Genomic DNA, 288,358 nt, shown 5'->3' on the forward strand with positions numbered 1-288,358 from the left:
TGTGCTGAATTTTGACTAATTCAATATATGATACTACATTTTATTTTCTTTAGCTAATTTGAGGAGAATGAAAACGTTTCGTACTAACACGTTTCGCCGTAATCGTTCGATAGCTTTTATTTATGAAAAAATATAAAATTAATTCCATGTATTTCTTTTTTTTAAAATAAATTTTAGCATATGCGGCTGTACCCAAAAATTTCTCGGCTATTTTATATAATGTATGTTAGTACGTGTGAGGGCAAGATTTTATTCGCCTTCTTTGAAGCTTAATAACTCCTGTGCCTTTTGTCGAAAAGTTTAAAAATTTTTCAGGGTGGTTTGTATATCAGGGGCATTGATGCTATTAAATTTTGGTGGTTGAAGATCAAAGGGATGGGGAGATAGCATTAAATATGATTTAGAATTAGCTGCTATTATGAAAAAAATTCCGCATTACTCAGGGTATGTTATACAATTGGTAATCAGAAGTCTTCTATTTCAGTTTAAAATAGTATTTTAAATAAAAAAAAGATAATTCCGTTCATCTTACGCACATATTACTGCAATATAAATTATTATTATAAATTTAAAATACATTTTCTTATTAATATACTATTAATAAAAATTAATATAAGAGCCAGATAATTAAAAAAAAAACAAATTCCAGATATTAAATAAAAATGAAAATGGAGAGATTATCTATAAACTTCAATATTTGATCAATAGTAATACTTTTTTGGGGGGAAGAAAGCGGAAAATGAGAATAGACGATTATGGGAATAACGATTGAATAAGCCAACAAAATTCGAATTATCGATTAAAGATGTTTTTAGAATCCACGTATTTTGTTACAATCCTCGCTTCTGGATATAACATGTAAGATTAAGAAAGATCTTCTTTGAAATCCGTGTTTTTTTCTCAAGAAAAAGCACTGAAGGAGCACATTTATTATTATTATTATTATTTGAGAAGTTATAAAAATAGTTTAGTTGAATAACAATTAAAAAGAGTATCAGGTTAAAAATATTAAATAATGATTTTTAACTTGTACTTGTAGTGTAAAAAAATCCAGCAACGAGTTGCATAACTTTCCCGGCAACATTTAAACCTTCGTGTGGCTCCGTCTGTTATGACATTTTATTATTATAAAATATCAAATTTATAGGGTAAAAGATAAAATTTGGAAGGTAGGGATGGGTTTTATAAAAATTTGTAAATGCTAATAACGAGTAAAATCGTCATTAAGTACGACCTTACTGGAGATAAACACCACCCCATTATCTCCCCAACCCTTCTACCTTTAACCACCAAAATTTAACAGCATCAATACCCCTAATAAACAAACCTCCATGCAAAATTTCAGAAAATTTCGACAAAAAACACAGGAATTATTAAGCTTCAAAGAAGGTGAACGAAATCGTACACAAAGAAATTACACCCGAATTTTTTTGTATTTTTCGACGTTTAAAAGTGTCCTGAGTTCAAAAATGTAAAAATCTTGGGGGGAGGAAGTAATTTTTTATAGTTTCCCTCTGTTATATATAACAGAAAGAAAGTAAAAAATGAATTTATCATTATTTTTATTATAAGTATAACAGCAATTACCATGCAAATCAAATTCAATTTTGAATAAAATGCTAAAAACAAAAATTCAAACTTTTGTGTAAAACAGTATTATATTTACTTATTTTTTTACACAAATATTCAAATTAAATTATATTACAAATGTATTTATGTAATTATAATAAATTAAAATTAGCGCCTTCATAAATAAAATGAATTTATATGTTAACTTTTTCTAACAATCCAATAAAATTCTGTAATTATTTATGATAATGTAAAGAAATATTTGATTTAATTTATTATATTTGAAATTTTCTAAAGCAGTTTTTAAAAGTTTTTAAAGTATAATAAAAAAAATAATAAGTGAAAAAAAATGAAAGTTAATACAATTGAAAGTAAAAAAAAATAATTCAAATGAAGAATAGAAAAAAAATAAAGTAAAAAAATAAATACAAGAAAATGTAAGTTAAAAAGTTAAAGTTGAATTTAAAAAAAAAAAAACAACATTCTTCTACTTTTCAATGCAAATTCACGATAATAAGCATAAAATGTATTTTTATTATTTAAAAAATAAAATAAAATAAAATAAAATGAATAATTTTACTGGTAATAATTTGAAAACTTAAAAGAAGAAAATAAATTATTTATGACCTTAATGAAAATTTCGATAAGTAGTTTTAAAAATTCATTTAAAGATTTACCAATTCATAAATTACTTGAAAATTTTTAAAAAGTAAATAATTGAAAAATTATTTAGTTTTAAATTATTGATAAAGTTATTAATTTCTATTTATAGAAAATTAAGAATTAAACACACAAAAGCTTTATATTTTCTACATATTTACATTATTTAGTAGCGTAATCAATATTAAAAGAAAATTAAGTTAATGTTACCTATGGTTCCAAAATGGCGGATCGTCTCTGATTCCAGCAAATAGAAGAAAAGAAACAGCGAGGATGCACGTTCTAACCTAACCTAACCTATTCTAATAATTTTGTTGGTAATAATAATGGTAATTTATTAGAATAGGTTAGGTTAGGTTAGGTTAGGTTAGAACGTACGTCCCACTGTTTCCTTTCTTCTATTTGCTGGAATTAAAGACGATCCGCCATTTTGGAACCATAGGTAACATTAACCGAAAATTAAATAAATTTTATTCAATTAAAATAAAATGCAAAATTGATTTTATATCTAAAAATTTTTTAATTATAAATTAATGAAGTAAAAAATTTAAAAAATATATATAATCTTTGTATAAAGAAAATTTACGTTTGTTTATTAGTATAATTACGAAAGAAATTTTCTGATGTAATAATTAAATTTATAGAGATAAATTTATTAATAAAGAAATTATTTTATAAAATTCTTATTGTATTCTATTGTAAAAAAAATGGAGGAAGAGAAATCGAAAAACACAATAAATCACTTCATTCGAATAATAAATCTTTATTTGTCAGTGCTTTAAATCAACGATTTCCTTTATTTGACAATAATGACATACCTGTGATGTAATAATGATAATAAAATCGTAACAACGTCGAGCAACCATTTGAAACGACGTAATAATAATAAAGCATTGATGTATTGTGACGTAATGATGACGCAATAATAGTTATTCGTATAGTATAATGATTTAGTAATTATAATAAATTGTTTAATGATGCATATGACGACGTAAATATTATCTTAAATATATTAATTATTATTATTATTATTATTATTATTATTATTACAATATTTAAAGATTTAAAATTTTTAATAATAAAAATATTTGCTATAATTATCCAGTTACCGAACTATTTTTAAATAGATAAATTTAATTACTTTTAAGTTTAAAAAGTTTACAAATGATTTTATTTCTTCTTTAATTATACTTCAAGTTTGTACGGAATTTCATTTATTATAATAAATCAAATTCTTTAAATTTATTAATTCTCGAAAATTTAAATAAAAATACTGAAATTTCTCAAACAATATTTTAAAAAGTTCGAAGAAATTTTTTAAATTTAAAAATAATTATTTCAGTTTTTCATGACGTGAGGTATGATAAAAATGATTAAAATATTTTAATTGTCATTAGAAATATTTCTGAATTAGTTTGAATCAGAGATGATATTAGTTTTTCTCCTTTTCTTGTTGTTTTTCTGAAAGGAAGAAATGTTATGTGTTGTCGATATCGATGCAAAGAGGAGAAATGTGTGGATGTAGATATGAGAAAAGTATTAGAAATAGTAAGCCAATGTATGATTCAAACATACTTGTAATTGTTATCCAACTGTTAATAACTTACACTTTTTCTTATTAAAATATTAAATTAATACTTAAAAAATAATCATATATAAGATCATATTCTTAATAAATTTATAATATGCATTTAAAATTGATTAAAGACTATTTCTTTTGGCTAAAACATGATTATTTGAGGCATATTTTACTTTCTGATTTTTTAGTGTTAATCAATGAACAGCACTTGTTAAATAGTTTTTGCTGTATTGTACAGTATCCTGTGTAGTGTTACACTAGACTACTATATTATGTAGTACTGTATATTACTATTGAACGTATTAATAAAATGTATGCACCAACATACATTTTATTAAAAAGTGTAGGTACAGATTACATAACAGTAAAAAACATTTTAAAAAGTATTATATTTATAAAAAATTTAACTAAAATAACTTGTTAATTCAGAAAATTTCCATTTTAAAGTATGATCCATTGGACAGGGTAACCAATTGTATTGGAATGTTTAGCAATAAGGTGACGTTTCAACTCATCAGGAACCATTGTTTTATTGGGCAGGTTTTCTCCACATACAAGACATTTCTCCCTCACCGGTCCGTGTAAAATTGAAACTTAAATATTAGGATATGACGCCGTACAAACAGTAAAAAAAAATTTGTAATGTTTAAGGAACAGTACTATGCTTTTATGATTTTGCGGAACACTAGTGTTCCAAGGAACATCGGTTAAGAATCACTGGTCTAAGCTGAAGAAACAAGGGAGTGAGGAAATAAAAAAAGATAATAAAAAAATAGAAGGGCCCAATTGAGCAGATATAGTGAATGAGAAGTTATATGAAACATTTTTTGTAATCCAGCAACGAGTTGCGTAACATTCTCGGCAAAAGAATTAAATTGTGTACGGCGTCATCTATTATTATATTTTATTTAAAAACTTTTTATATTATTAATTATTATAAAATGGGAAAAAGTTTAATTTTTAGGGTAGAGATGAGTTTCATAAAAAAAACTGTAAATGCGAATAACGAGTAAAATCATTAAGCCCTCCCCACTAGAGATACGATATATACACAGTACCTCATCTATCTCTCCACCCCCTTGACTTATAACCACCAAAATTTAACAGTATTAATCTCTTTAATACATAAACTTTCACGCAAAATTTCATCAATTTTCGACAAAAAGCACAGGAGTTATTAAAACTTTAAAGCGGATGAACATAAACGTGCCACCCACCCACACATACACTAACGTCTATACATACAGAAAAAATCATAAAGTTTACTGCTGTTAGGGGTCATTTTTTGACCGATCGCCATACTTTCCCTTTATATATATATATATATATATATATATATATATATATATATAGAATTTAAATAAAAAAATTCTTCTACTTAAACTTATATTAAAGCTTATATTACCATTGCATTTGAAATGAAACTAATATAACGATTTTATATTAGAATATTAGAAGCTAGGAGACTTTCTTTAAGAAGATAAAATGTCAATAACATAAGAAATTATATTAAAAATTTATTCATACTGTCATTACAAAACTACAAAGACAGCGTGAATAAAATTAACAATTAAAACTCTATCATAAATATAATATAATATAAATAAATAATATGAATTCTTCTAAAAATATTCTCTTAAATTGACAGGTGTTTGTTGATTCAAACCTTTTTAAATATTTGTTTATTCTAAAAAGTTCTTAGATTTAAAAAATAAATATATATATATATATTATATAAATCCAAATAAACAGAAATATAATCGATTTGTTGTATTAATAAGTAATTCTGTTAATTACTTGATGCTAGCATTTCGAAAATGCATTCGATTTAAAGATATTCTAATGTTAATTATTCTCTATGGGTACCACGTTTGGTATACCGAATTCTCACGCTAAGTAATTAATGGTATTATTTTTTGTCACAATATATTGAACAATATTAAAACAGTTTTAACAAATCACAAGAAAAATTGGAGTTTATTTAGATAAGTTTGTTGGTTTAGTTTATATATATATGTAATGAAATTCATTTTTTTATACTTTCTAGATTTGAAATATCTTCTAGAATTTTAAAAAAAAAGTAGAGATGCAAACGGATTTGAACGATCTTTGAAATATGATATTATATTATTTGACGTTAACTATAAAGAAATCGTAGAATATTCCATCGATATTTTTTAATAAAGCCATTTTCAAGATTTTGTAATAAATTTACAATTTTCTAGTTATTTCTTAGTTAATACCAATAAAAATTTTTGACTGACATAATAATTTCAACTAACTGTGCTCTATTACAAATATGTATTGATTTTTGAAAGATTTTTCGAATATTTCATAAAAATCAAGCAAATAACCTGTGCCAAATTTGAATAAAATCGTTACAACGTTGAGAGTCTGTGAATATTTAACTAGAAATATGATACGATTTTAAGGTTAGATTTACCTATGGTATACAAAATGGCGGCTCGTGTCTAATTCCAGCAAACAGAAGAAGGGAAACAGTGGGGACGCACGTTCTAACCTAACCTAACCTATTGTAATAAATTACCATAATTATTACCAACCAAATTATTGGTTTCCTTTTCTGTTTTCCTTCTTCTGTTTGCTGGAATTAGACACGAGCCGCCATTTTGTATACCATAGGTAAATCTAACCGATTTTAAATATTCGAATCGCTATGGCACTTCCTAACATCTGTATTTGTAGTAGTAGACTATAATTATGTTGTAACAGTAATACATTTTCAAATTGTTATAAGAAAATTTAGTAAAATACGAAAGGAATAAGAAATTTACATAACAGCATCCCTCGACCTTACAAGAGATTATTAGAAACAATTAACAATCGAACACTTTAATTCGTTCTTGACAAGTTATAAAGCATTCCTTGTCATTGCATAAACGATCTTGTATTTGATATCATTACTGCCAAATTATTCATTATTTACAAAAATATCAGCGAAACATTTCCTTGGAGCTTCTTAAAATATATTTAAATAAACACGTCTTTCTTAATAATAAAAATCAATTTTTTAAATTAATAACATGTTAAATTATAAGGAAACTTCTATTATACAATACATTTAATAACATAAATATTGAATCAGCATAGTTTAGAAACATTTCAAGACACATATTACTAAACTTGACATATTATGTGAAGTTAAAAGTAAATTTTTTGGAAATGCTTAATAAAAGACAATCAAATAAAATGAATTTATCTGAAAATTGGATTTCAATTTGTCTTATTCGTCGACTAAACCGATATCTTTTATCAATTGATAGTGTGAAATTAATTCAAAAATTGATTAAACTGATTCGGTTGGTTCCGCTTTCATAGTTGAAAAAATTCAAATAATCCTGACTTAGCCAATAATTGAGAATATAGAAAATCTATCGGAATGGAAAATTGCTTCAAGTTGAATAACTCGAAGTCAAAGACCTTCAGGAAATTAATTTTACATTCATGGATTTTCTAATGATGAATATTTCCAGTAAATCGATACTGTGAATAACAAGTATCAAGTATTGTTAATTATTTTCATGCTATAAATTATAATTGTTATTTCATAATAAATATACACTACGATGAAAAATTTTAACGAGAAATCAAGCAATAATTATTATTCTTTCTGAGATTACTACGTATTGCAAAGAGGAAAACTTTCAATACGTTGAAGACGAAAAACGAAATTTAACTTTTATTTTTCATATTTTATGAATAAAGAACATATAATGTTGTTTATTTTTGCTGTTTAATCTATATATAAACGTTTTTAAACGTTATTAAAAATACTATTAAAGTTAACAAAATGTCGAATAGAATTTCATGGTTAAAAAACTTTGAAGGATCATATGCGACAATAAGTTGAATTGATCGCTTTTCTATAAACTGTTATCTTGTCAAAGTGACATTGCTGTGATTGATAAATCCTTGGTTTCTGTAATACAAGATAACAGGTACAAGACGGGCTGAATGCACCATGCAACTTCAATACACGAAAGATCTTCCAAATAAGCTGATACCTTTTGACACCAAAGTGAATCTCGAACAAAGATCGATGAAAAGTTCACTGTTTTAGTTAAAATAAGTTTTATAAAATTAAGTTTGACTTTTATATATATAAAAAAAAGTTTACCGAATACTAAACAAGTATTTAGAAATTATAATGAGAGATAAATTACTTTCTATATTGATTAAATATATTATAATGGACAAAATTGAAGAAGAGAAAGATGATAAATTGAATCTAATTTTTGCTAAAAAAAAACATATATAAACATATATGTATTGTTCGGTTCTGTTCAAAGAGTGTATGTTAAATATGTTTAAATATTTATAATTATTACAAAATATTAATATTTTATATAATATTATATTTAATCTCATATATATTTATAGATTAGCATAGCCATTCTTTCGTTATGCTACCTCCTTTGATATATATCCATATTCTTTCCTATATATATATAAATTCTGCGCGGTGGATTGTGTATTAGGGGTATTAATGCTATTAAATTTTGGTAGTCAAAGGTCGAGGAGTTAAGGAGCTAGAGAAGGGTCATGTGTCATATCTCGAGTGCGGTCAGGCTTAATATAGATTATACTCGTTATTAGCTACCCTGAAAATTAAACTTTTTACTATTTTATAATAATTAATAATATAAAAGCTATTTTTAATAAAATCTCATAACAGATGGCGCCATACAAAAGTTTAACTCTTTCCAGGAAAGTTACGCAACTCGTTGCTGAATTTTTATATACATGTTATCATTGGCGTAGCCAGGGTTTTGTTATGGGGGGCCTAGTAGAGGCTGTAATTTTCTGGGGAGGGGCACCAGGTTAACTGGGAGGCCGCACTGTAATTTTCTGGGGAGGGGCACCAAGTTAACTGGGGGATCCGTGCCCACCCATGCCCCTTCCTGGCTACGCCCATGCATGTTATTGTTTTTAGTTCTTTTATAAAATAAAATAAATAATTTAATTCATTTTACATTCGTTCAATTAATAACTAAAAATAATAACTCGAAAATATCTTTATGATAATAATTAAATCTAGTTTATTTAATTACAATTACTACAAATTGTGATATTTATTTAAATAATTCCTAGATATTTAGAAAAGTTTAGATAAAAGAGGAATGATAAATAATTGAAAATAATTAATTTAATTACATATAGTTTTACCTGGATTGTTTCATTTATTTTGAATATTCATTAAACAAAATAAACAATTATATTTCTAATTACTAATTTAATTACTGTCATTTTTAATACGTTAATTACATTCTGTCGTTAAAAGAATAGAAAATTACATATGATGATGAATTCATAAGTGACAAAAACAAGTAAAAAAAATAAAAAAAAATAAAAGAAATCAAATAATGTAAAAAATGCAGTGCGAAAATAAACTGGGAAAAATCAGTAAATTGATTAAGCAAAGCAGAAACAAATTTGTGTGAATAAATATCTAAAATAAATTAAATTAAGAAACAACATAAATTAAATTAAATTAAATTAAATGTATAAGCGAAATAAAAACCGGTATTAAAGTTTAGGAAGTAAGCAAAATAAGAAAAAAAAAGACAAAGAAATCTCACAAAATAATGCAAAAAATAAAGTGAACAAGGACAAAGGATAATAAAAAGTAAAGTAAATTATAAAGAATAAATAATTGAAAATAAAGTTAAATTTTACTGTTTAAAAAAACTTCGTAAATGTTTTAAACTAATAGACATAAATCTATTCATAATACAGTTTAGGACAGAAGGTTGATTAAATGAAAGATTTAAAATCAATTTGATATACAATAGGTCATATTAACAAACCTTTTTATTCTCCAGGGTATCGCTTAATTAAATATTTCTTTTAAGTAAACATTAAAACATTTAATTGTTTAATTAATAGTCATCGTTTACCGATGCATGATAATAAAAATAGAAATTTCAAAGAGATTCTAATAAAAGCTGGATGAATCTTTCTACTGGAACTTTAATTTGGTTTCTAAATATCGACCATTTTGTTAAAGATAATTGACTTAACAATTGTCTTTAACCATCTCTACCGTCAAAATTAACCTTTTTGCCATTTTATAACAGTTAAAAATATAAAAAAAATTTTAAATAAAATATCATAACAGATGGCGCCACCGATGTCGCCGGGAAAGTTAAGCAACTCGTTACTGGATTTTTGCGAAATAATGTTGTATTTATTGTAACATATTTACAATAAAATATTTATTGTGAATAAATCATTATAATCTTTATACATGCTATCTCTGTTTATAGTAATTACTTTATATTATGATAAATTATGTAACAGAATACAATGAGAAATATATTCATGAGATATATGAAATAAATTATTCTCTCTGTCTTGATCATTCTTCAATATAATTTAACAAAATTTTAGTAACATTTTGGTCATGTTTAGTGACTTTTTACTTTTTCGGTTGTTATATATAACAAAGGGAAAGTATGGCAATCGGTCAAAAAATGACCCCCTTCCCAAGATTTTTACATTTTTGGACTTAAGACATGTTGAAACGTCGAGAAATGAAAAAAAAAAAAAAAAAAAAAAAAAATCGGGAGGTATTTTCTGTATGTATGGATGTTAGTGTGTGTGTGGGGGGCATGATTTTGTTCACCCAGTTTGAAGCTTAATAACTCTTGTGGTTTTTATCGAAACTTTCTGAAATTTTGCAGGGAAGTTTTTGTTTAATAGAGGGATTAATGCTATTAAATTTTGGTGATTGAAGGTCGAGGGGTGGAGAGATAATGGGGTCGTGTTTATCTCCAGTAGGTCGGACTTAATGGCGATTTTACTCGTTAATAGCATTTACAATTTTTTTATAAAACTCATCCCTACTTTGAAATTAAGCTTTTTGCCATTTTATAATAGTTAAAAATATAAAAACTTTTAAAATAAAATATGATTACAGATGGCGCCGTCAAAATTTTAAATGTTGCCGGGAAAGTTGAGCAACTCGTTGCTGGTTTTTTAATTAGTAAACTAATTGAAGAAGTTGATGATATTTTTGATATCATCACTTTTTTCATTTGGCTGACTTATCACAGCGATGTATTGGTATATTTTAATAATAATAATCACTTTTAATAGTTGATCTCATACAAAAAAGTAGAGTAACTAAACACATTACAATTGAAAAAAATATTAACGAAAACGAATAAGCATTCGTTACTTGTCAGTAGACAATTTTAATTTTTAAATTTTATAAGCTTAAATATATATACCACAGTAATCAAATTGTAGTTCGCGAGCCTTGGTACATACTTCTTACCATACACAAGTTTCTGAATGTACGAAGATTTTAAGTGTAACTGTTAATTTAACCTCTAACAGCTGAAAGCTTAGGGTACACTGTATAATAAAGTACAGTAAAGTAACAGTGATAACTATATTTTAACTATGTATAATAGAAACAGATTATACTACTGTTCAATATTCATTCCAACACAGGATGCGGTGTGTTTCTGACAGACAGTGTATGGCTCCTATTGCGACAAGGTTTGGCCACCCCTGTATATATATATATATATATATATTGGATATCTATATTCATATTCAGTAAATATACAACATTTATATTAAGTTCTGTAATTGGTGCGAAATATAATTTAATTAACTTTTATGTGATTTACTAATTCAAGTTATATTATAATTTTTTATTAAAAATTTAATATTATTTCCATACACATGACTTAAAATTATTTATTTAACTGAATATAATAATATAATTTAATAAATTTATAAAGTTTATGTGACAACGTCTAGTCTTATGTTTTTCTTCGATGAAAATTTATTTTGCAATATAATATTTCTTTACACTATAAATAATATAAGAAATAAAGTTTTTGTTTTAGTTTTTCTTTATCAAAAAAAAAAAGAAATTGCTATCAAAAAATAGTTTTAAAAAATATTTTTATAGAACTTCAATACTATAAGTTTATATTTTTTACCGGAAAAAAACCACATAACTCTTATATGTTATTCTATATAACTTATATTACTTTCTAAATTTCTATAAATTTATAATTAAATAATTATTTTTATCGATTAAAATTTGTTTATGCCTCACACTTCAATATATACTTTTTAATTGTTTATTTTATTATTTTAATAATTTTTATAAATAAATAAAAAAACAAACAATAAAAAGGCAATTTTATATTATTGTATTTTAAAATTTTTTACTCCAAATTATAACAATTTTACTTAAAAAAATTAAGAATATTAATTCATTTTTAAATGAGATATTTATTTATTATATATAAACCTTTACGATGATTTACAAGTTTTATATTGTTGTTTAGCTGAACAATTCTTTTCCATAGAAAAATACATATATAGTAAACAAAAACAAGCATTTAAGTTGTTTGTTAGATAAGAATAAGTTATAAAATATAACACAAAAAAATATAACATTAAGAGCGTAATAAATTTTATTAATATACAACTTAAATTATAGCATATATGTAAGTAAAAATTTTTGTTTAGAGCGCTGAAATTTATGCTAAATTTAAAAAAAAATAAATATTAATTTTATAAATATTTATGATATAATAGCTTTTATTATTTTGTTTTATATTCTCTCTAAGGCAATAATTTGTTAGGAAATGATAATTTAGTAACAAATTTTAGTGAATAAAATGACTTAAGTTCAAAGACTGAATTTGTTTATTTAAAGATAAACAAATATTAATTCACTAGTTTTATCATTTTTCTTAAATATTTTATATAATATATTCTGAAATAAAAATTGTCTAGCGAATTAAATTAAAAAATGTTCCTCATTTTGTGCATTAAAGTATCGCATGTAAGGAGAGATTATCACTGAATAATTAATGAAAATTTAAAAAAAAAATCATATTTAATTTATAAATACGTGTTAAAAAAACAGTAAGAATTATTAGTAAAAAGTATTCTTGTGAATAAATTAATTAATATTTAGCTAATATCATGTTTTAGTATGACAATTGTTAATAAAGTTAGATAGACAATTAATTAATACAATAGTATGCTTGATATAGCAGATAATATAATAAATCCTTTTAATAAAATTACTTTATGCAATATTATTTATACTTAATTAATAAGGATTCTTTTGTAAATATAATTAATTTTAGTATAATTTAGTTAATGCTGTTTTCATTTTTTAAATTATTCTGCTATTATATAAACTTTACTTTTCGTGATATAAAATAAAATTATTATTATTATTATTGGTTAATGTAACTCTTGGTGCCAAGATGGCGGCTCGTTTCTGATTCCAGCAAGGAAACAATAGGACGCACGTTCTAACCTAACCTAACCTATTCTAATAATTTGGGTGCTAATAATTACGGTAATTTATTAGAATAGGTTAGGTTAGGTTAGAACGTGCGTCCTATTGTTTCCTCGCTGGAATCAGAGACGAGCCGCCATCTTGGCACCAAGGGTACATTAACATTATTATTATTTCTCTTAATAATAAGCAGTAACTATTATTATCTTTCAGTTCTACACTACAATAAAATTCAAACAATATAATATTGATTCACATTTGTTTCGATATACACGTCATTTTAATAAATAATTTGAAAAGTTTTGAAATTTTAAACCCTAAACTTTATTAATTATTCTTTAAAATCCACTGTTGTACTCTATTTCTATTTTATAATTAATATTTCACTTGCCATTAATTGTATCTTCTAAATTAAAAATGCCTGCGAACGAGTAAAGATATTATTTTGAAAATTAAAAATTCTAAAAACTCATTTAAATAAGATTATAAATGTTTATATATTTTTTACGGAATTAGATTTAATGTGAAGTTTTCTATCAACGCCTTAGCCGAAGGAGGCGTATAGTTTGATTGAAGGTAACTGGAGATGATGAAGATATTTCAAAAGCCCTGCAGCAGAAGAAACCAATACAGATGTAAATATCTATTTTATTGAAGTTGGCAGATATAATAAATAGGAAATTCTGTAAAAAAAAGAAGCTGTTTTGTGCAGAAAGTTTATTGGTACTCGCTTCAACGCTTAAATGATTGATCGATTGCTAAATTTCTTAGCAGTAACTAATTGAGAAGACGATAAATCTTTTTCTACTATTATTAAAACACAGAACGTAAATATACGATAAAACTCTTTTTAATTATGTAAATAATCTGTTAAATTTTAAAACTTTTTGATAATAATTATGACTTTGGAGAGTTAAATGACGTGCTATCGAGTTTTTAATTGAAGTATGGAAAGATATTTCGAAAAAAAAAAAATAATAAATATGGACTTATGTGTGTAAAATACTTGAAAATTTAACAATAAATAAATGGGTTCGATGCTCCGTGAAATATGTGTTATATCTTCTAAATAGGATATGAGACATATCTTACAGGATGTCACATATATTAAGATCCTTGTTTGATATATATGGATTTTAGTTATTGTGAAATATATATTTAGGGCGACACACAAGCCTGTATGTGCCCTATTTATACATATTATATGTGATAATATATTAAACAGTTTCTTGAATAAATTAAAGATGTTTGTAAAACCATACTTTATGTGTTAAATCTTTGTAAGATGCTAAAAATAAAGAACGAATTTTGTTTTACGAATTAAATATTTAAATAGCAAACTATAATAGAAATAAGTAATGGGAAATTCTACTTTACATTGGTAATAATATCTAAGAATGTCATAAAATGATAATATTTAAGTGACAGAGTGAGTATCATGAACAGTCTTACATATTCTTAATCCAAATTTATGATGCTAAGACATATTCGTGTTATTTTCTTCTTTTTACAATAGATCATCTGTATCACGTATGTTAAATGAAGAGTAAAATAAAACAGAAAAGATCATTAATAAAAAAGTTTAATGTTCCGTTATGTACGGATTTTATTTATATTTTTATCAAAAATTTATTTTGTTATGTACCAAAGTTATAAAACACTTTTTTATATACGCCCAATATAAAAAAGTATCTGTAGATTTTTATATAAGTCAGGAAAATTATGTAAAAAATGTCTTATAAACTTGATAAACTTGCATTTCTAAATACACCATTTTTTTATAAACAAGAATTTATTTAAACATTTCAACCGTCAGATTCAAAATTGACATAAGCTTTATATAATAAATGCATTCTTGATAACTTGACAAGGTTGAAAATCCTGTAAACATTTCAAAAGTAAAAAAATCTAGCAACGAGTTGTGTAACTTTCCCGGCAAGAATTAAAATTCTGTGATGCCGTCTGTTATGAAATTTTATTTTTTTTTAAAAAAAAGCTTTTTATATTATAAATTATTATAAAATGGCAAAAAGCTTTTAAGACCTTACTGGAGATAAACACAACCCCATTATCTCCCCAACCCTTCTATTTTTAACCACCAAAATTTAATTGCATCGATGCCCCTAATAATCAAATCTCCCTGCAAAATTTCAGAAAATTTCGGCAAAAAACACAGGAGTTATTAAGCTTTAAAGAGGGTGAACAAAATCGTCCCCCCCACACATACTAAACATAGAGAAAACCCCCTTTTTTGCATTTCTGGACGTTTTAACGTCTCGAGACCAAAACTGCAAAAATTTTGGGGAGTCAGTTTTGATCGGTTACCATACTTTCCCTCTGTTATACTCTGTTATACATAACAGCCGAGAAAGTAAAGTCGAGGGGGGGGTTGTATACATGGATGCTAGAGTGCGTGTGTGTGAAAGGGGCACGATTTTCTTCAACCACTTTGAAGTTTAATTTCTCCTATGTCTTTTTTGTCGAAAATTTCTGAAATTTTGCATGGAAGTTTGTGGGGTATTAAGAGATTGGTGTTATTAAATGGGAGTGGGGAAATACAGGGGGTCGTGTGTATCTCCGGTAGGGTTGGACTTAATGAAGATTTTAATCGTTATTAGCATTTACAATTTTTTATAAAACCCATCCTATCCCTTTAAGATATAATTAATGTAAGTAAAATTCTAATTTTTAAAATTTTAAGAACTTTAATTTCCTATAAACAATGAAATTGTAATGATGGCCACGAAGAAATTACTTATTTGTTCAGTTAAATCTCCGTTAAGGAAATATTGTTCGGTGATAATGTTCGATTTACAGGCTATAGAGTAGCTTAAAATAACATAAAATAGTTCACTTTTATCGTCTCGTTTAGGTTTTCGAGGACAAATACATCAATTTAAAAGTATTTGTAACTTCCAAGGGAAATTCTATTGGGAATTTACTTGGATACTATATTATTAACAGCAGAGATAGAATTTCACGAACTGTGTTAAAATTTTGATAAATATTAAAGTTACCATTTTTAATTCAAATTATATAACTGTGTAGAGTATAATAATAATAATAATAAATTTGAAAATAATGGCATCAACATTATAGAAATAGAAAAACAAAAGTCGAGACAATTACACACACAAGCAATGAACATTCATGGAGCGTTTAATTAATAGTCTCAAAACAATATACACTAAATCTTGGAGCTTATTTCTTTGTGAATTATTGATAAATTTATTTGCGTATTTCTGTATATTTAATGGGAATTTGAAAAGACTATATCTAATATACATAATCATACATAGCATTACATTTAATTAAATTATTTTTTTTTTTTTTAAATGTGTACACCATAAAAAACAGAATAGTGTTTTTCATAATAGTATATATAAAAATCTACTAAAGTAAATTAAGCAAACTTTTGAATCCAATCTAAAACTACATTATTTCTTGCAAATTATTCCATTAGCGACGAGATGATTAGTAATTTATAAAGCATTTCCTTCATTAATCGGAGAAAATTTCATTTTCTAACTAATTACCTTTGTAATTTAATTGTAAACTTGAAAACTACTCGACAATATCTTAACTCGAAAGAAATATATATAAGAAAGAATTTTTTTATAAATATATATATATATATACAATACTAAAGATATGTTAATCAAATGAACGAAGATGGTAAATTTAAATTAAAATAATAATAAAAATTCTTTGCTAATTATTACTTTCAAAATTTTGTGTGAAGATAAATCTACAACGTGATACTTTCACTCGACAAACTTTAATAATGTTTCGTTTACTTTGCTGGAAAATGATAGGTTCTGAAATGCTTTACACTATTTTAGCATAAGGTAATTTAAACTCTTTGTTTTTAAAATTTGATACAGAATGTATAATTATATACACTTACCTTTGTGTTTATTTCGTGTTTGAATTACTTATTTAACTATTTGTAGTTAAATAAGTAACTCAATCGAAGTCAAGCAATTAAAATTTCAAATAAAATGAGAGAAATTTTCATTAAAAAAATAATTTATTTTTTCAAGAAAATTCTATTGATTACAATTACTTTTTATAATAAATTATACACGTTGAATTAATGGATATTGTGCATTATAAGAGACAATATCCATTAATTCAACGTGTATAATTAAGTAAATGTTAATGTTATGTGTAATAGTTTAATAAACTTTAATCTTTAAATCATAACTGTAAAAATATTATGATTTTTTTTTAAATTTAATATTCTTATGATTATAATTATAAATAATAAAAATAAGATCATTTACTTGATTCGATGTTGAAATCATTCTTGAGGATCTAATTTCAATTTTAAATTCTTTTAGTTTCCATTTCTGAAAGAATTGTTTTTAGAGTTTTCAGAGTTTTCCTCGTAGATCTAATTTTTAACCCAATTTTGATGATTTGTACCATACATTTTTATTTTTCCTAGAAAGATCTAATTGCAAAATTCGATTTTCCACATTTTATTTTAAACTCTTTTCTTGAAAGACTCAATTTTGAAATCCTATCCTGGAATGATTGGATTGGATTGATGGAATAAGGCAATGGAATACATGAGCGATCTTTCAAGGAGGAGGCACCTCTCGGGATAGATATTAGGCACGTGAATAAAACCCGGACAACACGTTACCAACCCGTTGGTGAGATCCGAACCCGCGACCAGTGATTTTATTCATTCGACCACTGATGGGCACCAATCCTCGAAAATCCAAAGAGTTTTATAGAAAGATATTTCAAAAAACTAAGCTTTTCTTTTTTATTTTTAAATCTTCTTCGTCGATCGAATTGTAACCCAATGTCGGAAGATTACTGTAACGTTTTCTTTGGAAGATCTAATTGATAAACTTTTTTTTAAAAAATTCTCTTAAATTACTTCCTTGAAAAACCATATCTTTAAACCTTCTTTTTTGAAAGGCCGTAAATTAAATCCTGAAGTTTAAGATATTTCAAAGATGTAATTTTATAATCTTATGTCGAAGACCCATTTTTAAATCCTGTCTTACAATCGATTTTTACGTAGAATTTAGTTTTAACACCCTATCAAACTGAACACACTTTATTAATTCCTTACTGAAGTATTTCAATTTTGAAATTAAGACACACAATATTTGTTATGGATTAGATTTTATTATTATTACTGAAACATTTAGTATGATTTCTTTTAGTTTTATACGTACCATCGTATAAATCTTTGAGAGAAAACGAACTTTGTTTATGGTAGATGAAAAAAAGAGATCAGATGACTACGTTATTCGAAATTCGATAGGAAATGCATCAATTTTTAATACAGATTTATAAAATTGCAGCTGTTGTAAGGTATTTTAGAATTTTTAAATATTTATAACGTTACATATATAAATAAAAGTATCGTTTAAAGATTAACATTGCTTAGAATGAAGTAAGATGTTAACAATCTTTAACACTCGAGAACGTTGTTAAAATTTTAAGCAAAGAACAAAAACAAAGGTTTTTAATTATTTTGGTCTTGGAGGATCATTTACCAAATTTGGAAATTAAAATAAATTAAATAGCACTTGAAAAACAAACAACACAATTGAAAATATGAATAATTTAAGAAATATATGTAAATATTTAGAAAATAATTCATATTTATAACGTGAAAAACAGAGATTTATATAAATAATTTCGTTATTATTTTTCTGTAGAGAAGACATATAATATTACAAAGCTTTACATTGAAAATATCCTTTATTGAAATCTTATATTTCAACATAATAATTGAAAGCTTATATTTCTGTTTACAAATCTTTATAAAACCTTAACATTTCTATATATATATTTTTTTGCTTTATATCTTATATTTTTCTGTAATAAATTACATAAATATTTACATTTTTTATTTTATTTAATAATTTATTGCTAATTAATTTATTCATTACTTTATTTTCAACAATAATTTCTATTATTTTAGTTATAAATATTTAAAAATAAGGAAAAATAACCAGGAGAAATAAAATAAAAAAAAAACTGAAAATAGTTTGGTGGTGTTCTTCTTTCTCCAAGCAAATAGGTATTTTTATGGCATGCTTTCTAGCATCATTTACGTTAGAAATTCACCTTTCTATACTTAGATTCGTGTTACATTCTGCGATTTCTTATGGAAAAATTACTTTCCATGCACGAACATCGAACCGCAAGCTGAATTTTTTTGCATGATTATTGACGAATACATAAAGCTGGCAAAACTTTACAAAAATGTATCGTTCTGTTAAAAAAAACAAGAAAAAGACACCACTGGTTACTAGTTAATGGCTTATATATATATATTAAAAAAACTTTTATCCAATATAAAAAAACTGTTATTAGAGCATGAAATTACGATACTATTGCTAAGTAAGTTCTTAATAATAAGCCATTTCTCCATTAAAAAATATATTAGGAATTTTATTAGAAGTACATTGTCGAAGCTATTCTTTAATGTAGTGTTTTCTAGTTGATGACCCTCTTATAGTACACTGGATACGTCATAATTGCTATGAAATTCTGTTCACGAAATCGCAATCTATCAGTTGGAAAAACTATTGTAATTAATTCGAAAAAGTAGTGAAATCTTTAAAATATGTCTGTTAAATTAATTAGAGATTATTTTGGAAAAATCAATAATGATTGTCTTTTTCGACTCTCTGTGAAGTAACAAATGTTTTTTCTGTAATGGTGTAATCATCATTGACTTAAATGGGAATGGGCAAATAAAAATTACATTGAAGTTTACTGAATTATATACAAATGATTGATTGTGTGTCACGATTAACAATTCCCTCTTAATCAAACATAAATTTAAATTGAATACAAGCGATAACTAAAACAGATTATACTTGAATAACTTAAATAAATTTATGGATATTATTTAAATACTTCTAGTAAATAACTATAATTGAATTTCTAAGTTTATTTATTATATAAATATTTAGAAATTTATTAATCTACTAAATCTATGTTTATATTCAGATAAATCTTACATTTCCAAATACCGTAACTGTTAACTGAATACACACACACACACACACACTTCTGTTTACATTATTCAAATTTTCAAAGAAGAAAACATAATTCGAGGATTTCTTTTATATAATTTAACATATAATTTAACATGAAAATTACTTTAATGGCTATAATATAATTTAATATTCAACTTTTAATTAACGTTATAAGGGGTAATAAAATTTGTAAGCGATATTAATAAATTTACAGAAGAATTCTGTTATGTAATATTAGTAAATTTATTACATAATTATGATGATTATTCAGTGAAATTATTGATGAAGGAATTATTCTCGTGGTATGAATACTTGTAAAATTCTGTTGGAATGAATTACTTAGAAGGGAAAATCATTATATTATGAAGAATTTTAGAAATTATACACGTGTTAATTACTCTTGAATAATCGCATAACTGATTAGTCTATTATGTAATTACATTTGTAAAAGCATTTTATTATTTTATTTCTATATTAAGATAATAATTTATGGAAATAAATGCATATTTTGCATTGAATTTCTTTTTTCTTACATCGTTTAAAATTTTAAATATAAAAAATACTTTTAATTTATAAAAATATAAATTAAAAAATTTCATATATTTAGTCATATAAAAGCTTTGTTTATATACATTTTTTTTAATATAAAATTACTAATATATTTGAATAATTTAAATAATGTAAATTTTATAAAGTATATAAGACGTTTAAATCACATTAAATTTATTTAAATCATTTTAAAATAATTTACTTTTTCGTCACCAGATGGCATAAGCATTTTACAGTCGATATCGCAATGTATTTGAAATTGTGTGAAAAACATTAAAAATAATATAATTTTTTTTTAAATTTTATAAATTTAAATAACGAAATTATAATATTTGTATTTTAATAGGTTTTACTTAATTTATTTAACTAACTTCTTATAAAAAAATAAATAAAAATATGAACTCAACAAATCTCTCTATATGAATTTTACAATTGTTATACAGCTCTTATGTTATTTACATTTAAAACTTAGTATTATAGATCCTACATAAATGCTTATTAATTTTTAAAATAATAAAAATTTTGGTGAATATGAAGAATAATTATAGATTTTAATACGAAATTAACTTTAAATGTACCTCATCCAGATTATGATACAATGAAGCAATAATGGTTTATCTATTGTATTATAAACAATAGATCGTTTTTGTAGTACACAAGAATCACATTATGCAACCTGTACTAAGAACTATAACATATACCTGCTTAGCATAAAATTTATATTGAAGTTTCATTTCGTTATACAAGTTGCCATTTCTCTATTGTTCTGTAAAGGAAAATAGAAATTTCCTATTGTTATTTCCATTTGCTGTGATAAAAGTTTCCTTTCTAAAAGCAATAGAAATAGCTACAGAAAATTTTTATTTTACTGCCTAGCAATGGAAATAGCAATAGAAAATCATTTTCAAGCTCATTAAACGAAATAGCAATATAAAATATTTTTTTATTTTACAGGATAGAATATTTATTGATATTTTTATTTCTTTTTTTTTATTTATTTACTAACTCAACAATAAAAACATCAATAAGAATTTTTATTTATTTATTTATTTTCCAGTATATAGCAATGGAAATAGCAATAAAACTTTTATTATTTTGCAGCATAGAAATGGAGGTAGCAATATCTTTTTTAGCATAGAAATAGCAATAGAAAGGACTTTTCTAGTATAACATTATATATATGTTTGTGTGTATATATGTTTTGTATAAAATTCTGAAATAATTTTTATTGTTTTATTGAAAATTTAAAATCTGTCGAATGTAAATATTGCAACTAGTTATTGCTAAAATTAGTTAAAGTTTCATCGTTAGAATTAATTTACGAGGATTTAAAAATTAATCTGATTACAAAAGGCAAAGGGCAATTAAAATTCATAAATATGTTCCTACCGTTGTAAAGGTTAATGCAAATAAAACTAATTTTGATAATTAAACGAGAGAGACTAATTAATTCTTTTATAAAATTATTTCTTGTAAAATTCTTAAAACAAAATAAGTTTTTCCCTGTTCTAATTAGTCGTTTAATATATAAAAATGAAAGAAAAAATATATATTAGTTAAAAATTTTTATTAGTTATTAATTAATTAACTTTTTTCTTTACTATTTTAATTAATTAGTATTAACAATGTTTGTTTGTAAGTATTAAAGTCGTCGTGTGGAATGAATTGGTTTAGTAGGGACATAAATTTATTTATTTAAAAGACAAATTGACACTAGATAATTCATCAAAACAAAATTCTATTTGATGTCAGCCACAATAAACTAAAATAAAAGCTGTGGCCATGTTTATGAGTTGGACTATCTGTGAATTTTAGTCTTGTCAGTTAGGATTTTCTAGTTATAGATACGTCTCACAGGAAGAAGGTAGAGTAAGTACTCTTGTCTGATTTATGGCCTGTCTATGAGGAAAATTTTCTGATATTTACACTTAACATTAATAATATTGGATAAAGACATATTTCTGAAAGTTTGAATGAAATATTATTAATTTTTAAGCTATTTTTGTCGTCTTACTCATTTATCCACTGTAAAGATTAATAGCGTAAGCATGGAATTTGTTAAGAATAAACATGAAAGCCTTCAAATTATACAACATTTGATTTAATAAGAAAATGGAATTTTAAATTATGCTGAAAGTTGTGTTAAATAGTACTTAGCAGCTTATTAGCAGTAAATATATAAAGCGAGTAGATTATCTCCGTGTAGAATAGCATAGTTAAAGTCGTGAATAAGAGTTTAGTCTCTGTTTTTTTCTTTCGAATGTTTACAAAACGGCATATACTTAAATATTCTGTAAAAAGAGAGTTCGTAGTGTCTGTCCGTTCGCTGAGAATCCCATCTCTATGATGATCTTTATAGGTTCTCTTCCTCTGCTTTCTCGATCCTCTTCTCTGTGTTACCATCTCGAAAAAAAGGGTCTAGCTGAGCTGATCGTCTCTAAGGCTCTCTTTTTTCACTCGGATCACTTTAATTGACCAGTTTTTATCCTATTTCCATCAGGTAATGCTTTTTCTTCTATCTCTCAATCCACCAACCTAGAGATAGAGTCCCTTTTCATCTAGGTATTCTTCTCTTTTTCATAGAAGTGCCCTTTTTATCCATTATAACACATCACCCTGCAAATCTGCTAATGTTTCACAGCATTACCGGAATTATACAAACAGTACCAGAGAAGGAATGTGTTACCTTTTGTCTCCTAAACCTAAAGAAATTTAGGTTTATACAGTATCTATCTATCTATTAAAATTTTAATTTAAGAACATATTCTAACTCGTGTAATTTTTAGCCGTTTTTATAAATTTGTAATTTATTTATTTTAATGTGAAAAAGTAATAGAATTTTCCATTAAAGTAAAATAAATTAAAATTATATTGTTTTAAATTGAATATTCTAAATCAATTTTACAGAAAAATTAACAGGATGATCCGTTTTACTATTTTTACTCGGTGTATTTTCTACACCTTTACTGAAGTTTGAAATTTATTAAGTTATTTTCTTGTAGTAAAATGTAATTCACTACAAGAAAATTGTTACTTATAAATAAAATATATATATATATATATATATATATATATTATTTTCCTAATTTTAGTTAATTTAATTTTTAAATTGATAAATCTCTACTTAATAAACCAAATGAGATGAATGTACACGGAACGAAGATACATTATTACTATTTAATTAGTAATAATTAATAAAGTATATATTAAATTAGTTTAATTATATATGCAATTTCTTAATTAATAAAATAATATTATAGTTTTATACATTGTTTTAGTATAAAATTATTTAAAATTTTTGGAAAAATATTTAGAAATTCATATCTTAATTTCTACAGTTAAATGTTAGAAAGTGATTCTTCTTCGAAAATATTTATTTATGATGCATTAAAAAACTTTTCTAAATATTCTGAGGTTTCAAATTTATTCGTAAAACTTTCGAACATCGTTTAATCTACATCTGATAAATAAATTTTTAATAAATTAAAGGAAAAAAAATGTATTTTATTTAGTCTTCCTTCGCGCTTTGAAAATATGATTCGATTATAATAATTTCACTTTAATTAGCTTCTTTTGTTAAATTAATTTGTTTTAAAAATTAATTAATGTAAATTGTGTACGTTATAACAATGATCATTAACATGTGTATAATTAAATTAAAATTATAAAATTTGCATATTAATATTTTTCAAATTTTACTTCATAGACTTTTGTATGTATTTAATCCTCTTAAAATTATATTAAATATTCTGTTTATATACGTAAACATTTTATTATTATTTTTTTTAAATAAAAAACTAAGTCTGGAGAATTTTAATATTCTATATTGATTTCTATTGTTTGTTAAATTCATTTACAAGTGTAATTGTAATATAGATTAACTATTATGTTTATATATATATATATATATTTTAAGATTTAATCTTGCTCTATTTCGATGTACAGACAAACAAACAAACAGATCGATTCATAAGCGCTTTCTCTGTTAACAGAAATGTTGAATATCACAATCAATTATTAATTTCCATGGGCAGCAATTAGATTTTTAACAGGAAACTATATTATATTAAAAAATAATTAGAATTAATATTTATATATATATAGAGAGAAGATTATTGTTTATTTAATTTTTCTTTTATTGTTTTGCATAAAGAATATAAGCCAAGAGTTTCTGTTCATAAATATTCTGTTATTTATATCGACCCCATGACCTATTTAAAACTGGTTAGGCTGCTTTCCAAACTCAATTTGATTGAAGATCTATTGCAGTTTGGCTTTTAAATCGATTTTCATAATTAATATCATCGTAAAAACAATGGAAGATTGTATATACATATACATTTTAAGCTCAGAAAACTTGAAGAAATTCTTAAAAGATTGATATAAAAATTACCATTCCTTTTGAAAATGCATTCATGAAAATATAAATAATCTTACAATAATAATAATATATAAAGTATTTTATTTTAAAATGAAATTTTATGTTTTAAACTTCTTATATGGCTTTTATGGGTGATTTTTCTTTATCTAAATCATCCATAAAAACTATAATAAAACTTTAATACTGTATTGCATCAGCTTATAATATATAAATTCTGAATATATCAATGTTTATTTCTTATCTTAAATATTGAAAAATGTATTTTTTTAGATTAAATTTTCTACAAAATTTGATTAAATGGTTGATATAATGAATTATAAATATAATTTACAAATTTGAATTTTATAAAATTTAAAAAAAAAAAACAGTTTTTAAAAGATAAATAATTGGATAAGAAAAGAGAAAATTTAATAAATTATATATTTTTTTGCTTGAAACATGAAAAAAGTATAGGACTTGAACAAAGAATTTAATTAATTTGAACATTGTTCAACTTATTTATTCAACACAAAAAAAATTTCTTAAGATTTTTTGAAATTAATTATATTTTCTAATTAAATCTTCATAATTATCAATGGAATAATAAAAATTATGAAATGTTCATAAAGAAATTAATAATTTTTTTTCCTTCATCGATCAAAAGAAATTAGAAATTAATATTCAAGTATTAAAATCCCTGAATGTAAAAGGGGGGAAAAAATCTGGGAATGAGAACAAATATCTTTGACTGGAAGAAAATGGATCAATATGTCTGCAATAAAAATCCTAAATGACTGGAAATTATTGTTTGATAAGATAAGAAAAGTGCAATTTTGGAGGATTTACTTGAAAATTCTGTCATAATTTTATATATTATCTACGAATTTTTGTTTAAATATTTTTTGGAAGTTATGAAGTTTAAACAGCATAGATGTTGATTTTCTTGTAAATATTTTACTTTCAAATATGAAAAATAAATAGTAATAAAGAAACTCTATCAGAAATGGTAGTTATAAATATTTTAAAAAATACAGACTGAAAAAACAATTTATTTTTCTTCAGTTAAAATTAAATAATATATACAGTACATATAATAGATAAGAAGTATTGAATAAAATGCATTTTTGTGTTCCTTTACTATTGGGCTGAAATTTTTAAATGGCAGACCTATAAATTCTCACAGCCTGTCTGTTCGTCTGTCCTTCGTTAATCTCAAGAAGGGAGTTTGATAGATGAAAATCGAAAATGAATTAAAACAAAGATAAAAACATTAAATTCGGTATAAAAATGAATTTTTAGATTGTTCTTTTTGTATTTAAATTATTTTATTTTGTATTTTATTTGTCAATTTTATTTAGTTTTATATCGTGTGATATGAAAAAGTTCAGTTGTAATTGCTTCGTTATCCGAAATCAAAGAAAATCGAAGCAGAAAACAATAAAAATATATTTACTAATGAACTGAGTGTAGCTTTTCTACTTTTTTTTATATCAAGGAAAAACAAATGAACAGAATAATTGAAGTTTCGATATGTGTACAATAACTTATCCAACTACAAACAGAAAGTAATAACAATGCTTGTTATTCGTAAATTTTTTAAACTAATTATTATTTCTTGAATAATTCAAATTAGATTATTTAAAGAAAATAATTTATTTAATATTTATTTAATTTGATTTCAAGTTCATTTGTAATAAAAAAATATTTTAAAAAATGGAATCTTCTGATAGCATTGTGTTATATGATACCATTTTACTATAAAGAGTTGGCTTTTGTCCAGTAGAAAGTTGAAACAATAAAACTAATAGGCATTTTGAAAAAAAAAATCCTAGTTTTTTATATATTTGTGTGATTAAATCAAAAAAATAAATGTTGATAAATATAAATTTAAAAATGGTAAGAGATTCTATTTAATTTCTCGTAAATTATTTTATATGTTTTATACAGTTTTATACAGTACAGTGTTTTATACGTTTTATACAGTATACAGTAGTTTTATACAGTACTATTAATTTCAGCTTACTTAGTACAGAAAAGAAACTAAAACCTGGTTGAAAGTTAAGGACGATACGTCCGTGTGAACTGACTGTAAAAAATTACAAGAAAACCCGAGTTTAAACCCCGATCGCCTAAGTCGTAGATCATCTTTATCGCTCAACCATTCGAATTAACCCATAATTCTAACTAGATTTTATAATAGAGAATACAGTAGACCCCCCCTATAACACGGTAGATAAGTTCCGTGTTATATGAATCTGTGTTGTACGAGTCACTTAAATACACGAGCCAATCATAGCCCGGTACACGGGCTGTGATTGGTTTGTGTATTTAAGTGACTCGTACAACACGGATTCATATAACACGGAACTTATCTACCGTGTTATAGGGGGGTCTACTGTACTGCATTTAAAGTTTAGCATAGATTTGAAAATCCTTTACATTGCTTTAGCTGCAAAATGCTCAATGAAAACGAAGAAATATGTTTTTGCTACTAATTTAAAATGCATTGAGTTGTTTTAATTCGATAAAAACCAAGTTGGAAAACTGAACAATTTCTGCTAGAAATTACAGTTTCATTTCCAGCATTAAATTTTTGTTGATGATTGTAATTATTAGACATAAATCAATGATAATTATTCATACATTTTCGAATGGCGTAAACTTAATTATACTTTTTCTTTAATCTTTAATGTTGTATTTATCTACTAAATATTAAAGCTTTACGACAGAATTAATTCATTACTTTTTAGTTACTTTTTCTATTAAATTTACGTTTCTGCCCTTGTCAAAGATTCTTACATGTTAGAAAGATTACATGTAAACTGATAGAACTACTTTGTTCGTTTTATATTTAATGATTTAAAATGAATTATTTCTTGATGATAATAAAATAATCCTAATTTTACATCTTACAAATTTAAATTGAAAATAATAAATAAAATTTTAATAATAAAAACGTGAATTTTGAGTCTCATCTCTGAAACAAAATAGGGTATACAACATATTCAAATGATCATCTTTTTAATATCAAGAACCATCATATACCTGAAGAATCCGTATTGTAACGAATGATTTTCACTTAATTAACAGACTAGGTGATTTAAAATAATTATTTTAACACGTAAAAAAGTAATAATAGTGCTTAATGAATAAAATAAACTTGGTACTTCTTATGTTGTTCTTGAGAAAATCTAGATTCAGCGATTCCTGTTTGCTAAGCAGAAACTGCTGAATGAACATTTTTTTTTTTTTTGTAGAGGAATTTCGCAATTATGTGAATATTTTCACTTAATTTTCTTCACTTTCATTTCCCAAGATTAAAGATTAACTTGTAAAAAATAAAACTATATTCATTAGTCTACTGAATCTTTCATTTAAAATTCAACAGCTCCTATTTCAAGTTTAAATTTTAAGAATTTTGCATAAAGTTTTAAAAAGTTCTGGGATTTTATTCGAAAAACTTTACATATAAAGACTGGATGTTAAATTTTTCTTCATCTAACTGGAACTTTATCAATAGGAAAATATGGATCCACTTTCCTTAATCTAAAATTGTGAAAATTCTATTCAAAATTCTATACAGCATTTAAAAGATAAATAAATAAAAACATGTTGATATAGACACTTAAATAAAGAACAAAACATTGGATAAAAATATGTTTAAACAGCTCTATTATAATAAATTTTACTCCAGTTATTCCTGAATATCAATTTTCTGTCAATATAGAAGCTGCTATTGTATTCAGAGCTTAATATATATATAAATTAAATAAATATATTGGAAATATACAAATTTTAATATTTTACGAATAAAATTAAATCTTTAAACTCAATACTTACTTTCCATTATGAAAAATTCTTTTTGATTTATATCAAATTAAAGCAGCAAATTACAGTTATAACATTATAAAAAATTGAAATTCAATTAGTTATGTGTATAAAATATTTAAAAATACAACTTATATATTTAAAAATAAATAAATAATTTAATATTATAAAGTATTATATTGCAGTATACAACATTACATAAGGGAATTTTCTGATATCTTGAAGTAAACAGAGAGAATTGAAAGTAAGTCTAAGAATTATCATAGTATCAAAAAGAAACATAGAATATAGTATTATAAAAATATTCTTTAAGAGATAACAAAAATTGCTTCTATGATACTAGAAAACATGTCTACATGTTATGAATCAAGCGGAAAAGCTTAAAGATTTGCTGTTTTTTAATGCTTTAAAATAAAATATATTTTTATATATTACAGAAAAATCTTTTGCCTAAAAAATCTTCCAGTTAAATATAATTTTTAATTAATAAATCTAATTTACACTAATGGTTATCTTCCAAATTTAATTTAAATATATAATCTTAATTTCATTTATTAAGTTAGAAGTGAGATATTCCAGAGATTTAAAATCGCAATATATATATATAAAGCGAAGTATTATATATATATATATATATATATATATATAATACTTCGCTTTTTCCAACACGAAATTGATTTTTGTATTCCTTAAACAAAAGAAAAAAGTGTCAGGTTTTAAGAGACATTATCACTAGATTTACAGAGTTTGAAAGTTTTCAGATATGATGTGAAATGATATTTATGACAATAGTGCAGCCACCATATAGAAAAAGAAAAAGATTCTTCAACTTATCCATCTATTCATGTTTTAAAAGTATATTTTTTCCATAAAGAATTTAAAATGACAATCGCAATCATTTTCATTTGAATGGAATATATATTTAAATTTTCAGATTAACATAAAAAAATTAACTCTATTTTTTTTTCTTTGTGGTAATTTTTATTTACGTTTCTTACACGTAAGTAAACAAAACAGAACGATAGTAATTTATATTTAATACGTTAATATCCTGAAATTCTTGAAGACGTTGATTGAAAATCAAGAAGAGGAAGACCGAAAACAAATTATTTGTATGATGACAGCTGTGGAAAGAAAATATTAGGAAAATAACCACCAATTCAGACTGAAGTGAGAAAGAAATTACTGTTAATATCAATATCTTTCTGTCTTTTCACACTTTCAGAACTGATGAATATCGTATCTGGGATTTTCTACACAGAAATTCCAAAAAAATAATAATTAGAGAAACAAACAAAGATAATCATGCATGGTTTTATTTGAATTTTTTTTTTGTTTTATTTATATATTAAAGTCTTTTTTCGGTATTGTAATTCAAATATATACATACTCAGAACCATTCTTATTTGGATGATAATACATAATTTTCTTCAAACATTGTATAACGATTTTTACTCTTACATCAAACATGTCACTCGCTAATGTTGTTACGTGAAAATCAAACTAAACAGTAAACTTATATTACTAGTGACGTACTTGTCAGCAGATAACTAGAGCAGAAAATTGAACCAAACTGTTTTTTGATTCTGGTTTTAGAAGTTACAACAAGTCTTTTCCAGTTCTAATGCTACTCTTGAAATTGTTGGCTACAAACTGATTGGTAATAATAATAATAATAATAATAATTACTAATTTCTCTAATTTTGATAAAATTTTGAAAATTTAAACACGGTTATTCTGTGTATGATGTTTTAAAAAAGGTAAAAAAAGCTTTCACAGAATTATAGATCTATATCACTCCTTTCAGGTTTTGTTAATAAAGTTTAATTTATGGGTTGAACAGAACTTGCAATTTGCACTTGTGAAGAATGGAGGCACTTAGTTGGCCTTACAGTAATTGAGTTGTATTTTGAATAGATGTGGATTTATTATAGGGGCCATTTATGGAGAAGAAAAAGTTTGGATTTGTTTCCAATTAATCTAGATTGTTATCGAAATATCCTTAGTGTAAGATCTCCAGTTAAAATAGTGAATTCTACACTATTATTTTAGATTATTCACAGATTAATAATTATTTATTTCTTAATTTTCCAGTTAATGATAAAGAATTTTTCACACAATCAAATTAAATAAGGAATTCATTATAATTAAAAAGATTTATATGATCTGTCTAAAGGTAATTGTTACAGATGGAATGACAGAAGCTGTAAGTTTCTGTCATTATATAAGAAAGATAAACATATATTTTGTTAATTTTTAAATTTTTAAACAGTAATTTATCTTAATTAAATATATATATATATTCGAAAAGATTTGTTATTTTTATGAAAGTTAAATAATTTATTTTTTAATTTTATATATCTATATTTTTATTATAAGTGTAGGTTTAAGAAAAGATGAATTAAACTATTGAAACACTATTAGAAGCGTGTATATAAGTAATATAATATTGAGAAGTTGTATTAAAATTTAAAGATGGTTTGTTCTTCTTATATATTTTAAGTCCTAATTCAAGAATTTCTTAAAACTGTAATAAGAAATTTACTATTGTATTATATTTTATGGATAAGCAAAGTATAAATCCTAATTTATAAATCATATTTTCACTCAAAGAAAGAATGCAATATACATTTTTAAAGATCGTATCGTAATTTAAAGTCATAGAATCTAAATTCTATCCTCTTTATTATGTTTTTTCTTCTTTTTAAATTCACTTTTAATCGTATTTTGGTTAAATATTTAATGAAAAAATTATCAAAATCAAAGAACTAATAGGTTCCATCACTTTTAATCAGTATATTATTTATATATTTAGGGTTTAAATCTTGAAGAGGTTGCTTCTTTTTATTTTCCTGTCTGTTATATTTAACGGATGGAAAGTATAACGATCGGTCAACAAATGATCCGCCTCAAAATATTTACATTTTTAAACTCAGGGACCTTAAAACATCGAAAAATGCAAAAAATTTAGGTGTTTTTTCTGTATTTATGGATGTTAGTGTGTGCATGGATAACGATTTTGTTGACCTACTTTGAAGGTTAATAACTCCCGTGCATTTTGTCAAAAAATTCGGAAATTTTGCTGGGTGGTTTGATTATTAGACACATTGATGCTATTAAATTTTGATGGTTTAATATCGAGGGAGTAGGGAGATAGAGATGGAGCGTGTGTTTTGCCGAGAAAGTTAAGCAACTCGTTGCTGGATTTTTATAACTGAATATGAAAATAGATAACTAATTCAAAAATTTACTCTTTATTTTTTCGTGTTTAGAAAATTTATAAGAAATTATTTAATGACCCTCTAATAACTAATAACTGTCATATAAATATTGTATTATCTCCTACGTAACGGGAAATTAATCCTTATAGGATATAAGTTGATTGATTGTACTATATATTAAGATAATTTTTTCTTTTATTTTATAAAGAAAAATTCTTATCTTCATCTTCTTTAGTTTACTGTGAATGTAAATTATTTATTTTATTTTTAAATATTTATATTAAGTTATAATCTAAAGTTGCTAAATGTATTTATTGGATTGAACGATATTTAATATCATATTATTATTTCTATTATAATGATTATTAAGTTGCTAGATTTAGGAGTTAATTCCAAATTAAACTTGAATGAAAGAAAAAATTTACTAAATTTGAATTATTTACAATTGACAGAAACAGAATCTTGGAAATGTATAGATTAAATACGATTCTGTCATAGAAAATAATGAAATCATTATTATTATTTTTTCTACTGTGTAAGAATATTTTCATTTTCTGTTTTTTTCCTTAAAATTTGATCATTTATAATATTTTTTCTTCTAATATTAACCGAAAAGAAATTCGTTTTTTAAACAAAAAGTATTTCAGTTTATTGTATTAAGGGGTCCTTGTTACAGGGTGTTAGAAAGAACAATAATAATACACTTGTATTTAAAATCATATATAATACAATCTCATAACTTTCGAAAAAAAGTTTACATAATAATAAATTAAACCATGGTATTAATGGCATGATTATTGGTTTTAATTCTTTGGTAATATGGATAAAAAAATTATTAATTTTATATATAAATTTTAATGTTAAGTTATCAAATTTAGATCTAAAGTTTTATTCTTCATTTCTATGAATTAATTCTTTGATTTGATATTTTCGGCGAAATTTCTCTAACGCTGGACATTCATTGAGGATATGGAATAAAGAGAAGTTATTAGATTTACACCAGTAGCAATCTTTTGTAAAGTCAATATAGGTATTATTAACAATGATAGACTATTTGTTGAGTCGAATTCGTAATAGTAGACGTTTAATATTTAAATTTATATTTGTAATAAAGATATTCGAATTTGTAGGGATGTTTAAGATAGTCTGGTACAGATATTCCAAATGATCGAAGAATTTTATTGAATCTAAAGAACCACGTATTTATAATAGTTGAATCGTTGATTTGAGATCTCATAATATTATATAGAAATTTTATATTATCATCAACGGTATTTAGTAAGCGATAGAAAAATCTGAATAGTCGTATTAAAAAAAAAAAGGAAACAGTTGGAGTCTATTTGATTCTGATCTAATGGCATGAGGAATGTTTTCATGTGAAGCTTTAAATGTAAGATTTTTAAATTTGAGCATAAGTAAATAGCATTATTGATTAGCTGGTTAATTTTAATATTTAGATAATCCAAATGCTGATTGAAACTGTCATTCAAGTTGAAAACAATTCTTAATATTTTATATTATTGACTAGTTCAACAGGTAGGCCATTTATATAAAATGATTTCTCAAGTTTAGGTATTTTAATGTTGTTCCTAAAGACGATTATTTTAGATTTTGTTACATTGATTGATAGAAAAATAGAGTTTAAATAATTGTTTATTTTAGTAATCTTACGTTTTAATGTTATACGTGTAGGAACCAGCAGCACCAAATCATCGGCATAAAGAATGTAATGGAAAATTCGACCATAAATAAGAATGCCTTCTGTATCAGTTGTGAAGAGGTTAATAATTCTTGCAGTTTTTGTCGAAAATTTCTGAAATTTTTCAGGGAGGTTTGTTTATTATGGGAATTAATGCTATTTTATTTTGGTGATTAAAGCTCGAGGGGGTGGACAGATAAAGAGGTCGTGTGTATTGAGTAGGGTCGAACTTAATGACGATTTTACTCGTTATTAGCATTTACAATTTTTTTTTATAAAACCCGTCCCTACACTCAAAATTAATCTTTTTTCCATTTTATAATAGTTAAAAATATAAAAAGTTTTTAAAATAAAATATCATTAAGCAACTCGTTAATGGATTTATTATAAAGAAAAATTAAAATAAAACTTCTTAAATATTTCAATTTAAATGCTAACTTTTACAGTTATTTAGCTGAATATATATATATATATAATATAATATATAATGTATAATATATATATTATAATTTATCTTCACGACTTAAAAAAGAAAAAGTTATTTGTTATTACTATTAAACTTTATAAATGACAAAGTAAATAAGTGAATACAGAAAAGAAAAATAAATCAGTCATGTAAAATCGGATTATTTTTGACATTCTTACTGATATTTCTCAGTTGGACATACATGAAAAATCTTATTTGTATCGAAAAAAACGTCGTTCGTTGTTTGTCATCCGTCAGATTTTCGAAATATTCTGATTTGTTTTTTAGATATTTATTAAATTAATCTTCTAACAAACTTGACTTTTACAAATTATATAATTTGTTTTAGTTATTAAAAAATTAGATTTTCATACTTAAATACTTAAAAAATGTGAATATTTTAAATATCTAAAGCTTGAAAAATAATTATATTTAAAAAGACTGATCGATATATTTTAGTTCTTTTATTTCAAATATGCAATATGATTACATTAAGGTATTCGTATTACAATTGAAAATTATAATGAAGTATAATTTTTACTTTCATGAATAGAATTTAAAAGAAAGTTGGAAAGAAATTTAAGAACTAAAAGAAATTTGATAGCCCGCCAGATACTCAAACTAATATTAGAAAAAATTATATTTCATATATAATAGCACTAATACTGTAGCTACGATAAAATAATTCCTAATATGTTATTAAAGTTCATTTTTAAATTACAATGTTCAAAATAGTTAAAGATTGAATTTAAAAAATGTTATATATATATTATAAAATTAAATTTATATTTATTTATATTTTATTATAGATGAAATTTATAATGAAAATACATTTTTATTATATATAAGAAAAGTCCTAATTTTTGAATTTTAGGGGGCCGAATCTTTAATGTTCTTTAATTAGGATTAATGAATTTTTTGACAAATTTCAATTTAGAACAAAAATAAAATATTTTAGAATATGCAGAAAATATACAGGGCTTAAAAATTATAATCAAAACATGAAAAGTAAATTTAAACTTAATAAAACATATTACATAAGAAATATTACAAAGGAAAGCGTGGAGCATTACATATATGATGTGAATTCCTACCATGTTGTATACCATACTAAGAATTCTTGGCAAAATAAAACTCAATTATATTTGCTTGCCTTTTTATTTTTTAAGTGATTTAAACGCTACCGACTCCATTGCAAAGAATACTGTAAGATCTTTATCAGCTTCTTCTGATGCTTAGATGAGCGTATCTAATATAACAATGGCAGCATTTACCAGAGATCTTTTCAGCAGCTTTACTGACAATTCCTCATTTCCCTCTCCCAGTTTCTTCAACTTAAGATAATTCATCTCGATATATACCATTTCATTATCAGCTTTTGATGATGCAACAGTCAGTAAGCAGCAGGATTTTTCTGTCTGTGGTCATTATTTTATAATCCAGGGCTCGGAGCCACCACTTGAAAAGCGAGGCTGTTATCCACGTCTTAACACGTTTCTGTAAGTACTGTATGGCAAGTTTCTTAAGTGCCACTGTTCTATCGGAGAACATGTTGAATATAGTCCTGCCTCATCCGCATTGAAGATATTCCAAGCTTCGTAACTGTGTGTTAATTTTGATAGTTCGAAATCTAATCATTTTCCTCGACTGTCTTTGGTGATGTCAGATTCCATCTCTTCGTAAACTGCCGTAGTCATTCATCTGATGTTTTGAAATCATTCATAGCATTTTTCTGCTTCTCGCGTGTTTTCTTGCATCATTTGGCCATTGACAGGGATGTTTCTTACATCTATCAACCAATAAAAAAGTTTTTTGTCAAGCTTGTGCATGGCTGTCCCCAAGTAGATGTGGTCCTACAAAAGTCACACTTTTTCGATTTTTTCAGTATTGTTGCGAGGTTTGATTTTGGAATGCCATATCTTCCAAGTCCCTGCATGTTGGGATGGAGGGTTGAGGGCAGCAACACATCTTCCTAGAGCGCTTCATATATGTTCTATGGAGTTAAGAACTGGAGACCTTGCTGTCCAATCCCAATAACAAGTTTCTTCTTCCTTCTATCAACTGTTTCAGAATTTACAGTCTCTGGACAACGAAGAGTTGCTTTAGTTTCCATTTTTTTTTTTTTTTTTGGTCTGCCTTTGTGCCTGAGATAATGTAAAACAAAAGCAAATCCTCAATACTGTTTGCATAAAATTTTCAGAATTCAAAATTTAGGAATAGGTTAAAATTTCTGTATGCAGCAAATTTTTACAGTATTAAGGTATAGAACAAATTTGCCATACCTTCGGACAGTTTGAATGGACATTTTGTGACGGTGATTGCTACAGTGCGTGAAAACTTAGTATTGCAATAGTGCAATGATTATGCAATTTGACAAAGAAACATACATAAATTGTCATCTCTATAAACAAAAACTGATCTTTAGCACCATCGGTCAAGTGTTTCGAATGTCAAGATGTAGGGCAACACATGAAATATAAGCAGAGATTGTTTACTTGGTATCGAGATTATTCAACATTGTTTTGATGACGTTTGTCTCAAGTCACTAAATGTGAGAGTAGGAATAAGAGAGTAGTAATACTCTAAACTTGATAAATCTTTTCTCAGACTTGGCTGACTTCGCTAATTAGGACAGTTTCCCATTGAATCAGCATCAAGTACAGTACTTTAAACAAGACAAAAAATGCACTTAAATAAATAGAAAACAGTCAGGAATTGCAGAAAAGTTTGTTAATTAAGTTGCTTTGTTATACAGGATGTTTGTTATTAGTTTTTCTGTGTTATACTTTTTATATACTATACTCATTTTAAAAAGTTACACATCAAGGAAATGTCGAAATCGTATGAAATTTTATTAATGGGAATATAATGAAGATAATAAATGATTACAATATCATAAGAATGAAACAATTTTCTGTAGCACAACGATACAATTTAAAGTAATTTTTAATAATTTTTATAGGCTCTTCTCATGCCTGGATATATGCAGCAATGCAATCAAACGTACAGTACATGCATACAGGCATTATATGCTATCCTGCGACAAATTCGCCCACAGATAATTTCAATTACTACCTCACAATGGTATGTAAGTGAAAGCTGAATCGTATGTGATCCAATTAGACCATAACAAATTTTATCTGGGTGCGTAACTTTTTTGTCATTGAGTCTACAGGTATATACACTTTAGTTTATATAGTAATTACACGTATTTATCATCTAACCCGGTTTATCTCATCCTCATTTACCTTGTATCTAAGAGTTAATGGATAAAAATATTCAACTATTTTTTCACGGTGATAATAAGAGACAAATTTCGAGAAAGGTTTTGTTTAATTTTTCAAGAATATAATTTTTATATTTATTATTTAACTTATTTAAAATGAGAAAGAATTGCATATTTTAATTAAATTATTTTTGAAGTAAAGTTATTTTTCTAAGATTTTCTTTGTATAATTAACTCTTTTAATTCATTATTATCAAACCTTATATAGTTAATTGGGGGCAGGAGGTCCCAATTAACTATATACGAACTTCTGGTATAAACCGGAAGTCACGTTATATCAATTCAAAAAATTTTCCCTTGAAAGGCGTTAGATAGATGACCGGCACGACTCTATTGTTAAAGGAAAAGCGTGCTGTATAAGGACAAGCCACTACTAATTTGAGGTGGAGAGCATTTATTTTCAATTAAATTAATTAAAAATATTATTAAAAAATTGCAGGCCGGCATTGTGACAATGTCACAATAAATAATTGCCTTTTATATATAATTTTCTTTTTTCTGGTTATCATCATATTGAGTCAATTCTACTCGAATCTTGTCTTCTTAATGGAAATTTTTTCTTAATCACTCGTTCTGTCACTGGGTTAGCTTCTCCTAATTTTTCTTTTTGCCATATTCATCAACAACGTTTCAAATCGAAAATTTTGTAATCTCATATTTTGAGCTGTTAATTTTAGATGAACTCTGTTAATGCTGGTTTATATTATATGTTCAGCACAGTATTGCCATAGTAACAAATTCACGTACCGAATAGTATAATCACAAAGTCTATTTTTGCTGTGCTGGAAGAGTAACGCAATCTAGCAGCTAATAGGAGAACAATGTTTGAAGAACATCACTATATACTAATACAGCAACCAATTAGATATATATGCAACTAATCCAGTAACGAATTGAAAACTTTGTTGTGAAGTAAAACTGTTGAAAAGATGGCGGGTAGCGAGTAAATGTCAATAGTACTTGTTGAAGAAAACGGATGCTTTTATAATCGAAAACTAAAGATATGTGATTTTAAAAAAAATTAAATAAGCAGTGTTTCTGAAAATTTAACAAGCAAAAAACAAACTGGAAACTGATGAGGAGGAACTATACTAATTTCGAGATCGTAGTATTATTAGAATTAATTGTAAAGTGTAATTTATTAGAAAAAAACAAGCATAGAAACAAATATAGAGATGGAATATAACAGTCAGAATTGCACTAACATGTAATTCAAGAATTAACTTGCCGATATCAGCGAGTTAAATCACGATTCAGATTCAAGAGTTAAATCTAGAATTAATGCATGGCGAATATCGATTTTAACTGAAATTGCAATTTAAACCTTACCCTAGATCCAACTTGAGATTGTTAATACGACTTCGAAATTTGCCTTCTCTTCTTTGTATTCTCTCACGCTTTGTATTCAAACTACATTCTTTTTAATCTACGTGTAATCCGAATTGAACGTGCCAATATTTTCTCACGTTTACACACCTCAAATTCAGATCAGAGATAGGACCAATCAGAAAGACGGGCGATCACAAAATTGAGATATGATTTCATAGGTGCCATTACCAATTTTTTTTTTAAGTGATATTTTATTTAATATAATATAAAACAGACCAGTAAATATATTGATATTGACCCTATTCTATAATAAAATCATAAAAATATATGTGAAAGATCATTACAAAAAAAATTATTTTATCTGCATTCAGGAATTTTCGGAATAGATTTCCGTACATATTTTTGTGTGCAAGAATGCAGCTTTCATTAGTAATATAATCTTGAATTAGAAAAAAAATAAATAGAATTTTAATTAAAAAATAATTTTAACATGTTTCAATATTTTATTACTTATATTAGTTACGATACTTGAATTTCATTTTTTCTTTCGTTGATTATAAAGTAGTAACTTGTCGTAAGCACACGTCTTAATTATGTATATCAATAAGCACTATTTTTATCTATTTAGAAAAGAATAATCTGAAACTTGATGACAGAAAAACCCTCCTTGAAAATCGATAGATTTAATATTTGAAAAATATTCATAAAAATTGCACAAATATTTGGTTAAAGGATTTGTTTGCAAGCATTACACTTAATATTTATTTACAACAGAAACGATTTTTATTCGTGCTAGCAGAAAACAAAATTTCTTACGCCTGTATTCACGTTGTAAAAATAATATGGGTTCAAATATATCTGTTTCGTTTATTTTATTATATATAAAACCGGATCAAAACAACATTAACGATATACTTTCTATCTCTTTTAAAGTGATAAAACAGTAATAACAAAATTAAGGTAAAAGAATCTTGATCTATAAGAATGTAAGATGAAAGCAGTCCAGTTTTAATATAGTAACAAATGTGATGTTACTACATTTAATAAACCAGCAAGAACATGTTACATCAGCGGATACATGTTAACATTATCATTAATAAACGATGATGATATTTTTAACATGCAGGATGCTTTGTAACATGTATATTAATTTAATAGTCTAACTATCATTTACGTTGTAAAATGTTGTAAATGCAATTCATGTTTTGTAATATTTTCATCACAAATAAGCAATTATCTTATATATTGTACATATTTAATGTTTTTTATAATGTTTCCTTGCATATTACTACACTTTATTTTATGCATATCGAGTCATTAGCATGAACAATGCAAATACATATTCTTTTTAATACTCTGTTAATAATTACTTTTATTCGTATTTTTTACATTTATTCATTTATAAATTATTTAAGTAATAGTTTATTTTATCGCTTTAATTTTTTTATAATTATAATGTTTTTTATAATATTAATCTTTAATTCAATACGCATCATACTGTGCAAAGAAAATTCATGCAACAGCATGTTATACTCACGATATTCTTATAAATAATTGTACACAACAATAAGAAAATTAATTTTTAATTTAATTTTCTCGAATCATTTTTAATCGGTCACAAATGATAATTATGTATAAATGTTTTTCTTATCATTACTTGAATTTCCTTAATGAAGTTATCCTCGTAATTTCCTTAATTTCCCTAGTGAAAAATGATGAGAACAGTTATTTTTCGTTAAAAAAATTATATAAAGCTACTTACTTACCTTTTATTATTATTAATGAATTGTGATTTTAGAAACTGCATATATTCATATACATTTTTCTGTATCTTTATACATGAAGTTATTATTTTCTCACAAACATCCTCATATTAAAATACAATAATGATCCTTACATCAAATACAATTTATCAAATCAAAATTTTGCATGAAAGATGCATTGCATAGGCCTACTGTATAAAAATAAAAGCAACAGAAATTAAGTTATTTTATGTTTACATTATTATAGTATGTAAACATATCTGGGTTAGATGGATTTATTCATATTTACTTGGATGTAATCAAACTATTTATGAAAAAATTTAAACACGAAGTTAGCTAATTATATGAAGTGTCTTTTTATGCAGCTGTAATACTAGAAATTGCATAACATATTTTTTTACCATACAATATCAATAAATTTCTGATTCAGTTTGTAATTACAAACTGACACTTTAGTTCAACTTGTTCTATACACAATTCATTTCGAATTGTTTTAGTATATTAATAATTAGAGAGAATTCCATAATCAAATTATTTGCATATATTTTCATAATATTTGCATGTAATATTTGTGGAACGATAACATTGTTAAATTAATTAGTAGAGCTTATCATATATTTTCAAATTGAATAAAAATTACTTTATTTCAGATCATTATATCTTCGAAAATAGATTAAATGTAAATAAATATAACGTGAAATAAATTAGGAATTTTCCCCTGAAAGGTGTCAGATAGATGACCGGCACGACTCTATTGTTAAAGGAAAAGTATGATGTACAGGGGCAAGCTACTACTACTAACTTTGAGATGGGGAGCATATATTTTAAATTAAATAAATTAAAAATATGATTAAAAATTGCAGCCCGGCATTGTGACCGTGTCACAATAAATAATTGCTCGTTATTTTATAATCTTGTTTTATTGCATTTTTCCTATACAAAATAAACTGTAGCAGAGTATAAAGAAGATTATCAAACACTCCATTCTCCAACTAGAAAACATTAAATGAACAAGTAACAATAATTAATTATTAAGAGAGTGCTTAGTTAATTTTATTCCTCATCTAATTTAACTTCTGCTAATCACTAATTAATCTTTAAATAACAATTACCAGGGTGTTACTAAAGAAAATATTTAACAATTAAATATATTTATCATAAAATTTTGCATGAAAAAAATCTAGAAAAGAGAAGATAATTTAAAACAAATATAAACATTTTCTCTTCAAATTCTCTCTTACATTAATTTAGATAATAGAAATTTATCATATTAAACTATTATTTCAAAATATTTTAAATATTTGTAAATTAATTACTTTAATATTTACATTAAGAGATTAAATTTAACAAATGACAAAGAACTTAACTGAATAAATAGTTGTTAACAATAATTACTTTTCCGGTTGTTAACAGAGGGAAAAGTATGGCGATCGGTCAAAACAATGACCCCTCCAAAATTTAAAAATTTTGGACCTTTAAAAGTCGAGAAACTTCTGAAATTTTGCAGGGAGATTTATATATTAGGAGATTGATGCTATAAAATTTTGGTAGTTAAAGGTCAAGGGGATAGGGAGATTATAGGGAGTCATGTGTCGTAATTCGAATGGAGTCGAACTTAATGCAGATTTTATTTGTTATTAGCATCTACAATCTTTTTAATAAAGCTCATCTCTATATATTTATTTATATATTTATTTAATATGTTAACACGTTTCTTAAAAGAACATTTTATAATTCTTGTATATCATCAGTATAATCCAAAAATCATCAGTATAAATAAGAAAAATTCTGGCTATACCATCTACTCATATTTTATTAATAATTGATCGTGTCGGAATAATTAAATATGCATATTTAATTATTCGTACGTTTAATATACACATTTTTCTTTCATTAGATGGCAGAAAAGTTAATTACAAAACAGTGGAAGGTAATAGCTATAGTGAAGTGAAGTGAGCATTATCAATAATAGTGAGTTTAGTGAGGATTAAAGTAATGGCCAAGATTGTAAACAGACTCTGTCACAGAGAGATCAGCAGAGTCATTTGGCCCGGATTTCTATCTTCGGAAGCCTCAAAAACATTTGTTACAAATTACAAGAAAGAAATAAAGCGAATAAAGAAAAACATTAAACACATTTTTTAAAATATTGCTCTGGTTTTAACATTTTGAAGCATCAAGTATCTTGTTTCTTCCTATCTTTCTCTCTCTTTATAAACCTTTATAAACTTATGATAAATATGATAAATAATGAGTCAAAATTCTAAAATATTTATAAATTATTTATAATACATTTATATAATTTCTGATTTACAATCTTCATTTCTTCTACTTTCAAATGTTTAATATGGCTACTATTTGTAGATAATACAATAAATGGGTACAGAAAATAGGATATTCTTAACTTTTATATCTTAATTTTCGTTTAATTTAACTTAACTTTGCTTTTAATTTGATAATTCAGTTGTTTCGGTAATTTATCATTGTAAGATTTTCATTTAGCCGATTGAAGTAGCACAAATCTAAATGATTATTGTATTAATACATCACGCACGTCTTTAATTTGATAATGTAAAACTTTACTCGTTACAATGTTAAATAATTTTGAAAAATAAAAACACATCTTTCACAATAATGCTTTCGTCAGAACAGCAAATAATAAAATCGATTTTATAGATCGATAAAGAGAAAATTTCTAAAGGAGTAAAGCGTAATTTGCTCAGATTTAAGATAGAAATAGAAAGATCAAAAGGAAAATAATTAGGAATTTAATCCAGATGATTACTTTAAAATAAATTGAAATTGTTTGTGAATGAAGATGTGGTTAGAGTGGTACGGAAAAATGAGATTTAGAGAAGTAAATTTTAGCAAATTGTTTTAGAATTAAGCACAGAACGGAATAAACAGTTAAGTAAAACATTAAAATATCGCGTTAAAATTCAAGAATTTCCTGTAAATTATTAGAAATATTAAAACTTTCTTAAGAATTTTATACTCTTTCAAGTTGGTTCTTCAGACCTTCCCAATATATATATATTTTTTTTAATTTAAACGTTTAAAAATCATGGTTGAAGAAGTTTCATAGACCAATTTCTTAAAGAATTCCTTTAAAAATTTTGTTAATAGAAACTTTTGAATGAAGATTAAGGAATTTACATAATTAATAAAACAATTATTCAATTATGTTTATATTATTCATGTAAGAAAAACATAATTGAATCGTGTTAAATAGAATGTTAATTATTAAATTCTGTAAATGACACGAACAAATTTTAAAAAAATTTGTAAAAACTATAATTAAGATAATGCAAATTATTCATTTTATTCATCGTTCATTCAAAATGAACAATGAATCAATCTGTCAATTGTCAATATGATTAATGCATTAACTCATTGAAGAATCACTTATTTAAATTTACTTCCTACCAACTTGTATAAACACTTTTCAAAGAGTAAAACAGATTTTAATGAAAGGTGATGATTAACAGTATTAAATATTGTTTAAAATTACTTCACAATGCTTTAAGTTTTAGGAAATTTTAGAAAATTGAAGTCAAATAGGAAAGTTTAAATGGAATAGATTCTTAAAAAGATCGTCTAAAACCAGTTATTATTGTCAAAAAAATTAAGTTTATGGGTGTTAAAATTCTCTAGTACTCTTGATATCAATTCAAAATTTCCTTAAAATAGATTAATTGTATATAAAAATATTTTTATTAATTTAATAATATAAATTTTTAGCAGAATTTTTAACATGATACATGCAATCTCCATTTAACTTACTACAAGTATTAGGGTATGGCGAACGACTTGTTGGGAAATCTCTGTATATAAATTATAAGAAAGAAATATATTAACGTAATATAATATTCCGAAGATAATTTTAAATAATTTTATGTAAAATATTGATTCATTTTCAAATAAACATTTATATATATATATATATATATATATATATATATATATATATATATATATATATAGTATTTTGTGATTTACATCAATATAACACTTGTTTACAATAAGTCAATACTTTTAATTACAATTATAATTAAAAGTATTGACCTGTAATTGTTTGAATGTGATAAAAAATCTGTAGAAAATAAAAATTTATAGAAAATTAACGAAAATATTTTAAAATAAATATAATAATGTAAAGAATTAAATAAAATCGATAGGAAGATACGTTGAAAATTTACTACCGTTTCAAAAACTGTAATAAAAAGAAAATATAGATAGTTCCGGTCATCTAAATTTCTAAAATATGTGAAGAAAATGACTTTATTGACATCACAGTTTTGCAATTAAGCGCGATATCTATAGCACTGAAGCAGAAAATTTTAATTAAAGAATTCATTATCAATATATATATTTAAGTTTGAAATAAAATTAAATGAGTGAGGAGTGAGTTAGCTACAGAATATTTTTATCGCGTGTTCTAGAAAATATATATAAAATCCAATTTAGATTTTTTTAAATTTTATGAGTGATAGTTAAATAGAAAGGAATATTTTAAATTTATTTTTAGGCTGAAATGATGTGAAAATAATAAATTAAAATATTAAAGTTTTATGTCTAACTAAAATAACATTAATTTGCTTCATTAAAATTAAATTTATTATAGATTATAAAAACAAAATTTAAAAAAAAACATACAGTTCACAGACTGATTAGAAAAGTAAAAGACTTAACTAGAGATGTGATGAAAGAACAGGGGTAATTAAAACATCTGAATATATGATACAAGAAGAAAGATGATGAAGATGATATAAAATACTTATATTTATACTTTTTATGGAGTTAGAAAGCATAAATACGAAGTTTTAAAAGGTAGAAGCATGTTAACTGTTTGGAGTGGACTGATGAATTTCATATCTTTGTCATTTTTTTCCTTTTAATATCTAAGTCAAAATAAACATTGAAAGTAAAAGAATTTGTTACGTATTCATACAGAAATTCATATTTAAATATAATTTCGTTGATCATCTGTACGAAATACTATATTATTAAAACTGTAATTTCAAATGGTTAATCATAATTCATGATATTGACCTTAAGGGAAATAAGAAGTCTCGTTTTACGACTGTTTTCTGGAAACTAATAAAGTTATAATTATACTAGACCTCTCTATTATAAATTTATTTATTAAAAGTACATTTTAAAAAATTTAATTGAGCTAATTATTTATATTTTTTCTTCTATAAGTATAATGCTAATATTTTACAAACAAAACTGGAATCGTAAGTTATAGATCTACATAGAAAGATTAGATGAAGCTGACTATAGTAATCGTCTATCGAAGCTGTTGGAAGTAGACTTCTTAAAGAGCCTCTAGAGATTAGCAACGTTAGATTAAATGCTGGCTGTTTGTCTGTCTGTGACATAACGATGAAAACAAACAGTTCGTTAAAAAAAATTATTCTATTTTGATATAAACATATTAGGTAATTTCTTACAAACGAATAATACTAATATGTTTTGAGAAAAATAGCAGTGTCATTATGATAAAAATACTGTCTATTGTAACTTGTAATAAATATTAACATTGAATATGTATTTTATTAAAGGAAAATTTTGTTTTGAGGTGTTGATTTTCCTTGTTATAGTATATTAAAAAAAATTTTTTCTAATGTGAAATGAAATTAATCTGGTTTGTCTGCGGTGTATTTATATCGTTGGAGTAGGAAATAATTTTAAATAATTTAAAACAGTTGACCTTCAGTAATGGAAGGAAATTTCCCGACTTTTAACATATTAAATTTATTTTATTATAACCAAAAAATATTAAAATTTTTATAATATATATATATGACGATAAACATTTAAAAAAATTTAATTAGTATTTTTATTATTTAAGATTAAAACTACAAAATTTATCTACAAAACACTAATGAGAAGTGTTTTTTATAGTCATAAATGTTGTTTACTTAACAAAGCTTGTGTAACAGAGCTATGAAAAGTCGTATTAATTGTTAAAGGTAAAGTTCTAGTTAAATATAATCATTAAGAAAATTGTATTTACTTTTTTCTTGGTTTTAATGACAAACGATATATAAAGGTATAAAAAGTACAATATTTCTTCATATAAAGGAATTATGTTCGCTTGTTGGAATGAGATTTGAACTAATCATTAATTAATACGGATTATTGCAAATTATTTAAATTTATTCTGAAAGAAAAGGTATAAAATAAAATTTATCAATTATTTTCAAAAAAATTACTACTATAATTAATATTATATAAAGTCTACATTATTGCTATAATATCTAAAAACGAAGGCAAAAGTAGAATTATATCGTAGTTACATTACAAATATAAATAAAAACAAATATTTTAAAAATAATTTTAAATGTAAAATGTATATTTATGCATCCATATAAAGTAATTTACTAATAAAATATTGGACAAAAAAATTCTTTATTCTTATATTATAAAAATGAAAAATGTTTATATATTTGTTTATAATTAATTTACATGTAACAACGGAATGTATTCAAACATTTATTTATTTATTTTGATGGTTAATTACACGAAGAAATAGAATACACGTGATAAAAAGTAGTAAAAGTTGAATTATTTAATTATACTTTCAACAGATTTAAGACGTGAAATAAATATTTTTATAGAAATATTAAACTTGTATTTAATGTATATGAAAAATAATTACTTTCTTTCATAACATTTTTCGATTTTGTTTTTTAAATATAATTATTAAGTATCTTATGTATTTAAAAGTTATTTGAGAAGGAATAATATTTATAATGTGATGTAAAATTTGAAGTTAATGTTTAATGCATTTGAGTATTAAAATATGTTTTAATGCTCAATGTTTTAGTCAAATTTTTACTTATAAAAAGCTATAATAAATGTAAAAAAATTAAAGTAACGTTTTATCCTTCAGATTTAATAGATTTCTGATTGTTTTAGTATCTTGAAAATATAAATATATGTTTCTAAACAAGCGAAAATATTCATTAAAATCTTAGTTCTAAAAATCATTAATTTAATATAAGTATGTGGAATATTTTTAAGAATACAAATTAAATACACTAAGTCCTCATTTAACATCGTTTTGTTATAATGTTAATGAAAGTAGAGCAAGCCATTTTCATTCACAATTACCGTTATCGAATTCCTCTTTAAAAACAGTGAAATTGTTTCTATGAGATGGGAATTAAATGCTGAACGATCTAACACGATCTAATAAGAATAATATTAACCTTAACAACACTTAAGACATCATTTAATGAAACTTTTAAATTTTAAACAAATGTGCTTTGTTTGCATTCACCATTTTAAATTTACACAGCGCCCTTATACTTTGTTGGAATCGTCAATTGTTTGTTTATAAACTGCATGATGGTAGGTGATCCTTACAATTTTCGCTTTACAAATGTTTATTCATTATTATTTATCTTTACCATCACTAGTAATGAAGATGAAGCCTCCGTCTATATACCTCTCACTACCACGATTTATTTTAATTTTTAATATTAGAAGTGTTTTGGGCCCTTATTTAGAAGTTTGGTGATGTTTTTGTGACAAGAAAAAATGCCATAGGAACTTAACTTTCGTTTACACGCCGATAGAAAGGCTGATTTCCCGTGGAGCGAGGATGAGACCTTTCTGTCAAGGATAGAGTTAAGAATATCTCATAAAGCAGTCTTGGGCTTAGTAGCTTCACAGTTGACAATTGGTTTCATTATACATTGTATTACTTAAAGTCGCGGTTCTGTTAATATTAACTGTATAATGCGTTCTGTTTAAATTAATATTTTCATTTTACGAACTCAAAGTAAATCGATAAAACTAATTTTAAAAGTGATTTATAATTTCGAATAGCTTTAAATACATTGAATATTATTCGCAAACCGAATATTGTATTCTTACTCAAGAATAATAATAGTTCAAACTGAATAAAAATCGCAACGTAGACATATGAATATATGCTTCAAATTGTTTATACATTTTAATTAAGTTATGTGCTTTCAACCAATCAACGAAACGGAAATATATAACATTTAAAATGTCTTAACTACGTTTATAATACAAAAACCAAAAATCTCAAATATATTTGTTTGCAGTCTTCACTTATAGTGAAACTCGCTTTTAACGATTTCTCGGCAATAAAACCAGTGTTATTTTTTCCGGCTACAACGAACCCGTGTAAAACAAAAATATCTAGGTTTAAAAAATAATGAACGTTATTGATCATAACGAAATACACGTACAAAGAATACTCTCAGTTATTATTTGGATTAGGATTTTTAGGGGGGGAAACCTTTATTTTCCAGGAGCATGATGGGAATAACATAAAAGTACTGTACAAAAACACAAGGTAAGTGTTTTTTTAAAACATCTTCATAGTACCTAACATTGCTTAATTTACTAATTTACATTTATATACCTAACTTTTTAACTATAAAATTAAAAATATAGCTCACAATTTTCTTATTTCACTGAGGATTCCCCGAGGTTCATCTAACCTTCTAACGGTCCTTCGATAACGGACTTAGAAATTTATATCGTTAGTACTGTAATTTAAATTTTAAATTTTATTTATAATCTGTGATTAGCAGTTAAACTATTTGCGATGTATTTTGTTAGATTTCCTTCCCATTTAACGTTCAGTAGTTAAAAGCATGCTTTTGATTAGCTGGAAAATTTCATCTATAAATATTTCGAGCTTGACTTTAAAATTAAACCGCTATAAAATTTTAAATTTTACGCTGATTGATTAGAAAAACATTCCTTTCACTGACTTTTATTATTAAAAAAAAAATAATGAACGACGTTTACTTTCGATCCATACATTCTTTATTAAACTTTCTTTCCTGTGGGCTCTAAGAAGATCTTTTCTTCAAACCAGCGTGAATGTGACCAGACCACAGTGGGTATCCATACCCACAAACGGGGCCTGGCATATTCCGAACAGCCTAAACTGAAATGCAAGTCTTTTAAATAACAAACTAAATAAGAAATTATTAAACAATTCTGAGGTGGTGTACAGTACAAGCAAAGTAAATGGTGTAATAAAATGTTAATGAATAAATCAACAGTTACTACTGTTTGGAAGAAAAAACAAAACAAAAACGAAAAAATAATAATAATACTCGCGAGTTTTGAACAAGATAATTCAATGCGAAAAAGAATAGAAAATCAGTGCATGATGAATTAGATCAAGGACTTCAGCAGTCCTTGATCTAAACAGAAAATTTAAAACACGACTATTAATGGTGCTATATTTCAGTCAAAGCAAAGAGGGGGAAAGTATCGAGTTTAAATACAATGGAAGTGGAATAAAAAAGTTTTTAAAATGGCAAAATATCGGAAGCGAAAAAATTGTTGAAAAATCAGCTGCAGTAAACATGGATAAAATTTAGATTTATCTACAGTTCGTTAATTTTGTCACAAATAAACGTAATTAATAAAGCTATTCGAAATGATTCAGTAAAGTTTCCCCAAATTCTAGAAGACTGATTGCAAAATAAGTGGCCACAAATTAGAGATAATATTCAAGATTGCAATATCTTTTAACGCTGCTGAAAAGAGTCTCTTTTATAAGCTTACACTAAACAGGACGCTAAAATTTAAAAAAAAACAAAATAATAAACCTATTACTATTCTACTAGCAACACAGAAACGGAGACGGAAAAGAAAAAATTGCTAGTAATCGTTAAGTCGAAAAATCCAAGATGTCTCAAAAAACGACGGTTACCAGTAAAATAGAAATCCAACCAAAGAGCTTAGATGATCTCTGAATTTTTCTATGGCACACCGTGGGAATGGAACGAAAAAACTGCGAAGAAAGAAATAAAATATGTTGTTGATTGATAACTGTCCCCCAAATAAATCCCGAGATGAATAAGTTCTATTAAACCGGTGTTCATGCTGCTCAATACGAATTGAAACTACCGGGGTTATCTGGATAAAATCCGAAAAATAAAAACGTTCAGACATGTACAAAAATACATGATTAAACTCTGCAGCGTTCAAAATATTGTATATTTTTTTAAAACAAAGAGCTATAGCATTTTGTATGTTGTTTAAATGTCTTGAGTAAGTTTTTCGAGTAATGATTGAAAATTATTGGTGTGTACTGTTTGGTAACTGAAATGTGTATAAAAACAAGTTACTGTATGATAGTTCCGTATCTCAAATATGAAAAAATATATATTTTCTAAGAACCGCAGTACTTCAGAGTATTAGCAAATTTATTAGCTCCTTTAACGAAGACAACGCAGGCACAAAATGTGATGTACAAAAAAGATATGCGAAATCCTGTTTCTACGTTGTTTGTATATAGGTTCTGAAGTATTTACAATAAAATATTAAAAAATTACGTGCCATCTTCTGCCACCTTCAGATATTAGCAGCTTATGGAACAAGGACATGGCTGGGCAGAGTTGGATTGGATTAATAAATTAAAGCACATAACACTTGGACCAGAGGTTCCTTCTAGAAATACGTTCTATGAGAAAACTGCTCCTATTTAGGTGTTAGACACATGAAGAAGACTCGGAAACTACACGTGACCAACTGTTGGCGTGATCAGAGCGTCTGAACCCGCGACCAAATACCAGTGTTCGTTAGTTTTATTCACTCAATGACTGGTGGCCCTTGCCAGCATTGATATCCAAAAGCTACATCGTTTCACTACGTTCCACTATCACCTCTTTTTACATTTAGATTTAAATTTCAAATTGTGTTGAACTGGATACAAGAAACAGCTTGATCGTATGTGCAAAACTGTTTATGATACTCTATACTTTCAACTATATGTAAAACATATGATCAAAATTACATCACTCCTCTTTTGGGATGTTAAGCGAAAGATGGAATACAGATTTTGCCCAAGAGGCAAGGAATAGATTTTCGAAAATTTCAGGAGAAAAACTACAGAAAAGTTAGTGGTAAGTGACTAATATAGATTTTTATTAGCTACTTATCTAATCTGGTCCAGTCATTTCATCTATTAGACATCAAAGGCATCAAGCAGAATACATCAAAGAAGCTAGCATCAAAGGCAGAATACAAACTGAAAAATGAAGTTCTAATGTTGCTTGAAGCTCCTTCAATTAGTTGTGGAAGCAGTAGAGAATCTAATGACAGATTAAGACATTAACACGTTAATATCTCAGTCACAACAGAAACAAAGATGAGCGATGATTTTTATGATATCCTTTAAAGCTATGTTTTGTAACCTTATAACCTCCTTTTTTTTCTTTTATACTTCTTCAATACGATTTGAATTAATTTTTTCATTCCTTTAACTTATTTTCTGGTTGTATAAGCTATTTACCAAATAAAAATGTATATACACGTTTTCCTATGACACTACTAAAAACCTATTACAATATTTTCATGTATTAAAAGCGAACGAAGATAAACGTACGAACTGTTTTATAAACAGACTGCTGATGTTTACAACGTCTCTGAAACATTTCTAGTTAACATATTCGAAGTTGCAAATTCAAATAAACTACAAAAATTTAATTATTTCGGGTGTTGTCCGGCCCGAGCATTACTTCACTCCATTGTGTACTGGTTTTCTACAAATAAATGGGGAAATTTCAATCGAAGAACTGTTGAAGAAAAGTAAACTTAGAAGCATTGGATTGTTACTGTTGCAGTTTACCCGTCGAAAACAGTTTGCTACTGTTTTACTGTATGATACTGACGTTGATAATGCCACATAGACAATTTTATGAAAGGAAAAAAATTATTGGAATGCTAGTATCAGGCCCCGTCGCAAACAGGTGTGTCTAAAACTACGAATGTGCCACGGGCCACACAGTATGATATCCAGGCTTTGGAACAGACTTAAAATGAGAGATACTAGAGGTTAATTAAAAAGTGGGCATCTAAGATTTACTACTTCTCAACGGGACAGCGATTTGACATTAACAGATCATAATACAAGAAGAATATTTGATAGCTTTTTGCAGGCTCCCACGAATAGGAGTTTCACGACAGTCTACAGAACGCTTTGGGCGAATAGATTTTTGTCGGGCATCCAGCAAGGGTTCCACTGACCTCTGTGCACAGAAAAGCTTGTTTAATATGGTTTTAACAACATCGATGTGATTTTCGAATGAATGAGGCAATGTTCTATTCACTAACAAGTCCAGATATAGTCTACAGAATATGATTTTCGTTGGATTAGATTTGGAGAGAGTGGAAACCTGATACAGTCCCATGAAAATCTCGAAAAGATTCTAGTTTGCAGGTGATTGTATCGTGATCTGGGATGGCATTACGCTTAATGGCTTCATTGAATTCAATGTTTTTCAAGGTAGCATAAAAAATTTTTTCTGTTCAATTTTTTTGTAAAATTTAAAGGCCTTTGAAAACTGATGCCAAGCTCTTTAGTCTATTTAGCTTAATATGGCACTATTGACGAGTACACCTATGTGGGCGAGCTTTATCGTCCGCGCACATAGACTGCACTCATCAATGACTTTTTAGCAGCAAAGATATTTATCATTCGGAATAACCAACAATATCTCCAAACCTAAATTCCATAAAATATGTGGGATGCTCTAGCGAGTTGAGTTAACTAACCATCTCAACCGAGTATACTCGAAAAGCTTCAAGATATTTTCGTTCAAGAATGGACTTTGCCATATTAATCATTTTCTGTACAAAAATATTTACAAGTCTCAATACTTTTTCTTGTTGTAGACATAATTTAGATATAAGTTTTCCTTTGCAGTTGCTTTGGTGCATAAAGAATGCGATGTTCTGCTTATGTGTTAAGTTTCACGCTGTTATGATCAGCAATTCCTGTGACATAAGCCAAATTAATGGTTATACAGTACTTATTTGTTGAACATGAGCGAATAATCTGATTATATCAAGCTAATTATCATATTAAAATACATGATCATTATAATAAAATTTCATAACGTTATTATAAATTCTTAATTTATTGTATATAATTTGCTAAGAAGTTAATTGAACCATTTCGGCTCTTCTATCCAAATTTAAAATAGGAAATAAGAACAAAAATAAGAAATCGTGAATAACATTTATAATATAATAAATTTATTATATTAAGTGTTTAGATCAAATAGATTTAACGTAATTAACATATCAGTAATTAAATCTAATTAATAATGAAAAAATAAAATGAACTTACTTAATTAGTTTAACGAAGAATATTTTTAATGATTTTCAAAATGGCTTCATAATGCAAAGTACCTCCCTTTATTCTTTTTAAAATGAATTTTTTCAAGAATAATCATGATTTACTTTATAATTAATATATTTAATTTAATTAACAATAACGTTTATTGTCTTTAAATTACTTTTCTGTATGCATTATACATGAAGTTCTATAAACAAACAGGGGTGGACGACTGAGCAAAGCATCAGGTTCAATCTATTTTTTCCTAACTTTTTTCCACAATTATTTCCGAAGTGTGCAATTATTAACAAATACATTTGACCCTAAAATACTATTTTGTAATAATTAAAATCATTGGCATATTTTTGAACCAACAACTGTAAGAAAAGTATCGATTTGCCGTTCACAGTTTAAAAATATTAGAAAATTCGAAGTTTTCAATTATAGTAGGATAAAAAATTTAAGCAATAATTAAAGCTTAATTTAATAAAAAGTAATTTTGTTGAATTGTAAAAATTTCTATACTTTAAACAACATATAAGTCTAAAGAACACAAGACATATTAGCACAAAGTTATAATTTTGTATTAGCGACATCCGTTATGAGATTTTTTTTAAATATATCTTTTTTATAGTACTAATTATTATAAAAAGAAAACAGACTTAATTTTGAAAGTTTTGTAGGAAGAATTTTGTAATGACTTTTTACACATCTGGGCTCCTTGTCAACATGTCGAGAAATGTAGAAAAAAAAGGGGGACAAAATTTGATCGATCACCATACCTTTCCCCTGTTATATCAACCGAAAAAGTAAAAGTTGTGGAAAATGTAGGATGAACCTGCGAGCTTTTTAACTTGGTGCGTTACCGGTTACAATTCATTTATAGAACTCGAAGTATAATGAACAATGAAACGTTTAAACAATGATTTCGCGATGCTCATTGGCACGAGTTATGTTACAGCGCTTTATTGGAAGGAATATACTAAAACGAATTAAAAGTTTAGCAAAATCCAGGATGTCAAAGCTTGGATGTCTCCCTGTTACATGAATTTGATCAATTCAAGGCATAAAGAAATTTCGCAGATAGCAATCGAAGTTTCTTAGTGAATTGATTGAAATTTTTTCAACATTGATGAAAACAATAGTATAATAAATATGTTATTGTTTTTTTATTAATACATTTAAGATAATTATATAAATAACATTCAAGGATTTCTACTTCAAAAACATGTATTAGTAACAGAAACTATATTGCACCATGTATTTTTGGAAACTAATAACAGCTGGCAGTTTTTCAACAACTACACGTGATAATTGACTTATATTTATACACTACATAAACAAAAAAAAGAGGAACTAACAACGGAAAAAAAACAAAATTGTATCCTATTTATAAAAGAATCTTCAAAGAATATCCTTATCATTGTCAGTTATACAGATATTTTTAAATTTAAATTGTAATTGTCACTACAAATGATAATTTAAGAATACTTTGGATATATAAATTGATAAAAATATATTGATATAATAACGAATATTTGATATCAATAATAAAATGTTGAAAGATTTATTAATAACAATTTTATTTTTATTTTGGGTCATGTCAGAATGATTCTTAAAGATTTGATGTAGCAGTAATTACACCGAATTTAACGTTATCACAAGATCTCAAACATAATAATAATGTATATCACGACAAGATATCTAACATATGATATATATAAATATTATTTTCAAAGCTTAAAAAAGTAAACACAACCGTTTTGATTGTTCACGATTTCTGTCTACTGTATAATGATTATTCTATTATCCTAATTGAACTGCAAGCTCAATTATGATTAGACCAAAGGATTAGACCAAAGGATAGCTTAATGATTTATTGTTAGATCAAATAGACCTATAAATTTACACTGTCTTTCCTTAATCTCGATTTAGGTAGATGAAAGCCTAGACATGAAGTAGAAACCTTCGGAGAAGGAGGCCTCAATTAACTATATAAGAACTTCCTTTGAAAATCGGAAATCACGTTACTTCAATTCAAAATGGTAAAGGAGTTAGATAGATGACCGGCACGACTCTATTGCTAACAGGAAAAGTATGATGTACAGGGGCAAGCCACCACTAATTTGAGGTGGAGAGCATATATTTTAAATTTAAAAATTATTAAAAATATGAATAAAAATTGCAGCCCGGCATTGTGACAATGTCACAATAAATAACTGCTTGTTACAGATTTAAAAATTTCATGTCTTCATTTCAAATATTTTAAAGATTTTTGCCAAACAAAAGACAAAAGGAAAGGCGCTAAAACATATTCAAATTACCAGAAAAAAATACTAAATGTATGGAAAAGTAATTATAAATTTCAAGGATATTAATAGTATAGCTTAATGATTTATTGTTAAATCCCTCCTCCTCATCAGAAGTAATTGCAAATTTTAATTAAGAGTTTCAAAAAAATAAACGAAAGAGTAGCTTTTACTCTGTTCTTTTAAGAAGTTAAATAAATGTTCGACAATTTTTTTTTATCAAAAAATATTTAAATAATAAAAGTCTGGAGAAAAAATTAGAATTATTTAATTTTTTAATCCATTATTTTTAATATAAAATAAAGTTAACATCAATAAAAGTTAATTTTAATTATCTGAAAGATATTTAATAAGAGATCACTTCCGAGTATGTCGAGCCTGTCCTCGCCCCATTGGTGCTTGATTGAACCCACTATGGTATGAGGCCTTCTTAGTGCCCATAGAGAAGAAAGAGTTAAAAGTATATATCTAAATTACATGTATATAAACAGTTAGAAACATTTTATAGCTTAAAATCTAACTAGAATTAGAAAATGCATATGTTTATTTATCTATTATGTAAAATTTGGCAGCTAAAATCAAATTTAAAAGTAATTGTTGTATTTATTAATTTAAATTAATACATTCTTTAATGTAAACATCAGATTATGTTATAACTTTTATGTATTTAAACATTTAGGGAATTAATATTTTGTAAATTTATATAAAACACCTCTGAGAACAAATCATTATTACTAAATATAAGATGTTGTCTAATGATATTACCATATGTCAATAACTAATTATTAAACATACACTTAAAACTACTGGATAAGAATAAGTAAAATTACTTCAATATTCATGTAGAATAATAAAAAAAATTGAATTTCAACAATATATAATATACGAAGGATGAGATATAAAACGATATAAGAAGGTAGAGAGTGAATATTTTGCCGAATGACATACGAAAGGTCACGAATGATTCAATTTCCATAGAACTATATCTATGAACATAACAACGAGACAGAAATGTAAGAATATATATTCAAAATAATGGAAGACTTTCTAGAAAATTTGTAACATTTGATGCGGAAGAAAATACTTAAAATGTTGAAAAATGATAAAATTGTAATTTCGTGATATACATGTAACTTTTTCTATTATAAAACTTTTTACTAAGCAAGATATTTCGTAGCATTAAATGCGATTATCTAAAATTTATAATTAGATTACTTATTTTTAAACTGCTATAAATATTTCTTTAAGAAATTATTTTTTCTTATTATTTTATAAAGAAAAATTATAATCTATATTTAATCATGTTTATCATCACGTTTCATAGGATTTTTGAAGATTAAATCTAAATTTGTGTTTCTTTAAATATCTGTTAAATAATTAAATTATTATTTTATTTTAATAAATAAAAAGAAAGTAAATAAATTGTGGTTAAGTCATTTATTAAAGCAATTAAAAATAATAATTATATCTCAGCAATAGCCCGTCACTATGATAGCCAGCACTGAAATACAAAAAAATGCATTAAAAATAATTTAAAAAAAGAGTCTAATACGCTTAAAAGGAAAATTCTTGAACATTTTGAAATAAAATTAATAATAATGATAGTACGCAATTACACCCCACTTACACTTGGTATAAATTTTTAGTCATCAGGGGGACCTACAATAATGTTTAAGTACCCTGTAAAAGTGAGGCAAAAGTTTTCATTTTATGTTTTATTTATACTTTAAATGTGTGTTTATCTTATTGTATGTGTCTTGTTGTTTTAATAATGTATTTGAAGATTTGAAAGCTAAATGTATATTTAATAATTTGATTTGTACACCAAATGTAAGTTTGTTTGGTTAATGTTACCTATGGTGACTAAAATGGCGGCTCGTCTCTGATTCCAGCGAACAGAAGAAAGGAAACAGTGGGGACTCACGTTCTAATCTAACCTAACCTAACCTATTGTAATAAATTACCATAATTATTACCAACCAAATTATTAGGATAGGTTAGGTTAGAACCTAACCTAACCTACCCAACCTAACCTGCCCACTGAAAGGAAACAGTGGGTCCCACTGCGTACCCACTGTTTCCTTTCTTCTGTTCGCTGAAATCATAGACGAGCCGCCATTTTAGTCACCATAGGTAACATTAACCGTTTGTTTTATTGTTTATATTTTAATAATTTTATTGTTAAAATCGGGAATTTATTTGTATCTTTGTTTTGTACAAATAAATTCTCGAGTTATAGTCATTGATGAAAGAATTGAAGATTTTTTAATTTTCTGCATTCATTAATTATAGTTGACAGTTATCAATTATTACTTTAAAACATATGAAGTAAATTTCACGAGTATTTGTCCAAAAGAAAAGAGTATTTTACATGTACTTAATGTAAGATTAAGCTAGTAATTTAATTAATAATAATTTACGAAGAATCATTCTTATAAAAATAACATCGAACCATTGAAAAAGGAATTAAAATTTACTTGAAATTTCTGAATTTGGTGAAAAATAAAGTTAATTTTATAAACACATTTACGACAATCAATTGCTAACTTGCTTTTAATAGGAGACGTTGATTTTGTGAAAGTCTATTCTCATATGAACAATATTGGATATCTTCCATAAAATAAAGAAGAATGTAATTATATTTGCTTGTTAGTATCGAAAACGATTTTCCTTTATTATATAACGTTATTTAATTAATATAATTATATTTATCCTTGCTAGAGATTGAAGAATGTTATATAAAATAAATAAACGAAAGCTAATCGTTAAGTTTAGTTTACCTGTAGAAAGAATTTTAGTATCTAGAAAGAAGAAATGTATTGAGTATGAATGGGGTACGAACCCACTACTTTAAATAACACGTCTATTGTTAGTAAGATAATTTGTTTTACATTTAATTTTTAAAAAATTTTTAATTTGCTATATCTTCAGTGATAATTATAAGATAAAAATATTAAAATGTCGATATAAAATAGTGATATTTAATGGAAATAACATCTTTTGTCAAGATAAAGAATGAAAATCCGGAAAACGATTTCCGTTGACCATGAAATTAATGAAAGTTATTTTCCTATATTTTATCATTAGAGATAAAAGAAAAATAAATTTTCATCCAGGAAATTGTTAGTCAAATTAATTGAAAAATATGCTTTCCTTTTAAACAAAATTATATTGTTTATATTATTGAATAGGGATGAATAATGTGCGATACATTACGATTTCTAAATGTGAAAATATAAACAATTGTGAGTTTTATATTTTACAATTCATACTTGACCTATTCTTCATTTGTTTCTAATTATCAAAAAATTAATTTTTAAAATACTAAAATATCCAATTACTAATAGAAATTATTTTAATTGAAATTATTATTTATATTCATATTTTAAAACAATATCTTAAATTTAATTATCTTACAATTAACTGCAACTTGATAACACGATGACAGTGAAAGTATCGAGTTAAATCGTTCAAAATATAAATATTTACAATAATTTTATAATAAGTCCCTCTGAGTGTAATTAAATTGATAATTTTTAAGAAAAAATGTGACATAATTTAATATAATATCTTATATAATAAGATTTATAATTAAAATTTATTAAGTATAAATCGATTTTTCTCTTGATGTCAGTAAACTGATAAACATTAATTAATAGATAACGATATAATTTTAAAAATATAAAAATTAAAAAGAAATAAATATGTAAGAGAATGTAAGTTTTTTAACAAAGAAAATCAAATAAAACTTTAGAAAATTTTATTTTAAATTTAATTTAAGACATAAGTTAATTCAAGTAAATAATTAGAGAGCTGAATTTAATGACAATAATCATTGTTTTTCAACAATACTTTGAGGTCAGATGTTTGACTTTATCTAGCATATTTAGATGTTTGACTACCACTCTGGTCTGGTACGCCCAAGGAGGAAAATTTCCAGGTGTATATTATATACAAGTAAAAATTTGTTTTCATTTTATGTAGAGGGATGAGTGGCGTGAAATGCGTGTCTTGTCCCGGGCATCATAAACTCTAGCTCCTGCTCTGATTCTGGTGAACCCGGGAAATAATCCGGACGGGTCTAAAAATTTTAAGAATTATTGAAGGGTGATCCGGATATGTCGGACCCTTTCTCTCACTGCATAGCTGATGACAACGTATGTTACATCTGGTTCTTTCGTAAAATTAGTGTTCATTACACAATTGTTGCAATTATTATAAAAATAAATTTTTAGCAACATGAAGAATTTCAAAAGTATTTTGTTTTTCTTTTAATTTTGAAGTCAAACTTTTTCAAAATTTGTTTGTTATTTTTTCTTTTTAGAATTTGATTAATGTAATAAAGCAACTAAATCTTGGGCACTCTGCCATTTGATTTCTCTCTCTGAAGAACTTTCTATAGGAAACTTGCCCCTATTTAGCTGTTAGACACGTGAAGAAAACCCGAAAACTCCACGCTACCAGCTCGTTGGTCAGGTTCAAACCCGCTAGTGTGCAGTTGTTTTATCTTATTACTTCTTACAATAAAACTATCATATTTAAATAATACTGTATATGTATACGTATATAATTTAATGCGAAATATTTCATTTAAAATCATTCATCTTATCAAGAATATACTTTAAGTTTTGGACAACAGTTCTGAAAGATTAAATTCTCTTTATTTTATTAAGAATTTCTACAAGTAATTACAATAAAATTAGTAAAATTTTAACAGTAAACACGTTTTTCATACTATAAGTAATGTTTAAAGGTTCGAAACAAATTTAAATGATATAAATATTCTTAAGTAATTAACAATGCGTAAATTCTTCTTAATTAATGAGTTTATTGCTTTGATTTTAACGTATTAATATAACAATTAAAATTACGTATATTTTTAATGTATATTTGATATATTTAATGTAAATATATTATTGATTATTTAATGTAAATTGAAGTTCAATAAAAAGTACAGTATATATTATATTTGAAAGCAATTTGTTTTCTTCAGTCTGGAAGAATTTTCGTTTTTTTAGAAGATTGAACTAATTTTTATTATCTAAGAGAATAAAAATAAAAATAACGAGAATATATATCATAAAATACGCTTTTGTATTATCTTATATAACATTTCCATTTTGTTATTTAGAAAAATATTCTGAAAAAAAAAATCCATAACAACGTTTTATGTTCATTATAGTTTCATATTAAATTTAAATATTTTGTATAAAAAGTGATTTTAATTTTAAAATATTAACGTTTTTATTCGAATTTCTTTTTCTTTTACATATTTTTACAATACTTTTTACGTAAACAATTTCGAAACTATAATTCACAAATCCAAAAATAGAAAGTACTAATGTATTTTGAAGTGTGTTTCAATAACACAAATTACAAATGTATATTTTTACGCTTTAAATATTACAATTCTTGTAAATTCATTTAAAACTTTAGAAGCAATTGTTCTCTTTCTAGGAAAAAAGAAAGTCTAACGTTGACCTTACGTTTTAGTCATTAACATTTAAAATAAATTTAAAATAATTATACATATAACTAAAATTACAAAGGGATGTAATTTACTTGCTTTTATCAGTATAGTTTTTTTTTTTATCTATATCTGTAATGAACAGTAAAATCTTCTTGTCGTCCTTCAAGAATTGGACCACCACCATCATCAAAAAGCAATTTATACTGTCTGGATGTATTTATAGTTACATTCTGGTTACATGAATACAAATATAAATATCATATTTTTAAGCATACAGAAATAAAATCTGGGTAATTACCCACTTAGAAATGAACTTTTCTGTATAACGATCATCAATCAAAATGATCATTAAGATTTTGTACAGGATGATAAAATCTTATTTTCTTCTCGATTCTTTCTAACACAATAATTTCTCATTCTAATTATTTTTTTGTTATTTTTAAAAGTATATTTTTTTAATTTTGATTTAATATTTAATATACAGTGTTATTAAAGTATGTAATGGCGTATTCAATTTAAATAATGATGAAGAAAATAGAAAATAAGTATTTTGAATACATAATTATAAATATCTTAATAAAAGATATATATGTATACGTAAATATATATCTTTTAGATTTTTCTCCAGATTACTTATTCCATTATTTAAAATTCTATATATATAGGCTATATCTTATTATAATTTTAATGGAATAACTAATGGAATAAGTAGATTTTTCTCCAGATTAAAATATTACATTTATATTTGTAATTAAAAGTTGAATTGTAAATAATCATAAGAGATTATTAAGTACGCTTATTTTAGAAACTCTAAAAATTAAATAACACTTTCAATTAATATTATAGGCTACATTAGAAGAATATTTAAACTGATAGTTTAAAATAGTTGAAAAATCTAATTGTTTTTTCAGAATTCTGTACGAATTGTTTTCATAAACAAGGCTCCATTCTTTAACGTATTACTCTGGCACTGTAAAAGTATAGCATATAGTGATTTCATATAAAAGAGCTATCAACTGTTTCTTTCCAGAATTTTAAATGGTTAATTTGTAATTTTCTCTATAATAATGTTCTTTTTGTAAGAAATCTTTTAATTAATGCCATTATCAACAAGTAGTAATGAATTTCTGAATTTGGTGTCGTTGATTGCAGTCACTGATATTGACGAGCTTTGTTCTCTACATTCTAAACTATAAGAAAAGTTTTTTTCGAACTTCCCTTATAATTAAGAAAAAAGTATTATTGATTTTAATAAAAATTTAGTTAATTTGGCCAGGGATTGAGCAAAATCCCTTATCTATGCAACGAAAAACTATTTGAAATTGAGACAAATTTGGATTTGGAAGTGCCTTCAGTACAAGATGTCGATTACTACAATCACAAGAGGAGGCGAATACACACAAAATAAGTCGAAATTGTCAAATTCGTACGATTTTTTTAAAACCTGTAATTAATCAGGAGGATGAGAAAATTTCATTAGGATCTTTGTATAATTGATGAGGGGAATTTCTTAGTAATTAATACACAGTTAAAAGATATCAGAGATGAAATACAATCCTTGAAAGATGACAATAAAACTTTACAGGCTGAATTTAAGTCCTTATCTACTAGGACTGATAAGTTAGAAGATAAAGTAAAAATTTATGAGGAGAATACAGGTCAACGGGATTTCGAATTAGACAGTTTAAATAAACATCTTAGCGAAAATATAGTACTATTAAATTTTCCATTTTCTTCGTCAGATTATAAATCTGAATTAGTAAACTTTATCACGAAAGAGTTAGAAGTATTATCACTAACCCCGCTAATATTGAATAACAAGAATAACAGAAACCTAATATTTATAATTTTGGAAGAAAATACCAATATTATTGAAAAATAATTATTCCAAAACCAGTTTCCTCGCAGACCGTAGCTGGAGATCTAAATACAGAAGATATAAACTCTTACCTCTTATGAAGAAGCTGAAAGTAGAGAGAAGGAAAATTGCCATGAAAGGTGATTATTTTATTGAAGGAAATAAATTTTGGAGGAATAAAGGAAGGAAATAATTGTTTACTGTAAACATTATCCGATAAAGTAACAGAAATTCGTTGATTTTTGGAACAGGCGTTTTATCCGCCCATAATCTGAAGAATACAAAGATACATTGGATGGTTAACCATGTTACACAAAACAAAAATGATCATGAACATAATTTGGACAATCAGTGCTCAATGTAAGGATCTCAGTCAACATACAAACAGACGTCAAGGGTGTTGAATCTTTAAAGTTTTCCCCATTGAAATTGTTATTCTACAACGTCCAAGGTATGAAAAATAAAATACTTTTTTTATTTCTGGGAGGTTCTTGTTAGATTACCATTGCTTCTGTTAGTATAAACCTGCCATACTAATGAATACGAGGTTCTGAACTAAGTTACCCTTAGTTCACAACCTCGTATTCATTCGACTTAGTTAATAACTCTGCAATTAAGGAAGCTAGTAGAGGACGTCCTTCTGGCATGCTCGTTGGTTATAATACTACATTTCCTAAAGAATATATTACTTTGTCTTCCAAATATTTAATGATCTTAGAGTTAAAATTACCTAAGCTGAAATTCTGCCTGTTGATAGTCTGTACTCCACTCGGTGGAAATATGGGTAATAATTTTGAGAGACATTAATACAAATTAATAGATATTTATACTATAGTGAATAAATAATTATCGGAGGAGATTTCAGTAGTAGAGTCGGAGATCAAATACGTTTCCTAGTATTGGACAGTTTGAATTAGTCTTAAGAAAATCAATGGATAGTGGCAAGGATTTATTAATCTTTATTTATGAAAATTTCTTGATTTGCTTGAATGATACAACGGTCGATAGATTTACTCATTTCACTATTCGAGACGCTTCTGTAATTCGAATTTTTGTCTCCACTTGTTTGAAAAAATTGTAGATCCATAAATTCCCACTGTTGTTCGTTGTCTGTTTGTCTGTCGTTCCTTAATGTCGAGAACGGAGTTAGGCAGATAAAAGTCAAGACCAGATATGGAAATCTTAGGGGCAGGAGGCCCGGATATATAAACTTCCGATGCAAACAGGAAGTCACGTTATTTCAATTTAAGAATTTCCCCTGAAAGGTGCTAGATAGATGACCGGCACGACTCCGTTGCTAATGGAAAAGTATAATGCACAGGGACATCACACAACGGTACTAATTTGTTTGTATTTGTGTAAATCTAAAATTAGAACTAACTCATTGATAAACAGTAAAATTTCGTAAACTTTCCAGAAAGGAATTAATCAGTATAGGAAAAAATTTGACATTATTTCGTATATATCGCCTAAGACATGGTAGTTCTTTTAATAATATATACTATATAGAAATCGAAATAAAGTATAATGCTCTGAATTTTATAGTTGATAGAAGTTCATTTTGTCACACAATACTAGACAGTGGCATTACTCTTGAAGAACAAAGATGCTATTAGTTGTCTGAAGCTGATAAATATAATAAATGACCGGGTGCTGATCAAATTCGAAATGAATTCATTAAAAATGCTCGTTTTTAGGAAAATTTGTTAAATATTTGTAATAAAATTCTGAAGTCGAGGTGCTTCTCTAAAACACGGAAAAAGTTTTGATATTTCCTTTCCATAAAAGTAAATCAAGGGAAAACTCTTCGAATTATAGGCCCTTATTAATTTTCAATATATGTGAACCTTTTACCTCGATCCTGAATTCTAGCCTATGTAAATGGTGTATTCAAAATTTTATATTAGTGTCAATCAGAATTAGGTATGGAATATAGTTGTGTCAATCAAATATTACTGTCACATTCATTAATTAATTTAAAATTACAGAAGAAAAGATCAAAATTATATACAATGTTTATAGATTTTACAAAGACTATCGATAACGTCAATCATAACAAACTCTCGTGTACATATGCATGAGTAAAACCTTTGTCCAATTAATTAAGGCTTTAGTGCGAATGCAAATAAATCTTTGTCTGATTGATTCAATTATAGTAGATAAAGTTGTTTTACGAGAGAGAAGATTCCATCACAACCAACAACCCTGAACCTAGTAATGTTCTCACTCTCCCACAAGTGGTTAATGCCCCAAGCGACAATTCCAATCTCTACAACGTGACTGACACCCCAAATTTTGTGAATCCTATTCTAGTAGAAGTGAACACCAGTCCAAATCAGAATTATGCTTCAGAGGAACCAGAACCATCAACTTCTGGTCAGTCTTGTAAAATTCGGAGGAATACGAAGCCAGATGTTTTCAATTCATCATTTTGCTACCTTTCTCCAAAAGACATCATGTCACGAAATTTGTTCATGCAAAAACCTCAAATGTAAGAGAAAGTATGTGGGGAAAAATATGGAGAACCACCATTAGAAGATTGGATTCAGTGTGGTGTTTGTAACAATTGGGAACATGAACTTTGTACAGATACTGAGAGATTTAATTTTCTTGTATTTCCTTACATAATTTTACTTTGTCATAATTGAGACAGGTGCACAATCATAAGTGAAAAGATATTCCGTGTGGCGATACCACGTATTTAAATGTCATGTTTACTATCCCTTTCTCGTGAGTAAATTCGCACATATGCGAATTTACGATTATCAATTTAATATAAAACCGATTTAATTTTATCGTCGTATGGTGAAACCGTTTGGCAAGAATGTCGTCTCTAAATCTGCAATCTATAATTGGTTCAGTATATGTAAAGCTGGGAAAGTGCATAAAACCACTGAACAGTGGTTTGGTTATTTGTTTAAGGCAACGCAACACATTGCCGATCTGCCGAGGGAAAGAATGCCTCCTGGGAGTTCTTTTATCGGAAAATGGCCCTATTTAGGTGTTGTTAACGCGAAAAAAAACCCCGGAAAACTCCACGTGACCAGTCCGTTGGCCAGGTGCCACCAAACCATGCTAGAAATGAGCAAAAGACAAACACCGTAGTTCAACACTTAATTGCCGTTGGAAAGGTTTGTAAGATCTTTCTTCATGACAATACAAGACCACACGTGTCAAGTTCGATACGGAAGAAGCTGCTTGATTTCGGCTGGAAGATTCTCCCTCATCCCAAGAGCGTCTCAGGGGAGGCAAACGGTGTGCTTGCCCCCTTCCAGGATCGAGAAAAACATTCCAAAAATTATCATCATAAAACTGATTTAGGGACTAGTTTCCCATAGAAAACGTGAATAAATCCATATTACTAATGTGAAGAAAACCAGGAAAACTCCACATGGCCTTTGACGAGGCTCGAACCGCGACCAATTACCAGTGTTCAGTGGTTTTATCTGCTCGGCCCCTGGTGAGCACCCGTACAGCCCAAACATTGCACCATTCGACTACCATCTCTTTCTGTCCATGTAACACCTAGAGGGAAAGAAGTTCGCTGATGATGAAGCGATGAAAATCGTACTTGCAGAGTTTTTCGAGTCAAAACATCCCGAGTTTTATTAAACAGGAATCCATGACCATTTAACATTACATTCAAATACCTTCTTCCATTTGATCGGCCCGATCAATGGAAGAAGGTATTTGAATGTAATGTTCCTTGAATAAACTATCGTTTGTTCTTAGAATAAATTTATAAAAACTTCCAGAAATTCTTATACCAACTCAATATTATTTACAAACGAAATATAACTGACCAGAGAGATATTCGTGATAATTATTACAGCTGGAGGCAACTATGTACGGAATTCTCGAGGTCCAGAATTAATGTGTTCCTATCACAAATAATTAGAAATTACATAGAACGATGTATATAACAAGATATGGAATACATATAGAAGCAAAGCAGTTTCCTGTGCACAATACAGTGCAAACAAATTTATCTAACTGAGAATTGTCTGTTTTTTGAATACGCTATTAAAAATTAAACGTGTCTTAATTCAATTAAAATTGAACTATAATTCTGTAAATATAAATGGTGTTAATTATGTTTTGGATATTAACCCTTAGATATACTAGGCGTAATTCTGAATATTAATGCACACAGTGACTATTTTTATTATAAGATTTAGTATATATAATAAAACACTAGTAACTCGTTTAGAAATTTATTTACAATATGAAATTTTATGGAAAATATCTGAAATTATTGAACTTTACTCGATTTGCATAGCTACAGGCGGGGACGTAGCCTATAAGGAAAGGTCGACTCCACCAATATGGATCAAGTTTTCTATGATGTTGAAATGGACGACAAGGAAGACTTCAATATTTTTATTTGTATACGTCTTTATTATATGTATTTTTACAATATATATTTTAATTAGTAACCTGTTTTAAACACATTATAACGCTTTTCGTTTAGTTGTAAATGGCTGCACAAGCGTTTAGGCAGCCGTCTGTGACTACTTAGGGTAGAGCATAAATTTACGCAAAATTTCATTTTTTATTATCTAAAATGAAAACTGAAGAAGGTAACAAATAAAAGAAATAAACAAAAATACGTATATCAAAGTCCGCTCACGGCCCTCTCTTCACACTTTTCTATCGTCCTTGCCCCATCTTCCCCCCCCTCTTTCTCTTCTCACTTCTCTTCTAAGGCTAAGCCATAGGTACGGCCTTCTAAACTTTTATAGTAGTAGTAGTAGTGATGATCAAGCCTAAGGGAATTTTTTTTTTTTTTAAGTCTACACGTCACAATACATCTTTTATTGACTGAAATAATTCTTATTGCATTTCTTAAAATCACTTTTTATTCATAACTTTAAAATATTAAGAAACGGAAATAATTTGAATATATATTAAAATAATTCTAAAATAAATAGAAAACTTTCTTTAAAAATAATTAGTTTATTTAAAATGTAAACATTTAAATTTTAATATCTTATTCATTAAAAATCAACCAATTTTATATTTTTAAAATACAATTTTGTAACTAATTATTTAATCAATTAAAATGATATTAAAGTTTAACATTAGTAAATTATATTAGGTGTAATTTACTTTTATCCATTATAAAATTTAAATGTTGATACTGTGTAAATTCTTGAATTCTTCTTTTTTTTGAAAAGTCAATTAGATCTTTAAAAATTTTATTCTTATTTCTTTATTTACTCTAAATAAATTAAATATTTATTATCTTTAAAGATGATTTCAAGTTTTATTCTCATATTAACTTTAGGAAATCTTAAATTTAAATAATTTACAAAATCCCTCCTATTTCATAATCTTAATTATAATTTATCTAGATATTATATTTATTAAATTCCAAAGCTGCAATTTGAATAAGTATATTAATTTTGAATTCTCCAAGCGGAGAGTCGTGATCTCTTAATTGATAAACCATAATTTCTCCGATCTAGTAATTAACTTTCCATTCTTTTCAACAGAGATATGGCGATTTCTCAGTGGAGAAAATTCTAATGTTTTTACTTGACATCATTCTTCAGGGATTTTTCAATATACCGAAGTATAATGCAAGTAAAAAAGTTGGAAAATCCTCAATTTTCATAATTAATTTTATATGGAACATAACATTTATTTGTAACATGGGTTATAAAAATTTATTACCCACATTTTTATTATTATTATCATCACAAATAATTGTTAATGTATCTCTCTCACAAAAAAAAAAACAATTACTATTTGTAAAAATAAATTAATGATTTGATTAATATATTTCAATAATTTTAATAAATTGAGAAAATATATATATCTTTTTTAAATTAATTTAAAATAGTAGAAGCTTTTCCATAATTTTTGGAAGGAAAGAAAAAATAGTAATGGACTAACATATATATTATTAGGTTAATTTATAGAATAAGTATAAATCAATTAAAATTTTTAAATGATTCTTAATAATATATCATAAACAGTTAAATAATAATTGCAAACGTTCATGCAAACCAAACACAGTTAAGCTGCTCAGTTCATCCACTAGAAAAAAAAAAGTTAAATAAGAAAAATAAAATTAGGAAAATTCTTGAAATTCTACAAACTAAAAATAATTAAAAAGATAATTCAGAATTCCAATATCGAACCGGAAGAAATGATATTCCAACCACGAAAGGATTACCAATCATATATATCTTTCAGGTCGTTCAACTGTTGGTAAAGAAGTTTACGTGATAGGAATTATTTGCTTATCTCTGCAAAAATATACCAATTTAAGATGATAAATTGCTTTATATTCAATTCCAATAAATCAAAGAATGAAAAAATAAAATTATTATTATTTTTTTTTGCCGTTGTTTAATATTATGATGATTTATATTATTTTGCTTTCCCTCTTGAATACTTGTATGCACTAATATTTCATATTAGATGTGCATCCTGGAAAAAATTTAAATTTTGTATATATATATATAGGGCCTAAATATACTTCAAAATGTCAACTGTAGAAACAATAAACAAGATTTACATCTAAATTTTTAAAATAATAATAATAATTGGTTATTAAGTACAGAAATTGCTAAGCAATGTAATATATAGTTAACAGATAAGATATTTAAAAATGTAGAAAATAGCTCGAGCTAGTTAAAAAACTAAAATTTATGATAAATATTTCACTTAATAATAATTTTTTTATGTAATAATAGTGTCAATCTATCAATACATTTTATTAAATCTGCGACGAAGAACGTTGTAGACTGTGCTTTACAGATATATATATATATATATTGTTTAATATAATTATTTTAATAATAATAAAACAATTTTAGAAGCAAAAATATTTAAGTTTTTAATAGAAAAATTCATAAAAATTTAATTAATTTCAATCAGTTTGTTTCTGAATATTTCATATAGCTAGTAAGTAGTAGTAGTAGTAGTAGTATTTTAAGTAGCCAAATTTTATTTTTATGTAAATTTTATACACAAAAATTAATTAAAATGAAAATAATGTTTATACGAAACAATAGGCAATAAAAATTATTATAGAATAATCTTAAAATTTTTATCCTTTCTAACAAATATCTTGCATCATACTTAAGTAATAAAATTTCGAAAATTTTCACTACAAAAATTTCTATTTGGAATATTTTGATACGAAATTTATATTAATAAATAAAATTTTAATGACTTTAAAATCATTTATTGGGCTTAATTAATTTTTAAACTCGTTTAAATTCATCTTTAACACAAATACTAGAATGTTTTAAAATAATTTTTGAAATTTTGTTTTGACGATATTATTTCCATCAAAATCTCGTTTCGTTTTCTGTAAATGAAAAAACAATTGTTTTTAATAGTTTAATATTTAAAATCTATCGCAAAAATTACATTTATATTGTAATTTACAATTATAAAGTATATTTTAGGAGTATTTCATACGTCCAAGGACAACAATACAATCGAAATTTATGAAGTTTAATTTCTTATTTATATTTAAACTTTATTTTTATTCAACTTTTCATTCTATAGTCACGTTTGAGTTCCATGTAAGTGCTTATAAGGAAGAAAAGAATTGTTTTATTCAAAAATAAAAATGTTAGGACTTTTATTCAAACTTTCATATTGATATTTGTAAGATTATCAATTGCTACAACAAAAAATAAAAATTTGTATAATAGTTTTAAATGAAACAGATTTAAACTTGAAATATTAATAATATTTACATAAATTTCTAATAAATTTAATATATATATATATATATTTTTTTTTTTTTAATAAAATAAAATTGAAGATTACAATAAAATTCAATTAAATTGTAATTCTTAGAATAATATAAGAACTTACGAATACATTAATTCTTAGATCAAATATTTTCTTGAAATTTTAATAATAATTTTTTAAAATTTTAAATAAAATCGGGTTAATGTTACCTATGGTTCCAAAATGGCGGCTCGTCTCTGATTCCAGCAAATAGAAGAAAGGAAACAGTAGAGACCCACGTTCTAACCTAACCTAACCTATTCTAATAAATTACATAATTATTACCAACAAAATTATTAGAATAGGTTAAGTTAGATTAGAACGTGTGTCCACACTGTTTCTCTTCTTCTATTTGCTGGAATCAGAGACGAGCCGCCATTTTGGAACCATAGGTAACATTAACCCGATTTTATTTAAAATTTTAAAAAATTATTCAACGTTATTAGTTTAAAAATTTAAATAAAAATAATTAGTTTTTATTCGTCATTGATGAATACAATAAATAAAATTTTCTTACTTTTCAGACTACATCAATATTAATCCATTAAATTTAACGTAAATATTTCTCAAATCTATTTATTTTCTTTGTAATCAAAATTTTTAAATTTAAAGAACTTCAATAAGGTATTTTAAAAATACAGGAAATGAAGAAATGTGGCTTAAAATATTATTTAAAAATTTAATTAAATTAAAAGTTAAAAAAAAACTGCAAAATTGCTTAATATGCATATACCGTATTTAATTTTTAAGGAGTGCTCTTGAGATTTTGACTTGTTTGTCGCCTTCCAATAAACCCTTTTTAAAGACTCTCTTTATTCATTGTTTGGCTTAGTTTCATTTACAAAAATTAATCATGACGATTAATTCATCCGACACTGACTAAAAAATAACTCAATCCTATCATTCTAATCTAACACAAGAATAGATTTTCCCAATTTTAAATGATACTTAAACAATTAAAGGCTTTCCTAGTTAAAGACAAAAAAATAACAAATTATAAGGTTATAAAACAGAAAAAATATACTTTACATTTGACAATATCAAATGATACAATTCTACCCCAATCTAGGCAACAGAAACAGAGTTTAAACATCTCAATCACAAACATACAAGTCCCTTTCATTAGAAAAAAAGAACATCGTAAAATCAAATGAAATATAGAAAAATTTTCAAGATGACAAAATTATATTAGAATGTTAAAATAAAAATCTTAATTGTAAAATTATCGATACTACTACATATAAAATCCACCATGTAGCAAACTATTCTTGTATCAAGGATAATACTTTGACCATTTGACAGACTTTAGATCTTTATCCCGATAATAATTTTTCCAAAACTCCAAAACAAATTCAGAATAAAATGCAAAGTATCGCAGATTCTAATACTAGACGGGCCAAGATCTTTACAAGTAATAATCATTTTTAGATAGTATGACCGAGATTTGTATCTTCGAATCTCTTTCCCGAAGATCGGTGTGATTTACAGCAAGTAAATTCTAAGGCATAAGACCTTTTCTTTAAAATAATTTCGTAACAAATTCAAATAAACAATCAATAAGAGAGAGAGATTTAACTCCAATCTAACAATGTAACCCGGAACAGAACAGTCTACTTTAAATAAGTAACGGACAAACATCAAATGAATCCTCTGAATTTTATATTAAAAAAATTTATTTTCCCATACTGGAAAAGCGTATAAAATTCAATTTAAATATATAAATAATTTTTAAAATAATATTCTTTAAACCAATAAAATAATCAGACTTAATTAGGTGGTTTCTTTATAGTTGAAAAAATGTTTGTTAAATGAACTTTATAGAACTTATAAGAATGAATTAGTTCAATATACTGATATTTATATTCATTTACATGAATCATTTCTTATTTTTGAACTGAATTGAAATACAGTAATAAAGATTGTAACGAGCAATTCTTTATTGTGACATCGTCTGTCTTTCCTTAATCATGAGAACAAAGTTAGGAAAATAAAGGATGAGACCAGATTCAGAAACCACGGGGATAGAATGCTCCGATTAACTGTATAAAAACATCCAATTAAAACTGAAAATTACGTTATTTTAATTCAAAAATTTTTCCGTGAAAGGTGCTAGATGACCGACACGACTCTACTGTTAAAGGAAAAGTATGACGTACAGGGGCAAGACACTACTAATTTGAGACAGAAAGCACGTATTTTAAATTATTAAAAATTGCATTCCGGAATAATTGCTCGTTATTGTGGTGTTATTACAATTCCAGGCCGAAATTTTTAATCATATTTTAAGTTAAAAAATTACTTGATTTCGGGTTTAGATCAAACGTTTCTATATACTTAATCGGGTCTTCTGGTCCCTAAGCTTTCTATATCTGGTCTCGATTATAGTCAATCTAACTCCTTTGTCGAGATTAACGAATGACGGACAGACAAACGGATAACAATAGGAACCTATAGATCTACAATTTGAAAAATACAGCTCAATAAGTCTCAGTAAACTTTCTTTTTTCTTGTAAGACACTGCAGTTAAAATATTTAATTAATGTTTACGAACTTCTGAAAGATCCTGAAATTTTTATAAGAAATATATAGTATAGTTTTATAAACATTTATATTTTATTGCCTGCAGAATAAAATTATTTACAGCATATAATATAATTTATTTAAGATCACGAATCTTTTCGTAAAGTAGAAAACATTTTTGAAATATTTAAAACGTTTGTTTTTGTAGACTTTTATAATTTTATAGTTTAATATATACTATATATATTAAGTTTATTTTAATTAAATATTATTAAATCTAACTATATATATAGTTAAATTTAATATTCTACGTCTTATTTTTTTTTGTAGTAAATTAAACTAGAAGTACTGGAAATAGTTGCCAGATTAGGTACTAGTTTTTTCCCCAAAATAGGGAATTTTCGTCAACTAGAAAAAATAATAAGAAAGAGGTATTAACGGAGAAATTTTATGGGGAAATTTATACTGTATTTACGAAGGGAAAATTGAAGAATATAAAATTATTTAACAATAATTTAACTAAATATTACTAAAAATTACTTATTTTTAAACTTGTGAATACATAACTTGCCTAGATGGAAAAATTTTCAATTAAATTTAAAATATCTATAGTTCTATCAGTATGCTATTATATGATTTTACAACATCCTGATATAACTAAAGATACTTCTCACTTTTTTTATACTGTATAATCAAATTGACTTTGCCTTTAATCTCACATATATACAATGAATGAACAGAATTAATAAATATTTGTTTTGATTTTTATAAAATCCAGCAACGAGTTGCCTAACTTTCCCGGCAAAAAAAAACATTTAAAATTACGTGTGACGCCATCTGTTACGAAATTTTATCTGAAAAACTTTTGTGTTATTAATTATTATAAAATAGCAAAAAAAAAAAAAAACTTAATTTTGAAGATAGGAATGAGTTTTATAAAAATTGTAAATGCTAATAATCAGTAAAATCTTCATTGAGTCCAACCCCAGTCGATATATGTATGACACATGATCTTCTCTATCTCACCACCACCTTGACCTTTAACCCTCAAAATTTAACAGCATCGATTTCCCTAATACGTAAATCTTCCTGCAAAATTTTGAAAATATTCGACAAAAGATACAGGAGTTATTAAGCTTCAAAGTGAGTGAACAAACTCTTGCCTCCCTCACACGTACAAACATCCATACATACCGAAACCCCCCCAATTCCCTTTATATTTCTCGACGTCCCGCGGTCCCTGGGCCTAAAAATGTAAAAAACTTAAGGGTCATTTTAAAAGAATATTTATTAAAATGTTCCGATATGGTTAATTTTCAAAAACATTAAATTTCTTTTTCCAATACATACAAATATATATTTTTATTGAAAAATATAAATAAATATATGAAACGAAATAAGTTTATTTTGAATCTGTTCATTTTAAATGTATATTTTCATTTCATTTATTATTTTACTTCATTAATAACACTTTATAAGAAAGTGTTACTTTACATAAATCAATATCCATGTTTAATATATTAAAAAAACTTCTTGCTCATATTACTAATTCACAAAACAACATAGTTAATTATAATTAATGAACCAGGCTTATACTCCTAGTGTATTTAATTAACCCATTTCAAAGTGCATTTCGGCCCTTTCCAATTGAATAACATGCAAAAAACAGAGTCTATGGTGACTATAGCCAACATTACAATATACCATACATTATTATTGGGCTGCAATTTGAAAAAATTGTAGACCTATAAATTCCCACTGTTGTCCGTCTGTCTGTCTTTCCTTAACCTAGAGAACGGATTCAGATGTGGAAAGCTTATGGGCAGGAGGTCCCAATGGATATATGTTTAAAACTGTAATGAATCTGTAAGATCACAGTATATCAAGACCAAAATCAGTCGTAATTATAATAGAAAAAAGAAAACAAATTATACAATGGGTTTTAAAAGAATTCAAATGTAAAGAAACATTAAGAAATAAAAATTGTGCAAGCAGATGTGGTAGAGACAGAAGGAAAAAAAAACATTAACCACAACCATAAAGAAGATAAAATACCTATTTTCAAAGTGTTTTTCCTGGACTTATATCTAGGTCTGTAACAATACAATACTATACAACTTATAATTATAGTAATAATTTGTAATTATTGTACTTCTAAGATAGATTGTACTGTATTTCTAAGTATTGTTGGCAATAGTCGTCATAGACTCTGCTTTTGTATTATCCAATTGGAAAGGGCCAGTAAGGCCAAAATGCATTTTGGAATGGGTTAATTAAATACACTAGGAGTATAATAAGCCTGGTTCGTTAATTATAATTAATTAATTATTATTTAAATTTTTAATTTAAAAAATATATATATATATATATATATATATATATATATTTTAATAAAAATAGTTCAATATTCTTAAAAAATATACCTTATAAAACATGTGCCACCTTAAATTTTTAAAAATAATTTTTATATTTTAAAAAGATATTAAATAAGTTTATTTCCATCAAAAAAGTTTTAACAAATATCATTCGTATTATTTAAAATAAAATATTTAATATTTTTAGAATAATTATTAATATTGTTATAGCAATATTTACATTATTTTAAAACATTTGTTACTCTAAAAATTCTTTTAATGGAAACAAATTTAATTGACTATTTTCTAAAGTTTATTTACATATATTTAAACTTTTTTTTTTACATGTTTAGAATATGAAAAATCCATTAAATGATTAAATTTTCTTCACTTTAATGATAATCCTAGTTAAATTTTTAAAGGCTTAAAAATATGTATTAATTTTATAAAGTAAAGTTTCTGTGAAATTGTATTATTTTTTATACTTATTTAGTAAAAAAATTATTCAAATTATTGAAATTTATGCTGATTTGTACGGCTTATTTTTGAGTATTTAAAACAAAAATATAAATTTATAAATAAAAACTTTTATTTGAAATTTGATGAGAAAATTGAAAAGAAAAATAAATTTAACAAGCTTTTTTTCTTTCTAGTTTTATCACATGTTTGATCTTCGTTTTCGTGTCCCTACGGATGCAAGTACATGATTACAGTTTCACATCCTCCATTTAACAGCACTCACTAGTGATAAATAGTCATAGATAAAGATTAATGTACATAAATTAAATTTATATCTCTCTAGATAAAGAATTAAGAATCATAATATGTTTTTATGATGATAAAACACGTAAAATTATCAGATTTAACGTATGAGAAATTATTGCTGTTCTTTATTATAACCTTCGTAATTAAACTTTTGATGAATCTCAATAAGAATTATTAAAAATTTAATTTAAAATAACATTTAATTGGAAATTACTAAATATAATGGTTTAAGCAAATTTTATTAATATTTATTAAAATCCAAAATACGTTTATCACAAATATTTAAAAGAATTTAAAGAATTTTATGCATAAAGTAAGTCATGAGATAATGATTAATAAGCATTTTATTAATTCAAATAATACTTTAGTAATTTATCTTAATGTGTCATTAATAGATAAAAATCTAATTAATGTAAATACAAAAAGTAAGAAATTCATCGTTAGTTTTTAATAATAATAATAATGGGGCGTATTATACCACCGAAGCTGCTGGCGCTTTTCTTCCTGAACTTCAACGACACACAGGAAGCTTACGAACTTGTATTTAACAATTAATTTGAATTGTTAAAAAGTAAATACAATTTAATTAAATTTATTATTTTGTGGAGTTAAATCAAATTCAGGTTTAAATGCAACGATTCTTGGGTAAAACGTTGGAAGACCTCCACTAAATCGGGTTAATGTTACCTATGGTATCCAAGATGGCGACGGGGAAATTTTTCTACCCTACAATCTAGACGGCGGCAGGGATTTTTCCCCCGCCCGTATATTGCACTTCAGTTGGCATTGATTCTCGAATGGAAAAAGAATTGTAGAGTCCACAGAAATCTCCAGGTGAGTCAAACGAATTATGTTTTACTTCACTAATTAATCCAAGTAAATCATTAGACACCTCAACGACACTTATGGAATAGAATTGCATACTTAATTAATGAACGATTTTAATATATTTGTTTGATCTTTCTTTTTTAGAATTTTTAAAAGTTGCTTTTTAGAAAACAATTTTATTAAATATTCTACGTAAAAATATATTTCGGTTAATGTTACCTTATGTGCCAAGATGGCGGCTCGTCTCTGATTCCAGCAAGGAAACAGTGAGACGCACGTTCTAACCTAACCCATTCTAATAATTTGGTTGCTAATAATTATGGTAATTTATTAGAATAGGTTAGGTTAGAACGTGCGTCCCACTGTTTCCTTGCTGGAATCAGAGACGAGTCGCCATGTTGGCACCTAGGGTAACATTAACCTATATTTCATATACTGTACATTCATTAAAATTACTTCTGTTATAATATATTCTAAATAAATACAAACTTTATAGAAAACTTTTTTATTAAACTTATAATTTCACCTAATAATGAAAAAAATCGATAAAAATAATGTAAATTCTTTAATCTGAATATTTAATTTTGAAAAATTTACATTTTATTTCTTTTATTATTGAAATTCTCTATGTACTTTTTCCAGGTACGTGATATACAATAAAATTAATTTTCTTCGGTAGAAGCTTATTTAAAATTCAAATACTGTAATAATAATAATAATTGATTTACTGAATCTATATTTGCTGGAAATAATAATTTTTTTGCAATTACTATTCTTTATAAAGTATTAATTTTAAAATTTAAAATAGTGTATATTTAATTTTTTTTAATTTTTACCAGAATTTTACATTGTATCTGTCTTGTTCTAATCAATGATTTATTTTTTTAATTAGCATAATTTAAACTATAAATGTTTGTTTCGTCTATCTTTAAACAAGTTTTTATATTTTTCTATTCTTTTATTATTAATTAACATACAAAATATGTAATAAATTATTTATGAGATGCGAAATGTTAACTGTTTCTTTCAAGAAATTATTATACCAGTAGTGGTCAAAAGGTCATTAACAGATGGAAAAACTTAGATTATATTCATTAAATTAATAGATGCATTAACAACGTTTATTTCTCTTTGCACGGTGGATGGTAAGCAAAGAATTTTGTAAAATAATTTAATTCTTTTGTAAACAATGTGTAACTATTTAGTGTGTGAATTAACTTTAATACCCTTGGCTAAATTTTTAGCAATTATTCTGCTTTTTAACAAAAACACAGATATATTTTTAATAGTTTTAGAATTTCTTTACAGAAACTTAATATTTTGTTTAAAATTTAACAATGTACAGTACATATCTTTGTGGAAACGAGTCTACAAGACATTTGCAACGTTTAATTAACGGTTTCCATGCTTCTTTTGATTATTTTAAACATTTTCTTTTTAGACTTGCTGGTGTAGTCTTCTTTACAACTGTTTCCATGTCATTGCATATCATTTCGTTGGAACTTAGATCAGGAGACTGATCCATGCCATAGAAAAACTTTTACTTCTTGTGATGCTAATCACGATTTCACAGTTCTGCTTATGTGTTTTGGGTCATTGTCGTGTTGAAAGATTATCGGGCCATCTTCGAAAAACATCTTTAGCAAATAAGAACATAATCTTTTTCTAATATTTCTTTGTATGCATGTTGATCCATGCGATATTTACTGTGATGGATTGAACCTGTCCCCTTACTGAAACATCTTCAAAACCATCACAGATTTGCCATCTTCATTGTTGATTAAATACATTTTGGGTCGAATTCTTCGCTAATTCCTCGTCTCATACGTTTTCCTATCACCTATTGAACTTGGATTCATCACTCCACAGTATTCGTCTCCGGTGTTGTGAGGCCCAATGAAGGTGTGCTTTTGCAAAGACAATTCTAGCCTTTGCAGACACAAGCTGGTTTTTTCTTAGCATACGTCCAAAAAGGATGAAATTCATTTAAACGACGACGTATGGTCCTAGTGAAGTTTCTCATTCTAGAGTTCCCAATTTCTTGTTTGATGTCTGTGAAAGTCAAAAAAAAAAAAAAAAAATCTGTCCTGTTCTGACAGTCTGAATTTTCCAATCTATTTGCTCATTAATAATTTGTAACAGTCCAGATCTTTGCACGTGTTCCCAATTCCTCTAAACCTGTAATGCTCCGACTTTCTTCAGGCACTTTTACTACAGCCTTTCCTCCTATATTTTCTGTAATTTAGATAAATTTTAAACCTTCACCTTTTAACTCTTAAATCAGTAATCTTGTTTTCTTAATAAATACTTTTAGCTTTACCCATCTAAATAAAAAAATATCTAGGTTACTTTGTATAAAGTAATAAATATTTTATTTGCTTTTTAAAGTTTAGGTGAAATTTTAAAATTTATCAGTGTTACTAAATTTTTCTCCGTACATTATCACACAAACTTTATTACAGAAAGGAATTTTTAAATACAAAATAATTCTTTCCTAATTTGCATTATCAAACAACAATGGTTATTTAATATGCTATTGATTTAAACTAGATAAATTAATTTTACATTTTAAATTATTATTATAAAGTATTAAGATGTTGCCAAAGTTTAGGCCACCCCACACCACCACCAACTTCATCGTTTGCAAATTAAATAATCTAGTTTTGAAATTTCTGACTAATTCACTTCGTTTCTAGCATAAATACATTATAATAATTATTAATAATTACGTAGTGATATCATACGTGAATAATTTCCAATTTTATATATCACATTATTTGACTCAACTTATCGTATTAAGTAATAATTTACCGATATACAAACAGATTTATTGTTTTTTTTTCATATAAATATATACAAAATTTATTTATTTTTTAAAGTAAAACGTTCTTTTGTAATTGGAAAGATTAGTCCAATTTTATTGAATAATTGTCTTTATTTCAGATTTAATTATTTTAAAAATTACTTTACACGATGAATGACAAATAATTAATTAACTGAAAACTTTTTCGACGTAGTAAATATGAGAGATTAATTTTTATAATTATGAAAATTTCATTGATATTTTTGCATCACGAATGATTAAGTTTATATTGTTATTTTTACAATTACAAGTAATATTTTTAATATTAATAAAATAAAATACACATTAACATTTTTAAAAATAAAATAGATTTGTTATTTCTTTATTTGTAAGAAGTGTTTTTTACTTTCTGAAAGAAAGATAAATGAGAATTTGTGTCTATGGACTTATATGTGATCTTAATCCCAGAGTAATGGTGCATCATAGTCTGCATTATGCATCTTATAGGAATTGATTTGGATCTCATTAGGAACCAACACACTTCTTAGTTTGCGATTTCTTACTTCGATTAGATATAATGGTTCCACAATAAACTTTAATAAACTAACAACGTTTTCTTCATCGTTTATTAACAAAATCAACTACTTAGTGCAAGAGTATATGACCTTATTTTAATTTTTTAAATCTGTATTTATGTTTTTCAAAATTACACTTAATAATAATACTAAATTGCATATACAAGACAATTTTTATGATTATTAAAAGACGTTAGTTCGGATCTAACTGATATATTTTTATACATGTATCTTGGATTTTTTCAAAGATTTAAGGATTAATATTAGAGCTCTCACTTTATTATTTTAAAAGGTTAATAATAACATAATTTATGGTATTAATATCACTTTTTAAAGTTAGTTATAAATTTATTAAGAAAGTATTAGACATTAAGGTTAATGTCACCTATGGTGCCAAAATGGCGGCTCGTCTCTGATTCCAGCAAACAGAAGAAAGGAAACAGTGGGGACGCACGTTCTAGCCTAACCTAACCTATTCTAATAAATTACCATAATTATTACCAACCAAATTATTAGAATAGGTTAGGTTGTTCGTCCCCACTGTTTCCTTTCTTCTATTTCCTTGAATCAGAGACGAGCCGCCATTTTGGCACCATAGGTGACATTAATTTTAATTTAGAAAAAATTCTTTTTGTATAAACTTAATTATTATATGATATAGATTTCAAATTAAAATGATAAATTATGTAATTAAATAATTATTTTAATGCTTTAACTTAACATAATATAAAATACTATATTTTAATCAACTGTAAAAATATATATTTAAAACATTTATTTTAATTAAATATAAAGTTTTAATTACTATACTTAAATATTCGAGTGGCATAAATTATGAAAAACTTTAATACATTTATTGTTTAAACCTTAACATATCTTACTTCTTAATAGTAAGTTACATACTTCATGTCATGTCACGCATTATTTGACCATGGAAAGCTGAAATTTTCCTTTAGTAGAAATCATTTTCATCTATTTTTATTACGAATTACAAAAGTTTATTACATGTTAGTGACATTGTGTACATATATTAAGTATTACAAAAATCATTTTAATTACAAAACTTCTTTAAAATGTATATATATTATTGTGTAGCTTTTAACATTATGTTAATTCAATTACTGCATGTCGTGCTTGCTATATACGTATAGACTATTAATAATCAAATCGTACAACCGGATTTGAGATATAATATGGCTAATTAATTATAAAGATACTACGTAATATGGACTAACAATATGGCGCCTTGATCTTCTATTTTTCGTCCAAATTACGTAATATTTTTATAATTAATTAGCCATATTAACGCCGTATTTTTATTCAGTCTATATCTTATAATTAAAAATTGTTAATAGTTTTAAAGGTTTAACTTGTATTAAAATGATTTTATTACACATTTACATACTTACACAAACACACAAAACACACACGTGTATAGCATACATACGTAAAAAATGTTTGTTGTTATAAATATATATATATATATATATATATTGTAAGAAATGTTTTTTGTGCAATTTTGTTTATTTAGTTATTTCATTTTTGATAAATTTTTCCTTGTTATTTATTTTTCAGGGAAATAATGTATTGTTTTCTATCAAAGTACTTGCAATTAGCCATTGTAAACGTTCATTGTGCAATTGGGTAATCGGAAATTCTTAATGGAAAAATAATAACTTTATAATGGATAGTTTTACTAAAAAACTTTTGAAGAAGGTTAAAAAATTACTACAAGAAACACGTTATGATAAGTTGAAGTTTTGACATATTTCTGTGTATAATATATTTTTAGAACTCGTACAAAACCAGTCAACGGCCTTAAATTAACATAATAATGGATTTATAAATGTTGAGTGACATTAATTCTTTGGATTTAATATTTAAAATTCGATTGTATGACAATCACTAAGAATTACCATAATTTTTCACATTAAGTTATTTGCAGATAGTCACAAAAACAAACAAAACGAGCAATTATTTATTGTGACTTCGTCATAATGCCGGCCTGAAATTTTTAATCATATTTTTAATAATTTTTTTAAATTTAAAATATACGCTCTCCACCTCAAATTAGTAGTGTCTTGCCCCTGTACATCATACTTTTCCTTCAACAATAGAGTCGTGCAGGTCATCTATTTAACACCTTTCAGGGGAAAATTTTGGAATCGAAATAACGTGACTTTGGTTATAGACCGGAAGTTTGTATACAATTTATCTGGCCCTCTTGCTCCAATGTTTTCCCTATCTGATCTCGTCTTTCATCTATTTCATTCTCGAGATTAAGGAGAGACGGACAGACGGATAGACGACAGTGGGTTTTATAGGTCTTAATTTTTAGATGATTTGTAAAATATAATAATTGTTTAAAATAGAGTCGAATTTCTGTATATTTTGTGAATTTTATTTTTAAAATGCACAAATATTTTTACTTTAATATTATATTGCATGTCAAAAACATAAACCGAATAAAATATTCTCTGATTTTCCGAATCAACGCCATCATCTTCAAGAGAGTACTTTTTAAAACCAGTTTTTTTCGAATTGAATATAAGAAGACTTTACCATTTATTTCTTACATAAATATACTTTTTAGCTTTATGGAATATTATAAAATATTAAAATAATTTTACATGCATAAATCCGTGAATTGTTAGAAAATAACCTGAGAATATTTTTTTTTATTTTTGTGCTTTTTGAAAGTACTTAGAGCGTTATCTTTACTTTTTCTTCATATACTTGACGTTAAATAAATAAATAAAATGGATGAAAAATTAAGTCAATGCAAAATAATATGTTAAAAATTTAAATTTTTTAGAATAAATTTATAAATATAGTTATTTTGATAAAATATTATCTTAATGAATTTATACATTTATTAGTTTTACATTGCTTTAAATACATTTAAATGTCTTTTCACTTAAAAATTTAAATGACTACTTTAATATTTATGAAAAGAATTAATGAAAGAAACTGTTATCATTATCGTCTTAATTCTTTGTTAAATGATCTCTCTATGCTAAATTCTCTAATTTTTTTTTCTTCATTTATTTTAAATTTTTAATTAATTTCAAATGCTTTGCGACAAAACAACAAAATATATAAATGTTTAATTTTATTCTCAGGGGTTAAGTCTGATTAAAATTTTCATTAATTGGATTTATATAATAATAAATAAATGATTATTACTTTTCAATTTTGTTTCATTATTTTAGCAATTATTTATTAGATGTTCATTTAATGATGATTAATTATAAAATACGCTGTTATTTAGACTATTGGTTACATTAGAAACAATTTATTAAAAAGCACATTACTTTATTCTTGAGAAATTGTTAATAAGGAGTTTATTTAAACTCGTTTTTAAAGAAAGTTATAGTCAAACTTTTTAGATTTTTAAAATATTTTGGAGAATTTTGAATATTTGGATAACTTTATAATTATAAAAAAAATTAAAAGTTTTAAAAATATAAATATAAATATACTACATTGAATTTAATAAAATTTTCAAGGATTTATTTGTAATTATTTATTTATTTCAGTCTATTTAGGTTATTTAAGTAAGAATTGCATATGGTATTTAATTATTTTGTATGAATTGCTTAGTAATTCATTTTGTTTGATTCTCGACAAAGACATTATAATAAATTTGGATTAAACTACTGATATAAAGCATTAAAGTTTTCCTCGTTTTCTTCCTCTAAAATTATCATTGACGTTTGTCTGAGGTTTTATTAATCAGAACATAATCATTAGAACGATTGGTAATTAAGTTAAACACGTAAAACTAGCTTTTTGTTTATTTCGGAATGACACGAGACGAATGAAAAATGATAATACGCCTCTGCCAAAACAATCTTCGAACGCATTGGAAGATAGAAGTCACATGAATGCAACGTCACAGGAGAGTGTGTGTATATGCAGCGTTTAGGAAACACTCGATCGCAGTGACCGAGAAAACTTTATTGGAAGTGTGTCAGTGACAGTATCTGTTTCAAAAAATAACAACAACAATGAAGGAATTGACGCCTACTACAGGAGTGTTTTGGATTAATTGCGATGGAAATATACTGAATGTAACTAAAGAAGAACTCCTCGAGTTATTAATGAACTCGACTATTAGAAATTGTATCAAATCAATTTACAATCAATCATTACAGTTAGATCTACCGTCAGAATTAGACTTGGGACCTAAGAGAGATCCATTAACGACCGTTATATCTATGACAATAGTGTATGCTTTAATATTGGTTACCGGATTAATAGGTAATATTTGTACTTGTGTAGTGATATCTCGTAATAAGTACATGCATACAGCAACTAATTATTATCTATTTAGTCTTGCTATATCGGATCTTCTGTTATTGGTACTAGGATTACCACAGGAGATGTATCAGATATGGGTAAACTATCCTTATATATTCGGAGAGGAATTTTGCATATTTAGAGGTCTTACTTCCGAAATGTCTACTAATGCTTCGATTTTAACTATCACAGCATTTACTGTAGAACGTTATATGGCAATATGTCACCCTTTAAAAGCGCATACTATGTCAAAATTGAATAGAGCCATCAAAATTATCGTTGCTATCTGGTTATGTGCAGCAGTTTGTGCTGCTCCACTTGCTGCACAACTAGGAATTATCTATTCTGAACTTAATGATAAGCCCATTCTTGAAAGTGCTCGTTGTAATATTAAAAGGACATTTAGTCATTCGTTCGAAATATCGACCTTTGTCTTCTTTATCCTACCGATGACGGTTATTTCCGTTTTGTATGTTCTCATAGCACTCGAACTTCGTCGTACGTCAGTTGTTAGTCGTATCAACTCGGAAACATCTTCAAACGGAGTGACAACTCCGTTGACAAGAATTAAATCTAGAAGGAAAAAAATACGTTCAAATAATCAGTCATCTAGAAGAGACGTTGTCAAGTTGTTAGGTAAGTCTCAATTTTTGAGTATTATTATTTAATAAAAAAAATGGCTTTGACCTATAATATCATTATAAATGTATCGTTTTATTATTGAAAGAAATAAGAACAATAAATTAAATATTATGAAGTAATTGGCGCACAAATATTCAGGATTATTTTTTAAAAGCAAAAATTCTTTTCTGTGCATAAATATATTATATATAAATTATTATAAATTTAAAACATATTTTTAATAACAAAGTGTGAATTTTATAAATCACTACACAATAAAATGTAAAATAATAATTAAATTTACTTTTTAAATTTTATTGTGTAGTGATTTATAAAATTTAATTTGTAATTAAAAATGTTTTATATTTGTAATAAAAATTATTTTATTACACATACTTATGCACAAAAGCAGAATTTTCGCTTGTAAAGAATAACCTTTATTTTATTATACTTTAATGTTAGTGAGCGAATTACTACATAAATAATTTTTTAAAAATTTGTTATATTATCATAACAATTATTGTAATTATTATATAAAGTTGTTTTATTTTTGTTTAAACTTAAAAAACTTTTTAGTAGCTATTGTTACGAAATATGACATTAATTGATAAAATATATGGGATATATATTTTTTTTAACTAGAATGAGTGAGAAAACATTAGTTACGTTTAGCAATTAATTATTTTTTTTAATAAGATATAATTTAATATGTCACATCTGCTATTATATTTTGTATCAATGTTATTTACTCCGATTCGATTTCATTGCAATAATGTGAATGTACTAGAAATAGGTTAGCTGTATTTGTGTTAACATTAACATTATGAAAGGAAATTTCGATTGTCCTATGGAAAGAGTAGAAACATACTTTCGTTTATATATATATTATTACGGAAATCCGTTCTTTATTAAAATTTTGAGAAATTCATTAGAGAAATTTAATAATCATTACCTGAATTTTATTCCTTTTTTTATACATATAAATGAAAACTTTTATAATTGTTTACAAAATTATAGTTAAAGGATTGTTATTTCAAATAAATTTTAAAGTATTTAGTTTAAGGTTTTTGTATAATTAATAAAATTAACACTGGACGTTACTAAAGCTTTTGCAATTATAACTCTTCAGAAACTGGTATAAATATACAAAAATACTGTATAAAAATATATAAAAATTTGATATTTACGTAAAACTATTGATGCATACATTAACTTCAACTCTAAAGTTTAAATTAATTTTTAAAGTATGATAATAAAATAAAAATTTTAACGTAAAAAAAAAACTTAAAATATACTTTGCATTTTTACTTTTTGAAATTTTTATTACAGAAATTATCTCCAATTTTTAAAATTTTTTTACAAAAATAAAATTAAGTGGAATATTGAAGATATAATAAATAGGATTAAGTTTTTTAGTCTCTTTTCTTTCAATTATTTTTAATTAAATATAAAAATATTTCAAGTGATAACTCCTATGAATGCAACATAACTCAATATATAATGGAGTCGATTGTCATCATTTTACAATTTTAAAATTATCAGTTAACAGGATGCAAAATAAAATAGTAAAAATTTCATTTATATAAAATTGTAAATATTAGTTTTTAAAATATATAATTATTAACAGTTTTAATAAAAATAATTTAAATATTCAATTATGGAATGGTGTTTATATTTAATCTACTGAATTTTCTATAATAACTTGATTTGGACTAAGTAAATGTTTTTATAATTAGTTATGTATTGTTAAACAAGAGTCTCTTTTTCATCTTTTGTGTGCATGTACAGTTACATAATTGATAGAACAGTAGAAGATAAATCACTACTGTTTAAGAAAACACTTGATTTTATTAGAGAAGGCAGAATAATACATCAATACATTTCCAGATATTCGTTGTTTCTTTTTTCTGTTATAGAAGAGAGGTTTCAATTGATTGATCGTGAGTCAAATATGATTCCTTGTTGGTTTGTGCAGCTGGTAAAGTTCCAAATACTCTTGTTTATTTATATTTTATTTACTATAAAGATCAATATAGATATGAAATATATGTTCTTGAAAATAATAATCGTTTCTTGCACTTATTTAAACTGTGAAATAATCTTTAGTATAAGATTAAATTCACTGTATATATATCGAATTTAATTGAATATAATTGAATTTAATATATATATATATTAATTAAACCAATTATATTAAATTGAAATTAATTCTAACATATTAAAATATATTAGAATTAAAGATTGATATAAGTTACATATACATTGAAGATGGATTCATTTTATCTAGGCGCGCATATTATTAAATCCTTTCCGCTGTAAGATTGCTATACCAAGTTCATTTCTAAACGGTAATACAAATATATATATACATAACTTCTCGTTTATTTAAATTGAAAAAAACGCCATTCCAAAGTTCAGAATTTGGTTTTGAAAATTGCTTTGCACTACTGTATTAAAAGTGTTGAAACAATTTTCTCTACGATTAAAATTTTAAACGTTTTGTAAATTATTTAAATATTTTATTCTATATTTCTAGTTTAAATTATTTTTAATTGTTTTATTGAATATTTAGAATGTTAAGGTATATCTAACAGGAAATGCGTGTATTTGAATGTTTAAACATGATGCCTTTGCAAACGTTTGTGTCACAAGTCAGAGTAGACTTACTAAAATTTTTTTTTAAATATAAAAATTGAACAAAAATATCGATTTTTAGATTTAAAACTTTTTAAAGAATATATGCAAATTTTTTAGAATAAAAAATATAAAAGCGTGGAACATAACAAATTTTATAGCTATAAGTGGTTTGGAAATAATCTCAATTATTATGGAGTATAATTAATTCTCACTTGAATTCATTTTCTTATTGTATGTAGGTAAATTAAAACCTATTTTTATGAGGAAAACTAACATTAAATTTTTTTTTCTTTTTTTTAAATAAAGTTCAAATTTTATAAAAGTGGTTTATATTATACACGTATAATTTATTTATAAATATAATTACGTTGTTATAATAAGTCACGTTAGTATTTTATACCTAAAATGTTTTATAATTGTTCAAAATTAAGAGGAAAATATGACACTTCTAACGTGAAAATTAAGATTTAATAGCTTTATTTATAGGCTGTAATTTTCTTTACATATATTTAAAAATTATTTAGACTAATTTCTTTATTTAGTTTTAAACTTAAACACGTGACAGGGTTAATGTCACCTATGGTTCCAAGATGGCGGCTCGTTTGATTCCAGCAAGGAAACAGTGGGGACGCACGTTCTAACCTAACCTATTCTAATAATTTTGTTGGTAATAATTATGGTAATTTATTAGAATAGGTTAGGTTACAACGTGCATCTCCACTGTTTCCCTATTTGCTGGAATCGGAGACGAGCCGCCATCTTGGAACCATAGGTAACATTAACCCGTGACGGATACATAAAACTTCTGTGTTGTAATTATATTTTAAAGTGTAATAATTGAATTATATATAAATTTTTCTTAATGTTTCCTGCTCAATATCGTTTATAATAATAAATTTATTGAAATAATTCAGCTTTTCAGCTCACTTCATAAAAAAAATTTTGCATTCATTTATATCGGATTTCCGCATTATTCTAAAATTTATAGTCTAAGATTTATATTATATAATATAAACCGTATCTTAATAAATCAACCGAATTTATTATAATATAAAATTCCTTATAAAAATATATATACCGTATTATGTATATTATTGAAAATATACCATTTATTCTACTAAAATAAGATTTTTTTTCACTTATTTGTTACCCACGTTATGTATTTTACATATGAATGATATTTATATTGTAAGTTACAATTTCTATAAATTTATTATTAAATTCTACTGTGATAATATCTGTTTTCCTAAATTTTACAATGTAATATGTATCAACATTAATTAGTTGTTAGCTTATTTGTGTTTATTTACGTAAAAATTTAATTAAAATTACAGTAAAAATCTCGGGATTTTAGAATAAAGTTTTTAATTGAATTGAGAAGTTTGCTAAATATTTTAATGCTAATAGAATAGTGTTACATAAATATATTACAATATATTTTAAAATTTGCTTTAAAAACGTATATTTTTATTTGATATTCCGTACAGAATCAATATATATGAACTAACATGATTACTTCCTCTTAAAGATGATATGTTATATAGAACTGGGTGTAATAAAATAGCAGTTTTTTACGTTTATAAGAGATAAACCGGTCTCATAGTATCCTTGAAAATAAAGTGACATTGTCTGGTCAAGATAATAAATTATGCTTAAATTTAAAAAGTAGTTTAAATTTAGAAATTCTTAGTAAAAAAAAAAAATAATAATAATAAATATTTAAAAAATTAATTTTTTTTTTATAAAGTAAAAATTTTTTAAACCATTTTATGTTTTAAATTCACAATTCACGAATTATATTTTAAAAAATAATTATAATAAATGATATTTATTTATTATTATTGAAAATTTGTAATAAATTTTTAAAAATATTATTTTTGCTCTAAAGTGTTTTTATATTCTAAATAATAAATATTAATTTAATTTTAATCAAATGTTTTATTTTCAATTTTGTTTTTATTTAACAATTTTCTCTACGCAATATTATTTTAAAAATATTCTGAGTAGGATTTTTAATTTATTTATAAAATATTTCATCTTATTAAAAAAATATTTGAACTTTTCTTATTCCTTTTTATGTTTTATGAAACTATTAATTGTGTTTGAATGTACTTTTTACAAGGAAAAAATAAATTTTTGTTTTTAAACTTTTAATAACTCTTCGTGAAATACAAACATTTCTATATTTTATAAAGTAAAGAAAATTCAGTGCTTTGTAAATTTATAATTTTATAAAATTTCTCTATTATTTACAATTATTAAATGTCTTAAATAAAATTTCATAAAGAAATTTTACAACGATACCCAAGAAGTTATTTTTAAGATTTACTTTAAAATTTTTATTTCGAAACATTAATTATAATTAAATTATTCAAATTTTAAAAAAAAATTTTGATGGGGAAAAAATTATAGTAATAATCTCATCAAACTGCAATGTGAAAATCTCATAAATAATTAATAGATGACAACCTCATAAATTCAACCATAAATCATAATCGTATATTATTTTAATTATATTATAATTAAAATAATTGTAGATAGTTTATTATTATGATTATTATGAGAGAGGGATTCTTATAAATAATTTTTTAATAGGATTTTATAATTTCTTTAAGTCTTTATGAATTGTGAGCCTAGCTGTCATTCACCTCTCATTTCCACAAATATGGGTTTTATACCTTCTTTTTTCAAAAAAAAAGTTTAATAAAATCTTATAAACGAAGTAATTATATAATGTTTAAATTGTATCTGTAATATTTTACAATTTTTAAAACTTTTATATACACAAAATAAATATATACATAAAAATTCTGTATGTAATTATCTGTAATTCGAGAATTACTGTAATTATTAAAATATTTATAACGAAATCCTTTATGTATCCTTAAGAATTATTTAATTATTGTGGAATATTTAAAACAATTCTATTCTTTATATTAATTACAAGCTTTATTAGTTACAGAAATTACAATTAATGCACTATTAAAGATCTTAGATCTTGCAATTATTATAACTTTTTAAAGGTTCTAAAACATTTAATTATTTTAAACATTATACTAATTATTAGAATTTTATAAATACATAGGAGGTTAAATTGATTTTTAAATATTCATGATTTCTTTCAATTCATTGTACTGTATAACGTATGAATTATAAAGTATTCTAATTAGATTTAATTTTGAAATTACAAGTTGAAAGGGATTGCTAAGTACAGTCTTTATTATAAAAATGTTTAAAAAGAAAATTGTTTAAAACAAGCGATTAGGCAGACTTCCAAACAAAATTATTCTTTCTGGCTATGATACGTAATATAGAAGGTCAGAATTTTGACGTTTTTCCTTGTTCAAAATGTTACTCAATTCTTAGAACCATCCTTAATAGTTAAAACAATGAATTATCTTAATCATATTTTTTTAAGGCTTTGTTTTATCTTATAATGTTTATTCACAAAATATGTTAGGAAGATGTTAAAAAGTTTCATTATATCTTGCTAAGTGACATTGTTAGATCAGGATATCCCTTTTATCACTAACAGAGACATTTGAAAAATCCTGTCAAGGGCATTATATTAATTATTATCATCATTAGTATGCATTATATTAATTTATCGATATACTACCAGAAAATATATAATTAAAATTTTTTTCCTAAATTGAACGTTATGTAAATAAAGGAAAAACAATTTCGTCATATACTTTTGCAGTAAACATTAGAAGGACGAATTTAAATAATGCTTTTAAGTTTACAAAAAAATCACTTTTTTTAAGTAATTTTTTAAAATAATTTTAGAATATAAAACATTATCAAGGATCAATTATAAAGGATTTTTATACGGTTTTTTTTTTGTCTATAAAATGATATTAAAAGTGTTTTTTATAAATTTACTTTTTAAAAATAAATTGAATAAGTTTTTTCAAAGCAGTTTCGCATTATTTTTATTTAACAAACACTTTAATCAGTTAAAATAATTTATATGTATAAATATCAATGCGAATTTATTTATTTATTTATTTAAATTTTGTATAAACATGTCATTTAAATGTTAATATCAGTAGTTCCTAATTTATAATACACGACATCTTTTGAATAAAATCCTTGAATTAGCTCCTGGATTATGTTACGTCCTTTTAATACACTTAAGGATATTCTCGAACTAAAGCATGAAAAAATAAAGTTTAAGATTATTTTAATTGACAATTGATTCAACTAATAACTAAGTATTTAAATGCTTAGTTTAAAATTTTGTAATTAAAAAATTCATTTAGATTTACGAAAGTGTAGTTACTAACGATGTTTAACGACTTGTTGTACAGTAGATGCAATTCACGAAAGCTGTCATAGAGCATTGTATTGTTAACGACAAAGTGACTAGCATCCTGTATCGAGAGTATTGAAATGTCATCACACTCGTCAACACTTCCGTTAGCTACAGCCAATAATAAAATACAAATTTTACTCTTCGTGGATTTAGCACTTGTTGAATGGCGGCAAACATGAAGGATGAACATACGAAATAGTAAAGTTAATTTTTCTTAAATATGAAAAATCATATCAGCTTTAAGTAATATATTCTATAGTCAATGATTAGCAAATATGTTTAGAATATTTTACAATAAGTGCACAATAAAATCCGTTCTTTATTTAATAATTGTATTACGTTTCTATTGTAGTAAAATGTCACTCAGAAAATATATTATTCTAGTGTAATTTTGATTATATTGTTAAAACATATTCTTAAAAATATAGTCGTTCAATTAAATTAAAAATTACATCTTTTGTTAGTCAATAATGACTTTAAAAACTATAATATGGTCGATAGATAGACGTGGTAACCGATAGATTCGGTATGAATATTTATTCTCGTCGTTGGCGGTGAGCTAAGTTTATTCAGCGACGTAGAAATGGTGAATAACGACATCTCTGCCGCTGTCGTAAAATAACAAGGCGGATTAATGACGTTTCAATTAGCGACATGTTTTGTGAATACGCTCGAACATTGTTATACTTAATAACGACAAATATCTACTTTGTAGAACATGTTACTAATATAACTACATGTTTGGTCCTACAAAGTGGTAAAGCTTCCTTTAAATTATATCGTTGTTCCACACGAAATTGTCTCTGCTATGATATTGTAAACACTTATTACCATCGTCATTACTTTTACACTAATAAAGTTTAATTCCTTTCCAACACCTTGATGCATAAGTTTTTTTTTGTTAATGAATGTATTAAAAAGCTATAGATGTTACCTTTCAGAATTCTAAAAATGAATAGTGTGTCGATTTATTTATATATTTATTTTATTTTTGTTTTAATTTAACACAAGAAGTTTTATTATTCTATCAATAAAAAAAGTAGAACAATACGCTGATTAATTAAATAGGAGAAAAATAGCAAAATATTCACTTGAACAACAATAGAAAATAATAGTAAAAATTCGCACAAATTGGATTTATTCTGTTACAAATATTAATTAACTTTGTTTAGTTGGTATTTATTTTTATATAAATTCTAATTTAATAATTAAACAACGCAAGTAAAATATAATTTTACTGTTTTCATTTAACTTAGTCTTTAATGAAAATTTCAACGCATAGATATAACTGAATTAAACATAGATTTTTGAATTATAAAATTTGTAATTTTACAAGAATATATTTATTTATTATTATATTTTTAATTGTTTTTTTTTATTTAAAATGTTAGGAAAATATCTTGCAATATTACAAATATTCAGAAGTATTTTTAGTTCTATATTGTTTGATTTTATATATATAAACGTATGGAAGTGTTTCCGGGTTAAGAATGCGAAAACTTTATATTTTTCGACTAGAAGTTATCTTTCTCCCACGTTAGATACAAATAAATATTTCATAAAATATCTCGAAAAAACTATATTGAAGCGTTTTTAGATATAAACTTTGATCTTCGCGAATAAATTTCATAATAACTTCGTAGATCGCGACCTTACTGATTGATTATATACTTCATAAAGAAGCAATTGAACTAATGTAGCAACCTTACTCAAATTTTTCCTGTTGAAATTACTCGTATATAAACAGAGGTATAGGATTAAAGCATTTATAGTGAAATACATTTTAGATTCTTGAAAACATGCAATGTTCTGTACTAAAGAAAAACGTTTGGTAAATTTTAGAGTAAACTTTTTATCGCTATAAATTTTTAAAATAAACTGATGAAAGTCGTATTAAATTTTCTTATAAATAAAAATATGCCAGCTTTTATATTGACTACTTCGTCAATTTGTTAAAAAAAGAAGATTCAATTGAACTTGTCAAAGCATTTACCAACTTATTTTCTACGAATTTTCTGCTGTTGACAGCATCCAATTTATAGATTACTATCCAGAAATTTGTTGGCATTATCAAAATAAAATCCCTTTATACCTTTTTAAAACGACTGATAATTAAATCAGTACTTTAAGATTTTTAATTGTTATTATTTTCTTTATAACTAATATGTACTAATAAATTACAATAACAACTCTATATAAATAATTTTCGCGTGAACTAAGAATTACTTTTTAAAATACAACTATTTTTATGAAATTACTTTTATCGTGTTATCGTGGAAAATAACAGTTTCATAATACAGGAAATTATCATCATTATTATTATTAACAAGAGACTATAAAATGAATAAAGCTATTAAGGTAGCTTTATTTTTTAGGTGAATAGATGTAAAATTCTTATTCTATTCATGTTCTTATGTATATACTGTGTAAATAGTATAATAATCTGTTTATTATAAGAAATATAGAAACTTCTACGTCATACTTTGCGAATAATTTAGGTAAAACATTGTTACTAACTCTTCTAATTAAAGTTTTTGGTGATAATATTTGTAAACTCTGGAATCATTTATTTTTAACCAATTAAAAATGTTTTCATACTGGTTACTTTAAATAAACAATTGATTGGATGAATGACAAGTAACGATCAATTGGGGGCGTAGATTTTCGTTATCGTCAACCAATCAGATGGGCGAATAAGCTAAATGTGTAAAGGGGTTTAATTTTTTTTCAAATATCACACCCAAAATATTCAATAGGATATTAAGTAAACTTGTAACAATTTTTTAAAATGTTAACAAATATTTTTTATTCCATAATTTTTCAAGTTTATTTTCTTTTAACTTCTGTAAAATAATTAAATTGAAAATTATTTAATCGTTTTGAATTTTAAAATAAATTTCTTATCAATTGTTTAAAATTTATGCAAATTTAATTCTTAATAAATTTTAATGTTATTATTTAAAATTAAATGTATAATCAATGCTGAAAAATTATAAATTAAATCAAATTTTTTATCTCAAAATCAATAAAAGATGCCTACATTAATTTTGAGGTGAAAAGTTTTGTTTTAGTTCGAAATAATTAAATTCATACACATTAAAAAATTCGATTATATTTAACCTTTCTTAAAAATTTCTTGTCATAAATAATTATTTCAAGAATTTATAGGCTCTGAACTTTTTCAAATGCAGCTTCTGCGCTTGAAAAAGTGTGTGTTTGGGTGTACTTTCTTTATCCTTCTCTTATATACATAATTGAAAAATAAAGAATTATTTAAATATTCGTATGTATGTACTGTACGTACGTACTATCTTAACAATAATTTTCTCTCCAAACAATTTAAATTCCACTCGTAGAAAATCTTTTTATTTGCAGACAAAAGTGAAGTTGACCTCAATCAATTCTGAGAACAACTTCATTCTCTATACAAACGGGGCTTTGAGACGATTATTGATTACAATACAAACCAATGGTTTTAATTTCAAAAATTACTAAAATGATTTAATTATATAATAATACTTGTTTCTAGTTAACAGTATACTTTCATTTTTCTACTTAACAATGAGAAAAGATAATAGCTTATATAATTTTCAATATCCTCTTACGGTCTTTCTTTCTTCCTTGATAAACTGAATTAATTAGATCTTCGTTGAAAGCTAATGGCTTCGTTGGTTTCTCTTTTATATGCTTCACAAACATTTAATTTTATACTTGTCTTTACATAATTTTCAAAGACATACCTCTTACATATAATATCTAGAACAATAATTTTATAAAAATTGGGTTTTTTTTATTATTATTAGTGATCAAGGCTACAAGTCTTCAAACCGTATCTCTGCGTATTATATTGTATAACACGTTACAAGACAATTATTCTTTAATTGGAGAAATACTGCTGTAATTTCATAAACCTCCTTCTCTCTCTATGTGTGTATATATATATATATATATGGCTGAATATTTTGTTGCTTATTGTTTATGTGAAAATGAACAGGTTATTTTGAATTTACAGACATATCAGTTAGTTCGACTGCAGAAAAATAAATATATTTGAGTAGAAAGGTCAACAGATAATTTCGTTCTGAATTATAGATTTAGATATTAATACAAATAAAACTACATAAGATATTGTTATTTAGATTTATTCCATATATAATTATTTTACATTTTTAAATTCTACAGTTTCATTTTCTCATTCTAATATTAATGGTGTATTTAGCAAATATCACATGTATTTGGAGAATTAAGATTGGATTAGAAATGTTCTAAATTAAATTTATTAAAATGTAATTAAAATTCATACATTATCATTAATGTTGTTTCAATAACTAAATATATAAAAAGCATTGTCTGAATTGATTCATCTCATTATCCAAAATCTGATTTTATAATCAATATTAGTCATAGTTTCCCCAACATTTGTAAATATTAATTTTATTATATGAAAACGTATTTGCATTCAAATTACTTGTCATAATTTTATAAGCAAGTTCTACCACAAGCTTTATTTTCAAGTTCGTTTCTTAAGCTTAAACTTAATTTATGCCTTATTCACTTAAACAAACCCCAAGATAATAATTAATGAGATTTAATATGTTGCAATTTGACATCTATAGGATGAAATAATATTGCAAACGAATTATATGAGTTATTAACCTCCAGAGCATGGGTTCATCCATGAACCACGTGTCCTGATTTAGGAGGAGGAGAGGTATAATAAAATACCATAAAACATCACATGGAAGAGGAATGGGTAAGGTAAGAAAAACAAGTGGTTATTATTATTTTAATAAAATAAATAGAATTGTATTTTTTTTTTACTTCCATGCCGCATTTAAGAATATGTTGATGTTTTTACGGTTAGTCAATTAAATTAGCGGATTTTATTGCAACATCAGTTCACTAAAAATAGGACACGTGGACAAACTCTATCTTGTTTTCAATGATGATATTTTTATTGGTTTATTTACTAAAATAGAACAAAATGAATAATAAAAAGGTCTGCTATATTTATTGTCAGAAGGCGTAATATTAATTATTTACGTTCCTTCCAGATATTTTCTAAGTTCTTCGTATTTAAGTTACGTTTTTTTTTTCATTAAAAATACCTCGAATCTTTTAAACATTAATACATTTATCCTAATATTATTTCCTAAATAATTAAACTATTCACAAACACTATATTTATTCTTGATTAAAAACTTTCCCGGCAACATTTAAAACTGCACGATGGCGCCATCTGTTATATTTTACTAAAAAAAAAACTTTTTATATTTTTACGCTCTGCCATTTTATAATAATTAATTTTAAGGGTAGGGATAGGTTTTATAAAAATAAATTGTAAGTGCTAATATCGAGTAAAATCTTCATACATTAAGTCCGACCGTACTGGAGGTTCGACACACGACCCCCCCTCTATCTCCCCACTTCCTTAACCTCAAACAACAGAAATTTAATAGCATCAATGCGCCTTAATATACAAACCTCCCTGCAAAATTTCAGAAATTTTCGACAAAAAGCACAGGAGTTAAGCTTCAAACAGGGTGAACAAAATCGTGCCTTCCCCTATACGAACATACATACATACAGAAGAAAAAAAAATAACCCAATTTTTTGCATTTCTTGACATTTCAAGGTTTTTGAATCCCAAAAATGCAAAGATATTACTCCATACTTTCCTTCTGTTACAACTTTTCCGGTTCTATTATACAATGTATATCACGAAATAAACATATATAAAATGTGAAAAAATAATCTGTTTTTATATGAATTTTTTTAATGCAAGCATGCGCGAGTAAAATAATTAAATGTATTAATATAAATAATATGATTACCTTTTCAGACAGGTACCGATACATTCAGTACATTTAATAAATGTCTATATATGTAAACTGATTTTATCCATCGTTACGATCAATGTAATTTTAATTAATCTTAGATAAAATATTACATCTGTTCATCTACTGTGTAGCAGATGAATACGTTTTTAAATATCACTTTTATTACTTAAATAATACACTTTGATCAGTCGATTTTGTTTCAGTGTTTAACACAAAAGAGAAGATTTGAATTAATTTTATTTTACGATTTAAAAGAACTATTTTTTTTTTCTTTCTTTTTACAATAGAAGTCGAGGAAATGTTGGATAATGGAAACAAAAAATTGAGAATATGAATAAAAACTTTTAAATTCTCCTTTGTCCTAACTAAAATCGAAATCTTTTTGGATTTATAAAAACTAAAGGATTTAAGGTTTTACGTTCATGAAATTGGATTTCAATACTTACGAAACGTGCTTTGCAAATTTTAACTACAGAACTTTACGTTATGGAATGTATGTACATGTATACAGTATGTATATATACATGCGTAAATATAACATGCTTATAAACAATGAAAGTAATTTAAAATGAGAATACTACAAACTATTTTCTATTGTATGAAGATAATCAACTTTCTACTCTTCATCATTGATATTTATCTGTAATAAAACAGATAAATATTGTTAAATATGAATGATGATGATGTAGAAAGAACGAATTTCGATTAAGAATAGTGAAAATTTCTCGTATATAAAAGAATTGTATAAATCAATACGAAGACTTAAAATTGTCGCAATTTTCAATTAAGACTATCGAGAAATCATGACACGTCGTCCGTATTCTCAATTTCGGCAATTTATTATACATTTAGATCTAAAATTCCGATTTGATAATATAGAGTAATCTTGAAATTGAAAAATAAATTTAATTTCTTTTTCAATTTTAACCTGCTATCTACAGATAGACAAGAATACGTAAAAGGTAGCAATTTAAATGCATTTCTTGTCTTCCTGTTTGAAATGTTTTTACTTGTTTGAAACTTTGAACTTTAAAAATTATTTTTAAAAGTGATTTTTTTAACAGAATGATGATAAAAAAATGAAATATTCATTGCATTTTGATTGTGGTTAAGAAGAAGTTAATGTTAGAGAATAGATAAGATGATACAAGAGATAAATCTGTAAACTAATACTATAATCTTTTAATGTGCTAAACAGGAGGAGAAATTTAGACAGAATAAGTCTATTAATGAGTCTCTTTGGATAAGTCTATAAATGGGACCATAAATTTAATTTTTATCTTATAATTCTCAGAACAAAATAAAGAATTGGGAAGTGTACAGTAAATGAAAACTAAAGTTTGAATTGGAAGTCTTTTTAAGAACGTTCAATTCGTCGAACAAATAATTAATTCTGGGGATTAAAAGCTAAGTGTAATGAGAACTATTGTATGATAATTAACAGGTGTTTTTAATTTCATGTTTTTTTTTTTTTTTTTTCTTGTTATCTTAAATAGAATTCTTTCCAAACATTTGTCGCAGACATGGAATACAAAAACATTTATTAATAAGCAGAAGTGTGAAAATAAATCTTGGAGCGGTTTAGAATAGATTTATGCTTATAAATTTCGTTTTTTAAATTGCAAATTTCAACTTTTAGTTCATCCTCCCTGATGGAAAAAAAAAACCTGAAATTGGATCGAAGCGAGTTCAGCGATAAGAAAAGCAATATTTGTTCGAATTTTTGTGGTATACAGGAAAATAACTCATAAAAGTAAAATATCCATGTAAAAGAGGGATTATTTGCTGGCTCTCTCTGTAAATTTTTCTTTACATTTTCTAAATAAGTAAACTAGAGAAGGAAATTTAGAATATTTGTTTTTTTACTTTCGTGTTTCGGTTTTACGGGAATTTTTGAAATTAAAAAACTTTGAAAACTATTCTTTGTTTCTTGGCAAATATACACACATTTTTCAGAAAATAATAATAATTTTCTTTTTAAGAAAGAAAGACGTATCGTGTGTCAAATCAAAGTTTTTTGTTTTTCTCTTCCAATTCTGAGAGTGATTAAGTTTTAAAAACTTGAAACTTATGATGAATTTACTGATTATTTTTAAATTAAAGCTTATTGAAAACTTTTTTTTCAAATTAAGAAAAATTTTGAAATGTAATTTTTCAAAACAGAGTGAAAGCTTTAATAAGGTTGTGTTTGGAGAATAAAACTTTAAATATCTGAAAATTGTGATAATTTTTTTATTGTTTTATTTTTACTAAAGATAGGTTTGGTTTATTTGGTTATGGCAATGCGATCTGTCGAGGGGGGACGACTTTCTATGGGGGAAACTGGTCCTATTTGGGTGTTAAAAACGTGAAGAAAATCCGAAAAACTCCAACCCGTTGGTGATGCTCGAATCCACGATCCTGTTCGGTGATTTTATCCACTCGGGCACTAAAGATAGGAAGCGAAGAAAAATGTTACAACAAACAAATGGCCATAGAATCTAATAACTGATAGAATTTTTATAATATCGATAAGATGATGATAATGTGGTAAATCATGTTACTTGATTCATTTTTGCCATTATTTTGAAATATCGAAAAGTAAAAGGTACATTAGATAATCATTTTTGGATCTGTTTTATCTCTACGTTTTGGAATAAATCCGCATCAAGAAGTCAGGTTGATTGATTAAATTTTCAAAATTCATCAGTTTTTTTTTCCTTTCTATCATAAATTCTAAAATTTAAATAAATAAATAAATAAATAAAAACTCAGTCAAATCATGAATTTGGAGGAGGATTTAATTGAGAATTTATAAATACACAAGTTTAAAAATACAAGTTATTTGTAAAAAAATAATACTTAATTTAATAGTTATGTCTAGCTTTAATCGTTTTTTTCTTTAATTTTTTAAAAATTTATTTGTGAATTTGTTAAATAGTAAGGTAGCCTTTACGGCATTTAATTATAAAACTTTTAATAAAAAATAAATATTTTAGATTTTATATACTATATAAAACTTTAAACATTTGATCTGCCATCTTTGTGATTGACTTATAAGCCAAGAAATTAAATATTTTATGTTGGTTACTAACAGCGTCAATTTGAAATTGTTTGTTTTGATAAATGTTTTACTAAGATTCGTATTTTCGAATTTTTGCTTGATACTCTCTTAAATATAAGAAAAAATCTTATATTTAACTTATAACTTTTAAGCGTAAGAGACACCAAACATAGCGAGGAATTTCATAAAATCTAACTCTTTCGATTTAATTAATAGAATACAAAAAAATACAAGATACAAAAAGACGAGTAGAATTAACTAAGAATTAAAGTAAATAAATCTCCAAGATGGGAAAGAATTCGTATTTTTTTAACGTTTAAATAATGTTCCTTCTTTAATAACGTTTAAATATTGCCGTCTTTTCTACGGTTTGTTTTGGTGTCCTCCATTAAAACAAACGAGTTTGTTGTTTGTAGTGTAACAGACGTCGTACTTATTCCCGGCAAAGTTTTTAATTATATCCTTTTGTATGATGTATCTAGTTCTAATTCACTGTTTCTGATTTTGAAATGCAATAAATACCCATCTCTGTTCTTCAAGAATCTTATTTTTATCGTTTCTTAACGTACGATATGAGATGGAATTATAATTACACACAATTTTGTATTTACTCCTGCAGTATTATGAGCTCTTCTAATAAATACCTGAAAAGGTACTTACTTTTATCACAATGTAGATAGAAAAAGTTCGCTAGGGTGAAACGTATGTTTAGAGTAGAAATTGGTGTATATTTCTCCATTTATAAGCGATATATTAAGAAAATAGCCTGAGGTATTCACTTCTATTCCTATTGACATCAAGGTATTTACTCTTTTCGGTTCAGTAAGGGTAAATTCGTTTTGTTCAAGGTATACGAAGTGTTTCTAAAAGCGTTGGTTTGTTTGTGGATTATCCGTTGATATTTGATGATAGCCTTTCATCTGAAGTATAAACAATAATTTCGTCTACCGCTCGAAGTTACTTCCCAAATTTCGATATAATACTGGTTCTGTGTGTGGAACAAACACAGAACCAGTTGTTCTAAAATCTCTGAAGGAATCTCTATCACCATAAACAATGAAAAACATATTTTTTTTTCTAGTTTGGTATGGGATTCCCTGATTAGAAAAGCTTATACACATTGCACTAGGATTACAAATTAAAAGAAGCAGAATTAAAATGTATTCTCGATACAGCCTATCCATTCGATTATTAATAAGAAAACTCGCCCTTAACTCATCTAACTGATGTAGTTCTCAAAAAGTTTTCATTAGATTCACTTATTCAACTACCATCGCATCTACACATAAAAAGTTATCTGCTACCCGTAAATCCAGAATTGTATATAAAAGTAATCCCATCTTATACCGTATGTTAAGAAACTATAAAGATAAGATTCTTGAAGAATAGAGGAGATCGGGATTGCATTTCGACTAGAAACATCACAAAAAGGATATACAAGTAGGAATTTTGCCTGGAGATTTATTGAACATAAATATGAAGTCTGTTACACCAGAAAGATAGTATGAAGTGAACATTTTAGATACATACTTAAGACAATAAGTCTATCCTTGTACAATCCAGTAGATTCCACCTTAACCACAACACACACAGACCTCCACAACAATTCACTCGTTTGTTTTTCGTGTGTATAGAACACCTGAAATGAAGCTCGAATTATGAAGAGTTAACAAACTCCATGGCACACATTCCAGTGAACAAAATGTTAGTAATATTTTGATATTTAGTGTTATATAAATAAGTTATTACAGAATTTCTTGCTTTCATTATTTTCTAATTGTTTTTAAATCAACGTTGAAGGACTCTTAAAAGGTTTTTATTAGCCTGCTACTACTAAAGATTAATTTCCACAAAGAACACAATGCTTTAAAAACATTTTGTGGTTTAGATCTTGTGTAGTGTTAACAATTCTATCGTCGTACATGTATTGTGATTGATTATTTTACACAGTTTTTGGCTTGTACAACTCTATATTGTGTCATTTTATCACTATAATAGAGCTGTTACTTTTGTATTTACATTATGTATTATGTTTCCAGTTCATAGCTGAACTTTTTTTTATTCAAATGTTTTTTCTTTTGTATTTTTGTAAACTTGGAGAGAATAAGTTTATTTAAATAGAGTTTTATTTTAAAAAATTATTTTAATTAAAATTTTAATACTTAACATCTTTTTAATTGCTTCTGTCAATATTTCTTTTAAATGAATTTTCTCATTCTCTTGTATTGAACCTATAAAAATCCAATAAATTCTTGCTGTAAAGAAGATCAAGGTTAAGTTTGCTTATTATTAATTAAATACGAAAAAATAATTGAAAGAAAAATTGAATAAATATTTATTTTTTTCAAGCACGTCTGTGTTTCAGCTTATTAATTAAGCTGAAATAGATACATGTAAATATGCAAAATCTACTAAAATTAATAAGTTTAACATAACATTAAAAAAAATTTAAATTTTTATAAAATAAATTAATTTCTTTATCCAATTATTTTCTTTCTTTCTTTGCTAAAAGTATTAATTTATTTTAATCGCATTTTAATGACTTGTTTAATTTTACGCATAGAATCGTTTGTAAATACATTTTAAAGACATTTCTTTAACTTTTTTGTTGTTGTTATTACTAAAACTGTCCTTAAAAATAACGATAGCAAAATTTGGTTAATGTAACCCTTGGTGCCAAGATGGCGGCTCGTCTCTGACTCCTGCAAGGAAACACTGGAATGTACGTTCTAACCTAACTTAACTTATTCTAATAATTTGGTTGCTAATGATTATGGTAATTTATTAGAATAGGTTAGGTTAGAACGTGCGTCCCAGTGTTTCCTTGCAGGAATCAGAGACGATCCGCTATCTTGGCACCAAGGGTTACATTAACCCAAAATTTATAGATCGACACTTACATTTAAATGGGTTTAATTTTTATCAAGATCTACATTAAGATAATGACAAGTAAATACGAATAATTAAGGTCTGGTGGATGAAATCGCTGAAAAATTATTTGGGTAGAGTTTCACAGGTTTTCTTCACGTTAGTAACACCTAAATAGGCGCCAGTTTCCTTTAGAAAGTCTTCCTGGGAGGCATCCCACACGTGTCACCTTGCCGTATACAAATAATCCAACGAATAATTACAAGAATAACTAAAGAAAATCATCCAAAATATTTAGAAAGATTGTTTGTATCTTCTGTAATATTAATCTAAACGAGTTCTTTATATCAATGTTACACGCAAAGAAGAAGAAAAGGTTAAAAGGAGCGGAAAAAAAGTAAATTACGCAATGCCAAAGGCAAATTTTTCGTAACCTTTGATGAACTATAAAGTATAAAACAATCTATTATTAATGGTCATAAAATAAAAGAACTTTTACCTTCAAATTTAAATAAATAATTTTTCTTTTTTAGTTTTTAACCATGTCACACAGGCAAAATACTGTTAGCTCAGAGAAGATGTACATGTAGGACATAATTGAAGAATATAAATGTATATGGAAATCATAGAATAATAAAAATAATTAAATTTGAATGTACTCGTACTTTGAATATAGTAAGATTTAATCTTACCAGTAGAATGATTCAATTAAGGCAACAGAAAATATTAAAATAACGAATCTTTAATAATGTAGTTGTAATGAATGATGATGATGATTTTTTAATCAGGTATGCAAATCATTTGGGATGCTAATTTAAAGGAAAAATCTTAGTTTAAAAGGAATTAAATTGTCAAATTTTATGTTTTTTTTTTTCGTCGAAGTACTTATAGCTTTTGATTTATAATAAATTATTTTAATATTGTAGGAAAGCACTCTAAAAATTAACTAAACTCTATTCGCAATTACTTATTGATAAATTAAAATGTTTGTTTGCATTTTAAAACAAAAATATAAACATTTTAACTGTAAACTTTCAAAACAAGGATGCTATTTATTTTAAACTCTGACAGGAATCTAACTTAATAATATGGATAGCCTTAACTTAAATAATCAAATGTATATAACTATCCGGAGAGGAAAACACCTGGAAAATTTCCATTTTCTTTTTTTTTTCTTTTTGTTTTTTTCATTATTACAGTTTAATATCCCGCATTAAATTAAGAATAAGAATTTAAAATATATATATATATTTGTTATTTATCAATCGTTTTAATATTTCTAGCAATGAGATGAAACAAGTAAGATTTCGCATTTAATTTATTAACGTGTAAAATATTTAGTATTATTTAGTTATATGGTATTGAATAAAGTTAATAGTCTTTTAGTTGGATCTTATTATAATTTCCAGCTTGTATAAAGTATGATGTAAACTCTTCTGTGCCAACTGCATTTGTTTCTTTTTAAACTTTCGTTGATATTACTTAAATCGCTATTCTCTTCAGATTTTATCTTTATAACTAAACAAAAAAAACCAGTTAATGAGTTTCTAAATTTAATTCGAATACCAGAATAAATCCGCAGCTAATGTAATTTTATATAATCCAGTGATTTTTTTTCCCCTACCAAGTATATTGGAAATAAACATTATTATTTTATTTAAAAAATAATAATAATAAAATAAATCAAGAAAGGTAATATTTGTAAATTATTGCTAATGTAGTTTACAAGTAAAAAACTAAATTTTATATGATTTTTATGTTGTTTATAAAGCGCAACGCCATAGATGATGGAATGGTGATGATAAAATGGTGAATTCCTTACTGTATTTTTTTATAATATTGCATATTTTGTAATGCATGATATTGAATTTACTACGTAAAATATTGAAATAAAATTTGGTGGTTAAAGGTTAAAGGAGTGGGGAGATACACACGACCCCCATTATCTCCAGTAGGATCGGATTTAATGACGATTTTACTTGTTAGGATTTACAATTTTTTATAAAACCCATTCCTACCCTCAAAATTAAGATATTTTTTCCCCATTTTATGGCAATTAAAAATATAAAATATTTTATTTTAAAAAAACTTAACAGATAGCGCCACACGCGGTTTTAAATGTTGCCGGGAAAGTTAAGCAACTCGTTGCTGGATTATTTTATGTATTTATTATGACATCTCTTATTGATGATCGTAAAGGATACTGTAAAAACAAATATAAAGATTTTGGACTAGTGTATAAGTAAATTCATATCATAACTTATTTTAAAAAATATTTAAATACTTAAATTATAAGAGAAATTAGGATCAAATTCAAAAACATGCTCGTGCTTTACAATGTATTGTAAGAAATAAAATGATTTCGTGTTTTAATTTCATATATGACATAAATATTTATAAAAAAAAGAATTTTTTTTAATACAATTTTGAACGAACGTATATATTTGTATGTAAATGTATCGATCGTGTCAATATTATAATCTTTATAATATTCTAAATTAAGAAATTTTGCTACTTAATATACGGGGGGATGCAAAAGCAAATATACAGTTGTTAATCTGAGAAATAAATGTTTGTTTGTTTGTTCATTATTATTTTTATTTATTATTATTTCGTATTCCTTATCTGAGCATTTATTTTCATTCATAAATTAAATCAATTTGTTCTGCTCTTTTCCTGCATGTTTTTTCTATAATAAAAACTGTAAATCAACTTTTGCACCCCTTATTTACATAAAGTAACTGAACATGACACACAACCACATATAATTAAAAAGAACCATACAACATGAAACACACAACCATTATATAATTAAAAAAAACTATTAATAATATAATAACTTACAAATTTTCGATAATGCCTTTTTTAAAGTTTTAAAGTACTTATTTATTTCTCTGTCTGTTTTATCTAATCTTTTAATTGAATGTTCTATTCTATAATGTAACATCTACATTTAAAATACATATAATGTTTTAATTTTCTAGTTTCTTTACTTTGATAAGAAAAGATTACGAATAAGAATAACTCATTTAAATGTGAATCTATTCATTTGACAAAAAACTAAATAGATAATCGATTTGATAAAATACAAATAAATGTCATTAAAATATAACGTAGAATAATGCTTGCTTCTTCGGTTTTTGAGGTATATAATTAAATCGTCACAGATGATGGATCTAAGACAATGGATTCATGATGCGAGTATATGATGATTTCTACGATTCAATATAAAAATATTTTGTTCTTAAAATTTCTCTTTGAGCTTTACAATCGATTTACAAACGAATAAAGTACTTTTTAACTTCGTTTTAAGAATTTAAGTAAAATAATATACTATAAATAATAAATATTTAATTATATTATTTCATACCAAGTATAATAAAGTCGCTCTCCTTTTAAATACCTTTTTAGGTACTTAAAAGGAGAGCGACTTTATTATACTTGTATTTAAATACCTTTAAATACTCTCATACCTTTTTTTTAATTACCATCTCACCCCTCGGTAACGCTCCGTAGCGCTTTCATACCTACTCATCTCTAAAATTACGTAATACATATCTTTGTTCAAAAACCTCCTTAATTGTACTAAGTAATAATATACAGTACAGGCTACTGGACGTTACGCTATTTTTTTTATTAATTACATGTATAGCGTACAAAGCAAAGTGACATAAACAATAAGATTCGTTACGCAACACTTAAGGAACAAAAATGAATCATTGTTACTCAAGGGATTACTCAAGAGTTACTCAAATTATGACTCCCAGCACATTACACCACTCCCTTGCAATGAATCGTAATGATTTTCTGCGTTACATAATTTGTTGACGTCTCCAAATCTAAATGAGGATAAATACTTCAAATTAATAGTGTTTGTTTCCTAGAATATTCTTTCAATATTAATGGATAAAATTACTATTACAAACACTTCTTTGTGTTGAAATTATTACTATAACTTTAAATTTTCTTGTTTTAACTAATTTACAGAAATTATAGTTGCAATAAGAAAGTATTGATGAAAATGAGAAATTTTTTTGCGCACACCAATCTTAATTTTTAATAAATTTTATACATAAAAATGTAATTTATGCTAGAGAAAAACACGGAAACTAATTTTTAACTTTGAGGTAAAGCTACTAATACCAAACCATCCGCCTCCAATGCAATGAACGTGGATTCACCCATTTTAGGACTGAATTCAATGTTCAAATTGCTTTTTATGGTGGCATGAACAATGCCCGGTAGAACAATGCAACAGTTCCATTGTGATATTTGTTGTCTGTGCACTCTTAACTGAATGTTTCGTGCAATTATTCAAATAATACATTAAAAATTTTCGTGTACAGCTATTCAAATCTTATATTTCAGTAAGTTTTATTGTGTAAATTTTGTATGAAACACTATATTTAACGGTTAGAAATTTAAATATAGTAGAATGCTAGTATATATTAAAGTTTAACCATTTTTACTTTACAAAAAAATAAGAACTTTGCGTGTTAAAATACGAATTTTGTGCAATGACTAATTTGCATATCCATTTTTCGTGTAGATAAATTCTTATCCATAGACAACAATACAATTTTTCGAAAATAATTATTATTAAGAGATATTAAAATTTCAGATTAAAAATAATAATAAAATTAAACATTATTTTAACCTTAAATTTTATTAATTTAATCAACAAACTGCACCAGAATCTAACAGTGAGTTATTTGATATGGGCGCCGCCATTTTGTAAACACACAGTGTAAACACACATTATTATTATTCTCAATTTTGCATGCTATGTTATTTTTTTTTCTTTAGAAGTGCTGCTAATCTTATTTATTAAATTTGCTTACAAGTTAGTATTAAAAATTATATATACTGTACTATGTGTATTTTGTTTCATTCTTTGTGATGTTTCTAGCGCTTGAAAACTAGATAGATATATGATGTGTTACATAGCTTTATGTAGGCTTATGTTCTATCAACTAATCCAAAATCTAGCAAACAAACATGGAGATAATTCTAAACGAATCAATAAAGTTATAAAGAAAAGAAAGAGAAAAAAATGCTTTTTTTATTTATTTTTTTCGTTTTTGTGATATGTCTGCAAAAGTTATTTTCTATTAATAACCCTGAATCTTAGCTGTCTTCTTTTCCTATTATTTATTGAGCTATTTCAAAGATCTTCTGATTAAAAGATATATTAAGTCAACAGAATATCAGGAATTTTTAAAAAAAATATTTATCTGGAATATAAATTAAATAATGTGATTTCTAAAAGTAAATGTGAAAACTAAATGAAAATCAATTTTTTTCACTACTTTATGTGGAAAAGACTTAGAAAATTTAAAATGTATAATCAAAACGCTGTCAACCATTACGTTTGTCTTCAGATTGGTTCGGGAGATATGGTCCCCCCATATTATCTCACAAACCAATGGTCCTATTTTCCTGAAAATTTCAAGAAACGTTTTCACCTAATACACAAACCTCCTTGAAAAATTTCAGAAATTTTCGACAAAAGTCATAGCAATTATTGAGCTTTAAAGTGGATGAAAAATCGTGCCCGCACAAAAACACAACCATCCGTACATATAACAAACACCTTACTTTTTATACATTTTTCGACGTTCAAGACCACCTTAATATTGAGGGGTCAGTTTCTGACTGATCGCCATACTTTCCCTCTGTTATATAACAGCCGGGAAAATAAAAATTAGTTAAATGAAATTTTTAAAATTAAATATTCATTTAGTATGATACAAATATTGCTTCATATATATACGCAGGATATAACAAAATCGCAGAGTATAGTTAGTTTTACTCTTATAACTAAAAATTCATTTAGAAAAATTAAATAAGTTTTGAAAAAAAAAAAATTAAAAGTTGCCATAACTAAACAAACAAACATCAAAACTTATAAACTTTTTAAACGAAACGAGCAAATATTTATTGTAACATCGTCATAGTGCCGTGCTGCAGTTTTTAATGATACTTTTTATTTAATTTAAAATATATGCTCTCCACCTCAAATAGTACTGGCTTGCCCCTGTAAATCATACTTTCCTGCTATAAAGAGAGTCGTGCTAGTTAAACTCCTTTCAGGGAAACTTTTTAATTAATATCACGATATTAAAACTATTTTTAAAATTTATTATCAATCAAACTTTATTAAATTAAGCATAGGTTTTTTACAATATAAGAGTAAAGGAATTTTTAATAATAAAAACGTTTAAGATAACTTAAATTTTACTAATATTGTATTATAATAATTAGTCAAAAACATCGGCAAATTTTAAATAATAATAGTTTAGAGAAGTGGTTTTACACTATTTTACATCGGTTAAAATGAGTATCCAAAATCTGTGAGCCATGGTTGAACAAGAAACAAAGTAACGAGTTAATTACATTGATTACCGTTAGTACCACAACAATAAGGATAAGTTTGTGTTGAAGATGTGTTTATATACTTTTTAAAGTAATCTTGTGTCTTATTTAATCTCAATTGAATTAAGGACTTGATTGTAAAGTAAAATAAGTAAGATGCTTCTCATTTAAACTAGCGATCGAATTTCAATTTATTATTAGCTTCTGTTATTTTGTTACATAATTGATCTGTTTTTACGTAGATTATTATTTTTGAAATGTTCTTAGCTGCGCTGGAGAACGAGCTTTGAATACAAAAGAATAATACATTTTTGATAGCAGAAAACTCGGCTTTCTATTTTTACTGGATCTCCCAGATTTTAACGTTGAATTATAAATATAAATTGTAAAATTTTCTTGTGGAAGTTCCAGAAGTTTTAACCAAAAAATATGATTGCCTTTGGAAATCACTATTACAAAATATATCTTCTCAATTCCATTCATGGAAAAGATCTTTCGATTTTTAATAACCTCTTGAAGCATCATAACTGTTACGGCTAACGGGAATCTTAGCCAAGTACAAGTTCAGGGTTGTCGATAATTGGGATTAAATACATACTTTTATATCATATTAATTTGTATTAAACGAAGAATTTTTAAAAAGATTTTTAGGCTACCTGTTGTAAGGCTTTTCTTGCCTATATATATATACGGCAATATTTTCGAGTATCGAGGCACAGATATCATACGATATCCCGTGATAGATTTATCCCTCTGCCTTTCTGGATCAATAGTCGAAGATGGTATCCCATCTGGTTCCACAAATGCTCTATGGGGTACAAATCTGGAGACTGGCCAAGCTAAGGAAGTGTGACAACGTGACTGAGACATTTCTGGAAAACCCCTAGCTGTGTGAGGCATTACTTTGCTGAAAAATGACTGTTTATAGCCCTGGCGTAAAAAAACAACACTTTGGGGCGAAAAATTTACTAAACGTATTGGTCTGTCGGAATGTTTCTTGCACCACGACTATGGGTGATCGAATCTCATACGAAATGGCTTTCGAGACCAGCAGGGAAGCAATGGGACACAGTGTGCCACTCAACAGTAAAAGCGAGATTGATGCCTTCATCTGTAGTCCCCCATACACTAATAACAATGGTCGAGACAGGATTCTATAGAAAAACTCCCCAGTTATAATTGTTTGTGCTTGTGTCACAATCAGACGATCATTTTCCCTGATTTGTCTCGGACGTCCAGAACCTTTCCGCTGTTTGTGTCTTCACCTAAAATTTCGTCATACTTGGGTCAGAACGGTCCAGTTAACGGAAAACTCGACGAAATGAGCATTTCCTCATCTCGATAATGCTGCCTCAAAACTTCATCAGCTATGCCATAAGTTCTTTCACCACTTCGAACAGCCATGCCTGGAATTCGAAGACCTCCAAAAACAGGTACATTGAAAACTGAACACGGTGAACTTCTGACATATAGCTGTTTTAAGGTATTCTAGTGGCATTACCTGGACCGTAAATATAAGCAATTACATATCTGAGACCTTAACTATACGCCTAGTTTTGCATAAGCGAGTGCATCAATAGTTATATTAAATGAAAAACATTTAAATCTATTGATATAAAATAATTTATGGAATAAATTACTATTGATGTAACTCTCTATTAATTTTAAATTATGTTCGCAATTTGTTAACAAGTGATAAATTACACACTTATTAAATTTAAATGGTATCATTAATTAGCGTTAATTAACAGAATAAACGTGTTCATCAAATGCTAATAATAATTATTATTAAAATACCATATTTAGAATCATATTCATTTCTGTTTTAAATAAATTCTTCATTTATTTAACTTCAAATTGCCATTATAAAATACGTTTAGTTGTTATAAAATACTAAAATTATTTAAAAAGTGGAATAAATAAACAATTTAATTGAAGAATTCTTGATCTTTTTAAGTACTTAACTTTTAAAGAAAATATATTCTCTTCGAAATTCGTGTGATAATCAATTAATCACTTTAATTGTTATTACTTTTAAGATCTTTCAAGTACTTTTACTTCCTCAAATACTTGGAAACAAGAGAACATTTGTAACTGTTACAGAAAAAAAGATTAATTTTCTCATAGTAAGAATGAAAATTTAACTAATGAATGCCTGAAAGTTAAACATTTTCTCATTGATTACATCAGTAAGTTGGAAAAAAAATAACCAACATTTTAAAATTTTATCTCTCAAAATAAACATGTAATTAATCATGTATAGTTAATTACATTGATATTTTATCTGTACAAGTACACGAAGAAGAAAATTAAATCATCATGTAATTATCGTACTTTTAAAACATGAATATAATTATCATTTTGTTCCTTGTGTAACCTTTTAAACTATTAGTATTTTTTAAATAAATATTTGTTTTTAAATTAAAAAAAAAGAGTTTAAGAATGCTTAAAAGTGAATTCTGTAATGATCGATTATCGATTTTTATTACAATTCATAAAAAGATTAGAAAAATTCCTCATACTGTAATGATTTTATTATTTTCGTCTTCCTTCAAGGAGACAGTTTCCTTCAAGGAATACCACAGTTAATGTTAAGCATTACAAATCATTAAATAAAAACACGTATAAGGATATCCTTTCGTGTCCTTATACATTTTTTTTTTTTTTAATTATCTTTCTTTAAGGTTCTTTAATTCCTATTTCGTAGAACGTGATAAAACAGATAACTCTTTTGCTTTATAAAGAAAAATTTAATAAAAATTTACTGAATTTTAATTTTATTATTATTATTATTATTTTCTGTTTGAGCAAAAATATTAAATAATAGAAAATTTTTATGTTATTATTAAGAAAAGGAAAACTAAATATAAATATTCTTATATCTGAGCAAAATATTAATTAACTTTTTCTATTATTTATTGTTTTAGAGTTTATGACAAAGTACATGCAACATAATAAATAGCTATATACAGGAAATGATAAGAAAAATATTTCCCTTTGATAAAATTCATTATTATTATTATTAATGTATTTTCATTAACAAACTTGAATAAAGGTATAAAAAAAATGTACCTTACTCTAATTTATGCAAATTGTTTAAGTAGTTGTAAAACTTTTATATAGTTCTTTGATCATTTACTTATTGTTAAACGATTAAAGTTAACTTATTACAATAGGGGGAAAAAATAGAATAAAATAATAATAGTAATGACATTTAAGACCTTCAAATATAGTTTAAGGAAAATATATTTAAGTTTTTCATTTTTTATAAAAAAAATGAAAAACTTAGTCATAAATAAACAATTTTTAAAAAAATAAATAAAATTAATTTTGAAATATTTCTTTCTCCCCTGATTTTCTTTAATGAGTGATATTTGAGAATCTTAATGAATCATTACTTTCTAGTCAAGGCTTGAATAATAAACTAATTAATTTAGTTTAGTTAATTAATCCAGTTCTATACTAATCTATGTAAATAAAATTTTTAAAAATAGATTATTTTATTTTTTAAACTAAAAAAAAAATATATATATATATATATATATATATAATAATAATAATGAAAGTTGTTAGTTTTATCAATCATAGATGGCAGCACAATTTTAAGAACGAATTATTTAAATTTTATTTTTTAATATATATAAGTTTTTAAAAAGAAAATCAATACGTAAAGAAATGTCATTTTCAATTTAATTTTTTTTTTTTTAATGGAGAAATTCTCTCAAAATATTTTAAATGTCATTTAGAATTTGTTGAATTCTAAATGACAAGTTAATTATCTTATAAAAGAACAAAAATGGAAAATATTATTCAAGATCGTTTATCATTGTCAGGAATAACTAAAAATGAACTTTATCAAAAATATAAAGAGAAAATAATTTTCAAGTTTGAAATTTATTTTCATCCCATTTATTTTCATTACTGCCATCTGTCGATGAAATTTTTAACTAAATTGGATATAATTTAATTTTATTTATTATTTGTTTTATTTTCCTTATTTTATAATTATTTATATTGGGAATAAAAATGTATTATAAATTAAATTTTGTTAAATAATTCAATTGTCCATTTATTGATTAATGTTATAAACTTAACGATACCAATTATTTACTAGAAAATAATTATTAACGAAACAATAAAACGGTTATAAATTTTTGTTAATTTAATAATTTAAGCTATAATATAAGTTTTTTTTTACTTGATATTAATTACTTTTCCTTGTTTGACACTGAAATTTATAAATATTATTTGAATAAAAAATAAATAACTTTAAAAATTAATTTTGACCTCCGATACTTACGTATATGCAAATCTCTTCTCATGAATTATATACTAAAGCTATACGGATTTAAATCCTTGATCTATATTTTCTTTAAGGAAAATACCCTATAAAATTCAAAAAATTTCCCTGATTAATATCATGGACAATGGTGTGTGTGTGTGTTTTTTTTTTTTTGTTTTTTGCAGCTTTTTCGAACAATTCGTTAACGTTGGTATACGAAATCCTATTGTTAAATATAATTTTAATGAATATACAATTTAATAAATAAGAAAAGGGGGAAATTAATGATTAAAATGTCATTAAAAACAAACTAACTTTTAAAAAAGTTAACGAGTTTCGCTACCTTCAACTATAGAACCTGATGATTAGTAAATAATAAAATAAAAATCATACACAATTGATCCTTTGTTGTTACTTTAATACAATACTTTTTGTATTGTATAAAATTTAAAACATAATTTAAAATTATTTTTAAAATTTAATATGACGTCAATATAATTAATTTCTTTAAAAAATCTTTGAATTTTCACATTGGTGTCATGCTTAATATAAATTAATGACATTGAATTTTAATTTTATTGCGTCAAAAGTGTTACTGCATACGAGAATAGAATGTTTTTGACGTTATTTTATTGTTATTCTAAGGAAAATTTAACTGTAATTAAAATATTTATACATATTTTTACCTTCAGGATAGTTAATAATAATATATAAAATTTCATGCTTATTTTTTTTTTAATGTTCACATTAAATGTATCAATAATTAATTGTGTTTTTAACAAACCGCACTTCTATCTCAAGTAGTACTGATGGTGGCTGTAGTATAAGTGTATATAGTACACACACGCACATTGTATTATATATGTGTGTGGGTGTGTGTCAGTGTCGTGTTATAGCTTTATGGGGCCCAGGAGAATTTAAATTAAGGAACCCCATGTACAGTATATTGTTGACACCAGGGACTGTATTCTGGTCACCGTCTCTTGTCTCTCGCAAGCCAGTCGCTGATTGGCTAATCATTTGGATTAGCTAATCAGTGACCAGCTTGTGAGAGACAAGAGACCAGAGACAGTGACCAGAATACGGCCCCAGACATTTTCATTCGGGGGAAATATTTTCTTATATAAAAGATTGGTTTGGTCCCCCTGTTAGTGGGGACCACAAGCAATTGCCCTTTTTACCTATATGATAACGCGCCACTGAATATAGTCTAATAAAATTTAGAATATTTCTTTAATATTTTGTTTATATTTAACTCGTTAAACAAGTTAGAAGCAAACATACTTCAAAGTACGCTTTATCTAACAACGTATCTATAGTAAAGATGTTGGCTACATGCCTGCATATTGATGTATTGATATTATAATTTATTGATGTCTTATATAATTTGTTTAATTTGATAATATCTTACCTATTTTAGGATTCTTTTAACGTTTAAAAAAAAAATGCTAGAGTGAATGTTTATAGTCGTGTGTGCACATTGCGTGACAACTACTGACATTACTTGTTAGCAAAGCCGAACTAAACAATAGTGGGTAGATAAAAGGTAGCTGAACTTTTTTTAATTTGCTTCTTGCAAAACTTCTTTTTTTAGTACATCTTTAATTTATACTTCTTTTTAAGTAATATATCCACAATTTTTTTATAATATATTCTGATTTATATATATACAAAAAAAAAAAAAGTTTTATAACCACTTAACATTTCAGTTTATTCGTCCAGAAAAAAAATCCTAATTTTATGTCCTTCAAATCACCCGAATTCACCCGAAATTTTAATATCTTGAAGAATGTTTTAAGTATTTTTTTTTCCAATTTGTTAAACGGAAAAAAATCGATTGAAGTTCGACTGATTTTTTAGTGTTTTAGATAGTGTCTGGCTCTTTATACTTTATAAAAATAGTACTTTATGAAAGGCGAATGGAAGCAAAATACAATTTTCTTATCAAACTTACGTTATGTACATTTTCATGCCACGTTTTGAATTTAAACAGAAGTGTATAGAAAATGCATGCAATGTCTTTTGATAGAATAGAAAATGAAATTGTTTGAAAATTCGTTTTTATAATTTTATAATATATATTAAAAATTAGTAACGATGGTCTGTTTTTTATATACGTAAAGTAGTACAGAACAAAATAATGTTAGTGGAATATTCTGTGTATTATAGCTGTTGTGATGTATATATTTATAATCTTTGATTTATTATATAATCAAGCAGGAATTCATTATATAATATAAGCTATAATGAATTCATGTTTGCCACGTTCGTTAAAATTACTAAGAGTCTGTGATTTATTATATATAAAACTTAGTTTTACAAAAAGATTTTAATAATAATATTTCCTTAAATATTTTTTACAGTTTATTTAACTCATCTTCATTACTTTTATTGATAAAAAGAATATTCTTCCAATAATTTTAATCATGTTATGATAGGAACGTTACGATTTTTCTATGGTTTTTACATCGTTTTTTTACACAGCTGGACAGATAAATGTCTTCTAAATTTATTTTTTAATGTACTAAATTTATTTAATATTGTTTTTCTTCCGAATTCGAATGCTCTAAATGTTTGTAACAAATATTTAAACAGACTCTTCGTAACATTTACATAAGGTCATTCATTCGTCAAGAACATTGAATAATACCAAAGTTTATTTTTATTTTACTGTATTTTACGTGGTGAAAGAACATTTTTTAATGTATATTTTCGTATATTTATGTATAAAATTGCAAAAAAACGAGTCGTTTTTATGTTTTAAGATAAGGAAAAATGAAGCATGTTTTACGTATAAAAGTGAGCAGAGGATATAGAAAATGAATATTTATAATACATTTTACTTGAAAATATAATATATTATTGTGTTTATATACCATTTTAATATATATAAGTGTATTTCTTAATAATAATTAATTCTTTTGAAAGTATATATATAAATTTTTTTTAATCGTTTATTTAACTTTCGATACGAATTTTTAGTAATAAATATATAAATGAAATTAAAATAAAGTTTGTTTATTTTTATTGGGATAGAAGTTTGTGGAATTTCATAATTTTCATTTATATTAGGTTGAAAATAAAAATTTGCAGCCGTGAAAAACAACAGAAATGTAGGTCAAAAGATCGATATTTTATGCATTTTTATAACAGGAAATAATTTAAACATAGAAATTATCAATAGAAGAACTTCGGTTTTATAAAAATTTTATAAGTAAAGAATTAAAAACATTTTATAATTTGGCAATTTTATATTGAGAGAGAGAGAGAGAGAAATAATTTTTATTTTTGAAAATTCTATCAGATTTTATCTTTCAAGTAAAGAAAAATATATAAGTTCTTTTCCAAAAAGAGTTGTATAAATTTCATTAAAAAATCTTATTTTTTTTTTTATTATAATAAAAATAAGAAATTTTTCTAAGAATTTCTATGAAGAAAAAGAAAGTTGTAAGATAATTTATAAAATCAAAAATTGAGTCAAAGAAATTAAAAAAATTTTTTTTTCTTTTAAAATATATATTTTTTTAAACTGGAATTGGAACATTTTTCAATATTTTCTGATGGACAATATAGTAAATAAAAGACTAAAATGCCAGAAAGTTGCTATTGGATATGTAGATGATCGATAACATTTATTCAAATTTCATTATTTTTCCTTGTTTATGAAATTCCTGCTTACCGTAATGATCATTGGTGTGTCATATTTACCTATTATGATACTAACCTATATGTATTTCTTAACAACTTCGATGAAAAATGATATTTTTTAAATAAATAAAAAAAAAAGCTGAATAATATCGATATTTAACGTATAGGCCTATTTGTAATAAGTGAGTAAAGTAATAAAAAGAATGGTTTAAAAGTAAAAATTTAACAAAAAGAAACTTATAGACCTACCATCTACGTTTATAAATCTGAGAAATTTAAATTAGCCAATACTTTTCTAACATTTTTCCTTTCCACCAATCAGCTTGAGAGCTATCATTTCTCCAACCAATCGCCGCAATAAAAAATATTTCGAAATATATCTCACGCTTATAACGTAGAACCGCCTGTAATCGTAGGAAATTTATTAATATTGATCTAAATCTTTTGCGTTTAATTTTTTAATCAAAGATTTTACTTAAAAATTAAAAATATATTAATGCGAAATTATTTAATTACAATATATTTTAATAATTAACTGAATTTAATGTAAAATAATGTGAAAATAGAAAGTATTAAAATATATAAGCTTGCAGTTTTTATAAGTTTATCCTCGTTTAACAAAAATACTTAGATATTCACAATTTACAAAAGATGCTTGAAACAATAATAAAATCTTACGAATTATAAGCAAAATAGTTACAATTTATCTTCATACTTAGTTTATTTACTTGAAATTCTTAGTATTTTTTTTTCAAGTAGTAGATATATGTATATATAATCATCTTCAAAATACCCCTTAAAGTATTTTGTAAGGGAGTTAATGCGCTGTAGTTAATGTATTTGAACTCAAATCCAATTTTATACAACAAATAAGGGTTTCTCGCATCACTAAAGACGTTTAAAAATATTTTCCTTTTACTTTTTTATAATAAAAATTCTCCGGTATCTTATTTATTTAATAGATGCTTTAAAAATCTTATGTTCAACTGGAATGGAATGAATGATATTCCCCGAATTTGTTTAGGAGATTTTCATGTGACTTAAGAATAAATGCCATTTTAATATACGAAATTTTAAAAATAAATGCATAGAAGTGTAAAAAGTTCTATGTTTTCTTCAAAATGTCGATATTTCTTATCATCAAATGAAGAAATGTAATTAAAAATAGTGGATTTATCTGTTCGTTCTTTTAAAATTGGAAGTACAGCTAGGTTAAACGATGGTTTAAATAAATGTTCTCTAATCCTTTTAGCAGGCAACCGCATTTTTAGCGTATTGAAATTCGTGACATTATCAAAGATCACGCTTTGCGACCTTCAGGGAATCGTGAAACCACCGTTGAAAATCACTATCTGTGATGTAATTCGTGTTCACTAGCATGTAATAAAAACACACAAAGATATATTATTCTCATGAGTGGGTGTTCGGGTGTTGTAACGATCTAAAGCATCTTTATTATCCTGAAAGTATTCACAATTCCCACAACGAAGAGGTTAAACGTTTGTTTTTCTTTCGCCTAGTCTTTTATAGATTGCTATTAAAAAGGCTTCGAAGTAATTGCAGTATGTTCTATCAGCAATGACCTTTTTGGAATAAATGATTTCGAACAGCTCCGTGCCTTGCATCTCGATGAACCGATACAAAACATTGTGCTCTTTGAAAGGATTCTGAAATCTTATAAATTGAATTTTCATAATATGTTTCTCTGTATTAAAAATGTCGTCAGGGTGTAAACATTTTGTCATATTTTCGTGTTCAGACTTTAAAATATAAGACAAATATTTATGTATAACTTAATTTAAACTGCGATACCATAAAGAAGATACGGTAAATAATACTGAAAAATACCTAGAAAATTTGATGAAAAAATAAAGAAAAATAGGTTCTCATGTTTACCTTTAAAATATTTCTCGTATGTTATGTATTGAATACTTATGAAAAAGCTAAATTTAATATAATTTTATGTTAATTATTCCAGAATTTAAGACTTATGCGTGTTCTGACAGATCTAGTTTTTACTTTTCTACGTAATAAAATTATATGGGAGAGTCACGAAATAGGGAATTTCCCTTGTTTTCGATTTGTAACTTCAATTATGTTATGAAATTAATTGATAAACTAATAAGTAGCACCGTATTGTTTAGTATATTATTTTGTATCTGATAGGCTCACTTCTCTAGTCCATAAACAAGAAAGTTTTAGAGAAATTTATTTATTTTCTCCATATGTGATTTCGTGATGTTTATCTTTCAGTTTGTTTTAAACAATTAAGTTAATTTCCTTCTTTTATTACATAGAAAACGAAAAATCTTGTAATTCTCTATGAAATTCGTTGAAATTTAAGAGTAAACTGACGTTGTTCCTTACTTTATAATTACGTTATGAAATTATTTATTGATTTTAAGAGCAAGGATAAACCATAAAAACATCTAAAAATATACGAATAGTTTATCTACACGTAATAGACTATTCTAAACAATAGAACTATAAGGAAATGCACCCGTTTTTCTATGTTATTCATTGAATAATGGAATTTATTTTTCGATTTATGAGGGAAAAAATAATTCACGAAAGTTATCCGAATGAAAGTATTTTTGAAAGACACGAATAGCATAATAATAATATAAAAAAAAAATATATATTGAATTTATTACAATATAAAAATATTTTTCTAGAGGGTTTTCATGTTATAAAACTTGGAAATCAAATATCTTTTAGTATTTTCAGAATTTATTTTCATGTAAAGAAACATGATACAAGAATTGTGTTGCTTAAAGATCATCCTCGTGTTAAATATATCTCTTTGCTTTATACAACTCTCATCTTTGATTTTCAGTTAAATGAATCGATAAATAATATAAAATATTATCATAAGTTTAATTTTAACACAAAGTAAAATCGATTTACATTCGTGTCGACAGACTTATTAAGGACAAAAGTTAACTAAGCATAACTAGAAAATGATATATTTAAATCTATTTTATTATGAGATTTTTCTAGTTTAATTAATGAAGAACTAAATTAAACTAACTTTAATAATATATATATATATTATTAATCTCATAATTACATTAGAATTGTAGATAATGAATGTAATGTATCATAGATTATTCTACTCGTTTTATTATTTTCTCCATAATATAACCTATAAACTTTGATAGATTTTAATGTTTAGAATCTATAAGTTTATTTGTTTAAATTTAATGTCATTTCCATTAACCTTGACATTTTCTTGAACCTCGAAAGTTTTGAAAGATGTCTGTAAAATGTCCTTGCATCCTCTTGCAAAAGGTCGAGCCGATAAAGTTTACTTTCAATCATTTCTTTCTGGTCTTTATCATTGTTTAAGCGTACAAAACATCAATAAAATAAATTAATTCTTAATTATTTTAATTCTTTATATATATATTATAACATTAAATTAAGTTATAATATTAAAATTATAAGTGAAATCAATAGGAAATATTTATTTATTTATCAAAACAGCAATAAAATTCAATTTAGGTTATCGTTTTTTTTTTATTTTTTACAGTAAACAAATAAATATTTATTTTGTTAAAGAGCTGCTGACATATTCACTGATCTAAATTAAAAATTTTTTTATATATTTTGTAATAAATTACGACGAATAACGTCTTTCCACAATGGTAACCTCTTTATAACGTATTTCTACGCTAAAAGAACGTTAAATGCGGGAGTATTTAGAGAAATTTATATAAATAAATCATGAAATGATGATGATTCTAAACGAGAATATGCGTTATATCGAGATTTTTCTATATAAAAGAACGTCAAAAGAACCGTCAAAGAATGTCAAAAAGGTTTTTGTGGAAATTACATTAAATTTCATATTTAAAAAGTAATTTTTGAATTCTATATTTTATATATAAAAAAAATTATTCATTTGTATAATATTATTAATATCGACAGGAAATAAATTTTATATTAATTTTAATCCGTTTAGCAAATAAAAAAGTAATTTTAAAGTTATTAGAGAATTGCCTTTCTGGATTTTTCAGGACAATACAAAATTGACTTCAATAAATTTTTAAATACATTCAATCTTTTCTTAGTGAAAATAATTTATTTTAACTCCTATTCGACTATTACTTTAGATCTTTTCAATATTCACAAACGAACGTAAATGAATTCATGCCATTTGAATGTTAAAATAGGAATTTGATTAGGAAAAATCAAGGAAAATAATAGAAACAAGGCAGTAATTATTAACAAATAACATTTTATGTATTCTTACACAACGTCATGAGAAATTTAAATAAAATCGTACGTGGCTCTAGATGAAAGTGAATCCATAGCCTTTAGTGACATGCCAAATGTTCTAAACATCAGTGGAAATTAGGATGGAAATTACAGTGTGACAATTATAATGGAAATTAAGATAGGAATGGAACTAATGATCGTGGATTCTGTTCCTACAGCTTTCAAGTGAATATTCTCTTTTTTAAATCTTGATCTTGATTTCTTTATATGTTGCATTCAGCTTATATTACAATTTATATGTAACTATGTATGGAATGGAATGTATACTATAGTACGTATGTGTATACTTATAGACTACGTGCAAACATTATATAGCCTATATGCCATTGTTTTTTGAATACATATAAAGGGGTTTGCACTATTATCGATAGTCCTGCATATTTATATAGTATATATATCGACAATCCTGTAAGTTATATATATATATATATAGGACTGTTGAGAGCTTGTATGGGACCGGAAGTAAATACACGGAATGTGTCTATTAATAAAGGTCAGTCTCGAAGATTATATAGTCTATTAGTAGGAAGTAATATTAATTTATAGGAACCACTTCGGGCCCCTAAATTACCCTAAATTTCACCCGCTTTCCCTCATGTATACTTGTGTATTCTGAATTATATATGTACAATAATACTAAAATGTGGGACTATTAGTAATATATTATAAATTTATACTATAAATCCGCTATATAAATAGTGGTTTTAAATAGATAGGCAGATAATAAACAATGTGTTATAAATTTTTTGTGTGTTAATATATAAATGATATAGAAAATATAAACCACATATAGGCATTGTTTACATATTAAGATTTATCTTTTGGGTAATTGTTTGTTTATTAACAGATAAGTTATTACGTGTAAGGCGGGGAAAAAATCTCAATTAACCTAATTAATCATAGCAAAATGAGAAATTCGTCGAACTTGTTAACGGTGGCAAATATTTGATTTGTATTCAAAGAGAAATTCCACAGCTAATCATAACAAATTCCGACAGTTTTGATTAATTTCACTCTCGATCCATTTAAATAAATTACAATTTAAAACAGATTCTTTAATTATCTCGAAAACAAACCATTAAATCAATAAAACGATTTCCGAGTTACCTAAATCGATATTTAGCTTTTTTCTTCACAGATGGAGACACTTTCAGTAAAACAGCCCCCCCAAAAAAAATTTTTATTAAAATAATTATTCGTGTAGTGGCATATAAACACGCCCAATGATAATTATAATTAACCTGTTTTAAATGGTACCAAAAGATAGAAAAAAAATCATAATTAACCGTAGGAAACGTCATTGATGACGATTCCTTGGTAGGACGTAAAAATATCCTACGCGTAGTTAGTTTTAATCGAGTTATTCTAGATAAGTTATTACGTGTAAGGCGGGGAAAAAATCTCAATTAACCTAATTAATCATAGCAAAATGAGAAATTCGTCGAACTTGTTAACGGTGGCAAATATTTGATTTGTATTCAAAGAGAAATTCCACAGCTAATCATAACAAATTCCGACAGTTTTGATTAATTTCACTCTCGATCCATTTAAATAAATTACAATTTAAAACAGATTCTTTAATTATCTCGAAAACAAACCATTAAATCAATAAAACGATTTCCGAGTTACCTAAATCGATATTTAGCTTTTTTCTTCACAGATGGAGACACTTTCAGTAAAACAGCCCCCCCAAAAAAAATTTTTATTAAAATAATTATTCGTGTAGTGGCATATAAACACGCCCAATGATAATTATAATTAACCTGTTTTAAATGGTACCAAAAGATAGAAAAAAAATCATAATTAACCGTAGGAAACGTCATTGATGACGATTCCTTGGTAGGACGTAAAAATATCCTACGCGTAGTTAGTTTTAATCGAGTTATTCTAATGTCAATTGTAAATATAAACTTTTCAGAGGTTGACTTTTTAGTGCTACTAGAACTGTGACGTCATCCACGGGAGGGCGACAGCGTCATACTATCACGTGCGACACAGGGCGAGGCTTCAGTCAGTAGCTTAAGTAGTGCGAAACGGATCACTTATCTCGTCAGTTAGAGTTTATGAATGGATGAAACGGTCGATTATCTCGAGATTTGTAATAGGTAATCAAATATGGAAGATAACCAAGCGATAATAATACGTCGGAATTTAACCGTTGAAGATTTCCTTATAGAAACTCTTGGTGAAAAACAAGTGCCATTAACTACTGCAATATCAATGACTATGGTGTATTCGATTCTACTAGTAACTGGAGTCGTGGGTAACATCTGCACGTGTGTGGTGATAACACGCAACAAGTACATGCACACAGCTACTAACTATTATTTATTCAGTTTAGCCGTTTCTGATCTTCTCCTACTCATACTGGGCATACCACAGGAGTTACATCAATTGTGGCAAAGATATCCTTACGTTTTAGGTGAGGTGTTTTGCATATTTCGTGGCATGACTTCGGAAACGTCCACTAATGCTTCTATTCTAACTATCACTGCATTCACCGTAGAGAGGTACATGGCTATATGTCATCCTCTAAAAGCGCATACCATGTCCAAATTGACTAGAGCCATTAAACTGATAGTGGCCATTTGGTGTTTGGGTGCTATTTTTGCCATTCCGGTAATTGTACAGCTTGGCATTGTCGTTCAGGTACACGATGGTGTAGCATTGGAAGAATCTGCAACCTGCTCTCTAAAGAATCCTTTTGATCAAGCTTTCGTGTTTTCTACGGTGTTCTTCTTTATGTTGCCAATGACCGTAATTACTGTTTTATATATATTAATTGCCATACAATTAAGACGTTCTTCTATTAGCAAAAGGAACAATTGTATCATTAATGGCAAAGTTCAGCAGAAAGGACTCTGTATTAAAATCACCAGGCCAGATAAATCTTTAGGTAAAAGACTTCAAAGTTCTAGAAGGGCCGTTGTCAAAATGTTAGGTGAGTTATTTATTTATATTCTTTTATTTCACTCGTATACACGCGTATTATATCGTCAATAGTTACGAAACTACTCCAGTACACTTTACAGCCTGTAAATTGTATTTTAAAAGTTAAAAATTACGTGTTATATATTAAAACAGCAAACTTTATCTAACCCAATTTAATAATTAGGTTAGATAAGTTCGTATTCAGTCGTAAATTATACAGATTTTCCTGTAAAAGTTATGGTATAATTTATAAACAATTATAACATTCTTATCGCATTTTACAGCATTTCAACTTAATATTAAGCGTATAATTTTGCTTTTTTTAAGCTGTAAATTTAAGAATTTTAAAAATTAATATATGATAATTAAAATGTATTTTATAAAAAGTAATTGAAGATTAATTAATTATAATGAAAAAGTTTCTTAATTTATTTCTTTTAAGAATTTGTTTTTACAAATACTGCTTAAGTTAATGGCTGTTTTTATGAATTAAAATACTTTTATTGCCATAATCTGAATGTAAGTAAACGTAATTAAGGCTGAAATTTTTTAAAAACATTAGAGTGGAAAATAATTTTAAAAAAATGAAATTCTTATTTTCTACTGTATTATACAGATGTGGGTTTATATTTTATAAATTTTATTTATTTTTTTAAAAATAAATTCTGTCATTTTATAGAAAAGATGTTGTTTAAACACGATATCATTTAATGCTTAACTTTTATTGATTGTTTTCCCTCTTAAAAAGTCAAATTTCTTCGTTAATAAAAACTCGGATATTTTATCGAATTCTGTTCTATGGATCATAAATTCTTATAAGGTTTAATCTTTTGATTTATATTTATTATATTAGAATACGTATTTTAAAAATATTGTATTACTTAAAACAATTTACAGTAATGAAAAGTTAGATGCGAAAATTCCTCCTTTTTTTTTCCTAATATTTTTACATGTATTCACTTCATTGTTATTTTATTCAGCATTCATCTTTATAACATCCAATAACTATTCCTTTTTTTCCCCTAATATTCAACGCCTTTTACTGTTTTTTCCCTTAACATTTATCATTTTTTTCACCTTTTCTTCCTAACTTTTACAATTATTTTCGTCGCTTCTCTTCCTACACATTTATTGAAACCTGATAAATGTCTTAAAGCATCGATCATTGGAAAAGAGAATTTATTTTGATTTTTTTTTTTTTAAATAAGAAGATTTAATTTTCTTGTTTGAAGTTCTTCGCAAATCAATTCTGAAGTATCTTAACGAGAATAATAATTTGCTAATTCTTATTCCTCCTTAATTATATTAATAAATTTTTCTACTCTTTTTGCCTGTACTTACGTAGATAATCCCAAACTTTTGCTTAGTTTACAGATATTCAAATGCGTAACGTTCACTCGTTCAGCATTCTTTAACGACATTCGAGAGGAAATTGTTTAGTATTGAGTGTAATTGAATATATATAACATTCGTCAGTCGAATCCAAGATTATATTAAAGTTGCTATACAACATTTCTAAATTTCGTGTAGTATTTGACGTTTACAGTTGAATAAAGATTCATTTTATTATGAAATTTTATCTCGAATCTTTCTATCATCCCGTTATCATCATTGTCAACGTTTCCCCAACTGTCGTGTCAGCATCCGTCTTATCTTTCCAGATCCTTGTTAGCATTTTTCCAGCATCTTTATCATCTTTCCAGCATCCTATTAACATTTTCCCAACATTTGTTACATTGTATCCACTTGTATAAAGAATATAAATAAGTGCCGAGTGAACTTTTTCATCGGCATTTATTCTCATTTTTTGTATCACACCTGCCGATATCTCACCTATTGTGAGTATTTTTTTCTTCTTTCTTTCACAAATTCTTGCGAATTTTTTTTTTTCCTTTTAAGAAATTCGAATAATTTCATTCTTTAAGTTTACAATGGAAGAAAGTAGTACAATGCAGTTGTTATTATGTACATTTGAAAAAACAATATTCCAAGAAAGGAGAAATGAATTCCAAATTGTACCCTTTATGATTGTTGATCGTCGTCTTATATTGAAAAAAAAATGTCGTTATCTGTAATGAGGCAACATTTACTTTGATGAGTTTAAAGTCCGGTTTTATCTTCCTGACATGTCATAGTTTGATTTCAAGAATAAGTTCTAAAGAAAACATTTTGAGATGTTTATAGAATATTTAACATTAAAGTAAAATGAATAATTTTTTTTTATATAAAAAAGTAATAATAAAGCATAAAAATCAACGAACACTTAGTACAATTACAAGCGTTTTAACACTACAAAAACACCACCAAAAATTGTTTTTATTACAAAATTTTACCTTCTAATGATACAAAATTGAATAAATTAGTATAATTTTTCTTTTGTTTTATTTAGAAAAAAAATAATAATCTAAATATATATCGAGTCACTCATCAAAAAGAAAAAAACTTTATGTATTATTACCTTTCATTTATTCGACATTAAATTTAAATTTTTCAAGCGAAAATAATGCTTAATAACAATTTTAATTTAATTAAAGTTAAATAAAATAATAATCTTATATATATATAATATAAAATAACAGTCAACAGTCAGCAAGATAAGGAAACGTTATTTAAATTTAAACTCAATTTGATTCGCATAAAATTATTAGATTATCTTCGTTCAAGGTCAGTAAATTGTGAAAATTATTATACAAAATGAAATAAAAAATTTATTCAACACATGAATTTATATATTTAATATATTTATTATTATTAAATTAACTAAAAGTTAAGCTAAATTCCTAACTTCTGCATAATAAATTCTTTAGATAAGTTACGTAATTGATAATACAAGAGGTCGAATATTTGATAAAAATTGATATTAAACGAAATATTTATGCATTTTAATAATAGAGACAACTTATAAGTATAACTTAAATATTAATTATTTATTATATTTAAGTGTTAAATACGTATAAATCAAGCATTTCCTCGTCAATTCACTTCTCTCGATCTCCTATTTCTGTTGTTGTTTTCCATTTTAAAGTACAGTCGAACCTCCAAAAGTAGTAATAAAAAACAGCACGTAAGAGAATTAAAGTGGGAAATAATAAAAAATAAATTAAAAGCAAAGAAACAGAAGGTTTTTTTTTTTTTAATTTTAATTTTTCATAGAAATTTCGTATTTTGATATTCAAAGCACGAAATGGTGGAAACGGAGATGGCATTAATGTTACGCTAGTTATCCGGAAAAGAAATAACCTTTAAAGGGGGGGGAGAAGGGAGGAAAAGAAATTCTTGCTGAGAAATGTTTACAAGAATTACTTCTTCCATTTTATTCATTACACGATTTACTTTTCTTATATAATAACTTTATTATAAGTTAAGTAAATAGAAATCGATGTATGAATTTGTTTTTTTTTTTTCACGCTAATTTACGAATTATTCCAGCATTTAAATACATTAAGATTAAAAAAAAAATAAACATATATAAATTTTATATTTTGAAAAATGTATGGCTTAACTTTGTTCAGCTGTAGATTTGTTTATAAAGGGTCGAGTAAAGTTCTAATGGTTTATAATTATTTTAAATTACTGGCTTAACCGCACTTACGTGTAACATGGAGCGTAATATAAACGTATTATAAATTATCTTCGTTTATTTTTAGTACATTACAAAGGATTTTTTTTTTTGTCTACCTTTTTAAAGTACTTGTCCAAGTCATTTGGTTCCAAGTTTCGCTTCTCGACTATTCTTGGATAATCGAAAAAACAAAAAATAATAAGAAAAAAACTTATCTTTGGTACTGTTATAAAACTGTGCCAAGTACCTTATTTATAAGGATTAATCTATTTAATTTATGTTTTATTAAATACTTTAGATAGATTTTTTTTTAAAAAAAATGGATTTTTGAAGTGTTTTTTTTTTGGAAGAATTAATAGTAATGTATTTTAAAAAGTATACTGTATTAAGTCGAGAAAACGTTATAATTTTTTTAATCTACGGTCTTAAAAACGTTTTCTGATAACGTGATATACCACTCGAATGTTTATATTGTTAGATATTCAGCAGAAAAATTCAACAGGAGTGTTTTAAAAGTTGTTAAGATAAATATATTTTGTTGCATCTGCTAAAATTAGATATTTTAAGAATCATAACATAGATAATATCTCTACATTCCACTTTCTTTTAATAGAAAATTCATAAAATAATGTCAAAATTCTTCTTACGTTGTTCATGTAGTGAATTTTTTAGGCCTATAATACAGCATTTATTAATCTGTAGGGTAAGATGACGAATATGTGATTAATTGAAATTGGATTATTTCTTTACGTAGTTATTTATTTATATAAATAAATTATAGAATTAAAAATATAAATTTTAATTTTAATCACTGTAATATAAACCTTGTAGATCTCATATATATAACTTATATATATATATAATTGGTTTGTAAGTTAATACACTGAATAATTTGTGTGTAATCGTGGAAAGCGAAATATACTCGAATTACTAGACTGTTGTCAAGAGAAGATATTCGTCATCTTACCCCGCGCTTAGTTTAATTTAAAATTTTATGCTGCATCATTTATATATTTCTTTTTGTAATTATTTCCCTGCGTGATATAAAATATATTAGATTTTTATTACCTTGTTCGGGATATAAATTAGTTATTTTTGTAAAACTGCAATAATAATCTTACGTAATTTAAGGACAAACTTCAACGCCAAAAGGTTCTGCCTCAACTTGCCCCACTTGTGTCATTAACTATTTCACCAGGCTCAAATTTATGTATTATATATATTTAGGGCCCTCGCTAATATATGCCCTGTTTGGGGGGGCATCTGTTAGTGTGATGGCCTTAAGCAATTAGGATAACGTGCCGCTTCAGGGACCCTAAACCAATCTTTTATATGAAAACATTTCCCCAAAGCATTCCCCATAAGAAAATTGTCTAAGTTAACATCGTACACGGAACCCTCTAATTTAAATTTACCCGGACCCCATGAAGCTATAACGCGCCACTGGGCCCCTGTTAATGAAGACCCCAGGCAATTGCCCTTTTTCTTGCCCATAGGATAAAGCGGTCTATAGTTATTTATGATATTTTTATTTTAGTATTAATAATAACAAGAAAAATATCTGATACGTTAGGAATTGAGGAATTTCATAAAGAAAAATAATAATTTTAGTAAGAGTAAAGAAAGGAAAAATCCAATTTTTACGTAATAGAATGTATAGGAAAATCGTTGATAAGACCATATAAGTAAGTTGTTGTTATGAAATAATTTAGTAGCTGATCCTATAAATGTTTATAAGGATGTAGTACTCGACCTTCCTTTCACCATTATTACGTGTCTTAAAAAAAAGAAAGAAATAGTGCGATTAGTATTTTAAATGTTAAGCAACTATTAACTCAATCAGCAGTTACGTCCTTCCTTCTAACCGGATGATAAACAATTAACGGTGTTAACGTATTAATCATCTGCTAATCAATTGATTCGGAAGTAAATTAATTAATTTTATAGGGTAATTGTTTCTTGAAGAATTTACAAATACAGTATATATATATATATATATATATATATATTTATTTATTTAAAACTTAACCATATGCCACATAAATTAACTCTCGTTAGCACGCAATATATTTAGTTACACATAAATTTTAAAGATTGGCAAGATTTTTATATATAAATCACTTCACTTATGTTATAAATATAAACTCTCGATTCAATTTTTAGTAAGGAAAAGTAATTTTATCAGTTAAAATATACAAATATATGCATTTGGATAGGAGAAAATACAATACTAAATTAGCAAAAAATACGTATGTATTTGTGTATAATAATAGGTACATTACTCGAATTATTATTATTTAATATTGCTATTTTTATAGAAATATATAACTAATTAATAGAGAACAAAAATGTTCTTTAATTAGTCTATTATAAAAATAGCTTCTAATGAAAATAGAATTTTATGTATTTTTAAATTGAAAATGGATTACGAGATAATTGTACTGGCTTTTTTTTTTTTAATGTTATCTAATTGTTTATTTTGATGTTAACTCTGTATAATTTGTTAATAGCTGCTATAGTTGAGCTCACAGCTCTGAGTTGGCTCTTTGCCATTTAACTAAGAAACTTCTGTGAATCACAAGTGCAAATTCTTTTCACTGTAATGCTCACAAATAAATAGGAACGGGATAAATATTTTCTAGTCAACTAACAATCCTATTTTCCGTGTCGTAAGTAGTCTATTTTCTTAGATTATAGCGTTTAAACCTGCAATGTATATATATGGTTTATCTATCTAACTGATTTTTTAATCCATACTTTGCGATTCTTCCTGAGATCCAAGATATACTGTATGCTTGAAAGACTTGTCCTAGTTAAGGTCTTTTCGACATTAATTGTTTTGAACAGTTCTAAATTCTAGTCTAAAACCATTATTTTGTAGGATAGGAATGTCTAGGTACTGTACAGCTAAAAGGTTCCATGAAGAGAGTATCCTGGGTTGGATTGATGGGTTTAAGACCTCAATAGGCAATGTGCCAAGAAGGATGACTCCCCGGAGGACATTTTATAGGAAACTGGCCCCTGTTTAGATGTAAGACACGTGAAGAAAACTCGGAAAATCCCACGCAGTTCGTAGATGAGGCGCGAACCCACGACTCATCAATGGTTCTATCCACTCGACCATCTCTAATATACAAATAAAAGAATTTGGACATGTATTTTGTCCAGTAGAGTCTTTACGTGGGATCTTTCAAAGACTGTATACCCTATTTCTAGTAATTTAAAAATACTAGCTTTCTAATATGTCAAATGAATGTTTTTATAGGCTTCTCCTGTGTGATAAATATGCAAGACCTTTCGATACAGTGAAAGATATTTTGGCAAGTCTTTCATTACGACGAAAAAAATGGTTACTAACACAAAAAATTTTCCGTGTTTACTATTATTTTTTTCACCACTTTTTCAAGTTGATTAAAATGTTAGATCATTGTTTCTATGGTAACTCTATAGGTGGGATAGAAAACACATCACCCGGTGAGAATTTGTCAAATTTGTAACATCTAATGAAGATGTCCCATTTAATATGTAATTTAATGACCGAAAAAACGATAAGAATGATCAAAATTTTGACGTAAATTTCGTATTAAATAACAACTGTGTGTGTGTGTGTGTTTTTGCGTGTTTAATCGAACAAGGGGGAGAGAAGCTATCTTTTAAAATCGTTATACAGTAAACGTTATATGAAATAACTTACGTTGCACGTTATATATCATTATTGTCAATTTTCAGAGTTTTTTGGGGGGAATGGAAAAGAATTAAGAGAATATTTTCGAATTACTTTAGGGAAATCCCGATCGACCATTTAGATCGTCAGTCACGTATTTTCCTTCAACTTAAATTGAACGATCGCTTTCAAAACTTGAATAGGTGATCATCTATCCGAACTCGTAATCATTTTCAAGTCACGTGACTAAACATTTCCCCAAGGGGATTGAAAGGGAGTTAATGTCCAGATAATCAATTCGTGGTATTTTTAGCATCTAGGTTATTTGTCACTTATTTTTTTTGACCGTTCCTGTCCGGTTTTAGAAACAACTTTTATACAGTGTCAATCTCTCTTTAAAACCGTTTCCGTTTATTTAATGTAATTGAATAATGATTGAAAAACTGTTAAGTAAAAAGACAGATTAAGGTTGATTTTCTTCGTCACGTTTCTTCACACGAAAAAAAAGGCACGAAAATATTTTCGTTGAAAATAAACTTAACTATTCGTTACCATTTACGAAACATAATTAAATTTTAAAAATTTAAAAATATATCTTACTTTATTATTATTTATAATTTAAAATGTTTTGATTAGTCTTCTTCCAACAGGTAGATCGCGGACTCCGTGTCTGTTTTTTTAATGTATTGAAAAGGTTTTTTGATACGTTACAACGAAAAAACTATATTAGAATGTATATATAGTTATATAAATGCATTATCGAGTTAGAAATATCATTTATATTGCTTATAATACAGTTTATGTACCGTTTTTCTCTACATAAAACATTCAAAGTAATCATCTTTCTCACCAAACTAATAACAGAATGATGCATTTGAAGTTTTATATAACGTAAAAGTAGGCTATTAGGATATTATTTTAATAAAAATTAATTTACCCTATTGAATAGATTTTATTTTTAATATAAAAAAATATATAATTTTAACTTATTTTAAGAAATAAACAATGCTCCATGTAATAATAAATAAGGGTGTATACAACTGAAAATACTTGAAAACAAATATATTATGAATTTTCGGAAATTAAATAACTGACTAATTGCAATTCATTTGGTGTTATTTGCAGTGAAATAAATATTTTCTCACCCTATTGAGCAATTGAATTTATTACTAAAACAAACATTTCTTAAAGCGAAAATTGTTTTTAAGGAAATATAAACTTGTTAACAAGTAAATTAAATTATTTTCTATAAGGGAAAATGTCTATAATTCTAATGGCAGAATATAAAAATTCATAACTCTAGACGACAATTTACTCTTCAAAAGATTAATCTAAAGGCACACAAGTCACATTTTATAACATCAAACGAAGATATCTCGCTTCTAATTTTATAAATATTCAACTAATTAACTGATTATTTAACTGTTAAATTATTCCAAATGATATTAATTACGTTTAAATAAATTTAACAGATTCGTAGAGCAAGAGATATTCATTTAGAAAAAAAGTTTTTCCACGTTAAATACGATTAATACCAAAAAAACTAACTACAATTAATTAAATTATATTTAAAAAAAATTTCAATCAATATAAAGATTCTAATTAAAAATTCTAAGTCATCATCACCTCGTGTTTACTCTCCTCTATATCATACGACATATTAGATAATGTTTATTCTCATTTAAATTAAATTTATTAAAAGAATATAAATATTATAATAGGTTAACCTTGAAAGTTACCTTCAAATAATCGAACTTCTTTTGTCGCACTCTCTCCTGTTTTAATTTTGGCAACAACGTATGTCTGATGCTGATGGAAGGATAAAAGCTTCTATTTTGGCCAACGTAACAAAATAAATATCTTAAATCAGTGCTTATAGCGCCTATTATTATTATATCAATTCGCGGAGAATTATCGTACCAACAGTTGTTTTCTTTCTATTGTGACGTTGCGTGAATTGACACGAAAGGCAAGAAATAATTTTTTTTTTTTCCCCTTCTTCTTCACGTATTTATCCAGTTTTCGGGTGTGACATCGTTATCGATCCATAAAAGGATCAATTGAGTTGCAAAATACAATATTTATCATTTTATCCTAAGTGCTTATTCACGATAAATTATATTATCTATCAATTTAGCAAATGCCTCTAGCATTATAAATTGTAAAAAAAATGAATTTTTCAACGCTTTATATCGTTTAAAAGAGTTATAAATTATACAGTTTCTGGTATAAACGATGTTGAAAATTTACTATAATATAAAAATTCGAAGATTTAAATACAGTATAACAATTAAAAACTTAATTATTTATCGCTATAAATCTTGTAAAATTTCTATGGTTTTCAATAGAGTTTTCAGGATCTTATATATATATAAATTAATCCTGAAGTTATTTTCTACTTTATGCTTAAATGTTTTTTTATGACTATTGAATTATCACTATATAAAATCAGCATTAGCACGCAACATTAACTGAGTCACTAAAGAGGCTAATGTCCTTTGAGTGTAGTTGCAATCTCTCTCTCTCTCTCTCTCTCTCGCTCTTTCTAAAGGAATTTTTAGTAAAGTTTGATGATAATAACAACAAACTGTTCTGGCAATGGTCCTCACAACTATGTAAATTTAGTTAAATTCGTTATCGTTCGATTTTTATGATCAATCCCTCATGGCCCATTTAAACAAACATGCGACTTTGGATCGAACCGAATATAGAAACTTGGCGCCAACTTGATGAATGAATGTCACATCGACCATTGTAGGAAACCACTTTGCACTGTGAAGAATATAAGAGATTTTTTAAAAATAATTAACTTAAATTAATAATCTAAAAAGAATATCTTGTTTATAAACACGTTTAATGAGCTTATTAAAAAGAATTTTTTTTTCTTTTCTTCTTTTCCGCATCTTTATTTTAGGGATTAATCTTTAATTATCTTTTTAAGTGTTCGTATCTGATAATAGGATTAATTATTGGTGACAGAATTGTTGTAGAATTTGATAAAAGTATTTAATTAGAATATTAAAAAAGGAGAGATTTTTGCTTTGTTTCTAGAAGAAATTCTAGAAAAAAAAAAAGATGTAAATTCTAGAAAAAGATAGCAATTGATTGATTCAATTATCTCAGCGAGTGATCGGAAGAATATCTGAATTTTAAATTATTTACTTCTCCAATTTTTTCTTTAAGATTTTTGGTATTATACTCTGTAAAATTCTCACGCGAATAGTATATATATTTTTTTCTAATTGAGTTTCTAAATTAAAGTTTTTTTTAAAAAAAAAAAACTACTTTTCTATACTCAAAAATTCTTCTTCTAGACACAAGAAAAAATGATTTTTTTAAGAAAATAATTCCAAAAAAAAAAAATCCTTTTCTCTATCCTTCGAATGACGAGCTTTAATGTTAAGTCTATAGACATTTTAGAAAGCAGTGAGCTAGTAGTAGTGACCTATTTTGCTTTTTTGTAAAAGTAAAAAACATTTTGTACTTGGGAAAGTGTACTCTAAATATATTTTTTGACATGATAAATTTTAAGTGTATATATATATTTTTTCCCCCCTCTTCGAAACAAATTTTTTGGATCCGGAAAATTATAATCCATTGCATTTACCGTGCATCACGTTGTATAATAAAAACAAATTGTTAATAATGTAATGAAAATATTTCGTATTCTATACACACAAAAAGTAATGTTAAAATACAAGATGCTTTTTACAAGTAGTGATGTTATCATCATCACTATTTGGAAAATGACAGCTTCTTAACATCATGACTAATGGTAGCGATTTTTAACAGAATATTTTCTTATTTACCGATTATTTTTATCTGTAACAATGTAATTTAGAATTGACAACTTTCTACTCTGAATATAGTTTCCTTTTTTGGCGTAGATAGAAGCACTTTTGGGAACTCTAGACCCATTTCGATTTTCCAAATAATCTACAGTTTTTAATCATGTAGAAGTACAGCAATTTATAACATCTTTCCAAGCATTTCCATCCTTTCCTAAGTGAAAAAATAACAAGAATTAAAAAAAACGAAGCATTAAATGTAAGGTTAATATCCGATTTCGTCTTCCTTAAAAAAAAAAAAAATAAAATAAAATAAAATAAAAAATGTCTTCAGATTCCGAAGAGGAAAATTTATTTTGGCAATATCTAATCCTCAAGTTTAGTTAGTTTATCTTTAAATTTAACCATTATTAACTAATTCCCAGCGTTATTCCTTATTTAAATCATTGTTTTTCAATTAGTGAAGTGCGAGTAAAGATTTTTCATTATTAAAATTTAGATATATTTTTAAAATAAATGACATTTTTTTTTCTTTCTTCCTTCTTAAATATATTTATTTAGTTCTAATTTATAAAATTTATTTCATTCGTTTATAGTTTTCTGCGTGAGAGATGAGCATCATTACTAAATTCTTTCTGTGCTACATGATCAGATTGATACGGATGAGCGCGTATTCGAATAAATTAAATTTTTACTCGTATAAAGTTATCTTTTTCTTATTATTCTTTGATTAATTTTACTTCTTTTGTTAAGGTTTATTTTTCTTTACGAATTTGAAGAAGAATGTAATTTTTAATCTTCAAAATAACTTGGATCTAATCTAGATACAGTAGTTCTTACTAAATTAGAAGAAGGTTGTTCTAAAAGTTAAGTACTATTTTAAGAGATATTACTCTCATAAGCAATTAAAAAGTACTTGCTCTTGTTTAGAACAACTATTTTAGGGATAATATCACTAGAAAACTACTAGAGCCAACTTATTATTAATCTAATAAGTAGTAGTCTAGGAATCTAAACTATTTCGCTCCCATCTATACTAAGCTTAGTAGTATTATTCTAGAAGATACTACTATAACAGGGGATTTAGCTTAATACGAAGGCCTGAAATGAAAGAATAGCAATTAATTCGAATACAGTTAATAAATTAATTATAAGTATCTTTCTAGGAATTAAACACACTATACAGTTTCTGCACTAATCTGAGAGATACCCCACATAGAAAACACAGAGTATAAATGATTCCCCAATAAAACAATGTAAAAACTTCAAATTATTATTTAATAATAATATATTTTGAATAATTCTTAAGTTACAATTGTTAGGAACCAATAAGGAATAACCTTACGCTCGTATTCTCCTCTATATATAACTCGTGAAAGTAAAATAATTTTTGTTATCTCATTAATTCGTGGGACATAAATTTACGTTGTGTGTCGTAGAAAGAGAGGGAGGGAAGTAAAATAAACTACAATAGATCGATTTGTTTCTCTCAAAGGAGGACGTGTTTCTCGAAAATTTTCTTATCCTGTTTTGAAAATTTGCATTTAGAATTGCCAGAAAGAAATTTTATTTTTTCATTCCCTGTTTCTTCTATGTCGTTATTGAAAGTGGTCGCATCTAGTTGTTGAGGCTCTTCACTCAACCGGTTAACAGGAAGTAGGCGACGTGGTGTCTAGTGACGTAACGGAAGTACATATCTGAAACTAGAAAGGGCGTATCCTCTTCGATCTCTCATATTTGTCTACTGAAGATGATCAAAGTTTCTGCAATAAAATATAATTCATAACTTCTTTTAATATAATTAAATTGTTTACAGAAATTTTAACGACGAAACTTCAGACGTAAAATGTGAATTATTTGGCGACATTTTACGATATTATTTGGGTTTATTGAATTGCATATTATTAAATATATTGATATATGAAATTTTAAGGAGGAGAAATCGCTGAATTTTTAAATTATAAGACATTTTTTTTCTTTTTATTTTAATTTATTTTAATGCCGTAAAAATTCAGTATTTCTAACAATTTTTTTTTGAGGGGGGGGGCAAGAGACAAACAGAAAAGCAGGATGCTGGATATCTCCAAGAGCAAAGAATATGATTGTAAACAGGAAATAATTTTTAAAAAATACGGAAAAATTGGGGGAATCTCCAACTATTTATGGATTAAATTTTGTCTTCGATTTAAATTTTTACATTTATTTATATCATTTCTTTAAAAAAAAAAAAAAAACAAAATAAAGTTTACAACAAATTCTATTTCTCATTCATTTTATTCGTTTAATGATAAAAAAATAAATAAAATGAATTTAATTTATTTAAATATGAAATATTGCGTTTAAATATTTTTAATTTAAAAGGAAAAAATAATAATCTTATATATGCATCACCACGAAATATTAAAAATGGTGGCATTACAATTCAGCATGTAATTTGATATTTAAGACGTTGACTTGCAAAATTCATTTCATTAATTACTTTTAAGCAGTTTTTAAATTAATTTAAATAGTTAAAAAGAAAAAGAAAAATAGGAAATTTAATTTATATATATATATTTAATTAACGTTCTGCTAGATAAAATTATATTTTATACTGAAATTTTTACTTTCCTGACCGTTTTATATATATATATATAGAAGAAAAGTAAGGCAATTAGTCAAAAAATGGTCCCTAATATTTTAAAATTTTTGGGCTCGAAACCTTGAAACGTCCAGAAATGCAAAAATTGAGGATTTTTCTATACGTATGGATGTTAGTGTGTGGGGGGAAGCACGATTTTGTTTACCCACTTTGAAGCTTAATAACTCCTGTTCCTTTGGTCGAAAATTTCTGAAATTTTGCGTGAAAGTTTATGTATTAGGGACATTGATGCTATTAAATTTTGGTGTTTAAAGGTCGAGGGGTTGGGGAGATAGAGGGGTGTCATATGTCATTTCTCGAGTGGGATCAGATTTGGTGACGATTTTACTTGTTATAAAACTCATTTCTACCCTGCAAATTAAGCCTTTTGCCATTTTATAATAATTAATAATAAACATTTTAAAGCAAAATCTCAACGGATGGCGCCACACGCAGTTTTGACTTTTTTTTTTATTGCCGGGAAAGTTACGCAACTCGTTTCTGGATTTGTTTTTTTTACTTATTAAATTACTTTTTAAGAATTTCTTTTTTAATGAAAGTATTAATCTTACTCATTACAGCGAAAATATATATATATATATATATATTTAAATTTAAACAACTTTTCTCAAGTTTTTATGCTAATTTACAATATAAAAGCGAATTATTGACTCGCTATCTTGTTGTTCAGGATATTGTAATTCCTAAATGTTATTGAACTACAGAATTTATTTTGATTTTGTATTTTGTAAAACATAATAATAACAAATTTGATCAATAACTGTTTTAGTTAAACTAACAAATCTTTTGGGAAATGCTTAATTAGCCAAATAAATGTTTATTAACTGAAATTTCCCCAAAGAGAATAGTTTGAATGTCAATAATTGATTAATGCGACTTTCCCCGATACATTAAATAAATTATAATAAAATTTGAATATTATCACTAAATATCAGATAGACAATAATTTACGAAGAATTGATGTTTATTAGAAAAGTTTATTCATTTAAGTGAAAAATTATCAACTTTCCCAAGTTGTTTACGATCAACTTGTATGAGTTATGAGTACTAAAAATAGTAATTATAGAAAAAACAATTGAGAAAATTTAAAGATTTATTACTCTATAAAATTATTTTCCTTTTCTTAAAAAAAAAAAAGAAAAACAAAAATTAGCTGAAGTGCTGTTTAGATGTCTGAGAGAAAAAAAATGATTCATGATAAAAGTTTGATCATTTTGTTTAAAAATGTATCAAAATATATGAAAAAAAGTAATTCAGATTGATAATTTTTAAAAAAATATAACAAAATATTTAAAGTTTTGCATAAAATAGGAAAAAAATGAGCTTTAATACACACTCTCTCTCAAACATCTAAACAGCACTTCAGCTAAATAAAATTTAATTGTATTTTCTCACATGCCAGAACTTTATCATATTTTTAAAAAAATATATATATTAAATTAAATTTTTAGTTTAAATATTTTAAGTTAATAATAATAATAAAATTATGTTACTTTATTTTTTTTTTTAAATAATAATAAATGCGAATATTTCGCTAATTTATCACAATTCATCCATTATTAATAAAAGTTTAACTTTTACATAGTTACTCGACGAGAAAATTAATTAATATGTGACAAAAATAAATAAATAAAATTTTATTTAACGTAATCAAAGTAAGATAATTAACTTCGTCTCATTATTTCCTGTCAAAATATGCTAAATAACTCGAATTTTGTCTTAATTTTTTTTTAATTGTTTACCACGAAAGAATAGAAACGTATACTACAATTGTCTTGACAAAGGATTTAATTTTTTATTTTTATTGAAAAAAAATATATATATATATATTAAATGGCACATTATTTTTATGCTGTTATGGTCCACGTGTGTTAATTTTATTTCTGTGTAATTTTATATTATTCAATTCTAGGAAATGACATTGTTACCAACGAAATTTAATAAACTCGACTGAGCTTAAACAATGTCTTTTGAAAATTTAGGACAAAATTTTTATAAACTTTATTTTTTTATTTCTGTCAACCAAAATTTAATTAATTTTTTAAAATTTATCTTAATTATAATTAAAAATAAAATAATTTTTTTTGCACTTCCCCCCTACTAATAAGTAATTTAACTCGCTGCTGCCATCTGATGAGTATAATATAAAACATTATATTGTTGTTAATATATATTATTTTTTGCCTGGATTTAAATGTTTATAATAACTTTTGTCAGATAAATTTTTTAAAAAATATTTAATTTACTTATTTTAATGATATTTAACTGCATTCTCTTTGCATCAGTCAAACTTTTTTTCGTAGAGTTGCGAAAGATGCGAAAAGAACTAAATAATTGTAAAATTGTTCGTTCTTGGTATCAGGAACGGAACAAGGGTTCTTCTATATTAATTATGTTAAGTTTATTTTATTAGGCATAATAAATTTATTCTTAAAGTCAAGGTTATCTCCAATGGAGTTTTATATTGAAACTTCGTATTTTAAGTATATAATATCTGATAGGTTGCATGAATAGATTTATTATATTTTAATATAAAATAATGTGAAGTTATTTAAGTAAAAATTCGAAATTTAAGATGTATTTTTGAATTTAGTATGTAAAGTATTTTTTAATCGTATGTAAAATACTTACGATTAAAAAATACTTGACTAGAATAGAGTTGCAATAGTATTTTTATCGGCATCAAGCTACAAATACAGTACTGTAATACATAATTACTTGATTAACAAAGTTGCAAGTACATTAGTGCTTCACTGGCATGAAGCTAGAAGTACACTAAATTTGATTGGCAACAAACTAGCGCTGCATTAACCTTTTGGATGATAGAAAATTGGAAGTATACTTAATACTCGACTGACAGCAGCAGGTGTATTATTAATGCTTGGCTGGTATGAAGCTGGAAGTACTGTATAGTACAGTACATTTGGTATAAAGCTTCACAAAAATCCTTAAAATTCTTATACACTAGAAATTATATTAAAAAAAAAAAATTGAGGTATACTTTTATTAAATTTAATAATTTTATATTTAAATAGCCTAAAATTTGTTATTTTTCTATCTATTTTCCTTTTTAATATTATTATTATATTACATAATCATTGATAAAATAAAAGTTGATAAATATTTATGAGAAAAATCTTGAGAGAGAGAGAGTAAATTACATTAATATAAAACAAAAATTTTTTACAAATTATCATTTATTTTTTTTTATAAAAATAAATATAAATTAACAAATTTTTTACCAAATTTAAACAAACTTAAATAAATAAATAAATAAAAATCGAATTTTGTTTATTTTTTAGAAATGGAATGCGAGATATGAATGTTTATTCCAAAAAAAAAAAAAAAAATTAGGCTAATTTTGTAGCATCAAAGTAGGGATTTTAAGAGAATGGAACGTACACAAACTAAATACGTAATGAGGCGTATATAGGTCATAGTTCAAGCACGAGTGTGTCAACAAAATCACTGTTTAACAGATCTGAACTGTAAAAATGAGTAATTGCTACCTTTCGAGTTATCAATCAAGACTAAGTACTGTACTTAACACGAGAACATTTTATATAACAGTAGAATATTAGTTATCAAAAACCAAAAATAGCCAACGTTTCTTTTATTATTATTATTAATATCTGTTTATATTTCATCAGAATCTTTGATATTTTCGATTTAAAATATGCTTCTCTCTCTCTCTCTCTCTCTTTCTCTCTCCTATTTTTAAACCAAAAGTTCTGTATAGGCCTACTTTAAATTCAAATAAATGAAATATAATTAATATAAATATGAAAAAAAAAAAAAAAATGGAAATTAGACTTGCCCAATTGATGATCGCCGTTCTCGAGTTGGTATCATGTAACGATTTTTCAAGCAGTAAAATGTGCCCAATAATAATAATAGGAAGTTGTCCAAACAATAGTGATTTGTTACGATATAGAATCTGAATATATAAGTCTCTACGTCATGTTTTAACTAGAGCAGTTATATAATATCAAATATCGGTTTACTTTGATGTGTCAATCACTTTTTCTTTCACTCGGTTAACAAACACTTCTTTCAGTTACTTATATATTATTTTTAAATGTATTAAAATAATTCATTAGCTTAATCACTACAGAATTTGCATTTTATTTTTTAATTTCTTGTACTGATTGTCAATCAAATTTAATAAAGCTGATTGATTTTTAACAGATGTTTATGTTATCAGTTGACATATTTTTACTACGTATATAATAGAAGGAAAGTGTGGCAATCGGTCAAAAAATGACCCCCCCCCAATATTTTTGGATTCGGGACCCTTAAAATGTTGAGAGAGGCCAAAAATTTTGAGGGATTTTTTTTTCCTGTATGTATTGATATTAAGAGTGTGTGTGTGTGTAATTTTGTTCATCTTTGAAGCTTAATAATTGCTGTTTCTTCCGTCGAAAATTTCTGAAATTGTTGTAGGGTGGTTCATTTATTAGGAGCATTGATGCTATTAAATTTTTGGTGTTTAAAGGTCGCGCGGGGTGGGGAGAGATAGAGGGGTGTCACATCTCGAGTGGGATCAGATTTAATGACGATTTTACTTGTTATAAAACTCATCTTTACCCTCAAAATTAAGTTTTTTGCCATTTTATAATTAAAATGTTTATTATTAAATTAAGTAAAATCTCAACGGATGGCGCCACACGCAATTATAACTTTTTTGCCGGGAAAGTTACGCAACTCGTTCTGGATTTTTTTTTTTTTTGCTGTTTTACATTGTAACTTGGTACATTAAATATATAATTTTTAGAAGTTTAAAAAAAAATCTATTTTTGTTTCTTTTTTCTGTTTATTTTTATTGATAAAAGATACAAAATTAATATATTTAATCTCTATCCGCTCGCTCGCAACATGTGGAAAAGATAAGGAATTTTTATTAATATATAACCAGATAAGTGTGAAATTTTAATTCCACTAATTAATTTTGCTTGGGGAGTAAGAGATAAAAGCTTTATTGTTGTAATGAAGTTGGTTAGAATTGCAATAAATTCAATATTTACTTCCGGACAGAATGCGTCATTTCGTTTTCGTTTCGCACACAATTGATAGATAACCGAGAAAAATCACTCTTCCAAAATCAGATTTTCTGTAAAGTTGACAAAACATGTCTGAATGTTGATCGTTCAATACATGCAATCTAAAAATACTCGTCGATAAAAAAATAAAATAAAATAAAGGTCATTGTGGATAAATTGTGGCGACGAACAGGAGACAACCGAAACGATTTTTTAAAAATATATTTTAAAATGTTCACTCGGTATTTTTAGAAATGCAGATATTTAATTTTATTAAAGGGATAAAAACTTTTTAAAATTGACTTCTACACGATGCCATTGAAATAAAAACTGAGCTATAACTCCAAGGTATCATACCATAGAAAAATAATGCAAGTACAGTACCATTATCACGTGATATATTTATCTAGTGTATGTAATATTTAATGCTTTCGTGTTTTCGTAAAGGCATGGAAATATTGGCACATAACGTAATTTTTGTATACAAGGAACCACTATTTAGTATTCCCACGATTTTAAGTCGCGAAGACAATATTTAAGATTCATATATTATTTTAAAAATACTTCTGTTTCATAACATAATTCATTTATTTCCCTGTGCCGTATTTAAGCCAATCAATATCGCATCATTTTCATAACAAAAAAACTGGTTTAAGAAATTGTGCGCTGTGTAAAAAAAAGTTAACCCATATCTAATAATATTTTACAAACAGAAAATATATATCAAAGCGACAATTTTCGGAATGAATGTGTTTAATTGTTTTAAACACCAGCTTTATAATTATAACATTATTTATTGAGTGCACTATTGAATATATATGGTACTGTACTGTACAGTACTGTACATGTTTGATTTCGTAAAAAGTTAAATCTATGAGCATTGTTAAGATTAGTATTTCATAAAGTAAAATGTATTGTTGTTACGAAACAATAATTTTTATTTAATTTATTTACAGTGGCTGTAGTAGTTGCATTCTTTATATGTTGGGCTCCGTTTCACGCTCAGAGATTAATGGCCATATACGTAAAAAATCCAACTCCAACCGATGAAATTGTGTACATGGTTCTAACCTACATCTCTGGAGTCACCTATTACGTAAGTGCGACAATAAATCCAATTCTCTACAGCATACTTTCAGTTAAATTTCGTCAAGCTTTCAAAGACACGTTAGCTCGATGTTGTGGTAGGCACGTACCGAGAAGAGACACTTCTTACAGCTTTAGATATCAGAGCACGGTTCGTACGACAGGATACGAACCATCAGAAATGTCGTCGACGTGCGATTCTCCGAGAATAAGAATGGAAAGAACGTTACAATGTCCTGCAGATTCGAATAATTCCGCTAAAATTAAATTCTCCATGACGACAAATAACGTTTCGACCTTAGAAAACAAGAAATGTATTGTCTCTTCCGAGAAAACAAATCATTCTTGCAGCTGATTTTTGTCATCGGTGTGACTTTTTTTTTAAATTCATTCTCTTGTACTTTAAAAAATCTTTATTTTGCATTCAAAATATAAAGCAGAAAATGGATAAGATCTATCTTAGAGATTTTTCTCCTTCCCTGAGAACATTAAACATTAATCATTAATCATTATGAAATTTCAACATGTCTTGGAGCAGCTATTTATGTATATTTGTTTTGTGCCTGTGAAAATAAATTTTTTTGTTGTTGTTGTTGTAAGTCATTTTGTTAATATTGAAAAGCATTTTTGTTCTTAAAAATGATAAATTTCTAGTCTAGATAACCATATAATAAATGTATTTAAGGTAATAATAATAGTGCTTTTTCTAAGAATGTCCAAATATTCAATAAATAAGACAACTAGACATTATAAAAACACAAGCTATTTTTTATTTATTTATTTTTCACGGTTTAATATAATTGAAAACAATCATACATTTAAAATCATTGAATACAGTGGCAACAATAAAATCATTTTTAAAATATTTCTTACCTGAAACATTTGTACTGCCTTTATAACATTGTAATTCATTTTATTCATAAGAAAAGAAGACTTAAGGATGTTTTCCACATTACCGGAAAATGAAATAAATACGGAAAAATGACGTCGCTTCCCTATCCAGTGTTTTGATCACTAGAAAAACAATAGTTATTACGTAGTAGTAATAGTGACGTTTTAAGTATTATATCGAAGGGACGACAGACTAAGAAAAATTAGAAGTGTTCTTAGGTCAGGAAGTATTGTTTTCTTTATAATAAAATAGACTAACGATATAAAGATGTCAACTGTAATTGGAGAGAACATGCTACAATCGACTTAATTCTGCTAGTTCTATTCTAGTATTGTGGAAGAACAAAACAGAAAATGGAAATGGAATCTAGTTATTTTTACTTTTCCGTTTTCTGGTAATGTGGAAACCAGCCTTTACTAAAAAGAAATTTTTATGAAATAACATTTTGAACAATGGCTTTTATAGTTTCTATTTTACATATAATATATATAAATATAAAAACAAAACTGCCACTTTTAAGAAATAAATTTTGGCGAGAAACAAAAAAAGGTGAAGTAAACTGAATTTTAACCTCATATATGTATAATTGTTTTTTCCACATTAGATTTTATAAACACACTCTTGCTTGAGATTCATCAACACAAACATGTATTTTAGGATTAACATTTGACTTGGAGCTATGATTATTTTTAAGAAATTAATCTTTGCCAAATTTCTATACAAAGAATTTATTCAATGAGCATTTATTGCACCACTTCACTATTATTTTATGTAATATAATAATTAGTTTCTCTGATCCAAGAATTATTTCTTTCATGATTTTTCCATAGGAAGTTCAAGAACTAATGTGAGCTTATGGTATACTAGACATAGTTTGGTGAAACCATATATATGCCTATATACTGCTTTAAAAAATTAAAACAGGAAAACTGAGCTATATAATTTTACAATAATAGCCGACAACTATTTTTTTTTATTAAATATTTTATCCATTTATAATTATGGATGATGGAAGCGAGATGACAAAAAGTCCCTGCCGCAGGGAATTGTAAGAGGAGACGACAGTTTAAAATTAAGAAATGTAAAATGGCACTTAATAAAGGAAATCTTAATATAACATCAACATTATAACAGCTTAAAGAATGACATTACAATTATCATTTGTAATGTAAGTTGCCACAGAAATAAACACTGCTTTTTGTGTTCTATTTGTTAACTGTTAGCTGTTCTATGACTTATATACATAACATTATATTCTGAAGTGCGAATAATGGATGAGCTTATAAACAATCTAATGTATTTATACACATGCACACACACATACATTTACATTTGTCTTCACTAGTTCTGGCGTCGTATATTTGTAATCCTTTTGGAGGTACTTTACAGAAGCTTACAAAAATTTCACTTTCTAATTATTTGAAGCAAAACAAACACTAAGAAAGTATGAATATTAAATATAAATCATTTTACTTTAATGACTTTGCTTTCATGATATGCAATGGGCAAAACTGTATTTCAAACAAATGTACAATCATTTTTCTGTCAAATTCCTTTAAACATTTAACTGCTTTAAAATGGAAGCTCCATCTAAAGATTCTGGTGTAATGAATTGTAAAAGGCACCGTTCCAATGATTGTTTACACATTCACAATTGGTCCAATGTAATATATATGCTGCTTTGGAGATGGTACTTATGACAAACTGGATGGATCAATTTTACACTTATATGAATATGAACTAGTTCTAAATTTGTTTGGCAATATAAGTGACTAGACCACATGGCCACACAATACTATTCATTTCTAATATTTTATCTGAATGAAAAAAAAATCAAAAGTCATTCTTGTTTCATAGTTCACACTGAACATGAATTAATAAAATAATTTCTGCAAAAATCAACTATAATTGTCTTAAAATCTGCATCAGATTTCGCTTCAGATCAGAATTCAATTTACTCCTTCAACTAGTAAGGAAAATTGAAGACTTTCAGTTCTGAAAGTCTTTGTATTGAGATTGAAAACAGAATATTCCTGTTTTAAAGTCAAACTGCTGTATCTGTTAATGACGAATGAACATGAGAATCACTGGGAACAATCTTAACTGAATCTGGAGATATTTCTGGATTTATTTGAACATACCCATTTTTAGGTTCATGTAGTTTAGGTTGTGCTAAATACTTTGCCAGCGATAAATTTGGTGTAATGTTTCCATTATCCTCTTCCACTGGAAATAACATAGAATTATTTAAATTCTGTCCCTTAACTTCAAAATTGGGATTTTTATTATACGTGTAATCGTCGGCTGAATCATTAAATCCACAATACGGTACGTAACCTTGCCTAATGTTATTAGGATTAATCTTAGGTTTTGTCCCAGTCAATATAGGATCCATGGTTTCTATATTTGAAGAATTATCAAGTCTGTCACATTGAATATCAAACTTTGAATATCCAGGTATGCCCACTAAATGCTCTTTTGATTCATTACCATTTGATTTCTCTTTTCCACTTAACATATCTTTGGCATCTTGAACACTTACATAACCTTTAGATTGGCAGGTTGAAATTCCCACTTCTGGCTTTGTACCAAGACGAGAATAAGCAGTTCCATCAACTGGCTGAGTTGGTAAAGTTTTACCGGGATTGGTTAGTTTATCAACAGTTACATAACCATTATTTTTTGGGGAGGGAACCCAAGAATGTGATAATGGAAGAGATTTTATATTTTCTGTTGAATTATTAGCTTTCAGTTGTTCTGTTAGCTGCACATCTTGATAAGATGAATTTGGTACACCTACTGGAGTAGGTAGATTAGTAGGAATATCATGTGTGTTTTGTAAACAAGAAATATTGGAAGCAACACCACATTTTGAATACCCATTATTTAGTGTACAAACGTCAGCAGAGGCTGGCATATTTAATGCTTCACCAAAGCTTCTAGCCAGACCATATTTTGAATAAGGAGGTGCTACATCTGTTGTGATTTCTTGATCTTTTTCTTTAATTTTTTCTGCATCCACGACTGATGGTTCACTATTAGCTAATGATCTGCTCATAAATACCAAACTATTTGCAAGAGGTATGTAACCAGAAACACCTGGCATATTAACACCAAATTTACTGTATGGAAGCTGTTGACTACCAGATGATCTATCTAAAATCTTTCTTTGATTATAAGGATGTTGAGGATTATCCAGATAGCACACAAACCTTGAATAATGATTTGAACTACTTTCTTTCTCATTTCCTCCTTCTTCTTTCTCCAATCCTGAATCTTTACTGTCACAAGAATGAGCTTCATCTACTTTGGGTAGCAAAGATTTGTTTTGTGGCTGAGGTGATGAATGAGGTAAACCCTGCCCATTATCACTTTCAGGTGAAGGAGGTGGCAGAACATCCGTTTCGGCTCCAGAATCGGACGATAACTGGGTTCGATTAGTTAACGAAGATGAAATGCTATCGTGACCTTTCCCAGTATTGCTCTCTCCATTAGAATGGCCACCACCATGCTCTGTTTGACCATTCTTTTTATACAATAACTGAAATACATAAATAATTTAGTTAGTTAACATTTTAGTATTTGTTAAATTTAATATTACAAAAATGTAATTTACCTCTTCGGTTGAATTATTACTGAACTGAGAAGCATCTGAATCTGGAAGATCTTTTGGATCACCTTCATCCGAAGCATAAGAACTTAAAGGTCCATATAAAGTTTGTGGGCTTAAGTTAGATTCACTTGCTTTTCTAATCAGACCATTTTCAAAATTTTCATATGAAATAAGAGAGTGCTATAATATAGGAAAAAAAAACTTTAATAAATATATCACTGTCAATAACAGTTTGACATTATTATGTATATTTAATTAATAATATTTGAATAATTTAAACTTACACAAGGGGGTGAATCTAAACCAGGTGGAAGCTGCACTTTAATTTCTTTTATTCGATCAACTTTCTTTTTCATCCTACAAAATTTTAGGTAAGCATTTTATTAAATTAAATTATATAAATATTTGAATAATAGTAAAGTTATATATCTTAAAATTGTAAAGTATTTTAAAATGATAATTATTGTAAATATGTTACATAAAAAAAAAACATTTTGTAGAATTACTTGAAAAATTATATAATTATTATTATATTAAGTTCTTTCCCTTTTTCACAAGGATTAAGTGATAAGTTAACACTTAGTTCAGGGAAAGATTCAAGTTGTTTTTCATAGCACTTAAATTTAACACTTTTTTCAAATAATAATCATAATGATTTTGTTAAAATAATAATAATAATTATTTTTAACACATTTATGAAAAAATACATAAAACACCAGACATAAAACAATAAAAATGACTAAATTTTTCACTTCCTTCTAATCTATGACTATTTAATTATTACAAAGTCAAATAATAATTGTCTTCCTATGCATTTGAATGATCAGATTTGGATATTTTGCTAATGACTTAAATTGATATCATCTTGAAATTAAATATATAAAATCACTCATTATGGAGTAACTAAAAAGTGAAATGAAATTCTTATTTGGAAGCAAAAAAGCAAACAATTTAAAAATTCAGTTACAAGAACAAAAACAATGAAAGTAATATGAAAAAATAAAATTAAAACTGAAACCAAACGAATTAAAATAATACAGGTAACCAATATGGTGCAAACTTTTCCAAATTTTGAAATTTTATTATATACATATCTGTCTACTAATTTCAAATGCCAGTGGAAAAAATAAACCTAATTTAGGGGGGGAAGAAAAAAGAATTCCTGCATTATTGAATCAAACTTTTGAGTTCTCTAAATTCAGGAACTAATTGACATGCTTAAAATTTTCTAAGAAACCAAGAAAACAATTATTTATTGTGATGTCACAATGCCAGACTACAATTTTAATTTATTTAATTTAAAATACATGCTATCCACCTCAAATTAGTAGTGGCTTGCCCCTGTACATCATTATTTTCTTTTAACAACAGAGTCGTGTTGGTTATCTATCTAACTCCTTTCAGGGGAGATTTTCGAATTGAAATAACATGACTTCCGATACAAATCGGAAGTTCATATATAGTGAATTGGAGCCGCCTGCCCCTAAAATTTCCATTCTGGTCTCATCTTTCATCTATCTCACTCGGTTCTTGAGATTAAGGAAACAGAGAAGGCAGACAGATGACAGTGGGATTTATAGGTCTACATTTTTTTTCAAATTGCAGCCCAATTTTCATATTTAAGTGATAACTCATTTAATAATAAAGAATAAAAATAAAATTTAAATAAATAATAGTTAAAATTTTTTCATTGAATTTATATTTCAGTAAACCACTTAAAAAATATATAGAAATTTTGTTAAAACACAAAATAACATTAAAACATGTTTTGGCCCTTAAATATGTATAAATATAATCTATCCTTAATCCATCAGGGAGCTGATCATCTATAAATTTTCTAGGATTTGATATACAGGTGTTCCCCTACTTATGAACTTTATAGTCAAACTGTTTGCAAGTCTGAGTTTCAGACCCCTGTTTAGACTCAAATGCAGCAAAGGGCCAGTGAAATAGATGTACAGGGTGTCCACAAAGTATCTTCACAACTTACCTTATCAATTACATTAAGATGCTTTTGCAATAAATTTTTTAATCAGACTTGTTCTATTGTACTCAGTGGTTTTTGAAGTTTTTCTACCTCATTTAACACATCTCTATATGAGCACCATTAGTTGCACAAAGCACAAAGACTGTACGTGACTTCTTGCCATGTTCACTGTTTTAAATTTTTTAAAGAAATTTTGCCCCACCGCATTAAAAAAGTCACGAACACACAGTCCCCAAACATTTCCAGACCGTTGGATTGGAATGGATGGACCAATTCCATGGCCACCACATTCAGCAGATAGCCCAATAGAAAGAAATCCAGAGGAGTGATATGTTAAAGATATCACATATCAAACAAAGATACAGGACATTAGTGAATTAAAACAAAAGATACCAGATGCAATAGCAACCATCGATGAGGCTATGCTACAGCAAACATGATGAGAAGTCGAATACTGTCTTGATGTACTTCGTGCAACTAATGGTTCACATATAAATGAGGTAGAAAATTCTGAGAACCTAAACTGTTCATAAGTTGGAGCACTCTGAAAGATCTGTTACACACACATTTGAATCCAGATCTAATATCTTAGTAGCCTTAGCTATCTAATTTTTATGTTAGTTAGTTCAAAAAATTCTGCTTTTTAATACCATATTTACTCGAATATAAGATGACCTTGCATATAGGACAAGGTGCAAGTTTAAACAAAATAAAATTAGAATTGTATTAAGAAATCTAATTTCCTTTATTTCGATCTTTAATCACAAGTAAAACATCAAATGAACGTAAATGCACACATTGTCCTGCAAAAATTACTAACATTTTAAACTTTATGGAAAAATCTTGTAAAATCAACAACATAATTTGTTCATGTAAAGCTGGACAATTGAGAACATTTTTTTTTTTTTTTTTTTTTTTTTGCCAATTCTTAAGTCAAATCTACTCTCTGTTGATTACACTTATGAATTTCTCCAAATTCTGATTTCCAAATAATACTGTTTTCATGTGGGAATGGATTAAAAGCTTATATCGGGCTCCAGTGTGATTTTGGAATTTCAATCTGGAATTCAATTCAAAAGCTTTGCTTTTCCTATTGCTATTCATCTTTACTCTCGACAACATACAAGAATGATAAAAACGAATATTTTATCTGAGTCGTTTGAAAATACAAGAAGGTGAGCATCCAGTAAAAAAATGCAAAGAATCTTTTGCTCACACATACAGGACGACCTAGGAATTTGAAGCTGTGATAAACGAATATAAACCTCATCTTATATGAGAGTAAATATGGTCATTTCTTTTAAAATATTAAATTACCATGACTAGTGATTTTACACAATTATTTCAATAAGATTTTTGTGTAAAATCTTGCCAGAAATTCTTTCATATCAAAAGAAATCTTGTTTTATTATTAAATGTAATGTGAGTTGTTATAAAATATCTATGAACCAATCAATTTAGCAATATGATCCAAAGAGAATGAATAAAGCACATATATATATATTATATTTTTTTTAGTAGAAATTGAATGATACTATATTTATGCATGTATTTTTCATACCTATTTTCAAGAAATTTTTTGGGGAAAACAAAATATTAGAGTATTTTTCATGTAGAAAATGCAAGACTTCTCATACTGAACTGTTTAGTGTAGGAGATAAAAATTCTTGTTGGCTGATTCGTCCTATGGTATATAGGTGCTTTGTTTACCCTCATTTCCTTGTATAGGCTTAATGTTCAGTATCTTTGTATTTCATGGAGGCTATGAGGGTGAAGAATAAGGGCAGTTGTTAATTGTGATGCTTTATAGTACTTTACTTGGTATGACACTAAGGAACCTACTAAAGTTAACTGCAACTTTGTGAGATGATAAGAGAAAATAACAGCTACTGCATGGTATAAAGTAACCTGCTTTGCAGAACTGAACAGAAATTGAGAGACAGAATAAAAATACAATGTCAGCAAAGCACTTGTTTGCTTGGAGATTCTTTTTGTTTACACTAGTAGCAATGTGAGGGCATTTCGTGGCCCCAAGACTGGAAAGTATCCCCAACTTGAGAAAGAACTGTTACGGTATGTTGAAAAAATGCACAATGATGGGCTGTACCGTAACACGTGATATGTTGCAATCATGGGTTTTTAATATTACTCAGACAAAATATTTCTTCCCTCAAGTTTAAGGCTAATTGAGGATAGGTCAGCAGATTTATGAAGAGGAAAAAAATCTCTAAGTAGAAGAATAACATTGTGCCAAAGAGTGCTTTGACATTTTACAAACCAGATTATTATACAGGAAGAGGAAGAACAAAATCTATGAACAGAGACAATCGTATTTGCTCTCCAAAATAGGGAATGCAGATCAGAAACACAACCATGGAAAAAGAAATGTCTTGATCTCTGTGCACAGATCAGTCAATACTGTGCATATTTGCTTCTCACAAAGATTCACAATAATGTTAGCCATGACTGCCACCGTGTGATTTTCAAAAGACCTTGTCTAAAGGCTTTAAGGGTGAATCCAGTATTCAAGTCTAAGTGCAAGAAAAGGGATGGATGGATAAAAATTTAATGAAAGGTTGAGTGCAAAGAGTGTGGTGCCCTATGTTGCCAAAAGTCACTTTTTATTCTGGATAGTTTCTGAAGCCATCTAATTGAAGAAAATACTACAAGATGGGCAAACGGATATGACTGTGATTTCTGGTGGCTTAACTTCAGAGTTGCATCTATTTAACGTATCAATTAAAAATTTTCTGAAAAGGTTTATAAGATCTTTACTCAGAGTGGATGGCTGGAGGCAATCGCAACATAATGGTAAAATTCAATGGCTGAGTTTGAAAAGGATGTGCGAATGGATCTTGGAGGCTTGAAAATTAATTTCACTGACAATAATTGAGGAGAGTTTTAAGAAAAAACAGATTTCCAATTCTATGATGGTTTTGAAGATGACAGGATGCTGAAAGTGTTGTTGACAATGAATCTGCAGCACAGAACAGCAGGAACAATGCATAAGACCCAAGAAAACTAAGGTATGTGGTAATTCATTTATATTTTGATTCAATATAATGAATAGCAGAATTATTTTAAAAACGTTAACGGAAATCATAAAATGAGATAAGTTAATGCAGTCATTAAAAATAAAAATTAAATTAAATTAACAGTGTACATATTTATCAAAAATGGCTGCATACTGTTGGATGTGAGAGTTCAAAATATTTGGAATATGTATCTGATCCAAAAAACTGATATAAGAATTACTATAATATATTGTAATTACATATACCTTTTATTCCATTGTAATCTATTTGCAACATATGAGTCAACAGATATACTGGTCTTTCAGTTACCAATAGCTGTAATACTATGAAAGTAGTGTAATAAATATTTCTGCCACTTTGAGGACTGTAATTGCTTTGCAGTGTAAGTTTGGCTTGAGCATAATCAGCTGTAAACATTTGAAATTCTTTTAATACATGAAATTTTCTTCTTTTTAACACAGATATTGCTTTTGTCCTTTTTAAAGGACTACTTATACTGTTTGGGAATTGTTGTTAGAATTCCCAAAAATAGTTCTTTGTTTACAATTTGTGTTTATTTTAAAATATCTCTTCTTATCCTTAACTTTTGACTCTCTGATTCAGGAAAAATAGGGGTTGATACATTTTCATAATTAAAATGTTTAATCTATCCTATCATAACACGCTCTAGGATGGCTTTGGAGTTTATCAAGGTGATTTCCATATATTTTTTTTGTTTATTAATATTAGGTAAATTTTTGTAGTTTGCATTGAGAAAAGAGCTATGATATATGTTATTCACGAGACAGAGAGAGATTAAAGTTGAGCCAGAACAAGTTAGAGGAAATTTGTAACTCACCTTGATGTCTTTTTCCTTTAATAGCTCGTACCTGAAATCCAAGAACTAAATCTTTACCGACTTTTAATCCCCCCTCTCTAAGTGTAAAAGTGGAAATTCCAACTATTTAGACTCATATTTACAGGCAGATGAGTTAGATGTTGACAAACTGAATTCTTGCCATCCTACATTTACCTATTCTAACAGTATTATTAGATATTGACAGTGATAGCGATGATATGGAGTCTAAAATACTAGTAACATGTCTTTCTTTTAGTAATTTGATTATATAGGCCTATATAATCAAAGGACAGGTGTCAGTAGGCCATCAATAAATCTTCATTCAAATTCTACTTTTGATGGTAATTTATAAGATATTCTGCACTAAAATATATAGAGCCAATGTGAGTGTTGTAAGAAATGTAATTTCTCATGTCAAAAATACAAAACTATTTCATCCCAAATACTATTTTTCACTGTACTGAATCAAGTAAAATTGTATAGCCTACTTTGCATAGTGTTAATAAATTATTTTAAAAAGTAGTTTAACTTAGCCATAGAAATTTAATCCAAATAAAGACAATTTAAATGTATCAGAGGATATGTAATAAAATAAAACAAAAATGCAAATTTATTTACTTAAGCTATGGTTTTCCTATTTATTAAACAGACATATTGCTACATAATGTTCTGTATATAATATAACAGTTTTAAACAGATCTCTAGTTTCGATTTAATTTATCCTCATCATCATATATTTGGTTTTTAGAAAAATTGAATACTTTTTCTTTTTTTATGCATATTATTTGTAATTACATTTTTTAACTTTTATATTTTTCTTGACAGAATAGTAGAAAAAAAAATTATAGAATGACTTGAAAACAGAAAACTGTCTACCAACCAAATGATTTGCAATAGGAAGGTAGTTTTATTCAACTCAAGCACCAGCTATCGGCTATCCAATATATTCTAAAGTAGGGTTAATGTAGCTGAGAGACCAGTATATCTATCGACTCTTCTATAATTTGATTTTTTAATATAAGCAAAATTTACACATAATGTAAATTTTAAGTCTTTTCTATTATGTGTAAATTTTGTGGGTTTTTTACAGAAAATATTTTTATTTTGATTCAAATTTTATATTAATTAAAAAGACATGTTTGCATTAATTTTGTATTTTTTTCTTTTTTCAAGAAACATCATATTTTTTGTGTATTTTAACTTTTTGCCAAATGAATCAGTTTGTGTGTTTAGACAAAACTATCAGCTAAAAAACTAATGAACAAAAATATTTCATTTATATTATTTTCTGAAATCAAATAATATCTATAGATCATATTTTTTAACAAAATAACTCAAAAAATTAGTAAACTTGATTTAAAATTTTAGTTTATAAAATTCTTTCCCTTCAATCAATACATGATAATTCAATTAATAAATATATAATCTTTAATACAAAAAAGTGTTTTGAAGTTTTGAATAATAAAATGTTTGCCATTATTCAAACTGAGATGATAATTTTATTCTAAACCAGTAATTCAATGTAATATGACATAATAAATAATATCAATTATCTTTACCTTCTGAAGCTATTAAAAATTAATTGAAAATAAACTTACCATCTAGCAAATCCATAAAGTAGAACTAACAAAGCACCTAAGCCAAGTGTTCCACCAACAATTATGCCAAAAAGCACATACCAAGTAAAACCTTAAAAAAAATTATTATATTAGTTCTTTCTGTTCTAAATAATAATAAGCTTTTCAGAAATGTTACAAAGCTATGAGTTGATTCTTCAATCTAATTTAAACAAATAAATTAAAAGTAACTTTTTAGACTAAGAAACAATTGTTTATAGAATATTGGCATAATTTCATATTGCAAAAGCACATTTGTAAAGGTTTTATAAACAAAGCTAATTAACACACGGTAAATTTATGTTCATAAATTTTATTTTTATTGGCACTTCGAGCAGTAATTTAAATTAGAAACTATGTTTCAAGTTAAATTCATATTACTAATGGAAATCTATTACATAAAATTTGAATGTTAGAAATTTAAATATGCAATACTAGTAAATGAATTCGGATAATTGTTAACTTGTTAAATGTGTTTTATTTTAATAATAATTATTCAATGGAAAATGTGCTTTCTAAATTCTTGACTTAAACAATTGATTCTTTAAAAAACTTCAGATTTAAGTTATATTTATTAACTATTATGTCTAAAGTTCTTACATAATAAAAATTTTAAAAAATTTATTACCATCACTAACATAGCAGAGTTTTGTCTGAGTTGGAGCACTCATATTTCCATAGAGAACATTTCCATTTTTTACATTTGCAGCCTGAATGGAGAACGAATACAGTACATCTTTATTACGATATGGACAATCAACATTCATGTTGTAATGAGTGTAATTGTAGATGGTAAGAGTCTGATTTTGCAGTTCGTCATTCTCTTCCCATTGTATGTTTAAACTATAAAAATCTATTGGACCATTAGTATGTTGTGGAGCTGTCCAAGACAACTTAACAAAAGTACCATTATACACTGCAGGAATTGGTGGTTCCATGATACCAGGAACTAGAAAGTAAATGTATTAATTATTTAAAATAAATTTTATAAGTTAATAATATATTTGCATGCTATTTAACTGTATAGTTAAAATTATTAATAAACAAGAAACATGCAAAGTATTATTCTAGTACAATATCTTTACTTTATTAAAACAACCTTAATGATACAGTAAGTGAATTCTATTATAATTCATCAGTATAAGCACAAAAATTAATTTGTATCATTTTGTGCTTATACAGAAAAATTAACCAACTTATAAAGTTAATTGGAGTAAATAACTAAACCTACAATTAGTGGAAATTCTGGACTTTAAAAAACACACTAAAATAAATAAATGTTTAAAATAATAATAATGATTTAAATTGTAGCATTTGCTTCAATTATATGCTGGATGAATTACTATTAATAATTACTATAAAACTTGCATAATTAATTATTATTGTTTATTGTATAATGATTGCGTGTTGTTAGCCACACATTGAGGCTGACAGCATGAGAAGACACCTTAAAATGTCTATCTGAAAACAATTAGATACACATATTTCATTTCTTGACACTTAGAGTGCTTTTCAAAATGTCATTAAGCGATTCGAATGTTCTAACCAATTGTATTTAAAATTAAAAATAAATAATTCAGTAATTGATCTATTTTACTATATTTAAAATTTAAGTGGAGTATTTATTCTTGAAAATATTTTCATTATAGAAAACATGCAGCTAAAAATTAAAATCTTATAGATTCATAGTAAAAAGTACTTTTCCTATAATTGTTTAGTGATAAATAATTTTGATAATTATTGCAAATTAAAATACTATGTTTATAATGTAAAAAAAATTTAAGTCACCAAAAATCATAACACAACTCCTCACCTCATAACTGTCTAAAAAAGGTTTGAGAATATGGAGGAAAAAAACAAATTCTAGTGCAAGATGGGCCATGAATTCATAAACATTAAGTCAAATAAAATTTAAGTTTTTTTTATATATAATTTTTATTTGTTTTTTATTTACAGGAATTTACTTTTTAAAAATATCATAATCTAAATCAATGATTCTCAAAGTGGGGGTTGCTGAAAAATTGATGCCAGATCAATTTTTTTTTTTTTTCAAATATTTTATAAATTTACTATGAATTCATGTTTAGAAATAATAAAAATAAAAAATATATAAAATAACTTTTACTTAAATAAATTGCGCACATATTTTAATACGAGCCTAATATTCATAAATTTGTGCGCTATTGGGGAATCCCCTCCAAGTTCCACTCTCAGCCTAAACTATGATAGAACAACATTGTCATTTGGAATGGTGTTAGCAGCAGCGTTGCATCTGTAGGCAAGTCGAGTTAGAAATACAATAGAGCGTCGATTATCCGAAAACTGATCAACCGAAAGCTTTTCAGTCAGCCAAATATTGCAGTGCCACAGCACTAGCGGAAATTTAAATTTGCCATGTCTTAGGCTACTCCAATATTACTTTAGTTGGTATGCGTTTTTAGCTGGCAGCACTGGAGCGACCATGAGAGGGGTACTTAACCCCCTCCCTCCGGGATGTTTTCCTACACATAGTCATTCTTCGGGGGTACTTTGAAATTTTTAAGTGCAAAATGGGGTCGCAGACCAAAAAGTTTGAGAAACACTGATCTAAATGACCACCATCTCTATTTTGGCATTCTTTTAAGCAAGTACAGAAATTTTTGAAGACTCGTCGGCAAAGGGGCCATGAGATAGCAGCCATCTCTTCTCTAATTTTTGATTTCAATTGAAGCAGTCTTTGGCTTATTAGTGTAGACACGACTCTTCAAATAACCTCACAAAAAGAAATCTGCTGGGGACAAATCGAGACTCCTGTGTGGCCACGGAATGTTGCCTCTCCTGAAAATCAGCTTTTCCAGAAACATCTCTAACTACCGGTAGGGATTTGTTAATGTGTGACAAGTGGCTCCATCTTGTTGGAACCATGTGTTCTGATTGTAGCCAGCAAATCCTAACTACGGTAGGGATTTGTTAGATGTGTGACAAGTGGCTCCATCTTGTTGGAACCATGTGTTCTGATTGTAGCCAGCAAATCCAGCAGCTGTGGTGCCAGGAACTCCCATAACATTTTCACATACTCAGTAGAGTTAACAGTGACCATATGGCTGCGAGAAACTTCAAAAAAAAAAAAAAAAGCCAATGATCCCTTTTGTTGAAATTGATGCCCATACAGTTACCTTAGGTAAATGAAGGGCCTTTCATGTTTAACAAACAGAATTGCAGGTATTGGAGAAATGAAAATCCTAAAGGTAATGAGCCTCATCAGAAAACAAGATGATGTCAAAATTACTGAAATGATCCAATATTGCTTTGGCATACGACCTGTGTAAATTTAAATCATTAGGCTTTAGTTCCTGCACGGATATAACTTCAAATCAGATTTCAAAATACAGCATAAAGATGTGCAGGATATTCCTAATTCAGCTGAATGTCTGCGCGTCGATAAATGTGGATCATGTCAAACTGAAGTGGCAACTTTCTGCATGTTCTCTTCACTCCGAGAAGTCTGTAGGCTGCCGGTTTGCTTTACATTTAGTGTTGATCCCAACTTTTACCCATTTTTTTTCATTAAAGCAACACTCGGACGCTGATTCAAGTCCGTTGTGACTAAATTTCCCAGAAATGAGCTAGCAGTAAGACCGCTCCCCGCGCCCCTACTGCTTGTGTTTGCGTGGGAAGTTCAATTTAAATGCTTACGAATTCTTGGCCCACCCTGAATGATTATAAAATTGTTAATATTAACAATTACTTTGCAATTGCATAAGCTATTCTTATACAAATTAAAAAGTTAAAATTTTTATAATTATAGTTGATTATATTGTAACTTCTCTATTAAAGAAATCAATACAGCTTTTCTAAAACTCATCTTCAGAATTGTTTTTAAAGTACTTTTAGGAATAATTCCCCCCCCCCAGAAGTAGAAACTTGAGGGTAAAGGCTGCATTGTTTTTGTTCTTATTAATTAAATCAAATAAAAACTAAATAACTGTGTGCTATCCAATGAATCAACAATTCTTAAACAGAACTCATGCATTTCATAGATGTCTATTCTGATTTTATATTAATTCCCCTGTAAAACAAATGATTATATACTATTTAATTAATGTTTACAATAAAACAGAAGATTCTTTTCATTTTGACAATATAAAATTGTCAATATTTACCATATTTACTTCAATATAAGATGCACTTTTTTCACTTCAGGTTTTAGTATCTCTGAAAACAGGATATAAGTCATAATTAGCAACTTCTAGATGCAATGGAATTAGTGACATTGCACACTTCAATGATTTTACTAGACTAACAAATATTTAAGAGATCAACTCAGCTCAATCTTGTTAGTCTATTACAGTAATGGCATAAGACCTTGAACAAAAATCCAAGTAATTGTGCCATTACTGTTCTGCAGCACTCTTTCAATAAATGTCACATTTCCAACGATTTAAACAGTACTGAGGATGATTGCGTGTGGGAAGTTGCAAGCATTAAATAAAGTGTTGATTCACAGGAGCCTAACACAAAGTAAAGAGGTTTCCCAACTTCAATATCACAGAAGACAGTGATATACCTAACTAACTTAAATATGTTCAGTGTTTATTACACAGTAATCTTCAGTTGCCTATTTTTAACAAAAAAAAATTTATGGGTGTGTAGAAATTATGGAGTGTCTTAGATTTGAGTAAATATGATTAACAATTCTTTCCACGTAATTAATATGCTATATACCTATTTATAAGTTTTTTTTAAAATCCTTAATAGCAATTTCAAAAAATATTTTAGAAATTTTATACTTACCACCAATATCTGTCATTACATAAACAACTTTTGAAGGAGAACATTCGTGTTCAACACAGGCTTTAACTTCCATTGTATAATTTGTATAAGGAACAAGTTTATCAATAACTGCAGAAAATCTGTGCTTATGAAACCGAAATGATTTTTGTTTTGAGCTTCCATCCTCTGATGTGATAAGAATATCGTAACTAGTGATTATACCATTCCTGATATTAGGTGGATAAAAACTTAATTCTACAGAAGTATCAGTTATGTTTGTTGTTGTCACATTCTGAGGAGAATCCCAAGGAGCTGAAATTAAATAATTTAAAAATTTCAATTTTTTTTTAACAAAAATGAACAAATAGTAATATAATTTATCTTACCTCCGGCTTTAGTTCTCTCAGTTTTATAATCACTCTGACTACTTTCACGTTCACCAATCATTGCTGTTATGACAATGCTATAGTCTGTATAGGGCTTTAATCCAGTAACAATATAACTATTTGTTTGAGTGTTGTTAAAAAGAATTCTTTTAGCTAATTCTATTCAAAAAACAAAGTAATAAAATATGAGAAAATCTAAACATACAAATATGACAAAGTTTTCAATATTAAAAATTATAAAAAGGGATAAATAAATCTGTTTAAAAGTGATTTATACTAATATAAATTATTTTTTATAATACAATACATATTAATTAGTATTTAATGCAAATGTTTAAATCTTAGTTTTTTTTTATTTTTTCATAATTTAAAATCAAAAGCAGAAACAACAATAAATAAATAAATAATAATAATGTAACAATATAGCAATTTATATATAGTTAATTTCATTTAACTATATTTTGGGTAATGGCATTTCTGTATAAATACATAAATATGTTGTTTTAAATTCCCAAGGTTAATTTTTATTAAATAAATATTTTATTTTACTTAGTTCTTCTAACACACGAAAGAACTGAATTCGTATAATCTGCAGTAACTTTTGAATATTCCTTAATATTCCATATTAAAAAATTTAGCATTTACAAATAAATTTTATTATATACTTTTCATTGGTAAATATTCAAAAAATAATTCAGGCTTGGTTGATTATATATTTATCTTGTGATAAAGACAAATTTATTGGGCCAGAACATACTTTTTGTTACTAAGAGTACAATAAAAATTTTAAAAACCACCGAAGGGTGCATAGTTTGTGAATTTTTTTTCAAAACTTAATTTTATGTATATTTATACATGTAATAGATAAAACAAAATAATTATAAGTATGTACATAAAATAACATAGTAATTTTATTTTATTTGATTTTGTTATATATTTGCACTTGGTGACTATAGTTTTAGAGGGTGCAGTTGCCAACCCAACATATTGTTATTAAAATTTTATTTTAGTTCATTATCAATTAAAAATTTGACAATTTAATTAGAACATGACTTAATTTACAATGCACTCTTGCTAATCTGACACTACTTAATCTGCTTAATTCAATTCTACTCATATTTTTACTTTCCCAGCTCTGTTATATGTAACAGAGGAAAAGTATGGCAACTGATAAATAAATAAAAAACTCCCCAGATTTCAAGGTCCAAAAATGTAAAAATGTTGAGAAATGCAAAAAAATTTGGGGGTTTTTTCTGTATGTGTAGGTGAGAACAATTTTGTTCACCCTCTTTAGAGCTTAATAACTCCTGTGCTTTTTTTTCAACAACTGAAATTTTTCAGGGAGGTTTGAAGTATTAGGGGATTGATGCTATTAAATTTTAGTGGTTAAAGATCAACAAAATTGGGAGATAAAGGGGGGTTGTGTGTCATATCTCAAGTAGGGTTAGACTTAATGATAATTTTACTCATTATTAACATTTACACTTTTTATAAAACATCATAACAGATAACATATACACAGTTGTATATGGTGCTGTCAGGAAAATTAAGCAACTTGTTGCTGGATTTTTATTACTATTTTTATCAAGTAAGTAATAAATTTTATATGATTTTGAATTATGCTTAATTATAGCAAATTAATGAGTAAAATAGACAGTACTACATATCAAATAGAGCAGTGGGAATTTCTTACAAAACATAAATTTGTTACTATTGAATATTTATCTACTTTTACAATAAAATTTATAAAAGCAATGAAAACTATTTATTGGATAGATGGAAAAACTTTTAACAGATTTATGACCAGAAAGCACTAGGCAAATGAGTTTATTTTTTCTTAATATATTTGTCAACTTTAACAGTCCTATTAATAATTAATGTCTAAGTTGACATATATATTAAGAATCGAAATAAGGACAATAAGGCAATAATAATTATAAGTATATTTTTTGTTTGATTGCTCCATTAAAGCAGTTTTTCCTTAATTTCTTATACATGGTGAGTTATTTTTATTTATTGCAATTCTATTAGAAACTTATGATTTCTTTTTGATTTTGTCTGAAACATTTAGCAGCAAAAGTTTTTTAAAAACATGAGAATTTTGTAAGTTTAATATATGCCATACATTTTAACAGATACTGTATATGGTTAATATAATTTAAACATTTTAAAATACTTTAGTATAAAAGTGCTACTATAAATACATGTATAGTGTTTCTTTATATATAACCCTACTAATCCCATATAATAAATAGCAAAGATTAGCATAATTGCACTGTATTATTAACTCCAAAATTAATCATTAATAAACAAAGTACAACAAAATTTTAAGTAAAGATATTTACCTTTATGTGTGGAATTATAATCCACATAACAATAAATACAATATTTTTCAATTATGTGCTTCTGAGCATTGCAATCCAAATACCATATAACTTTTAAACTTGTTGAATTTATTGACTGGACATTCACTTTCTCAATTTTATTTAAAACTGAAAAAAATTATATCTAATTATTTTTTCAATTTGCATTGACACTTCAATATTATAAGAAATATCTTATAACGAACATAAGATATTATGTTAGTCATTTTTTTTATTTTTATTTTAATTTTACACACACAACTTTATCTCTTTTAGGATGATTCATTTAGGACTGAACACTTACATGTTGCTAAGTAATCATGATATATATTGAAGTAATAAAAAATATACCACTGTTAATTGCTACATCATGAAATAAAGAATCATTCTTCTCATGTTTCACTTTATACTAAAATATTCCATGTAATAAGTGTGTCAGTCCCAAGTGAATCACAGCCTGTGTAACTATTATGCCAGTTTAAAGTAACTGATTTTTTTTGTTACTAATAATTTACTATATTATAGTAAATTTCCTTATGAAAAAATTCATAAAGATAAACTCCAAAATAAAAATGCATACCATTACAATAGTCTTAACTAAAAAGTTCAACTTTAGGTCATCAAATTTATCAAAAATACAACATAGCATTTTTTGAGATATTTAATCCAAAATGTATAAAAAGGATTAATGATGCACTCTAACTTGCCCATAAATAAAGATTTTTAAATTAAAATATTTGTTAAAGTGAAACGTTATTCAAACCTATTTTTCATTGAATACTCTGGAAAATTTTAATTGTATAATGAAGAAAGAAACACAGTTGCATGCAAACTTTTTAAACTGGTTCTAAAAACATTGTTTATCTGTGAATGTTATGAAAATTTTTGGAATTTAATCAATTCTTTTAAGATAACTTAGACAAAGTTAATAAATCTAGGCACATCATAATTTTGTTTATTAAATTTTTTTTCATGAAATCTTAGAATCATGCTCCTGTTTATCAATCAGTTACTGTTATTTTGGACTTAGTCATCATGGCTTGAAATAAAATAATTTATGTAGTGACTGGATGGCCGATTAAGTTAAGGCATCATCCTACCACTGTGGAAATCCGAGATCAAATTCAGGCAAATAACCCCCAGAAAATATTCAAGGGCTACTTGTCCCAGGTATGTCAAGCCCCCTCCCTCACCTGGTCACTCCATTGTCAGCCTGGTTTCTATTATATTTTTCTGTATAATTTAAGTTCTAAATTTTTAATATACTGAAACATTCCAGATAATGAAGAATTATATTAATAATAATTAAATTTTTCTTTTTTAAGTACAACATATAAAATTTAATTTTTTGTGTGTTAATAATATCTATGAAAATTATCAATTTAAATTATTTATTTATTTTTATAATAATTAGATAACCAAAATAAATTTTTAAAACTACTATTCCCCATTTAAAACATGTGCAAAATTAACATTTTGCTAAATATTCAAACTAAACTTTGCAGCTAATCTGGTAGCACAATTAAACACTTGCTCTTCATTACTGAAATAGCAGACTGAATTTTTTGGATGAGATCTTCGACTTGATAATTTACATATAATATTAAGACTAAAACTTGTGACATTGTGCAGGTTAAAGTAAAGTGCATATAACTGCTTTAAATTTAATTAAATTCCATAATATAACAATATTTATGACAAATATTGTTATATTATTACTAATCCAGAAAGTGTAGTTTTCTGATAATTTTGATGATTCTGATTAAAGCTGATGTTTATTGTATTTGTAAGATGAAAATACTTTGATATTACAAGAAGTTCAAAAATTTCTTTCATTTGAAACATAAATCTTCATATTTGTCTAAAAGTCATTACCTAAGGAAAAAGATTTACTAAATAGTGAATAATTTATATACTTATCTTAATTTATCTCTTGTGTTTTGAAATAAGAATTAATATATCAATACATTAAATTTAATAATATTACCTCCATTATGAGGTATAATGCATGGTGCCCATTCCATTCCTGAACTACTCAATCGTGAATTGGCAGAGATGGCAAACTGGTAATTAGTATCAATGTCAGATAAATTCAATCGAGCAAAAGTGGAATCCTTAGACACTACTTTCCACTGAAATGGTCCCATGCATGGGAATGGTCTTGATTTAACTGCTTCACACCAAAATATGGTATAGTTGTCTACTTCCAGATGTTCTGGCATAATCCATGCAATTTCATACATTCCTCTTCCATAATCTGTTACTTTAATATCTTTTGGTGATGGTAATACTAAAAGAATAAATTATTTAAAGATTTATTAAAATCTAAAATACTATTTTTATGTCATTAACTTAAATGACAGTGCAACAACAGTTAAACATTAAAAATCAAATAAACTGACTTACAATTTTCTTTTTTATTCACTGTAATTTTACTATATTCATCAGAGGTTCCTTTGGAATTAACAGTTCTTATTATAAATACATAATCTAACATATTGTTCATATTTGTGAATGTAACAGAAGAGCCTATTTCTTTTTTCCAAATACTATTTATTTCCTTTTTATATCTTTTAATAGGTATATGAGTTTCATAACAGTGAATGACATAATGAAAATTTTCTCCATTCCAGTCTTTTCGGGGAATTGGCTAAATGTATAAAGAAAGAAATGAATAACTAAGAAATATTCTTAAATTAATTACTAAAATTATAATATTTAAATTAATACATTATTAATCATTCAGCAAAATTTTAAAATTATTATTAATCAATATATAGTGTAGGATAGACAATTCATAGATATAAAATCTGTGTAGTTCAGTTTACATGCAAAATTATGTCTGTGGTGAAGATTTAATTATTATATGGAGAACAACTTTTTTTTTACTTTACTATTCAAGGAAATGTTGGACTGCATATTCTAACGATCTGTTGAATAATTACAGTAATAATGGCAAGAAAAAATTTTTTTAAAACAATCTTTACCACTTTGAAATTCTTAAGACTAAAATTTAATAAGATTATGTGATAAAAATTAACAATATTAACGTTTTAGAATAAACATTAAATAAGTTTTATTTTTTATTTTATTGTATTCTATTCTATTTGTATCTAGAAAGGATTTAAATAAGCTAAACCTTTTGTTTATTAAAGTAATCCTTTAAATTATACTAATTTCACATGATAATATAAAAATTTTTAAAATATTTATATTATAACTAGTAAACAGTATTACAGTGGTGCCTCATATAACGTCCTTAATCCGTTCCAGGTGCACGTCCGTTATACGAAATGCATTTTCCCCATAGAAATACATGTTAAAACATCTAATTCGTTCCGCAGCATAAAATAACCGTACTGTATCATTAAAAAAATGAACATGGGTGCGTTCTTTTATTCCTCCGCGTAACTCTGCGTGAGCGACATCCGTTTTAAAATTCCTGCGAAACGCGTTCCTAAATTCCGGTGGGAGTGTGCGCCGTCGAACGGCAAAAACAGCCGCTTGTAGCAGTAGTTTACGGTGGAAAGCAACATGGCGTCCTCCATGGCTCAGATAGTTTCGTTTCCGGGTCCATTATGTGGTTTTATGAATAAAAATTTAGAAATTGTGAAAGCGCGAGTTAGTGCACGCGGGGATGTAAGTGTCTTTACAAATTTTTTTTCGAGGCTATTTTGAATGCTCTTTCAACAAATAATCCATTTTATGGTTAAATTTTACAATTGGGACCCTTCTTTTGCCTTTAAAAGCTCATATTTTAGAATTATAGATTCCTCCATCACGATACTATCGATAGTGCAGGCGCCGCCATCTCTTTCTTTCTTTCACCGTCGTTCCTAAATGCCTACAAACAGCAGCGCACTCCTGTAGTAGCGGAGATGCAGAACAACCGCTTTTAAAGAATGCACCCATGGAGCAGTCACCAATTATGCCAGAAAGTCTGTTGTTCACAGCCAGTCCATTGCTCGAGTCACGTAACGGCCAAACAGAAAGTCCGTTGTTTGCAGCATCCGTTATACGAGGCACCACTGTATTACTTTTATTATTTTGATTTGCTTTTTGTATTTTAATAATTAAGGCAATTGGTATCTACCCAATTGCCTTATGACATTGAATACGTATTAAATTTTAAATAATTTTTTTTTTTTAAATTTTCAATTTCAAAATTTTTAATTGGAAATACAGTGGACCTCACATAACAAGCAAAACAAATTGTAAAAATTTGCTTTGCTTAACGAGCAATATTTTGCATAACGAGTGATGAGGAGAGGGGGAAGTCTCAAATTGTGCGCATGCGGAATGCTCCATCAGTCTGTGTTTAGCACTCCTTCCACTAGCATCTTAGTGTCGCTTGTGATCACATATTTTTCCAAACTTGTGTTCACACATATTACTTATAAACATCAACAACCATAGCCCATTATATAATAAACACGCCAAACGATATGCCAAATTCTTGGGTCATTAAATTTAATGACCAACTCCAAATTAAATTTTAGAAATGTCTGAATTAAAAATTAACTATTTATAATTATTAAATTTAGTACAAGATGGAAACATAACTGCCTACCTCTAGTCAAATTATTATTTCTAATATTTAATTATAGCATTTACATAACCCTAGAATTTGGCATATCGTTTGGAGTGTTTATCAAACATATTAGCTGTGATTTTTTTTTTGTTTTTGTTTCTGCAAATCGAATTCTCATTCCAGGATGGTTCATTCTATGCTAGAAGAAAAGATGATGATTATGATTCACGCTCCTTAACAATGTATATTGTACAATTTTTTTTGAATAAATGTTATACATAAAACATTTGAGCATTTTTTTGGCATGAAACGCATTATTGTATTTTACATTAATTTCTATGGGAAAAATTGTTTCGCTTAACGAGTATTTCGCATTATGAGTAAGACTCTGGAACGAATTATGCTTGTTAAGCGAGGTTTCACTGTATTAGCTTAAAGGTTTTATTAAAATGAGTAAAATTATGAGTTACTCTCATTACTATATTTGTTTTACTGATTTCAATAAAATGTTAAATTCCCCATATTATACTTTATAATTTTAAGGATGAGAATATTTGAAATTCTGAATTCAGTGAAATCATACTATAAAATTTAAAAAAAATATATTAAATGTTTGTCTTTTAAATTGTTTAAAACATCTTAATCTAAAAATTTTATTGCTTTCAAATCTATAATTGGCAATAATTATTTTACATCTGTATTAGCTATAATCTCTGGACAGATCTCTCTGTTGGTATAATGGTATAAGGTACAAACATAATTTACAAATTAAGTCTATAAAGCTGGCTTCAATTTAGTCCATTACAAGCAGGCTTGACTTCAACTGATTCAAGGTGGCTGAATTCAAGCTCAATATACCTAAAGGATTTTTCATGAGTAATTTAATTCAAAGTTTCAAGTTAGATTCTAATTTAAATCTCTTAGTGGCAAAAAGATATCTTTGCAATCTAACCAACTTTATACTGTATTTTCGCAGAATGACCGGCATGCTGATCTATCCAGGGAGACCATAAAATCAGATATTTCTGTATGGTAAAAACTAGCACGCCGGTTTAAATTAAGTTATAGATCTCTCTAGAGGGTACATAAAAAAAAAAGTTTTAGAATAAAAATGTTCTTGTTTTTATGTTATGCTGACAGTTTCACAGTTATATAACATCAAAAACTATGAAGAAATTAAACATATAATCATTTTGTTTTCTTTCTATGTAAAATACTCATGGGATGACAAGTGCTTTTTTAATGTTTATTTTATTGTAATTCAATTTAAGAATGCAAAAATAAGCATATTAAAAATTTCAGAAACTGGCAGTAAATTATCTCCACTTATACACTGATTAACATTGGCTTTGTATGAAATTTGAGAGGGAGGTGTTATTTAAGGTCAGAGTAGATGGTCAGTGCAGTCCACAATGACTAACTTCTAATACTAATACTAATAGTCAATAAGTCATTAATTGTTTAATTGCACTGTACAATAAAATAACAACATTATAATTTGACTGACTTGAAATCAGGAAGAGAGTTTTCTTTTAATGGGAAGAATGCTTTCTTTAGATGTAACAAAATTAGTTGTTAATTAATGTTAAATTAATTTTATTTTTTATTAAAACTGAGGGTGACTGGCATGCTGATCATTCTGTAAAAATATGGTATTTGCAACTTATATTGATTGTAAATATCTAGTTTTCCCAGGGGGGGAAAACCATGTATGAAGAACTCAAGAATTGGTGAGTTAAGTTATTGATACAGCTAAACTATGTTATTAAATAATGTAAATTTGTAATTAGAAATTAAGTCGGATGGTAGAATAAGGAAATAGTCAAATGAGTGTGAAATAAAAATAAAATAAAATGTTAGAAGTAATTAAAAAAGTGGTCAAGAACAAGTTAAAAACAGATGCATACAAGCAGGACAGGATTAAAAGGGAAAAAAATGGAAAGAATCATCAGTACTGTGTAATGTAAAACTTTTAATATTGTTCACACAAAATGTGAGAGAGTTAAAAAACTGAAGCAAAAAATTTTTTGGTAAAATATTTAGAATAAATATTGTAAATTATATTAATTACAAGTTTTTAAAATAGAAATATACTGTTCATGTACTAATGGATAACTGTCAACAGTGAACCATAGTCTGTAAATGTTATAATATTGTATTGTGTAAAACTGTGATAAGAAATCTAACTGAAGACATCTAAAATGCATTTCAGTGGTTTTTGCTGTGCTGTCAAAATTGAATGCTGTATATTATAGTGGCTAGTTTTACAATAAAATAATAGTCTCAAGTCTCTTTGCGTAATAACCCTTAAAATAACTGGAATATAACAGTATTTGAGAACTAATTAATAAGAAAGGGGATAGGAAGCTAGTCAATAGATATATTAAACCACAAATGCAACATGGATATTTTCAAATTAGTCATAAATACTTGATTTTAATTAAGTATTTTCAACCTCTGAATTATTAAGAAATGGAGATGCTGCCATTATTTTTACTTACTAATGGTAATTTATATACATAAATAACTAAATATGTATGTTATGAAAAACATAACATAATATAATAGACATCAGTTTAATCTGTAAAAGCCTGATATGCTTACATTATACAAAAAATAAAGCAACTTTCGATTTTTTTCTCCCCATTAAATGTTTATAAAAAGCTATTGTTTTCATTTACATCATCCTGAAGACGACTAGAAGAATATTTCTTCACAAATAGAACTCAAAATAAAAGAATGAAATTCAGAAAAGGTATAAAAATCATCATGACAAAAACAAGTTTTAAATTTTGATTTTTTCATAACTTTAACAAAATTATTTTTAAAATATGTCATATAAAAAAATCATTAGAGAATAAATAAAACCCAAAGTTCTTTTAGAAATTACTAATATATTAAAGGAACAAAAATCCTTATATTTATCTTATTTACTCTACAAAGAGTTTATTTAAAAAATTTTTAACATAACCTTACTTTCCAATGAATGGTAATATTTCTTCCACCTTGAGAATTTCTTACTTCAAAAAGTCCTTGAATAATTTCAGGTGCAACATAAGGAACTGAAATATATGAGTTATTAATATTTAATTGTAAAATAAATAAAAAAATTCATTAGAAATAAACACGATGACAATGTTCTGTTCAAGACCAACATTTCTCAAACTTTTTGCTCATGCAACCCAATATATTTGCAATGGTTCCACAACCCAAACTGGACCACTATATAACAAAATTAAAATTATGCATTATTAATAATAACTTGTGTGTGTGAAATGTAACATTGAGTACATTTCTATTAAGAGAGGTTCAAGCCAATTTTGATTTGTAACAAATAAAAACTGAAACTGAAGTAAGTTGTTATTGAAATTTAACTAGTAAAAATAATAATTGTTTTATTTACAGACTCCTGAGTAATTTCGAAAAACAGACTGAAAAATATTACAAGTTTTTTTTTTCTAAACTTAAGTACAATTTTAAAATGGGCTCATTTTCAGATTGTAAGATGATTTTGTCAATTTCATTTTGTATATACATGAAACAAGTGGATAAATAAATAATTTTTAAAGATTTTTGTGTCAAAATTATTTATAATTTATTGTTACATATGACAATAAACCTAAAAGTTTGAATAATCAAGGAAATATTTTCAAAACCATTACATAAAATATCTATTAAGCCATTTAAATTGCAAAGTAGTCATACTGATGATGTTCAAAAGAAAAATCAATTTTATGTACACACATTCTATAATCTTTATTTTACTACTACCGGTAAATGACAATAATAATAATAATTAGAAAAAAAGTTGTTTAAAAATTTTCAGTACGTAACAAATGCATCTATATTGTTCCTAGTTCTTAGATAATGTATCAGTATTTCAAGTATTTTTGTGAAAGGTGGTATCATTTCATGACCCATAGTTTGAGAAACACTGTTCAAGACTATCATTATGTTAATTTTTTATATAATTCTTATTAGTTTAGTTATGTGCAATATGATACAATAAATTTTGTATTCACTCTCCATATCTTAATGAGGATTGTGTAAACTCATATTTTATATCTTGATATATTTGTATCTACCATAAGGTACAAGTGCTACTGTTTGTTTTTTGAAAACATGTCTAATATACATTATATTCTCTCAACAAGTAATTTATTTTTACATATATATACCAAAGGTAAAATTTAGACACTGATTTTTTCTAGAAATGACCAGAAAAATGTTATAGAATGTTCATGGTCAATGTAGATTATAACCAAAGGCATTTCATCAGAAACTGACACATTAGCAATATCTGACACCATAAAACTTTTGAAAGAACATATTTGCATGCTGTTGCTCTAGCACTTCAAAACTGGCCATAATGCAATGAAGGCTCACATCTGCAGCAGCTGGTTAACCGTTGTTTATTCATAAATATTTTAACAAAGGGCCAATAGTGCAGAAGAAGGTGATTATCTGTGTTTGTCTGGAATCATCATGATAAAGCTGCTTCCAACTAACAACATTGAAGAAAGAATGCTACTGTAAACAACTAGATCATTTGAACACCAAGATCAAAAAACTTCATCCAAAAACTGATAAAGTTCAATATTGCTATGACAATGTGCCAATACATAGAACAAAGAAGCTTAAGTGAACTTAGAGAAGTTGGCCCTTATTTTCTGTTACAAGTCTGAGCTATAACATCTTTAAGATTGCCTTTTGCTAATAAAGAAACATTCTAAATATTTCAAATGTTCAAAAACAAGACTAAAGAAGCCTGCAGAAGCAAAAGAGAGCCTAGTCCACCACTGGTCCCACACAAGCTCTCAACAGGCAGGCAGGAAATGAATTTTGGTGCAATACAGCATAGTTGACATAGCACTTGCATCCCTGATCTACAATCTAGCAAAATATTTTAACAAATACAGTGGGTGATCGGTTAACGAACATAATCTGTTCCAAGACTTTGTTTGCTATCCGAATTGTTTGTTAACCAATTATTGATTTACCGTAGGTTTTTATGGAAATTTGATTAATTCATTCTGGAGACTCCAAAAAATAAAAAAACGTAGTAAGAAAGTATGTATGTAATAATAAAAATACGTATATAAACAGTCTTGTATTTTTATTAGTCATGTTTTTTTCTGTTGGGGGGGTTAAAGAATCTGTCCAATGTTGATTGCTTTTCTCTCTTCTTCAGGATTTTTCGGAAGTAATTAATAGCATTGTAATTGTAGAGATCTCCAAGCCTATTAACCTCATTCTGATTTGGATGCCATTTGGATACCCGTTGTTCTGACATCCTCTCACTTCCTCAAAAGATCTTTAATTGCTTGAGACTTCTTGATATATCTTTCATAGCTAAGATTGTGTTTACTGTAGACCTGTTCAAATCATACTGCCTAGCAAACATCAGGCATCTTCTGCCCACTATCTACCTTGGCTATTACATCTTGCTTGGTTTCTATGGTGAGCACAGTTCTTGACACTCCACTTTTTTTATGCTTCATAATATTATCAGTTCCTTTTTTAAATAATAAGTTCAGAAAAGTACTTACAAAAATTCAGAGAACAGAAATCAACTAGTGCACAAAAAATTATTTAAATGCAAGGCCCAGATGAAATTTGGTATTAAAATGTTAACGAATATCCAATGGGACAGTTAAACTCTTGCCTTTTGTAAATAAAAACTGACGCAAAACTTAACAAGTACCCGCTTGACAGTCTTGCAAAGACTATAAAAAATTATTTGTCAGAAGGGTAAACAGAAAGCTGGAATTACAAGGGAGAGTTTCAAAATTCGGAGGAATACTATCCGATTGGTATCGGGTTAAGCGTTGATGTTTCCAGAGCTCCAAAAAGTTTTGAATTGTCACCTGGAGACAAGGGAAGACTAATTGGTATTCACTATTTTATGTCGTTTCTGTGAAGTGTTCGTTGTCCGAACATAAAAATCTTTCGTGAAAGTGTTCATTATCTGATTTGTTTGTCATCTGAACTGTTCATTAACCGATCACCCACTGTACAATCAAAAATGAACATAGCTATAATATACTTACCATCTGCTTTTGTTTGAATAACACGTGTCGTAAAGTTACTCCACATATCATCAGTGTAAGCAACTGTTGAACGGCAACGTAGTCTTAAGGTGTAAACTGTATATGGATTCAGATCTATTATCTGGGCTTCTTTTGTTTTATTTACAATTATAAACTGTAAATAAATAAACATTAAATATAAAATTTAACCTTAATTACATATTTTATTTGAAAACACTTACATTCCATATATCATCATATTCACTCTTGTACTGTAGTTGATAAGTCAACCCTGGTTTAAAATCGCCTTCTATTGACATTTCTGGGGGAGGAAGCCAAATAACACTGATACTATTTTCAGTTATAGCTTGTACATCAAGATTATGAGGTGCACTAGGTAAGACTGAAATTAATATATATATATATGCATTTTAATTTTTATTCAAAATAATAAAGCAAATATAGTATATATGAAGTAAAAAATAAAAATATTAAAACAAACAAAAACTTGTAAATTTTTACAAATCTTCAAGAATTCAAGAAAATTAAAATGTGATTAATAATGTGCTAATATGAAATAATGCCTTGAAAACAAGTAGGTTATTATAGGAACATGAATCTAAAGAAATTTTTCTGCAGAGAACTTTTGTTGAACTCTTCAAGATTAATTTAATACCTCTTTCTTTTATTATTAAGTGGACTATATAAAAATCTGTTATGACTTAATGATGATTCTTGCTACAAAACTAGAACTTTAATGTCTATTTTCTGCTGCTAAAATTTTTCATCACAATAATTTTATCAAGTCTTTTTATTTCCCTGTTTCAAATTATTCTTTTACTTTTTATGAATTGTTTATTCTACAATTTATTAATCAGTATCAGAATTCAAATAATTTTTAAACTGGTTTATAGCAGGTCTATAAGAACAACTTTAACCTGATACTTATCAAAAATGTGAAACATTTAAAATGATTTCACATTTTAATAAGTTAAATTAAGAATACATATTTATCTGAAATATTTTTAATGCTTAAACATTAAAACATTTTACTTTCTAAAATGAACTTCTATTGTAATAATGTATAATTTCCAAGTGCTTTCTTTAAATTTGGAAATTTTTATATTTTTTATTTTCATAGCACAGTTGGATTAGTCATTTAATATGCTAGATCAGTGATTCCCAAACTTTTTCGATCCACTGCCCCCTTTGTCCATAAAGTTATACCCAACATCCCCTAACCCATTTTCTCTTGTGTGAGAAAGGATTGGAAATATTCTTAGGAAAACTTTTCTGTGAATCTCACACTTTGTGCCCTTACCGTACATTGTTCTCAACATCTGGAAACCATTAAACACAATGTTTCCTCTTATCCGTTTAACAGAGGAAAGGGAACGACTGTCAGTGACCCCAACTTTTGCCTTTGGTCACAGTTCAGTACCCTGCTTCCAGTGCTCCCTAGATTTACTCGCCGCCCACAGAAGGGCGGTAGCACCCACTTTGAGAACCACTGTGCTAGATGTTATTTTCAGAATAGAAAATTAATTTTAATTACAACAGAAATTATATAAATAAATAAAATATATGAAAAACAAACATTTGTAATATTTAATTCACCTATTTCATAATGATTAATTGTAAAGATTTCACTGTAATTTCCCAGATCATTAATTCCTGTTAGACGAAAAGTTATAATCTGTGAACTTTTTCTATAAGGTGGCTTGCTAGCTAGCTCCCACTGACAACTTGTTTCAGAAATTTTTATCGGACAATGACGAGGTAGTCCAACTATTTCTGGCTCACTTTAAAGAAACAATTTTTGCATTAATAAATATTGATTGAATTTTAATACATATTTTATGATATAACAACATAATATTAATTGTTAGTTATACAAAGTATAAAATAGTAATTCAGAAAAATTAATTTAACTGCAAGAAATACTTCATTAAATTACAAAGCTGAACTTACCTTGTATTATAAACAACGATAAAATCTTCAAGAATATACTTTGTTTTTAAAGGATTCTGTTGAGGAATCCAAGAACAAGTTAAATTTTGATAATGCCAAGAAATACAGGAAAAATGTGAAACAGGAAGAGGTTTATCTGAAGTAAATAATAATAATTAAATTAAAATTAGTTTGAATTAAAAAAATAATAAGTTTATTTTCAAATATAATTTAATAATAAGAGCAAATTCTAAATATACAATTTATCAATTCAAACACTATTTTACATTCTGCATTCCCATAAAGATATCAATACTGACTGATTTACAAATCAATGAAAATTCTTTTTCTGGATTACATTTTGCACACAACTCAAAATCAATAGAAAAAAATTAAGCAATGAGTTGTGTAACTTTCCTAGATGTTTTGATATTTGTTTAACAAATAACTTTTATTATTATTAATAACAATGAGTAAAATTGTGTGTATTAGTCATAAAAATTATTTGGAATAAAATCTCATATTTTTTAATTATTATAAAATGGCAAAAAACTTAATTTTGTGGGTAGAGATGAGTTTTATAAAATATTGTAAGCGCTAATAATAAATAAAATCTTCATTACATCTGACCCAACTCGAAATATGATACATGACTTCCCTCTACCTTTAACAAAACACTTTCTGATTAAGACATGGGAATGGCCTTTGACCCAGAAATGTACCAATAATTTTTCGAAACCTTTTAATTCAAATGTGTCTGCTTGCATTTCTTATGGCAATCATCCTTTTCTAAGTAGTATACTTCTAGCTCCATGTATTGACAAAATTTTAAGATCAAAATTTAGAACTGATATCACAATTTTGTAACTTTCATCAAATTTCTTCAGAATAAAAAGGTTTTCCTGCCATTTTTTTCACTGAAGGTTTTACTATCATTATTAAATAATTTAATGTTTTGTTTTTTTAAAATTTAAATACAAATAAGTAAATAAATATAAACATCAAATTATTGCAGATTAATGCACTTTTTTTTTATCGTATTCAAATTTACTTATTTATCAAAATGGCATATCAACCAAACAAAAACTAAAATTTTGTTGCACATATCATATATCTTTGTCAAAGGGCAAAAACACTAAATAAAATGAAAATAAACAATCATCCAATCAGAACTGAGAATACATTTTTCAAATGGTGCAATTATAAATAAAGGTTGAAAAAATTGGTTTTTATTTGTATACATTACATCTATATTATGAACAATCAAATCTGTATCAACAAATACTTACTTATTATATATCAAATTAAATGGGAAAAAATGATCTTTAATACAGAATAGCTATAAAAACCATAAAATTATTTGTTTTCAAATGCACAATATTTTAGAAAAGGTCAACGAAGGTCAGTCCACAGAATCATGACACCTAATAGATAAGACCTGAAAGTGATAGCTTGTGTATAAGAGGCATTGATGCTACTATCATGACAAATTTTGTTTCTTAATCTTTACCCCATCCTGAGATATTAAACAAAATAGATGCCAACACATATACACAATTTTTTTTGCTGTTTTTTTTACTTTTTTGGATTTACGAGGTCTCAAAATATGGAGATTTGCAAAAAAAACTTTGAGGGTCAAATCTGAAAAATTTCCATACTTTCCCTTGTTATGTATATCTTACTGTGAAATACTGGAATCTGGCGAATGTCGAGATTCACACAGTTGTTTCGTGTATGTACGAAATATTTGCTAAATATCATTATTCAGCATGCACTGATGTGAATGTTGAATAAAAATATTGTTCCTAGCATTTACCGTATTTTACGGACTATAAGACGCACTTTTTTCTTCGAAAAATTGCCTCCAAAATTCAGGTGCGTCTTATAGTCCGTAAAATACGGTAGTCATGGAACACTTCATTTTGCAATTACAGCATGTATATAAGTTAAGAGTAGCATGGGCACTACTTCTTCAGGGTTGGAAAACTGGTAGTGAAAGGAAGAGTAAAGCTGCATTGGAAAGATAAGGTGAAGGATGACTTGAATCAGAGGGGACTTAAAAGATGCTCTTGATAGGAAGAAATGGAGGGAACACCGATCCCATATAAACACAGGAAAAGGTGGAAGATAAAGAAGAAGATTATAAAACAAAGTTGATAATACAAAAAATAATAATGTTAACAAGAACATTATTTGCCTGTAGGTAATTCAATTAATTGCACTATCAAAAAGTTATACAAGTTTAACTGAAAGAAGTGAACAGTTACTACATTGTAGTCATGTTTTATGTGAATGTTGCATGTCAGCAGAAACCATGTAAAACAAAATTTTCCATAAATTTTTGTTTGACCATGTTCTAAGTAATCCCAGATGACTGCTGAGACAATAATGCCATCATTTACAATTCATAGAAAAAACATTAAGTAAAATGATTTAAATAAATTTTATGTTTATAGTGTGTGTATACAGTAGAGCATCAATTATCCGACTCAATTGGGAACTGGGGTTGGTCGGATAACTGGAAAAAACGATAACCGAAAAGTATGAAAAAATACATCATTAGTATAGTATATTAGTATATCCCATGTAATTAGTATATTAGTACAGTAGAGACTCGTAAATCGGCACCCCGGTAATCAGAATCGCCGGTAATTGGCACGATTTTCAGTCGGACTGTGTCGTGCTGAATCTAAATTTTACTGTGTCGTTTTGATACTAAATTTACTTCTAAAGTATAATTTTCATGTTTTTATATTCTTCAATATATTTATTTTGTTTGTACAAAATGCAGAAATAATTTTTAACGATACGATAGCCTCGATTATTATTATAAAAATTTTCGTTAGGCTTAAAATCGACGAAAATTCAACACGAAGCGACACGCAACGGAGAAAAATTTGAACATCGAACAGGTTAATATATTTTTTCGTACATAGACCGTAATTGGAACAAATCCCTAATCTGAACAACCCCAATCCCCAATTGATTCCGATTTTCGGTTCACTACTGTATATCGCTATTAACCCACTTCGCGTTGAATTTTCATCAATGTTAAGCCTACCAAAATTTTTTTTAAAATAATAATCGTCACTATTGTATCGTGAAAAATTATTTCTTTATTTTGCACGAAATAAATATGAAAGTAAAGAAAAATAGATTATTAAACCTGGTTTAAATACTGGCCTCCCTTTCATGGTTGAGCCAGTGTTGCCAGCTAAAACACACAAAAATTTAACAAAAATAATATTAAAGTAGCCAAGACATAGCCAAATATTGTAGCGCCACATCGCTAGCAGACATTTGAATTTGCCGATTAGAACGCAGTCGGTTAACTGATGTGACGGTTGATCGGGGGTCAGATAATCGATGCTCTACTGTATATATAGGATTTCATATTAAAAATAGTCAGGGTGTTCTTTAATTATGAAAATTATCCATGTGCATTTATTGGTTTAAACTACCATTTGCCATCTGCAAAACAAATCCACATATATCAATCTTGTATAAAACAAGATCCTACTACATAAACTATTATTAGAGTTTAAGCATCAAAGAAAAAGGAAGGAAAGAGAATGACAGTGACAAGTTTTATAAAAATTTACAAATTATAGACAAAAAAAACAAAATGATAGAGTTACTAATCAGGAGATTTGAATGCAAGAGTGAATAGTACATCGACATGATCAAATATGGGAAACAGCAGTGTACAGTACAATAGAAACAAATACAAATTGAGAGATTATGTAACATACAATCTTACAATTAGTAACAATTTTTCAAGCATAAAAGTTGCTACAAATTTACATGAAAAATAAATTAAAAAATTATGATTGATTAAATAATTGTCAATAAAAGGGAGTTTAGGTGATAATTGATTACACAGAATTTAAAAGTATAGAAATAGACTCTGATAACTATCTTTTAGAATGAAAATATTCCCAAATAAAAAAAATTTCAAAAATAACCAAGCAACCCTAGAAAACATTAAGAATTCAAGTTTTAGATGAAGTAAGTATTAAATATATCTATCAAAAACAAATAAAAAATCCAGCAACAAGTTGCTTAACTTTACTGGAAACATTTGGTGGTGCCATCTGTTACAATATTTTATTATTAAAAACTTCTTGTATTTTTAATTATTATAAAATGGCAAAAACTTAAATTCGAGGACAGGGATGGGTTTTATAAAAAAATTGTAAATGCTAATAGTGAGTAAAATCACCATTAAGTCAGATCCTGATGGAGATATGACATAACCCCTTTATCTCCTCACCCTGTCACCCTTTAACCACCAAAATTTAATAGCATTGATCTCCCTAATAAACATACCTCCCTGCAAAATTTCAGAAATTTTCGACAAAAAGTACAGGCGTTATTATTTCCAAGAGGGTGAACAAAATCGTGCCCCCCAACACTAGCATCCATACATAAGGGGGGGAAGGGACCCCAATTTTTTTGCATTTCTTGATGTTTCAAGGACTCCAGAGTTCCAAAAATGTAAAAATCTTGAGGGGTCATTTTTGACCACTTGCCATACTTTCACTCTGTTATATATAACAGTCCGGAAAGTAAAAAGTGAAGACATAGAAACAGAGTGAAATAATCTAAAAACCATATTAAGAAGAATAAAAATGGAAAACCTTGAATAGAAAAATATTGATAAAACAGCAATAAGAAAATGAGATGAGAATTGAAATATTAATAAAGGCTTAAAAAGATACGAAAATAATAGAAGTTGAAATAAATTATACACATAAAACAATACTCCAGCATGATCAGTACCAGAGAACATGCTGGGAAAGTAATAAACAAAGTTAGAGTAATTTTATAACAAAAATGAAAATAGATAACATGCAAAGAGATCAAACATTTATAAAATTTCTAAGGAATATGGATAAACTCAAGAATCGAGTAAATCTTGATGTAATAAAAGGAAACATATAATATCTCTTTATTTCAAAATCTTTGCAAAGCAACAATTATTGTAGTGAAACTGTAATAGAATCAATAGTGAACACCAATTTAACAGAATAAACCAGATAAATCTCCAGACAAAGATGGAATATGCTCTATGTATGCTTAACAAATATGCTTTATTAGAAGGTTATTAAAGTTATTTAACATTATTTGAAGGATGGAAGATCACTAAGTAGCTGGAGCAAAGGCATTATTATTCCATTACATGAATAGATAGATAAAACTAACTGCAAAAACTAAAGAACCAAAGGCCTCCTTAATATAAGTTATAAATTATTCTCAAGGATTTTATCTTTTATCAGCTAATCTACAATGCTATATTAAAAAAATCTGAATGCAAAGAACAAAATGGTTTTTGAAAAAATAATTATTATATTTATCTAGCTTTCATACTGAAAATTTTGATAGAAAAATATAAATTAAATACTACAGCTTTCACAATTTTAAGAAAGCATTTTACAGTTATATAAAATCAATTAAAGGCAGTTTTAGGCTCTTAAATATAACAAAGCAGCTCTTCTCAGCTATTATAAATATCTATCAAAATAACCACATAGTAATAGAAACAAGAAAGAAAGTGGTGAGTGAAAGCTGATAAATAGGAAAATCTATTAGGAGGGATCCTTCTTATCACCATTTCTTTTTAATAATTGGAGATTTAAAATATATATATATATATATATATATATATATTTTAAATCTCCAATTATTAAAAAGAAATGGTGATAAGAAGGATCCCTCCTAATAGATCCCTCCTAATATATATATATTTTGTGCACTTAAATTTCAAACTAATAATGCACCTTAGAATCAAATATATATATACAGTATTGGAAAATAGCGATCATTCAGCATGACATCTACATATCAATGACCTAGAGCAGGCATGGCCAACCCGCGGCCCGTCACGTTAAATTGTGTGGCCCGCTAAGCGATATTATATATCTATTAAAACTTTTGTTTCCATTATGTGTAAACCAAAACAATTAAATAAATGAAAATTTGCTTGTGTTATTGTTATAATGCGCAAGTGCGAGTACGAACTCTTGGTATAACAATAAAATCTTATTCATTTTGTATTTGTTTTACTTTTTTAATAGCATGTTTGTCTAAATTGTGGCCCACTGTAATGTTACGCGTGATCAAAGTGGCCCGCGAAACAATTTGGGTTGGGTTGGCCAGGCCTGTCCTAGAGTGAAAACCTCATATGTCATAGAATCACATTCAAGTGTGTATGTCAAGTTTTACCTCTTAAATCCAAAAAATACATATACTTTAACACAAAAAATTTATTAAAGCTAACATTTTAAACTATTGAATGTTTAAACTGTTCAAACTCGATTTGCTTTGTTGTCTTTTTCACATTCCCAGAAATATTGCAAATTTTGTATTATGCGTTTCTCACTGTAGGGCCATCAATATGTAAAACATTTTCAACTGTAAATAACATAATGAAATAATTATTTTAATATCCTTAACATTATATCAATTAAATATAACAATAAATAATGAGTTCATGTTTCTTCACTTTATAGATATTACTTCAGATTCACTTCACTATTAAAGATAATCTAATTATTGACGAGACTATGTCTTGTCTCTAAAATCGCATAGCTGTCAACGGCTGCACACCTTGGAGGTATGAAGGAGTACATGCCAGGAGTTGCAATTTGGCACGGAGTATTTGGTGCCCAAATCATGCACACACAAAATAAACCAGACTTGTAGGTAGTCAGGGGACCCAGAACCGGGTCAAAATAAAATACAAAATGCCGAGACTGTTTCTACAAACAGGCACGAGTGCGAGATTTACGCATGCGTTGCTTGCGCTCTCCGAGACATAGTCTCATCCCGAGAATGGCTTCACCATTTTACTTGTTTTGTATAAAAATGTACAGTACAAATAAAACCAGTACGAAAGTCAATGTTTTTGAAATATGTTTTAATCTATAATGAGAAACTTGCAGAAGAATTAACATAAATTTTTATATTTATATTATAAAATTATTTTAGCTTTCAATACTTACATCCAACAGTAACTTCAGCAACACATACAAGCCTCTTGTTTTCATCATAATTCAAAAAGCAATAATATTTGCCGGTGTCTTCAACGGAAGCATTTTCTTTTCTGAATTGTATTGTGTATGGATCTAATATGTTAACATTTTCTGTTAGATAATTTCCGTTAAATTTCAAAGCAAGCATGGACGAATTTGCATAAATTAATCCTTTTCTTCGAAATGTTACGTTATGGCTATTTAAGTTGCAATTTACAAAAAAGATTTTCCAACCTCTACATTTTGATCTGAAGTGATATCTAAATAAATAAAAAATTAATTTATATAATGTATTATTTATTTATTATTAAAGAAAGTACAATTGTATAAAATTTAATTTCAAATGAAATATAAATTATAGAAAGATGCATTTCTAATAATGTTTCTATTTTATCAAAATAATTTTCAATACATTTAAAATGTTTTATACACAAACTTTTCCTGAAAAGACAAAACTAACTTAACGACTTAATTAAGTTGTCAAGTTCGTTTGATATAGTGAGCCTCATCAGTTAATTTAGTACCTTAATTTTGCTTTATATACATAATAATATGTATATAAAGCAAGAACTCAAGTGTATGCATAATGATTATTGATACATTTTTTCACTAAGAAAATATCAATGAGCATATGGATGTCAATAATCATTACAGTATGCAATAATGAGTCTACAATAAAATATTAATAAGTACCTTTAAATGTAAAATTGGTTTTTAATATTCACATTAATAATAAAAAAATTTTGATTTAGACAATGTTAGAATAAATAGCACAATTTTTATGAAGGTTATTTTGATTATGTTAGCTTTCTGAATTAACATCTTTTATACAAATTTCATCATTAAGTTATTTATTTTTTATCTTCTTTGTCTTATGTTTTGGGCCATTCTCTTCTTATTTATTTAGAATATCATTTAACTAGATTATCAGTAATTGAATTTTCTATTATTTGCTCCTTTTCATTTCATACTTATTGTTAACATTCAATCGAAATACATATTCATATTTTTACATTTATATATAGGTCTATATGAAATTAATTTTTTTGATAATTGTAACTTATAAGACAGCATCTATATAAATATAAAAGATTATATAAGGTTGTCATGGAGAATAATACATCAATATAATACTTAAGTGCATTTTATTGAAAGATACTTTGTCTTTAGTCACACTTTGACATAGTTAACTAATTTATTGCAATTTAAATGTAATGATTTAAAACTATTAGACTAATCATCATATTGAAATCTGAAAAACAAAAACAAAATTTAAACAAATGAAATATTTACATTAATCATGATTTACTAAAGATATTAAAAGATGTTTTAATGGATTATATTAGTTTTGGAATAATCACTTTTGCAAGTTCAAAAATTCATAAAATTTCAACTGTCACATCAATGGAAAGGTTGCGTTTATGTGAATGTAGACATAATACAAACAAATATGTTATTATTATTATTATTATTATTAAGCAAATAAAAAAAATGAACTTCTGAATTTTTGTTGAATTACTTATCATCAATCTAATAAAACTGGAATATTTACAGTAAGTAACATACTTTTAATTTTCTAGCATTTTTTCTATATTTCAAACTAGTATTTGTTGGAGGAGAAGAAATAACTTGCAGTTCTTATACACGCGTACAACATAATTTAATATCCATACAAAATGTGTTGATTTACATGTATAGAGCAGATGCCGATGGATAGAGTCCTGACACACACAAGAACAAAAAAGGAAGACGTGACACACCTTTATACTGCTTTATCTCACCAAGTTGCAACTCTAGGGTTACAAACAATTTCAAATGTTAAGAACTTTTACAAATTACTTTACAACAGTATTTTAAATCATTTTAAAGAGATTATGCAGTAGAAATTATACAAATTTAACATATATAGTGGAAACTTGATTATATACAACCACCACAATACTACTAGTGTAAGAATTCAATAAAATAAATATGTAATTACCGAAAAACCAACAAAAATTTACTTTGAAACGAACTTTTTCTACCGTCTTCAACGGTCATCATCAGGTTCAATTCCAAAAAAGATGCGTTTTTCGAATTTTTGGAATCGAACCTGATGATGACCATTGAAGACGGTAGAAAACGTTCATTTTGAAGTGAATTTTTGCTAATTTTTTGGTAATTATGTATTTATTTTATTGGAAACTTGATTATTCGAAAAAATTTAAAAAAAAAAAAAAAAAAAGGTAACATTGTACATACCACAGTATAACAACAAAGACCAAACTTTCAATGTAACTGGAAATCACTACATCTATTGAATGTAGCACTGCAAACTATCATATTGTATGTGGAATTATATTAGATATTGAGTAAATTAATTTACCTTCAAATACAGTAATTGCATTATACTATTTATTACTCATAAAACTTTAAATGCACAGTGCTTAATATACTCAAAACAGAAAAACAAACGAGTCTCTGGATTATCCGAAATTTGTTTATCCGAAAGCATTCTAGTACCATCAGGTTTGGATAATCAAGCTTCCATCAGATCTTTGAAACAAACTATATAACTTATTAATTTGAAAAGTGTACCTGAAGATGATCTTTTAAAAGGAAAGTACTAGTTTATAGAAATAATCAGCTTGGAGATTAATTTGAATCATAATTTTTTACAACTAGACAGATATCTCACAAATTATATTATGTAAATACCCTAATCTAATCTATCTATCTACACCTTTTTCTACTAACAAACAGTAAAGTAACTAGAATTGGTATTATTGAATTGACTGGAATAACTAGCATTGAAATGATTGAAAATGATATTAGAAATCTCAAATTGGAACATACAAATCTACATTCACTACTGTACTACTGTGGATAAGGCTATAAAAGTGCACTTGTCACATTCTAATCTTTCTTTTTTTTCCTTCACTTGCTTATATAGGCCCCTCCTTGGTTTAGCTACAGTTCATATTTAGATACAAAATTTATATACTCCTCTCAAATCTTAATTTCTTAATTGATGACCCTCCCATAACACTCAAATTTCTTTCATAATCCTAAGTTTCACTTCTTTGTTCTAAACATACTGACATGACATTGTTTTACATTAAATTCTGCACTTTTTGAATTAAAATTATATTAAATTTGCTTCAGAATATTGTAAAGCTTCTAAGAATAAAGACAAGAATGTTCTGAAAACAACAGAATTCATTAAAACATCTTACAATATCTGTAGAGAACAATTTTTGGAATAATCATTATTCCATGCTCAGAAATTCAACAGTAATCTAAAATAAATTTACTATTATATTTAACTCAAATGCATAAAAATTCAATTTTCAACTTTATTACTGTAGTAGCCTTTGAAGAATATATATACAGTTAAATGTAAAATAAATCTAATCATTAAAACATTATAACATAATTAAATTTATCTATTGTATTACTTCAAATTTAAGATACATCTTCAATTTTAATTTAAAAAATTATAATAAGAATGAACAACAGGAAGTAAATATACTTGGAAAGAATTTATTACAGGATAAAAATAATAATAATATATTTAAATAGAGTATAATTAATAAAAATATATATAAAATAAAATTATTAAATAATTATTTTAAATACCAAACTTACCTCCGATTGAACTGAATAATCCAACGCAGCATGATCCAAAATGAAATAAATTATATAAGATGGATATGATGACAAACTTTGTTAATGTCACCTCCATATTAACAAGTATGATCCATTAATATGGTAAATGGAAGAATGTAAAGAACGAGTATTAAATAAATAACAGATTATGCCTTTAACGCCTTGAAAAATAACAGCCGTCTGATTTATCATGGATTGGCTGCATGGGCCTCTTTGCAATTAAGTAATCTTCAAAAATGTCTTCATTTTGTATCTAAAAATAAAGTAAAAAAGGTTATTACTTTTAAATATCAATGTAACATTATTAAATATCTTGATAACTAAAAAAATATATTAATAATTACAAGAATATAATATTTACATAAATTAACTTGCACAAATCAATATATATATTTTAAACAATATTTAAAATAAATAAATGCATAACTCAAATAGGTTTGTCTGCCCAAACATGTTCAAACATGTTTACATTTATTTACAAAAAATCTTTTTTATAAAAAGTGAAACTTCATTAAAAATTTAATGTTCAGTTATATTTATAAATTAAGTCTTTTGATAATTAAATACAAGCAAAAAATTTTCAAATAAATTAAAATTAACACACAGGTTTATCTGTAGTCATAAGTTACACTGTTAATATTTATAGTTAAACACAAAATAACTTTAACCATTTATGTAAAAGTATGTGGAAAAAAGATGCTGAAATTTCTTATTGGCATTAATGACAATGCTAAAGGCAGAATTACAATGGCTGCTATACAAAAATGGTGGCAATTCATGAAGAATTGCCACCATTTTTGTATAGGTGTCATATAGCAGAATATAGCCTAATACAACTTTACAAAAGCTATAGTAATGGATAAATGCACTGGAATGTTCAGAAAACAATATGAAATTAATCATGTCAACTAATGTAACCGTAATTATTATTTGCATTAAATAAGTCAGTTAATGTTACCTATGATGCCAAAATGGCAGCTCGTCTCTGATTCAAGGAAATAGAAGAAAGAAAACAGCCACATTAACACTGTGCAATGCTCCAACATTGGAAATCCCGCAATTATGGGTAACATTATTTAAACAATCTAGATTATAAATTCGTCTCTGTTAGGTACACCACAAATACGGCACCTCTATCTTTAATTTATATTAGCGTAGCATATTATAGCAGCTTATTTTTACATCAATAATATTTATTGCATTTTAATATGTTTATTGGATTTTCACGCACGTGTTTTACGTAATTTAAATAGTCTGTTAAATAGAACTAAGTTGTTCGAAAATTACAGTATTCGATATTGCCTGAAGATGACAACCGTTAAGTTGTTGAAAGTACTTGCGTTTATATGTGAAACTTTACAAATAACTGTTAATAACGCCGCAACACAACTGTGTTAATTACTCTTTAGAAAACAGTGGGGACGCACGTTCAAACCTAACCTATTCTAATAATTTTGTTGATAATAAGTATCTTAATTTATTATAATAGGTTAGGTTAGGTTAGAACGTGTGTCCCCACTGTTTTCTTTCTTCTATTTCCTTGAATCAGAGACAAGCCGCCATTTTGGCATCATAGGTAACATTAATATACTCTTATTGGTTAAACTAAGTAATTAGTTAATCTGCCTTATAAAACTAATTGAAAACTTTTTCAATATTTGTTATATACATAATTTACACTTATATATAATCATTACGACACTTTTTTCATCACGCAAGAAAAATAATAGAAAGGAAACACCAAAAATCGACAAATTTTTTTTGAACAGTCTATTAGAATATGGGGGCGAAACGTCACAAAATCTTTGAACACGTGGGTGACCACATGTTCAAAGTGAAGCCCATGGAGACAGCGAGAACGGAGAAGCGAAGCCATCTAGTTAAATTTATAAACTGATTATCAAAAATATAAAGTTATCATACCACTTACACATATTTTAGTTGTGTATTAAAATTTAGAATACAAATTATGACTCTAAAATCAAAACATCAGTTCAGTGCATATGTAAAATGATCAATTGCAACCTTGAAACTTGGTTCAGGATACCAATTCAACTGAACCCGCCAAAATTTAGCAAAAATTTTTAATTCTTCAACTCCCGAATTTGGGACCATTTCTCCCGTGTTTACTCGAATAGACGGCCGACTTTTTGAATTATGTATTAAAACTGACTAAAAAAAATAGGCGATAGCATTTTCATATTGCTGAAAATAAAAAACGCCGAAATCTCCCGAAATTTTTTATTCCTGGAATGGACAACTCTTCCGGAGTTGGCGAGCTTAATTTTAGAATGGTGAAAATTCTCATGTGCCAACTGAAAGTTAATACAACAACCAACTGGCATCTTTTTTTTTCATAAAAACAAGTACATAAGTAAAAATAGTGTGAAAATTTTAACCATCGTATAAATATCTAATGGACTCTCCTCAGTGGGGCCGGATTAAAAGACCCTCTTAGAGCCCACAGGGCGATAAAAGAGTTTAAAAAAAAAAAAAAAAGTAAAACTGAAAGAATGTTTAGTTAACTAAAAAATCAATTTATATTTTTTAGATTTTAATTTAAAAATTATAGTTTTCATATTGACTAAAAATATTTGAAAATTTTAGTTTAATTTAAAATAGTCTGTCTATTTAATGGTAACCCACAACTTTCTATGGTGAAGACATTAAATTGTTACGTAAGGATGTAAAGCATGTGCTGTGCGAAAATCCATCAGTGCCATTACAAAAAAATCCAGTAACGAGTTGCGTAACTATCTCGGCAAAGCATTTAAAATTGTATGTGACGCCATCTGTTACGAGATTTTATTTTTAAAAACTTTTTATATTATTATTTATTATAAAATGGCAAAAAGCTTAACTTTGAGAATAAAGCAGTGTTTTATATATATATATAACAGTAAATGCTTATAACATAAGATCGAACCCACTCGAGGTATGACATACGACCTCCATCTTCCCCACCCCTTGACTTTTAACCACCAAAATTTTATAGCATCAATCCCCCTAATACACAAACCTCCCTGCAAAGCAAAACTTCAGAAATTTTTGATAAAAAGCACAGGAGTTATTAAGCTTCAAACTGGGTGAACAGAATCATGTTCTGTTCACCCTGAACACCAATATACTACATACAGAACCCCAATTTTTGCATTTCTGGATGTTTCAAGGTCCCGAGTCCAAAAATGTAAAAATCTTAAGGGGTCATTTTTGAACGATTGCAATACTTTCCTTGTGTTATATTATATAACAGTCAGAAAAGTAGCAGAGGCATAGAAAAAATGAATGACAAATTATGTCCTTTCTTGTTTCAATAAAGGACAAGGACAGTTTAAGCTAAAATAAGGAACATCTAGCAGTCCTAGGGTTAGCCTGCATGATTGTAGTTAATAAAATCATGCATGATTACTAATAATCCGAAGGATAAAACAAGCCCTGGTTAATGGTAATTTTCTTAGTGATATTCGATTGCTCCTTCCCCAAGCTTAAGTACAGCACTCCCTAAATACACCAAGTACCCTCCTCCATCCTTCCGACATAAGTGCAACATCAAGACAAATAAAAAGCTGGAATATCAAAATTCTATTCATTTAATAAAGGTCATACTCATACAGAACTTGCAAAGTAATTTGAGGATGGGTTTACTCCACATTGGAAGGATGTTTTGCATTGTTGAAGAATATCTCCAACCAAAACAAATTTTAATTTTGGAATCGATGATAAGAAAAGATAATCCCATTAATCAGTCCACGTTTTATCTACCCAATTATTGGTTAGTCAATCATGCATGACTTCATTATCTTAACTGCAATTATACTGCCAAGTGCCAAATATGGAGACCAGTTTGTTAGAAATTTACACTACTGATAGATTTTTCAACTTCATTTGACAGACATTTTGCATACTACATGTCAAAAACATCAATAGTTGTTTATTAATAGTGCTTATTTTTAGTAAATTAACACCATCAGTGTTATAACATCTCCAGCTTTGTAAAAAATGATTAGAGAGTAAATTTTTCATTAAATAATTTATTATTTATACTATCAAAATTTTGTGTTTGAATAGTATTTTAAACTTTTTACATATTCCATACTTTTTTACACTTCAGAATTCATGTAACAAGTATTTTTTTTTTTAATAAATATTGTATAACTAAAATTAAATAGTCTATATGCATAGTAGTCTTCAATGGCATATAAAAACACTAAATTCAATAAAACATGGAAATATATTTCCTAGAATATGCAAAAGAAAACTTTATTGGAAAAGATTTAGTTCTGAAAATCCACTATCAGATCAAAATTTGACACTGAATATATATAAATGAACTGCTACATCTATTATAAACTACAATAGTTGTATCAATTCTTAATTTCAATATAAAATTTCAAAGGATATACTGTATTTCACATTGGAAGGATGTTGTTTTGTTAAAGAGTATTTCTGACCTTTAAATTCAATGTTAAATTAGTACAATTTTTAAAATAGTCAAGAAACATCTATGAAATGAAATTGTTTTCTTGATTAGTTATTCTATTAGTTTTATCATTATTATAATAAAATTAAATAACTTCTTACAGACAATGTTTTTCACCTTGTCACAATTAATATTTCTACATAAAAAAAATAATAATAATAATTAAAAGATTTTTATTCAAATAGTTTTTATATCTCGAAGTACCACAAAGATATATTTTGGATACTTTTCTCTTGTCTTTTGGATTTTAATTTTCGTCTTCTGTACGGCATTTTATACAAACAATCACGTGATCTTATCCAGAAAGAAATTATTTTTTTGCTGTTAAACATATCTAGTATATCACATAGACAAATAACTAACGAAAAAAAACTTAAATATCCAATATTTGAAATGCACATTTTGAAATGTCATTTATTTTACAAATAATATGTTGTATTATAGTATTATTTAAAGAAAAATAAGCTTGTCTACTTAAATTGAATCACTTTGATGAATTTGGTCAAAAAATTGGTATTCTTATCCTATACCAGAATATTAATACAACTAATAAATTATGTTCTACGGTAGTGTATAAAAATATTTTAATATAAATTGAGTACACATTTAAATGGAAAGAAAAATATTAAGTAATGATAAAGCAATTAACTCTCTTAAAAAAATTTAAAATGTAAACCTTAGTAAATAAATCACATGTTTAATAAAAGAAGGAATAGAGACAAAAAAAAACAATATTTCAGATCTAAATAGGATCTGAGGTTGGATTTTTGGTAACATGCCAAATATTCCAATCAACTACGGTTTCTGTCTGGAAGCACACTGCAAAATCATGAAATTAAGATATATAATATTCATCAGAAAATAAAAGAACAGCTTTATTTTTTTAATGGAAACGTTAAAAGTTGAAAAAACAAACTTTTAATTTCATTTTTCAAAATCATCTTTAATGTACTGATAGAAATTATTATTATTAGATAATTATGTTATCTTATCTGATGGTTCCTATTTCCGCTAAAGTTGCTTTAAAATGAGTTTAATTTCTATTTGTTAAAATATATTCAATAAAATATAGTATCTAAATGATTTAATTAACAAAAATTGAAAATAATTTAACTTCCTATGAATAATTATAGGAAATTTTTTCAGGATAAGATCATGTAATTGTTCTTAAATAATATTACTATTATTATAATTTCTCACATTTAAAACAATTGCCAAATTTCAATAAAGCAGTATGACGTTAGTGATAATTTTAACATTCAAATTCCAGTTTATCAAATTCATTTAATATATAAAAAGTTGAAATTTTAAGTCATTAACTATACTGAATTTTGATGTGATATAATTAAACTAACCTTGAATTGCCACAAAAATAAACATTTAATTTGAATTAAATAACGTGTGGTACATTATATATCAGAGGTGGGCAAGCAAGAGTTCGATGGGAGCCGAAATGTAGGTTTTGCAAAATGCATGGGAGCCGCAGTTCTGTACTGTCGTGGCGGATAGTGTGGTAAGGATAGCACTTTCAGCAAGAGCCGCACGTAACTCAAAAAGAGCCGCATTTATCCATGCCTGTTATATATCATAACTATTGCACATAACTGAGTTAACCCTTTCAAAACCTTTGTATTCCCAGTAAGGTACGGCGTTTATTTGAATGAACAAACGTTTTCGAATCTCCACCAAGATCTGCTTTGATGCATTCTAATTATTTACAACTATTTTTGATTTTAGCAATTTATTTATTTAAAAATACCAATATAACTAAATCATCAGAATACAAGAATTTAACTTAATCTATAGATTATGTGGACAAAAATATAGTATATCGTGTTCAACAAGCAATTTAAAACAGGTGTTGATTATTACTGTAGGGCATGTTATATATATATATATATACACACTAAATTTAAATTGCAATCATAAACTTGTACTTAAGGAGCAATAGCTGCTTCATAGACATGGGGTTTATGATGGTGAATTACTCAAGGGTTAATCTTTGTCATACCAATTTTCCATGGGGTATAAGCCATTGTTGGTTATAATACACAGAAAATAAAATAATAAAATAAAATTGTACAATGACAACAGTCAACTATTAATATTATGACAGAATAAAACAGAATATCATTTTTCAATTCAATAATTAAAATATAAATAATTTGTTTAATGTGTCTTCTTGAACTTAATATCATTAATTAATATAATTATTAATTTATATTTTCATTTCTATATTTTTACAGAAATGAAATGGTAATTATAAATGTTGGTATTAATTTCCTACTATTTATAAATTTTTCAACTTAAGAAAGCACAGCTGGTTAGTTCCTTTTTTAGTGGTTTTGTTACTATACTAATCACATATATATCTACAATTATCTCTACCAGGCTGTATTAGTAAAGATAATAAAAAAACAATGTTAAAAAAATTTACATTTATCCCATAAGGTAGGGTAAATGTAAATACTGTGAAGGATAATTGTAAATCCCCCAGTTTTTGTGCTTAGAGCTATAAATATGTGTGGCAGGGGAAATTGTAAATGAACAAGAACCTTTGAGATAAAAAAAAACAATATTGGGAAATTTTATTTTACCAAACAGATGAAAAGCAGACAAAAGTCCTACATTGATATACATCAGAATATGCTGAAATGAAATAATCTGATATAAAATTTTTTTATTTTTAGCCTATAGAAATTACACCAACAAGGAAAGTCCACAAATTGCTATGCGCACTTTTTAACAGGGATGGGAAGTTGGTGGAAAAATACATGACGCCCAACTCCGTATTTTCTTAAATCGACTTCCAACTCTCGTTAAAAAATTCATCTCCCGACTCTCCATCCTTGCCTTTTAATAAAGTCAGTAATTTATCACACAACTATTATCATGTAGATCTTGGTGCCATTTATAAACTGGTAAAACTGTTTGCATGAATAGGCAATACACTTCAAAACTTGTAAAGAAAAAACACCCATAATTAATTATTAGTTTGCCTGAAAGGCTTGAAGCCAACATACATTTTCACACCTTACAAGATAAAATAACAAATAATAAAATGTAAATTTAAAAAAGAAAAAAGATTATAACTAGAGACAAAATATTAAATTGATAAGGGATTCCTTCTTCATGTATATTTGGAAAATTCCAAAATAATAATCTGTATCAGGTGCTCATAGTTAAGTAGCCCTATTCTTGACTGTCACTATATTGTTGAACTTGTATTTTTAAGTACCGTTTACAATTACCTCCTTCCTTTGATTTTGATGTGAGCTAATTGTAAATGCCAAATTTTGAAGTTTTTATAGTACACAATCAAAATAGGCAGATAAAAATTCTACTTGTATTACTGTTACTACTAAAACAAAAATATGGCACAAAACCTCACTAATGATGATAACACTCACATTCGTAGATGACGACACCTAATCTGGGTAAAAAAAAAGGACAGCTTGTATTTAATAAACAAAATAAAATTTTACATAAAATATTTCTCTTAAAAACCGGAATAGCATATAATAAATCATAACATGTCATTCTTATGTATCCAGCATTCAATTTAATAAAAGAACAAATGTTTTTGACCATTTTTACAAGGCCTGCTTCAGATTATTTAAACTGTTTGAACATACAATACTAAAATTCTAAATGGAACATTTCAAATACCACTGGATGTCATTTAAAATTTAAAGATTACAATTTAACTATATTGTTAATCATCTCCCATTTCGGAAGAGGTACAGAGCAGCATTTGCCATGGTTGGGAAAGATTAAGATTTTCCTTATTATTGATGCGAGAGTCTGCAGGTATCGCTCTAAAGCTTTCAATAGCTTCCATTGTTCTTAGCTTTTGGTATCAAATATTTTCTTTAGAAGCTAGTGTCTTCCCAACTTGGAGACATCCCAGGCTCAATGACAAATTGGGCTAAGGAAGTTGTATAATTGCCATAATGGATGTCATATTCAAAATTTAAAAGCATACGACCATAATGAAGATCTTCATAAGTAAAGCACCTCCTGTATTTTTAAAGAGAATGCACTAGATTTCCAAATTGTTCTTTAAATGATAGAGGGAGTTTACAATTATTCCAGTCAACTCTATTTAAAAAATTTTAACAATAATCATCTACATTCCTATCCTTTTATTCATTTTCCTAGTTCTACAGAATAATAAAATATTTGAAGATGTTAAACTGTAATAGTAATAAATAAAATATTTAGTTGCAGGATCATATAAATCTGAATCAATAACAAAATAGTAAAATCTGTCTTTTAGTATTAAATTTCTGATTAAAATATACATTTATTTCATTCAGGTATATATATCTTGTATATGGAATTATTCATAGCCTAATTTTAGTTTCTTTATTTTATTATTTTTATTCTCAAGAAAGTACTTTTGTTTTATTTTCTCTAAATGTGCAGCTACGTACAATTTTTTTTATTAATGTAAACCTCTATCAACAAATCGTTACAGATAAAATTCTTTGAGTTGTTCTTTAAAATGGCAGAAATTTCATTTTTGTATGTTTTGTACTTTATAAAATAAAGGTTTGCAATTGCAGTTATTTATAGATATCATGTATTATAACTTTTGTCAAAGACTAATCAAGAATTCATACTAATCAATAAATAAATAAGGTAAAAAGAAAATGCATATTTTTTTACATTAACAGAGGGAATAAAAGGTCAATCAGGTCAGAGACGGAAAAAGACCCCTCTGAGCTTTTTGATTTGTACATTTTTGGACTCAGGGCTTTGAATAAGTATGTACAGAAAACACTCCCAACTTTTTTGCTTCTCTTGATGTTTCAAAATATCAAGATATGCAAAAAAGTTGGGGGTGTTTTCTGTACATACGATGTTTGAGTGTGTAAGTGAAAGGAGTGGGCATGATTTTTTTCACCCACTTTGAAGCACTCCTGTGCATTTTGTCAAAAATTTCTGAAATTTTGCAGGAAGTTTGTATTAGGAGGATTGATGTACTAAATTTTGTTGCGTAAAGGTCGAAGTGTGGTGAGATAGAGGGTGGTTATGGTAAGGTAAGGGGTAAGGTAAAAAACCAGTTATAAATTAGCTTATTTTTCTTGCAATATCAGTGCATAATCTAAGTTAAGTGAAAACACTATTTGCAATACTTTATCTCTTTTATCCAGCACATAGGCTGTACCGCAACACAAGGTGTTTTAAAAAAAACTTTCATTAATGCCGACACTGTTGAATTGAAATAAAATAATTCGTGTTTTTTATTTGAAAGATTGAAAAAACTGTACTTTAAGGGAATCAGACATTAGGTGGCCCTACGTATAGGCAAAAATGGTAACACACAGGGCCTTACTTAGCAAATTTAATAGTATACTTTAATAGTTAAATTAGTATTTGTTGCAACTGCAGAACAACCATTTTCAAAGTTAAAAATGATCAAGTACTTCCAAGGAAATATAGGAGTATTCACAATGGAAGCTTTTCTCCCTTTTAGAAGATCACAACTTCATGAAAGCTACAAACTGAACAAACATTCTGACAGAACAATTTGAAATACAGTACTTATTTCATTTTTGATGGACCACTTTATTGATTGGCATCATGGTTTTGAGGAATTCTTTCTGCCAGTTTTTAAATCACAAAATGACTTTGGTCTCTCTGTCAAAGAAATAGGGAAAATTGATGATTTTGTGACTTTCAAGAAAGTCACGAAAGCATCAATTTTCACTTTCCTTTCAACAAAATCCAGTATAGGAAGAAAAGCTCCAGATTGTGAGTAAACCCTAGTATATCAAGAGCATGCATGGCCTTTGAGAGCTTGAAAGGAGCTAGCAAGTTTTATGTTCCTTTTCTCCTTTAATAGTTGATCTCTCTTAAAATTTGCTTTTTGAACAAATGAAATATGTAGATGTTTCTTTATTAATTAATAAAAAAGTGGTCTTAAAAATTTTTTTAATAAAAATAACATTAATTTTTAGGGGTCGAAAACACTACAGGTCCTTAGTTTTCTCTGGTTCAGGGGGAAAAACCCCAGATCCTCTTCCCTCTCAAAGGCCCTGGTCAAAAAGACTTTTAATGACAAGATTGAAAGTGAAGATATATTAATGCAGAACTGGATTTTTCTTTTATAATTGATGAATTTGGAGCTGCTAAAAGCAGATGAGAAGACTTGGAGAATTTCTGTACCCTTACTGAATTTTCCAATTCATTGTAAAACTATTGTATATATTTTTTTATCATCTTATCATCTGTTTTTATTGACTGTTTCTATATTAAAACTGTTCATATTATTGTAGACCTAAATAAATCTAACCTCTGCCTCCATTGCATTTTTTTAATAGATCTCAAAAAATAAATTTTATGGAGGCAAATCCTAGCCTATGACTGTTATAGAATATTACATTTTTTTTCAATAATTTTTAATACAAAATTAATTACATATAAGGTCACAAATATTTATAAATTGGGAGGAGTGGGAGGAAGAGAACTGTATAGTCAAATAACCAACACCGAAATGCAATTTCCAGCAAACAAATAACAAATTTACTGCTCATACATTTTTGGCCATCATTTAGGGCCCTATTCTGGCTTGAAGGAATCTGTATGTGGATCCGACGTATGACATTCGCCTGTTAAATCGTCCATCTTGTAATGGAATGTGGTACACACCTGGTGCTTTTGTGTCATCCAAGCTGTCTATTGCATTAGATAAGAAGCAGAAAACATTGTGTTTTCTTTTGTAAGTTAAGCGCAAGTTTCAATCACTAGCAATCCTATCGTAAATTTGATGTAGGGACAGTTCAGCATTGAATTGGTTCTCCTGGCAGATTTGGAGAAAATTTATAAAAATAAAACAGCTATAGTTTTAATTGAAGACAAATTAGACAATATGGGGAAAAAAGTATAACTTGTGGGTATTAAAAATATATTTCACGTATAGCTTGTGTTACTAAATTTTATTTCCTCACACTATATTTTTTTCACTGACCTAACTTTTCCAAAACAGGGGAGGAGGTCTTAAAATTTCCATGTGGTTTTTTGGCAGGATGGAGCCAGAGACCATATTTGACCACCAAGGGGAGGGGGAGGAGTTTAAATTAGGGCAGTGGTTTATGGATATACCCTTAGTCATTAGATGAAAAAGTTTTCCTCATATTACTATATTTTTATTACTTATATGTTTTTGGAAAATAATACAGATTAATGTATGCTTAATTTTTGCTAATATAATGGAATAGATTTTACAGCTTTATTGCTTTCTAGATGTTAAACTATAACAGACTACTGAGATTCATATTTCACCTGTCTAACATTGAATCAATCTTTGAACTTGAGAATTATAATTTCTCAAATAACAATATATTGCTAGTTATTTTAAACTAATAGCAACAATTCTAATAATTTTTAAAATATACTTTTTGAAAAAAATTTTTACATATATAAGTTAGTTTTTAATAGTTTTATTAATGTAATATATAAAATTATCAAATTGTATGTGAAATCCTGTTGTGACCCAGTAATAATGTGTTCATGGACCAGCATACCAAATCAAAAAAGATAAAACACAGTCTAAACAGATAATATATTGTAGCCTATAATTTGTATATTACAGTATTTTGAATATATAATAAGCAGATACCATGTATAAAAAAATAAGAAAACAAAACTTTTACAATTAAAGAAATACTCAGTTGAAACTAATAATATTCTTCTAAAACCTGTACAAAGCTGAAAAATAGCTATAAAAAAATGCTACTATATTCAAAGTAGAAAACTGTATGACTTCATCAAAACATTTTTAGGAATAATCTTACTTTAATTGGGGATTATATAGATTACCACCTATGGAATCTAGGGACTGAGTATATATCTGAACTGAGGGGACCAAGACAAATTCAACGATACTCTACTTTTGGACCGGAGACAAAAAATAAGAAAGTCGTCATACTTTTTTAATGCTATCATGCAGACGACACCATAGTTGCTAGTACTGCCATCTTGCGGTAAAGTCTGCAAACCATTAAAAAAAGGCACTATGAAAGGCAAGAAACTGCACAAACAGTCAAATGCCACATCCTTTTTTCTTTTGTTCCGAGAATCAATAACTAGTGACGTTAAACACTCGGCAACCTGCCGACGGCTCCTCTCCGGGAGGTCTGTCGGGAGCACGAACAGTCGAATGCCACCTAGTGAATAACTAAAATGGTGTAGAATGCATTGTGAAAGGCAAGAAATTGTAATATGATAACTTTCTTATTTTTCGTCTCAGGTCCAAAAGTAGGGCACCATTGAACTCGTCTCTGTCCCCTCAGTTCAGATATATACTGAAAGTCCCGAAATTCCATTGATGGTATCTATAGTACAGCCCTTTAATTAAGCATGTTGATTTATGAAAGTAAAAAAAAAAATTATTTAGTTCCAATATCATTCTATTATTAGGAGAAATATTTCCTAAATTCATTTATGTTACAGAATTTTGTAATTTTGTATTTGGAAGAACTTTTCACTCTGTCTAAATCAGTGCTTCTCAAATTTTGTCTTCACAAACCAGTGTTTTTTCATTCCAATCCCTTGAAAACCTCGTGAGATTAAATAAAAATAATTATAAAACAGAGAACAGAGTTCAAATGTGGTTTTTTTAATTTTAATTTTTAGACTGAATTAAGTAGAAAAATACAACAACAAAACTTGATTCTAATTGTTTTGAAGAAAAAAAAACAATGGATTAATGGGCTGATGACAAGTAATTTCCCAAGCTGAGTTTTTGCCAGTCACCCCTAATACTAATTGTTTAAATAATAAAGAAAAATGAAAGTAATAAAGTAACAGTAAAGGCTTTTAAATAATTTTTTAAAAATGTTTTTAATAGTTTTATTAAAGTAATATATAAAATTATTGTATTTTACATAGACAAAAATGACTACAAATTTTATTTCTTTAAATGTTTTAATGTTAAAATTATTTCATTATTGTTATAAAAAATTAACTCGAGTGGTTATTTTTATTACACATTATATTGCAAATCATAAATTGCAATATTTATATAGCCTACTTTATTATAAAATGATAAATACAAACTGAAATAATAATGATTGATACTCTGTGTACTCATAAATTTCAAAATTTACTTATCCATAATACTCTTGTAAAAAAGCTGGCAACATTGTTGCTGGACTTTTCCGGGCAGAGAATGAAAAGCACATAAGAACGTACATATGGGATATTCATTCTCTACTGGATATTTGGATATGTAGCGACCATGATTCTCAATGTTTCATGATTCTAAGTTCAAAAACAAGAATTGTCTGTTAAACTGTGTGGGTAGTACTGGGTAGTGTGAATGGCAATGCAGCATGGTAAGCATGAGTTGCAGGTTAGCAGCATGGTAAGCATGAGTAAGCAAGTCCTGCTCTGGGCCAATCTTTTCTTCCAGAGTATTCTAAAATTAAATTTAATTTAACAAGAGATGACAGCCTAATCACCACCTACCTCCTGCCAAATTTTAGTAAATATTTAGTCTTAGTAGCCCAATAAAGAACTAAAGTTTATTTAAAGTAATAAAACATTTTATAAAAAGTTTTTCTTTTTTTTAACACATAGGAAATGCAAGTGTTTCTTGACCTAAAATCTCTATTGACAACAACAATTCATGCATATTGTATCTTTGTCTTTAATATACCATAAATCTCTTTCTGTAGAATGGAATCATGCAATGGTATCTACCTCTTTATAAAAATGTTACTGTATTAGTTCAAACATAGCACAAACTGACAAGTTATTGTCACTAAGCAAATAAAATATGTCAAAAAATAATTCTATCACATACATCATCAATATACATAAAATGATACAAGAATATTGCTAGACATTAATATTTGAAACTATAAAGCTAACTATCACTGGCAAGCATAAAATATTAAAGTAATAGTGCAAACTTATATAATAAACAAATTTTCAATATCAATTTCTATTTGGAATTGTTGACAACAAACTGAAATATGTTGATCATAAAGTAATATAAAGCCTATTTCAGTCTTTATTGTTTTATGGGGTATACTATAGATTACTCCCTATGGAATTTCGTATGTTTGGGTATATATCTGAACTCAGGGGACCGAGACGAGTTCAACGATACTCTACTTTTGGACCGGAGACGAAAAATAAAAAAGTTATCATACTTTTTTCCGGCGATCGCGCGATGATAGGGAGTCGCGTCGCTCTCCACTAAGTCGGCCTCGCTATCGCAATCGGGAGTCCCGTCACTTGCCATTAAAATTGCCTTTAGTAGACGTTTCCCCCCCTTTTTTTACTTTGTTCAAGAACTACCGTGAATCGATCACTAGTTTAGCACATGGCGGCGTGTGGTGGCACCCATACGAGAGGTCAGTCGGGCCGCCATGTTCGCTGCCATAAGTAACATTAACCGAAATGGCGATCGCGCGATGATCGGAAGTCGCGTCGCTCTCTCCGCTCTCGTATCGCGTGTTTAACGCTCCGGAAGATGACCGTAGTCCGACGTCATGGTTTGCAGACTTTACTGCAAGATGGCAATACTAGCAACTACGGTGCCGTCTGAAAAGTGTGATAACTTTTTTATTTTTCGTCTCTGGTCCAAAAATAGGGTACCGTTGAACTCGTCTCGGTCCCCTGAGTTCAAATATATAATCAAAGTCCTGAAATTCCATAGGGAGTAATCTATAGTACACCCGTTTTATGGTATAATGATATGAAAAAAATGGTATAAACATATAATTTTGTTCATTTTAATCATCATAAGTCTAATTCACTTAATTCTCACTTTAAAATAATGTCTACTAATCAACTGCTGATTAGTAAACATTGTCTAATGAGAGAAGTAATTGAATTAAAGATGCACAATACACTTCAAGTATAGTAAATGATAAATCTAGATTATTGAAAACTGTTAAATATGAAAATAATAATAATTTCACGAGCTTTTGAATTTTCTACTTGCAGATACACAATCCTAACTATTATAGTGCAATATACAAATTATCTCTCAAATTTTGAATATATTAATTTATTTTTTAATTCACAAAATTCATATAAGCTTAATTTTTTAAATTTTTATAATACTACGTATACTGTGGTTAACGAATGACTTTTAATCCTAAACATATAGACAGATATTATTTTGACAAAATTAATAATATATAAACCCCCAAAGAAAATTAAATGCCTGTAAAAAATGAAAATTTAATGAATAAACAAAAGTTTTTGATACCTTTAGCTATCATTCTCAGATTAAGAACAGTGTTTGAAAAGACAACACAAATTTATACACAGATTTTTTAAATAATGGTAAGATGCCACCTGATTGGATGTGGGCGTAGTGATGTAGAATGGTATAAAGAATTATAAAAGGACCTTAAATATCCAGAAACTAGATTTTATCCAGTGTGAGTTGAATTTAATTTGTTGTTGATAATTTATTTAAATAGAAAAGTAAGCAAAAAATGCATAAAGTAGTAATAAAAAATAATCAATGAACTATTATTTATGTAACAAAACTAAGAATAAAAACTTCACAAAACATCATACACTATCATTCAAATGAAAATCAAGCAGTGATGATGTCAGAAAATACATTACATTAGAATAATTGATTTTACCTATTTGGTAAATTCAAACTGCTTTCTCTAATCTTAGGATAATTCATATTATACCAAATAATAAGCCTGTTACAGAAATTTTGGTATTTAATATTTCCATGAGAGAACCATTATCATGAAAACAGAAATAATTAATTGAAATTATAAATTTTGTACCAAAATTTGACAAATAAATTAAATGCAGTTTTCAGTATTCCTGAAATATTTAAAGAATTCTATCTCAGATGGCTCTATAAAGAATGCTTCTGACAACAGTATCAAAATTCCTATAAGAGGATTATTATTTAGCGTTTTAAATATTGACTAAATATCTATAAAAATTTGTTTCATACATTTTATTAATTAAATATTAATGATGCCAAAAAAATATAAAATAAATTAAAATATTGCACAATATTTTTTATATAATTAGTATGTGTGTCATTTAACCCATTTACTGTAGTATTCCTACTTTATTGTAGTCATTTTGACTTATCTATTTTCATTTACAAGGTTATGGGGTGTTGATTTCAATAGTAATTAGGCACACTGCCACAATACTTTTCAAATATAACCGATTTTTATATTTCAGGGTAGGGAGAGATCATCATATAGTTACTTTACGCACTATAATCTTATAGAATACACTGTGTTTATTTTAATGAATTTAAAATAGTATATTTCATTGTTACAAATTAAAATAGTTTATTAAATAATAATGCATTGTAAAATGTTCAACTTAGTTTTAATATTGCAAAATGTCATACTTTCTTGCTTCTATATTTAGAAATCAATAGAAGCTATTTTTATATTATAGAACAAAATATCAGTTTGTAGTATTTATGAGATTGTATATAAGAGTAGAAATACTTGAAAGATTAAGTGCAACAGCAGTCTAACCCTCTCTGATGTTGATATTGAGTTAATGGTGCCATACTTTCATGTATTAAATTAAAGATATCTAAATAAAATGAAAGATTACTACTACTGATTTCAACTAAATGTTGATAAAAATGAAACTAGTATAACAACAAAATCTAAAAACTAGCATATGCCACTTTACATTACAGTATCTTATCTACAAAAAAAAAGGGGGAGAGTTAGACAACTATTATATCTGTCCTTCATTTTTAACTAATAGACAGATTATTATTTTTATCATATGAAAAGTAATGTAAATAAAACTGTTATATAAAAATATTAAAATTTAAAAACATTCTCCACTTTACCGGATACTCTCTTCCACATCTCCGCCGATTTATCGCCCCAGTTTACGGCATCTTCCATCACTTCTCCAGCATCACCCGCCCACTAAGGGACACAGCAACAACCACTTGTGATGGGCACACCAGAGCCTTCCATTTAAGATGATGGGGCCGCAAAGCCTCAACAGGTCCAATCCGCTGGCGGTCTGCTAGGGATACCGCCTAAAGAACTCATTTAAGCTGACATTTTACAATAGACCAGGCATGGAAATTATGGTCTTCTGAGTTTTTATATAGTTTGCAAACTATTAAAATTCTTAACTAATATTTATGTCATCAGTAATTTTCAATAAGTCCATACAGTGAACAAGTGATAAGGTTATGCATTTTCAGTGCTGCACCAATTTTGTATTTGAATTGGGCATGAAAAAAAAAAAACAGAAAATGTCATTAGTTAAGTTATATGCCTCGTAAATAATTCTGAAATCTGCACCAAAATGCAACAAATTCATTGTTTTTATAATGTCTTGATTGAAAAAAATATTTGCAAACTTTGCTATTTATATAAAATTTGCTATTATAAAAACAACAAATTTATAATAGCAACAGCCTTTTAAAAAGTATAGCAACTAAAGTTATAAAATATAGTTCATTTTTGAGTGTAAATTATAAAGCTCAAGAGGTAAAGATAAACAGTTTGGTAACAGTGTAAATTCATTTTTTGAATTATTTTTAGTAAATAAAAAGCATTCCATATAAAAGTTGTACTCTGTTACGTAAAAGATTTGAAAAAATTTAGTTGCATACGAAACTATCTTAACAATTATCAGTCATTACTACTGAATTAATGAGTGACTTATGAGGCAAGCATCCTCATATTTGTACCAGTTTGCCCTTTTTTAAAATTTACTACACCATTTTGACTTTCTTTTTTGCCCCCAAATGTCTAACACTAGTGATAAGGCTGTAAGCAATAAATATGAAGGTTAATTATTCATAGTATTTACACTTCCTTTACAAATGTAGAATTTCCTCTATGTAAAATTTACATATCTAATGATTTTAGTGCTTTGTCCCAATCTTATATCAAAACAGTCTTATTAGTTATCTAATACAGATAAAATATGATATTACATCCTTTGTTCAAAAGAAAACTATGAGATCTTGGAACACTTATTGATTAACATGAACTATCTAACATACTATGTGACACACACAGGTGATCGCTAATCCAGGATTTCATTTAATACGAATATGTAAGATACAAACTACTAAATTATTGTCTATCTATAGAATATATAGTACTACAATTTATTTTATATAATTACAAGTTTATTTAAACACACTAAAATTAAAAATCTGCAGCAAAAATCATTTCAATAGACAAACAAATGTTTTGACTGTCTCAAACAGTCATCATCAGGTTTCAACTTAGTAAATTCAAATGGAGATTGTAATTAGAGCCTAAGGTTCTAATTACAATCACCATTCTTATTTACTAAGTTTTTTTGCTGTTGGATTTTTGGTGTGTGTTTATTTAAAATATATTCAGTTGTAGGAGCTGTTTATTTGTATACAAGTTCATTTCTCTAAGAATAGTAATTATTTTTATTTTTGTCCTTAAAGTACCGAAAAAAAAAATTTTGTTTTTCGAGAAATAAGATGTATACAAAAGCAGTATATTAAAATATATTATAATGAGATGTAACATACATTAATTAATTTGCTAATAATGTTTATCAATTTAAAAGAATGGCATTTTTTGTTTTTAAATTGTAGATTTTTTTTTCAACTATATTTGGTTAAATTTTAAGCAAATACTGTACAGTACAGTACATATTAACTTTATCCTTATATAATAAAGAAAAAAAAAGAAAAATATATCCTATAATCTATACACAACTATAAAATAATTCATTAATGAGAACAGACCAAAAAATAATACTGTATATTCCTAGCATATTTCAACTATTTTTACATGTTGTTTCTAATAAAATGCAATGTAGAACTATTGTTCTCTACTAGCTTTATAACACTCAGAGTCTGTGATAAATGCCTATCTTATTTGTTTAACTGTTCTCAAAACTAACACTTTACACTTGGAAAAGTTCTCCTTATAAAAAGTCTTTGGAGAAAGAAGCTTAAGTTTCAAAAGAACAAAAAAGTTATTTTTGGAACAATTTTCTAAAATCATAAAGTTTCTAATACATTTTATTTGAATGTTATTGCTAATGTAAAATTAGATAATATTTTCATTTTTAGTTACCTTTTTGTTTATTACTAGCTAATAAAATATTCAATAAACTAATAATAATATATTTGCATTACATAATAATTTAAAATAAGATAAAATAAATGATTATTACAAAAGGCTGTTACATTAAGTTATTGCATATAGAATCATGCTTTGAATATCACATCAAAGTAATCAATTATGACTGATTATGTAAGATCATTTTTATGTTAACTCCTTAAATTTTAAAAACAAAATAAGAAAGGGATGTAAAGTAATGTTATAAATGCTTTCAGCATTCAAGGCCAGCCCCTTAAGATAGATGTCATGTATTTTTAAAGTCATCTGAAGGGTGTATATCCATATGTGGGACGTCCATCCACTCCTTAAAGGGTGGCAACCTTTTAAACATCTGTACCAGTTCTAAAATTTTCCATATAAGCCGAAATTCCTAAGTTCATCCCAAAGCATTTCATTTACAAAACGGAAAAAAAATATTTTTTTTAAACTGATATATAAATACATACATAATTTTAAAATAATTTTCATAATATAATCATTTTAATTAGCATATTTACTGTATGTATAATAAGTAGTCATTGAATAATTATTATATACACAGTACATATTTTTCAATGTATGCTAAATAAGAATTTATAAATGTTTTATATATAAATCACTGAACTAATTTTATAATTTACAAAAGTGACAGACAGAAATTCCACAAAATTTTATATACAGAAGTAAAAATTACGGATTAAATAAAATTAACACATAAGGAATATAAAATTTAATATAAATGAAAATTTTCATTTTGTAATGTTTTCTATCATAAAAATAAAATAAAAATCAATAAAGTTTGCCATTTCTTAGGTGTTTTAATAACAAATTCTATAATAATTAATATATATACTTTAATAACAACTTACATAACAAAATTTCAGAAAACACAAGAAATTATTTAATAAGTAGACCTAAGAACTAAATTTAAAGGCATTAAAGCATTTAAATATATATATATATATATTTTTTTTTATAGAAAAATTACAAAATACAAGGTTAACTTTTTAAAGGTCATTTCTTTAATCGCCCATAGTGAAGAACTCATCTACCCACTAAGAATCACCAAATGTCCATATAAAGTATCCACAAGTGAAATGTCTTTCTAGAATATATCTAAAAAGAAAGAAAGGAAAAAGGGGGAAAAAAACAAATAAATTTCCATCATAGCGGAAGAGAATGATAATCAGGCTTCATTCTTACATACTAAAAACTCGTCAAACATCCAAAAACGTTTAGCGACTGATTACGTGGAACGATAATCGAACTATGACCCACGTGTCTCCAGAAACTTGTTTATTTCAAAAACAGGTTACTCAATGAGGACGGCAAACACATAGCGGGTTCGAACGTAATTTCAAAATATTCTTAAGGGGAAAAAAAGAAAAAATTATCTTCGAACATTTAAAAATAACACGAGATCCCATTTCCGGTCTCCGGTCTAAAAATACAACGAGTTTGGATGAATGAGATCCCAGTTCCAAATTTGGATGATGATATCATCTCGTCACTCAAAGAGCAGGATCATGTAATTTTGGGGAAATTTGAAGGAATTTTCTTTTATTATTATTATTATTATTATTATTATTATTTTAATTGTGCTTTATCGTCCTTGATCGGGAACAATCATAACTAAAAACTTGTCCTCTGCGGAGGGTGAAGGACGATTACGTCATCGCGCGAAATAAATAAAGCACGCATGCGTTAAAACAATTGTAATTTTATTTTATTTTTTATTTTTTTTTATGGGAGGAAGATGAGTTATTTCCGTTCGGAACGATTCAGATTTTAGGAAGTAGTTTGAATTCATTCAAGATATTAAGGAAATCGCCCTTATCATGTAATATAATACCTTGAATTCATAATTATGAGCTCTAGGAATTTCGTTTCGCTTTTAAAGCTAAATTGTTTACGTTTAAAAAAATCTCAATTTATTAAGAGCCATCCGCACAAAATTTCCTTGGTGAATTTTTTGAAGAAAATGTTAAATATATATATATATAAACTAAACTTCTAAGTAATAAAAAAAAAAGGGGAAAAGAAAATTTAAGTAACAATCGATGGAAGTTTTCTCTAATGAGAATCAATAGAGACTGAGGCGTTGTTAATCGTTTTATAACTCCTAACCTTTAAAAAAAAAACACTTGAATTTTTAAAATTTTAAAGTCTGGTTCTTGTCCTCTTTTAAAATTAAATTTTGGCAATAGATTGGATATAAGAAGAGTGGCAAAAAAAAGTAAAATAAAAAGGGAGAAATTTTAACTCCGTTATGGAAAAATTATTGACATGTCGGGGAGCAATTTATTTTTAACTTACAAAATACGCATTGGCCAACATCTGAAACTGGGGCGTGTCCAATGATCTATCCCCCGTTGCTAAGGTAACCGGTGATAGGTGCAAAACATACACTTATACACTACGTTCTTGCCCACGACCCGAATTATCGAGAGGGTGAATGGACTAAACCATAAAACGTCACGGTTATTTTATGCTCTCCCCTACTCTACTGTTCAAATAAGAACGTTTAAATTAGTCAGATTAAACTATATTACTGCCGGCACTGTACAGTATGGAGAGTTCAATCACATTTATGACGTTTCTGTACGCCAGCTGTTTGACTCACAGCTGCACCGAGCGCACCAACGTCCCACTGGGGTAAACCGAGCACAAACCAGATTACTTTTATGTGAGATTTCCCGACATCTGGACTGTTACTGATCCTTCGATAAAAATGCTAGAATAAGGAAGAAACGATTAACTACAACGGCTTACCTAAGAATCGAATCGATTACAAGTTTCAAAAAGTCATATGTTTTCAAAATATTGGAGGTAATATTCGAGTTTTGTCGGTGTAAAAACTCATTCAGTTCAAAATCTACACTTTAAAGACTGATAAATAATGAAACACTACACCGTAAATACCGAAATAAAAAATATATTCATGCCATAAAGAACGAATTATATCCGTGCTCTATAATATAAAGACTGAATTATATGGAAGATCGTAACGTAAAGATACGAGATAAAGGAAAGATAACAGCGAAGATCTATAGCATAAAGAATGAACTGTAATGAAGATCTGTGCCTTAATTGTTGTTTACTATTTATCATGTTGTTTACTTTCAGCACAGATGTTAACTATAAAGCCAATCTTTCCAGTGTACTGTACATACTTAGTATACAGTATCGTCTCTGTGTTGTTTCATACATACTATAAGAGAGAATTTTATATTGTAAAACTTGAGTTATATTTAAGATCTGCATACTTGAGCTTAAATCTTGATAAACAACTTGCGTTGAGTTATTGGTGAAACAATTATACCGTTCAGTCTTGTAATTTATTGCTAAGCTTAAGCTACTTACTCCATTTTCAAAACACAGACAATACGTAACATGTGAAATATGCCTCCTTAGAGGTTACGATGATCTAGTAGACACAATGAGGTTTTAAAAAATATATCTTAAATTAGAAATAATAACTTTTTCCCTTGTTTATTTTGCAATTCGTGACAATTTGTAAAATGCTGACTGTAAAAAAGTGATAACGAGACGAAAAAATTGTTAATGATAAGGTCAAAAAGATTTTATTTACATCATAGTAAATACTTAAGATAAATGGAATAAAGTATGGAGAAACGGTACTCCGTAGATAGGATCTGGCTCGACCCTTGGTGATGACCCCAAAGGGGTGGTACGTCATATATAGTCAAATTTGCGACGCCCAAACACGACTCTTTTATTTTCTATTTCCTCTCTCAAACGCTTTGACGTCAGTTCGGATTTCGAGCCCACCTATAGGAAATTCCACCATTTTTCAGAGGAGAATCCCTAATCCCCGATACTTTTAAACGACGAGTTCACCGGAGCAATAGCAATCGTCAAAGCCAACCGGACTGGCGCCACCATTTACCCCCCAGGCCACGGGTGACAGGCCAGTGCGAGGCCAATCTCAAGGCCATTTGTACAAGAGACTCGACACACATTCATCCGACTTCCAGCGAGAGATACGTTTATATATATATACATATGTGTATAATATATATATATATACACACACACAAAATACATATAGACATATATCAGGAGTGCGCGAAATTGTGACGTCACGTTTCTCCATCTCCTCCGACAGGACGGCGACCCATGTAAGTGACGTCATGCCAAAAAAAGTATCAGCAACGTCGCGTCAGTTTAGATGGTTGTTGATGTACGTGCACCGAAATTCCTATGTAGAGATTTCAAAATCGCCGTCTATAGGAAAATCAATACTGATAACGAAACAAATTTTTCGTGCAAAAGAAAAGAAGATTAGGTTCGAATTTGCTGGAAAAATAGGGAGGAAAAAAAAACTCCATTCTAAAACAAGGAAGCCGGTTTGAACCACCGACTTCCTGCGTTGATAAGGAAAGCTTTCTTGATGCTCTCGACTTGGTATAATTCTCGTCTGTTGATTTGTGGTTAAACCTTGACCCATCCTTGCCAGCAGTTGGTAATACGAGTAGGGTCAAAAAGAACACAAGTATTTCTTAGAAGTTCTAGGATGGCCCTATATGCTATAAGAATATTTTAAAAGCATAAATTACTTCATTTTCTTACTCGGTAGATGGCATTTGGAGCCTATCCAAAAAATTTGAGTTTTGATCCTTCGTCTTCGTCTTAAATTATAATAATATCTTAATGGGGTACCGCTTTTTTTAAATGAATAACAACGATTTCAAATATTAAAAAAAAAATCGAGAAAACATCCAAAATATAAATAAAGGATTAAAATTTTATTTGTGTACAGTACTATATGTATTTGGAAACCACAAAAATTCGAAAAATGCTCAGTTATAATAAGAATATTCCTCTGTAAATCAGTCTTTTGAAAATAGAAATAGACCAGGAGTGATTCTCGTTTGACAAGAAGCAGACAAAGGAGCATTGGGAGGAGGCAAGGAGCAAATAGAAGGACCTATAGTTGTGTTTAACTACTCCCAAACACACTAACAATTTTTGTTTGGCATCCAATTTTGTAGATTCTTCTTTCTGGACTCTCGCCATCATTGTCATTAACGAGTTCAATGCACAACATGTAAAATTTTGCATTAATCGCTATAGAATTTAACTTCCTGTTGTTTTTTTCCTCAGTTTAGCAAAATATTTAGTCCGAGCAACACTTTTTACATTTTAATTATTAATAGAAAGGGTTGAAGTGGCGTGCAGTTGACCAAAACGACTCGTTAGAATAACAGTTTTAAAATAGTGCAGTGGAGCTAACATCCCATTAATAAAGGATATGCGATCTTGCTAGAATCTCTTCGCATGCTGCATTTCGACGAGAACTTCCTGTCACAGAACAGAAGCAGCAAACAACTGGTCGGAGACAAAAACCGGTCCTTCTCATTACATGATAGTTATTGATGTCGCCGTTTCTGAGACGTTTAATTACAGGGCTTTACGATGTTCCTGGCGATCAAAGTACCATCCGACAATGAATGGAAGGGCGCCAGAAATCTCTCCACTACCCGAGGGCGAAATATCTGTCAGTGAGCGAATATCAAACAAATTTAAACTCGAAATAACTGATCTCATATCATAAATAAAGCGCAACAATGATCTACTGTGCATTATCTTTCTTGGAATTACCGCTTATCGCTTTTCAGAAAGGTGGTTGCATTTGTTCTAGTTAATGTTTTTCAAATTGTAAACTTGAAAAACCCCCGGGGTATGATTGGAGGGGGTTAAACCTATTTTAGTATCAAAATCGTGTGTAGTTTTCCAGGCCACGTGTTTCTCGCCCATAATGAAAAATCTATACAACTACGGGACCGAATTCTATTAGACTCGATGGAAGATCAGGAAAGAGTAAAATATGAGAATAATGTAATTTACAGTAAACTACAGCAACACTTTAATCGTTTGTAACAGGATATTTGGGCACTTTTGCGCTAGTAACATTCTGATGAGAGTGTATTAGGGTACGGATGTCCTATTTTTGATTCGCTTAATTAGCTAATAATTGTAATCATCCTGACGCCACTCCATACACGTCTCTACTTATGTCGGTTAGATCTGAACTTATTCACCCTCGACCAGTAGATTAACGAGTTTCGAGATAACGCCTTACGCATTTTTAATCGTAAAATGTTTAAATACGCTCAAATTAACATCAGTAAAAGTCACCATTTTCTCTTAGTAACAGCTCTAGCGATAAAATATGTTATTAAGGACCTAATATCAAAATATGACAGGGAACCAAACACTAGATCTGACAAGGAACAGAGTTCGAAGATATAACAGGAACTGACTCAAATTAATGTAATAGTAGTTCATTAGACGAAAGATAGATAGGCCTACTAAAAGTTCAGAAAATGAATAATTTTTTTGTTTATTCAAATTTTTATATATAAAATAAAAAAATGTAGGGTATTTATTGTGGATGATACAACATCCTGCAACCTAAATAATTCATTAAAAATGTTTTACAACATCCTGAAAAGAAAAAAGATTTTAAAAATATTGAGTCACATCCCACAATTTATATGCCAATGGAGAATATCTAATAAAAATAATAGAATGTTATACGAAAAAAAAAAGGAATTCGATTAAAACTTCTTCGATTATAAATTCCCTTCTCATCTAATTGATCGAATACTTCTTGTAATCTTCAGCAAAACAAATAAAAGAAAAGAAAATCAATGAAATGTAATCTTTGAATTGTTACCGATAAAACTGCAACTTTTATTTATAAAATTTTATATTCATATAATCTAAAAATAACATTTAATCGTTGAGAAATATAGGATATTTACTAACATAATCAGGTATCAATGTTAACAATCAATATAAATCCCGATTAGATAAGAAAAAGGAATCGAAATGTATTGTACATAAAAATAGGTTTTACTAACCCGTTGCAGGTGTAAGTTAGTGTTAAAGAGAAGTAAACGCAGGTGGCAAGTAAAGCTTCCTTTCTTTAGAATGTGAAAAGAAAATGACAATCGAAAATGTATGACTTGACAATAAAATTCTTCTATATCCAAGTACAGTAAACTCGTACAAACAGTAAAAAAAAAAAAAAAACGACTAAGAAAAACCACATTAAGTAATTTTTTACTTAATTCATAATCTATAGATTAATACATTTTTAATCTCTATTTACAGCAAATTTTCATAAATAACATATACAAACGTGTTTAAACATACGAATTAACACGAGTTCGAAAGCTTTTACATTCACGCAACACAACGAAATATACATAAAGCATCAATTACATATAGGATATGACACATTACAAACTCTGTTTAGGATCGGTTAGAGTAAATGAATGACATCTAAAATCTTCAACAACACTACTTTTAATTCATTTCGAATAAGAATCTTCGTGTTTAGACTTATTACTTACTTAAATTACGATTTATTTTCATTTTTAATTGTTAAAATACGATTATGTACTGTACTGTACGCTAGTTAAAGACGTATCACATGTTAAGGGTGATGTTTCGACAGAAATGGTGTTTCGACATTCCTAACCTAGTGTTAGAAGTATATTTTTATAAGCGCTTTAGTATGAGAGTTTTGTGTGTAATTTAGTGACATTTTCTTTAAAAAATACTGCACGAATACTACGAAATTCACTATTCAGACATTCCGACGCCATCCAATTCCGATCATGATCATCATCACAGCGACATACATTAGGTGCTATTTGTGACGACCACACACATCCAACTATACTAGAAACGTGTTAAAAGTTAACCGCGCGTGTTTATAACACCTAAAAATACTTTAAAATAGGTATAAAATCGATAACTTACATATTTTCAGCGACCGAACGTCTACTAGACACGTTACAGCCTTCCACTCTCTGTTCCTAGAAACAAGTAAATGGCGTCAAGTGCCTAATCTCGTTTTCGTCTTGACGTCACACTAGGCCGTCATGTGACGCTATAACCACGCCCACGTCGCAGTCACGTGATTCGTTTCCATACAACCGAGTGAGAGAAATTTTTAAATCTGATAAACTGTAGAATAATTTTTAACGTGTTTAGAATCATAATACCAAAAAAAAAATAATAATAATAAAGAAATTTAAATAGGACTAACACGTACATTAACCTATACTTATATTAAAAAAGATATTAAAGAGAATTATAACACTATGCGACTGTTTTTTTTTTTGTACAATAATTAATCATTAAAAATTGCGTAAAAAAACAGTGAAAATTTGTAATAAAATTGGTTATATTTAACTAATTATTATATAAACTTGAACTCTAATCTGAGCAAAGTTTCTCCCAATGTTCGTACCAATAATAATATTTTATTTATTTATTTTTTATTATTTTTTTACTGATATTTGACACTTTCTGAATACGTCAAAGTCCATATTTTTCTAACTATAAACATCATTATAATCAAACGAATGACATACAAGTATAAAGTTTAAACGTCTCCAGTATTAAAAAACTAATAATAATAATAATTTTATTTATATAAAGAAATTTTACTTTACGTACTTTTATATACAGTATATATCATTTTTTTTTTATTTTTTAAAATCATTTTAAAGCTGTCAAGCTCTTATTTTATAGGAATTTGTTCGCGTTTAAATGTCATTAATTTTCTAAAAGTGGAATTTATAATAAGACAAAGCGTGGGAAGTCTATTAATACGGATTGCTCCTATAAATTATTCGCATAATTATAAAAATCTACATGAAATGCGTGGTTTATATATTAATGTCGCTAGTTTAATTTTGATTATATTTTATAATACCAGTAACTTCCTAAATCATAATTAACATATTTGCTATTATTATTATATAATATTTACTTAATAAAAACTAAAATCATTTTAAATACTTAACTAAATGATTAAGTTTTAAACTAATTTATTGAATTTTTAAGTTTATTTTTTTGGTCATAACTTTAGTTCGCTTGGTCATATCATGACCAAATTTGGTACGAAAATGAATGTCAGGCCTCCGAAACTATTCTGAAAACTTCAAGACTCTATCTTAAATAGTTTTTGAGATATTCAATGAAAAACAGACAAGCAAACAGACGCGCTTTTTGTTATCTTATCTTAATCGATTTTAATATGAAAAATATAAGTTAAATTACTAAAATTATTATGAAAATTTTAATTGTTTTTAAATATAAATTGCTTTTTAATTTTTAATCAAAAGCAGACAGACAAACAGATGTAATCTAACTAATGCTTATAAATATCTACGGTAAAATGTATTAAACGCCTATATTAAGCTTAATTTTCTATTCAAGGATAAGTTTAGAATTTCTGTATATATTTAACAAAGTATAATTTAAACTGAATAAAAGAAATAAATATTTAAATATTTTAAATATTTTATTTAAAAAAAAAAGTATAAATGTATAATTATTTAGTTAACCTTTATAGATCATTCATCCATAACACTCTACTTTAAATTAATACTTATTTTTCCTTTTAAATTCTTTCGAAAATCAATTTTTTAATGAATATTTTCACATTTTTATATCCATAAATTGTACAAATTTTCATTTCTGTGAATAATTAGCAAATTGATACTTTATGTAACGTACAAGTAATTGAGAAATATAATACAAGTCTAGTTTATGAATAAAATATTTTATCATAGTTTAAAAAATAGAAATAAAATAGTCTATAAAATAAATTATTTGAAGGTTAAATCAATTAATTTTGTAATCAAGCATAACATCAATTAAAATGAGTTATAAATTCATAAAAGAAAAATGATTTAAGACTGAAGATTTAGCTTTATCTTTGTATCATTATTATTATTTTTCTTATATTTAACCTCATATATACACGTATTCTTTTATAGTGTATATTAAAGGGGAACTTTAATTTAAATTTAATAAATTAATAGAGAGAAAACACACAGTTTAATTATATTCTAAGAATTAATTTATATTTTTTTTTATTAATTACATAAATGATAAAATAATTTAAGGAATGATAAACAATTAAAGAAACGTTTTGATAGGAACCATATTGAATTTATAGTGGCAAATTCCTCGATTGTTTTGAATCGTTTTAAAGATCCTGTTTAGATTGTAAAGGATTTCCAAATTGGGAAACACTTCTAACCTCTTAAATTATATTGAGAATTCAGTTTGTCTAGTAGTTAATTAAATCTAGATCTTTAAAAGGACGAAACACTCACTGAAAAAAAAAATATAATAATAATAATAATAATAAATAATAAATAAAAATTTTTAAAATTCTATTTTTATTTTATTAAAAAATAATTATATCGACGAGTTGTATGGCTTAATTTAAATTTTCATTTATTTACTGTATATAAATGGAAATTTAGTAGTATAGGAACGATTTAATCTGTATCTTCTATTAATGTATTTTGTTTACTTTCCAGGAAGTATGGACAAACGAACAGACCAAACAAAACAAAGACGGTCAGACAAATAGATGCCAAAATGAATATACAAGATTTAGCACTCAAATTCTTTTACTTTCCGAAAAATGGCAGACAAATAATCTGCAAAGATATTCTTTAACAACTAAAAGAATAAAAAATAAAGTTTTTTTATTATTATTATTGGTTTAAAAGAAGAAAAATGCAAAAATTTATATATTACGACAGTTTTAAGCATTGATTCTTTCGCAAAAAAAAGGTGATGATTAAATGACACCTGGTATAAAATAATAAAATAAATATAAAACGAACAAAGAAAAGCGAAATAAAACATCTGGTGGAAAAAAATCCCATCATAAAATGGAGGAAGATAAGTTAAAAATTCTTTCCACACCATTTATAAAATAGTATTTTCATGTGGATGTTACAGATCTGTTGCTTCATATTCTTTTTATACTTTAGCATTATATTTTTATTACTGAATAGAACATATCAAAAACCGCTGATAAAGTAAGAACGATTTTTGTTTACATAGTAAATTTTTTTTTTACCCATCTCTTATAAATTCCTCTTCTAAATTTTAAAATTTTAATCACACGCTGTTTCTATTTATGGAATAAACAGGTTCATGCTCTTAGTTCTATAAATAACTCTGGATTATTTTCTGAAAAGGTTATAATTTAAAAATAAATAAATATACTTTACTGAATATTTTAAAATATTAATTTATAATCATATGTTTTTTTTTAAAACGTTTTAAAATTTGATAAATCCCACTCAAATTTTTTAAAAGTAATATTTCTGTAGAGTTGTCTGTTCGTTTCATGTTTTTATTTTACGAAATTTATATTGAAAAAAATGACTATTAAATTTCACCGAGATTTTCATTTTGAAAGAAATTGAAATTTTTATACTTTTATTATTTATTTTTAATGTAATAAAAAGTAGATTAATTACATTTAATGATAAGGTTATCTGTTGTATATTTACTTTAATAATAAGGTGTAACACCCGAAATTTCATCAATATATTTTAATAACACGAAGAATATGAAGCGAAATTTTTATATATTCTTTTAGAATTTTTACACCTAAATAACTTTTTTTTTATAATGTATTTATCCTTAATAAAGTATGGAAATTCAAAAATTCTCTTTATTTTATACGAGAGAATAATCGATTACTACTTTGATATAAACTCCTACACGTTGAAAGAGTAATCACTCTCTTATATGATAGTTACATACAAATGTAATTAAATGTACCTCTTTTGTACATAATTGAAGTTACTTCTTTTATTTCTTATTTAAAAAATTATATATATATAAGGTTTTTCTATTAGAAAAAAACATTACCATTTTAACTACTAAAATAATTTTCTTGATCTTGTTAACACTTTTTTAATTGTAAATAAGCTGTATTCAGTTTATTTATAAATATTTATTATTGTAAATATATATTTTACTTATTATACAGACTAATTAAGTGATTTTAATTTATTTAAAGCAAAAAATTACTTTAAAACTTTTAATAAAACTACTTACTGACTTACTGTATATTAAAAATTGTAATTCTAAGAACAAGCTGCTGGTATGTTTCAGTTCTCAAGAGACAACGGAAATCAAACCCTCGAGTTACATACGACTCTTTTTAAAAAAATATATATATATAATTTAATTTCGGTTTTTTCTTTTTTTTATTATTTTCTTTTTTTTAAAATTTGGTTAACGAGAAAGTTTTAATTAGGAAATTGCACCGGGATATGCTGACTACAAACGTATCACACCCAATTCAACTTAATACTATACATCGAAAGGGTTGTGGTTAAATGTATTCGATTTAAAATGCATGAAAGTTTATCTGTATTATTATTATTATTATTATTATTTACATGTTATTTCTATCTTTAACTAGTTAAATATATCTTTTGTATTCGTGTATTAAATTATATAATAATAATATTATTATTATTTTAATATGCGTGAATACCAAATTCCTCAATGTAAAATTAAATATTATATCATGTTTCAAAATTAATAATAATAAAAGTTTATTATTATTTAAATACTGTTTTTATATACTTTCTAAATTATAAATTAATGGTTTATATATATATATTTAAAATATATTTATAGAAGAATGCATTCACATTTTTACTTTATGATCATTTATTAAATTTATATACAGTTATCTAATACTTAAATTACTATTTCATGTAAAACACTAAGAAAATATTAATATATTCTTGTTTCTAGTGTTTTTGATAAAGTGCTGAGATGCAGTTTTGTCACCATTTGCTAAATTATGATGACAAAAATAATATCTACAGTATAATTTTTTCTATATAAGAAATATTTTATGCATTACTTGTCAAATAAATTATTGATTAAGATATAAATAAATTAATTTATAAGTTTAATTATTTATTAATTTTTAATAATTGGAGGTTTATTAGTATTATTTTTAAATATTTTCATATAACACGTTTTAAATTCTTTATAAGTCATAAATCTATCAAAATTATATAAATACATAATTATTTAGCTTGATTAATACATTATTTTCTTTGTAAATTAATAAAATATGTTTAAAAACTCAATGTTTTTAATATTTAAAAATAAAGTGGAATTAAGTAGAATTTTTTAATTAATAAATCATTTTATAATTAAAAACACAATAAAAAGAAATTAATTAATTTTATTTGTTAATTAATATGTTTATAAAATTTCTTATAAAACAGTAAATAAATTATTGATTTATTAATTTTCTAAGCAACACAACTGAATCATTTTGAGATACTTATTCACTTAATTACACATTTAATTTATTATTTAAAGTTTAAAGATTATGTTTAAATATTTATTAAACATTTCTCGAGCATTTCTAATCTTTAAATTTCCATGGAAATTCATAAAAGTTTAAATTAATATAATTATAAATAATAAATTTATTTAAAAGTAAATTCTTTTATTGATTTTTAAAAATAATTTCAATATTTTAGTATCTTAAAACAAGTTAAAAATAAGATAAAACAGCTTTTTAAAAATATTATATTCTATCTTCTTTCAAATAAAATTGATTAAATATATTATATTTTTCAGATTTATAAACCTTTTATGTTTACTATATATTTTTTTTTATTGTTTAATATTATTATAAAGAATTGCTTTGTTTAAAATTGCTTATATTTCTGGTAAATTTATTTTTCCATAATTTATGTTTTTGTAAAATATTGATATTGTTTGGTCTGCATAATTCTAAAAATACATTTAGTATTTTGTAGATAAAATTACCAATGGAATATTTTTATTATTAGAGGAATAAAATGAAAAATAGTGTATTTATTATTTCATTTTCCCTAAGTACTTATAAGCAAATCACTATACAGATGTTGTAGTGCAGTCATGTTTGTCATCAACAACAAACTCGACGCGTGTCTGTATTCTTAATGAAAAAAAGATCATTGCTTATCGTATGGCATTAAGCTTATGTTACTTTCTCTGAAGTAAAGCTAAAGAAAATATCTTTTATGTTGATCAAAGAACAGAAATGACACCATAAACAACAAGAAATACTTTATCCTTGCTTTGAAAACTTTATAGAATAAAAATAAGAAGATAAAAATGCATTTATAATCAAGTGAGAGAGTTAAAAAGAATAATTTTATTTTTTTAGTTTAACAGATTAATTTACAACGAATAAAATATATGGAAGAATATAAAAGTTTTCTTTTTTTGCTTTTCGTCATAATTTACATCACTAAAATTATTGCTCTTTTTTTATAAACAGTTATTCTTCTTCTAATTTGTATTCTTCTAATTTTGTTGTAAGTCTCAGGTAATTCGCAACTGGCTGATTATCCTCCTCTAAAAATAACATATCTTCTATTATCTTTTGGAATTCATTTAACAGTTTCTGTTTATTGTAAGACGGTTTAAAGTCATTACTCAATATATGTTCTTTTTCAATTCTTTTTTCTCTTCTTATATCTTTGTAGTATTTCAACACTAGTTGAATCGGAAAGTGATCCGATAAGTCGTTCTCCAGGACTGACAGAGACTCACAGTAATCTATCATACATTCTGAACAAATAACGTAGTCGACCGTCGATTTACCATTTGGGGAGACAAAAGTAAATTCCGCCGGAATATCTCCCTTTAATCTGCCATTCAAAATTAGTAATTGACTATCTTGTACAAAGTCCAGAAGTACTTTACCATCCATGTTTAGCAATTTATCCTTGGATGATCTACTGCCACTAATATTGTCAAAATTCTGAAAAAATTCAGTATCGATGTTTTCTCCAATTCGAGCGTTAAAATCACCACCAATTATCCATTGCTGGACTAAAAAGGACCATCTTTCTATATAATTTTGAACTATACGTAAAACACTTCTCTTATCTAATGCTGGTGGAAGATATATCACTATTAGCCCCAAATATAGGTAGTTCCATCTTGATTTAATATTACTATCCACCTTGATAATTGCAACAATAAAGTACTCAGAAATATATTGATAAAGTATGTCCCCCAAACTTTTCTTAATTAGCAAAGAGATCCCTCGTGCAGGACGACCGAATTTACTCTTACGTTGAGCATTACTATTTATGATACTGTGATTTTGTGAGAGAATATTTTTTTCCGCTGAACTTAAGTTTAACATCCACGTTTCTGTGATTCCAATTATATCATTAGAATCTAAGAACTCTCTCACCGAATAATTCTGAAGCTTTCCTCTCAGACCTTGAACATTCCAAAAACTTACTAACAGGTCATAACCATCACTTTCCGACAGTATCTTCTCATTGTCTTTGATTATTCTGTTAAATACTATTAGATCAGCTTCGTTGTTATTATTATTATCACTAGTGTTGTTTGCTACAATGCTCTTACTTTTATCAATATCCTGCTTCAAATCAAATTTATTCATTGCTGTTTCGAAGCTGGATTTATGTTTGGTCCCAAAAAATGACTCAATTGTATAATCTCTCTTGTGTTAGTATCTAAGGTATACATTCGATTATCTTTTATGAAATAGTCGTCTCTTACTAAAATTCTATTCTTTTCTATTTTCTCTAGCTTAATTTTATTTCTTAACTGTTTTCTTCTGATTCTGGATCTTAAACATAGATCTGATGTTATTATTATTTTTTTCATCTCGTCTTCCATTTTCGGTCTCACTGCCCAGAATTTCTTAAGAATTATGTTTCTGTCTTTAACCGAATCCATTATGACTTTTATAATTTGCTTGTTATAGTTATTTTTAAACTGTACAAGACCCTCAATTACTATATTGTTAAGTTCTAAAACATCGTTAGTAAATTTTTTAAACTCTTCTAACACATCCAAAGTTTTAAATGGAAAGTTCAAGATAACCAAATTTTTCTTTGTATTTTCGTTTAACATTTTGTCGAATTCAAATTCCAACATGCCTTTTAAATTGGTGTAAGAGTTAGTCTTTTCTTCCAGTGTGTGGATCCTTTGACTAATATTTTTCATCTCTTCCTTAACTTTGACGTTGTCCTTTTTCATGGTGTTGATTTCGGATTTTATTATTTGCATTTCCGTATTTAAGCAATCGAACTTTTCCTGAATCAACTCGTAAATTGATTTGAGTGAATATTTTGACTCCCCGTCATTTTGTAACGCTGGTTCACCTGTCGGTTCGAAGAAGTCTCCAATTGTAGCATTTCTAGAGTTACCAGTAGACTCCTTCGCATATTCTTCTGATAGATATTCTTCTTCCAGTAACTCTACCAATTGATAATTTTCTTCGACTTTTTTCACGTCTTCCTTACGTGGTCTCCCTCATCCCCTTCTTTGCATAACTGCTTGACTAGACTGCGGGGGGGGATCGAGGAAGTGGACCGGGATTTGTTTCAATTCCAGCAATCATTGAAATTGATTATAATTTTATTAACGTTAGTAAAACTTTTGAGATACTTATTTTTACTTGATAATTAACACTATTCCTTAGAATATCCATAACCGACTTATTCACAAGGGTTCAACGGAAAAGTCACCAACACGTTCCATAAACAGTTATTAATTAGCCCCATGCAAAATAATGATTAAAAAAAACTTATAGTCGAAATAGTAAAGAATAAAATACTTACATCTTTATATTATTTTATAATTATTTAAGTAACCTTAATGAAATATTTATTAAGTTTTTAAAGATTTAGTATAATAATATTGCTTTATAAAGAGGTTCTTGACGTAGACAAATATGAGACTTACCAATATGTTTTAAGTGGTATGTCACATTCAAAGTCGTCAAAACAATTTGATTCGCTAATTTCCCACCAACTTGCGGTTAACCCTTAAACACCAATTATATACCCTCGAATAAGTACAGACGTAAACAAGAATCGCGAAGAGCTCTCACTCTACAAGTTCTAAGAAAGTTGTTTTAACGTATAACGCCGACCTTCGCCTGAAAACTTTGGACTAGAACACTTTTCTTAGCATCGAGATGCCAAGAATCTTATAATTTCCTTACAATTAATTACACTGTATATAAATGAGTAGAAATGGATAACTTCTTTCTACAAAATACTTAAGTAATTAGCTAGATTTTTTCCCACACTTAAAATTGTGATGCTTATAGCAAATAATAGCATATTTGAAAAACTTTAATGCACGAAATATTAATTTTAAAATGTATTTAAATAACTTTATTCAAAGTTAAGTCTTACAAAAGTCTCCTTGTGGTAATCATTCTTTATTTTATCTCGAAGATCTCGGTGTAAACTTACTAGTTTCTACATTTCCGGTATGTAGAATGATTTCTAAGTTAAAACATGGTCTATATTTATACTTCATATATTTAAACTTAAAAGTGCAATATAATCTTCGTTTGTTTCATAGACATTAGCGTTAATATATAATTTTTTTTTTTAATGTCAATTGTTACATTGCTATAAAACTTCGTAGCACTTTAATTAAAATAGTTTTCTTTATCTCATCAGTGAAAATAACATTTAACTTTCACTAGTTACTGTTTATTATAATAATGATACAATAAATGTAATTTCCCTTTACTTCTGAGTAATTTATAAAACATCTTGATGACAATTTAATTATCTTTCATACAATAAACTGTTTTATATAGTGATGCATGAAGATGTGTCTTCACGCTTGATTAATTTATTCAACGGCATCTTCAATTTACATAATGTTGTTATTCCTTCGAAGAATAAATTTTTAACATTATTTCTTATAAATTTATTTATTATAAATTCATTTCTAAATACTTTATAATATATTTAAAAATTAGCAGAATTGTATTTCATCTTCTATTTATTTAGAAATGCTTTATAGTGACATTTTGACTTAATAAATTCTCAATTTTTATCAGTGCTTCTCAAATGATCTTATTAAAATTCTTGGAATTGTATTTAAATTTAAGTAATAAAACATCCTGTTTATTTTATTACAAATAACAATCAATGGAATATTTTTCTATAATATTCAAAAATATTTGTGCTATATAACATTTATAATATGTGAAGTGAATTCAAAAAAAATAACTAAAATAAGTGTATATATTATATTTATATTATTTTTTAACTTATTAATTTTAGTAAAAATGAACTAATATCTGTCTTAGAACTATTTTTTCTATAACATAAACTCATAATTAATAGATTATTATGTAAAAAAATCTTTATATTGACTAAAAACAATAGGTATGTTTTGTATCAATATAAAATAATATGAACTTAATGAATCAAAGTATATAAATGGATAATGTGCTCCATATAAAAGCAATACATAATATATTATAAATTAATTTTATAAAATAGAGAAAATATATTTTTAAATAGTATTTATTAACATTATTCTTTGGTGTTTTGTTGTATTCCATTACTAAATATACTGAAAATTTCTTATAAATTTAAATATTTTCTTTCTTGCAATTTCTCTAATATTTTATTTTTCTTAGAAATTTCCTAAATTTACATAGAATTTCAATTTATTTTAAAAATAATTTTATAAGTAAATGTAAAATTTAATTAAAAAATAACAAATAAAAATATTTAAAAAGGAAATAAATTGGAAAAAATGATCAAAATGTATCTTAAATTCATGTAAAAAAAAAAAGGTGGAAAGTATGAAACATCTCCAGGTCTTTATAATCTTTATCATTGCCTCAGTCCTGTATTAAAACATAAAACAGATTACTTTTTAGATTAAAAAGTATATTATATAATGCCTATTAAAATGTAAAGTTATATTTAATATATATTTTTAAGATCTATAAAACAAATTATGGCATGGAGAGAAAAATCTTTATCTGATTTTTTAAAGGTAATAATATTATTATATTTATTAAAGTAAATAAATTTTGAAAAAGTAAATTAAAATTCTATCTGAATAACTTCATTTGTAATTTTATAGCCTTTAAAAAAGGGTATTAAAACATACTCAATCTCATCATTAAAGTAAGATTCTACGCTATTAAAACAAAGATATTGTAGATGATTCTAGTGATAATCGCATTTAATAATGTAGGAAAAAAAAAAAAATTATTTTACGTCTAAGAAAGTTTCTGAATAATTTAATGATTCGTAAGAGAATATATTATGCAATTATTTAATTTTTTTTATAAAATATTTTCTTTAATGAAGTGATTTAAAACATTTAATTTTTCGCCAGTAGACTAACGGATGAACAATTACAGAATGTAAAACAAAGAAAGATAATAGAGAACTTTTATAAAATTAAAAATGAAAGGATATAGTGACATATTCTTTAATTTGTTGATTCTTTTCGGATCATTTGCTGCGCTCCGTTGAGTAGCATGACCTCAACTGTTTATGTGTCATGTGATATGGTATCGAATTATGTGGCATTGAAATTTCCTTACCCAGATGTCTTGTTAGAAAAAAAAGAAAAGAAAATACTAAAGAAAAAATTTAAACTGCGCAGTCTCATAATAATTTGTACAAAATTACAAACTAGTAGACCGTGGCTTTCTTATTCTCAGTTTAGAAACGTTGTTCACTAAAAATATTACAGTTACAGGGGGAAAATTTTAATGAAATAAAATAAAAAATAAAATACACTCCGCTTTACGTTATTATAGAAAACTTTACAGTCTATACGTGGCTTTAAAATTATAAATTTTTCAACTGTTAAAGATATTTATGGCAAATACAGTACATGATTTTTTGTAGATTAATATACATCGTGCTTATTTAATTATTTACATAAATTATTCTAAAATCATGTGCAAATATATATATATATATATATATGAAGTTTCGATGTTTCCATTTACGTCTCTTAATTTGAAATTAGACAGGTAACGAGTAACACATAAAAGGACAATAAAAAGTATGATTTATGATAATTTAAATTTATAACTTTTATTCTTAAATCAGTGCTTATGTAGTGTTTTTAGTATTGCATGTAAGTAATGTTTTTACACAATTTATATTGTATTTTTTTTTATAATTTATTTGAAAAAAAGTTACAAATCTATATATTTCCTTGTGGCTACTTTTCAACAATATAGGTACTGTACGTGGTAAGCATAATTTTTTGTTAGAAGGAAGTCTAATTTTCTTAGGTCAAGGCGTAGGTCTCTATCTCATTACAAGGGCACACGAACTTACCGAATTAGTTTTGTGAGCACAATTTATCATAAAATTATATATTAAACTCTAATGCAGAATATTACACGAATAAAAATTATAAATCGTGAGTAACTGGCGTTATACACGAATATGAATTATTATTATGCACTAATTTAGTAAATTTTTCGGTTTTCATGTTTTTATTTCTTGATTTTTGTTGCCTATTTTTGGGAAAAATTTAAAAAATTAAAACCTATATTTAAGTCAGTTAAGTTAGTACCTTGTTTAGAATGATATTTTGTTAATATTATAGAGTATTAGAACATATATTTAACTGCTAATTGAATAGAATAATGCCTATATTTTGCATTAATAAATTATAAAAATTATTTAAACAATATCTATTGATTTTAATTGTTTATACTTAAAAGTTATTTTTATTCGATTCATATCTTTGTCTATCTGTTTTTGAGTAATTGAATTATAAACAAAAGATTTTTCTATTAGATATAATAAACTTATAATCGACTATATGTCATATATAATGGATAAAAAGAAATGTTTAAAATAAGTTTGAAAAAAGTTTAATCAGATTTCAAATTTTCTCTCTCTCTCTCTCTCCTGTATTTTATTCCATATATAACCTATCTTCGACTGTAATTCTTATCAACAAAAGTAGAATTAACTTGATTGATTTGATAAACACGGGTGAATGCATCTCGAATGTATAGCAACCCATGAAAAAGCCTTTAGTAGGATCTATTGATATATCTCATAAGGAAGGAAAAAAAATAAAAAACAAAAAGGAGGAAACATGGCGATCAATCTTTCACCACTTTCGTGTCATGCACTTGTTTACAATTTATTTCCAAGTAAGTAAAGAACACTGATAAGTTTCTCTGAAGGTCATTTTACATCTCATCATCTTATAATTTTTCATATAAGCTTAACGTTTGATCTCGAGATGTCATAATAAGTAATAAGGTCAATCTCGACACACCCGTTTCGAATTAATTTTCTTTGTGTCCTTGCGTCGTTCGTGGTTTTTTATGTGTATGTGTATATATATATATAAATGTTAATTAATTAATACTCAAAATATAAGCCATAAATATTGTGTATATTTATTCCTTTTTTTTTTGTATGCATGCCAGTGAACTGGTGTGCTTAACATAAGTTAGATGTTGATTCTTTCGCTTTTTTATTTATTTATCTTTTTAAATAAAATTTGTTACTGGTTAAATAAGAGGTATGCTAAAATTAAGTAAATGTTTGCACAAAATTTTTAACTACATTTCAACGAGGAAACTTTAATCTTAAATATTGACCATGACAAAATTTTTATTTTTGTGTTTTTCTGTTTCCTTTTAAGAACTTTATTATCCTTTTGATTACTTCAAAAATTTTAATTTTATTTTATAAATTTTTTTTTAATTATCTAAATGTATTTCTTTCATTGTTATTGATATTTGAAAATAGCGTTGATACAACGAAAAACATAAATAAGTTCCTGTAAAGTACAGTATTTCGTAATTTACTACAAATTCCTGTAAATATTTGTGAAAAAAAAATTTTTTTAACAGATTATTTTTGATATTTTAAACTTAAAAAAATAACAATAATAAATTTTTCTGGACAATTTTGTTTTATTTATAACATAAGAGTCACATAAATTTTATAAATCTTAATAATCACTTATTTTTTATTTTTTATAAGCAAATTTATATCAAAATCCTTTTATATTTCTTCAATAAATCATTGCGAATATATTTTCATTTTAAGGTCTCAATTGTTGAAAGTTATTCAACTACAACAGAATTTCCTGCAAGGATAACTTCAAAAATTCTCTCAAAAACTGTAAGAAACCATTTTAGTAGGAATGCCTGGTATTGACATTGTACATCTCTCTCCAAAAATAGTCTGGACGTTCTCAAATACTGTAGTTCCTTATCTGCAACGTTATTATTATTATTATTTTTTTTTTTTAAATAAAAAATTTAAATTTCAATTTAGATCATAAAAAATTTTTAATTTATCTACAGTTCTTAACAGTAAATTAATAATTTTTCTAGTACTACACATCAAAAACATTTTTTTTTTTATTCTTATTTTTAAATTTGTTATTGCACAAACATCGATATCAATTACTTTCTAGGAATATTTGCTTACAATTTTTTAATCTTAAAATCTTTAAAGATATTTTACAATACTAGAATATTTTCTATCGCAGAAAACAGAAAATTACATTACTTTATCAGGGTATTTTTTTTTTTTTTGGTATATCTAAATTTAATTCAAGACTGAAGAATTTTGCAAAGATTGTAAAAGATTTTGACATTGTTTAACTAAAAGCTAAAAGCTTTAACATTTTTTTCTTGTATACGCAACATAATTGCTTAATAACAACATAGTTATTCGGGAAAATATGATAAATAATTGATTTACTAAAGAAAAAAAAAATATTTTTGCCAGATAAAATAATAAAGGAGAGAAAAATAAGAAGAAATAATAATAAAATTTGTGGCTATTTATTCTTAATAAAATTAATTTAAATATTTTAAAATTATTTTCTGAGTAAATACAATATTTATATAACCTAATTTAATAATTAATTAATATTGTAAGTAGAATTAAACTTAATATATTTATTTAAAAACGGATTTAATTTCGTATTCGCTTCATTGATCAAACGACAAGCGAGAGGATAAAAATGATTTATAATCTATTTATATTATAAATAATAATTATTTATCATAAAACGAATAATAAACTATACAACAGTTTTGTTATATTATAAATAATCTAGATTAATGATATTTAATGCAACGTTAATATTAAATCAATAACGTTGAAAAGTTTATTCAACCTTCGTGGCATGCATGAAATCAAATTGATAATAATTCAAGATAATGCATAAAAAATTAAATAAAAAAAAATAATATTTATAACAAATTATTCGTTTATTTAATAATTATGCTTATTTTTGTATTAATATAAATTTAATTAATTTCTGTATTTATTTTTATTTTTTTTTTTACTATAGAGTAAGGTTTGTTCTGTTACCTTCTTCATTGTGTGCAGGTTGCATATAGTCAGGATTAATTATTTTGAATAATACTGATTAACTTTTTGCTGATTTAAGGTACTATCGATTACAAAAGGCTATTCAAAGTTCATAGATCCTATGTTAGCAGTTATAATATAATAAGTTTATTTTTAGATGTTGCATAAATCTCAGTAATTTACTTTCTTAATGTAATCCATTTAGAGGTAAATTAAGTATATACAGGTATTACTATATACATGTTGTTAAATATATTGTGTTGTGTAGTACTTGAGAAAAATTTTTTCGTGAAATATAAATATTTAAGTATTTCTTCTTAGAAAAATCGAATAAATTCATACTTGATAGCTTAAGTTTAATGATACAATCAAAATTCAAGAATGAAATTTGATCATTGAGTTATAATTTTAAAAGTGATATTATTGTTATTCTATGGAAATGTGAAAAAATATTAACGTGACAATCACTAAAGCATAACAAAAATAAACAAATCGAGTCATTTTTCTTAAAGATTTATTACAAAAATTATATTTTTTATTTATTTATTATCATTTGTTTGAATATAAAAAAAAAACACTTTGATAATTACTTTAAATTAAGTTTTTATTTGTGTGTAGTTTTTGAAGAACTTTGGTTAAAAATTATCTTTAATTTTATCGATACGGAGCTTAAATATCTGACTCACTGTAATTTTTTTAAATTAGAAAAGTATAGAAATATAATTGTTAAAAGGTAAAGAAAAATTACAGAAATTAATAATAATCACCTTGAAATAAAGTAGAACGATTTTGAAATTCAATAAGACAATTCTTTAAATTATTTCCATATTTTGAAATAAAATATATAGATTTTATTTTTATAAATGAAATTATTTTAAATAAAAAAAGGGGGGAGAGACGTAGAAGATCTATTAATAAACAAATTACATTTAAAGTGTAAGGTCTTGATGAATAAAACATAACTACATTAAAAAATAAGATAAAAATTTAGATAGATTGTGATTGGAAATCGAACCCACGCTTTCGTTAAAAATGAAAAATCACGTTGAAGACACGATAAATACCATTCGGTAGCTTACAAGTTAGACGGATTAAGCATCTTATTGAAGGGTGTGGGTTCGTTTCCCACTCGAAACCTAACCTACATTTCTGTGTAGGATTTTGTTTTTTATTTTTTATTTTTTATTGAAATAAATCTTCAGTTTAGAGACCAAAATTTCCAATTTAAGTATTATATATCCATATCTTTAATTGATGAATATTTATAGTTAAATTTATTGAATAAAGCAAATTCCAGACTTAAAAACTAAGAAAATTTTCATTAATATTTCTGATATTAAAAAAAATAAAAAATAACTTAAATAAAAATTAATTACAAATAAAATATTAAATTTAATATTTAGCATAGGCCTATACTAAAAATTTATAAATGACAAAACATTTAGAAAGAAGAAAAATTTTTCTTTCTAATTTTTATGAATAATTTTTTCAATATTTTAGAAATTTTTATAATTAGAAAAAATCGAAAAATTTTATTAACTATTTAAAAACCATTTTTTTTTTTATTTTTAAATTCTGAGAAAATTAAAAATATATGTTACTCTCTCTTTTCATATGGTTTTTATCTATAGGCCATACATAAAGTAGGTTATAATTCTTGTAAAAATCAAAATAATTTTTTTTTATTTTATAAATTTTTAAATTTATAAAAACTAAAAAAAATATATATATTAAAAAATTTAAAAATGTAAGAAGAAGAAGAAGAAAAGCTTTAAATGCTTTAAAAAATAAATGTTTTAAATTTTTAAGTCTACTAAAAATTTTAATACATATTTAAATTTTTTTTCTGCATTGAATAAGCTTTCATTATTCATTAAAAAATTCTACAAGTTACTTAAATTTTAAAATTATTTTAAATTCTCATTTATGATATTGTTTTTTTATATTATTTAATTTTATTATCAAAAATACTCTTCTGAAAATACAAAATTAAATATTAAAATTTGGAATATAAAAATAAATTATCTTTAACTTTTTTATATTATTACTTTTTATTTAATGTTTTAATCAAATTTTCCAATAACATTTTAAAATAATTATTCAGCTCTAGAGAATGAATTTGTCTAATTAAAGAAAAATAATTATTATATTCTTCCAATTGATATAAATTTTTTTAAAGTATTTAAATGTGTTTATTACTATTAAAATATAAAAGTTAGATTATTATAATTTATAACTTTTTAAGACATGAAAATTTTACAGAAAATTTTTACGCAACTTTAAACTATAATTATGATTTTAGAATTTCTATACTTTGTACATAATTTTTATGAAAAATCGCATTAAGTTTATGGTTAATTTATGTCATTTCTTTAGTTATTACAGCAAAAATATTTGTGATACTACAGACACGATAAAATTTATAGACTAAATAATTATGATATTATGAACCCAACTTCCTCTATAGATAAGTTTTTTTGAAAAATATCAGATAATATAGTTTCATTTCTTTTATTTTCTTAGAAAAATCTTATCTTTGATTTTTAAAAATTCTACAAAAATTTAAACCTTGTAATCTAAGTTTCATAAATTATTTCAATTTTTTAAAATTGTTATTTAAATATTTATTTATGTATCATGATTTTGGATTAGTTTTTAAAATGATTTATGAATGAAATTTTGTAGTAATTAATCAATTTTAAAAATTTTCTCTAATCAGCTTAATTAAAGCTAAATAGGATATAGATTCTTTAAAGTTTTCTGCGAAATTTCCTGTTTGAATTTCGAAGAATTTTTTAATGTGATAATAGAAAAATATACAATCTCTCAATAGACTGATACAAATATTTATATTCTAAAGAGTTATTAGTAATATTATCTAATAAAAATCTCGCGAATGATACATTTAGAGTAGTAGAAAAGTTTCTTTATGAAGTGAACAATCGATTTTGTGTAGAATGTAAACACTTCAGTGTAACAAAAATATAAAAAGAAAAAAATAATAAACTGTGGAATATAACTATAAAACAATGTATACATTTTGAATTAAAGTGTTTACAAAAATTATATACATTGTAAAAAATTTACTTAAAATTTATTATACAGAATGATGTAGAATGATATTGCTAATTTGTACATATAGTTAAAATATTTAGAATTAGAGATTAACTAAATAAATATAATAAATATTAAATTGTAGGTTATATTCTAAACATTTCACAATACACAAATCCTTCTTTTCAGATATGAACAATTCAAAAAACTGGGATTTATTGCTGGCCTTGCTAATTCATTTCTGCATATATCCTCTTTTACTCTCACTTTTTGAATTGTCAAACTGGTTTTCTTTAATACAATGTAGTAAAGGATGTGATATTTACATGTAATAAAGTCTATAATAACATTACAATTGATATTGTTTATATATATATATATATATATATAATTATAATGCTCGTAAACACAGCACTGTTTAAAAATATCCGAAAATTTAGGTTCATAATAAAAAAACCTTTTGTTGCTCCCTATTGTGATATGTAAAATATAATTTTGATATCATCATTTTTAATAATATAATTAACAAAAGTTATGCTACTATCATTTCACATAAGACACACCGCACCAATAAAAAACGTGAGACACTTATACAGTCAAACACATTTGGATTAATATGTGATTAAACAATTCTTACATTTTATGAACCATAATGGACCCTTGTTTTAACAGAGGAAATATTTAATTCGTTTCTTTCAACGCGTACAGGAGGTCATGTAAGAACAAACAACAGCCACACTAACATAACAAGGGTGAGGGAGTAGTTTTTTGGGGGAGAGTGATTTTTAACGTAATGGCCAATCTGTATCCACCCCCGCTCATCCCCTACGTAATATGATGAAAGGGAAGCAAGAAAGAAAAATACACACTCCGGTTCACACCAACTGTGGGAAGAACAGTTAATATATTAGCCTCTACTCCAATATAGCCTCCTCCTCAAGTACATTCTTTCAACATTGTTCGGTGCATCGACCTCAGACTGCAATCAAATCCATTAAGACAAACGTTGCGAAGAAAGGTTCCTTTGATTGTGTTATTTGTCTAACCTCACAAGCTACGGTGTGAGGTGCGGATATATTTAAGGCCATACATCCAGAGCAGCGCCATCTAACTTCGTGACTAACAAATACTGTGAGAACACGTGCGAATGCTATCGAGTAACAAAACTGATGCAAAGAAGGACTTCGTTGAAGTTGGAACCATAGGACATTTTTTCTTTTTTTACTATCGCCAATGCTCGTTGCTACACAAAACCAATCGCTAGCAATCCATACTTTCGATAGAACAAAGAGTTATTTAATTGACTAGATTTTCATATTCTTTCCTTTCTTGGGAATTATTTTTTTATTTATTTTGTATATAATATTCTAGATATGTTTCTAATATTTCCCAGTTAGCACACTAGCGGAACGAAGTCAGTAAGTAAAATATTCCGGAAATTATTATTTGGGGTGTGAACTTGATCGAGAAAATACCCATTTTGGGCAGTTTTCAAAGCGTAAAATGATTGCAGCTAGCTCATACATCAATTTCATCAAGATGGCTTTAAAATAGGTAATTTTTATACCGAAAAAACACTTTTTGTAACATAAACTATGCTGGAATTTAGTAGAAATTAAAATTTTTTGAATAGCCATCCCTCTTCTAAAAGTCTCCCGAATGCCACCATGAAAGATGGATGGCACACCTGACATGATTTACAATATTCCATGTTTAAACTCGGAGCCCAGTCTTATCTTCTTGTTTACGCTATCTGTGTCTGTTCTACGTCATGTTCAACTCGGTGCATCGCTTTTTCGTCATCAAAATGGAAGTTTGTCGTGTAACTGTATACCCGCAAAACCATTAGACAGTTGAACCCAAAAAGCACCTCTCCACAGAATTAAAAAAAAAAATATTAACGGCATTTTTTTCTACATTAATCTTTTTCGTTAAAATTAATTATTTCAATAATTAGAAAGTAATTACGTTCATCATTCTTTTTGAAAAAATCTTTTAATAGCCTAGAACCTGTTTAGTAGAGATGCTAAATTTGAGAAAGTTATTACACAACTAAGTAGCCTCTTTCATTTACATCTCATTAGCATAAATGTACCTCGCACCCCGTAAACAACATACTGATATGTTATACCATATGTTCTATATTTTGTAACTATTATAGTTCTATATTTTTGTAACTAAAAATAGCGATAAAATAGAGATTAAAATTTGGAAAAATACTCTTATTAATTTATAACTATAGATACTTTTACATTAATTTTATATATATATATTTTTTCTTTCATATAAATTACTTTAGGATCATAAATAACAAAACATTTTCGTCCACTTTATCAGTAGACGAAGGAGAGGATTTATTATAGAAAGCCAACCATAAAAATAAAAAATAAAAAAATTTGATTTTTATTCGAGACGTTACTATTCAAGGTTATTGTTTAAGTGCATTAACAAATTAAATTTTTTATATAAATAAATAATAATAATAATAATAATAATAAAATAGCATCTTATGTTCGAATTTTCTTTTAAATTTATTTAAAAAAAAATTATTTCAAGCTGTAAATTAAATTTAATAAATAGGAAACGGAAAATGGTTTAAAGAATTAATTCCTTTTTTACTATATTGTACAGGAAGAGAATGTTTTATCGATAGAAAATCTAGACTTAATTGGAAGCATGTCCTCTGAATGAGAGAGAACTTTTGAGAAAAATTAATGTTCTTTGTTGAAAATATATATGTTTTGATCTAAAATATATTTTATATAATAATTTTTAAATGAATATTTTATTTATAAATTTATTATTTTATTTTAAATTCAATTTTTGATGAATTTCCATTTTAAAAATCTGTCACTTATTAGTTATTTTGCAAGAATATTTTATTTGAAATTCTATTACAAACTTTTATTACAAAATTTTGTTCAATTTTACATTATGAATTTTTAAATTTATGATTTATAATATACAACGTTTGGTTTAAGTAATAAAATAGATAAGAATTATAAATTGATGTTAAAAAAGAAAAAAACTAAATTAAATTTTATTTTATTTTTTTTTAAACTGACATTATATAATTAAAAAAATTAAGCTCTAAATAAATAATTACTTTTAATTAAAGAACGTATTTAAGAATTAATTAATTATATTAAACCGAAAATTTAGTTATTTATCTCATAGAGTTACATTCTTAATTACTGTCGATTAAAATTAAAAAAAAAATAATAAACAAAATAAAATAGTTAAAAATTAAAAAAGAGAAAGAAAAAATCCTTGGAGTATTAATTCAAAAAATTATTATGTATTTAAATAATAAATATTACAAAAATGTATTAAAAAATATATATATATATGTATAACACGCAAAACAATTAGTATTTTTTAAAAATTCAAAAAATAAAATAATATAAAATAACAACTAGTAAAATAAAAATAAAAAATAGAATGTAGAAAAAAGACTTCCGTGATTCTTCCAACTTCTTTCTAGACATAAATTCTTTAAAGTAACCGCTGGTGACTTCTAAGAATGGTCGGGACTCGCTTCTATCCCGAAGAAACTATTAGACTTGACCACATGTCTTAGAATTGGGGACTCTAAACCATTAGTTGTTACAACCCAATGCTATCCTAAGGCATTAACTGGCTATAAATCAGTACTTTTCGGGTTTTATATAGCTTTCGTTAATCCCTCTAACTAACATTTAAGATCCAAGTAATTCGATTAAGTATCTACACTAAATCACCAATTTGCTTCTGTGGTAAGCTCCAGATATATCGGCTTTGACTGTACTAAATAACAATCGATAGGCCTAATATTGCAGCATGTATTGTTATATATACTTTTACAACAAGAATAAATATAATTTTGGAATAGTTGGAGGAAATTTTTTTTTTTTTCCCTAGAAGAAAATTCTTATTAATACGAAATTGGATATCACGATTAAATATTGTGACAACTCGCGATTACTTTTGTCACGGATAATTATTATTATTTGTAACTAGATCAAATAACTAAAGACAGATTTCTCATTAAGTTTGACTCGTCCAATATTGATATTCGAGTTCTAATGTAAGTTAGATCAACTGTCGGGCCTCAAAAGGTTGAAGGTCATCATGATTCTTGAGTGGAGGGAACTAATAAATAAACAAGCTTTCCGGGAAATCGGGAAATATATGATAGTAGTAAAATATATAAAAATAAAGAAGAAGAAGGGAGAAAAAAACAAAAAAATAAGATAGAAAAACTAACGTAAAACTCTTATAAACTTGGATATCAATTGGGCATGGGAGGACATTATACTTTAATTTAGTTTTAAGAAATATCTTTTCACTTGTTTTTTTTTTGTGTTCTTTTATTACTGTTATATATATATATATTATATATATACGTAATCATAAATTTTTGTTAATGGCGAGCTTTCAGAAGATATTTTTATTTTTACTTTTAATGGTTTTCGTGTCTTGTTATCGATTAAAATTTAAGTTAATTGTTCCAATTTTAGTTTAATGCATAATAAAGGATTGAATTTATTATTAACGAATAATATAATTTATTTGAATCCTTTAATAATAAATAAAGTGCAAAATTGAATATATTTAAAAAATAAATTAATGATATAAGAATATTTCGTTCTTGTTAATCGGGTCGTGTACAAATCAATAGTTTCATCACATATTTCAAGACACGGACAACTTTATAGCAGAATAATTATTACATAAATAATATTGAAGTAGTATTTTGGTTGATGATCTTTTTTTTTTTTTTTAGGTACTAGAAAATCGTGACTTGAGTTAGGATCCTGAAGGTCGCGACCCATACATTGGGAGACACTGATTTAGTGCAAAACGACACAGCGAGTCAACACTTACACCAAATGATAGGCTGAAATATTACGATTATAGAATATTTTTTCCTCTTTATAATTCTTGTTTAAAGATTTAAAAACATATATTATTTGCTCTTAAATATATATATATATATCAATTATAAATTTGTAGATCTATAATGAGGTCATTTCAAGAAATGAAAGAAATAGATAAGAAATTGGCTTTAGGCACCATGGTTTTAAGCATTTCGGACCTTTAATTAATATAATTATCGACCAAATCCTGTAATAATTTAAGAATATTTTTCTAGGATCAATATGTATACGTATGCAAAGTTTATGCTTTGGGCAAAAGCATAAATTTTAACTAAACTCTTTGTAATATATAGCCTAACATTGTATGTTATAGAAATATATTGGCATATTTATAGACTGTACAGAAGGGCAAGAGTGTTTAAGGATATTTCAGTGCATGATATTTCAGTTTAAGGATTCGTTTAAACTGTATTTATAAGATTACATGTTTTCGTATTAGTCCCAAATTGTCACATTTGATCAAATCTGTATTTAATTTGAAATATTCAAATTTTTTTTTCCTTATAATAATTAATAACTTCAGTTCCTTCCAACATAACATACTTTAGTTTCTTTAATTGTTCTACTGATTTTTAGATAAATTGCTTTCAAGTAGTTAATAATCTAACGAATATCTAATTTATGTAAATTAATGGCTCAAAGCCTCTTAACATCTGTTATCAACTTTGTTCATTGCTTGTAAACGATGAATAATATACATAAAATATGTTATAAATAATATTTTGTTTCGTTTAAAATAATTTAATTTATAAACTTTAAAGTACTAAAATGTATATTTTAAGTATAAAACTTATACTCATTGATTAATTACATATTTTACGCTATCCTGTCCACTCTTATCAAATAGCAACTCCATTCCCAACTTTAGTAGACGTGTATAGATTTTCGATTAGCCAATTTTTTTTTTTAAACTAAAAAATAATTTGTTATTTCTATATTACGTTAAACTAGTTCTAAAACGAAAGTTTTATTAGATAAACTTTATTTTTAATAAATTTATTTAATTAATTAATGATAAAATATTCGAAAAAACGATATTTTTTGTGGTAAAGTCAGTGTGTTTTGTAGGTTTTTGTATGTTAAACATTTTTTTTCGTATCTTTAATCTATTAAATAATACTTTCTGATGTTTTTCGTGTTTAATAATGTCATTTTGTTCAACTTATCGTACGTTCAACATATTAAATAGTCCTTTCCGCATGTTTAGTATATTAAATCATGTTTAGTCCATACGTATTCAGTAACTCTTTCCATATATTTTATATGTTCAATTTAATGTCTGTAACTTTAACTTTGATTTATTCTGTACTCCATTGATACTATTTTTTAGTTTTATATTCAAAACATTCAGCAGTTTATTATGTTTAGTACTGTTTCAATAATTCTGATATATATATATATATATATATATATATATATATTATATATATATATATATTGTTCAGTGAATGCTGTTGAATGGTTCCCCCTAACCCAAATCTAATATATATATATATATATATATATATATAAAACTTAAAACCTATATTCTTGATTGTTTGTACGGTGTTATAAATGTTTGCAGTCATTCATGAAAGATTAATATTTACTTAAATACATGTTGCGATGACATAGTTCATTTTTCACGATTGTTATCAAACATGCATCATTGTTTTGATCAGTTACTTTAGTGATTGTTTTTATATTGTTGCATTAACGTATAATATTTGCAATTCATGTCTATGGAAAGAAAAATTCAATTTCTTTCTTATAAAAATATTTAAAAAACAATATATATATCTTTTTAAATAAGCGAATTTTAGAATAAAGATATATCAGATTAACTTGAAATACCAATTACGAGAACTGTAAGTGGGTCATAAGCTCTGGAGTTTTTTTTTTTTTTTTTAAATTCTAGAAACGTTGTAGCTATTAGTTTATATATTGTCTGATTAAGAAAATCTAGATAAAATAAACAAATTTATATCTAGAAAATTTATTATATTATTATATAACAACAATGCATCATAAATTATTTTCCCCTTTTTTTATTAAATAAATTGTAAAACACACTTGTATCTTATTTATTTATTATGTAGATTTCATAACATATTTAATTATATATATATATATATATATATATATATATTTTAAAAATATATAGTATTTTGTTAAGCAATGAAATCGTATAATTAATGAGACATATGTTTATTAATTAAATTTTTAATTAATCCCCTTCAATCAAGTTAGTAAAGAAAATATATTGTTTGCTAAATAAATTATTATATAAAGGAATATCTATATTATTAATTAAATATATTAATTTTCATTTGAAAATTAAAATTTAAGTAAAAATTTTTATATATAATATATTTTTTTATATAATTTTATTTTATATTTGTCTCAACAGATGGCAGAAAAAGACGTCACCTTATAGTTCTATGTAAGAAATTCCTATATTAAACTTTGTTCTAAATGATGGAAAAATTGATAAATATTCCAATCAGTGGCTCGTGTACCCCACAAATACTTTTAGAGTCAATCAGTATACAAAAAAGGGTTGGGAAATTCTAAAGTAATTGATAATGAGATTTTTCTCATGTATATGAATGCATTATAAGCTCTGGTATTTTTAAAATTATAAAATATTATTTAAACAATTTTTTAAATTTAAATAACCGAGTCAAATTTCATAAATAAATTTATATTAAAAAATGGTTTTGAAATATGTCAGTAGATGGCTCTTCATTATCTACAAAGAAAAAGAAACAAAATGGCGACTGTAATTAACATTAGCTTGGTTTACATTTAATAAAAATTTTACGCTACAAATTACGTAAATATATTTTTTCAAAAATTGGCTACGATGACAAAATTACTAAAAGCTTTTCCTACGATTTTTATAATTACAGGGAAGGAAAAAAAAAATTACTATAAATAATTATTTAATTTGGCTTACTATTGTATTTATTCAGCAAATACTGTTAAACTTTACATAAATGATTAAAAATTTGAACGGTAATTTATTGTACAGGAGACGTTAATTTAAATTTAATATGGAAGCGATCGTACGAAGGGGATAACCCAAAAATCGGGAGTTAGTGAACTGTAAACTAAAGGAAGTATTTTTCTAAAGACAAAGGTTGCTGTATTAATGTGTTCTGAATTACATTGCAATGATATCATCTCAAGATCAATTTCTCCGAAATTAATGTGATTTCTTATAACTAAGGGATGGATATCAATAAATATGTTATGAAAAAAAAACAACTTAGATGAATGATAAAATTCATTACCGAATTTTTTTTAGGCCATTTCTAATGACAATTTTATGAAATTAAATTTTTTATGAACATTAAATCATTAACTAATTTAATAATAATTTTTATACATTTTATGTTTGAGCACTTTTAATAAGTATTCATTTCAATATTCAACTTATATAAAAATTTATTATCTAATCTTTCATATTTCAGTATTTAATTGAACAGCCTTGAATTAAAATATCAATGACAAGGGTATACAAAATGAATATATTTTTAAAAATTAATTAACTAAAATATATTCGTTAATGATATAATATAATATAAAATTCGTTAATAATATTAAATCTTGGTTAATGTTACCTATGGTTCCAAAATGGCGGATCGTCTCTGATTCCAGCAAATAGAAGAAAGAAACAGTGGGGACGCACGTTCTAACCTAACCTAACCTATTCTAATAAATTACCATAATTATTACCAATAAAATTATTAGAATAGGTTAAGTTAGGTTAGAACGTGCATTCCCACTGTTTCCTTTCTTCTATTTGCTGGAATCAGAGACGATCCGCCATTTTGGAACCATAGGTAACATTAACCATGAAAACGTTAGAAAGATTAATAAAAATTCATTTGTGCTAACGTGGAAAAAGTAATAATGTAATAAATATAAATGGATAAAGAAGTTTTAATTATTGTATGGATAGAAATTCGAAAATTAATTAATATTGTATTTTAATTTTGCGAAAGCATTGCTTAAAAATTAGTCTATATTTTGCTTTTCTTTAACAATTTAACAATTATAAACATTCTTTATAAAAACTATTGAATAAAAATATAATTTTCCGGGATTTTTATGACTTTTTAAATATATATATATATATATATATATTTAATTCTCTATCAAAGGATTCGTGAGATTTATCATTTTTCAAGTTAAGATAAAACTTGTCAAGTGTAAGGAGTATCTGTTTTTGTTGATTATTATATTCCAGTTACAACTGATATGAAAATATAAAGATAAATTCCAAATTTTATTAAATCTTGCTCCGATTATATCATTCATCTTGGATAAGAAAATGATAAATTATAAAGTTACGTGAGAGAATCTGTTCTGAAAATGGCGAATGGTTTCAAGTTTCTATACATTAGTTTTTTTATGCATTAGATATTGAAGTTATTGACTTTTGAACCATTTCACAATTATTTAAGGCGTACATTTTTGATAATATTTTTATTAATTTAAATATATATATATTCTCGATTACGTTAAAGATGATCTAAATATAAGAATATATTATAAAATGTAAAAGTTATCCAGCTTAAATATTGAATAATTTATTATTATTATTATTATTATTTAGCATGTACAGTAGTTTGTGAGCAGTCTATTGAAAAATAATGGATCTTCTTACAAGTAGATCGCGATCGATTAGTTGGAATGACACTTATCTAATAATAAAATAATATAATAGAAAGTGAAGATTGAACAAAGCTTGCATTGAATCAAACTCAAATACAATAGTTTAATTATATAATAGATTTTAATGAATAGAACATTCTCTACAGTCCATTCTCTTTCTCAAAAGATAATTAATGATTCATGCATACAAGCCCTGTACCAGTTTAAATGAGAAACGATTTCAATTTTCGTTAACTAATCAGGTACTCTTAATTTATTTACACAATAAAAGAGATCCTCAGTTATAACATTTCTACCAAGAATCCAGGATTTAGTTAGTAAGTAATCAAATCTATGATATCGAATTTGTAAATTCTAGATAAATAAAAAGCTATAATAATTATGTAAAAATATTTAAATATAGATTTTGTGTCAGAGATTTTAAACATTATAATCATATATATATATATTATAGACATGTGTTGTAAATCTCACCAATCAAGCTCAAGGGTTTGCAAAAAGTTTGATTATTTGGTGATTTTTCTTTAACACCAGCTGTTTATAAGAAAAGTTATTAAATTTTTCATTTTTATAACAATTATTTTAGTTAATTTGCTTGATAAATTAATAATTATATTTAAATTTAAAAAAGTCACACCACATGAAAACTTCTATAACATATAGACAATTCAAAATTGGCTAAATATATGTTATTTTTACTTAAATAATTTTTAAAAATCATATTTATTACACTAAATTTACTTTTATTTATTTATTATTTATTATTATTAAATGCATAAAACAACACTGCAAACAACGTCTATTTTGTATGTTCTCGTCAGTGGCCATTGTTTAGAGGCTTGACTGCATACTGTTTTATTTATAAGCCTATATCAGTAATGAATGATTAAAATTATAAATATTTTTTAATTTTCTGAGAAATATGCTCCATAATTAAACAAATATTTATATTGCATTACGGAAGTGTAAAGTACAACGTAGAATATAAGCGTATATTTTAAAATGGCAAATGAAAAAAGTTATAATAAATTATGTTTAATAATGATAATAATAATATAAACAGTAATTGAAAATAAAAATCTGAGAGAATAAAACAATTATTTCTTTGTTTCATAAATAAATATTTAATTATAAAATGTATAACAGCTGTTAATAATAAATAGTCAGATATTCTTTACATGCCATTTTAATTATTTAGGAATCTTGCATTTATAATGAAAACAAGCAAAGTTTTGGAAATTAGTTAAAATTCCTTTACGTTTTTATCAATTCTGCTAAGGAGATATCAATTTTAAGGGAATATTGCACGACGGGCGGTACTTTTTATAATGATATAATGCTGATTTTGTTTTTAAAATCATTGAAATTTTCTAAATTATTATGATATTTACATTGAATTATCCCTGTGTAGTTTAAGCGCAATACAAAGATATGATACACCTTTCAAATCTCCTGGGAAGTCATAAACTATTGATTAATACAGTAAACTTAATAATTATAAGTTTTATATACTGTATTACATATATTTACGTATTCATAAATGAAATTACATGCTAATTTAAAAAGACATTCGTCCCACTTTTTACTTAGGAATTCATATTATTTAAAGTGCTTGTAGCTTAGAATTCTTTTTTCATCATACTGAAAATAATTACTTTGTAGTTTAAGTGCGTATCTTATATTTATCAGAATTTATTTACTTAATTAATATCTTTATCCGCAATAATTTATACAGATTTAGAATTCGTTTAATTTACTATTAGAATAATACAGATGATACAAAATTGTTAATGTATCACATAAAAGACGTAGTTTATACGATGTTTACAATCGGTTTAAAATAGCTTTACAACGCGATGTTTCTGAATTTCTCTGTCGTATTCATAATAAATAGTAAAATAGACATTGTAAACAAATAGTTAATGTTTGTTTATGATCCTTACAGCGATATTCAGTTATTATACGGGGAGATCTCGAAGTAGTTGCATAATTTAAATGAATATAAAAAAAAGTTATATATGTGTTCAATCGATTATATAATACAAATGTAATTTAATAATTAAATATAAATAATATATATATATATATATTATACACAATACAAGTTAAATATAATTATCTAATTGGGTGTAATTTTCAAATTGCAGACTTATGTCCTTCGTCCTTACAGTATCTTTAAACGTAGCCTATAAATGAAAGGATGAGACTTGTTAAATGTCTCTAGTTTTCAGATGGATGGTAAATAATAAATTGCAGGCAGGTGGCGCACCGAGTCGCACGTGTGATCTCGCGAAATTCCGCGAGATCACACGTGCGACTCGGTGCGCCACCTGCCTGCAATTATGCACGGAAATCGTATGAATTTCTAAGTTTCAACGAGACTAATATAAATATTTTGAACCTTTGTATTAAAGCAAAAATAATGCATCGCGCACATTTATGAAAAATATTAAAAATAGTTATATACTTCAACACAATATAATTTTCATTATACATTAAAAAAAAATAATCTTCGATAAATTAATGATTTAACTTATTTGACGATAACATATTTTTATTTCTTTTATTATCGAAAGTGGATCGCACTTCTGCACTGATGAATCCTTTCGCAATTATAAAAAGGATATTGACTTCACTGGAATGTTTAAAAAAAAAAAAAAGATGACTGAAAAATGTGTTCCAAGACACTACACAAAGGACTATGAACGAATGGAAAGTTTTAATATCGGAATCATAAGATAAGACTTTTACATCACGTACGATTAAACCTATATTAGAATAATTCGAACTTTTTAGTTTAAAAACTTTAAATTTTTATATTCGAATGCATTGTTTGAGATACTTATAATATTGTCGTGTTGATGATAGGATCCCACATTTGTGATTTATTTTATTTTATATTTATTTGTTAATCTTTCTTTCCTATAGGTACTAAGAGGACCCTTTTTCCATAGCTATCCTGGGTTCAGCCGGGCCAAGAATGGGACGACTGAATGGTGAGAAAAAGAGCTCGCATATGCAAGACAGACTGCTCATGAAAAATTTCTTGGGGATTCGATCCAGTTAACGGCTTCGGCTATCCGGCCGTCCCACATTTGTTATTTATTCGGACCCCGTATCACTCGTATCAAGTCTCAATATTTAAAATTAAATTATAGTAATCTTATTCGGCAGTGTTTATAAGAGGTTGGAATTATACTTTATTTAAAGGAAGCTAATGTAAATATTATTATAATAATTTATTCATTTAAATATGATTTTTCCAAACTCGTAAAGTTTTTGTTTTAAAAGACTAAAGTTAAACACATCCGTTTCTTAAAATATTTGATAAAAAATGCAGAAGGTTGAAACGTGTTAATTGATTGATTGATTAATTAATTAATACTAAGCACTGGAACATTGTAGGCCAGGGTTGAAGAACCTTTTTGAGTCTTCATGCCAATGCAGATATATTTAACTCTAAAAACTGTTTTTAAAGAAATGAATTAATTTAATTAGAATAAATTTAATAATAAAAAGATACTGGCTGAGAAAAGATAATGGCTAGTTCGAAATGAATATAAAATTAAAATAAAAACTGAAAAAATATAAATTGCATTTTAATTACTTGACTTAATTTCAATTCATACATTTACTTCGTCCGGATGATTCTATTAAACTGATTTTGGAATATTTCATATCGAAAATTTTAATAATATAATATTCCGCTTATTATTTTCTATTATTTATAATTAGTATGAATATTATACAGTAAAAAATAAACGAAATCGTATGACATACTGCGTGTCAAGTGAATCTTTCTGACGTGCCACTTTGGGCACTACAGGTTAGCTATCCCTGTTATAGCTTTTATAGCTATTCTGCTATTCTGTATACTTAAGATCATTGTCTCATTTTATATGCACTCATAGACAAAATAGTTACGCATTCGGATGAAATTGTCTGATTACTGCAAATCTCGGCATAGAGCTAGATCTCAGACAAGTATTTAACGAACATAATTGTGGTCATTTGCACGTCAGGTAATGCCAGTAGAATGCCTTAAAATCGCTACTCCGTTATCATGTAGAAAGGTTATCAGAGGTTCACTGTGTGTCACAATTTTGGTGTACTGTTTCTGTTTGGAAGTGTTAAAGCACCGGACACGCCTGCAGGACACATTAAAGGCTGCACATCGGTCTGAAAGAAGAAGGATGCCCGTTTCGCCGAATTGTTTGCCATCTGACTTTTTTCACCTGATTGTGAGTATGTGTTAGGATAGTGGATAAGTAAGAGCACACATACAAGGTGGACGCCCATCATCAGAGATGATCATCTGATCTTGAGACGAGCACGAAAGCTGCAACGTTGTCTTTGTCCACCATCTTGAGACAGATGGAAGCCTCGCCATAAAACTCTTCCCATAATTTGGCAAGAGAATGGTGATCACTACACGTCTTACCATTATCATCTTACTATCGTGGACTTTGTATTGATGCAATGACGGAGAAGCATAGACCGCTAAGAACCGGCAGCTTATGGTCTTTTTCGACAAATCCCAATTCTATTTGGGAACGGATGACCACCGTGTTAGGGTGTGGGGGACCATTGATAAGTGATTCAATTCTGCTTTTACTGTTGAGCAGTTCACTATTCCATTGCTGATATGCTGGTTTGGGGAGCCATCTAGTATGACAGTTGGTCATCTCTAGTCATTCAAGAGTATTCATGGCACTCAAGAATTTCTATAAATTCAAATATAGTTTTCATATTTGATTTTTAATTAACGTTAATTATAATGAACGATATGAAAGTAGAATTGTTTAGAACGTAAAACAAATTACAATTACTTTAAACAGTAGTGTATAGATAGAAAATTCTTTCTATATTTTCAGTACCGTTCAAAACCAAATTCTATATAAATTTGGACTCCTCAGAAAGTAGTCTCAAGTTTCTAATTATAATATTTTTAAAATTAGAATATTGAAAACGTCCTTTTAAAAACGAAAAACAAAAAATTAATAATAAATGATCGCACTTTACAAATTGAATAACAATTGAAAAAACAAACAGAACAAAATGGAGATATTCCAGAAATCTGGAAATCAAGGAAAGATTAGGGAAGTCGGGTTTTATAGTAGCCTAAATTTTTCACAGGGCCCTAGAGAACAACTGAAAGATTTGATCCAGGTCGATCAGAGTTTAAAGTTTTGTTTTTTAAATTCTTGAAATAACGAAAAAATTAGAAGAATGACACAAACTATGATGACCTGTTGAGTCTCTTTTTCAACAGTTTGTTATTAAAATAAAAACTTTATATATATACAACTATCTTCTTTATACAACTAGAAATAATATATAATATATTCAAAGATTATTTCTTTGAATTGCTAATTTGCTTATCAAGTTTATAAATTTTTAAATTTTTTATTAGAGTATCTGATTTGCTTTATTAAGTAAAACAATAGTTAAGTCTATCGCATCATACTAGTTTTCAAGTGAGAATTATGCAAATATATTTTAAAAGATTTTATAATATGCATATATATATAAACATGTCTTTAAATTTAATATTTCTAAGTGTAGTTCGAAGGTCAGACCAATAATTTAATCATATCAAACGTCTGTAGATAGACAGAACTGTTTATATAAAAGACAGATATTAAAAATTTTACCAGAATACTTCCAAGTTTTGTAGCAATAACATGAAGTTATTCTTGATTTTAGGCATTTTAACTGTATTAGGTAAGTCTTTTTAAAATTTTATCTATAATAAAAATACATTTATTAATTTAAAATATGTATTATTTATTTTAGGACTTGTTAAAGTTGATGGTAAGAGAACAATTTTTTTTTCTATTTTGTACACAAATTTTTTTTAAATATTTTCTAATTAAGATGTTTTAAAATTATTTTACAGCTTATGAATATGGAAAATCGTATCATTATTTATATCATGGTCACATATATACTGGTTTTTCTGAGTTGAAACCCCAAAGATCTGGTGTCTCTTTTTCTTCGAAAGTGACATTACATCGTTCTCACGATTATTATGTCTTTGAAGTAAATATAAATTTTAATCATTTTAATTTTTAAAAATTGAATTTATTTTTATTTAAAAATTATTAAAATTTATTTTTATCATAGTTGCAATCATTCGTATTTGAGAGATATAATTCTGAATTTGAAGATACGAAGAGTAGTTTTCAGAGCTTTCTTTCTTCAGAGAAAGTTTTAAGAGATCCGTTTAGAGTTTATTTTAATGGTGGTCGAGTAAGTTTTATTATATATATAATATTTATTAAGAATTTAGTGAGTTTTTTAAATTTTATTTTTGTTTACCAGGTTCAATATTTCGAAACGTCTCCTAATGAAGATGTTTGGTCACTTAACATCAAAAAGGGTCTTCTTGCACTTTTCAACTTGAATCTCGAGAAAGATTATCACTATTATAGTAAAGATAGACGTCATTTTAGTTCAGATTACGTTAGACAAAGACATGCAGATCATAACTATAAAGTCTATGAGGTAAAACTTTAAGTTTTTGTGAATGTTATTATTAATAATTAATTAAAACATCTTAATAGGATGGCGTTGGAGGTGAATGTGAAACATTTTATACTATTCAATCCCGAGTTTACCACGAAACACCATACGAAAATAATGTATTAAACATAACAAAAGTGAAGAATTATCACAAATGTAAAAGGGATCCTGTTCGTTCTTTCGTAACACATAAAGGTTATCAATGTGTAGAATGCGAATCATCTCAAACCGTAATTTAATTTTTAACAATTGAATTCGTTACATAATTAATACATTTATTAACAATTTTGTTTTTAATTTCTTTTTAAGCACCCCCTTCATGCAAACTCTCGTTATTACTATAACATCAGAGGCAATCGTCATAATTATGTTATCGAAAGAATCATCTCTAATGGTGAATTTTTGTATTCACCTTACACAACTCAAACAATTAATGCACGACTTAAGTAAGATTATTAAACAACGTGTTTTTGATATTTTATAATAATATATTTTTTCTTTATAAATTATTAAAAAGTTTATTGATTTTTACAGTCGACATTTAGAATTAATTAACGAAAGAGAAGATAATCCTACAGATAAAACCTCTTTTTACAAAAACGTCATCAGACATACATCTTTAGCATATGAATACGAAGATACTAAATCAGCTTATGAGACATTTGATTTAAAAAATGCTCATTATTTATATGATATTTATGGCTATCACGTCTCTACTGAAGAAGTTAGTAAACGATGAAAATTTAATATTTAGATTATAATTTTTTTTATATATATAATTAATTTTTATGAGGCAATTTCCAGATTAAGAAACTACTTCGTGAAATTGTAGAACATGATGATTTTCACGGTAGCAGTGAAGAATATAGATCTAAAAACATTCCAAGAAAATTTATTGAACTTGTAAGAGCATTAGCTACATTGGATTACAGGAGATTTGAAGATGTTTATAAATATGTTACAGATGACATTCATACCGAAGATGATTTCACACATTCAAAAATTCTCCAGTAAATCAAATAATTTCATTATTTAAATGTAATTAATATATATATAATTAACAATATTATATTTTTTTAGATTATTCGTTAATGCTTTGACTGTAACTGGGACAAACCCTTCTTTTCTTATGGCCAAATATTTGTTTGAAAATAAGAAAATACAACCAGAATTGATCAGTTATTATTTAACAACTGCACCATTCCATTTTAAACAATTAACTGAAATTTTATTACAAGAATTTTACGTAAGTAATTATTTAAAAATACATCATATTATTTTTTTTACTTGATTAAATGCTAAAAATTTTTTTATTCTATGTTTATAAATAGGAATTATGCGAATATCCTTACATTAGAGAACATTATCAACTACATTCGACTTGTTACTTGGCATTTGCTGGACTCGTTCATCAAACTTGTGTTGCTGGAAATACAATTGATCACTCTTTGAAACACAAACATTGTACTCCAGAAAGAGCAGAGAAATATTTTAATGTAGGCGAATTTTTAATTTATAAAATTTTATATATGTATATATATGTTTAATTTATAAAAATTGCAGTATGTAATTCCACATCAACGTTTCGAGAGAAATATAGATGAAATAACATACATCAAAACTGCCGGAAATTTTGGGTTGAGACAAACTATTGAATTTGTAAAACCATACGTTTCCAAAGATCATCATCATCCATTATACTTCAGGGTATCTGCATTATGGGCATTAAGCCGAGTTACTCATTATTATCCAGATGAGGTAATAAAACATATTTTAAGATATTTATTTTACATTATTATTATTATTTTTTTAAATTAATGAAAATTATTATTACTGTACAGGTTCTTGAATTGGTAATTCCTTTATACTTCGATACTTCTGAAGATTATGAAGTTCGAATAGCTGCATTTACATTAGTACTAATGTCAAAGAGTTCTAGTTATATTGTAGAAACTATTGCTGATTCTCTATATCACGAACCTAATGATCATGTTAAATCATTTGTTTATAGCACTTTCTACTATTTAGCAAATTCTACACATCCCTGTCATAAGAAAATGTAAGTAATAAAAAATTTTAATTCTTTTTACAAAAATAATTCTAATTTTTTTCTAATTTTAGATCTGAAAAAGCATCATTTTTCCTGCATCAACTCAAAGCTCTGAAATATGACTTCCACCTTGATTTAGATCATTCTTTTAACTTTTTTACATCTGGTTACGAAAGTAAATACAATTATCTTGTTATATAATTTGAATTTTTAAATTTTGATCGATGAAATAATTTGAATTTTTAAATTAACTTTTAGAAAAATATGATTACGGAGGCTTAACTCATATAGCATACATCCATAGTAATTCCAGTTACATCCCGAGAGCCGTTTATGTTATGCTGAATGACTATTTTGGTGGAGAATCTCACAATTCTATTGCTCTTGGGTATCAAGCTTACGGTTTGGAAAAGTATTTTGATACAATTTTTGGCCCAAGAGGTCCTTTCAGAGAGAGTTCTTTCTTCGGAAATTTTGGACAACGCAGACCTAGAGATGTTAATACTGTAGAAAAAGAATTAAAAGAATTATATAACAAGGTACGTAGGATAGTGTCATTAGAAATAAATGCTTTATTACATTTAAAAAATCTAATGTAAGATATGCTTTTATGATTAGATTAATATCGAAACAAGAGAATACGAGCCAACTTATGGAGATATTTTCATTCAACATCAAGGAACACAAATTAGTTTCTTCCATTTTAATGAATCATTTATCAAGAATATATTATCATCAGGTAATATTAATTGTTTCTATTATTTACAATGTTTTTAAGTAATCATATAGCCATAAGAATTCTCTGAATTGATGATTTATTAATAAACAAATAAACTTATAAAGCATCCCATTCAAAATAAGAATACAAAATATTCGCAGTTAGCAAGGGTTGAGGCATTCAACATGCTATCAAAAGACGGAGGTTCGGTCCCCATATGAGAATAAACGAGTATTTTGTCATGACCATTGTCTTATTCTTTACAAAATTTGCACATTAACGTATACAGATTTTGATAATGATTTTATTTTTTAATTATAAATATATATTTTCCAGATAATAAAAGCCATCAAATAAACAAATCCGATCATTTGCAAATTGATAGATATCTTCTGGGAACAGATCGTACCTATTTAATTCCAACAGATTTAGGATTTCCTCTAGTGTTTAGCATTATGCAACCGCTGTATCTTCATTATAATAATAAGAATTTCAGCTACGAAACACAGAAAAAAGGTGTTTTTACAACAGAAATTAAAGCTCGTGTCGATGGGCATTTGATGTAAGTTTTAGTACCATAAAGATAATAGATTAATTATTCATTTGTAATGAAATTTCTATTTCAATTTCAGATATGATCACGAATTATATTCCACTTTAGAAATTATCATACCTTATGAAGAAGTAACTCACGGTGCAGGCATTCTTCGTCGTTCTACCGTTTCCCTTCCAATAAATATAAATGCATCCTTAGACTTTGAAAATTCAAAAATTAGCTTCAAACACACTCCAGTTAATTCACACAATATTTATCATCTCGAATTCGAACCGTTTACCTTTACAAATGACTATACAGATCATTCATTGAATTATATTAGAGACAAGATTCCTTTATACGAAGAAGAGCATATGCATCATGTAGGTTCGATTTATCGTAACATTTATATACGTATATATATATTTTTATTAATATAATTTATACTTTAACTTATATTTGACAATTTTATTATAGAATGAGCATAAATTTACCAATCAGTATCTTGGAATTGGTGCCAGAACTAAAGTTGCATATAATAATATCTGGAATGATTACGGTTCATGGTATGATTTCTTAACCAATACAGATTTTCGACAGAAATTTTATTATTATTTTGGAAATCCACATTTTCATCCTTATAATTTTGATCTCTTCGTCGAAAAATTGCCTGAAGATAAGGTAAATGAGGTAAGTTTCTACGAAAGATCACGATAGAATCCTTATAGATAACATTTGATGCTTTGTTCTAAGTCATTTTTAAATATTAGAAAATTATGTTAAATTTAGCTGGAAGCTGTTATTAAGTATGATTATTATGGTTTGGGAGACAAAGAAGACAGACCTTTAGAATCACTCATGGAAAAGCTCGAAGAATTCGGAAGAACGGGAAGTGATAGAGAATGGTACACTCATGTCATTTCTGGAGATTTATACGGCAGAGGACAACACGAACGACACATAAAAACCGAATTAACATACAGCTACAGTAAAGATAAACTCTTACATAAGTATCATATATTTTATGATAGAACTCCTTTTCAACCCACAGAAAAAGATCATTTTCAGGTAAAATTTAAGAAAATATTTTTAGGAATTAAACTAAGAATATTAATAATTAAATTTAAAAAAATGTTTTTTTTTTTAGATTTGTATATCAGGAATTTTTAATTTTCCAAAATATAATAATATAAGAAGTTTTTACGATCTCGAGATTGAAAATCACTCGGTTAATACGACACATAATATTTATTTTGGAGCCGATTGTAAATCTGATAAAAAGGTAATATCTGTTCTTTATTTACATTTTCCATTCAATAGAGATGATAATAAACTATTTATTTATAATTTTCTATTTTATCAGATTGAAAACTCTTCTCAACAAAAAATTAGAAAAATGAATAAATTTTTATTTTTAAATAAAAAAAAATATATATATATTATCTTTTAGAAATTTGATAAAGGACAACAACTAAATTAAAAAATAGATAACAATTATCAACAATTTTCAGATATTAAACTTATGTTCGTGTTAACCAAATGAGTTCTTGTTTCAATGGATTTACACTCTCCTTTTAGATAACAATTAAAGGCCATTTTGATAGAACCGAAGAGCAAAAGAATTACGAAGCAAGAAGAGAAGAACCGGTAACTCACGAAAGATTTAACGAATACGCTTACTATTATCAAAAATGCAAAGAAGAAAGACAACACGGATATTATTTTAACCATTATTGCATATATTATATGCATCTAATGACAGAATTACGACAGTATAACTTAGAAATTAATTATGAAAACGTGAGTAGTTCGTGCAACGTCGAAATATATTAATTATAATTTTCTATTATTGAAAAAAATAATTATTAATCCATTTTTTTTTAATAGTTACCAGAATATTTTAAGAACGTTACGTATAAACTTGCGTCACGTTTCAGACATCGTTACTACACTCACGTGGATCGTAACGTTTATGCTAAAAATTCTGATGGACAAATTCGTATCGAGTTCAACGTATCTCTTCACGATAATGTAGCAGATATTCGTGTTTACGAACCACACGAGACTATTCATTATTCTCACATTTATGTCCCTCGGTTCTATCCGATCAAAGTTCATCAATCGTATTATTACAGTAATTTAAAGGAATATATTAGGACTTATTCTCCACGTAAATTGTTAATTATTATATTAATATGTAACGCAATAGATATATTTTATTATTATTATCATACTTAAATATGGTACGTTTTTTGATTTTATAGCTTTTTGCTCGTTGCAAAAAGATAAAGTGAAGACATTTGATAACGTAACTTACACGCTTCCACCTATTGATTGCTATAAAATCCTTGCTAAAGATTGCTCACCAACACAACGTTTTCTCGTTCTTGGAAAGAAAATTAATCATCCACGTTACGAGAAGGTAATATTAAAAAATTATATATAAGTTTATATATAAATTTATTTTAAAATTTATGTATATTCTAGGCTGTTAAAGTGTTTTTTGATAAGTACAAAGTGGAAGCTCTACCGGTTTCTGATGAATCCGACATTATCGTGAGAGTTAATGGAAAACGGGTTACCGTTGTCGAAAATGAACCGTATTATCATTATGTGACTGTTAACGAAAGGCAATCACTTCTCTTCGTCATTGTTTATAATGGTTTTTTCTATTCATTCCGTTCTCACGTGTATGGACTCACTGTAAGCTACAATGGAAAGTCAATCTATATACAGGTGAAGATGAAGTCTTTATGTAGATTTAATATTAAAAATTTTAACTTATTTCTGAAAGTGTTCGAAATTTCTTGCAGCTTTTACCAAATCAAAAAGGAAAACAATGCGGCTTATGTGGTGATTATAATGGAGATAGGCAAAACGAGTTTAGAGGACCCGAAGGATGTATCTACCACGATGTTAGAAATTTTGGTTATAGTTACGCTATACCAGAAGAAAATTGTGATGTTCCAAAACATTATAGCCCTTGTGGAGTCCAAAGTAAAAATAATTGATCATTTCTATATTTACTTTTCTTGTTTTCTTAATAAAATATGTGAATTTTTTGTTTTTTTCTCCTTTAAATTTAGGTCACGATTGCTTTCTAAAACGTAATCCTTACATCGAAGTTAAAGACAAAGTATGTTTCTCTATCACACCTATCGTTACGTGTGAGAAAGGATGCGAACCTAAAGGTTCAATAAGGATTAATGCTCATTTCCATTGTCTTAATGCTGCGGATAAATCCACAAATCAACTTAAAATAGAAAGTAAATATCGAATTTTGGAAGAACTCAGTAAGAAATCCAAAGATTATTCAGAAGAAATCCAATATCCCGAGAGTTGCATTCCATCCGAACATTAAATTTCTTTTAATTGTTATCAATAAATTTTAGACCAGATATATGTACATAAAAATTGAGAATTTATTAAATAAATAAATAAAAATTAAGTTCTATAAGAATATTTTACTCAATAATTTAAATAAAAATTTTATAAATTGATTAAAATAGAAAATACAAAGCATGTTTTAAATTAACTCGTTCCACACAAAACATTCTTCATTAATTATCGTATAAAAGATAAAAATATAATTTATGATAACTTATTTTGAACTTTTAAAGATGAAGATTCTATCAATTAATATAATATAAAATTATAAATTATTATAGCTTTGTAAAAATTAAAAAAAGAAGAAGAAGAAGAAATAAAGTATCAGTCTTAAAATAAAAGAAATAATAAGATTTAAAATTTAAATTTAATAAATTCGAATGCGTTAAATACACTGTATTTCTAAGACATTTTTATACATTTTACTTCAAGGTTAATTGTTAATTTTAGTCTGTTTGTTTGCTGAGATTGTATATTACTGAGACGGCTAGTGGAGTCGCGGCCTTAGTTTTTTTTGTTAGGATTAAAACCAATCTTATGTTTATTGTAAAATCATGTTTAATCTTTCGCAAATAGAAAATCTATTTTTTCAGAACTTATAATCAATATCTTTTAATGAATATGTTGCTTTAAATATATAAAATTATAATACTTAACTACAAAACACTAAATCTGCATTTAAATAAAATCCAATATCACTTATATTAAATAATGACATTAAAGAGTATTTTATATTACATATACTATTGAAATAATTGAATGATTTATTTATATAATCTGATGATCTTTCGGTTATATAAGAAAGAAAATCTACAGAACTCCCTTATATACAGTAAAATTTATATAGAATTTTCGTTAATTTTAAAATTAATATAAACTTTATGATGTAAAAATACAGTACAGACGTTATCCATTATACTAACAAACATCTTTTAATCTTGGAGTGACGCAAATATATATTATTTTAAAGTTCGTATCAGAAAATCTTTGATGAAACCTTATTGAAAACAAAACTAAAATATAAACAATTAAAAAAAACACTTAAGAATTTCAATGTTCAGTGTTCAACGAGTGGTTGCTATGTCCATCAAATAACATTTAAACTATAGATTCGAATTTATCTGCCAAGTGTTTATCCAAATATCTCATTTGAAAACTGAACCTTTAATAACACATCAAATGCTCTATCCAAAATCATTATTAATTTTTTAAACGTTAATATCCTTTGTTTTGAATTAAAATCAATAAATTAACTCCATTAAAATAACTCTAACGACTACTGTACGTACTGTATATATTGATATAGTCAGAATGTTTAAACAAAAATACCTATTACAATAGCTTTTTAACTGAAAATCCTTCTTTAAAACCTTAAGAATTATAATTAATATATCTTCTATTATTACCAGAATCTAAGATACGTGAATTTTAATAATTTTCGCGTAAAAAGCACTTTAAATTGCTTTTATAAACAAGAAGTTATTAGTTTATTATAATAATTTAAAAGCATTTTTATGAACAGTAATTACCGGATTCTTATTGAGATAATGCAGTGAAATCAATCCAAATTAATAATATAATTTCTTGAAATTATCGTCTTTAAAAATACGTAAAATCAAGGTACTTTAAGCCGAAATTTATACTCCAAGAACTAAGAGCTTTTTGATGTTAAGAAATGTCAGTAAAAATATAAAAATTATCTAACTTTTATAAGAAATATGTACAAAGTATACCATTTAAGTGCTGATTTTTAAAGTAAACTTTAAAAAAAACAACTTATAAATCTGATAAATAAATATCAATCGTCAATTTAGAACGAAAAATATGTAACAATCTTATACAAAGTGTTGCCTATTTTGAAAATTCTCTTCTCTTAAGCACGATGTATTTATGTAAATACAGTAATACTTTTAAAATGTTAAATTAAAAACTAGCTGATTTATAATTATGATAAATTCATTCTTATTTTAGAAAGATCCTAACCGACAGAAAAAAAAAAAAAAATTGTTTGGACATTAACCGAAAATATATTATCTGTATCGAATTTTTATCAAATTGGATGTTATCTGAAGTATTTTTATCAATAATGTTTTCTTCTTTTTTACATATCTCGGATGATGCGATATCGCTATTTATGATATTAAATTCGACCTGCAATTATCAAATATATTTGGATAAATTTAGAATGTTTAAATTAAGATAAATTTAATTAAATCTTCATAAATTTTTATACATTTAAAACTTTATTATAAAAGAATCGTATTGTTTTTTTTTCTAATAATTATTTGTAGTAATAATATTGTAAAGCCACTTTTATAGTAAAGTTTTCTTGTTACAGTAAAATAATCCGTTAAAATAATATTTATATATATTACAAAAATAGAGAAATTAGTTAGAATTTTATATATTCACATAAATATATTAAAAAATTATGCATATAATATATTATTATAAAAAATAATGCACAGTATAATGCACGATAAACATAAGCTTTGTGTAAGTGTATGTTAACAGATATACGCGTGTAATTTTTCTCCAAATAAGAAAAGATATTTTAAACTTAGAATATATGATATTACAAATTAATTGATAATTATATAATTAGCTGATGTAATGATTAAAGCTCAGCTTAGTATTCCAAATAGCGAACTGAGCTGTAGTGTGTTGCGGCAAAGATCATTTTTAAACTTATTTATTGCCTCTGTAATAATAACGGATACACAGTATGTCAGATGTATGATTTATCTGTTATTAAAAATAATATCTACTCGAGCATTAAGCAATTAAACCATACTAGAACTCCCAATTAAGAGCAGAGGTGATCGTCAAAATCCTGAGCTTCAGCTTATTCGGTAGAACACTAGTAATGAACTTTAAAAGAAAAACAATTGGATTAACTCATATTCAATCTAATTAGCCTATTATTAAACTAGTGTATTTTGAGATATACATAAATTAATTTTAAATTTACACTGATTGTGTTCATTTTATATTTATAAACTGTATGTTTGCAGTATTTTGGCTATTTACTCACTACAAATTCACTATACTATCTCATACAGCTTTGCTAAGTACTGTACATATTTAACATAATTAATTAGGTTTAATACATAAATAAATAAGTAGAGTTAAGGAATACAAAATAAATTTTTATGTTATTATTATTATTATTATTATTATTATTATTAAAAGTTAATTTATAAAACATCTCTGTATTTTTCCTATTGAAAAAGTGCTGCTTTTGACATCAACTCCCCCGCATTTCTAAATATTTCATAAATTGCAATAGCAAAAAACAAGACTTAATAAATGTAATAATTGCACAATTATTTTTAAAATATAAATAAAATTACGATAAAACTGATAAGAGAACAATTACGATATAGATAATCGTGTCAATTGAGTTTCTTTGATGTCTAGACTATTCCGTCTGACCTATAACATAACTTTGCGTGACATATCTGAAGTGGAAGCTAACCTGTCATTGAACAGTTCAAAGATTATTTAATTAATTCATCCAATCATTGATTACTTCGATAAAAGATACGGCCACTCGATTTTCTATATAAGTTCAGAATCCCACCATGGACTTAACTGTTCACAAGCAGTAACCATGCGGCTTCTTTTACTAGCGATTTGTTTTGTGGCAGTTTTTGGTAAGTATATTAAACAAACGAATTAAGTATATAATTTCGAAAGATCTTCGAAAAGTTTCAATACCTTCATTTAAAAAAAATAATAATAATAAATTGATAAATTTATATTATGCAACTCTTTAACAGCTAGGACACCGCATCATCAAAGTGGTCCCGGTAAGAAATTTACACTTGACCAATTAAAATCTTTGTATTAAAAACAGTTTTTTAATTTAAAATTTTATATTCTGTCAGGTTATTTGCCGGATCGTTTATACCGTTATCGTTATTTGTCTACTTTATATTTGGGATTTTCGGGATTAAAACCCGAATATGAAGGCAAATCTCTAAGAGTCGACGTTGTTATACAACGTCAATCTGATTACTATGTAATCAAGGTACTGTACATAATTGAATTTCTGTTTTACAAGCATAAAATATATTTTTTAAAAAAAGAAGAGGATTAATTTTTAAATATTCAATATTTAGTTTGAACATCCTGAACTTGCAACAGCTAAGAAAGTACGTAATATAGAAGATTACCATTATGAATACCATGCTTCACCAGAATTCGAAAAACTCATATCAAAACCATTCAGAGTTGTTTATTTGGATGGACAGGTAGGTAATTTATTGTTAATATTATCTTCGTATATATTATTTAAATTTACTAATTGATTATATATATATATATATATTTAGTTATCTCATTATGACGTGAGTAGTGAAGAACCCGAATTTGCTTTAAATCTAAAAAGAGGTCTTCTTCACGTTCTGAATCTGAATTTAGAACAAAAGGATGCTATTCATTATCAAAGAGGTGATTATCTGCATCGTCCGGATTCTCAAGCTGCATATTATGCTGTTTTAGAGGTAATTTGTTTTCAAAAAACACCTTTCTTTTTTGAAAAATTTAAATTTTATTCGGTAAAACACCTTTATTTTTTTTCCTTTATCAACAGGACGGAAAAGGTGGAAAATGCGAAACTGCATACGTTATTCATACAGAACCATACTATCGTACACCCTATTATAACAGCGTATTGAATGTCACTAAAACCAGAAATTACGACAGCTGCTTAGAGGAACCTTACGATGATTACAACTCTCTGCATGGAAGACACTGTGACGATTGTGAAGAAGAAAAACATGTAATTTTATTTATGTTATTATTTCTTACTCTCGTTATAATCATTATAAAATTGAAACATTACGCTTCAAAAAAAAAACTTAATTAATTTAATTATTTTAGCATCCACTTCATGTAAACTCTCACTATTATTACAATCTCCGAGGAGATAGACATAGTTATATAATAGAACACGTTTTCGCTGAAGGAGAAACAACTTACGTACCATACACAACTCACGGACAAACTGCTTTTGTTTATGAAAAGTAAGGCACAATTTTCCATTAATTTTTGAATTATTTTCACTAGAAAAATATAAATTAAATTATATTTTATTATTATTATTATTATTCAGCCGTACGCTTGATCTTGTTGAAGAAACCGAATCAACTGAAATTATAGATTTGCCTGGTGATCTCGTTTCGTATTACAAATTGGATTTTACTCATGGTCATTATCAACATAAATTCGATGAAGCAATCGATTTGAAGGAAGCTCATTTTTATCGTGATATTTATCCTTTTGATTTAGAAGTTGAAAAAGTAGGTTTAAAACCGATTGAAATTCATTCTATAACACAATTATAATACCAGTTATAATATGATGATGGATATTTACAATACTTTCAGGCTGCTAAACTTATGGATGAGTTAATTTCGTTTTATCAGCAAGTTGATACTGCTACTGATCTTCATAAAGACTTGCCAATTGAGTTCCTTAGATTGATTGGATACTTTTCTTATTATAATTACGGACATTTTCAGGAATTCTATGAAAAATACGTAGAAGGAAAAGCTGAAGCATATAAGTTAGTTTAGTTTAATTAACAAATTTTCACGTAAAATTTTTAATTTACTCAATTACTAATTTTATTTTCTTAATCGATTAGGCATTTGTTTTATGATGCTTTAGCCAATGTTGGTACAAATCCTTCGATTTTGTACGGAATTCATCTCATAGAAGAAGAACGTGTTCCAATAGATGTGGCCAAGCAATTTATTCAAACTGTTGTTTATCATATTAAAGAACCCAGTGAAAGACTCTTTGATGTTCTTTTCGTAAGTTAATTTTGCCATAAATTTTTAAAATAAATGTAAAAATTTTAATTTTAATTTTTCAAAACATAGCGATTGTGTGATCACTCCTCTGTTAGAAGGAGAAACGATGTCCAGACAGCTTGTTACCTTGCATTCAGTGGATTAATTTATGAAACATGTGTTAAAGTACACCATCATCATTACGAAGAGAGAAATCACGAATATCATCATCACGACGATCATAGTCGCGATCATGATTACGGACACGATCATGCTTCTCGATTGCGAAGAGATAGTCATCACTGCACAGAAGAAACAGCCAGAAAGTATCTCGATGTAAGAAATATGTTCTAATCAAAGTAGTAAATTTATTTCAAAAATATCTAAAATAATAATTTCCAATGTTATTTTTTTTATATAGTATTTTGTTAGTCAATACCACCATCACGATAATGATTATTACGAAATTGCCTTCATCAAAGTACTAGGAAACAGTGGGTTGAGAGATGCCATTCAATATCTTAGACCCTACATTTTAGATGCAGAAAAACCTCTGTATTATCGAGTTTCTGCAGTGTGGGCTTTGCGTAGAATAACACACACAAGTCCGGAAGAAATATTAGAAATCGTATTTCCAATTTATGCCAATACTAGCGAAGATTATGAATTAAGAATTGCAGCTTTCTCGATTGCTCTTAAAGCTCACCCAAGCGAATATCAAGTAGAAACCATTGCTTATAACTTATATTCCGAGCCTAGCGATTATGTTTCAACTTTCATTTACAGTACCTTCTACTTCTTTGCTAATTCGACTCACCCTTGCTACAGAAGATTGTACGTATAATAAGGCATATTTTAAAAAAATTCATTCTCTGCTGTAAACTAATTTATAACATATTTTAACAGGGCTAAATTATCTCGAATTGCTCTTGAGATCTTGAGCGATCATGAGCCATTCACCCATTACGATTTTGATCATGCATATAACTTCTTTTCTTCAGGATACGAAGGTAAAAATCTACTTAAATGTATAAGTTTAAGTTTATCTTAGAAATAAATGTTTTATATATATTTTTAATTTTAGAAAGATACGATTACGGAGGATTTACGAAGTTTGTTTATATTCCAAGCAATTCTAGTTACATACCACGCAAATTATATCTTCACTTGAACGATTACGTGGGAGGAGAATCTTTCGATACTTTAGCTTTTGGCTTCCATTCCTATGGTCTTGAAAGATATTTTGATCATCTTTTTGGACCCAAAGGTCCTTTAAAAGACAGCACCTTCAGCAACTTCTTTGGGAGAAGATCACCTCGTGGTGCCAATTCCGTCAAGCAGGAAATGGAAGACATTGATCAAAAGGTGTTTTTCTTACATTAAATTTATTAGAATTGTTATTTCCATATATTTTAAAATTCTAAAAAATATCATAAATTTTTATTTTCAGTTGAATCTTCATCACAGACAATACGGACCTGTTTACGGAAATATATTTTTTAAGTTATTTGGTACAGAAATCGATTTTTTCCATTTTAACGAATCTGTTATAGAGAATTATCTTAAAGAAGGTTGGTAATTTATATTATTTTTTATAAAATATATTTTTAAACGTGTTCAGATTTAATGTTTTATAATATTATATTTCATCCAGGAGATTTAACGTCATTTTTAAAACACGAAGACGATCATCATCCTTTCCTGTACAGACACTTCGCAGTTGGATCAGACAAGACCTACGTATTTTCAACTGAGACTGGCTTACCTTTGATATATGAAGTGAAACAACCTCGTTTACCTACATTATCATAATAATGATTTCAAGGTAGAACTTACTCCCGAACCAGAAAAGCAAGGCTTTTATTTCCCCAAACAAGTCAAAGTTCATCTTGATGGGCACTTTATGTGAGTTTCTTTATTTATTTTATAAATAAATGTACATGTATTCATAACAGACAAGTTCATAATTAAAAGATATATCTGATAATTACTTCGTATATTTCAGATATGATCAAACTGTTGAATTCTTACTTGAAGTAGCATTACCTTTCTCGAAATCTGGCATTTCTGTAGGATCACGTTTACGCACAGCATTAAACGTTCCATTAAAATTTGATCTGTTAGCAGACTTAGAACATCACAAATTTGTCTACAAACACGTCCCGGTAATCCCTCATGAAGTATTTCAATCTTATTTCATACCGAACATAGGATTTGAACATATCTATGATGAAGATTTAACTGAAGTAAGGGAGTTCTTCAAATTTTCATTAATTAATAAATAAATACAGTAGATGACTTCCTATTTAAATTATATCCTTAAATATTTTACAGGTAGAAGAAGATTATTTCCAGGATTATCTAGGATTAGGATATAGAGTCAATGCCAAATACTCTAACATTTGGAATGATCGTGGATCCTGGAAGAGCTTCTTCACAGATTTAGATTTACGCCAGAAACTATATTATTACTTTTGCCAACCTCATTTCAATCCACATTATTTCAACGTGACTTTAATCGGAGCTGATACTGATGCTACTACAGAAGTAAGAGGGGTTTAATTTGTTACATTTTATAGTTTATTTTTACTATAATTTTATACTAATAATATAAAACTTTTACAGTTGGAAGCAAGTTTCAACTATGATTACTATGACGATACAGATAAAAACAATCGACCAACCAAATCTGAACACTTCGAAGAAGAATTAGGCGATTTTAGCAGTGATAAAAAATGGCATACTTATGTTGTGCATGGAGAACTTCAGGGTAAAGGTCAACGTGAACGTAAAATATCAACAGAGTTAATCTATCATCGAAGTTACGATTCTCTTGATCACAAATATCACTTGTATTACGATAGAACACCATTCCACTCTTCCGAAACGGAACATTTCAAGGTAAATAAATGATTTAATTTATATTAATAAACAACACGAACGATTTAAACTATTTAATCATAATAAATTTTCAACAGGTCTGTTCCGCTGGTTACGTTAAATATCCTCATTATGATCTACACAAATTTTTCAACTTAGAAACTCAAGAGCTGGATTATTCTGTTAATGCACAAGCTAACGTTTATTTTGGAAAAGATTGTAAGAGTGACAAAAAAGTAAGTAAAAATTTACGTACAGGACAGTTAATTATTGAAAATTGATTTCGTGTCAACCGTTCTTTCATTACAGATTAGTGTACGCGGACATTTTGACAGAACAGAGGAACAAAGAAATCACGAAGCAAGAAGAGAAGAACCTGTAACTTACGAACGATTTAACGAATATGCTTATTATTATCAAAAATGCAAAGAAGAAAGAGAACATGGACATTTCTATCACAGATATTGTATGCATTATCTGCATCTTATTTCCGAATTACATCACTATAACTTTGAAATCACTTACGAAAACGTAAGTTATACATTCGGTTATGTATTGCATAGTATGCAATGAGTGTAAAAATATTTACTAATGTTAACATATTTATTGTAACAGCTACCAGAATATTTCCGTAATTTTACCTACAAGGCAGCATCTTGCTTTAAACATCACTATTATACTCACGCAGATACTGATATTTTCGCAACGAATCCAGACAGCCAAGTACGTGTTGATTTAAATGTATCATTACACGATCCTGTAGTTGATGTTCGAGTTTACAAACCCCACGAAACTACTTATTACACTCACATATATGTTCCTAATCTTCATACTCTGAATACTTATCCATCTTCCGATAATAGACACTTACAAAATTATTACGGAATATTTAAATATCGTAAGTGTTTGCATATCGAATTGAATATAGTTTTTAGCAGATTGTATTATATTGATTATTCCGTTATTCACGTAAATCTTTATATTTTGTTTAGCTTTCTGCTTGATTCAGAAAGACGAAGTGAAAACGTTTGACAATGTTACTTATACATTACCACCCATCGATTGTTATAAAGTTATTGCTAAGGATTGTTCTCCAACTGAACATTTCTTGGTGTTAGGAAAGAAGATTGATGAGCAAAAGGTAAGATTTCTTTAAATATATGCAGAAAAAGCAGTCAAATAGCTGAAAAGTACAATTATAAAATGTGATTTCTTATTATAATTTACAGGAAGTTATTGTGTATTTCGGTAAATATAAAGTTCAAGGGGTTCCATCGGGATCATCTGTCGTCGTTAATGTAAACGATAAGCAAGTTACCGTAACAGAAAATGAACCTTATTATCAATATATAACTGAAGGAGATCACAAAGTAACTGTATTTAGCATTACTTATAACGGTTATTATTACACATTACACTCTACTCCGTATCGCTTCGAAGTGCATTACGATGGAAAAGTCATCCAGATTCAGGTACAATAATGCTTCTTTAAATTTGTATATAGAATGTTTTTTTAGATTTATGTAAAATATATATTATTTTTCATAGTTTACATCACCATATTACCGTGGAAAACTCTGTGGTTTGTGTGGAGATAACAATGGTGATAGCCAACACGAATTCCGTGGTCCAGAAGGTTACGATTATCACGATACAGCAGCTTTCGGATACAGTTACACACTTGCGGATGACCAATGTAAAGTTCCGGATTACGATCATCCCAGACGTTACCACGGTATGTAGATTTGAATTACCGTTCTTCTCCTCGAGTCATTAGATCTGTAATGTGGATTTTTCTTGTAGGAGTCGAAGGTTGTACCGAATATAGGAACCGTCACATCTTTTACGGAAGTAAGAACAGGAGGAGTTGTTTTACTACCCATCCTTTGCCTAAGTGTGCCGAAGGATGTGTACCAACTCGTTACGTAAAACGTAACGAATCTTTCCACTGCTTGCCAGCGAAGGAAAGTTATTCTCGTTACTTGCTTCGAGAATCCGAAAATCGGGTGTTGGATGAAGTAAGACGTAAAGAAAAGGATCATTATGCCGAAGTAGAGTATCCTGAAAGCTGCGAGCTTAAGGAGCATTAAAATTTTGCATCAAACAATGTCTATCAGAATGTTACGTGATTTTTTTAAAAAAATATTTTGTAAATAATATACATGCATATTTTTGCATTTAATTTTTAAGATTCACGGATTGAAAAATGTAAATAAAAATTTTTCAGCTGTCTCAAATAAACATACGTAAGAAAAATACATGTATTGTGTTTTTTAGGTCTCTAAGAACTAATCTTCAAATTTTTTTAAAAGTTATCATTTTTAAAGTTTAAATTGAATGAAATTTAAAATACGCCATTCGCCAAAAATATTTTAAAATGTAACTTAAGTGAAATTCCATCGTCGGGCATAAAAGTCGCTGCAACGTAAGCGCGATCGATCATCGATCCGAAATCGATAAAAAGACCTTTATTCTATAGCTAATATTTCCGAAAAATAAGTAGCTTATACTTTCCGTCAGAACATAAAACAAATATAACCAAAATTTCATCTGGATTGGACAAAAATTACAGGAGTTATAAGGAATTCTACATACAAACACATACACATACACACACACACACAGAGAGAGAGAGAGAGAGACGACGGCTTTTATATTCTAGTAATAATTCAACAATTTTAAAAGATTAAAAAATGTAAACATACACAATAAAATTATCTTATCGCTAGTATTCGTTAAGATTATTGAATAACACACGAATAAGTAAAAATTAATACAAAATGTAAATAAAGATAAAGTGTTTATATATGATAAAACATCAAAAATAGCGGCCTATTTCTTATCAAATGTTGATATAACTGTTTTTTTTTATTATATCAAAGTTATTTCGTTAATTTTTAAAATAAAAACGATTTGTGGTATACATTTTTTCTGAAAAGTATTTAAATTTTTACGTTTTTGGACTCAGGTGGGCCTCGATACGTAAAATTTCGGAGTGTTTTCTGTACGTATGGATGTTAGCGTGTGTGGAGGGGTACGATTTTATTTACTCTATTGGAAGCTTAATAACTCCTGCGCTTTTTGTCGAAAATTTCTGAAATTTTAAGGGAGATTTGATTATTAAGAGGGAACAATGCTGTTAAATTTTGGTGGTTAAAGGTCGACGGGGTGAGGAGATAAAAGCGATCATGTCAGGGTCGAACTTAATGACGATTTTACTTATTAGCATTTACAATTTTGTTATAAAATCCATTCCTACCTTCAAGACTTACCTTTTTGCCATTTTATAATATAGCCTATATTTTTTTATATTTATATATTTAGTTATTATAATAGGTGGGACCACACTCGCAGTTTTAAACGTTTTCAGGTAAGTTAAGCAACTCGTTGCTGGATTTTTAAAATGTATTTTCAAAATCTTCGTAATATTCGTTTACAATTATGTTTATTAATTTTCTTATAACTATATTTCATTGATAATATTAACCTTTTTACAGTTTGATAATTAATAATTAAAATTTCATATAATAAATATATATTTTTTAATTAATTTACCTGCATTTTTCCTCTTTTTCTTAAAGTCTAACAGGTTACATTGAATATGCAATGCTTGCCTATTTAATAAGTCTAATATTCTGTCATTTGAGATGTCCAGTTTGTGGCATTTTCGAATTTAATCATCATTAATTAATTAGATTTCACTGAAAAAAGAAAAAGCTCTGAACGTTAGAGATAAGCCAAATAGAATATAACAACTTTATTAGGCTGCAATTTGAAAAAAAATAATAATTTGTAGTTTAATTGCTCGTATTATTTTACATTATATTTCGATAATTTTATACTTTGATATTAAATATATTATTTGTTTAATGTTGCTTGTTTTTGACGTCAGAAATTATATTTTATTAAATGTTAAGTTTCTGAATTTGCATAAATATCTGTAAAGGCGTATGAAAAGAACTTGATGAAGAATGATTTCTATCGTTTCGTATGAACCTATTGTGCTATAAACATGATTGAATAAAGTGACTTTATTGCAGTTATTCTACAGTAGTGGTTATGAAACTTTTTAAATACTCATTTCTTTTTTAGTAAACAAAGTTCTTGCATCCCCAGTACTTTTCGTGAAAGCATCTGACCTGTAGTTTTCATAGAATAAATTCTTTTCTAATAAAAGATGATCTTGCAGTGTTTGATAATACACAATTGTATTTTAAACACAAAGTAAAATAGCACTCAATATAATTTTGACGGTTTAATGCCTATATTGTGACCAGTGACAACTTTAAATAAGTCAAGAATTCAAGCATTTATAATCCTATATTGTATTGAAACTGTTGCGTTGAATATCTAATATATTGGGAAATAAATAATAATAATAATTTCTTGACGTCCCCTCTATTAAATTGTTCTGGGCCTCACTATGGAAGCTTGAGTCTGAGAATCACTGTTCCGTCTCAAATAATCACATTGACACGGGTCTCTAATGGCTAACAAAATAATTTAGTCAATGACCAGCTATTTATATATATGAAACCATAAATATTTCGCTTTAAACAATTGTTCTCATTTATATTTATTGCTCTAATGTTGATGATTCCCATTTTTATTGGGTAAAAGTGAGAGCCTATATAGTTTACCTGTTCTAGTAAATTTCATTGTAACTTCCAAATTAAAAGAATTAGAGAAAAATGATTAATTATCAAATAAAAAAGAAAAGATTTCTTTATTACATTTTATAAAAACGTTTATTATAAAGAAAGTAATACGATATATATTTATATATTACATTTCAAAGATATATTGTCTTTCACCAATCTTCGTCTTTTGTTCTTTAATTTATATCGATTCAGTTAAAAATTTCTAATGGTACAAAGATTACAACTAACTTAGAGTCCAAAGTAAAAATAATTGATCATTTCTATATTTACTTTTCTTGTTTTCTTAATAAAATATGTGAATTTTTGTTTTTTTCTCCTTTAAATTTAGGTCACGATTGCTTTCTAAAACGTAATCCTTACATCGAAGTTAAAGACAAAGTATGTTTCTCTATCACACCTATCGTTACGTGTGAGAAAGGATGCGAACCCAAAGGTTCAATAAGGATTAATGCTCATTTCCATTGTCTTAATGCTGCGGATAAATCCACAAATCAACTTAAAATAGAAAGTAAATATCGAATTTTGGAAGAACTCAGTAAGAAATCCAAAGATTATTCAGAAGAAATCCAATATCCCGAGAGTTGCATTCCATCCGAACATTAAATTTCTTTTAATTGTTATCAATAAATTTTAGACCAGATATATGTACATAAAAATTGAGAATTTATTAAATAAATAAATAAAAATTAAGTTCTATAAGAATATTTTACTCAATAATTTAAATAAAAATTTTATAAATTGATTAAAATAGAAAATACAAAGCATGTTTTAAATTAACTCGTTCCACACAAAACATTCTTCATTAATTATCGTATAAAAGATAAAAATATAATTTATGATAACTTATTTTGAACTTTTAAAGATGAAGATTCTATCAATTAATATAATATAAAATTATAAATTATTATAGCTTTGTAAAAATTAAAAAAAGAAGAAGAAGAAGAAATAAAGTATCAGTCTTAAAATAAAAGAAATAATAAGATTTAAAATTTAAATTTAATAAATTCGAATGCGTTAAATACACTGTATTTCTAAGACATTTTTATACATTTTACTTCAAGGTTAATTGTTAATTTTAGTCTGTTTGTTTGCTGAGATTGTATATTACTGAGACGGCTAGTGGAGTCGCGGCCTTAGTTTTTTTTGTTAGGATTAAAACCAACTCTTAATGTTTATTGTATAGAGATTTGAGATTCAAGATGGCTTCCTGGAAGTAAGGTTGTTTCTGTGCAAACTCTAGTTTTAACCGTTAGTTCCGCCAGATTATTTTGGATTACCACGGACTTGTGGACTACCATCGCGTCCAGTACGTCAACCCGGTTCGTTCAATATACTTTTTGTCTCAATATCTTAATTAGGGGGAGTAGATTAATTTCTAAGTCCTTGGTTTTCGATCGTTTCTAAGTTGTGGGGAGGATTTTTTTTGGGAGGTGGCACCGGGGGGTTTTTCTCGGCTAGGCTTCCTTTAGTTGCCCCTAAGGTTGGGTTAGGATAGATTAATTATATATCGAGTTACGGCGATTTTTAGATTTTTATATAAGCTTTTATGGGAAATTTTCAAATCTAAAACGATCGTTAGAGCCGTTTAACGTTCTTTCTAACGGTCCGCTTTAAATCTTAACGATTTTCTAACGTTTTTATTCTCATTGCCGTATTTATCTTTCGTTCGATTTTTCTTTCTTTCTTTTTTTTATATAGTTAAGTTAAGCTAGTTTTGCACTTAAGAGTACATTTTTGTAATTTATTAGTTAAGTTTTCATTTGTGTTGTCGTGTTTTCGTTGCAAGACTACAGTCCTGATCGGAATCAGGGTAGCTTGCGTTGCTTAGTACTTTTGTGAGTGTTTGATGGCGACGGGCAGCTCATCGAAATTTCTTGACGAGGCGCTCAAGCTCCTCGATGAGCTTAAGGGTTATCTTGCTAGAAACAGAAATAGGAAGTTGGGCTCAGGAGCCCATTCGCGGTTTATAACTGTTCAGTTCCAGCGATTGATTGATCTAGCGAGTTCCACAGTGTCAACTTGTTCTGTTCTTGATTCCATTGACACTCTGTTGGATCCGAGAGCTCACCATCATTCCTGCATCTTCTGATTGCAGAGTGCTCGGGAGTGTCCTCCACGAGGGAGTCAGAAGGACAGAAATAATCGAAAAGGCCGGAAACTGTGGTCTCAAGACTGGCAGGGCTGTCAATATTACTACTAAAAAAACTAGGAGTTTTGAGTTTGTTTACACATAGCTTATATATAAACCCCCATGGGTCTTTACCTGCACCTGCGCAGAAGGACTTCCAAGAATCAAGTTTTGCCTTCTTAATGGCCTCCTTATACCCTCTCTGGTAAGAGAGGTACTGCATTCGCAGTTCCTCCCTCCTTTGATCATGACATCTCTGAAATACCCTGCGCAGTCTGTTGTTGTTCTGGCGCATAAGAGATAAATCCGAATTCCACCATGGAGTTATCCGTTTTTTGTTCTTCCTCCTAGGAATGGATTCCACGCATGCAGAAGAGATTTGGATAATAGCTGACTCAATATAGGCTTTGGCCTCAGTATGTGATACAATCCTAGATGAAGGTCTGCCGATCTGCTGAATAGTGTCCTGAAATTTGCACCAATCAGCTGCCTTGGTATTGAAAGCATTCTTATTGTTCGAAGCTTCTGCAACCTGCAAATTATTGCAGCCTAGATTATAGGTTATACACTCGTGGTCAGAGAGGCAGTCAAAAATGCCTACCTGCCAATCCTGAATAACAGAGCAGAGGCCTTTAGAACAGATGGTCAGGTCAATCCAAGAATGACCATTAGATGACGAAAAGGTTGGTGGAGAGTCTGGGTCATTAACAACCAGAAGGCCATGTGCAGCAATAAAGTTCTCCATGGCCTCACCCCTGCCGTCTCTATACTCGCCCCCCCAAGTAGGCGAATGCGCATTAAAGTCACCCGAAATTAAAAATCTATGGTTACTGAAATGAGTCACAGCCGACTCCAAGTTCTGAATGGTTTCATAGATATCTGACTTACTCGAGCAATAGACGTTGAAGATGATAATGTGTAAATCAGGAAGGCAGACCTCGATACAAATGCAGGTAGATGAACAAAACTTTGGGTGGGAGATAATGGCCAAGGTAGGGTTAGTAACAATGACTGCGGCCCACGGTCGTTCATCCTGGCTCTGAATGATAATGTCTTTGTTGCTAAAACAAGCTACCCTATTCTTGCGACAATAGGGCTCCTGCACTAAAGCGATATCATAGTTGTTAATCTCCTGTCGGAGCTGAGAGCTGGCAGAGATCGCTCGTTCCAGATTAATCTGTACAATGCGTAGTTGAGAGTTGCTACGGCAAGTGTCAGTATTTCTGTTAGATGCCATAGTCTATTCTGGCAAGGAGCTGTGTTCTTGATCGAATAAAGGCAGGACAGACTTTATCGAGCGCATTATGATCTATTTTCTTATTATTCTCTCTAATGCAGTTCATACATTTTGGAGTTTCTGTTTTCTTATCGCAATCTTTGAAGGCGTGATTGCCTCCACACTGACTGCATGTACGATCTTCTGCATCGCAATTCTTGGCGAAATGCCCAAATTTAAGGCATTTGAAACATTGATTCGATGGGAGAAAGTCTACAACACTACACCTAGTCCACTGCAAGTTCACCTTCTCCTCTTTTAGGAGGAAACACCTGAGGTCCGGTGAGACCTCTGCAATCCAAGAAACGAAAGTGGTACTATGCTGTCCAATTGGAAAACGCACTCTAATTTTCTCCAGAAATGTTTCTCTGGAATATAACACGGCAACCCGGCTGTTCTGCTCATAAATGGCATCTAAGAGCTGGTCCCTCTCAATAGATTTAGGTACCGAGCTAATCTTGATTAGTGGGCGTCTCTTTTTCGGAATAACTGAACGTAAACCGGAAACCTCAGAAACAGCATTACATAAAATTCCCACATCTGCTCTACATCCCAAATCAACAGCAATCCCGCCTTTTTGAATACGGCGTATTCTCTGAACACCTATTTTTAAGCTATGCGGATTGATTCCAGAAGTTAGGACCTTTCTGGTAAGCTCAGAGTCGTTAGACTCAGGGTTACTGTACACCAGTACAGTGTGACAAGATTTGGAAGGCACCGAAACTGAATCCAAGGGTAGAGCAGGAAGCTTAACAGCGTCACTATAAAGCCCGGGTGCCCTGGATACCACCGGCCCTGAAGCCGGCACAACCTGCTGCACTCCACGAACGGTTTCCAACACCTCAGAGATAACAGCGTCCGTTCTCTCTGCATGTGCAGCAAATGCATCAGTGAGATCACCAACCGCCGACCCCGACGCTGGAACAACCCGCTGCAATCCACGAACGGCCTCTAAGACCTCAGAGAAAACCGCCCCAGTCCTCTCAGCATGTGCAGTAAACGCGCCATCGAGATCACCCTTGGTGATAAGCGAATCCAACCGAGTGTCAATGGAATCAAGAACAGAACAAGTTGACACTGTGGAACTCGCTAGATCAATCAATCGCTGGAACTGAACAGTTATAAACCGCGAATGGGCTCCTGAGCCCAACTTCCTATTTCTATTTCTAGCAAGATAACCCTTAAGCTCATCGAGGAGCTTGAGCGCCTCGTCAAGAAATTTCGATGAGCTGCCCGTCGCCATCAAACACTCACAAAAGTACTAAGCAACGCAAGCTACCCTGATTCCGATCAGGACTGTAGTCTTGCAACGAAAACACGACAACACAAATGAAAACTTAACTAATAAATTACAAAAATGTACTCTTAAGTGCAAAACTAGCTTAACTTAACTATATATATAAAAAAAGAAAGAAAGAAAAATCGAACGAAAGATAAATACGGCAATGAGAATAAAAACGTTAGAAAATCGTTAAGATTTAAAGCGGACCGTTAGAAAGAACGTTAAACGGCTCTAACGATCGTTTTAGATTTGAAAATTTCCCATAAAAGCTTATATAAAAATCTAAAAATCGCCGTAACTCGATATATAATTAATCTATCCTAACCCAACCTTAGGGGCAACTAAAGGAAGCCTAGCCGAGAAAAACCCCCCGGTGCCACCTCCCAAAAAAAATCCTCCCCACAACTTAGAAACGATCGAAAACCAAGGACTTAGAAATTAATCTACTCCCCCTAATTAAGATATTGAGACAAAAAGTATATTGAACGAACCGGGTTGACGTACTGGACGCGATGGTAGTCCACAAGTCCGTGGTAATCCAAAATAATCTGGCGGAACTAACGGTTAAAACTAGAGTTTGCACAGAAACAACCTTACTTCCAGGAAGCCATCTTGAATCTCAAATCTCTATACAATAAACATTAAGAGTTGGTTTTAATCCTAACAAAAAAAACTAAGGCCGCGACTCCACTAGCCGTCTCAGTAATATACAATCTCAGCAAACAAACAGACTAAAATTAACAATTAACCTTGAAGTAAAATGTATAAAAATGTCTTAGAAATACAGTGTATTTAACGCATTCGAATTTATTAAATTTAAATTTTAAATCTTATTATTTCTTTTATTTTAAGACTGATACTTTATTTCTTCTTCTTCTTCTTTTTTTAATTTTTACAAAGCTATAATAATTTATAATTTTATATTATATTAATTGATAGAATCTTCATCTTTAAAAGTTCAAAATAAGTTATCATAAATTATATTTTTATCTTTTATACGATAATTAATGAAGAATGTTTTGTGTGGAACGAGTTAATTTAAAACATGCTTTGTATTTTCTATTTTAATCAATTTATAAAATTTTTATTTAAATTATTGAGTAAAATATTCTTATAGAACTTAATTTTTATTTATTTATTTAATAAATTCTCAATTTTTATGTACATATATCTGGTCTAAAATTTATTGATAACAATTAAAAGAAATTTAATGTTCGGATGGAATGCAACTCTCGGGATATTGGATTTCTTCTGAATAATCTTTGGATTTCTTACTGAGTTCTTCCAAAATTCGATATTTACTTTCTATTTTAAGTTGATTTGTGGATTTATCCGCAGCATTAAGACAATGGAAATGAGCATTAATCCTTATTGAACCTTTAGGTTCGCATCCTTTCTCACACGTAACGATAGGTGTGATAGAGAAACATACTTTGTCTTTAACTTCGATGTAAGGATTACGTTTTAGAAAGCAATCGTGACCTAAATTTAAAGGAGAAAAAAACAAAAATTCACATATTTTATTAAGAAAACAAGAAAAGTAAATATAGAAATGATCAATTATTTTTACTTTGGACTCTAAGTTAGTTGTAATCTTTGTACCATTAGAAATTTTTAACTGAATCGATATAAATTAAAGAACAAAAGACGAAGATTGGTGAAAGACAATATATCTTTGAAATGTAATATATAAATATATATCGTATTACTTTCTTTATAATAAACGTTTTTATAAAATGTAATAAAGAAATCTTTTCTTTTTTATTTGATAATTAATCATTTTTCTCTAATTCTTTTAATTTGGAAGTTACAATGAAATTTACTAGAACAGGTAAACTATATAGGCTCTCACTTTTACCCAATAAAAATGGGAATCATCAACATTAGAGCAATAAATATAAATGAGAACAATTGTTTAAAGCGAAATATTTATGGTTTCATATATATAAATAGCTGGTCATTGACTAAATTATTTTGTTAGCCATTAGAGACCCGTGTCAATGTGATTATTTGAGACGGAACAGTGATTCTCAGACTCAAGCTTCCATAGTGAGGCCCAGAACAATTTAATAGAGGGGACGTCAAGAAATTATTATTATTATTTATTTCCCAATATATTAGATATTCAACGCAACAGTTTCAATACAATATAGGATTATAAATGCTTGAATTCTTGACTTATTTAAAGTTGTCACTGGTCACAATATAGGCATTAAACCGTCAAAATTATATTGAGTGCTATTTTACTTTGTGTTTAAAATACAATTGTGTATTATCAAACACTGCAAGATCATCTTTTATTAGAAAAGAATTTATTCTATGAAAACTACAGGTCAGATGCTTTCACGAAAAGTACTGGGGATGCAAGAACTTTGTTTACTAAAAAAGAAATGAGTATTTAAAAAGTTTCATAACCACTACTGTAGAATAACTGCAATAAAGTCACTTTATTCAATCATGTTTATAGCACAATAGGTTCATACGAAACGATAGAAATCATTCTTCATCAAGTTCTTTTCATACGCCTTTACAGATATTTATGCAAATTCAGAAACTTAACATTTAATAAAATATAATTTCTGACGTCAAAAACAAGCAACATTAAACAAATAATATATTTAATATCAAAGTATAAAATTATCGAAATATAATTTAAGTATAAAATAAAGTAATTAAAGTATAAAATAAATAAATAGCGATATCGCATCATCCGAGATATGTAAAAAAGAAGAAAACATTATTGATAAAAATACTTCAGATAACATCCAATTTGATAAAAATTCGATACAGATAATATATTTTCGGTTAATGTCCAAACAATTTTTTATATTTTTTTCTGTCGGTTAGGATCTTTGTAAAATAAAAATGACTTTATCATAATTATAAATCAGCTAGTTTTTAATTTAACATCTTAAAAATATTATTTACATAAATACATCGTGCTTCAGAGAAGAGAATTTTCAAAATAGACAACACTTTGTTACATATTTTTTGTTCTAAATTGACGATTGATATTTATTTATCAGATTTATAAGTTGTTTTTTTTAAAGTTTACTTTAAAAATCAGCACTTAAATGGTATACTTTGTACATATTTCTTATAAAAGTTAGATAATTTTTATATTTTTACTGACATTTCTTAACATCAAAAAGCTCTTAGTTCTTGGAGTATAAATTTCGGCTTAAAGTACCTTGATTTTACGTATTTTTAAAGACGATAATTTCAAGAAATTATATTATTAATTTGGATTGATTTCACTGCATTATCTCAATAAGAATCCGGTAATTACTGTTCATAAAAATGCTTTTAAATTATTATAATAAACTAATAACTTCTTGTTTATAAAAGCAATTTAAAGTGCTTTTTACGCGAAAATTATTAAAATTCACGTATCTTAGATTCTGGTAATAATAGAAGATATATTAATTATAATTCTTAAGGTTTTAAAGAAGGATTTTCAGTTAAAAAGCTATTGTAATAGGTATTTTTGTTTAAACATTCTGACTATATCAATATATACAGTACGTACAGTAGTCGTTAGAGTTATTTTAATGGAGTTAATTTATTGATTTTGATTCAAAACAAAGGATATTAACGTTTAAAAAATTAATAATGATTTTGGATAGAGCATTTAATGTGTTATTAAAGGTTCAGTTTTCAAATGAGATATTTGGATAAACACTTGGCAGATAAATTCGAATCTATAGTTTAAATGTTATTTGATGGACATAGCAACCACTCGTTGAACACAGAACATTGAAATTCTTAAGTGTTTTTTTTAATTGTTTATATTTTAGTTTTGTTTTCAATAAGGTTTCATCAAAGATTTTCTGATACGAACTTTAAAATAATATATATTTGCGTCACTGCAAGATTAAAAGATGTTTGTTAGTATAATGGATAACGTCTGTACTGTATTTTTACATCATAAAGTTTATATTAATTTTAAAATTATTATGATGGAAACTTTTAGGTTAGCTTATTTTTATCATCTTAGAACGAAAATTCTATATAAATTTTACTGTATATAAGGGAGTTCTGTAGATTTTCTTTCTTATATAACCGAAAGATCATCAAAGATCATCAGATTACATAAATAAATCATTAAATTATTTCAATAGTATATGTAATATAAATACTCTTTAATGTCATTATTTAATATAAGTGATATTGGATTTGATTTAAATGCAGATTTAGTGTTTTGTAGTTAAGTATTATAATTTAAAGTATTATATATTTAAAGCAACATATAGACTACTTCATTAAAAAATATTGATTATAAGTTCTGAAAAAATAGATTTTCTATTTGCGAAAGATTAAACATGATTTTAATTATAAAAATAAGATATTCGAATTATCTGATGCTTAGAAATTCGAAAACATCAGTCGTTATGACCTTCAGTAATATACAGTCAGTCAAATAATCTTTATTCTCTGGCACCGCTGAGCACAGCCAGGCAGAAATACAAAAAGTACATAGTAGATACATGCTGTTAGTCATACAAGGGATACAATAAAATGGCAGAGAAAAGGGAAATAAAATAAAATAAAATAAATAAATACATAAATGAATTAAAATAAAAAAAAATTAAAGTTAAATAAATGATTAAAAAAATAAAAGTGCACTATAACTAAAATAAAATTACTGTACATCAAAGTCTAAATGCTGTAATAGCAGAGCAAGGCATGTAAAAACATTGGCATCAAGGCTAGAGTGAATCAGATCACAAGAGAGCAGGTCAACGGATCCCACATCTAATGGAGTAGAGTGCAACAAATTTCTTTAACAAGTTAAAGTTGCTGTTGTTTTGTAGAAAAAAATCAGGCTTTACTGGCCAGTCTATATTGCTTATTTTGGCATGCTGCATGCACTGATGCCTAATGTCATCCAGCATAGGACAGTTGTATAGATAGTGCATGACACCGTCCCGCACCCCACAGAGCTGACAGCAGTCAGAATTAGAATGGTGAAACCTTTTCAGGTAAGCACGAAAGCGCCCGTGTTCAGTCAAAAATTGGACTAAATCATGTGTGGGTTGAATCCATTTGCTGTGAGTACGTTCCTTGACCTTTGGGATAAAACGTCTTGTTATGTGTTGTTCTGGGATCTTGTCCCAATCCAGTTGCCAGGTCTCCAAGGCATTGTCCCAGATAAGGTATTTAAGTCTTGACTTAGGAATGAGATTGTAGGCAGGAGGGGTATCAGGATTAGGCGTTACGTTTCGCGCCAGAAAGTCAGCCCGTTCATTACCCGGAATGCCGCTGTGTCCTTTGATCCAATTGATGGCATACTTGTTAAAAGACGTAGAAGCTGCAGCGAAGATGTCGTTCGCAACAGGGTGAGTGTTATCTTTATTCCCCAAAACAGCAACAGTCGCAGCACTGTCTGTGAAGATGTTTATCAGTTTGTTCACAAAGTTAGTGTTGCACCAGTTGATTGCCATCAGCACAGCAAAGATCTCAGCTTGGAAGACAGAGCATTCCGGGTGTAGAGCAAAGGAATCATTGTAGACCTCTTCACCGGCCTGAAAGATCACAAAGGCACTTGCCGTGCCATCCGTCGATTTGGATCCATCTGTAAAAGCTTCAATCTCTGTAGAAGTAACGCGAGGAGAGAGTCCCTTCTTTAAAGCAGGATGTGGGAGTGTAGATACAGGCCTGTCTAATTCAAACATGGTGGCATTAAAGATGGTTCCATTAATATCAACATCTCTGCCCCTAGAGATACAGAAACGTTTGCTATTAAATTGGAGAAACTGTAGGATGGGGAGCTTCCCAGCCACCACAGGGAGGGCTGCATTTGAAACAGTGGAATAGCACCTGGTAAGTCGTAATAAGGCAATCCGTTGTGCAGACCTCAGAAGCCGATGGTTATGAGATTGAGAGGCAGCAGCGCTCCAAACAGCAGATGCATATGAAATGGTTGGTAAAAACAGGCAATCATATATGGCATTAGTTGCCTCAAAACCGAGGCCCCAATTACATCTAGCGACTCTTAAAAGACCATTAAAGGTCAAGTTACTTCGACTAGTAATGTGTTTTATATGCTGTTTCCAGGAGAGTTTATGATCAATCACAACCCCAAGGAAAGTGAGATGACTTACAACCTTTATCGATTCATTACGAAACCTGATACAAGGTACACGTCTGTAAAGATCGGAGGCTCCCGGAGAGGAGAAAACGATTCCCTTAGTTTTTGCCATGTTAAAACTGAGTTTATTACTCATACCCCAGTTGTACACTTTCTTAACAATGTCAGTAGCTGCCCTTTCTATGTAGTTTCTTGATGGAGCAGGAAAACCAAAAAGGCATCGTCTGCATATGCATAGACACGACATTGGTAGCCGAAATCAGTACGGAGGAAGTTATCGAATAAAATATCCCAGAACAGGGGCCCACAAACAGACCCCTGTGGACAGCCACGTTGTAGCTTACGTGTAAATTGAAGATGCCCCAGAGAGATAATTGCTTCTCTATCCTCAAAATAATTAGCAGCAAGATGGAATAAGTTAGCCGGACAATTGCTCTCACCCAATCTGCGTAAAATTTGCGGCCACCAGGCCGAATTGAATGCATTTTTCAGATCTAGGCTGAGGCCAAAGACAAATTTGTGGCTTCGTAGCAAATGTTTGATGTGCCAAACTAAGTCCATCAATGCATCAACAGCTCCACTCTGGCACCGGAAACCATATTGGAAATCATGGAACAGTCCTCTGGATTCCCAAAACCAATAAATGCGATTAAAAAGGAGCCTATCTAAGATCTTCCCCAAGATTGACAGCAAGGAGATATTTCGCATGTTTTGAATGTCAAGAGATTTTCCCCGATTTTTCGGAATTAAAACAAAAAGAGCCCTCTTCCATGGCTGAGGGAAGATACCGAACTTGAGGCAAAAGTTGAGAATGTTGAGAAGTAGATCTGGGCAGGTTTTCCATATTGTTAGGATAATGTCTTTGTTTATCCCATCTAGACCCGTGGCTTTGTTCCTTGGGAGACGGTTTATAGAGTCATTGACCTCAGGAAAGGTAAAAGGCGGGTCACTGATTCACTCTAGCCTTGATGCCAATGTTTTTACATGCTTTGCTCTGCTATTACAGCATTTAGACTTTGATGTACAGTAATTTTATTTTAGTTATAGTGCACTTTTATTTTTTTAATCATTTATTTAATTTTAATTTTTTTTATTTTAATTCATTTATGTTATTTATTTTATTTTATTTTATTTTCCCTTTTATCTGCCATTTTATTGTATCCCTTGTATGACTAACAGCATGTATCTACTATGTACTTTTTGTATTTCTGCCTGGCTGTGCTTAGCGGTGCCAGAGAATAAAGATTATTTGACTGACTGTATATTACTGAAGGTCATAACGACTGATGTTTTCGAATTTCTAAGCATCAGATAATTCGAATATCTTATTTTTATAATTAAAATCATGTTTAATCTTTCGCAAATAGAAAATCTATTTTTTCAGAACTTATAATCAATATTTTTTAATGAAGTAGTCTATATGTTGCTTTAAATATATAATACTTTAAATTATAATACTTAACTACAAAACACTAAATCTGCATTTAAATCAAATCCAATATCACTTATATTAAATAATGACATTAAAGAGTATTTATATTACATATACTATTGAAATAATTTAATGATTTATTTATGTAATCTGATGATCTTTGATGATCTTTCGGTTATATAAGAAAGAAAATCTACAGAACTCCCTTATATACAGTAAAATTTATATAGAATTTTCGTTCTAAGATGATAAAAATAAGCTAACCTAAAAGTTTCCATCATAATAATTTTAAAATTAATATAAACTTTATGATGTAAAAATACAGTACAGACGTTATCCATTATACTAACAAACATCTTTTAATCTTGGAGTGACGCAAATATATATTATTTTAAAGTTCGTATCAGAAAATCTTTGATGAAACCTTATTGAAAACAAAACTAAAATATAAACAATTAAAAAAAACACTTAAGAATTTCAATGTTCTGTGTTCAACGAGTGGTTGCTATGTCCATCAAATAACATTTAAACTATAGATTCGAATTTATCTGCCAAGTGTTTATCCAAATATCTCATTTGAAAACTGAACCTTTAATAACACATTAAATGCTCTATCCAAAATCATTATTAATTTTTTAAACGTTAATATCCTTTGTTTTGAATCAAAATCAATAAATTAACTCCATTAAAATAACTCTAACGACTACTGTACGTACTGTATATATTGATATAGTCAGAATGTTTAAACAAAAATACCTATTACAATAGCTTTTTAACTGAAAATCCTTCTTTAAAACCTTAAGAATTATAATTAATATATCTTCTATTATTACCAGAATCTAAGATACGTGAATTTTAATAATTTTCGCGTAAAAAGCACTTTAAATTGCTTTTATAAACAAGAAGTTATTAGTTTATTATAATAATTTAAAAGCATTTTTATGAACAGTAATTACCGGATTCTTATTGAGATAATGCAGTGAAATCAATCCAAATTAATAATATAATTTCTTGAAATTATCGTCTTTAAAAATACGTAAAATCAAGGTACTTTAAGCCGAAATTTATACTCCAAGAACTAAGAGCTTTTTGATGTTAAGAAATGTCAGTAAAAATATAAAAATTATCTAACTTTTATAAGAAATATGTACAAAGTATACCATTTAAGTGCTGATTTTTAAAGTAAACTTTAAAAAAAACAACTTATAAATCTGATAAATAAATATCAATCGTCAATTTAGAACAAAAAATATGTAACAAAGTGTTGTCTATTTTGAAAATTCTCTTCTCTGAAGCACGATGTATTTATGTAAATAATATTTTTAAGATGTTAAATTAAAAACTAGCTGATTTATAATTATGATAAAGTCATTTTTATTTTACAAAGATCCTAACCGACAGAAAAAAATATAAAAAATTGTTTGGACATTAACCGAAAATATATTATCTGTATCGAATTTTTATCAAATTGGATGTTATCTGAAGTATTTTTATCAATAAAGTTTTCTTCTTTTTTACATATCTCGGATGATGCGATATCGCTATTTATGATATTAAATTCGACCTGCAATTACCAAATATATATGGATAAATTTAGAATGTTTAAATTAAGATAAACTTAATTAAATCTTCATAAATTTTTATATATTTAAAACTTTATTATAAAAGAATCGTATATATTTTTTTAAATAATAATTATTTGTAGTAATAATATTGTTATTGTTATGTTTTGTAGTAATCAATTATTATTATTATTATGTTGGGTTAAGTGAGATATACTTGGTTATCACCGGTGGCTGTGTACTATGCCGGACCAAAGTCAAGGCATAGTAACCAAAACAGAAATTAAAGAAGTGTATCAGTGTGTGTGTCTGTATTCAGGATTATTATTATTATGTTGGGTTAAGCTAGATATACTCGGTTAACACCGGTGGCTGTGTACTATGCCGAACCAAAGTCAAGGCACAGTAACCAAAACAGAAATTAAAGAAGTGTATCAGTGTGTGTGTCTGTATTCAGGAATTTTCTCACAATATGACATGTATTCAATATAGTGGCCTTCTGTAGAGTGATGTATGTGTTTCTATTCAATTCTAATGTGCCCAGGCTTTTGTGTAGTGTGTGTGGTATGACACCTGTAGAGGAGAGAACTACAGGTACAATAAGCACACTATCCATCCTCCACAGATGCCTTATTTCCTGGGCGAGTTCTGTGTACTTGCTAATTTTTTCAGTGCATGCGTTTTGTATATTGTGAGTGTTTGGAATGGATATGTCTATAATGTATGTGATTTTATTGTGTTTGTCAATGAGTGTGATGTCTGGTCTGTTCTGGTAAATTGTTTTATCTGTGATTATGGCTCTGTCGTAGTACATTTTGTGCGTGTTGTTTTCCAATACTGTCTGTGGAATGTATTTGTAGTATGGTTCGTGGATGTCTGCTAATTTGTGTTTCTTTGCAAGCTCTTGGTGTATTATATTTGCTACTTGGTTATGTCTGTGTAAATAATCTGTCTGTGCCAAGAGTTTGCAACCAGAGGTGATGTGTTGTATAGTTTCTGGCATGATGTGACATTTTCTGCATGTGTCATTCGTGAGTGTTGCATCTTTGAGTATGTGTTTTCTGTAGTTTTTAGTATTTATGACCTGATCCTGTATGGCAATCATGAATTTTTCCGTCTCCCCAAAGAGGCATCCCCGAGCTAACCAGCTGTTTGACGCAGTTTTGTCAACAAAATCCTGGGCCAGATCGTAAGGATGCCTGCCATGGAGTGCCTTTCGAGCCCACGATTGCTTAATGGTGTCTATGCTTTTTATATGTTGTGTTGTGTCCATATGATGTGAGTGTAAGTTTAATGGTGTGTTATTCGAGTCTGCTAGAGTTACTGCTTTATGTAATTGTGATGTTTCTTGTTTTTTGTAGAAAAACTCTCGCAGTGACTGTATTTGTTTGTAGTGAAGGTTAACTATGTCAATCAGGCCACGTCCGCCATCTTTACGTGGAAGGGTTAATCTTTCTGTGGCGGATTTAGGATGATGTTGTTTATGCTTAGTAAGTGTTGTTCTTGTTTTCCTTTGGAGTTGCTCAAGATCAGTGTGAGTCCAATGTATAACTCCAAAAGAATATGTGAGTACTGGGATGACATATGTGTTTATTGCTTTAACTGTGTGTTTTGCATTTAATTGTGTTCTGAGAATAGCATTTAACCTACTTTGGTATTCTTTAATTAATCTTTGCTTTATTTGTGTATGTTCTGTTAGTTTGGCCTGTTGGAATCCTAAATACTTGTAGAACTCGCCCTCTTCCATGGATTCAATAATGTCTCCATTTCCAAGCGCAAAATCTTCTTTCTTCAGGATTCCTTTTTCTATGTGAACTGTTTTGCATTTATCTAGGCCAAATTCCATTTGTATGTCCTTGGTGTATGAATGTGTGATTTGTAGGAGTTGATGAAGTTGTTTTTGTGTGGATGCATAAAGTTTTATGTCATCCATGTACATGAGATGTGACAGTGTATACTGTGTTGTTTTTTCATGCCTGATATTGTAGCCATATTGTGTGTTGTTTAACATGTTGGATAATGGGTTCAGGCTAGGCAGAACCAGAGAGGACTCAAGGAATCTCCTTGAAAAATTCCTCGCCTAATAAAGATTTGGTTTGTTTGTATGGAAGTGTTATGAACCCTGAGATGTAGTGTTGTTCTCCAGTGCTGCATAGTGTTTTGGAAGAATGTAATGAGTGATGGATGTATTTTGTACATGTGTAGAATATGTAGCAGCCAACTGTGTGGAATACTGTCGAATGCTTTTCTGTAGTCTATATATGCCATGTGTATGTTTCTGTGTTGTTTGTGTGCTTGCCGTAGAATGACTGAATCTATGAGTAACTGTTCTTTGCATCCCTTGTGATTTCTACGGCAACCTTTTTGTTGTTCCGTTAGAATGTCGTGTTCTTCAACATGTTTGTATATTTTGTTTGCGATACAGGATGTCAATAATTTGTAGAGTGTTGGAAGACATGTAATTGGTCTGTATTGTGTGGGGTCTGTGGTATTGTTGTTTTTAGGTTTCATGTAGGTGATGCCCTGAGTAAGAAAATTTGGCATGTCTTGTGGATTGATGATGATGTGTGTTAGATGTTTAGCTAGTTCCTGGTGCAGTGATGTAAACTTTTTGTACCAGAAATTGTGAATGTTGTCTACACCAGGTGTCTTCCAGTTGTGTGTTCTGTTAACACTGTATTGGAAATCATGTATGCTTATTTCAACACAGGGCATAGTTGGTATGTTGTGCAAGTTTCTGTTCTCCTCCTCGATCCAGCCTGCTTCAGCATTGTGCGTGACAGCACTGGACCAAAGAGAAGACCAATATGTTGTGAGTTCTTCTTCTGTTGGTGTGCCACTGTGCTGTGTATCAGTGTTTGCTTTGTTATTAATTTGTCTGTAAAAGAGTTTTTCATTGTTTGTAAATAATTTATTTTGTTGTTTTCGTAGTGTACATGTTTTGTATCGTTTGAGTCTACGTGCTTTGGCAGCAAGTTTTTGTTTTAGTGTATCAATGTATTCTGTAATGCGTGTGTTGTGATGTTCATGTTTTGTGTGTGTTTTTATTTTCTTGAAAATGTTTTTGAGCTGTTTCCTTAATTTGGGTGTTATGTTGTTTTTAGTGTATTGTGTCAGCCTGCCTAATTGCTGTCTAATGTCATTTATTTGTGTTTCTATTCTTCTCTGCCAGGCAGGCTTGTGATAGAATTGTGTTTTCTGTGTATTTGTCTGTGATTGTACTTTCAGTCCATGGTGTGTCACTACTGTGACTGCCCCAGCATAAACTAATGTATGAATGTCTGCGAGTGTAGAAATTGAATGAATGTAGTGTGGTAGTAAGTGAGTGTTTACATAATTTAGTGTTTTTCCTACTTCCTTTGACGTGTTGATTTTTGGTATTCGTGGTCGTTGTGTGGGATCTGTACCTGTATATTTAGTGAGTGTTTCCTGAAATATAAGTGAGAGCGTATTAACTAAATCCAAGTCTATGTTATCAGTGATGGATGAGGAAGTGTCTGTAGTATCATTAGTGGTAATTGTTGTATGTGTGTTATTATCAATGCTTGTTGCTGGATTATCCTGACAGGTTACATGATCTTCATTAATGTTAGATGTTTCTGTCTGTTGATGTATTTGATCAGCAACCTGTTGTTTGATAAGTTCAAGTGTTGTTTGTGGAATAAGGTTGTTGTGTATAATTGTTCTTTTTTGATCAACAACCCTTTGTTCGGTGACAGTGAGATGAGGATACTGTTGCGTGAATCTATGGTGTAGTTGTTGTCTGTATGCTGTCATGTTTGTTTCGAGTTTTGTGATGGTGTAATAAGTACGGATGATAAACTCGTTCATTTCTACTGTCCATTTCATCCGTTGGCGTGGTTTTCCAGCCTTTGTGGTCTGTGGATGCATTGCCACAGAAACACCAAGGCTGGGTTGGTTCCTCACATCTGTTGAGGGCATTGCAGTAGCCATGCTTGGGCCGGTGCTGCTTTCGCCACCGGTAACCAAGGGAGACTGTGGCCTATTTTTCGAACGTGAGCCTCTGCCTAACCCACGAACGCGGACCTTGTTAACCCGGGCGACGTCCGAGCCGGTATCACACTTTGATCTAGTTATTACCATGATGAATATCTCCACAGAATGTGGGCGTGGTCACTCTTAGCTTCATTTCTCCCCATAGACCTTACTGGCATGGGTGTCCCTACCA

The 288,358-nt window shown here is 26.9% G+C and overlaps 4 protein-coding genes and 1 pseudogene across 5 annotated transcripts; 3 read left to right on the forward strand and 2 right to left on the reverse strand.

Moving 5' to 3' along the window:
- The first annotated feature begins 84,907 nt into the window (after positions 1–84,907).
- On the forward strand, positions 84,908–146,526 carry LOC136990067 (pyrokinin-1 receptor-like). Of its 2 annotated transcripts, none has more exons than XM_067288412.1 (2): positions 84,908–85,939; positions 145,798–146,526. In XM_067288412.1, the coding sequence occupies exons 1-2, from the start codon at positions 85,012–85,014 to the stop codon at positions 146,280–146,282; spliced, it is 1,413 nt and encodes a 470-aa protein (XP_067144513.1). In that variant the 5' UTR covers positions 84,908–85,011; the 3' UTR covers positions 146,283–146,526. The 2 variants fall into 2 exon arrangements, with proteins under 2 accessions (XP_067144513.1, XP_067144514.1); XM_067288413.1 differs by lacking the exon at positions 84,908–85,939 and adding an exon at positions 125,240–126,157.
- Positions 146,527–146,674: 148 nt separating this feature from the next.
- On the reverse strand, positions 146,675–216,126 carry LOC136990066 (uncharacterized). Its single transcript, XM_067288411.1, has 18 exons — positions 215,977–216,126; positions 188,581–188,854; positions 184,924–185,213; positions 177,941–178,076; positions 177,587–177,771; positions 176,212–176,372; positions 175,991–176,144; positions 172,917–173,002; positions 167,816–168,059; positions 167,397–167,699; positions 165,392–165,538; positions 163,047–163,205; positions 162,682–162,972; positions 158,537–158,857; positions 157,891–157,981; positions 150,717–150,789; positions 150,436–150,612; positions 146,675–150,360 (listed from the first exon to the last, which is right to left on the reverse strand). The coding sequence occupies exons 2-18, from the start codon at positions 188,610–188,612 to the stop codon at positions 148,864–148,866; spliced, it is 4,347 nt and encodes a 1,448-aa protein (XP_067144512.1). The 5' UTR covers positions 188,613–188,854; positions 215,977–216,126; the 3' UTR covers positions 146,675–148,863.
- Positions 216,127–249,501: 33,375 nt separating this feature from the next.
- On the forward strand, positions 249,502–257,117 carry LOC136990188 (vitellogenin-4-like). The gene is made up of 27 exons (XM_067288555.1): positions 249,502–249,565; positions 249,638–249,655; positions 249,741–249,883; positions 249,968–250,093; positions 250,166–250,348; positions 250,408–250,596; positions 250,676–250,812; positions 250,901–251,090; positions 251,171–251,376; positions 251,447–251,612; positions 251,698–251,862; positions 251,930–252,124; positions 252,208–252,425; positions 252,488–252,591; positions 252,675–252,955; positions 253,035–253,155; positions 253,471–253,696; positions 253,767–254,052; positions 254,147–254,359; positions 254,459–254,737; positions 254,817–254,951; positions 255,248–255,469; positions 255,557–255,839; positions 255,934–256,091; positions 256,157–256,405; positions 256,483–256,666; positions 256,756–257,117. The coding sequence occupies exons 1-27, from the start codon at positions 249,526–249,528 to the stop codon at positions 257,028–257,030; spliced, it is 4,992 nt and encodes a 1,663-aa protein (XP_067144656.1). The 5' UTR covers positions 249,502–249,525; the 3' UTR covers positions 257,031–257,117.
- Positions 257,118–260,633: 3,516 nt separating this feature from the next.
- On the forward strand, positions 260,634–271,088 carry LOC136990165 (vitellogenin-3-like; annotated as a pseudogene).
- Positions 271,089–276,291: 5,203 nt separating this feature from the next.
- Positions 276,292–281,422, reverse strand: LOC136990166 (uncharacterized). Its single transcript, XM_067288533.1, has 2 exons — positions 280,033–281,422; positions 276,292–276,566 (listed from the first exon to the last, which is right to left on the reverse strand). The coding sequence occupies exons 1-2, from the start codon at positions 281,420–281,422 to the stop codon at positions 276,292–276,294; spliced, it is 1,665 nt and encodes a 554-aa protein (XP_067144634.1).
- Positions 281,423–288,358: the final 6,936 nt, after the last annotated feature.

This window comes from Centruroides vittatus, unplaced genomic scaffold, assembly GCF_030686945.1.
Source record: "Centruroides vittatus isolate TY-2023 unplaced genomic scaffold, ASM3068694v2 scaffold_861, whole genome shotgun sequence".
Classification (NCBI taxonomy): domain Eukaryota; kingdom Metazoa; phylum Arthropoda; class Arachnida; order Scorpiones; family Buthidae; genus Centruroides; species Centruroides vittatus.

Coding starts and splice junctions, on each gene's coding strand:
- LOC136990067 (XM_067288412.1), top strand. CDS start 85,012: ATGAAGGAATTGACGCCTACTACAGGAGTGTTTTGGATTAATTGCGAT. Junction 85,940..145,797: donor AGACGTTGTCAAGTTGTTAG/GTAAGTCTCAAT, acceptor ATTTATTTACAG/TGGCTGTAGTAGTTGCATTC.
- LOC136990066 (XM_067288411.1), bottom strand. CDS start 188,612: ATGCTGCGTTGGATTATTCAGTTCAATCGGAG. Junction 165,539..167,396: donor CATTATACCTCATAATGGAG/GTAATATTATTA, acceptor AATTTTTTTCAG/TTTTAAATAAAATTGAGAAA. Junction 162,973..163,046: donor TGAGAGAACTAAAGCCGGAG/GTAAGATAAATT, acceptor ATTTAATTTCAG/CTCCTTGGGATTCTCCTCAG.
- LOC136990188 (XM_067288555.1), top strand. CDS start 249,526: ATGAAGTTATTCTTGATTTTAGGCATTTTAACTGTATTAG. Junction 250,094..250,165: donor TTTATTTTAATGGTGGTCGA/GTAAGTTTTATT, acceptor TTTGTTTACCAG/GTTCAATATTTCGAAACGTC. Junction 254,952..255,247: donor ATTGTAAATCTGATAAAAAG/GTAATATCTGTT, acceptor CTCTCCTTTTAG/ATAACAATTAAAGGCCATTT.
- LOC136990166 (XM_067288533.1), bottom strand. CDS start 281,422: ATGTCGTGTCTATGCATATGCAGACGATGCCTTTTTGGTTTTCCTGCT. Junction 276,567..280,032: donor CCATTCTAATTCTGACTGCT/GTCAGCTCTGTG, acceptor CTTTAAATTTAG/GTCACGATTGCTTTCTAAAA.